This window comes from Colossoma macropomum, unplaced genomic scaffold (assembly GCF_904425465.1).
Source record: "Colossoma macropomum unplaced genomic scaffold, Colossoma_macropomum, whole genome shotgun sequence".
Taxonomy (NCBI): domain Eukaryota; kingdom Metazoa; phylum Chordata; class Actinopteri; order Characiformes; family Serrasalmidae; genus Colossoma; species Colossoma macropomum.
This window is the reverse complement of record NW_023494785.1, coordinates 20,552,258-20,840,615: the sequence shown is the minus strand read 5'-3', so window position 1 is coordinate 20,840,615 and position 288,358 is coordinate 20,552,258. Positions and strand designations below refer to the sequence as shown.

Here is a 288,358-nt window from a genome sequence, read left to right as displayed (position 1 = left end):
GCGCCTCCTATCAGTGAACTCCTGCACCACCAACTAGTGAACCCCTCTAAAATAAATGGATGGAATGTGTTTATGTAGCCATTGAGATGTGAAATACAAATTTGAGACATCATAAGTTTTAAATTCTGGCATTATTTTGAAATACTGTTTTTTAAATATCTACATCATTTTTAAATACCAAGGTATTTAAAAATTACATACCATGGTTACATATTACTGTTACATTAATCTATTACCCAACACTACTGCTCTTAAAGTGCACACCCCTCCAAAAGTAGTAGCAAAGCACTTTTCTTTCTGTTCTTTCTTTTTACAGAGTCATTGCACACAGGGATTAGAGGGCAAATTCCTGGAAAAGCATTAGCAATTAGAACTCCAGCGGCCGTCAAGGTATGTAATTATGGGCAATATGTGTGATTAAGGAAAGAGGCTCAATAAATTACATTAACATAGTTTTAAAGTCACAGAGGAGATCCTGCTTGGATCCTGAACGAGGCAGAAGATGGAATGCAAGTATCGATTTTACATCCGCAATGGAAATTTATTTGGTGGCTACTGAGGAATGGGGGCAGCACAGTACACCATTTCCTCCATACAAGTACAGCCTGAGACTCTCCATCCAGTGAGGCTGAAATCAGAGCCGAATACTCAGGAGCAAGACGAGGACAGAATAAAAACTGCTGGAAATATGACTAACAACAAGCGGGAGCAGAATTTAAAGAGGACATCTGTTTCGTAGGTTAAGAGGCAATCATGTCTACGTCATGACATCTGGTGTCTCATGAGTGGCATTAATGACATAGAGGCAATCAAAACCATTTATACAAAATAGTACATATCCTTTGAGTACTTTCGATCCGCAGCATCTTCAGTTCATGTATTCTAAGCCACGGTGCCTCTTCTTAGCCTGAGCCTTTCTTTTGATCTCCTTGACGATAATTTACTCAGGCAAACCAGGTGTGCCTCTTTAATGAGCCATTAAGTTCACAAATGCACTGAACGCCAGGAAACCACAGAGAAGTCTGCTTTAATTGATGGGACAAACCACGAGAGCCTAGCCAGGCTGATTTTGAAGGGTGATTAAGTAAAGTTACCTCTGAGTGAAGGCTCTGGCTTGCTTTGGCTCACTGGACAGTTCCCTCAGCTCCTTGAAGTCAGGAAGGAGAGCGGGGGATGGAGGATGGAGAGGAGGGAGTGTGAGACGCCTGGCAGAGCCTGAAACACAGCTGCTGGCTTTAATCGACTTTTCGGATGGAGAAGATTTTCCCATCCATGGACCCACACCTCCAAATCCGCTCAGAAGCCTGCTGGCAGAGGAGAAGCCCCATCCCCACAGTCTGATGCCACCTTTCAACCCACACGCTGATGGACTGGCACAGCACAGGGATCAGGGTCTGGGGGAAAGTGCTGGCAGCAGCACTGCGGCTGTAATTTATTTATTTATTTTTTCTTTACGGTGGAGGAACCTAATTGCACACAGCACCTCCAAACCCCACAAAGTTGGCATGTGGCCATTGCTTTTCCACTGAACAGGTTTATGGGTTTTCTTCTCCTGTCCAAATTATGCTAGGCATACAATGGCTTTTGCTCACCTCCCCAAGTTCTGGAGAAGTTGTTCAAAAAAAGTTCGTAGTGAGGAATCCCCTTCATATAAAAGCACAAACAAAAAGTAATGTACAACAGAAAAAACCCAAATGGTCTTTTGTAGCCTATTTAAAGGAACCATATCCTGAGATCCACTTATGACATTTATGTTTTATGTGCCAAAAACAGTCATAATACATTTTACATGACCATTTTCCCACCTCTCTTTGTCTGTTAGAATTAAGCAAGCTGTTCTGTTATTGTGCCTTTAAGAGTGATATATTCACAATACCAGTTTTCTGATTTTGTGTTATGGCTAATTCAAAAAGCACAAGAACATTTAACTAAAAATGAGCTGTTTTTGCTGCTTATTTTCCCAATGTGGACTGTATGGACTTGGCAGTGAATGTTATGTAATTAAATATAATGTATTTAATTACATAGTGAATTCATATTTGTTTCATAGCATTAAGTCAGCAATATATTGACAGGTTTGAGCCTGTGTGTTGGTCTTTCTTCTGTTTTTCTTATTCAAAAATGTCAGTCATTTTTCATTAAATTCAAATCTGCCTACTTCTGCATGTGTACTTGGAAAAATGAGAATCTGCACTTTAGACAGAATATCTCCACTTGTTTCACTGAGCTGAGTGATGCCATCACCAGCAATAACTGTGACTTAAAAGAAATAAGTCAGTCACTTTTGTATGAAAAGAGCCATAGTGATAATAATAAAGCAGATTTCACTGGCCTTATTGTTTTAGTAGCTGTGTCAACCAGCAGTTTCTGCTTTTCCTTCAACTCTTATAGTTTGTCTACTTGGTGTCTGTATGAAGGCAAAGACACTGCTGTTAACTGCTGGCAATTGCTCTTTAAATGTGGTAACAAGACCAATGCAAGATGGCTGCAATTGCTCAAACTGTAAAGCACAAGGCACATGACATCATTAAGTGGATGGGCGCTTCAAGGTGATGCTGGCAGTCTCAGCAAAACTCCCACAGACAATCAATCCTGCTTATGGCACCACTTACCTCCCAATGTCCCCTTAATCTATTTTTAATATTTGCTGTAAGTGCACTCAAACAGTGTCTTTACGGTCGGCAATTTATTTGCAGTTTATGCTTGTGTGACAGCTTCAGCTCAGTTGGCTTATATAATAGAAAGTCCTACATGTTTTACAGTTCAGTCCATAAACAATTGGATGGTGACATTTTTCATTGCTTTTTTGTTTATGTACAATTAATGGTCGCTTTTTTTGAAACACCTTGCCTTGTAGGTCCTCTTTATTGGTGTACAGTTAGGATGTTTTCTCATTATTCTGTTTACATGAACCGATCTCTGTTCTGTTGAACTTGAAAGGGAACCAGCTGCAAATGACTTCAGTGATTTTTGTATTCAAAGTTTGTTTGTAAGCAAACTTTAAAGGGGACTCAGGTTACTTTCTGGTCCTCTTTAGCACTGTTGAGATCTCAGAACACTTGTTTACAACACAGCTCACTTTGTACCTGTTGTGAAATACTCTGTTAGCGCCAAGCCGTTTAACAGTTACCACTCATTAAATCATTCTCAATTTTATATTAAAATGATTTTGAAGAGATTTTATATTGAACATGCTATTTATTATGCTGTATATTATATTGCCATTACCATGCCAAAAAACATCATGGCAGATGTCATATACTGTCATTAGTTGTCATGACAGATTATGTCTGCCATGACAACTCATGACAGTATATGACATGTGCCATGACATGTCTATGGCAGGTCATGTCAGTGTGATTCAACAAGGTTCAAGTAGTGTTTGTATTTTTCTTTGTATAGATGATGTCGAGCCTTAGATGATGGGACATTCCACAATAAGGCAAAAACTCAGTAGTAATACAACCCCATTTTCAAAAACGTTGGGGCGCAGTGCAGAATGTAAACAAAAACAGAATGCACTGATATGCAAATCATGTAAACAATATATTTAAAGGAAAATACTATAAAGACAACATATCAGATGTTGAAACTGAGATCTTATTGTTTTTTTTTAAATATGTGCCCATTTTGAATTTGATGCCAACAACACGTTCCAAAAACGTTGGGACGGGGGCCTGTTTACCACTGTGCTGCATCAACTCTTCTTTTAACAACACTCTGTAAGTGTTTGGGAACTGAGGAGACCAACTGCTGTAGTTTTGAAAGTTAAATGTTTTTCCATTCTTGCTTAACATAGGGTTTCAGGTACTCAACAGTTCGGGGTCTCCTTTGTCATATTTTTCATTCCCTAATGTGCCAAATGTTATCAGTGGGTGACAGGTCTGGACTGCAGGCAGGTCAGTTTAGCGCCCAGAGTCTTTTAGTGCAGAGCAATGCTGTTGTAATACATGCAGAATGTGGTTTGACATTGTCTTGCTGAAATAATCAAGGCCTTCCCTGAAAAAAACGTCGTCTGAATGGCAGCAAATGTTGCCAAAACATGTAAAAATCATTCAGCATTAGTGGTGCCTTCACAGATGGTCCTGTTTATGTACAATTTTGTCTTTGCATTTTAGAGTTTTAACTTGCATTTGTGGAAGCAGCGACAAACTGTTTTCACAGACAGCGGTTTTCAAAAGTGTTTCTGAGCCCATGCAGTGATTTCCACTACAGAATCATGTCTGTTTTGTGCCGCCTGAAGGCCCGAAGATCACGGCCAGTAAATACTGGTTTTTGGCCTTGTCCCTTGCATACAGAGGTTTCTCCAGATTCTTTGAATCTTTTAAAGGTATTCTGTACTGTAGATGATTAAAAGCAAAGGTTCTTTGCTGTTTTACGTTGAGAAATGTTATTCTTGAATTGTTGCACTATTTGATCGTGTAGTGCTATTTTCAGTGAAATATAGGGTTTAAATGATTCGCACATCATTGCATTTTGTTTTTATTTACATTTCTCAACTTTTTTGGAAATGGGGTTGTAATTTGCAAAGGGCACAAACTGCTCAAATTATCTTAAAGATATAATAAAGCACTTTTATGGCAGCTTTCTTCAGTTATTTTAAGCTTTCCAGTATTTTCAGTCGGTTATGAGAAGATATGTCGTGAGTAGTATTTTGTCTTTTATGACCAAAGGGCTTCATAAAAGAAAATCTTAAAATCTGAACACTTTAAAGCCATTGAATATCAGGCTACTCCAAGCAGAAAAGTTCCACTGACTATAATATGCCGTCTAGTAGTCATTAACAAGAATGAAGCTGTCATTTTGCATCATATCACAAAACCCCACAGCTTTAATATGGTCTTCAAAATGTTGGCCTAATACAAATAAAGCACATAAATCACACAGTATCTCAAATAAGAAGCAAGTCTGACTGTATCTCACAGTTTGTGGCTCTGCTTCATGATGAGCAGTTTACATTTCTGCTTGTCGTTGAATCAGCGAGTCTCTATTTTTACCCTTTCCCCTTTAAAACTCTGACTGAGTGCAGATGGCACCATTATTACCAGACTGAAATGAGCCCTAATGATTGATGAGAAGCACATCCCAATCAATGCAGGTTGCATGATAAGTGTTTACTGTGCCGATTATGGCACTGCTGTGCTAGGTGGAGTGCCACTCCTTGTAGTTTTGATATAATCAGCACCTTGCAGCCTGAGCAGATGTCTCCTCGAGTCTTACTATGACCCTGAGAACGCACCGCAGTGTGCGCTGATTATTAATCACTCAAACGTACCCTGATTTCAAGATTTCTCGTGTTCCTATTGATCTCTTCATTATTTTTGTTGCAATAATGATCACAGAGCTGAAATGAAGCTTTGCTCAAGCTGAATGGTAATAAGGTTAAGGGTAGTTCATTTAATGACAGACTTTGCCTAAGAGTGAAGTTTAGGGTTACGATAATGGGTGAAGGTAATGGTTATTTAGTTGTGACCAGTAAACTGTTTACTTAAATGCACAGTACAAACCATCTATAGAGAATTATCCAGATATTATGTTATTAAAATCAGAGTAACGCACCTAATTATCATTGCTTAACATTAATACAACTATACTGTATTATACTATTAAGACATTTATTTTTACAGGGGAAGATATAAGGTAATTTTACCACAGGGCATTTGTATTATTATTATTATTATTATTATTATTATTATTATTATTAATGTAGTTGTTGTTGTTCATCGTTAATTGGAAGAGCTACTCAATTTACACATTGATGTCACACCAAAAATACGTCTGCCTGCTCACAAGTACAAAACATCTAATTTAATTGTAATTTGGTTTACGCATACCATCGAGCTGTCTTAATTGAAGGCAGTGTGTCACTAGCATTGTCATTAGCTTGGGATTTTACAGGCAACAGTCAATCTGGGTGCATAAACTGAAACTCTTTTCTGTCATTTTACATGTTTTCATGTTCAGAGTTGTAAACTTCAGGTAGTACAATATATATTTGCTTGATTTGTGGTACAGAAAACACAAGCAAATGCTTCTTCTTGGAGTACCTCCATAAAAATAACTTAGAGGATTACACAGAAATAATTAACAGAAAAAAAGTAACTCTGAAATGGTAAAAGGTCTATTTATCAGAAAATTATCTTCTTAGCTTTTAATGTAAGTTAATGTAAAGAGATTTCATTGTGAGTAATTTTGGAGCATTTCTATTGGTCCGTTCATCGTGGAATTTTCACATAACGTTAAGGATAGGTGCTGGATTCAAAATATATGGAAAGTAAAAAATACATGTTTTTTAGACAGAGTTTATATGTTCTGTGGCACAGGATATAGTATTTCTGTGGTTCATTTATAGTAGATAAAAGCCACCCCAATCTTTACCGATTTAAAAGCATGCAGTCCATAACAGTTAGTAATATGACAGATTTACAGGGCTGAAGTCACTGAGAAACCCTGGTAGTAAATGTATTACCCCATGTCCTCATGTAAAACTAATCCTGTCTGAATAGTACTTAACATTAATGTTTTATTATTACTATTAGTAATTGCTATTACCATTTATTATTATTAGATTTAGTTTTCACTTGATTTACTCCAAGTATTCATAGTGCACATCTTATTGCCTGTAGAAAGTTACTGGTGAATTTTGGTTTTATATGTTGCGCCACTGAATTATTAAATCTGATCTGACTTACAATCAGTGTTGAAATAGTATGTCAGTGCTGTCCATCTAACATCCCCTCAGCTTCCTGTGTTTTCCCTCCTCCAAAAAAAGAGACTTCAGCCAAGAAGCTGTGGAAGGCAGAGGCAGACACTGAGCTTTGGCTACAAAAAAAAAATAAAATAAAATAAAATAAAAAAATTCCAAACCCGCAGTAGGCTTATCCAGTTCCACAGAGCACATGTGACAGACAACCCAGAATGCAGATACCTCAAGCGACACCAAAGTTTTCCTCCCTGGTGAAATATTTTTGTCTCAAGTAATCAGACTTGTTGGTGACCATTGCAGAGAAACAACCACAAGCAAAGACCCTCAAGAGCAGAGAACTTGTGATAGTGAGGAGTGTTGGAGGGTCTGGTGTCATTGCTGTAGTGTGGCTGAAGTGTGGCTTTTTTCTGTCCCTGTAAAGTCACATCCTAGAACAAAGGGAAAAAAGTGTCACCTAAAACATGCCAACATCACTTGCATCTGTTTAGGGCCAGGGGTGATATTCTCCTAATTAGCCATGTCTCCCCCAGTGGCCAGCAGCAAGATCACCTTGGTGAGATGCTGAATTTCATAGAACCGGAAGGGATTTCAAGGCTTTTGGCTAATCTTTATTGTTTACTTGTTCGTGTTGCTTTAAATAAGGAAAGATCTATTTTTTGTCGACCATATGTAGTAACTAAAAGGCAACTATCCTGGTGCTATCTTTCAGCAAATCTATTCCCTGTCACAGGACTGTCACTGCAGATTGTGACTTTGCACAACAGAGAGTCTTCTATTACAGACCAATGTCACTGTGGAATCAGTTTCACTGGTTACTTGTATACACAGTTGTATGCAACCATTTGAAAACATCTGATAAAATTACGTTTTGTTTATTTTCTAGGTAAAATGGCATTTTTCTCTGTGAATTTTAGTGTACATTGTTTATTTGGTTGCTGACTTTAACAATTTATTTGATAAATAAATAAAACATACAGTATAACGTGCCATAACTTTGGCACAGGATACAGTTTTTGTTTTATTAATGTTTGTTTATGTATAATGTATTTATGTTTGTTTTATTAATTATGCATTAAAGTCTGCAGAAGTGTGATCTTTGTAGAGGATGACTTATTTTCTCTTTAAAAACAACAACAAAGCATAATTTGACCCAGGGGCGGACCTTTGCATACTGTAAATGCATTTTAGTATAGAATCAGCGATCAGTGTCCAGAGACCAGCTGCTTTGCTTTAATTCAGCTCTGTGCAGTCGATCAGATAAGATACAGTCACTGGGGAATAACTTTGCAAGTGTACTGTTTGCAGTCTGAATATTTTCATGTAATTTCTTACTTGACATAAAAATCGCATTAGTTTATTCATCCATATGTGATCAATCTTTTTCCCTGGTTTATCAAACGAAACAGTAAATGGATGCATGGATCTAAACTAGGTTGGTCTGCTAAATGCATCGTTGCTCTGAATTGCATGCTATCCTTAGATGGCAGTATTAAACCACAAGAAAATCCCACAAGCACATATTTAGGACAAAAGTTCCTGTGATGTCAAGGCATAATGTCAACTTACCTTCAACTTATTCAAAGCCACACTAAAATGTGAACTATAAAACACTGAAACGTTATGCTAAAGACAGACAAAACCATTATAAGGAAAGTCACCTGTGCAAAGGTTCAGAAAAATAGAGCAAATGAGCAGATAGAATATGGATAAATGAAATAAATTCTGTTGCATTTGTGATGAATCAGTGACATTAAGGTTCTACAGTGAATGGATCAACCTTCTGGTAACACTTTAGGGCTGTGTTTGCTACATACCTACATAAGCCCTTCATGACTACAGACATAGATCTACATATACGTTTGTAAAGGCTTATTCCAAAAGGCATTGTGTGTCATAATGACTCCTTTTGTTGACTTCGATTATACACTTTCTGGGATGAAATAACAGCACATTATAACACCTGACTTTATTGCCTAGCATACATCACAGTGACATAATGCTGATAATGTGACGTGGCTTAAATCTTATACATGGTAAAATGAAACTTACTTTACCGAAGGGCTGCAGAAAATGTTCACTTTTGTTTAACCAGCCTAACTTGGCTAGCTATGTCATAAACAGCATTATGTCACTGTGACATACACTGAGCTATAGAGTTTGGTAACACTTCGCTGTAGGGTACTGTTCCTAGGGCTACATGACACCTACATAAGCTTGTCATGACAACTGACATAACCATACATAAATGTTTATAAAAGCTTATTCCAATAGGCGTCATCAGTCATAAAGGCTACTTTGAATAAAAATGGCAGACGTAACCCTTAATAGCGAAGGACACCTATTAGTATAAGCATTTATAAACCATTATGCAGGGTTATGTCAGTTCTCATGGCAAGCTTATGTAGATGTCATGTAACCTTATGAACAGTACCCTACAGTGAAGTGTTAGCCAAAGTTCATGGAAGTGTCATGATACAACTTAATGTTAGGAAAAAAAATGTCACCTGTCACAGAGGTTGTATCATCAGAGTTGGCAAATGCAACTTTTATGACAAATGTCACCAATTGGAATAAATGTTTATAAATGTTTAGGTAGGTCTACGTCCTGAAGGGCTTACGCAGGTGTCATATGGACACTGCCCTACAGTAGTGTTACCAGCTGATTAGCAATATTGTGCTAAACAAACACTGTGAGAATAAAAGTAAATAGCAAGGCAGTCCTTACAAAAGGGTGGTGCACATAATGACCATTAGTAATCCTGAAAAGAAAAGTCAATGGGGTAGTGTTGAACAGTCTGAACAGCATTTACTCGTTGAGTGTTTATGAAAACGACAGCTTGATTTGTACGGGGCAGGAACTGAAATTGACTTTCTGACTACAATATGCTTGATGGGACTTGAGTAGATGTTCTCTGGAGGTATATCTAACATATGCCATATATAAGAGCCAGGTGTCAAATAAGTCTGAACACTGCTGTACAGCCAGTAGTGTACATGGAATGGATACTGCTGCCTAGCCGTGTGATTCAGTGTACCATGAGATGAATCCAGCCAATCCCATTTACAAATTATTTGGATTATTGATTTTCAAACAAGCAGCTTGTGGGCAAAGACAGCATCACTGTCAGGACCTCATCTTCAAACTACAATTAGTGTTATTTATTACGATTGAAATTACTGACAAAGCACTGTGGCCATGGATTACACAGCTATTTATTTGCATGTTCTAAATTTATTTAGGAAGATTCATTAATGAGGTGAAGTTGTGCATGTGTCTTGTTGCTTACTGATCAGGGTTGAATTGGCCTAGAAGTAATCCACGTAGAAAACTACAGGAAATGGGCTGTAACGCTGTGTTAATCGTTATTCCTAATGTTCAGTGAATGCTTTTGTTTTACATAGTGTGCATACATATGGATATATTTGACTCTATGATCCACATGCACAAAATTTTGCCTTCAAGTCACTGTAGACCTATTGTGCTTAAAATAACTTTTTGCTCACCATGAAAGATGGACAAATGTAATAATCATCTTTGTGTTAATGTTGCCTTAGACACCATGGTGTCTCATAAATCATACAACATCACCATTTGTTGGTGCAGACTGCCTTTGATGAATATCTCTCTTAGAGCCCAATTAAATCACCCACACCACACACAGTGCAAGTTTCAAATGTGAATTATTTAACAAGGTGCATTAACATGAATCACTGTTATTTAACAAGGTGTGTAAATGTGAATTATGGGTATAATCTTTTCATTTCTCTTTGGGAGGTCTTTTAAGTGCACAATGAATTAGGCATAAAGAAGACCTAACTACAGGAACTACATGGTGAGACCAGCTACTATTATGCTGAGCATTACATGCATGTTGTGCATTCGTCTTGAAAAAGGCAATAATGAGACTACCGGCCCTACATGATACATCTAATGTAGTCAAGATAACTGCATGTTTTATAGAGTCCAAACATCTTAACTTCCTTGTCCATTGTATCACATCCTTTACATATTCTCCTTCATTCATACTGAACACTTACAGTACTGTGCAAAAGTTAGAGACCATGCAGTCAAAACGGTATAATTTTTTTTTTTTTTTATAGCAACATGGAAAAAAAAACATATTTAACTAAATATTGCTCAGAAGCAACCACAATTAAATATCACTTCATTGTTCATTTGTTTATTTATTTAGTTAATTATTTTTTGATTGATTGATTGGCATTTAAGGCATCCATCCTTTGCCTTTATTTCAGCTTCCAATCTTTTTAGGAGACGTCTTTCAGTTTTTTAAAGAAATCTGCACAGACATCTTTACACACCTCCAAAGTCCTGCTTCTCGAGATTAAAGTATTTCAGACATGTTCAGTGATGTTAAGGTCTAGACACTGGGGTGGTCAGTTTATCGTTCACCAGCAGCTTTTAATGTTTGATTTGCGAATTTCCTTCTTTATTGTCTATTTTTTTCCTTAGGGAACAGTTTTGGTGGTCTACCTGGTCTTGCACAGTTCTGTTTATCATTTGTCTTACTTTGACTTAGGCAAGTGGATTATCTTTTAACCTAAAGTGCATAGCAGTCATCTAAAAGGTGAGAAATACACAAATAATCAAGAACAAAAAACATGAAGATTAAACAGGTCTTGATATAATCCTGGACTCTATATGTTGCTACTTTGAAACATGCACCAAATGGCAACTCCTTGCAAGTGATTTTATTTGTAAGCTGTAATTAAAGGGTGACAGAAATCACACTGTATTCGGAAGGCTGTCAGAAACGATCTAGGTTCCTTTTTTCCCTCATCTCGCTGCAACTTGTTCACGGATCATAACATTCCATTATGTACAGCACTGTTTTCCTTGTTAAATGTCAAGGGATAAGACTTTAATTAGTCTAAGCATATATTTAATTAACTTAAATAGAAGAAGTGGGGCCTCGTGCACTGTAATTAAACAAACTCTGCTGACATATCCATTTCACTAGCTGTCGAGATCCGTTTTGACTAATTCCATCTGTGGACATCATGAATCAGTAGAAGAGTCAGAGAGAGTGTTTGAAAAACCAAAGCCAAGCAAATAGCAGAAGCATTTGATTTATCCAAATGCAGCCTCAGATGTATCATTTGCTCAGTGATGTTTCACCAGAAACATTACAAGACTGTGAATATAATCATGCAACAAATGGAACTTAATAATACACTGTTTGTATAGCTTTGTCTATAGAATCTTCTGTGTTCTCTGGTTACTGTTGCACCCAAATTTCTCCTTCTCTGTCTGTCTGTCTGTCTGTCAGTCAGTTTGCTACAGTACAACATAATTTGGAATGTCTAGGTTATCAGCATGCATATAAAAGGTCAGTGGTAAACTGCAGGCCTTCCTGCTGTTCTTAAGGGCTGACCTTGTCAAAGTGATCCACAGAACAGTGCCTCTTTCCATGTATGAACTCTGCCACACTAACTACTCATGGAGACATGGCAGAAGGCATGTTAGCCTGTGGCATTATTGATGGGGCCAACATATATAATTGCCTCCACATGGTTCTGTTGCGCGCAGGGGTGAGGGAGGTGGGGGAGTGGCTTTATATGGGGTAAGCACAAAAAGGGCAACAGCTGGTTTGTGTCGAGGTGCATTACAAGTACACTCTGTACTTGTTTCTAAAGTCCTGTCTACAAATGAACACACTCAATATATGCCAGAGCTTGAATGAAAGTCACCTTTTACCATTCAGTCTCAAAATTTCTTGGCCCACCTAGTTCATTATGAAGTTGTCATATTCCGAACTTTCCAGTAAATAATAACAGCTGAGTGTATAAATGCTTTGATAAATGTTCATGTACTATGCCAAAGCTAAAACAAAGAATGAGATGTTCAATTTTTTGTTGTTTTTCGAGGAGGAAGTGTGGAATTTTTAATCTGCAAACTTTAATTCAGTGGTCATTACATTTTGCTTCATATTTCAAGTTTCAATAAACTTAATAAACAAAATTAATGAAAAAAAAAACAAAGTATATTTCAACTGAGTACTATGAATAAGTGATATATTGGAATATGTTAGCAACATATTACAAAATATAAATAAAGTACACTAACAGTCAAAAGTACCAGTTGACACACCTACTCATACAGACCCAACTTCAGAAAAGTTTGGACAGTGGGTAAAATACAAATAAAAACCGAAAGCAGTGAGTAAACGTTTTGCAGGTATTTAATTGAAAACAGCACAAAGAACAGATATGTAAGATTTTACCTTGTCAGCTTTATTGATTTTTCATAAATATATGCCAGTTCCACATTTGCTGCCTGCAAAACATTCCGAACAATTTGGGATGGGGTAGTGTAAGACTGGGAAGTTTGTGTAGTGATCAAAAACACCTGTTTTGGAATTCACAAAAGACTCAGTCACCACTTTGCAAAGAATTGTGCGAACAAATAGTCCAAGAGTTTAAGAAGACCATTTGTCATTTTGAATTTTAAGATTTCACCATTTCTAGTCCATAACATTTTTAACAGATTCAGAGAATCTTGAGAAATTTCTCTGTGTTAAGGGCAAGGCTGAAAAACAGTTTTGAATGCCCATGACCACCAATCCTGCAGACTGCACTGCATGAAAAACCAACATGCTTCTGTAATGAATATAATCACATGGAGTCAGGAATACTTCAGAAAGCCCTTGTCAGTAAACACAATTTGTCACTGTATATATAAATGCAAGTTAAGGCTCTTCTTCATAAAGTGAAACCATATATCAACAGCAAACAGAAACGCTGCTGACATCTCTGGGCTAAAGCTTGCCTGAGATGGACTGATGCAGTGTTTGCTGTGGTCTGAAGAGTCCACTTTTAAACTGCTTTTGGAAATAATGGACATTGTGTTCTCTGGGCCAAAGAGGAAAAGGACCACCCAGATTATTACCAATGCAAACTTCAAAAACCAGAATCTATCTAATTAAATTATTCTGTTTTAGATTCTTAAAAGTGGCCTGTCAACTGTATGCACTCAGGCAGTTTCATTAGGAGGCACTTGGAATGCTTTTACAATAGTACTGAAGAAGATACACATGCGAAGAGACCATGTTTGATGCTGAAAAGTATATATATTGTGGGACACTGAAACAATTAAAAAAATGGAAATAAATGAATACATAGGCATGGTCTGCACTATTTATATTTGTTTAGGTATATTCATTTAGTCAACAGCCTGTGAGTCAAACTATCTTTAAGAATATCAAAGAAATAGAATTATAAACTGTTCACTGTATAAATAGAAATGCAACAAAAGTAAGTTTAAAATTCATAAATTAATAGATGTGAATTATACAAAGAAAAGGCCAATGAGATTGTCTGAGGAACATCTGAGGAACAAGTGATTTAGTTGGACATACAGGATGTTAGATAGAAGATGAAAGGTAAGGAATTAAATATAAGCCCATGGTACAAACAGAATATAAAGTAGCATGTTAGGAATTCATGCAGAAGTTGGCAGTTCATGAGGCTGATAACAACTCATGATAGTTAGGAGATCAAGAAGGATGGGATGGTAGATTATTAAAATCTCTGGACTATTTAGGTGAGGTCATGGCTTGTGCAAGTCAGGCTGCTCGTTGCAGCAGGAGGGTGAATGGCACATGCTAATTACTCTAAAGTGATCAGGAAGGTCTAAAGGGCACAAGAACCACAGCAGGGTTATTATGTCAGGATTCCACAGTGGCATCATGTCAGGCGGCAGAAGCGTGTGTACTGCTTGAGAGAGAGAGAGAGAGAGAGAGAGAGAGAGAAAGGAGTGTTTGGTGTCTCAGTATCTCATACAAGTTTTACACTGAGATGCCAGGTTGTTATGTCTGTCTGTCTTGTACCTGCACGCAGTGATTTTATAGGTATACCAACCATATAGGTGCACTTTGTAGGTATACAATTATTGATTGTAGCTGTTTCGCAGTTTTTCAGTCTAGTCATTGGAAAAGGACCGCTGCTGACCAGACATTATGTGGGTGGTGGGCCATTCACAGCACAGCGGTTGCACCAACATGTTAGGTTTGTTGCACTAGTCTGAGTATATCAGGCACAGCAGTGTTACTGAGGTTTTTAAACACTGAGTACACTTACTGGCCACTTTATTTGACACATCTACCTTGTTGGTGCACCTCGTAGGTGTACAGTTAGAAACTATAGCTTTTTCCATACACAATTTGTATTAGTCATCCTAGTCCTTCATCAGTAGTCAGTTTCTGACCACATGACCACTGCTGGCTGGATATTTTTTGGTTGGCAGACCAAAGCAGTGAATACTGAAGGGTTTAAGACCCCAGCAACCCTGCTGTACCTGATATACTTGTACCAAGGCCACACATAGTAATATGCTACTACCATGATATATGAGCTACAGTCAGTAATTGCAAATCTACAAAGTGCATCTACATGGTATAGAGTATAAGTTGAGTATATGTATCATGCACAACCGGCAGCTCAGTGTATAGCTATAAGCAAAGCTCTTACTAGTTGTAAGATCAGGTATGCTAAAAAAAAGTTAAACTTATAATAAATTTGCATTCCTATTTCTCTTTACTAGATTACTACAAGATAGTATACATCCCCATCTGCAGTTTAGATGTGGGTCTTATTTAAAAGATAAGTACTCTTCAGGTCTAATCCTAATTTCTGTGTAGCAAGAAGTGATAAACACCTGACCAGTAATAATTTAATTTACAGTGATTTCTTCTGACGTCAGAGATGTTATTTTCAGTAGTCCTATCTTCAGGGTAAATGGGATAATCTAATTGGACAGGATATGGATGGTGAAGGAAATGTTCTTGTATTTTTGTCTCAGGAACAAACAGTATCTCAATAGGAGGTAGATTGTTTTAGCCATTTTGCCTGCTCATTGGCCTTAGTTCTGGATTGTCATGGACTCTCTACAAAAATCCTATATGACACATTGCAGAAAAAGAGAGGTATGGCCAGGCATACAGCCATTACCCAATTACCAACAAAGCTATGTTGTACTCAGCAGTATTTAGCGGATAGTGATACATTTAAATGGGACATGGCCATAGCATATTACTATCTGTAACATAATTTTGGTGATTTCTGATGATCTCTGAAAATTAAAAAAAAAAAGAGTTTCCAAAACTAGAAATAGATTTAGAGAAAATGGGACTCTGCCTGTGCTTAAAGCTTTTATCTTTGCATGATACTAGAAAATCAAGCTCCACTCTTGCTTCAGAACTGAAAATCCACAGGTGTTTCTATCCATCCTTCTACTGTGAGAAAACAACTCAACACAGAGTCTTAAAGGATGTGTAGCTGCCGAGGCCTTTACGGAGAAAAGAACATGGGAAAAAAAAGAACTATTGCAAATCAAACAAATAATCTGCAGGTGTTCTCAGAACAATGAACTGACTCACAGGGTTGGGTTGTTTACTTTTAAAAATGTAATCCGTTATAGATTACTTATAACCTGTTAAAAAATATTATTGTTACCTAATCTAAACGATTGCTGTATTAAAGTAATGTGATATGATTAATTTCTGTTACTTTTGGATTACTTGTCTTTTTAAAATTGTATAATTAAACAACAAGGAAAAAATAGTTCAAAATAATTAACAAGGCTTTTTAACAAGAGTTTAACACAGGGCAAACACAAAAACTGCACTGTTTTATGAAACCGAGTCGTATTGATGATTTAAATATTGTGGCTCACACAAACGATGACTATCACATTTCTCAAACTAACCAAGTGGAGCAATAAATAGAGATAATTCAAACAAAAAAAGCTGACAAATTTGAACAGTATAATTTGTGAGTTTAGACATGTAGACATACTCATAAGCAGTGAAAAGGTGACAGGTTCAGAAATCAAGGCACAGCTCCCCAGGAAAAAAATGTGATTTTAACAGGAAAATGAAAAATTCTGGTTCCTGGTGACCAAAAGCTCTGATTATAAAACACAGAACAAGTAATCACTGTAAAATGATTCCGTTCATGGAGTTCATCATGCAAATGCAATATAATTAAAAAACTGAACTGCTCTCAATCTCAGTCTCAAAAATCAGTTACTTTAGTCAAAAGATCAGTCTGGTAGAAATCATATTTATTAGGCCCTTCATCCATAATAATCATAAATAGATGCCATTCTGAAAGCTCTAGCTGGCTGTCATGTGTGTTCTATCTGCTAAAAGGCCTGTACTGGCTCATAAGGTTTCATATTGGTGCATTGTGTTTGGCCTTTAATGAACTTTTGTAGACTATCCATAATCAGCTCCCAGTGGTTTCAGCAGTTCAAACATGTTGTGTTCTATGAGTTTAAAGAGGCATTCATTTCACATGAAAAAGAAGTGGGAGCTATACATCGTAGTTACAAATAATGATAATTTACATTTTGCATATTCCCATCATTTGAAAACTACTAAAGAAAGAAAACATACACATGAAAACAAAACTAACTTTGCCGCTCAGGAGACTTTGCTCTCTTTTCATGTTAGTTAATGTAGGCTATCTTCCGCATTAAACTCTGGTAAGTTAACATTTGCAAAAGATTGTAGCTAGTCAAACTGTAGAATTTTGCAGAGCAGCAGTCCAGAGTAAAAGTTCAGATCAGTTCAGTTCACTGCAGTGGAAAATCAGGGAAAATGACTGATTTTCACAAAACACTGCAGGTCTTTGTTCTGCCAGTAAAAATAACATGCTTTCTAAAATTTCTGTAGATTGGCTGAATGCACCACCATGAACTGCTGCTCTCTCCTGGCATCAGGACCCTCCTCAAATCCACATGGTTCATGTGGCATTTATCATGAAAACAGCAACTTGCCGCAAAAAGCGATTGGTATGCATTTAAATGTAATCCTGCTGGTAATCACCCTGTTTTTAGAATGAACCTGTAATCTAATTACTGTCTTTTTTCTGCAACTGTAACATAACACATTTTCTCTTCTTTGTATCCTGATTAAATAGTGCTGTTATATGTATTTTGTTACTATCCAGACCTGCTGACCCCATCACTGAATGTGTTTGGGGATCATGAGAAGCAGAAAATTCAACCAACTTCTAAGACTGAACTTTAGCAATATGGAAAAATATCCCTGAAGGTTCCTTTGAAGAACCGAGCAAGAAGCAAGTCTCCCAAAAAGAACAGAAGTTCTTAGTCAAAGGGCGGACAAACTGAATACTGAAAAAATGTATATTTAGTTGTTGAGGCTTCAGTGTAATTTACTGTTAGATGCATCTTTTCTCATTTTTTATCCTGACGCTGAAAAAATAAATAAATGCAGAGTGGTCTCTGACTTTTTTGCACCGTACAGTAAAAAGTAAATAAACATAGTAAATAAAGAAATAAATTATTATTATTGTTATTATTATTATAGTCTGAATTTAAAATCAGTAACAAGCAAGCAAAAATAACTACCACAGTAAGGGCAGGTGTAGAGCTCCCCAGTTAAATCAGGAATACTATAAAACACTTATACAGACATGACAATATAGGATTATTCTTTTTTTTTTTTCTTGGTGACAAATGACAGTCTGTCTGCAAGATACACCAACTGCAGCCATTTTTGTTGAGCTGGTGTTGCTATACATGTTCACTGTTATAGCAAAGAATTGTATATGACTCTGCAAGGTCTTGCTCTGCTTATTAGCAAATTGTCAGAGTATGGGTGAGTTGGAAGTATGCTGTACCAAGCTATTTTAGACAGCTAGTGTAGTAGCCAGTGTAAATTTCAGTGCAGTGCAGATCTACATGCCATAATCCTCTAATAAATCCAATATATTCATAAATCAGATGTCATCTGCTCGCTCTAGTAATGCTAATTGGCTAATTGTTCAAGAAATTGCATTCATTTTGTCTTGTCTTGAAGAATCTAACATTCTCAGAGCTCAGGGATTTCCACTGCTGTTCACATACCTGCCAGTCAAGACAAAGGGGGCCTGTAGGAAAGAGGAAAAGAGAAAAATCTATAAACCCTTGGACAAGCTCCCCTAGTGCAGCTATTCAGTCTCACACCTGTGTGATCACTCAGATCAGCATCAGGAAAGCTCATGCTAGTATTAACAGCACTCAAGCAACTGCAGAATTAAATGTTTTTGCTACTTCCTCTCTCTTTTTACCTACCAGGCTGCCAAGCTGGCAACCAACCCAATACCTCCTCATTTAAAACATTCACAAACACCTTCCCCTGAAATAACAAGAGAAAAAAATGAATAAAAATCAAAGCAACATATGTAAGACAGCAGCTGGTAAGACATCTCAGATCCTACAAAGACATAAATAAGAGCAGAACTCTCCTTCCATACTAAATATTTACTGTCTTATTTTATAATGAAAAAGCAAAGTCTTACCATCCCCAAGAACATAATGGGCTTGCAATCCCACACCAATATGCACTGAGACATTAAACTAAATTATGGTAAATGTCTACACACAGGGCAAGCCTTCCAAAAATAGACACAGTATTTTGCCTCTATTAATGCAACTAATTATGGCGTTCTAAATGAATTTGGCATTAGTAATAAATTATGGCATTAAAATTCTGAGTCTTACACAAGGACAAACATTACCTCAGTTTTCATACTTGTGAAAAACAACACTCTTTAGTAGCTGTACTGAACAGGAGATTACAGGTGGCAGCTCAGCAGTAAGACCAATGAGGTAGCCCCTGGAACACAGGGCGTTGCATCCTACAACCTAGTATTCATAAAAATAGATATTGATATGAATATCCTGCTTTCATGTTATGGCTCAGGTCTTCCATTGACAGGTCCACAATCTCCAAAGTTTATAACTGTTGTTAAATCTTGTTTCCCCATTAATCAGAGCAAGTTTTTATTTGCAGGACAGCTTTGACTGATGATTTCATATGATGCTGCTTTGAAGTCAGTGTTATGTAGTCTTTTACTCCATACTGCAGCAGAAGGAGGTGCCCTCTCCTGCATTTATCATTGCTATTAATTACTCTGATCAAAGAATTGGATGAAAGAAATTGAAAGGAATGTCCAAAAGCAAGTTGATTCTGACAAAAGCACAGTTAGACTAGTAACTCAACTTAGCTGTATACTTTTCAGTCTTGAAAATGTACCAGCTATTCACAAAGCACACTTTCATTTTTTTAATTTCTTTTTCAGTGACACTGGAAGTCTTTACATTTACAGATTTATGCTTCTAGTCTAAGACTGAGGCTAAGATTGAGACAGCATAGACTGAATTCATGGTTACAGGTAGACAGAGCCATTGGCCTCTTTTTATCAAACTTACCTAGAAGAGAGCGCAGATTTAAGAACCTGGAATGCTGCATAAGCTACGCATCTGGTTTAGGAAACTGTCATATGAATTTAAAATGAGAGATGGTTTGAGCTCATTTGATAAGTCAGGTTTAATTACATATGCACCAGTTCCTTACTTACGTATCATATAAGTTTTACCTATCAAATACATAACATTTAAAGTAAGCATGCAAATTCATGGTGGTGTGATACTAAGCCATAAAATGGAAAAGAATGAGATGAATGCTGCAAATGATGAATACTGACATGATTGATGGAATTTCTGTAAGCTGTTTTCATGATTAGATTGTATGAAAATTTTGTTTGTGACTGTATTGAACTTTCATGAACAAGAACCAGCAAGCTAAGTATAGATTTAAATCTATAAAAAAGAAGTAAATGAATAATTTGCCAATGTAAACATTTTAACAAACATTTTGTAGAAACCGTCCTTGTAGACATAGCTACTATGTAAGGTTCCCTGACTGCTGACAGGTGTTCACAAACAATTTGTAAAAGTATAGAAAAGCATAAGCAATAGAATGGGATGCTCTGATGCAACCACACATGAGAACCTAAGATCACCATCTCCAGTACCAAGCCTCAGTAGCAGGGGAATAAAGCCCGCCAGCATTGGGCTGTGGAGCAGTGGGACTGTGTTCTTTGGAGTGATTGGGGTCCATCTGATATCTTTGGGATGGGTTTGTGATCCAGAACCATCCAACATCATTACCTGGCCTCAGTAATGCTCTTGTGGCTGAATCAGATCAATCAAATCCTCACAGCCATGTTCTAACATCTAGTGTAAAGCCTTCTCAGAACAGAGGGAACAACCCCCTTTATTAATTTGCAAATAAACAGTGAATGTGGAACTTTTGGACATGAATTGTACCTCTGAACTCTCTGTCTGGTCAAAGAGATCTTACAATTATTATAATTTTTTTTCGGTGAAAAATAGGTTTATTATTATTTTTTAAAAATATATAATAGTATTATTGAGTATATATTTGGTAAATAATCAAGGTTGCTATTTTGAAATCAAGAAGAGCTTTCAGCACTGTAATAGTCATTACATCTGTCCAATTGTCATGTAAAGCCTAAAGATTAGGCCTAACTGAAATATTACTGAGCAAGGGAAAGATAGACCATTCTTTGTGCCACTGTAGTCTTACGCATCATCTTCCTTTAGTTATCTTATGCTGCAGTGATCGTGGCAGTGATTCTTCTACCTGGACAATGAATTGAAGCGCAGTCTCCTGTGTGTAGAACAAGTGTCATCCAGTTCCCTAGCCAATCACTCTAGCCTTTGCCTCTTCATATTTTCTATATCCAGGTATACGGCAATTTGAAATGGAATTTAAAGGAAAAACACTAACTGGTTTGACAGCCAAGGTAAGAATTACACTAATGCTAGCTTGGTTGTTTATTAGCCTATAGATCAGTGGCTAGGCTAACAGTCTGGATTGGTTCAGGACCACAGGGATTTCTGATGGTTGTATGATGTATTTTGTGAGGCATGCTGGGTATTGTAGTAAGAGAACACTGATGAATGAAAACATAAAAGCAACATAAAAGCACAAATTCTGTCAAAGCGTCAAATGTGGCTGAGGATACTGCTGACAAAATCAGCTACAGAGCATTGTTCTTTATGTGAGTTTATAAGACTTCTTGCAGTTTAGCCTCAAGCCACCAGCTTTACACAAACAAATAAAACAAACAAAAATCTTTATTTACACAGTTTAAATGAATCATTTCACAAAACAAGGATGCCATAGCCAATAGAGTCCAGAGTGGGTATACAAAATCACACATTTAGGAATCTTGGGGGGTAAACAAAAAAAGCCCCAGAATAAATAATGTGTGCATCAAAACTTGAAGCAAACTGCATGAGACCATGTATCCAAACTGTTTTATGGGATGTTTTTCTGGCACATATTAAGGTGCCTGATACCCACTGAGGAACATTAAGATGGCACAGCATATTGAAACATTGTTGCTAACCAAGTTCGTTCCTACATAGCTTGATGTATCAACAATTGGATGAATGCTTCCAGCATGATAATGCATCATGTCACAAGGCAGATACTGTCACTGAACAGTTCCAGGAACATGACAGTAAGTTTTCTTTGCTTCAGTGACCTGCACAGTCCCCAGATCAACTCTGTGGAGTATTCTTGGGATAAGACAAAAAGGGTTTTTCACAGCAAGACTGTGCAGCTATCAAATTTGCAGCAACAAAACAGTTATTTCTACGTGGTGCAACATTCATGCTGTTCTGAAGGACAAAAGACATGCAACACACTACTACACTCCTAACCTGAAATCAAAACTGACCTCTTTTACCTTTTTGGTTCATGTCTGTGGTCATGATTCATCATATCATATCTTTCGTCATATCATTTTCTCATCATCTTCCATCACAATGTAATGACGGTTTTGAATTTTGGCTGAGTCAACATTGACATTTTACCTCCCCCTCAAAAATGCTCAGAGACCCTCCCTAATACTGTGTTTACTCTGAAATATGTCACGCTACTGAAACAATAAATGCCCTATTATTGCTAGTTCACATCTGCATTAAAAAATAAAGGTGAAAAATGGAACCAGAAAGGGTTCTTTTAATATATAACAACCACGTTTGTTTTCCTAAAGAACAAGAACCATTCAATAGATGACTTAAAGTTTAAAGAACATTCACATATTGTAATGATTGTACAGAATTATTTTTTTTTTCCATAGAGCCATACATCCAAACCAAGAAACATTCAGCAGCCATTATTTTTAAAAGTGTAGATAACTGTACCAAATATACAGGCAATACAGTGGATGCATATATTTAAACTCTTATTTTATACAGTTTGAGTGGACCTTTTTGATGTTATTTCCCTATCCATATTAATGATGGCCCTGTTAATCAAACCCTCTGTGTATAATTTGTGTCTTACATTTTTAATTAGCTTCTTCATGATGTTTGACTTGATTGAACAAGGACATTATAATAAAGCTTGGTCTAGGCATAACCCTAGTCATAATCAGCTGTAATCAGCTCCCACTACCCCATGTAATTAGGTAAAGCTCCACTGAATTGATCTGTCTTATTGACCTTTGACTATACAGTAACTTAGATTCTAACAAGATATCACTTCCCAATGTAATAAATCCATTAACTTAGATCAGATTTATCACCACAGCTTTTCTTATGCTCTTATTCATATGAAATCCAGCTAAACTGTTCTCACTTGTTATATCTGCAAATTCTTTCAAAACATACCATATGCTGTCCAGTCCATACAGTCCAGTCCAGAAATATGCTGCAAAAAAGAGTTTATCATGCTTTTGATGTCACAAGCGTTAACACATAGAGAGAGTGTCCATTTAGCTTGTTGTAGTTTAGCACACCCATTCAGGTTGAAGTGAAAAGTAGTGTTGTTACTGCAGACATTGTGTAGCAGAGTTACTGGAGTAGAAGTTATAGATGTAAAATAATTAAATATTATGCTACTTCTGAAGGTCAGGAAGCAAATATATTATTGGCATGCTAAAAAAGCCCAAACCAGTTAGATTCCATTCTAACTTTACCTGGTTGTCTTGTATATTTCATTCTAGGGGATATAACGTTTATGACTGTGTTTGGTGTATAAAAGCACCAGCACTTTATAAATTATATATTGAACTTCGTACTGTACAATCGTTAATCAAGTACACAGTCATTACATTTGCATTTTTTAAGATCTGCAGTTGGTAGATCATTTTTGTTGAGTTTGTAACAGTACATTTTATTCTCAGGGTTAAGGACCTAAAGCATGATCTTTTAATGTGAATGTGAACTAATGAAGAGAGGAATACATCCTTTTCATAAATAGAGCTCAGTTTACCTCCATTTAGTGATCGGTTTGTGAAACTGATTGTGATATGTTCCACCTGGTAGGCCTTTGAACATTTGCCATGGTAACAGAGTGCTGTAAAACGTTTCAGAGCAGCACCTCATTTCCCCTGTTTTCCTCCTCTCTCCCCCAGTGTTTCAAAGTTGTGATAAGATGTGACAGTCTATCCAACTTCTCTGAGGATTTTGTGCCATGCACACAGCAGCTTGGTTATCTCAACGGCATTTCAGTAGCGATATAACAGAGAATCAATTACGAGTACACAGATATGGGAAAGGTTTAGTCTACAAAAGATGCTTCTTGACAGCTATGATGATTTGATGGCAATAAATAAGCCGTGTACATTTCTAGGCCTATAAATACCAAGCCCTTGAGCAAATGGCTGCATGTTAAGATAAACAGAGGAGAGCAGCCTGCACAAAGCCTCTGAAATTCAAATCAGACTTGGAGAAAGAAGAACTGTATTGATAACAATGGTGCAAATAAAACAAGAATTAAAGTGTTAATGAGGTTTTTTTTACCTACTGTTTACATGTACAAGACCTGCTAGGCATACATATTTCCTAAAGATAGATTAGTGCAAGCACATGTTAGTGAATAAACACCATTCTGCTTAACAGGGTAAATATCACATTCTAAAACTCACAAGCAGACATCAGGCTTCAGCATAACTCTTAGATACTCTTAGATCTTAGATACATAATTAGTAAGATGTCTAAGTACTTCCACATAAATATGCCAAAAGCTATTTTTAAAACTGAGTCTTGTTTTTTAGAGAGACATACATCAGCTCAGCTGCAGGAATTAATAAAAGGAAATGTTTGCATATTGATACAAGACCGTTTCTATTTAAATTATAAAAACGTTTATCTTAATACTAATTATCTTTCATTTTACCTCAAATAAATAACACCCTATGAGTACTTGTACATTATTTAGGGATAGGCTAACTTTTTGACCAAGCTGGAATTTAATAAACAGTGCATTGCTATTCTCTAATTCATGTTAAAGCATTTTTTCCTAGCTAACATCTCAGATAAATGTGTCTGAAGTCAATGACTCGTGAGTTTATTTCATCTCAGTCTATGATTTTGTTTTTATTATTTCAATATGAACCTGAGTTACCATTCAACAAGGCTAAAGAGGGAGCAGAAAATGCTCTTATTTTGTTTTACCACTGACATGTTTAAGCTGAGGGGGGAATTCTCTAAAGCACCCGACATAGGTTATATGATTTTAACATTGCAGATTCTGGTTTAGATTATATAATGACTTTTGTACATACTGAAGTGCTTTGAAATTTTGTCTCTTGAACATACATGGAGCATTTCCAGTGAAATTGCCACCTCACCAAGAAGAGGATGGGTCAAATTTTTGATTCTTGGTTCCTCTCAAGGTTTATAAGTAAGGTCACCATGAAACATTATTACCCCTGCCTCTGCTGCACTAGAGCAGTTAGCAACACATATATAAAGTTTATAATACATATATAAAGTGTTTATAATATGATTTGTTCTGGAAGGGAGATGGAATATGTTATTCTTCAGCGAATCAGGGCATTAGATATACATAGTGACGTATTGTGGACTTGCTGTGTGTTCCAGGCCCACATTGTTTTATCATAGTTCACATTAATAATGTCCAGATATACTTGATGAGGACCACATCGGCAACCTAGGGACAGTACTGACCAGGTTTACAGTTTGCAGACTGTGTACAAGCTGAAAATGCCAGTTTCCCTTCTCCACATTCTCTTTCTTAGAGTTCATGGCATTGGACCAACATATCATGAAATATCATGGAGAACAGCATTAGAAATGTTGACATAACACTGCTTTTTGGTCAGTCTGCATGTTAAATGTTTGTTTTTTATTCAGAAATGTTTGTATAACTTCATGAAATTACTTGTATATGTAAATTGTTTTGGATGTGACATGGGAATTGTAACACTTCTACTAAAAACAACAAAAGACAAAAAGCACTTGTTTATGTGCGTCACTTAACAGGACACTGTGTCAAAGTACATAGGTGTAGAAAAACAGTTCAGATGCTGTATAATGATCTAAGAAATCATTTCAATTTACATTACACGAAGAAAACATTAATACATATACTGTATTAGTGTATTCTCATGATTATATTCTTAAGGATCTCATGATGCACTATACACTGAGTTGCCAATTTTTTAGGTTTCCTTGACCATACTATCAGGTACAGGTGCCATATAGTTTGTTGTACTTTGTTGGTTTACAGACTGCCTTCCCAGCTTCACTGTTGAGCCTGATGTACTCATTACAGTTCCACACACTACCCATGCTGCTACTATGTTTGTATCACTGGTGTGCTGAGCAGAAGTGTGGACTCAAGTGACTTGGATTTGAGCAAGACTCAAGCTACAAAATAGATGGCATCAGACTCGACTTGACAAAAAGGGCTTGACTAGACTTTTACTAACACCAATGACTTGGTGTGACAAATTTTTAAAAACATTCATGTACATTTAAGATTCAGTCATTTAATTTAATTTAATACATTACAAAGTAGGTACACAAACTTGCAACCCTCTTTTTGGATGGGCTCATGACAAGTGTAACTTATAAAGAAATAGGAGAAATAATCTTGTTTTTTCTGTTCTGTTTCTATTTTTCTGTTCTAATTTATCATCCTAATTGTTTGGGATCCTAAATAAAGACTCTTCATGTAGATACCTTTTTTATTGAGCAAATTTTTTGCATCACAGCAGGGAAGCATGCGTGTTGTAGTTTTCTTTCACATTGTGTCAAGATTTCATGCTAAGTGGAAAAATGGTCCAAAATTACTTTGAAAAAATCTCATTATATTATTGAGCTTTAAATGTTAATGTTTTTTCCTGCTCTTGTAAAGTTACTATTATCTAGTTTATCTATTTTTTTGTTGCTGTTTTTTGTTGTTTTTTTTTTTGTGTGTGTGTTTTGGACAGCGACAATGTGTTAGTTTCATAATAAAGCTTGAAGAATACTGGAAAAATATGAAAGCCTAACCCTAACATACAAATCCTATAGAGATGACAGCAGAAATTTCCATTATCCTAGCAGTGACAGTTGTAGAAACAGTGGCCACTTACAGTGTAAAGGTTTATGTTGTGGAAATGATCACAGGAAAGAAAATCACCAGGAGTGCTGCGTAAGAGTGAGTTTAATGTAATAATGCTATGAATCACTTTATTTTTATATTTGTAATCTTATTGCTGTCTATGGAGCTCCGGTGGTGACGTCCTGTATAAAGATAATGCGTGGCCACGACTTAGTAAGGCATTATCTTGTTCTTACTAAGTCGTGGCCATGCATTAGGATCTCGTTCCCATGCCTTAGTAAGCTGTGGACACGCATTATTGTTATTTATATGGGATGTCACCAGCAGAGCTCCTTAGCTCCAAATATCTCTTTCTCTCTCTCTCTCTCTCTCTCACTCACTCACTCACTCACTCACTCACTCACTCACTCACACACACACACACACACACACACACACACACACACGAACAGATGTGTGGGAAAAACTGTTTAGGTTTTGATGATTTAAATCAGTCACACTGAATGTTTGTGCTTGCTAAATGAGCACAGTACTCAGTTTTTCCTTTATACAGTGTTTTGTGTGAAACATTTTGCACAAAAGGCTGAAGGTATCTGTGATGTGTAAAAACGCTGTGTATAGCTTAGAGAACAGAGGGCCAGATGTAAGTGCAGGTGCAGCACAAAATGCACCTTGATGATAGGTGCTCACAATGCATCTGAAAATAATGTTTAATTTACTATGATTGCACATAGGACTGCTGTGCATGACCACCTACCAACTGCGCACTTGTGAGGCGCTGGGTTTAAAAAGTGCAGTGAAATAATGGAGGCGTCAACAACAGAAGACAAAAAAGAAAATGCTGTTTCAGTGACAGAGACTGCAACATTACTGACTGAAGCTCCTTCCCAGTAAAACATTCTACAGGTGTGTTATTCTATCATGGCTAAGCGAATGCCATTTGTGAAAAATTAACATGGAGTACATGCGCATATTGCGGCTGCATAAAAACATTTTTTGAGCTGCGTCTTTCTCACACATGTACAGCGAATCCTGAGAGGATGAACATATTCTTTCAGCATGTGTTCAAGGCTTGTTTCTCCATTTAACCACCGTGTTTGCTGTCACTGTTAATTAGGGGTGGGAATCTCTAGGCACCTCATGATTCGATTCGATTACGATTCAGAGGGCTGCGATGCGATTATAGAACGATTATCGATGCATCTTTTTTTTCTATATAGCATTTATATTTTCTCACTGTGTGAGCTCAAGTTTCGAGTTCAAGTTTCAAGTTTATTTGTCATTTGAACATGTCAGGACATTTATGCACTGAAATGCTTGTGATGAGGCTCAGCTAATCGCTCTACAGAAAGTAAATAAGTAAAAATAAAAATACAAGAAAAACCAACTGAAATATATTAAATATACACAAAATATATACAGAATGTAGAGACAATAGCTATGAAGTACTTTTGAGATCACAACGACCTTTGATGGTGCAGTTGATGGTACAAAAGACAGAATATCACTGACTCTTCCACAGAAAAAAATGATGACATGATTCTAGTGATGTGTTTGCTTTTAGCTCTTGTGATGTGTAGGCTGACTGAGTATTTATAAGGTAATTATAGATGTATGAATGTTATCACAGGCAATAATGCATAACCGAGACACAAAGACAACTTTTAGCCTGGCTAACATTCTTGCTTTCGTTCACTGGGACCTGTCCCTGTCAATCCCGAATCTTAAAGCCACTGCATTGGAAGATAAAGTCTTAAGCATCGTCTGTTCAAATAAATGAATAGAAAAGGTTCAGACATCCCTCGCTCATACATTAAGCGTAGACACAGCCTTCCTCAGCATGCTCTTTGCATTCTAGCCACCAACCCACTAATAATGCTACCATTTATATAAACCACCCTTTTATGATGTCATTAAGGCAAGTCAAGAGTACCAACAGGGTGCATCATCTACGATCTCCAATATAAATCAAAGCAAACCAAAAAAAACAATATAACTAACAAAACAAAACAAAAAACACTGACAAATCCAAGTCAAGGAGAAATCTAAATTCCTGCCATATGGCATTACTGTATTCATAGTGAAAATGTGCCAGGCCTCTCTCTGCAAGAGGCGTCTTTCACGATCTCCACCCCTTGGCAACTGATTAACCTTTTCCAAGCCCATAAAAGCCAAGGTATTGGCATCATGGCCTACTTTATTAAAGCGTCTGGCTACTGGAGGTCTCTCATTTTTATTTCTGATTGCACATTTACGTTCACAAATGTTTTTAATTGTTGTTTTGTCTTTTTTTTTGCTAAGGCCATACAAGCAAACCAATGAATAAATCACAATTGACTAATGTGATCCTGCCCCAAACTTGAAACACCTTATTAGTTTGAGGACCTTATTATTGTGACCATGCACGCTTATAATTAGGAAACGATGACTCATCAAATTTGGCTGGATATGTGTGTACTGTGTATGGAACAAGTGTGTATACGAATATTCCTCATCAAGAAGGTTTGAACACTTTACAGCATAGTGTCCTACAGCCCCCAACTGAATTTGTAATGACTGTTACTTGAGAAATATTGACAAAAAAACTACTTAATGGTTTAAAATGTATTTTATTTACAATTACAGGGAACAGCTATGGGCTCTCCTGTCCCACTAAACTATGTAAATCTTTTTATGGGAATTTTGTTCAAAGGTTTTAATATTCTAAGTGCATGATGACAGAACAATTACACACATCCTCAAACTAAAAGGTGTTTCAAGTTCAGGACAGGATCACATGTTTGTTGAACTTTGTGGTTCATTAGTATTTATTAGTGTTAGTATGCAGCCTTAGCTATGTGAGAAATATGAAACAGTTTATTAAAACCAAGAATATGTGAACATAAATGTGTAATCAGCAGTGAAAATGAGAGACGTCCAGCAGTCAAACACTTTAATAAAGCAGGCAATGATTCCAATTCCTTGCGTTTCATGGGCTTGGAAATGGTGAATCAGTTGCCAAAGGGTGGAGATCGTAAAAGACACCTCTTGCAGAGAGCGCCCTGGTATGTTTTCACTTTGAATACAGTGATGCCATATGGCATGAGTGAAGAGTTCTACTTGACTTGTTTGTTGTAATCTTTTTGAGGGTATCATGTTTTTTGAGCAAAAATGATTGATTTATTTTGTTTATTTAATTATCTTGGCTTTTTGCTTTGATTTAAATTGGAGATTGATGGGTCTTGTTGGCACTTGCCTTAAAGATGACATAAGTGGGTTCATGTAATTGGTAGCATTATTATCGGGTTGGTGGCTAGAATGCAGTGAGCATAGGAGGATGCGGTGCTTAATGTACGAGCTTAATAAATATTGTAATAATAGTCTGTTTTTTGTGCTTTTTTTGGATTTAGCACCTCATATGTTCTTTTTACAAGGGTAGTCTGTTCACCTTTTTTGTCAAATAAATAAATGAATAAACAAAAAATATATATGTATGTTCAGGTTTAGGACCAAGCTGTAGTTTTACTGTGATGCAGATTTCATACAGTGCTGCCAGCTCTAACTTTTGAAACTGCAACATGGCTAAATGACTATAATTTTGTCATCTGTGCCGAGTTCAGAGTGCCTCACAGTGAGTAAATGCCATGCATTCCATATTCTGTAATAGTTTGTACATTATTTCATTATAGTAATTTTTGAAGTTTGATGTAGTTCAGTGTTCTGTGTTTGAATTTAAAAATGGGGCTACTGTTTTTTTGTATTTCTTTCTTTCACTCCTCTTTTAGCATTTTACATTTAAACAATACACTATTGAACTTGCCCTGCGCAGGCAATTATTCATAAAGTAGGATGTGTCACAAGGCAATTTTTGCCCTCTGGGTTGCGTTTGAGATTAATAACAATTCCCCTTTGTCCCCACCTCCGGGGCTCTGTGTGGGAGCATGACTGCACCCCCCTCACCCCTTTCTGCCAGGTGGCTAATGCTAGCATTGACAAATGGAAAAGGACACACATTAGCTTACTCCATATCCCACGCGTCTCCCTCTCAGTAATGACTTCACCTCCTGTGATCATAGCCCTCTATTAGGCCAGGGACAGAATCAATAGTTTTCCGAACGCAGTAATATCGTTCCACATAATAGGCCACATGCTTTCTTATGTTCCCCTCTGTATGCTGTACCCCTTCAGGTGCACAGGATATTCACAGCGATTGAGTTTCCATTTGTGACACCTTCAGGAGAAGGTTGATAGAGGTAAAGGCTGGAGTTGCTGTATCAGTTTCAGATTATGTATTTGTTTATTTATACATTCATTCCTGACTTCCTGGTAGTGGTGATAACTATGCTGCCACATTGTTGATCCCCGAGTATCCAACAGATGCCTGACGGGTTGCTAATCTTAACTGACACACATTAATCTCCCTGTATTCAAATTAAACACTTTAAACACAATATCCTGAATTCATGCAGTGACATCCCTTAAGGAAATGTGTAAGACAGAGATAAGTTTTTAGAGCTGCAGAAGCAAAACATTAAAAGATAAAAACACTCTGTGTACAGCTTTGCTAATCAACATTAAAAAAAGAAAAAAAAAGTCTGGATTATTCAGAAGAAAAAAAGGCACATAGAACATTATTTTCTTGAGTGCTAAATAACTGTTTGTTTATATTTCCATAGTGATCACTATGAGTTCACTGAATACAGGAATATGCATCAAGCAAAAATACAACAACATAAACAGGCTTCAAAAAAAAGCTACAGTGTGCTTTGTGTTGTTCACACAACTGTTCTTGCCATTGGCACCATATGTGTTTCCTGAATGATGATAACATTAAACAGAAACTCCACTAATAATAGGTAGTATTAGTCAAACCCAGAAAATGCATTCCACAGCCATATTATTAACATTCCATCAGCACAGTGTGTATGAGCGCCGCTGTCACTGCTGCATTTCAACAATAGGGCAGAGACAGCAAGTGTGATGTCAGTCAGATACTACTATACTCCCAGTTTCCCCATTTAAAGTTCTATAATCATGATGTGGAACAGCAAGTAGGCAAAAACTGTCACTGGTTTGAAACTTGATCATTTTTGCGAGTTGCATGTAGAACTACACTGATAATCTAACAACCAGTCCACGAGAACCAGTATCATTTTGCATTTAGAGCACATGTGTGGCCCTGCAAAGCAGGTCAAATAGGCTGGGTGAGGAGGGTTGTGGGTCTTTATGCTGGTGCAGCTTTACAAGCTCTGGTCGTTTTTCTCAGGGCTGTGATTAATTGGAGCAATGAGGCTCATTATAAAGATTAAGGAGTTACGGGAACGTTATTGATTACTGTCCCTTAAATAACCTTAAAGTTACTTGTCTTTGCATGTCTGTGTATGTGTGTGGGTGTGTGAGTGTATGTGTGTGTGTGTGTGTTGGGGGGGGTTAGAACAAGGAATCAATGCTAAATTCTAGAAGAACAAACAGACAGTAAATGCATATCATGAGGATTCTGTTCTTCATAAATGTTTATGTAGATGTTTGTTAATCTTTTCTGTATTAGTTGTTATTGTCATATGCACACCTTTGTGCAATATGTACAAAGAATTACAATCTTATTTTCATTCTTATTCTTATTATACCAAATATTATTTGAAATATTCACCACCAGCCAGACAACCTCTCATGGCGTTCCTGACTGACATGCTCACAAAGCATTAGAACTTAATCTCTACACTAGAAGTACACCAGAATATAAACTGAATTGTATTTTGAGATGCCAGTCACTGTTTTGAAAATTATTACATTGTAAAGACTTTTGCCAATGTAATTTTAGCTAGCTTGGAAGCTATAATACTGACATGATTAGTATATGCTAGTAGCAAGAGAATGTGTGTGTATATTTATATATGGATATACGCCATCAGCTGCAGTCTACAGTACAATACATATACTGAAAATGTGAAATTGCCTCTTCTAAAGCAATTTATAGCAACACATTATCACATACTGTTCTTATTGTCTCCTGCATTTACTAATAGTTTGTGATGAGCGGCACCACTGGGCCACATCATGATCTTCTACTCGTGTGCATTCGAGTAAAGACAGAGAATGTGGTCTATAAATAGCATAGAAATATATTTGAGTAACGTTATACCACGTCAGTGGTCGCTAACAAGCTCAACAGTTAGATGTGCCCTGTTAATTAATTAGGAGAAAAGGAAAATGTAAAGCTGCTGCTATTTTGAACTCACCCGTGAGGCATGAGAAACACAAACATACGTGAGAAAGTCCCTGTGCTGATAGGTGTTTGGACATCAGCCATTTTTACTTTTCAGCTGCAGATCATTTGCCAAGCTGGCTTAAAACCAGGTCAAGGACATGTAATCAAGTCTCTAAACAGCGGCACAGGTACTCTGGCGAAAAGGTTATTTTAGTCAAAATCAGACATGTCCTTATCAGTGACTTTGTGGTTTTAGCAGGTTTTAGGGTTTTAATCTGAGTAAAAACCAAACATAGATTTTTCTTTTCCTTCTACGCTCTTCAAAAATAAAAGTGCTAAAGAGGGTTCTTTGGAGCGATGCCCTAGAAGAACAACTTTCAGATTCCTAGTGAACCTTTCAATAGGTGTTGGGGCCCATATCATAGAAAAACAATTTTCCTCTTACTTTTATAAAAGGGTTTGAAGTGATATGCAAACATTTAAGTTTGAAAATGTGCTGTTCATATCCATATATAAAAACTGCAGAAATGCTGCAAAAATGAATTTTAATATATCCGCCTATTTAGCCTGCAGCTTTTTAGCTCCACCCCTTTATATTGAAGTTCTAAGGAGTGTTTCAGGTATGAGTGCATTTTGAATAAGGTGCAGTGCAGGGCGGCAAATCAGAACAGAGCTCTTTAAATTATAGTAGTCTTAAATGCACAGTAACAAAAATAGTCCATTAAGAGATAAAGAGAGTATGGAAAATACTCATAAGAAAATGAATTATGATCATTTTCATACATAATCACACATGTTATAAGTGAACCTCAAGGTGAAAAAATAAAATCCTAGAGAAATGTGGGATATGGGCCCTTTAAGGGTGTAGATGTTGCCATATATAGGTAGAAATTTATTACAAGTTAATAATAAAATTAAAACAATCGCAAGTGTCAGGAATCCAGATCAAATTAAATATCTCTCAGAAAGTACAACCCTCCAGAGGTTTTACGAAGCTGTAACTTTATTTCCATTTGTGTCAAAAAAATCGTATTAAATCAAGGGTGACAGATTATTGAATGGGATGTCTGGTGCCTCAGATAGGGAGAAAAAGTTAACTCTGTCTTGAGCTCCAGAGCTGGAGTATGGCTGATCGAGCGAAGTAAGGATCCATTTCCAAGAGCTTCACATATCTGGGAACATCAGGGGCAATCAGTTCAGCCTGAACCCTCCAATTACCCCTGAGAGATGTCAGACAAACCAGCTGAGTGGATCAGCACCTGCTCATACTGGGGTGAAAGGTGCCAACCTGTCAGTCAGGGTTGGATGTTTTGGAAAGACTCGCTAAGCTAATGCTAGTGGAGACCGGAACTTGCCAAATAGAAGGGAGAGAGAAAGGAAAAATAGTCATTTAAAGTTGGTGTCCATATGCCATGCATATCTAGTCCTTGAATAAAAGGCATGTTCTTAGCATGCTAATAATGCGGCGCTGAGAGTGTCACGCTCGGAGTTGGCATGGGGGCGTTCTGAGCATGTCAGTGTGATAACAAAATAGCAGGGTGCGTGTTCACACAGCTTATCGCGCCTTGCCAGGAGTGTGTTGCTACCGCTTTTAACACCACCACAATGAAAAGAAAAGTCATCTACAATAAATGTTGTTTGGAAGGAGGCTGCAAATAAAATAGAATATTTATTATCCGTGTATCCTGACACACAGTTTCTGCAAAAAACGCAACAGTAACTGCAGTAACATCACCATTTGCAGATATTATTATTATTATTATTATTATTATTATTATTGTCATTATTTCCTCTTTCTTTTTTTTGTTTTTTTTTTAGCTTTTACCATATAAAGGAAGATGTCTGCTGAGGCTCTTCCTTTCACCATGAAGTCATTCATCACGATTTTCCAACCATGAACTTCATGTTTCCACACACATGAAAGAAATCTGGACAGACAAACACATGAACAACAGAGACTGAATCTATTTATAACGATCTTTGCTCCACTTTCTCAAACGCTGGCTGCTGACGTCTGTGCCCTTGTTCTGGCGAGGCTATTGATATGAGTGAATTAGGGGTCTGTGGCTGAACTGCTGGCCCTTTGTCTGGAGCTCAGCAAACAAAACTCCAATATCACTGATCTACAGGTGGGTTTGTGCTGTCTGGCTGGCTGTGCAGCTTGGCAGACGCAGATAAGCAGATTCATTGACATCCGTGACCCAACTCTCTCTTCATTCCCAGACCCCATTACGACTTATTGATTAGTAGGTGGCTGAAGGACCCTGGCAGATGTTGCCTTCATTTGTACCCCAACAAACACAAACAGACATAAAAAAAAACAAACTGGCTGTATTATCATTTGTGAAGATTCTATACCAGTTTTGTAGCAAAACCTCCCTTAGATGCTGAATCTGTAGAAAATTGACATTTGAGCATCCTGTTTTATCAACCACATGTACATATGACCTCACATTAATAGTTCAAATGCCTCTATGAAACATTAAACATTACTGAGTCAAGTTTTAGCTCCTTATCTGTCATGTTTATTTATTTTGGTCCTTAAATAAAGAAAATGGGAATGTCAGGAATCCAATTGTGGTCTTTTCTTCCAGTCTCAGATGTATTTATTCATGAAGTCATGCTTTGTGTCAGCCCTTCTCCCAATATTAACATTGATTATAGTGATTGCTACAGTGAAATGGCAAAGTCATGGGGCTAAATTATCTACTGAAGTAATAAATTGAGACCTGCAAGTCAGTCTCCATATCATGTAGCAGGCATGAGTCATTCCTCTTGCGCGCAGACCAGTTAAGCTGTTATCAGTCACTGGTGCAATGGTGTTTCTGTTTTCAGGACCATTAAGGTCATTGTCAGCCAGGATCTTCTGTGTTGAACAAGTCATATCTACGGATGTCACTGCCCAGTCATTACTCCTCCCGCAGTGATGGTGAGCTGCCTTATCAGGTCTTGTTATCTGAGACACTGATGATTAATGGACATGCAGTGATAGACATTCGCTGCTGATGTCACAGTGTCTGCTGTTGCAGTTTACCTACTCACAGTGGGAAGAACAGAGGAGGAGGAGAATACAAGGTTATAATAGAGAAAAGTGAGGGCATCGGCATATTAATACACCAGAGCTTACCTAGTGCATACAAAGAGAGATACAGAGTGTCAGAGTAGCGTCTGTTAATCTACTGTAAAATGCACCATAATATACCTCTCAGTTTACAATTTTTTTCATTTTTTATTTTTTTTTGCAACTTGAATTTCAGTGGCATTCAAAGTTTGGGATCACTTGTCATATTAATTGTTATTCAATAATAGCTTTAATAGTGTAGATTGAAATGTTCTAAATTAGTCACCAAAATGTAAGCCAATGGTTTATTCAATTTAGAGTGGGAACAACAAGAAGTTATGACATGGTAAAAAGTAGTAAATGTTGTCCAATCTGATCATCTAATTTCTTTACCTGAAATAACTATAAATAGCTATTTGATCAGCAAAACTTGGTTACTGCTTTTTTGAATGTCAGGCATTCTGGATATTAATTTTATTATAACTTCATAGTAATTGAAAACTCTCTCAATTATTATGGAATCATCTACAGCTTAGTTTTAGTATAGGAAGTTTTGTCATTTTTACAACTTGAACCTACCGAAGCTTGAAACTAGGGAATCCGACTAATCGACTAATTTTGATATTTGACTTTCTGCAAGAGTTAACCACAGATAAAGGAAAAAAAAAGTGCTTTGGCTGAAATGAATGTGTGTCTGGACACTTACACTTTTATTATGTATTCTATGGTGTATTTATTATCAATTATTTATTATGAATTAAAAATGTATTAAATAATAAAAGAAACTGAAAATGTGTAGTGTCACAGAGGCTAGTTAAATGGAGGCTGCCTCTTCAGATATGAGGTAAAACTACAGCTAACTGGTACAACAGTAGATGCTGGTGAGGGCCTAGCTAAGATTAGAGTAGCTACACAGTAGAGTGTGCTATCTCTGCCTTCTCATCCATGTCCTTAACAAAGCATATTTGGCAACGCACGTTTTATAGTCCTGGCAACACACGTTTTATAGTCCTGCTCAAACATAAAAGTAGTGTTTTACTGAATATATTTTCTCAGTCTTCCTGTGATAATACAGAATGAGCACTCAAATAGTGATTCCAGTATCCAAATACTGGCACCTCAAGTGTACATCCTTAATTGAAACCTATAGAATACTAGCATTGTATTAGAACACTGTATCAATCAAATGAATCATGAACAAGCCATCAAGAAGGGTAAAGATCCAAGCAAACACTATCCATATGGTCACCAGTTAGAATCAACAGCACTTGATGATGATGATGATGATGATGATGATGATGATATAATCATCTTATACATGTATCTGCAACCAAATAAGTTTCATATTCAAACTTTTGAACAATACTACTGTATATTAAATGCTTGAATCTCCAGTCATTCTACCGGTTTTCCGTCATCTGTGATGGCTCTCGGTAAAGCCTTCATTTCAGGTGTGACTAATACATTCTCAAGGTAGTTTCAACTTAAATACAGAAAATTGGTTATATTTGGGACGAGCTGTCAAACTCATCTACATTCTACTGACTGCATTTTGTCCTGAAAGAAGAACCATTTTCTCTACTTACCAAATGCATCTCCCCATCCTGGTCTTTCCAGCCTGCTTTTTGGAAGAAAAAGGATAAGTTATGAGACTGCAGATTACTTCAGTATGGGAACCTAATTTGTAATTGAAAGCTTTGTCAGAACTGATTGGGTGGTTAGAGCATCATAATGAAAACTGGGGTGACTTGTGCTAAAAGCAGGGCCAGAATATAATCAAACATGTCAATTGTAATTACTCTGCCACAAGATTTTCCATCTCTCCAAAGAATGATGTGCTTTCTGGTCAGCGTTACTCAGTGTGCTTCCGGCAATTTGAGCAACAAATACGAGGGCAAACTTAACGTGAAAAGTTTTAGCCTCAACTTTAGTTGAAGCTGATTCAATTTCACACACGTGCCAGCTTCAGATTCAGACACCTTCTAGCTCCTTGGAAAGAGCAACATAAAAGAGCCTACACCTCAAAGAGGCCTTTTCGGGGCTTTATTTTCTTCATCACAGTTTGCTGAGACTTTATCTGCCTCCTTTTTCCTCAACACCCAGATCCCAGGATGGCATTTCTCTGCTAGGCTATAGGATTAGAGTGAAAGCCAAGCAGCGTGCAGTCTCCATTCTTTCACATATAAAAGGCATAGGGTTGGCTTTTATAGACCAAATCAGAATCTTGTGTAATTTGAAATTTGTCATAAATCCATTCTACGCTACATAAAAGCTGGGATCCGTAAATTATGTACTGAATGGCATTGCACTGAATACCATTACGTTGGTTAATGATGCTGTGCACATTTGTCTACACTTAGAAATCAAATATTAGCAAAACAAAAGTGTCAGTGTGCTGTAGCAAAATTAACGATAAGCCTATACGGTAAAAAGCAGTACTAGTAATTAATGGTTTAACATATTTGCATGGCTGAGATACTGTGGTATTCGCATAGCAGTGAACACAAGAAGCTCAAGTCAAAAGGGTCTACCGTTTCATCAGCTGTATTAAATAAGCCACAAGGTAATTCAGAAATAGAGTCCACAGCTTGGCACTCAGGGACCGAATGCTGTGTCCTTGAAGGAAGATCCTCCTCTCCTCTGTGTACCTCTTCCCTGTTTTGTCACCCAATCCCCCCGATCGCAGTGGGCAGATTTTCTAATATCCATTACTTCCACTGAGGTCAGTGCAATCCTACTGGGTCTGCCAAAGACTTGGCAGGTGCCGATAAGGGCCTTGCTCCAGACACAGTAATAAGTTAACAAATCCCTCCATGACCCAGAATCCTCTGCTTTGCTGATCTCCACCTATTTCCATAAAGCCATTAAAATACACCTGGTGTCCTATTGGGAGAGAGGAGTGAGGGGTCGCAGCGCATGCTAAGCCATACGTGTCTCTGATCACTCATGGAGATATTTAAACTAAAGATGGGGTGAACTGGATGGACAGAAAAGTGGAGAACCGTGTGTAATTTTAACCTGCTTTTAGTGCGAGATCTGTCTCCACCTTTGAACTTGTCATTTGTCATTGCGGATTTGTTTGCAAATAAGTCTCTCAGATTTGTGCTTTCTGAATCACAGTAATCTTCCGTCCTTTTCTCTGACCCCTAAAGAAAAGTATCAGCAGTCCTGATTCAGTGATTTCTGGGGATAATGTCACAGCCTCCCTCTCTCTTCCTCTCTTTCTCTCTTTCTCTCTCCCTTTTCCCAGGCTTAGCCTGCCAATCATGCTTTAGCTGCATTCAAGTGGCAATAGTGTTAATGATTCATCTCCCTTGTAATCCCCGCTCAGCCTGATAGCATATGATGGCTGCCGTTATTTGTGGATATTTGCCATTGTTTGCAGTGCTAATGTAAGCCCAGACGTTCCAGCCACCGAGCCTCCATGTGCATAGTGAAACCTCCAGGCTTGGGGAAAACATGCAAGAGGTAGCATAATGCATGGACATGCGCTCTGATTACAGCACGTGAGACGGCCCATCATTTTTCAGAATTTACAGGATAGTACACACATGCCAATCATTGCAACTTGAATTGTGAAAGGTCTAGTTAAATGGAGTTATGTTATTACAGATAATTACTTTAATGCGTCCATTAGCATGTATCAATGAATACATTCAAAAGCATCTGAATAACTGTGTTAAAACAACCCACAGAGTGTTTCTGAAATAGGCTGAACACCTTTCACAGTATTGTCTAATTCAGCTTGTACCTTGCTAGTTAGCTTATTTTGAGCCTTTTTTACTTAGTGGCAGTCCAAGTTCTGGATTAATCGAGTTGTCTTTGAGATTGTAACACTTGTGGTAGCACACAGGAAGGAAACAGCACAGGAGTCTCTGGAGGAGTGGCACCATTTTTGGTTCAACACATTTTCTATTTTAACTTTGAACTGATTAAGGTTTATTTATGTGGTCCTACTAATTCCATCCAATGCCATTTAGGTTCCATGACATTGATAATATTAAGCCTAGCCAAACTAGCAAACCAAGCCTTAGATTTTATACTTTCTCTACATGAATTTATCATATTTAAAGCTGGAACTGAGGCAGTGGCACTGTATTCTGAATGGACTGTCACAAATACAATGTCAATGGATTGAATGTGAGTTGTACTTAGAGGAGACTGCACTAGATTACAGCATTCTGTCTTTATATTGCTAATGCATGTTGTATAAACTGCTTCTGTGTAATGTAATGCTAACTAATACAAATGAACTTTTTTGGCCAAGTGTGTAATTAGACTAGGTCTTCAAGCATGGTATTCATTATTATTTGGTCTTACAAAAAAGGAGGTTAAATAGCATTAATTAAATTTTTTTAGTTTCCCAGTTTTCCTCAACATAGGCCTTTTAGATACTTTAGGACAAAAACAGATAACATATAAAAAATCATCTGTACAACATGATCTCTGACGTACTGTAGTTAGTTAGTTCAGCTAAGTAGGCTATTTAAGATAACACTATTAATCCCAAAAGGAAATCAGAGCAACATATAATACACATTAGTAAGGTAAAAACAGTAGAATAGAAGTATAGACTATTTACCTGGTTAGCTAAAACCTCAGCTAAATCGGGTGAGGATCAGTTATGGCAGGTCACAATATTGGATGGGAGGGATGAGAAAAGTAAAACTTGTGAATCACACACTGTAGCACCATGTTTGAGAGTCCCTAAGCAGCTATAAAGAAACAATGAAATGAGCTGTAATTGTAAGCTTCTGATGTCTGTGTTTCACCATGAGCTAGGCGCTAACATAATAATAATTTTAGAACACTTAATGTGTCCTTAAAGTTCAGTTTGGCTGCACAGACTAATATATTTATATCCTAAGAGTGGCAAAAATAACACATGGCTAGTACACCTAGTATACATAAAACATCATTTGAATATACCAACTACACATTAGTAGTGATTTAGTACTAATTTGTGGTTCCAAAATAACACAACTTCCGTATATAACTATTTAAGCACAACTTAAGTGTACTTTCTTCACAAGGGAAGATCATGTTATAATTTTTCAGGCATTGTGAACTCCATTACCTTGAATATTAAACAACACATTACAGAGGAATTCTCTTTGATGTAAATATCCAGACATCCTGTTGACGTGATGTGAAGTGTTTTTTCCACTGTTAGATCTACATTTGATAAAAAAAATGTATCATACAATTAACGTCAAATTTAGCACAAGGACAATCATTTTTAAGCTGCGTTGAAGTGTGCTTGTATTTTATATTTACACATTCAATATGGGCAGACATCATATTTATCAATATCATACTGCTAATACAGAATAATTCCTTGTGAGCATTGTTTTAAGCACACTACATTGCAGTATAGCTTTAACACATACATCTTACACATTGTTTAGAAGTACTTTTTTTAGTATTAATTACTTTTATAGTAAATAGTTTTAGCATAAAATAAGCACAGTTCACTGTGAGCAGCATTTGATGAAGCACCTTTTCAACATGTCATCTTTTTCAGATATACTTCATTGAAGCACGCATCTAACACAAAAATAAATTCTTTATTTGTGACAGTATAGTTTAAGCATAAAAGCAAAGGTCATTGTAAATGTAATTTGATGATAATTTTAAAACAAAAGTAACATGTTTTTAAGCATACTTAATCCATCCTAGGACACACTGTGAAAAAGTAGGCCTGTAGTTTTATCATAAAATAAGCATAGTATATAATTTTATGAAATAGATCATTGGTGCCAAATTAGCACAACAAAGTCAAGTATACTTTTTCAAAGCATACTAAAATATACATTCAGTAGGTAAAAAGTCAAGTATAAACAAATATACTTGGAGCATTCTGTATGTACTTTCAGTAGACTAGTATCATATTAAAATATACAGCTTTTTTCACAAAGGTTACATTTATCTTAGTTGTCCTATAAGCTTTTGGTGGCATTACATCCGCATCTAGTCATTTTTTTTATCAGCAAGTAAAATTAAGTGGATGTCAAAACTTAGACTTCATTTATTTAATTTTGCATTTGAAAGAGAGGTTGGGCTTAGCTCTACTAGCCCAATTATACCAGTCACCTATGTGCAGATAATTACTCATTTTAAACAGTTTATATGGATTTTATATATCGTATTATACTGTGCAGTGGCTGAATGAATTCTCATATTTACAGATGATGAACTGGTCTTATGCTACAGGTGGAACAATAGAACTATTACACTGCTGACAACTTAAAATAGAAATGTATACAAAAATAAACATCAAAGCAATACAGCAAGAAAGGAAGTTTTTAAAATGCGACTGTCTGACTGATTTTGATGGAGCAGCACATGTGTAATCCAATAGAATTTGGTCTTTTTTCCCCATCATAAGCAAAGCACCAGCGTCCTCATAAAGACATCAGACAAAGTGGCACTGGAGGGCGATGGAGGTAATAACTTTCATGATGTTGTAAATCTGTCTAATCTAATGATTTGGTTCACCAGCAGTTGCAGTTTGATGTGTCATGGTCCCTGCTCTGTCATTTCAAGGGGATGTAGCTAGAGCTCACTTCTTCCACAGTCAAGAGGTCTGATTTACAATAGCTCTTACTTTCACATATCTGAAGCTTGAGATTTCATATTAGCATCAGACACTTTGATTTGATTTCAAAGCCAATGGTGAAGTATGAAAGGACCCTAAAGGGGACCACTTTGTCTCACTTGACTGAATAAGTCGGTTGTAACTTGAATGTAGCTCTGCCAATACTCTGTTGGTCATGAGTCTAATATAGAAAGTTCTTGAAGTAGTTTTCTGTTCAGCTGAGGTTCGAGGCACTATGGCATCTTGTGACATTATAGAAATGCCACCCACTGTGAGAACTGCTTTCACCAGCAGTTCCCAGACTTCAGCAGACAATAACTTGCTGAAACTGCATCAAAATCACACTCCGGGACATTACTTCTATTTGAACAGAGGGCAATAGAAGACGAGAAATCTGTAATGTGCTCTTTTGGTTCATTTAATTTAATGGCACTGCTTCATTAGTCTGGGTGAACAGAGGCATCACTGGTAAGTTTTAACAGATGATCACCACACATCTTGAACAATAGAGTTATTAATGGAGTTCAACAAACGCTGCTGTCCACCACCAAAGGACGCATCTGTCATTGAATGTTCTACCATAAATGGCTTCTTCATGCCACAGCACTGCATCATCATAAAAGACTGTAATTATGGTTGTGTGCCAAATTCCTGAAAGTCACCTCAGCTCCTTGCTGTTTGCAAGGTACAGAGTTATTAATAAGCTCCCTCATAACTTTAATATGAAGCTGTGTACAGGCAGTCATATTCCTTGTTTGCTGTCATTGACCTCTACACCGCTATGCATAAACACAATGACACTCTGTAAACCCCGACTGAACCCATGGGCACACATTGCACTCATGCACTCAGCACTCACTAGCTACATTTACATTATATTTAAGCACTGGTTGTTTTGCACTTCATTGCTCTACTTAAGTCCTTTTTTCAAGTATCTGTAATTTTCTATAGTATTTTTGTTGTGAGATGTTCACTCCACTACATTTCACAGTAAAATATCCTACTTTTTGCTCCACTACTTTCTGCAAGATACTGTGAAGTAAAAGCTAGATTGTTCATAACATGAAAGAATATGATGTACTTTCACAAATAAATCATAACGTACTTTTCACTAAACCCCTCTCCTAAATACCAAATGTTATCTTAGCTTAGCAAATGTAGCTAGGCCTGGGTAATTCTGACTATCTTTCATAATTAAAGAAAATACTTTGACGTTATGTGGGGTATTATTTTAAACCAGATACGCAGCAGTACTTTTTTTTTATGTGGAAAAGGCATATCCAAAGGAAAAAAGCATAGTGTTAAACTCGTTTCTTCTGCTAGTACTTTCTTTCTGTTGGATGCTCTCAAGATGGAATCTCAAAGCTGTTAATATTATCATCTTTTTTCTTTTTTGTGGAGCTCATTTCACTGGTCAAAGAAAGAGAAATAATTACTTTCCCTCTGTTCCTCCTACTTTAAAGGGAAAACAGATGAATTGTGTTCAATTATTTTAGCCAGGAACCATGTAAAATGTGGCTTAAATATTCCTGCACTTATAGTCTGGTCCTATGTGTTTTGACCAGTAGAGCTGTAGCTAATATGAACAAAATAATTTCAAGCAGGGTTAATAGCAGTAAATAAGAGAATAATGAAAAAAAGCAACCATTGTGGTCTATTATGGTCTGCGACAGAACTTTAGTCTGGATCACAATGACAGTAAATAACTTACTGCAAAAGCCAGACTGATTCATTCATAAATAATTACAGGATCAACTAGCTGCAGCGTTGAAAAGGTTAGCATTCAAAATGCCTAATGATGACCTTGAAAATTAGGGTACTTCCTGCTGGGGTACATTGTGTTCACAGTAAATGCAAAAGTATAACTCCAAAAGTGAGGCAAAACAAGATTCTATTTTGGTTATATCTTTAATGTGAGCCTAGGGAGAATTTCTGCAATTGGTCATGGTTAACATGACCTGAGATGCCACGGCTGAGCCTTGGGCAAATTCTAATCAAGACCTACAAACTGCCCTCACCACGGAACTTCACCTCAGAGATGCATGCCTAGCCTCCCTGCCCTCTCCTCACAAAGTGTGAGTCACATTAAAAAACAAGGAGGGGCCCCGTTAATGTGGACAGGGTGGCCTGATTTTACTTAGTAGCAAAATAAATTAAATGAGAGTGAAGGATCACAGCTAACTGAGTGATTTAATTAAAGATAATAACTGTGGACGCAGGTTCCAAAGCAAAGATGGAGAAAACAGGTTTGATTTTAGCGGAATGTATGGTTATATCAGGCCCTCAAGCATACACAAAGAATTTTGTCTTAATCATATTTACACATGGGCCTAGTGAGGTCTCTTATTGTCAAACTAGAACAACAAGAGGTCCAACTTAAGGGCAAGCTTGAGGAAGGGAAGTCCATAATGCTTATCACATTTTCTTTGTTCCTTGGCCTAGCTGCTGCTCTCTCTGGGCTTCCTGCATTCCCCTGCTTCTGCTCTCCTCTCTGAAGACGGTGAGCGGATGTGCTGAACCCAGACCTGGCCACTGCTGATAAGAGCTTTCCTCTCAGCTCTAGGTCCTCAGGCTTAGCATGTAATGGGAACAAGCACAGTTTAAACCTCTGTCTGAGGAGAGACAGGAAACTTGCTTCTCAATCATTTGTGCCCTTCTCAAGAAGTGGCGAGTATTCACAGGGTCATGAGCAGCCCAGACCGCTGCGCCATTGGTGGAGAGCACTGTCAGTAGACTGCACTGTCAATTAAACTAATTCTTTCTGTCACCAAGGGCAGTGGGGAACTAGGAGAGATTATGAAGTGTCAGTGTTGCATCCATTGCAGAGTTTTATGTTTGCAATTGTGGAAATGTAAAGGGGGAAAAAAAAGAGAGAAACAATCTTTTGGCTACATTTCTGTGCTTAATGCAGTATATGCTGAAAAATGGATAACCATGAGTTCTTTCACCTTATGAATATGCTGTTCTGTAGTGTTACAGGGCTACACAAAGGAAAAAAAACATGGTGAAGTGAGAGAAAAAAATAAATTTGACCGCATACTGTCACCCCTCACCCAGGTAATTTATTTTATCAGTTCCATCTTTGCAGGGGTACTTGTGTAAGCCATAAGCCCTCCGTAACAACACCTGTCACTGTTGTAAGCTGTGACGTCAGTGGTGCTCTGAGCCTCAGATGCTTAGATATCATCTGCCAGCTACAGCTTCTGTTTAGCTCTTGAGGCTAAAACTTGCCTCACACTCTATTTGCGTCCATAATTGGACTAGTAGATAAGTCTCTCAAGGGGAAAATGGTGGATCTACACTTAACACACTTTTTTGCATTTTTAATCACTTTGTCATATTTCCATAAATTGTGTTTTAGTATTGAACCTCACAGTGTAACCTGTGCATACCATATACAGTGAGCAGTGAGTAACGTTTTGGGCTCTTCACTCAAGTAAACTAGGCTTTTGAATTAGTGGTTTGAGATGATAGGAAAAATAAATGGCCATTTCTACTCCTATTCAAAAACTGACTGTAAAATTATTACTAACATGTCTCTCAGCCAATCACAGTCATTTCTTCTTCCATCAAGCAAAGCAAAATCTTTGTCAGCACTCCTCAAAACAAGCCTGCGGTAAGAATTATGGTGGTAAATCAGTCTGAATTATTAGTCCAAGAAATGGTGGAAAGGTATTCCTGAGGAACATGTAATGTCTGACCCACGCTATCCTGATCATCTGGAAGATGTTTTTATTCCTGACACTGGAAGTTTTGAAAATAATCAGTGTGGAAGACTCAACACACAGCTCAGTAGCAAAACTATTAACAGGTTGGATTGTGCTGGCTCTAAGTTAAGCTAGATGTTATATGGGTTACTGTATCTATGAACCATTTTATATGATTTCTAGAGCTAAATAACATTTAAATGAATATGTTAAGATCAGTTAATTACCTAGTGAGCTTTTCTTAGTTCGTCTGCTGACTGAATTGAAATGTGTAAAGATTATATGAGAATATAATAATGCACTTATACACATGGCATTCTTTGTATTATTTCAAGTTGGCTTAAATTCCTCATGCAAAAGATTAGTCACTGACTAACATTAGCTCCTCAGCATCTAACATTGCTCTGACTAGCTCCAGTGTTAGCTTTAGCATTAGCTCATCTGAGGGGTTGCAACCTATGTTTTTAATGTTGAATAACTGACTGATTTCTTTGGTGTGTAAATGGTTTTTAGATTTTGTCAGTTTTTAAACACGTGTGCGCTGAACATCCTTTTAATTCTACTTTATTTTTAAACGAACTAGAGAAGTACATTTGAAACTTTTTATGTGCTTTTGTTTTTCCTTTCAGTCTGTTAGCACAGGTGTTACAGATGCTACCAGGTAGCCAGAGCTGAAAGATTGACAGACATAGCAACAATAACTAAGGCAGGTAGGACTTTCTCTGAATTTGGCAAATAGTGAATTCTAGCACATTCATGTACATATTCATCACATTTTAAAGCTTCAAAAGTTTAATCCTAAGACTTCCTGTTCTTACTAAACCTAACATGCTAAAGTTCAGAGCTAATACAATAAAAACAATGGTGCTGATTTTGGACGTCACTATCTGTAGATAGCTCGTACTTGAATTAATAACAGTGTTGGACAAATTACAATAAGTAAGAAATTTGTAGGGTTCGTTGAGAGTGAAAAATCATAAAAAAAAAACAACTTTTACATTTTGCCACCAGTAAGTTAAAATTGTAAATGAAATTGTTTTAATATAGTCATGGAGTTGATTTAACTGAAAAGCTTCAATTCTCTGAGAAAGCTAAAACTGCTGCGCCTTATGAGTTCTTGAAAAACTTTTGATTTTGTGCATAAATTCATGAAACTTGATGCATGTTTTCAGTGAAACAGCTACAAAATCATTTAATGTTCATATGAAAATGAAGTAACATGCATAATTAAACTACACATACATCTAGTTTTTAAAGGTGCTGCTCTTTAAGCAGTAAAATCAAAAGGCTTTTGACAAAGATGTTTCCCATGTTAAGTTTCTAAAAAGCTGACAAAAATAGACCCATTTTTGACACTTGAAACCTTCTTCTTTCTAGTTGTACAACTGCTGCATTATTTATGATCGAAAGGACGTCTCATGAAAAATGCTTTATGATGAACCTGAATCTTAAATATGTGCTATCTTGACTCTCCCAGCAGAGCCCTGCCGACACTGAGAAAGCTGTAAACAAAATCTGAAAGAGGAGAATTGTACCAGGTTTATTGCAAAGTGTGCAAAAAATGTCAAATTAATTTTCTGTACATTATGTAAGATACAACACCAAATCACCTCCTCATTGCCAGAGTATAATTAGATTATGGTTTTAAGTGGGATTTTCTGACTATAACTTATTTTGCCACTTATGTAAGCACACTATGCATATTATGTGTCTGTATTTTAAGTACTTCTGTTTGTCAAGTTGTGAGTCATTTGCTGAAACTCTCACATCATATTTTGAGTCCTGTAGATCTGCAGGCATTACAGCATCCATTATTTTATGTTTACCAAGTTTGAATTTGATCAACAAAAAAAAATGAAGAGAAAATATATATATATATATATATATATATATATATATATATATATATATATTGGGGTCTCAGGGGTTGCTAACAATGGGGATGTAAAACTCTTCATAAAACATGAGGACCCTCAATAGGGCACTCTTTAATTATTTTCCTCATGCTCAACAGTGGAAAAATTTCTGGGATTAAAAAAAAAGAAATAAAATCTCTGTCATAGTGAAAAGCAGAGTGAACAGTCAGTTGGGGTCAATACAGATACATTCATTATCAAAAATGAGAAAAAGGCTAGAGATCAAATCCAGTAATAACTAGGAAACATATGGAGACGAGGAAACCAAGTAAAACACAGAAACTAGAAATATCAGTACTGATAAATGTTCAGAGAAATGATTTGTGTGAATCAGATTTGATTAATAATATACAAAGGTGACTTGAATCTGATAAATCTGTTGAATTTAATGTGGATTTTTGTTGTTCAGACTTCACAGAATAGAAATAAAAAAAACACAAACCTAAGCTTTTGTCTGAACAAATTCTCAAAGCCTTTTAACCATTTCTGTCCTACTGGACTTTTGAGCCTCTTAACCTAGGGCCGCACTGTCGAAGGATGCCACAGGTCCGTCCTGTAAACTGTAAGTGCTGTTAGTGTCAATTGGAAGCGTACAGGAGCAACAATGGTTCAACCACAAAGTGGTAGACCATGCAAACTCACAGAATGGGACAGCCGAGTGCTACATTGTATAGTGCATAAAAATCTCCTATCCTCTGTTGCATCACTCACTTGAGTTTCATACTGCCTATGGAAGCAACATCAGCACAAGAGATGTGCATTAGGAGCTTCATGAAATTAGTTTCCATGGCCGAGCAACTGCACACAAGATCACTATGTGCAATGTAAAGAGTCAGCTGGAGTGGTGTAAAGCACACCACCACTGAACTCTGAAGCAGTGGAGATGTGTTCTCTGGAGTGAAGAATCACGCTTCACTATCTGGCAGTCTGATGGGTGAATCTGGGTTTGGCGCATGCCAGGATAACGTTACCTAGTGGAATGTATAGTGACAACAGTAAGGTTTGGTGGAGGAGGGATAATGGTCTAAGCTGTTTTTTGGGTTTTGGGCCCCTTAGTTCCAGTGAAAGGAAGCATACAAAGATAATTTAGACAATTATATGCTTCCACCTTTGTGGCAACAGTTTGGGGAAGGCCCTTTGCTGTTCCAGCATGACTGTGTCACTGTGTGCAAAACAAGCTCCATAAAGACATGGTTTGGTCTTCTTGTCTAATGTCAGTGCCTGACCTCACAAATGCTCATTTGACTGAATGGGCTCAAATTTCCCACAGATGCACTCCAAAGCCTTCCAGGAAGAGTGGAGGCTGTTAGCCACAAAGGGGGGCAAACTCTAAATCAATGCCTAGAGTGTTGGAATAGGATGTCCACCAAGCTCACACACGTGTGATGGCCAGGTGTTCACATACTTCTGTGTATATATCATCACTGTCAGAGCATGTCCATTTTTGTCACTTTTTATTTTTCTACCAAAAGTGAAGATGCCAGCTGCTATTTACATTTCTAATTAATGGAGCAATAGAAATAGTAGATTACTTGGGAAAGAAAAAAAAAAGTTCCATTTAAAGTGACTGTGATGACATGCAAAAATAAAGGGGAAAAAGTCTGGTGAGATATTCCATAGTGTGCAGTTAAGTCACACTGATAAGATGGACAAGTTTTCTTTATTTTTTTTATTATTATGTTTTTAAAATTGTATCACATCAGTTTAATATATTCTGTTAATTTAATGACTATCTTTGTAAGTGGCTTCATTAACTATGCTCTTTAAGTGATGTATAATTACAACTCCTTCCTATCCTTCCTACTGCTGTTAAGCAAATTCAGACTTCTCATAGGCTGAAATTAAAGTACTATACTACTGTTACAACTGATGAATGCATTTCTAATAGTGGGTTGTACTGTTTTTAGTATACTGTTTAGTTGATTAGTATTTGGTTTTGAACGCAGCTTTTGTCTCATGCGCAAACTTCAGAACAGAGGAAAACAACTGTGCACGCTTTTCCTATAAAAAACAGTGACCTAAATTTTCAGGATCTGAGTCAGAACGTCATTCTGTTCTGACGTTTACTCCTGGAAACGGGTTCTGGTGCCTTCTGGGCCATTTCTATCCCTGGTCCTAGTGAGTTATGACTGCCCAAAGTGTTTTCAATAGTAGAGACAAACATTATTAAGAAGACACAGGTAGTCACAATGACAAAGGGAGAAGCTTAGATGGAGCCTTAATGTTACAAAACAAGACACAGGCGAACACAAATTGGAGGAGCTATTCAAAAGCCAGAATCCAAGGTAAGGGATTCTGTAACACATGGAGAAAAATTACTTGATAGTTTATCTATATGATGCTTGTGACTGGTGTATCATTTTATAGAAGAATGCTGTAGAACATTGTTGTTGAACAACTTGTATAAATGTGCATTTATATGAAAATATATAAATGTTACTTTTTCTTTTACTGCTCACAACAGTGGAGAGAGAAACTGAGTGAGATCCAGGGAAAGAGAGTAAACTAAAGAAAACAATCAGTCTGAAAAAGAATTATTTAACAGGACCAGTCAACAGGGCATTAATCCTTAAAGATTTAAGACCAGTGTATCCTGGAACTAAACAACTAGAGCTAAAGTGAATAGTCTGACTCAGGAGATTTTTAGTTGCTCATTTAACCTAGGCCTGTTACTTCAGAAAAGCCATGTCCTGGAACTCAAGCGCCAAGGAAAGTACAGAACTTAATGATTGGAAATGGTATGAGAGTTAAAAGCCCAAAAGAGTAAAACCAGATTTCATTAGGGATCGTTGCGTCACTGGTTCAATACTAGACTAATTGCACTAGTCCTTCTACCCAATCTGAGCCACGCTCATGTCCTCTAACTCTCTGTTAGAGAAACCCCTGCTTTAACACGGCTAATCAAGGCTGAGACTAACGTATATTAACTTGACTGATAACTGGGAACAGTGATAATCTTGTTGATGGTTCCCAGCAGGGCTAATAGATGAATAGAGACCTTTTCTGCTGAGCAAGGTATAAATAAAAGTAAAACATGTTGGGAACAATGTGGCTCCTACAGACAACTATCACTCTGCTCTAAAATCATAAGCAGCAGATGGCTTGTGTCAACACAACTTATAGCCCTCATATTACCACTGTCGGTTTGCTTAAATAAGTTTTTGACCAACAGCTGTCAAAAGGGGAAATCAATAAGTTTTGGGGTTACTGTGTGATATTGCAGTCAATATGTTTCACCATGTAAAAGCTGCGGAGAGCATACTAAAGAGATTAGCTAGGTAGTGCCTAACAGTAAAGCTAATATAATGTCTTTGAGCAAAAATTATTATTACATGCAGCATTAACATGTCATCATAAACATGTTTCAGCAAATCAGCTCTCATTAAAAGAAAAAAAAATCTCACACCTCGAAACGGTAACTTAGGAGAAAGGAAAACACTCTTCAAGTCAGGTCAACGTTTATTTATATAGCGCTTTTTACAACAGGTGTTGTCACAAAGCAGCTTTACAGAAAAATCCGGGTCCAAGCCCCCATGAGCAGGCCAATGGCGACAGTGGCAAGAAAAAACTCCCCAAGAAGAAGAAACCTTGAGAGGAACCAGGACTCAAAAGGAGAACCCATCCTCCTCTAGTCGACACTGGATAGCAAACAGCATTAGTATAAAATATTATACTACGAAACAGGGAAAACAGGCATAGCAATGGTTTATTAGATTCGTTTTAGTTCATGTAGCAGCAGCAGCATCATCAGGATGGTCAGTTCATGATGGTGAGGTTTGCACAGCGTTGTACAGCATGAAGCTCAATGGTGGTCAAACTGGTCCAGAAGGATGGTGAGCAGTGGGCACCCGATCAAGGCAGAAGAAGCAACAGAAGCAACAGCATCAGACGCACAGGATGGGGAGTTATTCAACTCGGCAAAGAAAAGGAAAAGACACAAAGTTAGTTCTTTAAAGAGTGACTGATCACAGATTACAGTATTAACAGTATTAACAGAGAGCAGCAGAGACTCCAGCAGGTCTAGTTATTACAGCCTAACTAAAAGGAGAAACCAGAAAGGTAACAGAGACATGAGGGCTCCCTGAGATGTCAGCACCCCTCTGCTCCACCATCAGCAAACCTGAGTGAATGTGTGAGAGCAGCGGGATAACAGCACCAACACTCCCAGTTAACCATAATACTCTATGTCCATGAACCCCCAGGTCTGCACCTATTATCTAACAGGGAAAACTGTTGCCTTGTGCTATTCAACTCAAATACTTTGAATGAAGCAATATTTTTCATCAATTTAAACCTAAAAAGAACCCTTCAAAAGAACTTCTGCCCTGTTACTCTTTATTGTACACAGAAAGGTATGTTGTAATTATGTCTGCACCCAGCTTAAGCACCCGTGTCAGTTTCCGAACACACAACAGAACTGAAAGAAACGAGGAAAAGAGGTTTTTTTTTGCGGTTCTAGGGTGGTGTTTTTTAGAAATAGCAGATGTCTGACTCGAGTGAGAATGTGTGATGATTTTGTGACTTATGTTTGGCTAATCGATGGTCTGCATTATTTCTAGTTCCACTCACATGTCCTGGTTCAGTACACTTGGCACCCTCACAAGTAGGGTACAAAAATCCAGCACGGACACTTGTGTATGGTATAGTTCAGAGAAAATGACGACAAAATAATCACGGATTTATAATAGTATTGTGCCATACATGCCACACTGGTTGGTGGTAGAGATGAAACGGTATTAAAATTTCATATCACGATTATCATGACCAGAATTATCATGATTATCGATATTATCACGATATTGTTCAAAAGCGTTGAAACGTAAAATAAATACTGATACACAAACTGAAATTCGTTTAACCATTACTATTATTATTATTACTGTTGTAAATTATTATTATTATTACTGCTGTAATTATTATTATTATTATTATTAATAATAATAATTACAATAATTAGGGATTTCCCTGCATAGAGAATTAAATCTCCACCAACTCTGAAGTGGGTCTTAATGGAAAATTATTACTTCTAAGAAGTGCTGCACTCAGGGGATTTCTGTCCTAACTGCAACTGCAGCATTATTGTGCCGTTGTGGCGCTGTACCCCTAATCAACACAGTGCACCAGGAAAAACAGCCAAAATCACAGAGGAATTGCGTGACCGCGCTGTGAGCTGCAGACAGTGTGTCTTCACCTGTGGAGCTACTTCTCTAAAAGCATTTTAAAACTAAAACATAACTTAAAATTAACGCGCATCTGAGCTGCGGCAGAAACACTCCTAAAGTTTAATCTCTGAAACTCTGCTTTTCCCAAAAGCGGCACACAGCGTTTACTCGTGCAAGGTCCCGTCTCAAAGCACACTATCTTCCCTATGTAGTGCACTTCGTAGATCATGAAATAGCAAATCCTTCACCCAAAGAGTGCGTGAAACGTTCAACTAATTCATCTATAATCAACATTAACAACAGGTTACAAATTCCCCATTTAAAACTCAACTGCTTGTTAATGATGATCGTGTTTGTTTGAACAGTAGCGCCCTCTGTAGGGGACACTGAATGATTTGAGACAGTTGTTCTCCTCTCAGACAGTAAACACTGCAAGCGAGAAAGGGGAGCTGTGCAGATTGAACCTCTGCAACGTCTCGTTCCAGAGCTTGTGTGACTGTTAACTCAGAGCTCATTTTGGAGACTCTGCTCCACAGAAATGTGTTAAAAGCTTTAGTTTCGATTCACAGTTGATTCACCGATTGTTTTTTTTTTTTTTTTTTTGACGCTAAAAGCTTCATTTTGTATTATTAACGAACCATAAGCATAAGTTAAACCACACAAACCATGACATTTCTTCTATTCCGAAGTCTCCACAGACTTCTCCATTAAAGTTAACCTTGCATTCTCTAAAAAGTAGCAGGTGGTGGTCGCGAAGATGACTCGTAAGGTTTGATGTGTTGCCCCCTTTCGCCTCTATTTTCTTTCGGCCTGTTCTGCAGACAGGGTGGTCATCTGCAGACAGGGTGGTCATCTTCAATTAACTTTCCTTCTGCATCCTTATAAAACCCAAAACATGACCAAACGTCAGACTTGGTCTTCATAGAAGGCTCCGAATCTCTGTCACTACATTCCGCCATGTTCTCTCTTCTCTCCCTCTCACCCCCCCTTCCCCTCTACACACACACACACACACACACACACACACACACACACACACACACACACACACACACACAGAGCTGCGTCTGAGAGATGATTCTGCCTTTGTTTGACTCTGTAAAGCGAGTTTTTCACACCGCGGTTTTAACGATACTTTAAAGTTCAAACGGTACTACTAACCGTCATTAATTTTACCGTTTACCGTGAAACCGGTTACCGTTTCATCTCTGGTTGGTGGAAAATGCCTTGTGCTCTGCTGTTTATATCTAAACTGTTACACATATGTATTACATATTGTGACTCTGCCAGTGGAGTTCAAATAATAGATTTTACACAGGTCTCAAAACTAATGAACAAACAGTTTCTAAATGCACAGTACTGTAAGAGTCTGGCTAATTCAGTCAAACCACATTCTGCATACTATAAGCAATAGATCTGTGTGCCTGTATAGTTCAGTGCTGCTCCATTGCAGTGTCACGCCTGTCATAGCACTGAACAGCCCATTTAATTAATTTGCACTATTTGATGTTGACACATCAGTTATTATGAGGGTTTTGGGCCATTAGATAACGAGGAGATCACTCTCCTGCCTTCAAAAGACGTTCTTTACTAACTGCTGACTCATCGGAAAATGTAATCACATCTACTCTCAGTTTGGCTCATCAGCAATGCTGAGGCTTTCTTCAGCACCCTTTGGGACACATGCGCAGCATTCTGCTTCTTCTACCTGATGTACAGGGATGCAGTTTCACTAATGCCATTTGTCAACTAGTTCCAGGAGCCATACACAACCAGGCTAACCTTCCCTGTGTTTTATTCCCGCTATCTTTTGTATCCCAGAGATTTAAGAACCAGCTGTGAAATGTGCTGGCCCGCTTCAGTCCTGCTAGTGTTGAGAGCTGTGCTGAATAAGGGCAACCTTCAGCAAGATTCATGACAAGATTAAGATCAAGAAGATCATGGGTGTTGACTTGTTTTAACTCACAGAAAGATTTAACCCTTGGCATAAGAATGGTGAGCCTTATCAGAAACGCTGTGAATTACTTGAAGTATTAGCTTCATAGAGAACAGTAGACAAAACAACAATCAATAATCATAAATGGGGAGAGAGATCGACAAAAATATCATTGCATGTACAGTGACATGTTTGGGCAGCACTAGTCAAAATATTTGTTACTGTGAATAGTTAAGTGAGTAGAAGATGAACTGATCTCCAAAAGGCATCAAAGTCAAAGACGAAACATTCTTTTAAAGAATGTTAAGAATGAAACATTTTAAGCAAGACTATTGTGTTTTTTTTAATGATTGTACAGTTTTAGAGTGGGAAACAAAGGAGAGAAGCAGCATGCAAATGTTTGGGGACCCCAAGAGATTTAAACTTTCAGAAAAGTTTTACTAAGGTCTCAGACCTTAATTAGCATGTGAGGTCTATGGCTTGTTCACAGTCATTGTTAGGAAAGGCCAGGAGATGCAAATTTCAAAGCTTAACTACTCTGACTCCTCAAACCTTGTCCGAACAACTAGCAGCCATGTGCTCCTCTAAGCGGCTGCCCAGCAGTCTAAATGTTAAAATAATTGATGCCCATAAAGCAGGAGAAGGCTATAATTAATAAGATACCAAAATGTTTTCAGGTAGCTGTTACCTCAGTTATGTAATGTAATTAAGAAAAGGCAGTTAACAGTAATGGTGGAGGTCAAATTGAGGTCTGGAAGACCAAGAAAACATTTCAGGTTTTTTTTGCTTTAATATAAGAGCTGCTCATAGGATTGCTAGAAAGGTAAATCAGAACCTCTGTTAACTGCAGAAGACCTTCAGCAAGATTTAGCAGACTCTGGAGTGGTGATGCTCCGTTCTACTGTGTAGCAACACCTGTGCAAATATGACTTTCATGAAAGAGTCATCAGAAGATGACTCCTCACCACAAAATTCAGCGTCAGAAGTTTGCAAAGGAACATCTAAACAAGCCTGGTGCATTTTGGAAGAACCAAGTCCTGTGGACTGATGAGGGCAAAATAGAACTTCTTGGCTGCAATGAGCAGAGGTATGTTTGGAGAAAAAACAGTGCAGAATTTCATTAGAAGATCACTTCTCCAGGTGTTAAGCACAGGGACAAATTGACCATGCTTTGGGCTTGTGTTGCAGCCAGTGGCACGGGGAATATTTCACTGGTAGAGGAAAGAAAAGATTCAACTAAATACCAGCAAATTCTGGAAGCAAGCATCACATCGTCTGTTAAAAAAAAAAAAGCACTACCTCAGGAGGTGCAGCTGGAAAGTTTTGCAATGGTCCTCACAGTCCCTGACCTAAACATCATCAAAAATCTGCAGATAGACCTCAAAAGAGCAGTGCATACAAGAAAGCCCAAGAATCTCACAGAACTAGAAGTCTTTTTCAAGGTAGAATGGGTGAAAATCCCATACACAAGAATTAAGACTCAGCTGGCTACAAAAAGCGTTTGCAAGTTGTAATCCTTGCCAAAGCGCTGAGTTACTAAGTACTGACCATGCAGGGTGCCCAACTTTTGCTTCGGGCCCTTTTCCATTTTTCATTATTTTGAAACTGTAAATGATGGAAATAAAAAAAGTAATTTTGCTTAAAATATTGAAGAAATTTGTCATCTCTAACTTTACGCTTTTTGGCAATCAGGTCATCTTTTGCTTGTTTTGTGATTCACAGTAGCAGAAGTTTTGACCGGGGTGCCCAAACTCTTGCATGCCACTGTATCTCCGAAATAGTATCTTTGCAGGAGAAGGCAAAACTTTTCTTTACTTTTAATGTAAATTAAGAGGTTATGTTCCAAATAATTTTGGAGCTTTTGTATTGATCCATTCATCATGAAATTGTTTAAATAATGGTTTAAATAATGTAATGGAGAGTCACTATGTTCAGATGATGTACAAAAATAAAAATCAGCAAAAACAGTGGACAGTGACGATATTGAATATTGAAAGGACACAAAGAACCTGAAACAAACACTGTGAATACAGCTTTGTCCTGCTATGGTTTAAAGGCTCCCTATCTTAAAATTTTCCTTGAGTCTCCCTTATAACATTTCTATGTTTTTATGTACCAAAAATGGTCATAATTCATTTTCACATGACCATTTCCAAACCTCTTCTTATCCTCTTTAGAATTACACAGGCTGTTTAAGTTACTGTGCTAAAGACTATGCTAAAAACCTAGTGTTTAAGACTGATAATAAGATAAATGAGCTCCATTCTGATTGGCTGGCTTGACAGTGGAGCTGAAGTAAGCAAAACAGAAGCAAACAAATAATTCACAACATTATGAGGACTTTCAATATGCAGCCTTCTGACAAAACCTCCCTCTTAATGCATTCAATTCAGTTCAATATGATTCAACTTTACTGCCAGTATACATATGCAGGGGTGAAGTATACTCTCTGGTGCATAAACATTAAGCCAAGGACATGAGTGCACAGCTACCAAGGTACAGCAGACCAGGGAGAGGGGAAGGAATCAGGGGAAAACTCAGATACTCAGCCAGGAATAGAACATGAGGTGTGTACTACATGGTGGATGTCCACTGGCAGTTGACAGGCTTGGTTATGGTGCTGTAACCTACAAACGATGTGTGCAAACTCTACGCTGCACTGAGCTAGGTTGTGTTGTTGTTAAGCCATGGCCCAACCACAGGAGTAATTAGAACAGCCCTAATGAGGCCAATAATCAAGAACTGGAGTGGGTGACCATTAGTGACTAAGGTCAAGATGGAGCCACTATTCTGGATCTTATTCATTTATAACTTTTCAGTGAATTTTTGAGTTTGCCCATGTTAGTTCCATAAGGTCATGCTGTACAATGAAGTATATAGCTGAAATTGGAAACACAGTGCAGCTATTATTTATTTTATTTTTTTAAGTTTTTTTTAGCCATAATACATTTAACTGCTTTATGCAGAGTTTGGCCTTGGGTTTATATTTAATCACAGCTTGTTAGGTCACCCAGAATTTTTACCTATGCTTCTTGAGTAAGAGTATTATGGTCTTTGTGCTGTTTCTTGAGAATAAAGCCACAGAATAGAACATTATCAAATTTGCTGTCAATCTATATACATTCTTGTTAAATGATCTGTGATCCCTTCTCTACCGCAATAAAGGAGAAATCAGTACTATTCAGGGACTTCTAAGAATAGACAGATACAATGTATTATGATTAGCCTGCCATTTACATCATGCCATCATTGTTGTACAGAATAAAGGCATCACAGGACCATGAGGAGGTTCAGGGAGAAGGATTTGCATTAAATTGCAGCATTAACGTCTGCTGCACTGAACTCATGATTCTCTAACAAGGCAGTACAAACTAGCAGCCCCTTTTTCAGTGAACTAAATAGAAGTTTGGCTAAATTTTCACATATGTGCTGCAACTATTACTATATTTAATGGAAATCTTGTAATATAGAAACCAAATTTAGAGTCATAATGACAAAAGGTTTGAAACTCTTTTTGGAAGTTGCCTTTGGCAGGATCTGTGACACTTCAGGGTATTTTGAGAAAATGTATAACTAAATTGAAGAGGAGATGAAATAGGGTTGACTGACCTAGAACCCAAAGGCAAGTCACCATCAGATGAAAGCAAAGTGAAAGATTTATTGGTTATCTTAAATCATTTTACTATGCAGCTATGCACAGGACTGGAGATGGGAAAGTTACCAAACTGTATTTCTGAAGAGACACCTTTTTTCTGTGTTACTGGTGGATTTCAAGAAACCAAAAGTAGCATATTCTGCTATCAATGATAGATTTTATTTAAAAAAGTTATTAATCCTTGCTGGAAAAAAAAAGAAAACGTACAGCACTCTAATCCTCGCCTGAACCTTTCTTCGCATATGTGGGAGTGTTTCCCAGCTCTCACTTTCTCAGCAAACCATGGCAATGTGTTTACTTCCCCATCTCACTTTCCGTGGCTCTCAAAATACCCATGTGTTTAAAAAATGATCTGTTATTGATGGTGTGATAATTTCAGAATTATTAATACCATGCCTAAACCGTCTGTTCAGGAAGACTGCTCATTTCCTCGAAGGCTTTCTTAACATAAACAGACTTCTTTAGTTACACAATATGTAATGTGACTATATGAGTGGAATCAGCCTTGCTGTTAGCACAGTGTGTGTGAATGATACAATTTTGTTGATAAGTGTATTCATCAAGCTTGCTTTGACTGCACTTTATGTGTTTGCTGTGAAATATTTCCGTAAACATATGTTCTCAACACCAGTTTTTGGCAGCGCACAAGGTGCTGAAATGCGTGAGCAATTATTGTAGAATAATCATTACAAACCCATTCAGTGAGCCCCGTAGTGTTTTGCAAGATCAAAAAGTAGAAGTGCATGCAGCAATTCATCAGAAGTCCAGGGTCAATGCAATCCACAACAAGTACATCGCTTCAAAGAAGACCTTCTTTGGAATCAGAACCTCATTCAAACCTGTCAGAATAAACTAATTACTGTTATTAAGTCCTCTACCTCAAGAACGATGATGATCCATAGATGTGCAGAATGGATTTTGTTCTATCAATTTCTACAGAACGTATCGATTTTCACTCCTGGCAATGTCTTATAAAGTTTGAATTGAATGTGAAAGGCAGGGATTCATTAAAATTCAGAACAAAACAGACCCTTCTCTCAGCTTTGCTTTCAAAAGCTTCTTTTTTCATCTAAAGTGTCCACTATGATTACTACAGTGAAAACATTTGCACATGCTGATAATCTTGGACCTTTATTGACAATACTACACTATTTTCCTCCTGAAATATCCCTTTTACATTGTTGTAGAAATATATAAAATGTAATGATCACTCTTAATCATACTAATGATACTTGAGTGCACATTTATCTTTGTCAGCAAAAATAATGGTTTATTTCCCTATTTTTACCTCTGTTTGTTAAAATCCCCACAGATCTCTCAGCGTATCTGAGGACGTCAGAGGACTCCTCTAGGTAAAACCCTGAGCCTACGCAGACCATTATGCTGCACTTAACATACACTCCACTTAAAGACTACTGTAAAGCAGCTGTGCATGCTCTAAAGACACTTTGTCTTAGGTTTGTAATTTTTCTCCCTAACAAATGATAAATTGTCCTTTTAAAATCTTAAGTGTATAAATCTGTCACTGTTACCACAAAGCAGATTAATGTTCACAATCAAGTGTCACTGATTCCTTCGTAATATTTCACTGAATGTAAGGGACATATAATATTATTTCTTCAAGGGAAATGCTAGTCTCTTGGCCTTAATGGCCCTACAGCCTCAACAGACAGGGAAAAAATGCATATTTTATCATCACCTAAGCCAACAGTACAATTCTTAGGTAACCAAAGTGTTTCAGAAACAGTGTTATTTTATCTTGTTTCAAACAGCTTCGTACTTGGAAGTGACTTTCTCCATGAAGGATGTGCAGAGCTTCACATATTCAGAGTTTTACTTTCTAGTCATTTTATCTAAAGCTGTATTTAATCAGTTAACTTTTTTGGGAAATCCTTGATTGCAATAAACTCCTGGGGTCTGCTTCACTAATTTGTGCATACAAATGATTAGACTTTCATTCACAATATCGCCTCCAGATTTACAACATGTGCATACATGCATAAATTAGTTCTAAACCACGTTTGAACATTGATGCACTGGGATTAATTTAAATTAGCCAGCATGTGCTTAGATGTTGCTGTATAAGGCCAATCTGCAGAGTCATAAATGGCCAGGTATAGACTTTGCAACATGCAGAAATGCCCGAAAACAAGAATAAATATCAGGATTTTTATTCTCATATAACACTAATATATATACATACACACTGCCATATGCTTTTCAGTGATAATAAATGTTCTTTATATAACCTGCTTTAAATGGTAATGATGAACCGCCAATTAGCAAAGTCACAGTAAATTTACCACATGTAAAGACTTTCCAGACCACACTTTTCAGAGTTAGCTTAGAGGACCCTAATATAACTCTGTAGACTTCTTAAGGCTGCAGGGACTCCTTGGGTAGTGTGTGTGGTCTGAGAAGTTACTGACAAATCCTAACTTTTGCAAGTAAATGCTTTTATGAAGAGTATAAGCACAACTAAGTTTGCATTCCTGGCACTCAAAAAATGAAATCACTTTGTCATTGGTTTGAATCAGCTTTCTGTCATTGACATTACTTCACATAGGCATTTAACTGAGTAAAACTGAGTCAACTGACTTGTTTCAGTTAAATTCAGTGAGTTCTTTCCCATTGTCCCCTGGTATCATGTATTTGTGTATTGTTTTACTTGTTTTACTGACCCTCTGTGGGTTTTCTTTCTCTCTTGTCAAGCATTCTTTATTTGTGTAATATTAAGAATGAATATACTAGGTCAGGGGTGCCCAATCCTGTTCCTTGAGGTCTAGCACCCTGCAGCTAATATAACCCTGCAGAAATTCTAACATACCTGATCCAGATAATCAAGGATTTCAGGAACATCTGAAGATTAGAGGCAGATGTTGTGGGATTTTAACTCTATCTCTATATATCTCCAGGACCAGGATTGGGCACCCCTGATATATAGAATATGTAAAGAGTGTAAGTATTTGTTTCATATAAAAGTTCAGTCAGCATACAAAGTAGCAAGTGTAATTTTTAGCACTAAGCAAAAAAATATTATGTAAAAAAAAATACACAATATTAACCCATGTTGGTTTCATATAAACAAATAACCTGCATTTCTAAACATTAGAGTTCACAAATTAATCAGACATTGATGCTATTTCACAGAATAAAAGGAAAAAATTATTTTCTTTAGTTCTGTATTCCTTTATTTACTTTCATTGTCTAGGAAATTATTTATAATTATTATATGAAAAAAAGTTAAATACACTGCTTCACATTGTACCTTAACACCCAATAACACCCTTATCCATGATTAAATCACTGTAATGCAAGGCCTCTTGTGGCTTATTGCTTTAGTAATTTCCATTCAGAAGCACTTCACAACACTAATGTATTCTAGTGTCAGTATTACAATACATTTAGATTACAGTGATACCTATTTTGGCACTTTTTCCTTTTTTTATTTAATCCAAACTGTAACACTTTGTACAGACATGGGGTCACTATACCAGGAGCTTTTTTACTTTGAGTACTGCAGTCCTAAACCTTGGCTATATTTCATGTGCAGTTGTCATTACTAAATGATAAATGTTAATGTGCTCAAAATGCACATTTTGGAGTTGAATTAGCACTCTGCTCACCGTAATTCAGTGAACGTCCTCTTGGGAAATCATTTATTCCTAGGAGTGGAAGTAGGTAATAAGGTATTGTGTCTAAGGAGGAAAATAGTTGATGCAGCACTTTTTTATAATGGACTCCTTGTAACTTCTATGCTACCCAAAGTGCTTCATATAATGTATTGCAAGCAGTTGGTATAGTACATATAGAAAACATAATTTGGTCCATTTGAAGCCATGTTATACAGCATAGTAGTGGTGAAATGTAATAGTATTGGATTAGAATGAGACATACATGGAATGATGCACATATGGCTTTATGTGTAATGGTTTTGTCGTATACATCAGTATGTTCATAATGCATCTTTTCAGTGTTTTTGCTTGTGAGTACATATTTAGTGTTCTTTTTTGGTGGAGGAGGGGAGAAAATGTTAGAACAGAAGAGAAGTGGCATACAGATTGTTTTTATCTCTGCAGAGACAGCATGGTGCAGTAAGGATGTGAAGTGATGATTATAGTAGCTGAGAGCTAATTGAAGGCTGGTAAATGAATGCAATTTCTTCTTCCGTCTCAGTGGGCAGCAACATCAGGTACTGCTGTTATAAGTCTATTTCCATAACCAGTTCTGGCACAATGTTATAAGCTGATCATATGTGATTCCCAGGAGACTGCACTTTAACCATGTGCACTAATCACAAGCAGATTGAATTAAAATCCTGATATGCCACATGGTCGTTTTTGTTTTGTTTTTTTTTTTCTCTAACATTTGGTAAACCCAGATCTCAAATCATTTCTGAGGGCTCATCTTACGGTGATAGAGTAATTATTTATCACCCCTCAAAAACGACAATATGTGCAATGGTATTTCTTTCTTGTTCTTCCTCTTCTTCATGTCAAAAGTTAAAGCGTCATCACACACAAGAATCTTAAATTTGAGCCACATCTTTAAAGTCACCTTTCATTCTCTTGAAATACAAATGTTGTCTGCAGTTAGTAGCCTCATGGGAGGCATGCTCAGGAACCCTTTTTCTGCCAAGCATTTGAACATTTTTCAGGGTTTGCCGTCCCCTCCAGGATAGCAGGAGCAAGAAGCAGTAAATCAATAGGATCGCCACAAGGGCAAGTGACAACCCGTTTAGTTTGGCGGCCTACTTCGTTTCACAACATGTGGCCTGGCCTTCTAAACCAAAAGCTGGTTCTGGGAGAGAAAATATTTCCCTGCTCTAAATCAGATTTGGCAGCATGTGGTCTGGAGGGTTTAGAGAGCAGTGTTTGTACTCCTGCCATAAGTTGATGGAGGTTAGAAAGGGGAAAACATTATGTTTATGGCAAAATGGCACACAGGTAAAAACACTATTGGGGTCTATAATTTAGAATTATTAAAAAAAATCTCTTCCTCATAGATCCTTTAGTAAAGGCATTGTTTCTATATAGAACCATTAACACATACATGCATATGTGGTTCTTGGCAGGGCCAAATGGTTCTTCTCTATGATGGAAAACCAGTTATATGCAGTTCTTTGAACTTTAAAGAACACTTTTAAAATGGTTCTATAAAGCACCAAAATGGGTTCCACTATCATAAATCAAAGAACCTTTTTTTCTGTATGCTTAGACTTGTAGCTGTTTTGCCAACAAATGCCATCTAAAATAAAATGAATATTCTATTAAACAGCCTTAATTCATTACTGTCCAATGAATTAGTACTTATAATTGAATCAAAGCCCTTAACACCTTGGCTGGTTAAGGGTAGTACATTGACTGCATAGGGCTAAATAAAAAGTTGATGTAAATAAAGTAACCTTAAACAATTGAAACATGTTTCTAAATCCACGACAGTTTGTCCTGAGAGGAAAGTCACCCTAAAAACACCCTCCTTTCTCCCAAAAAAGGCTAACTGGGAGATGAATAATGCATGTGCACTGAAACTCGATTATATAAATGTTATTTATCTGATTGACTGGAGCTGAGGCAGCGAGGTTCAATTTCCGTTCCCTCGCTCATACTTCATAGCTTCTCACTCTGTGATCTATAATCTTTACATTTCAAAAAGTGCCTTTTTCCCCTCTCACTCTGTATTCCTGTCTTCCCATTGCTTCAGGGCATGACTGGTAGTCTCCGGCAGCTGTCTCCAACACCCCAGTTTAATTTATCACATTAGAATGGTTTTCTTTGTAAAGCCTCTTTCTCAGCATTTTGTTACACTGTCTTCCTATTTCCTGTGCCTGAAAGTGGTCCAAGCAATCGTCTTATTGCTTTAACAAACAGTATAGGGCACAGGTACCTACCCACATTCCTCTCTCAGAACTGAATTGTGATTTCCAAACCAACTCCTCATAGTCTACAGGAACACTCAAAACATGATTTTCACTGGTATCCCTGTTCTTTAAATACATGTGAGTAGGACAGTGAAAAATAAATAAAACCCTACAGTGTTTTAGCACACACATTTGATAATTTACCACTAGACTTTCATGTTCAAGTAACATTGTCTTTTCACCTTCCCAGCCTACGCTCTGACCTAGTTAATAAATTGCACCAGATGCTCAGTGTCACTTTGAAAGGCTGTATGCAAAAGCAGGGTGAAGTAGGACACTTAAAACTTGCTAACTTGTGATTTTTTTTCCCCCGCTGAAAGACTTTAAAATGCTAACATTCATCATATTTTGTTTAGAAGTACTTGTAACATGTCTTAATGTTTTCTTTTGAATCTCAGTCGTGTCTTCATGTCCATTTCTCTCCCTTCACTACAGCAAATGTAGCACATCTGTTGAAAACATGCTTACTCGCATCCTACAGTGATGTGAGACTTTCCGTTTTATTTTTTTGGCATTAGCTGGTGAATGTAGAAGGAAGTCAGATAGCTAATATTACTAATATAAGGCGGATATCTCTGATATATTATTGCAGCCATATAACTGTTGTAAATGTTTTCAAATCATCATTGCAGTGGAGTGAATTGATTACTTGAACAACAGGAATGACTCATCAGGTGAGGAGGATGGCCAGATGGCTATCTAGAAACCTTACATCAGTTTGGCTCCTTTTCTCTGACTGTGAAAGGGTAAAAAATGATGTCCATTTTGTGCTCTATAAAGATAGAATCACTCTTTTTTGTTTTTTTAAAAGAATTTTGTTAAGCAACTCAGGCAAGAAGTCTACTAATGCTAGCTGTTATATTTATTAGCCAATAGATCACTAGCAAGTCAGTCAGGATTGGGTGACACCACAGATTCCCAGTTGGATTCCCAATTGTTGGATGATGTATTTGCATAATGCATGCATTCTATGTAATTGATTAGGCTAAGAGACACAATGCTGTACTACAGAATACTGCAGAACACAAATATAAACCCCTTAAAATCACAGGCTTTTTGTATACTAAGGCTTATTATTCAGTAACTACAGGGACTTCAAAGCAAGCTTATTAAGTTATTCTTGGGTTATAGAAGTATAAAATTTTGGAATATATAAAATTTTGGGCCGACTGGTGGGCTCTTGCCATTTAAGGGGTTAAACTCTAGTGTCTGACCACCACTGTCTGTTCAAAAACTATACAATTTTCTTTTACCAGCTGTTCTTAACCGAGATTGTTGAGACAAACATGATGCAGGCCAACATCAGTGTTAAAAGATAGACAATGCTTTGAGTCTGCATGGTTTGTATTATTGTTTTATTCTTATATGTAGCATCTCTAATAATGGAGACAAATTTATTAACCAAGCTTTTACTTGGAAGGATTAGATTGATGAATGTATTCTCAATCTAATTTGGTTTCCTTCAGTAGAAACTGCAGTATTGTTGCTATGGCCGTGGCTCTCATCTGTGAAGAGAGCGCCACATTGTCAAATTACTTTTAAGAGCCCACTGATGCCTGAACTATTGCTCACAAACATCCCAAGATTATTCAGTCTCACAGTCCTATTGCTGGCCTGCGATAAGATGGAGAATCCATGCAGCAGCGGCTTATCTTAAGTTACCATGCGCTCTCTGGAGTATGGGATTTCATTGCAGCCTCCTTCACAGTGCATCAGGTATGACCCAATTAGGCTGCCTTTTTTTTCTAAATGTGAAATCACATCAATAAGTGATAAGAAGTTTCACTCATTTTATATTGGACGCAAAGTTAAAAGTTTCTGAGCAAGTACATGACTGCACTGGCTCAGACATTTTTCAGTATATTGTGGAAAATTTAGCCTTTGTGTGATTCATTCCTAACTGAAAATTGTAAACAGAAGTTTTACCATGTAGTTCATCAGTATAAATGAGATTTAAATTCAAATTGTGAGCTGATGTAACTTTCAAAAGATACTATAGTCTTGTTCACACAATGTTCCAGTGAGTGCAGCTTGTTTTGGGCAGGAATACACTGAGTGAGTAGTATCTGAAAAGGGCTCCTAAATTTTATGCAGTATAATGCCTGAAACACACATGAGCGATTAGTTGTTCCTGATTCACAGCTACACTGACAACAAGAATATTTTATGTTCTGTGTAGTTCACAGACATTTAGTTGACAAGTTTTTGAACCTCAAGTAATGTCTGCTAAAAGAGGCTAATCCAACACACAGAAGGAATGGCTGGCAAGGCAAATGGCATATTCCTCTTAGTTAATGCTATCAGCAGCAATGTTGACCGTTGACCAATTTTTCTCCTTTAGCTAATAAAAAATCTGCTGCTGTGATTGTTGTTAAGGTAGTTTGTGTTTCTGAGGTTGTTAAAGTTGCTGAGATTGTTGATGTTAAGTTTGCTGCAGTTGTTGTTGAGGTTGCTGTGGTTGTTTGCTGTTTTTGTTCTAAATCTAAGTAATTAATAGCTAAAAGCTTTATATGAATTTTACTATTAGTGTCAAAAGGACAGAAAGATGATGTGTTTGTAAGAAAGAAATAAATCTGATTTAGCCTATTTCTATTCTTTAGCAACAGTTATAGCTGCAACTTGCTCAATAAGAATAAAAATATATATTAATCATGAAAAAACATAAGCTCAGTTATGAACATGTACCTTTCCTGAAATTACCGTGGGGTCTTGGTCTGTAAACAAGAAAACAGTGAAAGATTTCCTTTGGTGTACTCTTCATAAAATATTACTTGAGTAAAAGCAGAAGTCCTCTGTTTATGTTTCTTAAAAAAACAAATAAACAAAAAAACAAACACTGCTGTTACTTAGATGTGTTGGTAAAGATCAATTTTCTAGTTCACCAAATAGTACTTTCCCAGCAACAAAAGTCTGATTCTGTATGGGTGCTGCAGGTCAAACCAGTCAGCCAACTGACCATTTACAATAGGGGAGTCTAATCTTATCCACAAGGTTTTCACTCCAAACAAGCTGGAGCACACTTGATTCCACTTGTGTAATCAGTTGGGTTTAGTCTTCAAACATTTCATCAGGCGACCTCCTGCTTTGTTGTAGTAAAAACCTGCAGCCACAGCGGCCTTCTGCGGATAAGATTAGACCCCTGATTTACTAACTCTTGTCATTCCTTTGGTAACTGTTGGTATGTCTGACAAGACATTGACTCTGCAAATATGGCATTTAAAAATCCATAGCTGATGGTTTATCGATAGTCTCTGAAAACTTGTGGTGCCTGTGCCTAGTTACAGTTGCTAAGCTGCAAATGTGCTGTGAGTATTTAGAGGCGAGGTAAGTGAAAGATATGTTATGATTGGTTTGCTTTAAATTATTATTATTCTTTTTTTTGACAGTACAACAAAATATTACTTTGAAATGTAGTGGAGTGAACATTAAAGTCTCAAAAAATGGAAATACTTTAATAAAGAGCAGACACTAAAAAAGTTTTTAGGAACATTAACAAAGTAGATGTACTGGTATATGTGTGAACATAGTAATATTAAGACCTCACAGAAAAATGTTATATAGAATATTTTGGTGTTTTCGACATGTTAATCTAAACCTGTGCATGAAAGAGGAATTGGAACGAGGTGACAGATGTAGATGGCTGTATAAACAAATAATTACTATACTAAAAGAAATCGCTGAATTTAGGAAGTACCATTCTCATAATCACTCACTCATTCTGTCCTAGAATTGATGTTTTTTAATTATTTTTTATTTTTTTTAAAACAATCTCAATAGGCTACTATCAATGTTTTGCAATCAGACCCCTCCCACCCCAAACTGTGTTTCCTGGGTGTAAGTAATTGTCATTAATTACTAGAACACAGATGGATGATACATATGCGGTTATTAAAGATAATTGAGAGAGGATGGTACATATGTGCTAATTAAAAACAATCAAGTTGTGTTTTATGAGGTTTAATGATGCTTGCTCTGTGTTGTTCATGTCAGTAGCAAAACACAGGTCTTGTGTGAAAAGAAGGAATACTAAATAGCTGCAACTGTTTAACTGACCCTGCATTGATCATATTCTCTATCATGACAAAACAGGGCAAAAAAGGAGAGTTTTAATGTAAGGAGCACAACCAGCAGTCACAAATGAGTCTGGTTGCCATGGGAAACAGTGTGGCAAAAATCATGCTTGACTATGAAGCCCCCCCCCCACTGTCTCTCTCTCTGTTTCTCTCTCTCTGCTTCTCTCTCTCTCTCTCTCTCTCTCTCTCTCTCTCACTACTCTGTAATTAAGAAGGTTAAAGCACAAAACAAGGTGCTTATGTTGTCACATCCTCATATCTCAATTTTCAATGCTGAATACATGTCACAAAGAGAGCTATCTCTGTCTTCACCCCTCTCTACATTGGGCAAGCTAATAGGGTCAGAAGTGAGCACCTCTTTTCTCCAGTGTTGCTGTGGTGAACCATCTCTATGGGCTCTTCGAATAAGGAGGGAGTCTTCAGAGCTCTGAATGTGTGTTTGACCCACACTGAGGTTAGTTCAGCTCCACCCACTCTATTAGAGCCACACACAAATATATTTTTGTCAAATCTCATCAAACATATAAGCAATAAAATTTGGTAACAAAGTGGGCATAAGATAATTAATTCTTGAATTATCGCTATTACACCATAAACAAACTTCATGACAGCTCTGCATGTGAATAAAACAAAATAAAAAATAGCTGTGAAATTGAAATAACAGTACAAAAGTTACTAAAGCAAGTCAAGAGAATGCACATATGAGATGATCCTTTCTTTAGGAATATTTAATAAAGTCCACACTGTGGTGCAATAAATAAATAATTACGTGATGAACGTGTTGCAGGGTAAATCAGTGTTCGAGTATAACTGTTCTTACCAACTAAACCCAGTCAAATGGTTCAGCAGAATCCAGGAAAAGCACATTTCACCATTGCTTATTTTAATTAGCCTGCAGCATGTAAACACTGACAGCAAGCAGTGAGAAATATCAACAGAAACAGACACATGATACTAAAGGACCAGTAATGAAACGTTCATTTAACTTACAACTTACGGTATATGCAAAGTAAACTAAATAAAGTGAAATGTTCTTGTGATCAGTGTATTCCAGTTTTATCTTTGGCTCACTTTTAGTATTTTAGGTTGTTTGTTTTTGTTCACATGAACTAATCTCAGTTAAGAGAACGTTTCACACGTAATTATGCAATGCACTATGATGTGCACAGTTTGATAAATGTGCAATGTTTTGGAAAGATGAAACACTGGAATATAATCTTTAAATGTGTGTTGAGATTGCCACCAACAAGAGCTCATGACACCACAGAATCAGTTTTGTAAATGATGTGCAAGTTAGGAACCTTTTTAAAGGAATAGCTTGGCAAAAAATGAACTTTTCCACAGCCAAGACGTGTTTGGTGTCCAAATTTTGCTTCTCTAGGCTATTGTTAAAAAACCCTGGAAGTCAGTACTCACCCTAACCGTTTTCATGAATACATGCCCAAAACCTCTCTCAGCCCACTCAAACAGCATCCAGGTCTTCTTTCAGGTTGCACAGACAAGTCAATGTGGTGTAGAACAGAGTATGACTCATTATGGAAAAAAAAAATATATATCTCTGTGTATCTAAAAGAAGGGGTAGCCATTTAGGATCACTTCTTTCCTGAGCATAGTTTGATATAATTCTGCACAAAGGTGAGGCTAAAGGAATTCACAACACAGACGGGGTAATGGGTGACGTGGGTTGAGAAGCTGAGTAAGTGTACCAAAAAAAAATAGTGTCAGATTACAAATTCGATTACCACATTTTCTGCACAAATGAGCCTCAACTGCATATGTCTGAACATGAATATACACATAAAGAAATCCATCAGTTGGATGCTGCAGTGGTCCCCCTGGACCAACTCTTGGCTACATATGACATGACAGTAAGTGAGCAGAACAAAGACAGAGCAAAAATTTGACAACGCTTACCTTGGATTCACTTCTTTGAGGTGTCATCTGTAATCATTTAGCTACAGCATCACTACAGCAGTAGATTTTAGAGTGTCCCGCTGGAGATCTTCCTTGTAATCACCAGCTGAAAAATGATCACCACATGCACAGAGATTTAGCACAATAACTTTACTCAATGTCTCTCTCATTGCTAAAACCCACAGTTTGCATGTGATGATTTTGTGTGTTTTTGCAAAATGGAACTAGTTATCACTGTGCAAAGGCTGCGAATCTGCGTAGTAATGCTTTACAACATGTCCTTCGCAGAAGTTGAAGGCACAGTAGTACCGCAAGCGGGACGTTATGTGGGTGATGTAGTTGTGCTCTCAGTCTCTCAATTCTCCATTTTGTGTATTAATCTAAATCTAATTCAACATAATTAACTTAATGGTGCTGTAAGTAAACAGCATGCAAACTAAGTCTAAGAAGAACCTGAATGTTTTGAGCAGACACAGGGCATGGCCATTGTTTACGAAGCTAAGAAATGATTCTAAAAAGATTTTATTTATTTATTTTTTGAGTTGTTGAGGCGTCTAATAACAGGTTTGTTGTTGGTGTTGAGGTGTCAGATAACAGGTTTTATAACTTATATTTTGCTGCATTGCTTCAAGTAGCAGTTTGAGCTACTTATTTGAGCCACTAATGGGAAGCACCCATTAGTTCTTCAAGAAACTTATGGTTACCAGTTCAAGACTAGACCAAGTCTAGAACAATTTATGAACTAGTATTTTAAAAAGTGCACGAAAACAGACCAAACAAACCCCTAAACAAGGCAGCTGACTTAGTAAGAAATATTAGTGAGGACAGAAGTGAATTATGAAGAGCTAATTAAGTGTGCCACCCTTGGGCTGGATGGGTCAGCATGTCAACCTCTTCCTGTGCAAGAAGCTTCAGTGGTTTGCTAATGTGACGTGGCACACTGTAAGAGCTTCCTCAGGGGGCTAGGGGGTCCTGAGGCTCTCCCCAGGGATTCATGATCCTGCATCCAGAGCCATGGCTTCCCAGCCCAGGCAGGACTGGAGCTCCTCTCCAGCAGTGAAGGCACTGAAGTGAACAAATGGAAGAGAAAGTCCCAGCTTTAAGTGAGTGGTCTGCCAGGCAGCAGGGTCAGCACCCTGCTCAAGGCACTTGTTCACAGGAAGAGTGCAGACTGATTCAGCAATGCTCAACAGACTTGACAGCACCCATTGGTTATGAGTCAGGGCTATGAAGGGAAGCAGCCTGGCAACTGCTTGTCAGATTGTCCTCTTTTGTTTTTCTAGTGCAGTTCATGTGTCGTGAGCTTGTGGGTGCGTGTGTGACCAATCTGGACACTACCCAAGAATTTCTAAAAATAGTATGAGGGGAGAGATATTGCAGACAGGAGATCACACAAGATTGCATGTGATTTGTAAGAGTTATCTCCTCACTGATTTTTATTAACCCTTAATGGTTCACAGCTTGGACACCTAGAACCGTTCTATTTCAAAGTTTCTTTAAAAGAACCATCTATTTAAATGTTGTTTAGCATGGATCTATAGTACTGCTTCAAAGAACCCTTTTTGAGAGCTGTTAAGTGATTATACATTAGGTTACAATGAGAAGGTAAGAAACATATCAGTACAAAGACTAATTTTCTTACTGTAATATCTGCGATACGAACTGTTCATAAAAATGAATGAGGTGACATGTTGGTCACTTCATGGTTATTCAGTATTTCTGCAGCATGAATGAATAAAAAGCAATTGTGTGATTATTCACACTATTGTATTATTCCTGAAACTGAATGTCTAAAAGACAAAGATAGATAATAAGCATAATTATGATAATGCTGTGTTAGCTGTACTGTTATTCATATGAGACATATTGTCAACACTTTGTGACCACCTGGAGGGTAGTGAATCTACATGACATGCCTAACTAGCAGCAGGTTGCAATTAATTGAGACTGTACCCTTATTATTTTGCTCGTTTGCCGAAACTGGTTGTCAGCTTATTGCTAATGAGCTGCCAAGGTCGTTGGCTGATGTTCCTGAACACCACTTAAATTCAAATACATGGGGAAAAGCCAAACTGTATTTTATGGCTTGCCTGTAAAACATAATTATATGATTATCCATAATCCATTATTATGTATCATCGGTATACACTGTGTGAATAAGATAATTAAAGTCCTATAGGCAGTTTTTAAGATGTTATAAACAGCTGGAGCTCAGTAGATATCAGCTAAAGAACCCAGTTGAGAGGCAGACTCATTTTTGATCAAGTGCATGATGCAAATAGCTTTGGGTTAAATGATCTGTCTAAGCCTCAAGATCATACCTGACAGTGTGTTTGCCATGGTAATACCATGACGATATCATGATGTGCGTAAGATGCTAATTTGTGAAATGATCTGAGGATTATTAATGAAGAACCAATGATTACATTTATTGACTGAACTAACTGGTTCCATCCCTGAACTTCAAGAGCAAATCCATCAGCTGTCAGCAATCCATCAATGCAGTCCAGTAGATTGAGCCATTTTAGATGATGACCACCGCAGTAGAGTTTGGGAGCTGCTTGAAGCGTTTGTAGTCTCACGTGTTGTTAAGAGAAATATTTTTTTTTTCTAGCCTATCAACAAATACCAGTCTCATTATGTTCAACCTGTCTGCCAGTGTCTAGCTCCCTGCGCCTCTTGAGAGCAGAGCAGCTGTCTGGATCTGAGCAGTGAGTGGGCTAATCTCTCTGTATTTCTATATATGTGTATATGTGTATATGTGTATATATATATATATATATGGACTTGCAATCGTGAGATTCTCCTTGTTATTCGGTTTAATATTATTTGCTTATTCTGGTGTTGGAAGCAGTTTTACAGTTAAGTCTATTAGATATTGTCATTACCAAGTGTAGTCTTTTGACTTTTCTGGACCAAAATCATAATCCCAATCAGGGTTTATTGACCGAATGATTACACAGTAACTCAGTTACATAGATAATACTATCCTGGGTGTCCTGGGTGTTTACTAATGCAAATTGTGGTTGAGATACATAATACTTAATACTGTACCAGAATATGCTACCTATTGCAATGCCCTGAGCAACTGTCCACAAATCCTGATAAAAGCACTTTAAGTTGATAGATGTTAATGATCTGCACAGGACAATTAAGACAGATGCTTCACTCAGGTCCTCCACTTAATGTCACTACCCTTAGCAACTATACATCACTGCTGAGCTGTAAGCTAAGAAATGCCCAATCTGCTATTGGGGTCTGAAATAAGTGTATACATAATTCAACCCAGGGCTATTTGCTTTCTCCAGTAATCACCCCTCCACTTTAAGTTTCACATTATCATTTAAGCAGCTTTCATTGTGATATTTCTCCCTGCAGCATGTCTATTTTGCTAATCAAGTCAACCAACTACTGTAAAGGTCATCATGTCAGCTCTACACAATGAATCACATCCAGAGAAGAAAGATAAATTACTGAGTTCAATCTAACAGCAGAGAAATCCAAGTGCAGTTTCTTTACCCAGGGTAAAGAAGCACCCCCAATGGCTACCATAATTCCAGTGTTATTAACCAAAAAGTTAAGTGAAAATAAATAAATAAATAAAAGATTCCATTCTAGGCCCTCGGAACCAACATTAAAGAACTCCTGTTGGAATGCAATGAGTCCCTTCAGGAGTCAGATTTGGTGCCAAGGAAACCTAAGACTGAGCTTTACACAGACAAAGGGAAGTTTAAAATGACAGCAAGCCCACCACACACCCTTCTTGCAGCTCGTACCTACCACTGAGAATGACAGCTGGTATTCTTCTAAGATTTTGTACTGAGAAAAAAAAAAAAGTGCAAAGGCACACACGCGTGCACGGCACACACGCTTATTTTTCTAAACATCGTGAGATGACAAGAAACGGTGCTCCCGTTGCAAACACCTTGTTGATAAAACAAGAAAACAAATGGCGTTTTGGTCAGCTAAAATTCTGCACAACTTAAAGCGCCTCATGCTGTGATTCAAAACTGCTGAACTACAAACAGCTAGGCGTTTCAACAAAAAAACTCAGATCATGAAAGTGTTCTTCTTGAAAGCTAATGGAGGGAAGTTCTCTTTGTTAAAAACTCCTGTCTGTCCTAATTCATTGATTTTCAAAAGGGGAATTAAAAACAGAGTTATTTCAATAGCAATGCATGGCAAAAGGTTAATGGTTGCCATTTCTCTGCAGTGTTTGTTCATTATCCAAATGCCAAACAGCCGAGGTTTAATCAACGCTCTCCGCCATGCATTGGAGTTACATTGCAAGATCCTGAATACGTTCATTAGATTCCTCATGTTTTATTTAAGCAATCAGCCCGCAATCTACTCCCATTCAAGTCAGTGAGTGGCCGCTTTGATCCAAAAACAAGAGCACAGAATGAAGTTTATAATGATGATGCCCTGGCGGTGTGAAGCCTCTCCCAGACGATGATGACTTATACAAGTGAAGATGGGTTATTTGCTATGGGTGAATTATTCAGATGAGATGAATTACGGTTTTGTCAGACTTCATTGGCTCTAAAAATGTGAGTTCTTTGTATTCAGAATCTTGCTGTGAGAGAGAATGTGCAATGATAATTTTTGTTTGTTTGGTGGAAGTTACTCAGACTGTTGATCTGTTTTGAGCTGTCTGCCACTGTGGACCTGTGGTCAATGGAGCAAAACGGCCATATATTATCAGCCTTTCCACATAATTTTAACTCTGTAAACTGATGTGTTAAGTCTGCATGTTGGTGCTGCTGATGTTTAATCTGCAGAATATGTTCTGTCGAGCCACAAAACGTACTTTATCTGGGGGGAAAAAAAAAACAAAACAAAACTGTAAAATTCACAGAAAATATAGCAAGCATGTCCCATTAACCCCTGCAAACCATAATTTGAATTATTTTTTGTTTTTGCCATCTATAATGTTAAAACATTTCTTAATAAATACTTTTTTATATAAAGTGACAACTTTCCATGAAAAGAAAAAGCATATTAATTTGTAATGAAGTAAATATAACAATTTTTCATGATATTTTTTTCATGATTTACACACAGCGCAAAAGGGTAACTGGGTTTTTCAAATTGTGCCAAAAAATAAACATGGACAAAAATGAAGATACAAGGTTATATGTAAGTCATTTTGGGTCATTTCTTTTAGTCCATTCATCATGAGATTTGCACACAATGTAAAGGGCAACAGGCATTTTCACATAATGTCAAAAACTGATGAACGACAAAAATGGCGGTTTATATATATATGTATGTATGTGTGTATATGTGTGTGTGTGTGTGTGTGTGTGTGTGTATATATATGGAGAGAGAGAGAGAGAGAGAGAAGAAAAGGCACTTGTTTTTGTATCTGTGCAAATTCTTTGAAAACAGGTCCACAAACTGACACTTTATGTAATGGCAAAATTAAGATACAGAATCTTTTATAAAAAGCAGCAAAATGTGAGCGTTTTTGGAGTACACTCTAAATGAATGTACAAATCAATAAGTCAGCCCATTGAAATCTCATAGATCTTAGTCTGTAGAAGAAACCCTTCAGATTTCTTGCAGCATATCAGAGAATTTAAAAGGATGAGAACCTTATAAAGAAAAAAACAGTGAAAATCAACATAATAAAAATCAATGAAATCTTGTTAAAAGTAGTTAATCCTGCAGCACAGTGTGTCAAAATGTGCCCGAGAGGTACACACAAACTATAAGGAAATAAATTTGAAAAAGAACATCTGCGGAAAGTGAAAATGCCCCCTCCTACAGATGAATACCAGCGTCTGGCTCTGGAATAATAAGTTCACCCTGCCGCATTATGTTAGCACACTTCTGATAAGATCGTCGGAAAATGGCAGCTGTTGGAAATAATGCAATTCATTCTGTATTGCTTCGGGACACTACCGGAGCCCAAATGAAGCATGTCTTCTATTAGACCCCTAAAGAAACAAACTAATAGCCTGCAAAGACTTGCCATTTGTAATGTGGCTATAATTCGTATGATTCATTAACCAGAAATGGAAAATGATAGTATATTCTGATTAAAAAATGTCCTTGGGGAAATTCGCACTGAATCTATTTCAAAATCTTTCACTGGCTAAGCACTTGCTCTTCCGCAGCATGAATGAGATTTGCTGATCTGACTTTGTCATTTGCTTGCTTGGTTCATGTGAATAAATGTAAACAGATTCATTGGCTTGGTCACCTCAAATCATGTTTTTCCTGCTCACCAATAATGTTATCTTTACTATTATTTATTTTTTTTCTTCATATTTCTAAAAGTAAGGATACTACCTAGTCAACACCAAAGTGATGTATATACAGGCCCACTGTCATGTGCTATAGTGCAGAGCTTAATATACTTCAGACTGCATGATATGAGGAGGATAAACAAGAGAAATAAAAAACCATCAGTCATGGCTATTCTCCAGTGACAGGGCTGTAGACCTCTGTGGGACTAATTGTCAGACCTCCTGCTTCTTCAACCATTTGTCTGGAGGATAATTGCCCTCCTCTTTGCCATCTTTCACCTTGCAGCTGTACAACTCCCCATGCAGGCCGAGGTGCTGTGGTGTGTGTGTGTGTGTGTGTGTGTGTGTGTGTGGGTGTGTGTGTGTGTGTGTGTGTGTGTGTGTGTCCATCTGTGTGGTGTAGGTTGTGGTCCATTCATCACAGCACATTAAGCAGCCTCCTCTGGTGGGCTTAGCTGTTGGGCCCCTCTAAAAGCTATACATCTACATCATGAAGCACTTTTTGTTAGCTGAAAGATCATTTGTTAATTACACTGCAAGGCCCATCTATGTAAACCATAGATCACCCGTTCTGTGGTAAACACCATAAGGTGTGACGCAGTGAAAGATAACCTTTTGCCTATCTCCTCTTCAAGGGCAAAAACACTCGTTCATTAATTCATTAAATCAACCTCTAAATAGCACATCAACAAAAGTGTATTTTTATTTTTTTTTAATAAGAAAATAAATAATCTAATGATTTTTATAATATAGCATTATGACAGTATGATGCGGCCACTGACCATTGAATATTTCACAAGACAGGAACACAGCTAGCTGTTGTCCACTTCTATATCGCTGTTGTCAGAACAAAACCTTGTATCTCCAAAATGATAACTTTACAGGAGAAGGAAAAAACATACTTTACTTTTAATGTAAGTCAATGGAACCAGAATTTTTTCCCAGTAATTTTATACATTTCTTGTAATCCATTCACCGTGAAATTTACATACAATGTAAAGGGCAACAGGCATTTTCAAATTGTTCAAAAACTGAAAAATGTCAAAAATGGAGATACGAGGTTTTGTTCCGACAATAATGAGATGTTCTATAGATTGGATTTCTGTTTTCATTGTCTAAAGCCAGAGATCTTCACAAGTTGCTTAATGCAGTAGTGAAATATAACTATTAGAGCAAGGCTTTCAATTTGGGCCATAAATGGCAAACTTGGTCAAAACAACCTCAACAATAATTATAACTTCTGCTGGCATCCCTATGGGATTAAAGTGTTTTGTTAGTGATAAGCTAGTGAAGATTCACATGAAACTTTTTGGCGGTTAATTTTGGCAGATTAAATACAGACATTTGAAGATAATGTATGTTTCACTTGACATATTAGCATATATTTCACCCTGTGGCACTTTCACAGTGGCTCCAGTAGAAAGCTCTGGTATAGAGCTGCCATCACTGTTTTCCAATTGTAACAACCCACTGATTAGACTACCGCTTGTATTCACAGTCAGTGATGTATTTTCCAGTAGGCCTAGAGTGAAGTTTTTAACTCATAAAATTGGTCCCACCTATTGGAAGTCAATGCTTTGTGCTTAATCTGATCTAATTAAGGCCTCTCTTCAGCTCTTGAAGTTCTAACCAATAGGAGAGCTTACTTAGTGTATCTACCTAGATACCACAGAGAAAAACAATTCCTGTTGGCCAATTTTCCACTGGACATTTCTAGAATGTAACCCTTTTGTTTCCATCCCAAACTTAACAATGTATGTTTAGTTCCCAGAAATCATTAGGCCTTCTCTGAAGTCTCCAAAGGTTCCCCTCTCGATTCCTGCAAGTCGGAATTTTAGTCTATTATTACTTGTTATTAGCTGCAAGCGTCGCATTTTACCTTTACTAAAAACCGGTCAGGTTAGACAAGCTTCAAATAACAGGCCTGAAAAACTGAAGTGCTACACAGGAAATGCAGTGTTTGAAGGAAAAGAGTAAAACATGTTAAAATGACTGGTTAGCCTGTAGTTTAAATAGCATACCAAATAGGTAGTTAGCACATTAGCTAACCCAGCTGAAAGTTTGCCAAGTTTAAAGGAATGTGATCTGTGAATTATTAAATCTCTCTAGCTAAAATGTTTGTTATGAGTCCGCATCGAGTTGCAAAGCAGTCAACATAAAACTTAAGTGCAACTGGAGTCTGAGTTGCTGACTTGAGTCCCCATCTCTGTCTAAAGCTTTTTGACAGATCTTCATCACATACCTAGTGCAGAACATAAACACAGAATGTATATAGACAGTATATATACTTTAACCATTAGTAAAAGATCAAAAATGTAACCAAATGTGCTATAAGGTGCAACAATTTCTTGTTTAGACTTTTTTATATGTCAACATGAGACATTGTATTAACAGCAAATTGTTTACATTAAAATTGGAAATTTGTTTTGTCTTTTGGCCTATTCATGTTTTTAGTTTTATTTAATAGTTACAGATATGTCTCTTGAATAAAAAAGTTTTCAGTTATACTTACTAATAAAATTGGTAAATCAGTAAATAGATTTATTGTGACCAAACAGAGCGAGCAGGACACATGATCTGGGATTTGCATGTGCTACATATGCCAGATTTGACAGAGAATGGTATTATAAAAAACAAAAAAACAAGTGGCAAGTATACGAGCAAAAACATCTTGTTAATGAAAGGGGTGAGAGGAGTCTTTCAAGGTAACAGAAATGCTGCAAATACTCACACAACAGCTCTTTCCTACAATGGTGTCTAAATGTACAACACGCTGAGCCTTGAGCTCTGTTGCTGTCCTCACAGATTCATGAAGTGGATGAGTTACAGCAACAGAAGGCCATGCTAGGCACCACTGCTGTCACATAAAAGCAGGAAGATGAGGCTACAGTGGGCATATGATCACCACAAATGGATGACTGTACACTGAAAAACATTGTCTGGCCTGATTGAATTTCATGTTGAATTATGAATTTTGCTGTGGCGTGCAGAATACAGCATTAGAAATCAACACGAGCAGCATGAATCCATAGGACCATTCAGCAATGGTGTGGGATGTTTTGCTGAGCTAAACTGAGCATTATTTGCATAGCAAACGTTATGCACAGTTGCTGACCATGTGCATCCTTTATTAGCAACAATATAACATTCTTCTGATGGTTACATCCAGCAGGATAATGCGTTGTCACAAAGCATGCATTAACTGACACTGATTTTACAAACCTGACAGTCACTTCAGTTTACTCCACAGATTTCAGTCGTTTTCCAATGTTGTTGGAAAAAGGTGGAATTTTCGGCATTTAGCCTGTGTGTGGCCAAAAAGCTGCACAAAGTAATCAGGACAGAATGGTATCAAAATTGCCAAGGAATGCATAGTGTCAAATCTATGCCATGAAGCATTTGAGCTGATGTCAAGACAAAATGTTGTCCTATACATTTCTTTACTACTTTAAAGGAAAGTTCTGTTTATTAACAGTTTATTTTCTGTATATATTTTGTATATATAAAATTCTGGATTTTATATACAGAGTACAAGTACAGTTATCTGCAAAAGCTGTATATTTCTTTTAACACATAAAAAATTTCTGATTCTGATACCTAAGAACTTTACCAGCAGTTCTCATTTAGGGCAAAACAGATCACCATGTAAAATTTCTATAATTGCAAATGAAAGACAAAACAAACAGATTTTTTACAGATAAATGTGATTGATTTTACATTCTCATTTTAGCTTTCTTAGCACCCACATATTAACAGGCAGTCATTGTGTTGACATACAATTCATCATTCATTCCCTCCTTTAACAAGAAATATTCAGTATTCTTCATTGTGACTAATTAGCTATCATTAGCTAAATTGGCAAGCTGGCCATCGTGCACTTGAATGTCATTCAAGTCGTGAACATTTCTAGGAAACTGTATCTAACTTCTCAGTATATGTTAACGTCATCAAAATTGCATCTCAAAAATGCTAGCTAACATTATGCAAGCTTATTTACTAACCGAATAACTACTTCAATTATGCTAACTTTGGCTAATGTTTGAGATTTAAGAGTACTGTATCTGCTTTTCTAAATGAATACCTATAAGAGAGTGAATTCAACAAAATCAGAAAATTATGAAAAAAAAAAACAAAAAAAAAACGTTTCCCTGATGTGCGTCATGCGCACGTGTGGTCTTCACCTCCAGCTAAAGCAAGTTCTCTTGCTTTACCAAAGTGAAAAAGCAGCCACCCTTTGACAAATTGAGAGTGCCATCACCTTGGTCCATTACTATACAAGTGTGATAAAGTTTTATGGCACTGACAGCTGACAGCTAAAATGGCTCACTTTTCCCCCTCCCATGAGTCTTTTAAGTCCTGTGAGAGACCAGGTCTTTGTTGGATCTGTTTTTTAGACTCGTCGATGAGCACTTCATACCCGCTGTGTGGCTTAGCATCTTTAGTTGACAATACTGTCAAAGAAACCTGCCCCCTCACCCTTTTTCTCCACCTCGGAAAAATACCCTAGGCTCCAATTTCAACAGCTGCCTTTGAGTGCCACTGCCTGGCTGCAGATCACAACTAGAGAAAAGAGGAAATTGCCTGGGGATCCAGCCCTGAAAGGCAAATTCTGCCACTGAATCTTAACACATAGCCTAAACACTCATTTCTTCTTGCGTTTCATAATTAAAAGTAATCTTTACTCAAACAGTGTTTCTTAGTCACTATTACTTCTGTTCTCTCCAGATATGTTTGAGTAGTGTAGGAGATCAGTGTAGTATTTGAGTGGAGATTTAGAAATTTGTGAGGAAATGGATTTAGGGTTTTAGGCCACAGCTTCTGAAGTGAAGTGTTGACTGTGCCCTTCTTCCTTTGTTAAAATCAAGTCATATCGGGCCAAAGGCAAAGATGACTAGGGAGGACGACAGATTCCACAACATTAATTATCTGTGAGCACTAGATTCTGGAGGTCTGAGGCCATGAGTGACAGGTGCCACTCTGGACAATTACTGGTGTGTCTGGTGCAATCACATCAAACATGGCTCCATACAAACAGTTAGACCTTAGCAGCTTTAACTTTGGTTCTATAAGGATGAAGCAATATTAAAACATTTTAGAAAAAACAGAGCTTGTTGCAACTGTGTTTCTTTTTTTCCCTCTTTGCCTGATGGATATTTTTGTCTTCACCTCTAAATCAAGTTGATGTAGGTTAATTGAATGTGATTATTTGACATGCAGACCAAACTTTGATGCAATTATAGATGTGCAAGTGCTACTACTAATTAACGTCACTAAGATTACTTATCTAGTGATTTTAACAAATACATGCATGCAATTACCATAAGGACATTTTGAAGATTATGCCAGTAAGGAGGTCTCTCAGCATAGAGAAGTTAGTAATGTAGTTGATAAAAGGTCCAGGGCAAGTATCATTGGGAATCATATTTGATTCCTCGCTATGCATTATGATTAATGCTCTCACTGAAAGGGCAGGAGAGAAAGATTTCTTACTCCCTATTGCTTGGCAACATGGCAGATAACGGCTGGCCTGCTTGACCGTGTAGTAGATCCATATGCCTTCTTTTCTTCCTCAAGCATGTCGAGGTATTTGAGCATGCTGTAGCAGGTAGTATAGAAACATTCACTGGCAGACTGTGTGTATCAAGAGAGATAGGCACCTCCTGTCCTCCCCTTTGGTGGCACTGACATGCAGTAGAATAGATTATATGACACTGGGGACTGTCCACTATTAAATTGGGAGGCAGTATGTTAAGTTTGTTAAAAATGTTCCATAAGGGTGCATAAGGAGAACAAGAGGTGGCAACATTGATAATGTTCTCCAGAGGCCTTAAGGACAGAGCTGCCACATGCCAGAGAGACTGATCTGCGTGAGGACTGAATGAGATCATTTTAGATGCCTTCCTGTTCCATTTCCTCTGGCAGGTAGAGATGTGCTGTGACATCGTCTCTGCCCTTCACAAGAGATGGGGTCCTTGCACTGAGGCTATAGTAATACTACATGACACCTGACAGAGAAAATGAACCACTGGTCAGAGACTGAGTGCTCTCTGTGAGAGTTCCAGTCTGGCAACTGTAGCATAAGGTATCGAGGTTAGTCAGATTAGGCAAAGTATCGAAAGGCATTCAGTTATGATCCAAGGTTGGATGTGCCCTTGAGAAAAGCACTTAATTCAGATGACTTTGGCAATTAATCTTTGACAAATGTATCAGCCAATCAGGAAGGTAATCTTTGTGGAAAAGAAAAAGAGGAGTAGGGGTGTGATTTATACAGCTATTTATTTCATAGGTCTATTCCCATATGGAATCTAAGGTTTTATATGCAAATTAAATTTCAAATATAAGCTGTTGAAGACATTTCAAACCCAACCAAGGTCACCCAAGACCTGGCGTCTCACTTTCCCTGTTATTTAATCACTCATATATATATATATATATATATATATATATATATATATATATATATATATATATATATATATATATAGGGCAGGGTAGGGGTTGCGGAGTGCGATGTCTCCAGTAATTCTAACTCATATTTAGGCTGAGGCTAATGTTAGTTACATTAAGATTACCTGTGGCTGAGGTAGTAAGCACTAATAGTTGAAACTAATAATTAATGGTACTAGCTATGGTCATATGCTTCCAGATATAAAACCTTACTAAAATACTGAGATGGAGAGCATTTTGTATTCTTATGAGAGGAGATTTCCATAACTTTTAAATAAATGTGGTACTTAGAAAAAGTACAAATAAATTTCAACAAAATACCAGCACATTCAAGACATTGTAGCTTCACTGCAAAGTCCAGGGCTGCAATCACAGTATATGAACACTCAAATGCTGTAGGAATAACTGAGCATGGTAACTGAAGATTACTAGTGAGTGTTAATATTTCCTACTGTATCCCATAAGAAGGAGGCTGATTCTCCATGAGTATTAGATCAACCATTAATACTATTGCATATTTAAGTTGGAATTCTTGTGGTGAGATTACATTGGTTTTTTGCATATTCCCAGTAGCTGTTTAATGGTTTTTGCCGTTTCTTTGTTGTAGCTGCGTGCCCCTGGACCCCCATAGATGCTCCTGTTCAACCCCTTCAACGTTCAACCCAAGGTTATGTCTTTGGTTTCAGAACATGTTTAATTAGGAGCTTGAATAATTTAACAATGCGTATTTCAGTATGTAGAATTCAGAAGTTCTAAAGGAGCAAAGGTAAATGAAATTCATCCATATTCAAAGAAATACACAGGTCCTTACAATCAACAAAATTGCTACTAAAATAACACAATGGGTACATGCATTGTGCAGTCAAGTTAGAACTGGAGAAAAGGCATAATTGTGACAAACATTGCGCCTTTACAGGAACTGTAATTACACAAATTAGAAGGCAGTTAAAAAAGGAATCTTCAGCCCAGCTGCCTTCCGTTTTGATTGAATCTAACACTTCCTTCCCTCTCAAGTACCTTGACTCTAATTAGCCAATTGTAACTGAGCTCCAAGATGTCTTTCCAAAGCAAATGATCTGCAGTAGCCATGGAAACCATACATTCTTAAAACCAAAGGATCCCCTTCCTTTTTTTCTGGAGTAAATGAAGCATGGTGCTCAAAAACCAGCCCCCCAGGCCTTTACATCAGACGTCACTGTTCCATCATATCTATGGGGGTCTGAATGCTTCCTGTGATTTTAATCTGCTGCTTTCTGCAGAGGCTCAGACTCAGCAGTGTTCAGCTAAATGTGAGTGGAGTGAACTCTGCATGGACTGCGTGCTTTCTGTTGAAAGGCTGTGACAGCCCAATGGCCAGAGTGTATGATGGGAAGACTACGTTCTCGTCTGACCCTTTTCCTCAAGCTCCAGCCTCACCTCCAGATATGGCCGCCACATTAAATGTTTGCCAGGCCTTGAAACCTCGAGCGCCGCATTTCCATCCTAACATAACCTAATATGACATGTATCCCTGAAGCAAAACAGATTTAAGCCTTGCTAATCTTCCTCCACTGACTGTGGGATTTCAATATCCAGCTTGAAATTCAGTATATTTTCCCCTCTGAAAGAATGCCTGCTTTTTTTTATATATATATAACTGACAATGCTAAAATTGAATTCCACGATTTCTTGTAGGCACGACAGCGGAGGTAAATGAAAACGAGTGAAAACTGCAAGAGGTGCATTTCTTATTCCATGTTCTGAATTAAATAGTTGTCCTATTTCTGTTCACCAAGCAAAAACAGAGCAGCACTAGGCATGCCAGGCATGCCACTAGGCAACAAGAAACAGAATGCCAGTCTCCAAAGTTCAATTAAATAGTTCACAGTTGCAGGCAACCAGTTTAATGTGAAATGTCTATTCCATTTTCAGCCATGCTTGCTTTACATAATATTCATATAGATTCTTATTTCAACAAAATATAAGTACATTCACAAGTACAAGTCATCAACCAAATATCAGTGCATTCAAGTCATTGCAGCTTCACTGCAAAGTCCAGTGCTTCTCTTTTTCCAGCACTGTATATAAAAATCAACAATTTAATATGCAGTCAGTGGTCTTTAGATATGCTGTCTGTGATGCCATGCAACATTACTGTATTTTTTATCTGAAAAACGCTTTCTGCTGGACTGCAGTGATGGTGAACAGCATTCGTTTCTAGATGTCTCATGACTGTGGAGCTGACTTAAATTCAATTTCAAATTAGCTTAGGTACATGCAGTACCTTTTCCGATTGTATTTACTCCAGAATGCAATCTCAGCATATGAGCATTCAAACGAGCACCTGTGGGGGAAGCAGGGGGTGGGTTGGGAGGGAGGGGGCATATGCACTATTCAGTCGTAAACATATGCACTATTTATCCAGGATTTATTGTACATGATTTCTCCAGTATGTGCAGATTTCCTGTACTTTGATGCTTTGCTTTGACTGAATAGTCAAGGTGAAAATAAAAAATAATAAATAACATAGTTATTTAGTAGTCCAAGAGAAAAAAAAAAAACTGAAATTGAAAGACAGGACTGCTCTATCTTTTTCACAAAAGACAGTAAAGAAAAGTTTTCTCCCTCACACATTCAACATGCCCTTTAATTCCTTGATATCAAAACAGGACTGAGCTTCTGCCTTTTAGGCTCAAGCACCAAGTTTTCTAAAATAAATATAAATCATCATTAAAAAAACATCAAGACAAGTATCACTTTGAACAGAGCCAGCTGTCATGCTATTTATACTAATATGCTTTTTGCTGCCTACCACCTAAAAATGACTTTAGCTTATGACATACGGTCATTTGCATTCCAGACCTTTTTAATTCTGTTTTTTATTCTAAACTGTAATCATGTATGTTTACAGGCACATCAGCTTAATGAAATAATTACATGTCTATAAAATGTCTAAACAAATGAATTGACTTCTTATAAAGTATGTTTTTACATGTGAGGATCATTACTGATTTCCAAAATTCTGCATAAATAAGAACAAAACATTGAGGAGTCATTAGCCATTATTATGCTTAACGTTTATATTTTTAAGAAAAGCATCAAAGGACATGTACTATATCCTTCCTGGAAAAACAACCATAAATCCTGGGTGAATAGTGCATATGCTCATCATTGATTTCTTTTCTCCCTCTCTCCCCTCATGTGATTTTCTAAATGCTCATATGGTGAGATTAGGTAACTATCAATATAATCTGAGATGACAAGCTCAACAGTATTGTTGCTCAGTTTGTCAAAGAGAATATGCCAAAAAGAAACCAGGCAAATGAGGTAATAGAGGGCAGTGGTTACAAAAAAAAACATAAAATACAGCTGATTAATGTATATGCTCTAAGTGTTCATGGAGCTATATTTCCGCTGCACTGAATTTTGCTCTCATTTGAGTATTTGTAGACAAAATTACACAATGATAGACAAATGTTTCTAAACTAGATATTTACAAAGAATGTGAAAATTCTTTGAAAATATGATATAATCATAATAAAACATTTTCCCTTTTACTATTCAGATTAAGCTTACAAACTGAAAATGGAAGTTTTGGGGAAACGAATGTAGCTGATAAAATGTCTTAAGATGTAATGCATTTAGCATTTCAACTTGCTGGATTACTATAAATTACTATATAGTAATAAATTACTATAAAGTATAGAATCAAAAGTGGAACTGGATCTGCATAGCTGACCCAGAATAATATTGGGTGATCAAAACAGGCAGTGAGTGACCTGCACAGATATTTGAACAGTGAGAGGTGGATGAGTCATTCAGCTCCAAGTCTCACTATTTCTGACTTGAGAGCTATTCATACTTTTTTTAAGCCTTGTTTATTGACACTGTAATATTATTATATATATCAGGTGTTAAGACTAAAGTGACTAAAACTGTTGGTAAGCTTTGGGAAAGGTTTACTTGATTTTAACAGTGGGGCCATTAGGGCTTTCTAGGCCTATAGAGAATGCCTAATGAATTCTGTGAAATAGGAACACGTCTGTTAGTTTTAGTTCATTTTTATGTGTTCATTGTTATGTTTCTATTGAAATTCTACAGGTACTCTAATAGTCTTATTTCAGCATTATGTTTTTGCTGGATAAAAAGGGTTAAATTCTTGAAATGGCCAATGGAAAATTATCCATTCAGGACTTTTTCCAGGGTATCTAGATAGATACAACTAAGTGTAGTGTTGTAAGAGCTCTCTCATTGGTTAGGTCTTCAAGAGCTGAACTGAAGACCTGGCAGATCAGATTAACCAGTAACATAATACCAAAAGAAAACGACCAATTATGTTTTCATTCACAGTGAGTGGGGCCAATTTTGTTAGGGAAAAAGTGACTCTAGTCATTCTGGAAGTCCTAGATACTTCACCAATTGCGAATATGAGTGGTAGCCTGACCAAGGTGTTTTGGTCAGTTGTTAAAAATAGAAAACAGCAGTGGTGCCAGAACCTTTTACTGAAAGAATCACTGTAAAACTGCTACAACACGAAATAAATGTTAACATGTATATTATAATCTTCAAATAAAACATGGAATGTCTTTTACAAGCTTCAAATATGTGTTTCATCTATAATCTATAACTGCCAAAAAAATGTTTGTTAACTTCATTTGAGAATCTCATAAGGGTGTAAAAAGGCAGTGAAATGTAAGCCCAAAAAAGATCATGATGTGTAAATAAATGTTCCAAAATGTCATGATGTTCCAAAATATTCAACATTTTTTATAAATGTGATTTACTATAAATGTTATGAACACGTGTTTGTATATATGATGAACTTGTTTACTCAGAAAACATGGAAATTCCCTGTTTAAACAAAAAATATAAGCTTGAGAATCCTGAATAAGAGTTGATCAGGGCTAGGGTGTAATGGAATAAAAGCATTGGGAATATGTATTCAGAATTAAGTATCTGTATTCAGTCCAAGCTACATTTTGTAAAGACAGGTTTCAGAATACAGTTACCTTAGACAATACTTGATTTAATAGATACCGTCTTTAAAAACACCCATCAATGCTTGTTTGTTAACTATTTTAAAATAAGTGCATGGCATGTGGCAAACAAGACAAACTCTAAAGATGACTTCGGTTAATGGCTTCTTTACAAGCACTGCATTCCTGCTAAAGCCTGAGTAGACTGATAAATCAATGTAATGAGATGGTTATTTATCTCAGCGTTACTGAGCGCTTTTGAGTGATTAGACTCCACAGTAGTGGACATGTTCATGAGTAGTGGTTCACATTCACATGTCCTGCCTGGGGGGGATTGTGGGAGCAGCAGTGGACTGAAGTAGGTGGTGAGATGAGTTAAGGTTCAGAATTTTCAGAACTTCATTTAAATGAAAAGCAAGTTTTTAATGTATTAATGAAATAGATGCATGAAGAACACTGCTAACCAGTAACATTGAGGAACAGTGTGAATTAAACAAAAAACTCCATGTCTATTATCAGCATGTTTTATGTATTGTAATGGAATGTGTTACTGAATACATTTAGGACAGTGTATTCAATATTCAGGCATAACTACTTTTTGCTCAACCCCAGAGCTGATGTTCTGGGTGTTAATTACAACTAAGCTACACAGCATAACTTCCTTTACTAGGCTTAATTTGTTTCTGGAAGGTTAGGCCTCTGTATTATTTATATTGCAACATTAAGTTTGGTTTCTTAAAACTAGTGTTTAGTTCATCTATAAGCTCAAAGAGAATTTTCAAAAGAATTTCCTTCCATCAGATCATGATGGTATTTTTCACTATGCATTTTAATTATTTATTTATTTTTAAATCTGGACCCTGATAAATTAAGTTATTTTACAGAACAGGATATTTTGGTTGGACACAAACTATAAATTATAAAGAGTGTGCGCCCTTGATTTTACTCTTTACTTGACTATCTCACCTGAACTTTCTTAGCACTATCCTTTACTGATGTGGAGCAGTCAGCTATATGCGTGGCCTATACTTGACCATGAAAAAGGGAAGAAAAAATGCACACCTCATTAATTCTATTACTATAAGGCATGAAGAAGGATTTTCTTCTGTGTGTGAGCCAAGCGGTTAAACTGGTTTCTAAGGAGATTTTTTTTTTTTTCTGTTAGTACATATGGGCCAAAGAAGAGAGGAGCAGTTTGGTCTTTCATGTTACTCTTTGATATTTTAATTGCCCATTTTATGGACGCAGAGCATGTGCAACTGTTTACTTCCACTAACATATTTCATGCTGTTACACACAATTCTGAAGATACTTTCTCAGATATCATGCTGACTATAGAAGCTTGTGAGAATGTTACTGCTAAATACTCAGTGGTCAGTTATACAGAAGAAGGTTGGAGAACAAGAACAAAGTTCTTGACAAGCCTCGTTTTTCTTATGCACGCATATATAGTGGCAATGTGGTTTTGTTTTCCTTTGTCTGCTGTTCCTTTGTTCCAGTGTGTTAGGTGAAAGGGCTTTTAAATGGAGCAGATGGTTGAGTAATTTAAGGCATTAAAACATAAGCAAATATGAACCGGCAAATATTGTGAAAATGCTTTCTGTCCACAGTCACTTTTTACACCATCTGTTATATTTGTCCTCAAGTTTTCCTTTGCGCTAGTCTGCTGTTCTCTTTCCATTAGGCTGCTCTCACCAACTTATTTTTTATACCAAATAGCAATTATATTTATATGAGGTTCTGCTCAGTTCCAATAACTCTATAATATCCAGTTTATTTTTGGCTTGCCTTAAATAATGTCACTTTTAATTTCAACGTATACTGCACTGTTATTGTGGGAATAAGAAAAAATGATAAAGCAACAGGAGTATTAGAAACTTACTAATCTAGCCTGCCAATTAATGTAAGCTTGAAGTAGATGATAATCACTGGCTCAGTCTGGGAAAGTGGCAGTGGCAAATGGCAATATACTTCTGTCACCTCAATTCAAATGTTAGCGTTAGTAATAGGCTTATATTTTTGTTTGATTTTTAGCAGTGAGTTGCTTTGTTTTGTGCGTGTGTTGTATAGTGAAGATACTGGAGAGTGCCAAGTCAGTGATATTAGCCTTTTTCTGCAGGCACCCTATAGTGGCCATTCAGCTTTTGAATCAGTGTAATAAAATGTTTTTTTTTCCTCCTCATAACTCTGTTATCAGATTAACAACTCTTTGTGTGGGAAATATTGTGACTCTGTTGAGCTGCTAGCGAGCAATGATGAGTTCAAGAGTAGGGACAAGGACCCACTGCTGTGAAAACAATTCACACACATGGCCATGGCAAAATAAAGCAGACAACCAAGTGCAGCTTTCTTCACAGCAATAATTGTGTACAACTACCACAATAAAAAAACACTTTTTTAAATTTAAATACTGTTTGCTTGCTCACCTACAAAGATCAGGTTTGTTAGGTTTTGTTAATCATATACTGTAGATATTCTGTAATATATCGTAATATATATGTAACACTGCAATATATTCCATCGACATCATTGGAAAAAAAGAAACATAGTTCAACTAAGGGGCCTTAAAACAGGCATATTTTGCATTTTGTGGCCACAGTGAAAAGAGGTTAAGACATCGCCTTGGTAATTGTTAAACATTTTAAGAAGCACTAGATAATTAGATACTAGACAGTAGAGTAAAATGTTTGTGAGAATTTATAAAAGCTTGACCCTGCTATTTTGAGCAATCTATCTCTATATATCTGTATAATTACATTCAAATCATTTCTTACTCACTGTTGGCTAGAAAGCTAAAAAGGACATTTTTCTACCCTGCATACCTCTTTCTACAGACGTATAAACATATACCACTTACTGTAACATTAATACATGGCTGAATAATGAAGGGGCATTTAATGAATGACGCAAATCGCCAGCAGAGCTTAATCATTTAACACACTAATGACTAGTGGATTAAAATCAGAGCCTGTTTTACAAAAAGGTCTATGAGTACATTTACCCCCTACCTTGTTCAACTGAGCTCTGTCAATAAGCCATCTCCCCAGTGCTGGCCTGGCTGCAGAGTGTGGATTAGCTCAGGCTCGTTGTAGGCATTAGCCAATGTTTGACGAATAAAGCACTAACGAGATAGCTATCAGAGGGGCACCAACACCAAAGACAGCCTGGCAGCGCTTGATAATCTGCTTCGCTCGTTTCACTCAGCTCCCTTTAATCTGACTTCACATAATCCTTCTGAGTGTTTTCTTTTCCTCCCTCCCAAAACTCCTGATCAAGTAAATGCTTAATTATGGCTAATGAATTCTGTCCAGAGCTTGACTAAACATGGCTATCAAATGCGATCTTGCTTTTTTTAAGCAGAAGTGAGACACAGGGTGGACAAAACCCCTAAAAGGAAGGGGGATATAAATAAATATCATAGTAAATCTAGGTCACTGAGTGAACTTTCATCAGATCTCTGAATTTGTCAAAACTGGTTGCCAGATTTATACAAACTGACTCTGTTTTTCTTTCTTATTGTTGTTTCTTTGTGAAAGATGGAACTCCATGGACATCTGTTCAAGTGTACACTGTAGACTTCCATGGGCAATAAACTGGTACAGTCACATAATAAAAACAGGTCAAACTTTGAGTGATGTTGGATAGTGTCTGTTGACAGCTAGTGGTCCCCAGAATGGTAGATGCCCCCTTTTTTATTGCACATGAGGTTTTGGCAGAAATTGCATAGTGAAGGAATATTCTATTTGGATACAGTGACAAAAAAATGACCCCATATTTGGCCCATGCAGTGTTCAGCGAATTCCACAAAGATGGTAAAATTACATTTAGTATTTTGGTTTATAGATTAAGCAAGAATGTCTTCTGGGCAATATGCTAAGTGCTGCATGTAGTGCAGAAATAGCTTTTAAATGCTTCAGTCATGCATTTTTTTCTTTCTAAAGGGCAGAGAGAATTGCATCACCATTCTTGTATTAGCAAAATATATTGTTTTAAACTAATACCACATTACATAAACAAATATACATTTCTGTTAGCAGAATACATTCTAAAAAAAGAAAGTCATGCATATAAATGTGTAATCAGAAGCCACATTTTGGAATTAACACACTATTTATTACATAGAAGCAATTTAAACAGGTAGGGACACTGTAGGCCATTTTTTTTAGTTAATCTTTTTCTTGGATCATGTAATATTGTAACAGAACATTATCACATTTTTTATTAAATCCTCTGTATTTTGTCAATCTGCTGCTCTGAGTGTTGATTTTTAAAAGAAATAGTTAAATCTGCTGTAGACAGAATCACACAATCAACAGATATTACAGGAATCGAGGAGGGGGAATAAAGAGGGTACACTTGTTACCTTAGGCAGTTTTGAATAATAAGCAAGCCTTGCTTTTTGCACTCAAGTGAGGGGGCTGAATCCTCTAAACAGGCTTTGGCATTAATAATCCTCTCACTTCACACTACTCTTCTCTCTTAGCAATACTGCTGCAGTAATACATACAAGGTAACCTGGGAATGTATCACTGCACAATCTCTCTGACCAATGCAATTTCACCTTAGAATGGAATAGCATTGAATGGTTCTGGGCAGAAGTCCTGGATGAAAAACACTTGAGTGGCAGCACTATGCTCAAATATTCATCTGCTTTGTTGCGCTCTGTGTCACACTTGGGCAGTTATATACGTCAGAAGGAAATAAATATCTTTTTGGAATGAGCTGTTGCCTTTCTGTGCTGAGCACTGTGTAGGAATGGTTCCACAGTCAGCTTATTACTGACAAGAGATGATATTTTGCATGTGAAGTTTGAAAGGGCCCGTATTGTACGTTATTCTTCCCCTCAGCTTAACATTTGTGTAGTTTCATGTACCAAAATGGTCATAATTCATTTTTACACAACCATTTTCCCACCTCTTTTTATCCATTTAGAATTACATAGGCTTTTTTGTTACTGTGTCTTACAGTCTGGTCAGTTTTAAAAGCTTATATGCAACTATGTAAATGCAAACATGTATTTTTGACAGTAATACTTGATTACCATTCGACTGATGGTGTCATCGCAGATTGTGAGACTGTAGATGTGTGGGGGATCTCACTGGTGCAGTGATTTGTTCTTACGTCAATGGATGGACTCATTGTTTTAAATAATGGAGGAAAAGTGTTGCAGAGAAAGAGTTTTTTGTATTGGAAGACGACAGAGGGATGTGGGAAGCTATAGTGGCCTAATACTGTGGCAAACATTAGTTGAGTGAGAAGCCTATAATCCTGACTTTCAATTGTGATTGTGCTTCCCATTCTGCTCATCCTAATACAAACATGTTCATGTGAGTGTTTCTCAATCTTGTCCTTTTTGTTATTACTACAATTATTGTATCTGACATTTTTATATTTGTAGTGTCTGTTGACAGTTTGTTGCTTTGTCTTCAGTTTTCTGTGGTTACAGTGAATCTTCGTTTTAATAGAATGGTAGTTGAACTGGATTGTGATGACTGTTTTGGATTATTTTGATGTGGAAAGTCCACACTATCCACCTGTTTACATAAGCATCCATGTCTGTCTGTTTCTTCTGTCTCCATGGATATGCAGAGATGGCCATTTATACATAAGCTTCACATTGTGGACGTCTTGGGTGTGCCAAACAAACAGAGCTAACCAGTGTTGTCCACTGTTGTTTTGCTGCAGGGAGTGGTGCTGAGCTGGAGAGACGGCCCCATTCCCACTATCTTCATCATCGTGTCAACTTCGCTGTGGGCTCAGCCAGCTAAACAGAGAGACATTGGATTTATATCGCTCTCTTCTCATTCTCAGTAGCTTGGTTCAGCCAACCCTGATTCAATGGGAAGTTCATTTTAATTTTAGTTTAGTTTAATAAGCTATCTATCTTGGAGGCATTTCATTCTGGGCTTTTGTTATGATATGCCTAACAAGCATTCAGTCATAGCATTAGCAGCAGAATTAGCAACATTAGTGGTAGAAATTAGAAAATGAGTGGTATCACAATCAGTGGGTTATCTTGATCCTGTACAATTTACACTACCAGAAAATATTTCCAAAATGAACAAACCTGTTCACAGTTCATTTTTTATTACTTTTCCATGATTTAATGCCACTTACGAGACTGGTATTATTTTGACATGTTCATTCATCACTGGTTCTTTTGAAGCAAATGCAATTTTCAGTTCCAGGCCTGTGACCACTTTTTTTTGAAGGGCAGATTTTCGTTGAGAAAGCAGATAAAGAGGAAAGATAACACATTTCTCCAGATCAACACTTTCTGTTTTCCTCAGACAAATAAAGCTGGTTTTAGCTGGTCTTGTTTGTGGACAATAGCTGCTTTCCAGGTCATGGCTGTGGATTAAGTCCCTACTGAACGACGAAGCAATCTATATTTATATAGCACTTTATCTGCTGGAGGTCCGACTGATTCAATAGTGGCCACCTCACGGTTCACTGAAGTCAAGGTACTCCATCAGTTTACACACAACAACCTCATACAAATCCTCAGGATTATAGCAGTACTAGCAGCACCCAGTCACAGCCGTAAAACCCTTAGTGATTCTAATGGCAAGAGGTGGCCAACCTCTCCTGTGATGGCTGATGAATTGCAGTAACCAGAACATTTCCAGCTGCTCGTTTCAATAGAGCTCTGGTAGCAAGTAAGCAAAGTGCAAGCTTAAGTTTAAAAAGTATCAGGAAACACTACCTGAGAGCACATTTTAAAAGGTAAACATGCTGTAGTGAAGCCATCTTTATTTGAAAGAACATTTCCAGGTTCACCGTGATGTTAATCAGTTGAACCAGTCAATATCTACAAAACCCAATGTATTGCAAATTGAGGGAGGCGCTTCAAAACTGGCAAAACATCCAACAAAATGACAACACATGCAGTACATTTAACAAACATGCTGCAGATTAGTAGCTATACACATTCAGAGGACATTTTCATCAAAGTGACAATACACTCCATTTTACACATGCATGAGAACCCATGCACTGCCAGTTCATAGATGTGGTACAAATTCAGAAAACATATGTAATTTTAGGAGGTCTGCAAACCTGATGGGCATTCCGTTCCAAAGTCCCTAAGCAGTGCACTTATGTCCTCTATATTTACAGGCTGTGACAAGATCAAGCACTGAATCACATGAACTCACACACTCAAAATGGTGTTGCAAAGCCCTGGTGGGATGACTTAGTTACACACTAGCAGTGAATGCAAGGAATGAGTGCCCGTATATTCCAGTGGAGAACTGAGACTATTAAAACTAGGACTTCAGTTAAGGCCATAAATGTCAAAAATCAGTCAAAAACAGGAGGGAAAAAAACACTGATTTCTTCTTGCACTGCTATGGGATTCTAGTAGCATATTAGCACTATTTAAAACTTTTTTTTGCTGTTCGTTCGGCATAGAATTGCCACTGTTTTCCATTTGGAACATCTTACTGAAATACATTGGTCAGGCTGCACTTGTATTCGAGGTCAGTGATATTTTTTGCTCTCACAAAACTGGTTCCAGGGGTTGTGAATCAATACATGATTGGTCCAATGGGAGAGCTTGCTTGGCTGTATGTACCTTAGATACCACAGAGAAAAGAACAATTTTGATTGGGCAATTTAACCCTGGTGTTGCCAACCAAAACTTAACATTAGAATAAGAGTATTACTTCAATACCTGCAGAGTTTTAATACAAGCATGATGATTCTATTAAAAAGAAATGAAAATTACTGAGATTTTATTTCATAGAAATTATTAGGCCTTTAGAGAAAACGCAGAACGTGGTGAAATCTTTTGATATACTGTTCACAATGACCTTACATAGGTTAGGGTTAGTATTTTCCAAAACCTTCTCAAAACTATCATAACGTAATGTCTCTGGCTTCAGGCAGTTTATTCACAACCATTTCATGTAATAACTTTGTGAAGTAGCTTTCATCGGCAATAAACTCTTCAGATATCTGATTCCCATCACCACCACTGTGAACAATTGTACATTCTAGAGCAGTGATCACCAACCTTTGTCCTGGAGATCTACCTTTTTGCAGATTTCACCAACAACCCAAATCTAATACACCTCGTTCAGCTAATGAAGAACGTTAAGGGATGGATCATGTGAGGTGGATTAGGGTTGTAGCTAAAGTCTGCAGGAAGGTAGATCTCCAGCAGCACATTTGTGAGCACTGCTGCAGAGCTTTGTTGAGAGAAAAAAAAAGGTAGTCTTCCCCTTTAAACAAAAGAGAACCTATTTTTTATTAAGTGTCCTCTGAGATGAATGTGTCCCTTGTGATTTGACTGGATTTGCAGCCTTTTTGAGATTACACGTGTAAATCTGAAATTGCATCACATCTATCAATTTGCAGAGCATTTGTAAAGCGTAGCACCCGCAACTCAGAAGGATAAGCGGTTTAGTAAATGTGTGTGTGTGGTAAAGCACGTGTTCTCATTTATGTTTTGTGAATTCGCGGTATGTGTGCTTTGGGTTTTGTCTGCCATCACACGTTAAGTACTTTTTCAAAAACGTTTAAGTTAAACTCTTAAGGCTATCCTGGCAGGAGAACTGTAGCATGAATGACAGAATAGCTACCATGACCTATTCAAAGCATCATCATAAACATTGTATCTAGCACGATATAACCAAATACTAAGGTTTTCCATGAGATCAGGTGTGCTGCAACAGTTTGGCTCTAAAGTCTTTCTGTGCTGAATATTTCAACATCAGAGAGACTTTGTTAGAACTCTGTGTGGGAGGAGAATGTGAGATCCGAACATCTGTTGCTGACAGTGATAAAACATGTACTTAATAGGAGCTGACAAGCACCGCATGTACGATCATGATAATGTGAAGGTGTGAAACTGACAGTTATGTTTCTAATCATCACAGTAATTTTGAGTGTTAATGGAAGAAGGAGAAATATCATCATACTTCACCACTAATAGCATGAAGTGTGTAGAATTCCCTTTGCTTTGGTTGTAGCGTACAGAATGTACAGAAATACAGTAGTTCAGAAATAGCTGGGGTTGTTTGCCCATTTCATTTAACTTCACCTACAAAGAAAACGAAGAGCTATCAGGATTTTAATTGGGAGCTCAGTACAAACACATTTGTTTTACCAGCCTCTGGGAGAGTGACCTTTCATATTATTCTAGACGCTTTGTCCAATCGATATGAAATATGTTTGCTTAAAATAAGAAGAGGGTGAGGTAAATTACCTGGCCTTTGTTCCGAACAAAAGAAAGACTTAAGAAATATCTGTAAATTGTAATCCCTGTTGAAGCCGGGTCATGGCCAAAGCTGCTGTAGTTAGTGTAGTGTACATTTCTATTGCCTTACACCAAATAAACATTGTTAAGGCTGATTGCTGATCTGTATTTACACAAGGTTGTGTCAGATGCTGCTGTCAAGCCTCATCCCAAAGTTGGGATCCTACTTTGTATTTACCAACCATTAAAATCTAGGAAACTATGTAATGTCATGAAACAAGGAAATTACAGCAAAATATGCTTGTCAGCACTCAATATCAGATTTACAGGCTGTGACGGGATCAAGCACTGTAGCATGGCATGAACACACGCACCCTCAGCCGAAATGGTGTGACAAGGCCCTGGAGGGGTGACTTATTCACACAGTGGCAGTGGTGCACAGAAGAGACAGTGAAGGTAGGTGAAAGTAGGTGAGTCTGTTGTGGTGGTCCTCTGGTGAGTTGAACAGACATAGCAGGCCCATGGATGTGTGAGGTTTGTCTGGTTAATCGGAGATAAAGAGAAATTGGGGTTAGAGAGGTTCATTTGTTATAGTGTCTGTAGTAGCTTGACTCCTGTTGCTCTTGGAAGGGAAGCTTTTAAGCCCCCTTAAGTCAGCCAGAAATGACTGCAGCTGGAGGTAATTAGTGGCAAACAGCCTAGCATCATTCCAGAGCTCTGCCCTCCGGCCATGCAATCTGTGATGGTCCACAACAATGGTGCTGAAGTGGGTGTGTTCATGGACCTGGCTAGAGAAGGCTAGCTGATCTGAGGAGGCATGTGAGGAATGAGTGATGGTACTGTTACTGTCAGTCCTGCAAGAGCAGAGAGACCTGGGGCCAGTCTTACAAAGCAGGATCTCCAGTTAACTTTAAGCTTAGTTCAATTTAACCCTTGATTTTCTGTGTTATGACAGTGCATCACTTTTTATCAGGATACATCACTTTGGCAACTCATGCTGCACAGCTAACACATACCAGACCAGGTCAGGTTTAGGACTGCAAACAGATCTTGGACCATTCAAAGCAAGCTTCTGACCAATCAGGGCTGACTTCTGGCAAAGGCAGACCCTCCAGTCCTCTTCAGGTCTCTCTCTTTTGTCAATCGCTGCAAGTCATCAGCTGTTCATTTGTTTAATAGTACACATGAAGTCGTGACATTAAAATAAGAATGCCATAGCAACTACTTGGCAACCCTGTCAGGACGTTTGGGCCGAAGAACCAGTAACTTTTAAAATGTCACCTTTCAGCAGAGGAACAAGCATAATTTGGAGTATATATACATAATAAATACATACATGCTTATACAAAGGCAGGAATTTTTGTAATGCCAAAAGCACCACTGTTCACATAGTGTCGACAATGCTGCTGTTTCCTGTTATAGTTGCTTTACTTTCTACATATTTCTGTAGCATCATTCCTGAAAAATAAGCCACTCACTTCTTCCTTACTTTTCACATCATTGGTTGTTCATCCTGCTTTTGTGTACAAACGCAGTGATTAATTTTAGCTTGGGTATCTAAACCTGGGTTAACAAAGAAAGTTTGTGTTGCAAATTTGCATTTGTTAGGTTTTACAAGGCTGAAACTTAGAGTTCCGTTGAACATGTTAGGTGAGACAGGCCCCTGGGCCCAGACCAATTAAGCATCTCAGAGTAAGTTTTACTTCTATTGATCCACTTGCAAGGGAAATTGAACACTGATCATTCTATTCAGTGTTATATAAAAAATGTAAGTTGACATCAGATTAGCATTCATACTCTGAGAAGCCCAGTGAATATAGAGTCTGATCACAGAGCTGCATTCTGAAGTGTTTGTGCTGCTGTGGAGGGAGCTTGATTAGTCTGACCTAATGTGAGAAATCCTGGAAGGGTTACAGAGGAGTTCATGGTCTTGACCATCCACTCCAGGGAGCATAATCCATGATAAGCATGAAGAGCCATCCACTAGGTATTATTCTAGGTCCTCCACACCCAGAGTCTCCTCCTCCATACTGGTGCACCTACATTCCTCAAGGTTCAGCTTGAAGCTGATGAAGACAATCACCTTTGATCTCTTGGAAGAGCATTGGCTGCTCTTGTCTGTTTACATGATGCATGACTTGCTGAAGCCATGTTGAGTGGTTCAAAATTGAGGCCATCCTTCAGCCTGTGAAAGGCCTCTTTTAGTGCAGGTCATTACTGGACTTGCTCTGATTGTCTCTTTTTGTGTCAGGTCTGAATGCAGGGGGTCTATTGAACATAAGTGAGGAGTTATTTCTTGAAATTGTGCATCTATCACATGAGTTCAGCCAGTGACTGTAGAGAAGACTTGGAGATGTGTTCCAGCAGCTTCTGTGTCTGTTGGCAGAGCTTGGACACAAAGATTACAAGCTGGCAAAGCAGTTGTTTGTTTGAGCGTTGGATAGGTGATGTTCAATTAATATTTTAAGGAGCTGTACACAGGCCCCCTAGTGATGCAGATATTGGCATCTTTAACTTTGAGAGAGCTGCAATACTGCCTCAACCTCTGTTGCTGGTATTAGACATTGGGCAGTAATTTTATAAAATTATAAAAATTGTATACATTTTATAAAATAAAATTGTTCAATTAGAGTAACAGTGATGTCTTAAATAAAGTAAGATTATTATTTACTTTACAGCTGGATGTGCTCTCATAGAACACTGGCATGGCCAGTTGAAAGAATGAACATTTGAATGGATGGACAGTCAACAGGCAGAAAGGTGAGCTAGCTTGAAAGCTCAGTTATGCTTGCTAGGTTAGCTTTCACTCAGTAATTAGTTTCCCCTTTAGATTTAGGTTCTCTGGGACTATTATGGGCAGAAATAACCCTTTCCCCTTTACCTTAAAGGGTTAAAATGAGCATTCATCTCTGCATTGTCCTAGCTGAGGATCCTGATAGTTAGTTAGTCTGACCCACTCCTCAGTGGTACCTGTCAAAAGACCTGCCAGGTTGCCATGAGTTTGCTGTCTACTGTGGGTAGCAGCACTAGCACTTGGTCCCCTGGCTTGTTGAGCATGTGGTGCCTCCTTCATATGCTTCTGCGCTACGGGCTGAATCTTTTCTGTGTGTTGTTGAAACTTCTGTCATGTGCTAATACAGCTTTCTTCTCTTTGTTTGGTTGCATCTCCAGGAAAAGATCCATAGCTACCCTGTCTGCTACTTTAGTGACAGAAAGTCAGTTGAGATGCACCATATGTTAGCTATATTGTAGCCTGTATGAATGGCTCCACTGATGGAACTGCTGTGCGGCAAGGGCCGGGGACACCCTCTCCCTGTTCACTTTTCACTTTGACTTTGAGTAGTGTGCATGTTGTGCCTCTTCTGTCAAAAAATTCCAGGGCTCACTTGCCTTTATCCCCAGCCTCCCCTCTCTCTCGTGAATCTGTGGAGATAGGGTTCCTCATCAACTGCAAAGTAGGCCTCCTTGTCATCTGCCAGTTTCATTAAGTGAATGTGTGCTGCATACCAGGTCTCATGGTTCTTCCCTCCTTATTATTGACAAGTCAGCTCTTCAGGCTAAGGACAGTCTCCTAGGTTACATTCTGTTTCCAGCAGATGCTGTACCATCCATTTTCTGTCTTCAGAGCACAGTACAACAGAAGAGAGTTAGTGTTAAGAGTATGTCCTGTTTAGTTCACTTCTCTAAGGCTGCTTTCTCCAATAGTGTGATATGATTAAGCTTTGTATCTTGGCACAAACAAACTTGGTGTTACAAGGCCATTTAAGGGTGATTTATTTTTTCAGTGCTAGTGAATGCAGAAAAGGAGTCTCACTATGTGTGCAGGCAGGTGAACTCTTCATGGCTGCACCCTGGTGAGTCAGATAGGTTAAGCAGGTTTGTGGTCAAGGATGTGCAGATTTATCTCATGAATCTTTGTGGTAAAGTGACATGCGATTAAAGAGGGTCATGAGTTGTAGAACGTCTCTAGTAGCTTCCCTCCTGTTTCTCTGGGAAAGGCAGTTTTTAATCTGCCTTGAGTGAGGCCGAAGTGGCTGCAGCTGGAGGCAATTAGGCATCATTCCAAAACTCCTCCTTCCAGCCATGTGCTCAGTGACAATGGTGCTGAAATAGGCGTGCCACCACCAGTTCATGTTCCCTGGTTTAGCTGGCTAGTTGGTCTGCACTGGTGTATGAGAGCTCAGCAATTGCTTTGGCTGTGGCTCCATCTCACAAGCTCATATTAGGAGGAGAGAAAATTGTGTACATTAATAATATCCCAACAAACAAGCCGTCAGACCATTAATCTTCATATATTACCAGTAATAAAATATCATTTGTTACAGGTATATTTGCTGCTTTTTCCAATTTTTTTGGGACTCTGTGTACTAATCACCAATTTAATGTTCTAAAATGTAGGAGAAAGGCACAGGAAATGGAGTGACTGAGCAAAATGAAGCAATTGGCCAGAGTTTCAGACTTCATCATTCTTTAAAATGGCATATGATTTATGCCTGGCATTATAAATGACATAATTTAGACCTGAGGGGAAATCTGCCAATTAGGAAACTGTAGTCACACACTTACCTCATATTACCTCATATTAAGCGCAATAAATTAAAATAAATTTTGTTTATTTTGCAAAACATTTATGTAAATTTGCAATAATGAAAGTGTCTAAAGACACTATCATTCACATAAAATTTTACTCACATGTTAAAGTAACTAACCAGGACAGAAAGTGAGGTTTAATTTGTAAACCTTCAATTTAAACATGCATTCAACAATGACCTTCAACAGCATGAGTGTCAGTGCAGCATCCAGGCACTCTGCTAACTTAATTAGAGCCATTACTGGGATTAATTGGACAGCTTTGCCTTTTATGAAATAAATTCAGTGCTCATTATGCAGCAAGAAGAGGCTTACTGTGGTGCTGCACAATGTGGGTGCAGTGTCTTGTAGATTATGGTCTATATTAACTGCACACTTATTGTGAATAACCAAATACATGTTTGGAGTCTGGAGGTGGATTTATCATAGCATATATACGTTATGTGGAATAAAATGTACAAGAATAAGAATAGTGGTATAATAACACAAAGCCCATTATTGTCTATGTATATATGTAGGTTATTTGGGTTAATAGCTTATATTATTGCCATATAGAGATTGTCATTAGTGATTATTTCCATTTAATTCATTTGGTAGGTATCACTGTATATAATCATATTATTATACTTATACATGGTCATGTATTAATATTTTATGAAGTGCAAATAATCTACAGAAACCGATTATCTTTGTGCATTAGGGAGAGAGTTCTGTGCAAAGTCTTTGGCAGTCACAAAAATAGTTTAAAACTACATCTCAGCCTTAAGTTTTTGCCAGTAAAAGGATTGTATAGCATTAGAAAGAATACACACACACACACACACACACACACACACACACACTTCATCTAAACCGCTTGTCCTTCTGGGTCGCAGTGGGGTGCTGGAGCCTATCCCAGCTCTCATCGGGAGGAAGGCAGGATACACCCTGGACAGGTCGCCAGTCTAGAAAGAATACAAATAAACATAAATGTAATAAGCAATAATTAGAATTTTATATTTTCAGTAAAGTTATTAATATTGTGGTTAGAGGAATGTAGCTTTGGTTCCTGACTTGTAGCTGAACTCCAGCCATTGCATGGATCTGTTGTATTCCACCAGCAGCACTTCTGATTCAATTTAATGAAAGATTGATTAAATAAACTAGGATGGTACCTATAAATACTGGACTTGAAGTCTGTATTTACACTTACCTTCCTACCTTTCAAATAGTTATGACAACACACTAATGCACACAATACATTCCTCTATTTGTTTATTTGTATTAATATTAATGTTTGTGTTTTGTGAACAAATAAATGGTACTGCTCAGATAAATAGCTCTATGTATCATTTTTCTTTAGCAGGACTTCACCACAGTACTGTACATGAAGGGCTCATTACTCATTAATTCTGTGTTGTAATACTGTCATAAAACATAGTTTCTTTTAAGCATTTTTTGCTGCTTTTGACCTCCATATTCAGGTTGAGAAATAAAAATAAAATGATCAACTAAAAAAAATCAACAAATGATTCTGTATCATAAATGCACTGATATATTTAAGACAGTGCTGCCCATATCTTGATATTTTCTATGGGATTACTGTTTCACCAGCATTAGATTATATCTTTCCATTGTATTATCATTACATCCACTGAGCTGAGAAAAGCTGTCAGTCAAGAAAAAACAAACAAAAAAAAATGAGATCACCAGTCTTTAAATGTTGAGCAGACAAATGAAATCCTGCTTTATTTCTATCTACATTTACTAATCAGACAGTTTGCACAAAATGTCACCTTAGTTTATTTCTTCACACAATAGAGGAAAGAGCAGACCAACCCAAGAAAAAGAAATACTCTCAAATGTTAATCTCATGTGATAAAGACAAAAATATATAATTTAAATGACACCACATTTTTGCTCTTTCTGTGCGGAAACAATGTGCCCGTGCAGCGCTGTGCCATTATAATGGCATTTCAGACCATTGTGCTTCTTAAATAGGACATGCTAGTGATTTGGTTAGTCACTTGAAACACATTACTACCTCACCACCATTTGGATGAGCACTATGACTCATGACTGAATTCTATGCAACAAAAAACGCAAACTATGCTGGGCACATCCAGCAGGGTAAACATGATCTGTCACATGCATATGTTTTTGTACCACTTAATAATTATGTAGGCTACACTCATCTCTTTTCATTGTAAAGGTGTTTTAAATGTTTAGGTAAAGGAGTGTTTAACAACTAGGTATAAAGCATAAAGAGAATAAAGCAATTAAAATAGAAAGATATTCTTGATTATGAGTGACAGATTAATGGTAGTAAATGACGGCTAACGTAACTAACACAACCACAGTGTCTTTTACTATGTGGAAACTAACAACAATGCATGTGATTGTTAGCCTTTTGGACTGTGTGGTTGATTCTTAAATTCCTGTTTTTTTTCCTATATCTGTGTTTTGTGGAGACATTAACATGCTATTCCCTCTGTGAAGAAAAATAATATCTTTCTTTGTCCTGAAAGAGTTCTAAATAAACAAAGTTGTTCAAAAGAATAAATCCAATTTGTCATTTTCACTGCAAGACCTATTTTTCTTTGCAGGTGTTGAGAATTGGAGAAATTTCTGACAAACAGCTGACATGTGAGTGAAGGACTGCAGGATATAAGGACTTACCAAAACCCATTTTGGGATCTGTCTGTCAAAATAGAGTACAACATTGGCTTGTGCAGAGCATGGCCAATAAGCAAAAGCAATATTGCTAGAAAAGTCTTCAAAACCATAGAGAAGGAGAAAATAAACTCATAAAGCCAATGCCATTAAACATTGACCCAGTGCCCATTAATTAGATCCTTATTTTATATGATGTTTAATTGTATGTGACAGTGTTATTTTTCTTACTGTCTCAGTGCTGCATTGTACAATCTTTAACTAATTAACAAAGCATGTTTCAAATATGCACTGCACGTCTGATGCAGTACACCAGTTAGCAGGATCTGTATGGGTCTCATTTCTACTAGACTAAGTCTCAGCTTCAAAAACTCCGCCCACAGAAATATTTGATAGTTATTGTATGCTAAGATGGCCACAGTGGGTGGACATCCACCGTTCTATGTGTACGCACTTTTGCGTACCAGTTTTTATCAGTCAGCAGGGACACACGTGTTCTCCAGCAGTTGCCGTTCTGCACGCTGTAGTAACAATGAGCCATTCAGAGGAAGAAATAGTCACTAGATTGAAGAAAGGTGCTGTCATGATTTCATAAACATCTTTAAAAATAATTTAACAGTTTTCTTGAAAAAAATAACAGGGACCAGTAAATGAGAAAGTGCTTGCCAGCATAAACTTGTTTGTTTCAGGCAGGTGTAACACTGACAATAACCTGTTCTTACAAAAACAATGACTCATAGATGGTGTTTTGCATTTTAGTAAAATAGCATTTTCCTGTCAAATTAGGTGCTTCTTGGCTATGTTGAGCAACAAAACCCACCAGACTCTCTGGATGGCAATGCAGAATGGTTTTTAGGGAAGGCCAGATTATTATTTTGGATGGGTTGCATACATGATACCTGTTATGACTTAAAATATTGCACATATGGCAATGATTATATCATAATACATTTTTTTTCAAACTTATATATAGGTTTTCACTGCTCTAAGGGACACAGGAAATATCTCTCTCTCACAGTCTCTCTCATGGGGAGAACATGTAAACATGTAAACTCCACATGGAAAGGACCCTGGTTGCCCCAGGCCAGGGATTGGAAATTAATATATAATATATATATATATATATATATATATATATATAATATATATATATATATATATATATATATATATATATATATAATAATATATATATAGAGTATCATATCATAAAGTAGAGAGAGAGAGAGAAGTGAAACTTTTAAGGCAAACATGTACGGTGGTGGAGGGTGAGTTTGCTCTTCATGCTACAGCTCACCTTGGGGACTGGCAGGAGCGTTGCTTTATGGAGCCGTAATTTTCCTCATGTACAACAACCAGCTTAATAGAAGTCTTCATCCCTGACCAACCTCATCAGGATCTTACTGCCAAGGAAATTATGGGGCTAAAAATGGCTACATAGCAGGAGGGAAGCTAGACAGTGTTCAAGCAGGACAGAGGAATATCATTACAAGGTTAGATGAAATGGGGACATTACAAAAAGAACATGGAATTGAGACATAAAAGAAGGGAAAGGGATGTCTCGAGATGGAAATGGAGGTTTACATGAAAAGAGGGGAACATTAGCTTGTGCTTGCTGTCACTGTGCACCACCAAATTCACACCAGGTCATGTCGTAAAGTCCTGGAGGTCTGCATGAGGTCTGCACTCTAAAATGTAATCTGTTGCATATTTCAGTTTGCCATTGTTCGAGACTAACCTCTTTTAAACCTATGAGTTTATTTCAAGTAATCAAATTAACATCAACATAATTATCTCTGTAAGAAAATATAAATACATATTTGGTACAAAGAACCAGAGGTAATAGGTAAATAGTGGGTTTTACAATTTAGCTCCGGTACAAGCAAGAAGGGGGGAAAAAAATCAGTGTTCACTGTTCATTAGAGTTAAGCTTCAGAGAGAGAGCTTAAAAAAGGCTTATAAATAAAAATCATCACCTGCACATTAACTGGCCAGATAATGGTGCATACAGTGCCTTCCATAGAGTCTCTTAAAAATACAGCAGCTGTCTTTTGACAGCAAGTGTGTACGGCATACTGTACTCAGCTCAGAAGACCAACAGCAGAAAAGCTGCCTGGAGTAATCAAACTGTGATAAATACAATTGCTCTAAGACAATTATCTATTGAGCTGTTAATAAATTACCTTTATTTGATTGATTAATATGTTGGTCAAATACCATGACATAGTCACATAGTCAAGAATACTGATTTAGCAATATTTGAATGGAAGATAAATATGAGGACCAATTAGTACTACTACATACTTATAGTTTTGTTCCAGCAGTTTCTATATGCACATATGCACTATATGCACTATAATAAATAAACATAATTCAATTCCTACTGAAACATATCATTTCACAAATAAAAACCTCTTCAAGCATTTTGTTATCCTCTTCTATTCTTTTGCTGTACAGCCTTATAAAGTGTGTTCTTCTTTGTCTCCCAGAGCACCCTAACCAGAGAACATGTAATATAATATAAGAACCAAGCCTGTGGGTGTGTACCAACTTATACACACAAGTACGCATATAACAACAGAGATAAATTGAAGTCAATTTTTACTCTAATTAGCTAAACCTTTTCAACATAAGTTTTCGTTTCTTAGCTTTAGGCTTAATAGAGAAACATAAACTAGTAGTCTACACACTGTTAGTCAGGATGGCCGTGTTAAATTTAGTTTACTTTGAATCTGAGCAAAGTCTAGTGTAAATCCAGAGAGAGGGCACGAAAGAGGTCAATAACTAGGCTTCCCAGGGCCATCAATATTTCACAATGAAAAATTCATCTGAAACCTGGCCAAGTGTCTTAATATGTGCCACAGTCATTCACCCATATTATAGACTAAGCCTTGTGCCAAGTTAATGCTTCCTCCCTTCAGAAATCCAGAACAAAAGAAAGAGTAAGCCTTCTTTTGGTTCGAACTGGTAAGAGTGATGTTTGTCACAGACGTCAGGGTATTGGGGTGATGTTTGGAGTCAGAAATGTTTACAGGCATCAATTTAGCCAAAGGCTGGAAGTCTTGCACACAGGCTCAATCCCAGACTGTGATTTGCCAGGCACTGTAGATCCCATTGAACCCTGAGATAACAGTTATTATAAATAATGTCTGCCTCTTTTTCCTTGGCATTTTATACATGGTGACTGCTGATGCACTTAACAACTGCTCCCTGCCTCTTAACTACGTTGATGGAGGAAGCTCTAAGGTCTGAATTCAGCTGTGCTGCAGCACATCTAAACAAGCACTAATGAAACATCTACACACACACACACACACACACACACACACACACACACACACACACACACACACAAAAAACAAATTATATTCAAAATTGCTTTGGATATAAGTACTGGCTTAAATGTTGCTTGCTTACCTATCAGCTATGTGCGTGATACTGCAATAATTCCCTCAACCTTGTGCAATATGTGCCAATTAAATCAAGACCAAACACCATCTTAACATAGAACATGAAACCATTAAGGTGAATTATGCCTTATACTTACACTATGCTTTGCAATGTTGAATACACTAATTGCAATTTCTAGAATTAAAATTATATGTCAATAAAGGTACAGTGTGTGCATCCAACAGCAACTCTTATTAAAAGAACATTGCTTTGTAATGGTTATTAGAGAATTACATCATTTAAATATTTTGATAGAGCTAATTGCATGGCAGAGATAAGCCTATATACTGTTTAAACAAACATGGAAATGAATATACATGGAAATCATTACAGCATCGTCTGAGCAGTGTAATATACTTTGGCAGCGAAAGCAGTATTAACTTTCTGAATTAAAGGTTTTGAACGTTATTTAATAAGCAAACAAGGCCTAATTACTGAAGAATGAGAAAGAGAAAAGAAAATAAATTCTACAAATTATTCATTTGTATAATAAATTCTCATTTCAAGTGTTTTTCCATGCTTCTGACATACTAAATTAAAAGCCATGATACAGTTCAGGTATACAAGCGTGAGAAAGCTATACAGCCTCCGATGCTTGTAGTTTATCGCTGTAGCATATGGAAGTCTGAGGCATTTGTATATAAGCGTGAGTTTTGTTAATATGTCCATTTACACAAACCATGTGGAACTGGCAGTGCCGCTGGGGTGATATGGCCATTGATATGGTTCTAGATAGGGCCATTGGATCCATAACTGGAATCATAAATAATTGGAGATAGTCCATGTGATTGCAACATTTTTGATGATAGTAAATCTATCTGTAATAATACAGGACCTATACTATCTCCCAATGTCAACAAATTACCTCAAGAACAGGGCTTTCCTATGTGTTTTCATATGGATTCAGTGGAAAACTGTCCCCACAGTGTGGAAATACTCATGCAAGGTGTCAGCTTGCCGCAGCAATCTCATACTCCAGATTCATTCATTCATGTAACTTTTTTGACAAATCTTTAGGAGGTATCATAAATGTCATACAGGTCTGACAAAAACTAAGCACAAAGGGCAAATATAATTGTGTCTGTTATTATTGGTGGTGTTGCTGTTGTTTTGTCAGTTTTCAAATTGAAAGATTTTAAAGTGGCATTAGGTCTAAAATGCTGTTCTAACGTCTTCATTTATGTTAATAAACATTTAATACAATGGAAGGCGATAGCAGGCTTCCTGTAAAATCACAAGAATGAGCCAGCTGTCATGTCCAGCTCTGTCTAAAAGCACCCTGCTGTTATGAAAGCTTGCATGACAATAGGCTCCTTATCACTGATAATGGCCTCAGTTTACATGTGTAAGCCCCCCTGCTACTCTATCACCAGCCACTTGGAAAACATATACAGTAGCTGTCAAATCTAAGATTCTGTATCTGTTAAGAACTTAAAGGCATCCAGGCAGCCAGAGGCATGCTCTCCAGGGGACGGAGGGACATATGGTTTGGAAATGGACTGACTCGTTTTCCTGTGTGAGTAACCTCCTGAGACCAGTTAAGTGGTAATGGCAGTATCAGATAAATTGGCGATGCCTAGAGGAAGTGAAAATGTTCCTAGACTTTCTAGACATGTCATGTTCTATGGTACTTTGTCAGTGCCAATGAGAAATGCCTGCTGCTTTTATGCTGTAGTATTTTGTTCACTACACAAGAGATTAGCTTCCATGCATTCTTGCCCGACTCAGACTAATGTTATTTGATTTTTTTTGCCTCTCCATCTCAAATGATGTTGACTGCACTAACTACGTTCACTTCTTAAGATGTCTGTTTTTCTGATGACAGTTGTGATTTGATGACAGCTTCAAGGCCCTGAGTGAAACAGGAGTAGAAACACTACCATGAAGAAGGCAAATATCTTTATGAAGTCTTAGCATCTTTACACAATATCTGTGATAAGTACAGAAGGTAGTGCATATTATTTGGCAGTTTAACAAAATATTTTCTAATGTTTTTGATTCAAATTAATAGAAAGAATTGACCAATGTTGGTACTCCAATCTAAACAATAATGTCTACATCCATTGAATTGAACTTGACTTGAGTCATCATTAACTTTACATCCCTAATAAAATCTGGCGTTGTTTGCATTCTAACTTGTAGTGTAAATGAATTTACATTAAAGACATTCTATCCTGTGCGTGTGCGTGTGCGCGTGTGCGTGTGCGTGTGTGTGTGTACATAATGTAATTTTTGCTTCTCCTTCTCACTTTTGTCGAACCTGCTTGCCCACAGTGCTTGTTACAATGACGCCAACATAAAGGCCCCACCCATTTTCCTTCTGACATGCTTAAGAAAGCAAAACATTCTGTCTAGGCATTTGTAAGTATTTGAAGGGTCATTCCACCTTTGCAGTGGCAAATGGTACAAATGTTTATATGTAATTCAAGTAGTGCAGTCTGTTATATTGAATCAGTAAAGGTGAAACACCACTGACAAGTGTAATAAAATCTGAGCTTCTCTAAAATATAATCACTGCCACATTAATTTCAAAGTCACATGGAATGTAGAAAAAGACAAATATTGCGTTCATGTTGCTGTTTCATTTCAATTTTAAAATCACTTAAAGTTTCATGAGAAGCTCTACTGACGTAACCTTTTTGTGAGCAATGAAAAAAAATCTTAGGACAAGATTTGTTATTAAATTCGAATATAATTTCATACTTAAGATAATTTTAACATAAAATAAACCTAATAAATGCAAATTTATATTTTAAACTAGTTTCAAATGAAAAGTATCAAAATTGTTGGTTTACATAAAAATAATACTTGTGAAGTCATAGCTCTGACATGCTGTTTTTCCTGCACAACATAACAAAAAATAACAAAAATATATAGTTTAATCACAGTTTTTTCTAGGTTAATTTATAAATAGAGCAAAGAACACCCAGACATCAATGTTCTGTGGTTTATTATTATTTTGTGGTAATTGTCATTGCTTCAAAATAATGGTATAATGACCCAGAAGTGAAGTTGCCATGTTACTAAGTGCTCTCCCTAATAGCTCAAAACCATGCGGCCACAAACCTCACATGCCTTGAAGCCTCCAAGCTTTGGTATTATTTTCACGCAACTTGAGAAGAGACTTAAAGTGAATGCAAGTTGACTAAATAAAACGTGAATAAATAAATAAATAAATAAAAATATGAAAAGCCCATAATGAGAAAATCTTAGCTCTGTAGTGCATAACAGTAAGAACAAAAGTCCCCTTTTTGGCTATCGTCTTGCACTATAGGGGTTTTAACTGAAAGATATTATGCGTCTAAATGCAAATTTATATTTTTGCAACATGATTATAAAGGTTTATAATGATAAGAACTGTTTGAAGGAATCACACTTTAGGAACCAAATTATCTATGGAGGCACATGCAGAAAACAAATGAGGAGATTTTCTACGGAATAGGCATGTGAGGAAGAGCTGCGGCAGAGTGAGCGAGCAACAGAGGCGCTTCTCTCGGTGCTTGGGTTTTATCATCAGCCTGCATCAGGCAGCTCCCTGCAGATATCAGCACATTATCACAGCTTTAGTACAGGCTCTTAATCACAACAGGCACAGAAATCCATTACTTTCTGTCAGTCTCACCCCCTCCCAAACTCAGGAAGGCTGATCTCTTATCTGCCATTAGAATTTGGTGCTCTCTTTCTCGCACACACTCCTTTTTTTCCCCCATTTCCTAGCTCAGACCTTTAGAAAAGAAGGAAAAAACATATCACATGTAAACCATCCTTGCTTATCCCCATTTTAGGCTCCTGGACTGAAATATCCCCTCTTTTTTTCCACGCATCACTTCACTAGCTTATCTGTCAAAGCCTTCAAACACATGTTGGGCCTGCTGTCAATGAGGCACGTGACAAGCGGAGTATTTCTGTTCGAGGCTTGACATTTGCTCAGGCAGCACTGCCAAGGCAACATAAACCTGAGTAATTAGACAATGATGATGGTACACAAGTGAGTACATACACTTATGTTTTCCATCAGCTGTACTAAATAATTTATATAATAATAATACTCTTGCCCAAAGCATCTTGCTCCAGTCATATACGCATTCCTCCGAAAGCATCTTGGGGTTAAGAGCTTAGCTCGTGGGCACAACAGTAGGAGCGTGGTCTGATCAGCTGAGATCGAACCCTTGACCCTTTGTGTTCATGGCTGAGTGCTCTGACTCCTGAGCTACAACCATTCCCATTGGCAAATCACGCTCTGTTCTAGTTACTGGCATACAACACCCACCAGCCCATCTGTTGGTTGTAACATATCCTTGTCATTGTTCATAGTCCATATTCAGCTCTGCAGTATACTGCTTTACTATTTGGCTCTAAATGATTACAGGCCACAAGCCATTATCAGATGCTACAACATTAAGCTATGCATTTCACTGCAAATGTCTGGTGGAAATACATGAGTAGTTGCAGTTGCTTTTGTTTCTCTCCTGAATATTTATTGCAAAATACATGCTTTGTTTAGTGTCTGTTAATATTGAATTTATGGCAGTCTTTTGACATACAAGGCACATGCATTTATTGTATTCAGTTTTCCATCTCGCCAGAATCGCCACTTCTCTACGTTAAGTTTGTGCTTTATGACTGTAGTCTAGACTAAATGTCATTCAGTAAATTAAGTTGCAGTAGTTTTACAGAGCTGCTGCCACCACCTGGTGAAAGGAAAAACTACCACGTACTGGCTGGCAGTCCACTTATAACAGAACAGAAGGCATGTGCCAATTAAAAATCTGTCCGTGGGCTGCTAGATTTTTTGAAGTAATTAGACTTACTGCTTTCTTCAGTTACAGTGTGATATTGTATTTTGCTATGAATTCTGTCCGTTCTTAACAGTTCACTGTGTACCTTACAGTATGTTCCTGTAATAATTAACTACATAATGTTTGTAAAAGTTTGTAGACCTGTCCTCATCCAATGTTTCTTCTGAACTCAAGGGTATTAAGAAGGAGTTTGTCCTCCCTTTGCTGTAGTAAGAGCCTCTACTCTTGTGTAAAGGCTTTGATTGCATCCAGCCCCAAGAGCATTAGTGGGGTCAGGTACTGTTGTTGGATGATTAGTTCTGGATCACAAGCACAATTCCAACTCATCCCAAAGGTACTGGATGTTGCTGCATTACTCTAGAGAACACAGTTCTACCGCTCCACAGCCCAATGGTGGAGGCCTTTATATCCCTCTAACTGATGCATGGCACTTGGCATGATGACCTTAGGCTGAAGGATGAATCTCCAGAGCATCCCCTTCTATTGGCAGTGCTTTTCTTTTGAGATTATACAAGTTGTGCAACTGAACACCTGTGTCAGCAATGACTGCACCATAAAGTATCTGATTTTATAAGTGAATAAGTAGCTTGTTGTTGTGTAATGCTGCAGTTATATAAGCCTGGTGTAAGGGCCCAGTTGCACCATGGTAGTTCAGGCAAGTGGGTAAACATCACTTGTAGTTGTGTAAAGTAAAATACTGGCAACAGCAATTACAATACTTTGTTATAATTATGATTATATGTTTAGCATTTTAGAGGATGTCCTTGAACTCTTTAGCTGTAAAAACATGTCCAGCTTTTTTTGTTAATGTGGTTTCCACAAGAGTTGTAAGGGCATGGTTTCACTTTTTATCAGCTATAATGTTTTCTCTTCCTTTTGGTGTAGGACTTTCTTCCTATTGCTCCATGTGTGCTGCTTTTTACTTCACTTTCTTTTGCTCTTCCTGAAGCTCAGGCTGTATCTTCCACTGTCTTTGGTCAAGATGGAGAGTTCTCATCTATTTTGTTGACATTTTCCACATGGCATCTGTAACCTGCAAGACTCGCTCTACTGATTCATTCTGATCCCATTAGTAAAGAAGAAGTATCCTTTCCTTCCTTCCTTGCTTCCTTCCTTTCTTCTTTCCTCCCTTTAGTGCTACCAATCCCTGACTACAGACAGATATGCGTATTGTAGATCCCGTTTAAATGGTCATTTCTAGTTTGGAGGCATAAGCTCTGAAACGCAAGTGCAGTCTTTCTTCTGAGCAAGCATTGCTCTGTTTACTTGCAGAAGAGCTGGTACATCAAAAATAACCCCTCTCTGCTTCAAGCATGTTACTGTTAGTCACTCTCCTCCCCTTGATGACATTTCTTTTAAAGACCATTTGAGTTTGTCCTTTGGATGGGATTTGTAACAAGCTTTTATCCATGCAGTGCTCTTACTGTGTCAGTTGGTGTATATAAAATTACTAATAAGGATGAAACTGTCTGACTAATTATGGCATTTGGTCATTAGCCGATTGTGCCATTTGCTCTGTTCTGATGCCAAGCGCCTCCACATGCAGCGGCCTTGGGAAAGAGTGCTGCTTCTGCTCGTGGTGAGGATGACCCACTGTTTCAGGACCATCTGTAGCACTCGTTACTTGGACAGATGCTCCTTAGACTTGTTTGTATCAGATGAGAAATCTGTTTGGAAGCATATTTTGGATAAGGTCTCTATGTTCTCTGATTTTACATGGAGTTTGTGCATCTTCCAGTTATGCTGAAGGAAGGGAACCGTGCTAAAACAAATGATATTTAAATGGCCCATTTCCTGCATTTTTCTTGCATTTTTTCCCCTGAGGTTTATTTATATTGTTTCTTTGATTTTATAGACCAAAACAGCCATAATTCTTTCTAGTATGACCATTTTCCATTCTGTTTTTGTCCCTTACAATTAAACAGGCTGCTTTGTTACCCCCTTTCCAGATAAATGGACGGGCTGAAATATATAAACTTAGTGGTTTTGGTGACGTCAGTTCAAAACATGCTGTGCTTTTAACATTAACATCAAACTCTTCTACTTAAAGAACACAAAAAACGGTGCAGCTGTGAAGTTTAGTGCATGCTTGTTTGTAAGTACCCATGCATGTATTTGTGTTTCTATATTTCTGCTTTGAGTTCTCTGGTGTATTTTCATCGGTCTGTCCCATTTCTCACACAGATGAGGAATCAATCATGTTGATTGCATCTTTATTTACTCTCTATGATCTGCCGGTCCCTTTTAATGGTGTAGTACCCTCACTGATGGAAACATCTTTGTATTCTCCATGTGTTCCTGCTAATTATATCCAGTAATAAACATTCAGTTTTCGTTGTAAATGCTTGCCTGAGAATATTAGAGACTATAAAGAATTTAATTATGAAATTAAGATCCATTCATCAGTTTGTTTGGGTGTGTTTGTGCTTTAACACATACTGGATTTCTATCTAGTTCCGTTATTTACATGCCAATTACCAGTTCACATTTGATTTTCTGTACAGTTTGATTTTGTGAAAAATAGATAACACTTTTAATTAAAAGTCATCAAACTAATATGTGCAAGCATCAAAATATGAAGTAAGAAAGTGAACATTGCCTGACCTCCTCTTGATAACTTCTCTCAATACTTAATATCATAATGCTTCTATTTACAGTGTCTGTTCAATAAGGCAATACCTCAAGATCGATTTTGCCTCCGCTGCTTCTCTTCTCACCTTACTACTCCTCCACATGCTCACTGGATTTGATAACTCAAGCACTATTGATTTTTCTATAAGCAAAAATAGTCTTCAGCAAAGCACAAACAGACAACAGCTGTGGTGACAACTTGGTCCACTGAGGATCTCTGTCTTCTTTTCTTCTTCTTCTATTCACTTCTCTTTTCCACCTTTGTCATGCCCATGGAGACAGGGCCGTGGAATTTTGCTTATACAGTAGATGTTCCAAGGACAAAGACTTACACTATCATGCCAGCACAGCCAGCCAAGTGGAATCATCATAAAGCTACACTGCACATAGAGGTTTTTGTGTCTAAGTATGTAGACAACATTTCTAGAAGCTCAAGCATAACCATTTCTTTAAATGTTCCAATGACACAATCTGATTGGTTGCACAGGGTGGCAAGGGATGGCAACTGTCCGACTCCAGTTCCACAACCCCTAAAAGATGATGCAAAATTGTATTAAGTATAGTGTGTTTATACTCCAAAAACTCTTGAAACAGATAAGAACATTGTAAAAAACCTTGAAACTGCTTTCCAATATTTCCACACTTGGGAATATGAATGATACACTAAGTGCTGTGAAAGCTTGTACAGAAGTTGTCCAAATACAGTTGTTCAGAGGATAAAAACTGTACATGTTGGGTGCTGTTGTGTTGCTGTTTTTTGAAGTTTGTTCAGTGATCAAAGGGTTGTATGGACAGTTTATTATTTGAATCTTTTACTAAAAGGATTGTCCTGAAAATAAAAATTCAGGACAATCAGCTGCCGGCACAGAGAGACACACCTGGAAAAAGTAACCCCCTGAAACAACCTCAGAGGCCATATAATCGTGACAATCTACGAAAACCCTCTACCGCCCTTTTACAACAACTGATAATGGTAAATCTTTCTGGATTCACTACTGATTGGTTTAGAGGTGTTCCTTTCAGCACCTGTATCACTCCGCAGACCACCGGTTGCTTAGTAACAACTCACTTTATACTGGAGCTAACCGTTGCTAAGGTTGTATATGTAGTATATATAATAGTAGAAAATGGATACAGGCCCACATTAAATTCTACGCCTTTGTTGCCACCAAAGCAAGCTTTTTGGTTAGCAGCTGTGACGACAGAACAACTTAACAAACTAAAACAAAATGACATTCAAGTATTGAAAAAAGTTGAGCTGAGCCTTACAGCAAAAGGTGACTACTTTTTTGTGGTGGATTGAACTGGCAATATTAAAAGAAATTTCATACAACACTCCGGGATTCTTTAATTTTCTCTTTATTTTGCAGAGCTGTACATCTTTGACTCTTGACCATTTTTTTAAAGCTTTCCTCGAGGAAGTCCAGTACTTACAGTTACCTTCCAATACCTTTAACTAATCCGTCCTTCATTAAATTAAATCAGGTGTGCTGCTGATGGAAGAAATACATGAAATGGCTGGAGTGTACCAAGAAGTCATGAACCGAATCTCCAACTGTGCTCTTCTAGCCAAAATATCGATAACTTTACTGAAAACAACTTGTAACTAAGTGTGGTAAAAGGACTTTTTTACTGTACTTGAGTTCATTTGAAATTATTCTAAAATTATATACTGCTTTTACTGTCAAAAACGTTATTGCTGACATAAATAGCTTTAATCGATTTTCTTGGTTGCCTTAGACTTGCATAGCACTGTTCATAATACTGAATTTGAAATGGATTAGTGTATAGTTGGTACATATTTTTTACCATGTGAAAGAGTTTTTTTTTGTGTGTATTTTGTAAATATTGATTGGATGAGACAGAAAATAAACAACTGGCTATTTTTTTTCTTTCAGGATCTCTCAGTGTAAAAAAAATATGCTGCATATGAGTTGAGTCACCGTTGTACAAACACAGGACCTCTTGTTCCTTCGTGTGCCTCCGCTATAATAGGACAAAATACATTGTAAAGCAAGTATAGAAATGAAAAGGCAATTGATGAAACAGGCCTAATGCCCATAACGAGCTTTCAGGGATGTATCAAATACCCTCACAGACGACTCAGCCACTCTAACCGAATTTAACCGACAACACTGGCAATGAATAAATGTTGAATTCAACAATTTAGTCACTCTATTTTTTTCCTCAGGAAACTCTCCCTCATTGCATTTTCTCAACAGATGAGTCTCTCTTTCTGAGCAGCTGTTTGGGGTTATTGATGACCTCATTAGAATGCTGCCTGCAGCGTGCTGCGCGACACTGAGAGTCTTCCCATATGCAACGACACTAACCGTCACCCTGGCCCATCTACCCGCTCCTCCAGCACACAGTGCTAGCTGGCATTTCAGCAGCCAGAGCCACAGCCACATTCTCATTCTTCTGGGAGAGAGATGAAGGAGAGGTTACTGGGGGTCATTTCTTCCAGAGACCCCACCAAGAAGCTTCCCAGAGTTTTTATTATCTGTCCCAGTCCCTTGCCTGACATTTCAGAAAGAGGGTTTGAATCTAGACAGTTTTAATAACTTCTGCTTGTTCAGAACCCTGTGACAGCAGGCAATTTAACTTAAGCAAGTTAATCACTGCTGATATTTTTCATGTTGTTAGAGAGATTTGACATTTGTAGCCTATTTATCCTTCTCCATGTTTGGTATTACTTTGGTGAGAGCTATACATTTAATACAAAGCCTTTTAGAAAGCTGTTGGTCCAACCAGTTTGTGGTTGCTTTAAGGACCAGGAATTATTTAATAAGGAAACAAATGAAAAGTTAACCAAGATATAGTGATGTGCAGTTAAACACAATGCTTAGTTAGGCCATTCCAGAGATTCACTGCAGTGGTCAACAGAAGCGCTTGTGAAATGTGCTCATAAAGGCATTCTAAAAAGGCATATAAATTTACATTTTGCAACATCTTGCTACCAATAAAACTACCCAAGCTGGAAGCAGAGTTTTTCAGCTGTCATGCATACTAATTAAAGTACCATACCGAACTTAATAAAGCATTTAATTGCATTAATAAATGTCTCACATATGCATGTGTAAATGTAAGTTTACCCAAAATGTATACTTTAGGTTAAACCCCATTACATTACATTTACTCAGTTACATAAGTGACATTTTAATGGATTTTCTTAGTATTTCCAAGTGATAACACTTGTACTGAGTTATATACAGTACTGTGCAATACTCTTAGGCACCTAAGCATATTATTTAAAACCACTTATCTATTTATCTGATTGTCTTTGCTTGTAAAATCACAATATATCATTAGAATAAATACAAAGAAACATAACTACAGTAACATTTTTTTGTCAGCTAGCTGGAAGAACAAAGTTTGGTTCCAGATTTCTCCTCGTTGCCTCCATTCATCACATAGATTTGACAAAGTGTTAAATAGCCAAACCAGGTGTTTCACTACAAATAATACTGGGTGTCCTTAAGGAGAGGTTTGGAAATGGTTATACAAATGCATTGACATACATAAAAGCACTAATTATTAGTTGTATTTATTCCAGTATTAGTGTTTTTCTGAGCAAATACTTGCTGCCCAGATAAATAGCTTATTTATTTATTTATTTATTTTAAACATTGTAATCAGAATCAGCTTCACTTGATTTCACCAAGAATGTTACATACACAAGTTATTTGTTTTGGTAAGTGCAGGCGTGTATGACACATAGCATGCTGAACAGATCGAGCAAACACTCAGACTATTAACAAAAATTAACTAAGGGACAAAGAAAATTAAAAAAATAAGTAGAATAAAGAATAAGAATAATAAAGAGCCTGTTCGAGAGGAGCTAAAGTGCTTTGTGAATATCTGTACACATACAGGTATGATTCATATGCGGATCTGCGGAGACAAATAATATATAACTATTATATACCGAATAATACGGAATGATATGAACATTTCTGAAAAGTATATTCATACAGTTGTGCAAAGAAGCATTATGTGACAGTAGCAGTTACATAATAATATAGTAAGGGAGGTTTGTTTATTTAAATTTAAGTTGAAGGTGCGAAGTGTGCACTGTGGTTAATGAGCGCTACAGCTCTGGGGGGAAAAAAGCTGTTGGCATGTCTGGTTATGCTGGTTTTGATGGCCCTGAATCTGCTACCATTCATATATTTAATTCCATTCTGTTCTGTTGGTGATAGTCTCTCAAAAAGAGACATATAGCACCTATCAAACTTCAGTTTCTGTCTGGCAGATCCTGGATGTATTAAGAAGCTCCACTAAGAAGCACCTGTTTCTTTATTCTCTCACTCAAGTTGTTTTTTTGGTCATTATTTTATTGAAGTAAGGATACTTTTCTGTGATTATGATCTTGAGCTACCTTATGTAACTGTGTGCAATTACCAAAAGCCTGACATATCTGTGGTTTCTGACAATTCTGTGGGGCTCATGTATTTTAATGAGTATGACCATGAAGTAAGAATGATATAATGGAGAATATGACTGCTAAACGAGAGATCTTTTCCCTCCGATGACAAGATATATTATCAGGACATTAGATTTTAATTAGCAACAATAAAATGATCCGTGGGGTTAGATGAATAATAATGACAGCATAACTTTTCATTGTAAGATTATGGCCTTGAGATAAAACACTAAAATAGCAGTAGAAATAGCAGCGCACAGCAATAACATACATCAATATCTAAACCAATATGATTGCATTTTTTAATAATGAGTGTATCATTTTGCTCTGCTATCAAAAACAAAGGAATAAATGCCCAAGCCAACACTGTTACTGGTCAAATAGGAATAGCTGTAATAATGCTTTGTAAACAATCCCAAATCAAGCTGTGAAATGTAGCTAATGATCAACAATTTATTCTCTTTGTTACTCTTTTGTAATGATATTATAAACTCCAGGGCACAGCCAGCAGATGCAGGAAGCCTTCAAGGCTCTGCAGTAGCAGCTTCTAAACACTGCAATTTTAACTGAACCACTGGCAACCTCCCTAAGATGCCAGTTATTGCTGCCAAGACCCTCCAACTGTCACTTCCTTACTGAATATTGATGAGGGCTTCACATTACAAAATGCTAGTGTCGTTCTTCTCAGTTCTGTGAGGTTTTTACAGAGAGCATGGCACGCTCGTCTCCAGACAGTTTTTTCTGTGTCGTTTTTCGATACTGAAAGAACTTATAGGAAGTGGAGGGAAAAGTGAATCAGCAGACAAGAGCTATGCCATCATACTGCTAAAATTGGCCTTCACACCCCATAAAGTTTCTCTGCAGGCAAGAGTCCTTCAAGTTCTCCTTCCAAGCAGATGTCATAGCTGAAGATTGTAACATCCTTCATTTGTTTGAGTGAGCGAATGGAGTTTTATAAAGAATAGGCATCTTCTGAAAACCCTTGGCCTTCAGGGAATGCCTTTCATATTTCAGACATCAAAACATTTGTTTAGACACAGTCTGACAAATCAGATGCATATGTCGCTACGGCTGTCTAACCAGAGAGATCGAATAAGGTCGAAGTTTGTTTTGCCTCAGCTAGAAATAAATTAGTGCAGTTGTAACATTAACATTTCACAAAGTCGTTTCCTCCTCAGAACTCTACCTGCGCAGTACAGTTGTTCTAGACTGCAAAGTATTGCATCAGTTTACACTCACTAACTTACACCCTAGCAGAGATAAGGCTAATAGTCAACTGCTAATAAAAGTGGTTTGACAGTGAGTGAGTTTGGTTGGAGATAATTCAGCTTTAGTGCGTTCCTTCATCACCAAATGAGTAATTTAGTTTCTTGTGTCATTCATAATTAGAGTTATGTGATAATGAGGTGGTAATCATTTACCTTAGCTTCCATTAGTGTTAGAGCCTGTAAACATAATCCATGAAGCTTAACTGAGCTGTTTACTATTATTTTCATAATTTGATAACACACAGACAATATTGGATATTTTTTATAAGACTTTTCCAAATACAAATTTGTTGCTAAATAATAATAATAAATAATAAATGTAATGAGCTAATCTAGGAAGTTTTATTAACGCTCTTACACTCTCTGAAAAAAAGGTATGAAACGGCCACTGGGTCAGTACCCCTCTTGTCACTGGGGTGGTAACTCAAGGATACATCTTAGTGCCTTTAGTCAGGAACATATTTGTACCATAATCTATTGAAATTATATAAGTTGTATTGACTCCACACACAGTTTCAATTCAGTGTTTAACTCTAAATAAATGATTGACATCTTTTTCTTTCTCAAGAAAGAAAAGCCAGTTTGCACTGAAGTCCCTGTAGGTACTGAATGATAAGCCTTAATATGTAATAAGCCTGGGATTTTAAGGCGTTAATGTGATTTTCATTCTTCAAATGCAAAAACTTACTGAATTATAAAATTATATGTATATTTTTCTTTTAAACTGCATTGTATAAATGTTACATCAAAACATTTAAATAAATATTGTCGATCAGTCATCTATGTAATTAATTTCTATAAATATGTCACTTTTTTTTTTTCTTTTTTCAAATCCAAAGGTTAGCCAAAGAGCTGGACAAAAGTATCAGATCTGGTGCCAGATCTAGGGTCTAGTATCTAGATCTAGTAAACCTAATTTAGGTGTCTCTGTCCTTTTTCATATTTAATATTTTGTGCATGTCCTTACTGTACAACTTATACCTAAGGCGTTTTGAATTTTGACTTATAAAATCATACTCATGTCAAATTCAAATATGTTAGAAGTCGTCCCCCAGAGCTAATGTAACAGGTCAGGCTGTTAGCCATTTACACACAAAAACAGTGAAAAGCACCCCGACATGTCTTCATGTTCTCATAGCTAACACTCAGTATATTTACCCTAATTACTAGTCTCGTTGCTATTTCACTCTGTCTTTAGTCATTGGTTTTTAGTCATTGGCTTCTCTTTAATAATTAGGTCGACCTCAAGTCTTTGTTCGTGAAACTCCAATTATTTTTGTTTTTCAAACTATTAAGGACTCTTTCCTGTCACTATCATACTTGGCTTGCTCACTTGGCATCAGCCCAGATTTCTGCTTTGTGACAATATCTATTGTAAAAAGCATTATACAAATAAATTTCAGATACTGGAAGACATGTTATATCACAGGCAGAGCTAAACACAGTAGAATAACAGACCCACGCTATACGATAACAAGTTATACATACATGCATACATTCATGTACTGCTACAAATGTTGCTAACTTAAATGCTGAGTGTAAAAGTGAATCAGATGTCAGTGTTAATGAACATTCATGAACAGTGCTCATAATTTCTTGTCTGTACTGTGCAGTTCAGTTTCTGATTGTACATTGATCCAGAAGTGAGGCATGTTGTTGTAATGTAACACGGATGCAGTACTGCTGTAAATGACACATCCTACGTAGCGCTGGATTCTGTGATGCTTGAGCTCAAATTGGCCCCCTGGAGTGAATGTCCTGCCTAAATGTTTAGAAATAGAGTCTGTCCTTAAAGGTTATCAAAGAATCCACTCTAACCCATAAGAATAGAAGACATATGGAACGGTGTGGAACATTCAGTCCCTGAGGGATACTCACTGTATAAGAAATGTCACCCAAGAATATGGCTTTCTAAAGAGAAGCATTTTCCCAGTTGACTGACTCTTTGACCCTTCTTTGTCGGCCTACTGACTCTATATTTGCAAAAATATTGCAGTAGGGTGAATTAATGTAGCAAATAAGTGTTCTGTAAAGCATCAGTCAGTCCTCAATCAGGAAAGTAGACGCTAGGTCAGGGCATGATACAGAATTGTAAATTGCATGTTTATGAACTTTTTTCCCCACTGGAAATGGAACTTGTCTAGGCTTGGGTGTACTTCAAAGACACTAGCTGTAGGCAGCAAGCAACCTTGGGATAGAACACAGAGAGCTTTTCCTCAGGTAGAAATGAAGGGAAAGTGCAGAAGTTTTTGTTTGATGAGGACCGCGACGTGCCTTGCACAGACAATAAGAATCAAAACACTCATTGCATCCCGTCCCACAATGCCTCCTCAGACAGTAAAATGCCAAACTCTAAGTCTGGCATTTTACATCTACCATACCTATAGATTTGGATTGGGATGTGTTTGTAATGGTCGTGTTTTTTTTATGTACATTGTTATACTGTTCTATCATTACTTTCTTTGCAGGGTGCAACATTATAAACATAAGCAGTCTAAAATGTTCCTCTATTCTGAGCTGATCATTGTTTGCCAGAGAGCCAGGTTTCCCATTATCTTGCTTAAATTTAAGTGCTAACTGTATATGTGCTAACTAGTAGAGCTTAAAGACCTTGGGAGAAAAAAATAGTTTGTAAAAAATGCTCCTCACAGAAGCCAAAAATGAAAATGCAGTCATTAGCTGTAAAAGTGGTTTAAGTAGAAAGTATCAGCACAAAATGAAGAAATATCTGGCTTGTTCTTATGTTCTCTGGTTCCATGATCTCGTATATCACTCACAGAACAGAAAATGTTTTTATTGGTGTCATAAGAAATGAAAAGGCTGAGTCCTTTACTATTAAAAAGTAGCTAAATTGTTTTCTGTTTGTGATGTCACACTTAACCGTTTGAAAAAAGGTCCCGCCTCTCTTAGTTATTGTTCCTCTGTCCATCACACTGTCAGTTCAGACTACCTGGTAGCATCTGTAACACTTGCACTAACAGACTAAAAATTTCTTTGTAAGATGTTACATACATGTATGTGAATCGACAAGATATGCCTGTAGGCTAATTAACAGACAGCGAAAAATGGATTCTGGAGACCATGTTTACATTAATAAAACCAGGCAAATTGTTTTGACATTAAATCTGTATTTTTTCATGTGCAGCATTTGTACTTGCAGTTCAGTTCACTTGGTCTGGACCAAAGCAAAAAACACAAAGGTTGTTGCATTTTAGTTCTGGTTCGCTTAGCATTCACACTGACATAATTAAACCAAAAGATGTAAACAAAAGTCATATGAGTAAAAAGTTCCGACTGATGTTATGACTTACAATAATAATGATAATTTCCACTGAACTTTCTGAATCATGCTGTTCTCTATTCTGTCTGGGCTTGTTGGTTTTATTTATGTCTTGCTTTAGCTGTCTTGTGATTATTAAATCAATAAGCCACGAGATTCCCTGCTTTACTGTAGTTTTGCACAAAGCAGAGTGAAATCTCTGTAACAGCCTTGAGTGGATTACTGCTTTTACAAAACAAAAAACCTTGGCACATTAATACATAAAATAATTTGTTTGCTGTCAAATGTGTTTATCGAGTATTTTATAATAACTACAAATGTGTCTCAGCCTCATTTTTAAACTGTTCTGTAAGTTATGCAGAGAGGAGACAATTCATTCTGTCTTTGCTCTGTATTGTGTTCATACTTCAAATAAACTGCAGTCAGTTTTGAAGCTAATTGCTAAGTTCAGAAAAGCTAACTGGTTAGCTAACTGATCTTAACAATGTTAACATTAGAGACAAATGTTAGGTTAGAAATATTGTATATAGGTTTGTGAAATATTTTTAACGCTAAAAAACAGGTGCACTCTGAAAAAGGAAAAAAAAATAAATGAACCAACATTTTTTCAGCTTCAGGAATGAAATAAACTGGTGTCGATCTCACTGCAGGTTTGTTTTGAGAGGTTTGTCACAGTTTTTTGTTTGCTTGATGGAGCAAGAAGCATTTACAGACTATAATGATGGTGACAATAATCAGTTGTTTGAACAAGGCATTCCCTTAAATACTGTTAAACTATTAAACTACTACTTTATAACTTAGTATCCTTTATTACTGTATAATCTTGAATGAGTGTAGATTAAAAAAAAAACTCCTCCCAGAATACTGGGTTACCTGTAGAACCTCAGTAGAATGTCTTTTAGAATTTATCAGTATAGGAACTGAGCTTTGATAAGTGCTATCCTTCTCTTTTTTTTGGATCCTTTTGGGCTAAAATAAAATGTTAAAGCTTAAAATTTAGAGGTGTGAGCAACAGCAAAGTGGTCCAGCCGCTGAGCCAACAGAACAGAATGAACTTAAACACAAACAAAAGAAAACTAGTCAATGTATTTGAGTTAAAGTGAACATATTTGTTTGAAAATACTGCTGTGCTGCAATAATGTCATTGTAGGCACTGGAGGACTTACATTGGTTATCAGAAAATATATTTTGTTCTTTAAATTTTATCTGACACTGTCATTCTCTGCCATAAAATGATGTCAGACCTAAATGTTATCTGTAGTGTATTGTAAACACAAAGATTCACAAGCTAATAGTGACATTAAGAAAGAGGAAATGAGTTCCCTTCCATTCTGGACAGACCGCTGAGCCTGTTATTGTTCTTACGGTGTGAGGAGCTCAGCCTTATTTCGGAGTGCTGCCCCGTGAGGTAAGCACCTGCGGCCCTGCTGGGAGCTTCGCTTTCTGCTCAGTCACTGCCTGTGCCAAGGTCAGCATGCAGCGCCCTCCATCAGAACAATCTTCCAGCTCTGCTCCAGTGGAACCAGGCCTTTCACCCTGCACTCCTCAGAGATGGAGGAACCAGGTCCTGCACTTCTCTGCTCAGCCCCAAACAGGTCGATGATACATGGCTTCTCAGCAGTGGCAGCTCACTCTGGAGAATTAGGGGAAACCACAGGCATGGTCAAGGTCAAGGGGAAGTTGTGCTGACCTTTGCTTAGTGTGGGAGGGCTTAGCATGCCAAATCCCTGATAACCCTCTTCTGGAACAACTATGTTTAAGCAGTTTATTGGACAGATTATTAATGACATTTGTTTTGCAGTCACAGAAGGGATCTTGAGATCTTACACCATCTCTGCAGAGAATGTTTAGATGGGGAAAAAGGCAGCATTAAGAGTAAATGGTCTTCTGAAACACCACACTGATGTACAGTGTTTTACCAAAGCATTAAGAGACTTCATGGAGGAATATTTATAATACTCAGCCTATTACACAAAAGAGGGAGAAAAAAATAATAACCCTGTTAGAACCATCAAAACAACATAATGTTCTTTCATACTATAAAAAGGCTCTGACCCACTTTCTGGATGATTATCTCGATTAGTGTACCCTTTGTCGTTTAAAAAACATGCAGTAATTCTGTATAGGTCGTTCACTGTTCGTGTTGTTCTTTTATTCGCATTTAGACACATCAGACTTGATTTTCTATTTTTCTTAATTTTTTTGTTGGTTTTTGACACACCGCTCTTTATATATCTTGATTTTCTCAACAGAAGCTTTTATTATACTATCTTATATACACACACACACACACACACACACACACACACACACAAACACACACACAGGAAGAAGTGCACTCGCTCCTGTTGCTGTCCTGGCTTCTGGCCTTTGGCTGCCTGTAGGGATTAATTGATAGTGAGGGATAATAAATCTTCCCATTATGAGGAAGCTCCTACCCTTCACTCATTATTCACCCCTGCCTTCTGCGCCACATGTCCCAGGGCACCTGAAAATTTTAGCAGCAGCGTCTGACTGTCAAGGTTAATTTCTCTCTTATGTGGTCTATCTGCTAGTCTATTGCAGACGACTATTAGAACATTAAAGTAAATTCAATTGCCTTCATCATCGTGTGAACTTTCAGATTATCTTTACAAAATGGAATTCCCTCAGTGATTCAGTGATTTCAAATGTCATTAAACAGTGTCATTTTACCAAGATATTCTATACACATTGATTTAAAGGAGAATTCCAGTTATGTTTCATTTTTTTCTCCATAAAATAAGTTGTAAATATGTAAACAAGGACAGACTGAGTGGTTTGATGTGAAATGCTCCATTGTAGAGAAGTCAGAATTGTTCACAGTGCTGGTGGTGATAAGAACCAGACGTCCAAAGAGCTTAATATCTCTCAGAGCTCCCTCACAGAAATATATTACACTAAATACACTGCCTGATGTCTGAGACATTTTCAGATGTACCATATTTGACCATAATCAACATTAAAACACTCAGAAGTCACGTGTAGGTTCACTGGTGGTTTTGGATAGTAAATGAAATGGCTATATTTGCATTGTTAACATGGTGACTCTTGGTTCCTATCACCACAATAAAGTGGTAAGCTGTTAGTCTCTGCAATAAACCATTTCACATCAAGCTACACTGAATGAAACCACGACGTCTGGGCCCTTAGTAGAAGGGATTGCTTCTGGGCCCGACAGTAATAACCAGGGTAGACGGAGAATCTTCTGTGTGTCCTTAAGAAGGATTGACTAGAAGCAATGTTATGCTAATCAGTGCTATTAATAGCATTGGTGTTCTGTCCCAAAGTCAGCTTTTTGGTTATTATAAGTGCAAATATAGCATTTACAAATTGTGATTATATAGACTATAGAAATAATCTTGAACCAGGACAGCACATGTTGGTTAATGACTTTCGTTTTATGTCTGAAACTAAAAAAAAATAATTTTAGTGTTAAAATGATTTTAAACTTCAAAGAACTGAAGTAACATGGAAAGATGTACACAAAAGAATTTTATTCAGTGTCTTACACTCTTGAATGTGGGCCATCACTTCAGTTGCTAACTCTGATACCTACATAATTTATGTATTAGTTTCTGCAAAGACAGTCACTGAAAGCAGTCAATCAGGTAGAAGTAAACAAAGAAAGTCTTCTTTTGCAGCTTACTAAATTGTAGTTTTGCCTTTAAGAGATTAACATGTATACAGGGAAGCTGTTGTAAGTTTGGGGTGCGCAACATAGGCGATGACATCATGGACCTCTCTGCTCTCTTGTTTTGGATAAACGTTACGCAAACGAACTGGGCAGTGACCGATCAGATTGTTGATATGTGGTGTGATAACAGATTGTGACACCTGTAGTGACATACTGAGATTTAACACTGGAAAGTACACTGAGCTGGAAATATAACGGTTGATAAAAATTTAATTCCGTAAGTTCATATAAGTCATTACATGATGTATAAATGCTGGAAAAGTAAGAGTATTGTATTGGAGTAAGTTAATTTATTCAGATGGAATCTCTAACACCTTTTCTTCCTTTACTTTTGCCATTTTGCATGTTACACTTTCTTGGACGTATAGGTTTCAGGAAAGCACAACTTGTGGAGGCACTGTCTGTACAAACCCAAGTAGTAGTAAAGAACATACCTGCCTCCTCAGTCACTGCTGACTTTCTACAATTCAGGATACAATCACTAAGAGAAATATTTCATATGTTTTTATTCAAAATTTCAAAAGCATATAACCCATACAGCAATCTGTACAATTGAATTATTCACAGTGTGTCAAAAGAAAAATAATTCACTCACTCTCCTGTCTTCTTAATCCTCCCTTTTTATCAACATCAGATATACTATGTCTTCTCGCAGCACATACTATTACTAAGAAAAAAAAATTACAAAACATTACAAAAAACTATATTCATAGAAATTCTTCATCTCCACAAATAAACCCTGGGTGGCACCATGAGATCAGCTGTTTGATTATACATGTTTTCTGCTTAGTGATCAAGTGCAACACCCCAACCCCCCCCCACCCTCCAAAAAGGGTCAAATAAAGGAGACATAACCATTCTCAAACGAAAAATATTAATGGATCACACATTCTGTAAAAGTTTGTTTTATTTTTTGTTTCATATAATTTTGCAAAACAACATTATTCACATTGCTTATTCATTCTTTTATAAAATAGAGGTTTATGCTCCATAAATAGGACTGATTCAAATACCCAAACTAAATTTTCTATGTTAAGTTGCAATCAGTACAGAAAAAAAGTGATCATTTATAATATTTGATTCATAAAGTATACAGAAACATGTGGTCAATGTGGTCTTCACACTCTGGCAATGTAAAGTAATGAAACTGATTTGTCACAGTGTAAGGATAATTACGATTATATCTTACAAAAATTGCAAAATACTCATTGTACCACAATATCTGTTGACTTTAAGTGTAAAGAAAGGTTTAGTCTATTTTTACCAAATTTATTTGTTGAATGATGTTTGGTATCCAGTCTGTTACTTGTGGATTTCAGTACAGGGATATGTTCAAATAAAGGCATCGTCTCACTTTGTAATCTCGTTTTGAACCAAACATTTTGAAAGTCTGTGCAACATAAATTGATGCTGATCCAAAGAGCCAGGTGCTGAAGGAGAGTGAGAGAAATCATGATAAATCATACCTTCCTCTAAAGCAATCACAGCTACTGCTCGGAGAATCAAATACTATTCTTTATTTACATACACTTGATATGAATACATTAGTTTTTTATTTAAAAAGGGGAGTACATACATCAAACTGTTTCCTTTCACTTGGTACTGATATCAACCCCTGCTGTTAATGAATTGGTTTCTCGGGTAATGAGATTTAGAGATAGTATCAGTGTCCTCTAAATCCATCTCATGTATAGCCATAGAACAGATCCTATACTACAAAACGCTTGTACAATTTCTGATACAGCATTTGTCAGATTATAAAGAGGAATGGTGCTGGGAATAAAGATTTACAGGTAAAAATCAGTATTTAGCAAAATACAGTAATTTTCCTTTTCATCTAATATATAGTCTACTTTGCAAGAGGGTGTTAAAATTACACAGAATTTAAATGACACTAAACACAATGAGCTTTCACCGAGTCAACACCAAATCACATGAATTGGAGTCATTTTGATCAGTACATTATCTGCAATAAAAAGAACGCAAAGTGTTTTCAGCACTGTCCTTTATATTTACCTCACAGAGGTATGCAGTCTCTTGTGCTGCCTGAAAAGGCAGCAAGTGAAGACTCTTAGCACCTACGTCTCATAATGCTAACACTGCTCATTTGTATTGTTTGTCACATCTACACAACAAACTAAGGAAACCTTTGACACGGAGCCTAGCCTAATGCAGTCTATGGGAACTGCCGCTTAATTCTGCTCATTGTCTAAGGGAAATAAGCTTGGATCAAAAAAAGAGGGTCCCTCATCCATTTCTCGCTCTGACTTTGTCCTACGAATACTAGTCCCTATTTTTCGCCTTGTTTCTGACAGAACCCGAAATGGCAAATCTCAAGTCTGTGCAGGACTCTCAGACAGGTACTTTCAGTGGGCATCCTGGCAGACTGCAGCATGTCCTCAGATAAAGCAAAGCTAAAAGCCTAGCTGTTCCCCAAAGCTTTTAGCTCACACCTGCAAAAATGAATAAGCTAAAGGCTGTGCAAAAACCAAGGACATTTAGCAGAATTTTGGCCAGATGAAATGAACTGAAACACCGGGCATGCATGCATGCACACATGCACGCAAATGCGTCAACACACAATGAATGTAGGGACACTGTTGTCATTGTGGGAATGCCTTAAGTAACTGGACAGCAGCACAGTATTTGTGTCGGCCGAACTCCAGCACATTTTATTTTAGGTGAAATAATGATTGAGGTTAAAGTGCAGAATGTTCACTTTAATTTAGTTATCACAGCTACAGTGCTGTACAAATGTAAGAGACCACCCGTCATTTATTTGCCAGTCAAAATGGTCATGACCTTTTTTTTTAGCACTAGGAAAAAAAAAAAGACGCACAGAACCCGCACTCAACTAAATATAATAGCTTTTTTTTTCAATGACGTGTCCACACTTTGCCTTTATTACAGCTTCCATTCTTTTCCATTTTATCACACCTCCAAAGTTCAGACTGAGAAGTTGGTTGCATTTTCTGCTTCTCGTGATCCCATCTGAACTCCAGCTTTGGAAGATTTGTTTATTTCCACTTATTTTCCTTTGACTTTCCCTTTTCTCATGCAAGTGAACCCAATTTATTCAGACATATTTCCTGAAAATGAAAACTTGCTCTTTTTGCTGTTTTGACTGGAAATCAAAAAGTAATGAAGACTAGTCTCTGACTTTTGCACAGCACTGTATACTGAATGAACCTTATAAAATCACAGCTTTTTTACACATTGCCTCCCCATTTTAGGGGATAAGTGCTCAATTATTTCTTGAGCTGTTGCATCATTAGCATCAAGTTGCATCATGTTCAAGACAGCTAGCGAAAGGCCTAGAGCTGATTCAAGATCTGGGGTCTGTTGCTATTGTCACTCAACATGAGGACCAAAGAAGTGTTAGTGCAAGTACAGCAGGTCATTATGAGGCTGAAAGAATTAGAATAGGTCAGTCAGATATATTCAAAACATTAGGTGTGTCAAAAGTAACTCGGTGCACTGGATGACATGAACACATAGTACTGAATAGATAAACAACCCTATTCAGAATGCAGGCAGAGATGTCACAGAGTACTATGAAGTGAAGAATACCCAGCATGATGCAAACTGCTGGTCTCAAACATAAAAAGCCAAACTAAAAAGGACTTCAGTGGACAAACTAAAAAGGAGTTCAGGGACAAATTCTTTCGGACAGATGTGAAGATGTAATGAAAAAACGAAAGCATGGATAAAAAATGGAAACACTGTGGCATGGGCATGTATGGCTGACAATGGAACTGGCTCACCTGGCTTTATTATTGACTGCTGATGACAGCAGCACAGCGAATTCTGAAGTGTACAGAAGCATTTTAATTGAACCGATCCAACCACATGTCTTAAAACATGGTGCTTTACCCACCTTGCAGCAGGACAATAATGCAAAACATGCTACTAAAGCAACTGTGGAGTTTTTCAGAGATAAAAAGTGGAATTTTCTACACTGGCCAAGTAATTTCACTTATTGAAGACTGGATTGAAGGCTGAAACTCCCTCAAGTGAGCAGGAACTGAATTGGGTTGCATTACAGACCTGGCAGAGAATCACCAGGGAAGATATCCATTGCCTGGTCATGTCTATGAATCTTCGATTGTAAAGGATTTGCAACCAAGTGACAATTTCATTTAGGTTTTTTGTTAATTCTTCATCTGTCTTTGAGTTCAGGCTGAAATTCTGTACTTTAACCTCATAGTCACTGTATCATTTCAAATCCAGTGTCCTGGAATACAGAGCCAAAACAAGAAAACTGTGTCACTGTCTGATTACCTACAGACAACATGTAACTGACGGCAATACAAATATTATTAGAAGTACGCTCCATAAATAAGCGCTTCACCAAACTACTGGATAGCATATGTAAATAATGTTACATCAAATGGATTTTTGGGGTTACGTGAAGATTAGAACATCACAAGAGGAAGTAATGTTAAGATATGACATATTCAGACTGATGGCAGAAATGTAGCATATAATGCTTTCCGGTCCTAAAAATGTAAGTCATGTAAATGATAACACAAGGACCACTCATGTCTTCTTTTTCATCCACTTTGCAAGTCTCTTCACTCAAGGACCCAGGTGATGAGTACAGAAATAGATGGAAAGAAACTGAAATGCAAGTAAAAGCATGGGTACATACTGTGCTAATTTCAGACTCTACTGACCAAATAACCAAGGCCATACTGAATATATTCCAATATACCACATTAGGCACATACCTAATTATATGTTTTATGTATCAGTATAAATGCTTTTGTAGCCCCTTGAAAGGGGGAGGGGGCAACTGTTTATGTAGAATGCGTCTGTTTCTCGCTAAAACACATATGGTAATAAAACATGTATTTACTTCCTGAAATATGCTAAACCTGGAAAGTTCTATGACATTAGTACAATCTTAGCAAAAGTAGAATGCTATGCAGTAACGTGAAGTATGTGAACTTTGTATGTGTATTTGCACAATAAGCGGTTTTCCAAGCGCCACTGCATCAGTCTTATCCTCTGCAATTTCAGAGTGGATGGTGTATTCAGATATCTAACTTGTTTTGTGGACAGATCTTTGGCAATTATTGTGTTAATCAGTCATCTCATTATCATTTAATGTGTACAAAACATCTGGCGGCAACGTACAATGTAGAGCACAAACAAATTGAATTTTAGTCTTGGCACTATGATAAGACACGGCACAACATACAGAACCGTTATTAATTTCAGGGAGGAAAAACAAGTCTGCTTGTTTAAATGGCAATATGCTTTGTTAGCTTGAGTTATGTCAACCCTGTTTGTTTTGTGCATTCAATCTGTGAACCAGGGAGGACGCCACATTTCTCTGTAGTCTCCTTGGAAGTCGCAGATCTAGAGCTGCGCACACTGTCACTAACTGCAGATATTACCAGTTGCCAAGTCTACCAACCCAAATTAAATCATTCATTAAGGTCCAAAGCATGCCTGCAATGTAGCTCCCATAGAACTGTTCCCTTGCCAATAGTGCCAAAGGCCCTCAGCATTTTTGACAGAATCCAAATAAAAATAGTCAAAGCACTGAATTTCCAAAATGAATTGAATGTGCTATAAATGATACTCTAGGAAAAAAACTACACCCCTTGTGTCAGTCTGTAGTTCGTTTATTGCCATGCTTCAAAGAAGCCTCTTTTCTCTCTTATTTCATTTGTTCCAACGAGATGCTTGTCTTTTTTCTCAGTATGGGGGACGGCGTGGGCGAGGGCGGGGTGGGGGGATGGAGGAGAGGAATACTCCTTCGATTTCCAGAGAACAGATGGTGAACATGTGTTTGTGTTTCATACATAAACATCAGACGCAGGGCCGGACAGCACTGGCCTTGTGGCTGGCTCTCTCTCACAGGAAGGACACAGAGCGGCCTCCCTCCCTCAGTGGCATGGTGGGGTACATTGGCTTGAGGATGTGGTCGTTACCTGGGTTGCTGCTACTGCCGCCGTTCTGGTTTGCCGTTTGGTTGCGAATGTCTCTGCGGTTGATGGTGAATGCCGTGATCATCTCGGAGCCATAGTCCCTGCTGTCGGGTGCGGCGCCGGGAACGTGCCTCAGGTGACCGTCCCCCAGGCAGGTCATGGAAACACGGGCGTCATCGCGGTGTTGCAGCTCATGTTGTCCTTTCCCGGCAGGCGACGGTCGTTGAAGGTGTGCATGTTGATCACGGCGTCCGTCTTCACCATGGCCGGCGGCTGGTGGTGGCGCCTGTGCTTCACCCTTCTCTCGCACGTGAACGACAGTCTGATCTCTTCCACCACCGCACTGCAGAAAGACCTCTTGAGGGAAAAAAAGACACATGGTGGGGTAGGGAGAAAGCAAAAGAGGAAGTAAGTACACCCATGTCCAATCAGTGTGACGGCCAGACTCTCAATGCGCTAACTGTGGGGAGTGGGAGAAACATGAATTGAGGTTAACTGGGCATGACACCATGGTAAATGATTTTTCTAGCCATTTTTTAAGCTCTACCCTATTACCTTTAAGGCCATGTCCAGTGCAACCCTTTTGTCTAATAATAATTGGCAAATGCACAACTCCTCCGTGTTCCTTTCTGACATCTGCTATGACTAACAGGGGATTCGTTTTCCATGCTCTAATTAGTAATCATCTGCTTAAACACAATAAATGTAGGAATTGCACACAGCAATAATCACAATGTTTTCCTACAAGATGTTTCCAAACGCTTCCCATATCAGCTGTGACGTAAGCACTTTCAATATGGGGAATCTTACTCTTGGCTCATGGAGCAGGCTGCAATTTTTTTAAGCTTAGTTCATGAAATAGGCTGTAATTTATTTTGTGCATTCAAACAAAGTTAGATCTCTCTACAAGTGTAATTTGTCAACAACATCCAAGGAAAATGACCCTCTGATCTTAAACTATAATTACCAGTAAAACCCTGAAGGTTTTCCTCACTTTTTAGGATAAGAGTTTGATGTAATATATAAACAGTGTTAAATTTTCAAAACATTCGATTCTCTCCCCAGTCCGTAAATTCTATATATGGAAGCTAAGTTGCAAAAATCAGCCTGTACTGAATTCACTGTTTTTGTGATAGCCCAAAAACCAGCATATTTACATATATCTGTTCATTCTGCCTATAGCAGTTTAGCTCCTCCCATTCTCTGTGAAGTTAAAAGGAGTGTTTCTGCTTGGACTGTTTTTGAATGAGGCACAATGTAGGACATCCAGTCAAAACATAAATGTAGGTCTTAAAGGCACAGTAACAAAAACAGCCTGTTTTAATTAAAACAGATAAAACAAGGTTGGAAAATGATCGTGTAAAACTGAATTCTTACTGTTTCTAGTACATAAAAACACACAAATTTCATCATTGGTCTTCTGGGAGAAATTAAAATACAAGAAAAAGTAGGATATGGGACATTTAGCTTTATCATGAATTTTCTCATGATTTTCAATCTCTTTAATGCTACTTTATCACTGGAGTGATGGTTAATATTGTGAGTTCTTGTGTGTAATGAGGATTATTATACTAAAACAGCCCACACGCATATGCCATATAAAGTACAACTCCATGTGTGTCTGTAGGCTCTGTATGCTAGATGGCAAATGTTTTGAATCTGTGGTACCTTTGGCTTAGATATGGTTTAGTAAATGAAAATGGCAAAAAATGGAAAAGGAGTCTATATATAAAGTTCAGAAATGTAAATTACTAACATGTTTCTTGTGTGAAGTGCAGGTGTTTCAGGTAAAGGCACAGAAAACATTTTGTCTTAAAGGAGCAGTGTCAAAAATCCTGAAATCAGAAAAAACTACCTAAGATAAGGTATGGACAATTTAAAAAAAATAGTGACAAGGATAGATAAACACCAGCAAATAGTTCACGGAGATGATAGCGATGCCATTAGGTAACACTTCAGCAGATGACTTTAAAATCACCTCACTGCTGTATAAATAGATTTGCTGTTATAATGATGCATTAATTAGATAGAAATTGCAGGGGATGCTATGTTTATTTTCTACAACAAAGCTCATTAACCTATTTAATTTGATCTGTTATCATCCACATTAATGTTTTAATTAATTTTATCTTTCATATTAACATCTACAATGTCAGTATAAGTGTTGGTATGAGTACACAATTCTATACAATGTTAGAACAAAACCACCATAACAGAGATTTATAATGCCTAGACCTGCTACTTTCAACATGAAAAGAACAGAACCTCCTGCTCCAGCTATAGAGAATTACTGAACAGCTTGTCCCATTGCTAATACAATACATCTACAATGGAACCAATTAATCATTGAATCATGAAGCTACAGGCTATATTCACACATTTTGATGGTGCATTTCTGTGTTTTTTTCCAGACAGCTGATACTTGAGTGGTCTGTCATTATAAATCATCAAATTCAAATAATAAAACTCTTTACAAATATACCATTGTGAAATCATGATGCACCACTGACTTTGACAATTTTCTGTCAGAACTGTATATTTGAAAAGCTCTTTTTGGTTGATGTTGCCAGCACTGCCTGTTTCCAACTGTTAAACATGATGACATGAATTCAGCTGGTATGAATTATTCAAAATGCGTGTAGTAATATTCCAACAAATGTTCAGTATTCCAACAAATAATGATGCTATTGTGAAGACAAAAGCTAGGCAAACTCCTTATTATCTACTTTATGTGGAGGTTCATTAAGCTTTAAAAATGTTTTTGACACTTAAACATCTCATTTACAAAAATGGTTCTTTAAAGAAGGTTCTTTAGAGAACCAAAAATGTTACTTTGGCATCACCTTTATTTTTATCAGTAAAATGGGATATCACCTCATGTGTTTCTGTTTTCATCATATCCTGTTATTCATTCCATTTCAATGTTTTGAAAATAAAAACTTTCAAAACTTGCTGTTTATGCATGAGTCCCCGCCATCCCGCTGACCCGCACTGCCTTACCCAGCTCCCTAATGCTTTTTGTTTCATGCATACTAAAATCACCTGGAGAAGCCAAAGGAATTTCGAGTCCAAGTCACAAAAAATAGCCACAACCTCTCTTTGAATCGTGACTCACCTGTTCACGCTCTGCTGTCTTCCGAAGCTTGTAGATGAACTCCCCTATAGCCACAAAGACGGAGAGCACCAGGCCTGAAGCCAGCACGATGAAGATGCCACCCAGGTTCTGGATGCCCATTGGGCCTGCTTCGTAACGCTCGTCTTCCTGACAGCTGCTTCCGCTCCACCACTTCTCTTTCAGCACGTGCAGCCGCCCATCCTCCAGCAAGCTCAAGATGGCTATGGTCACTTTGTCCCTGTATGGAGAGCCTGGGGGACAAAGTTGCGATAAACATACATATTGTGTTAAGTCCAATGATTAATGAGTTATGTGTCAACATTGTGCGCAGCCTGAATCACATTTTTCTGCTCAGTGAAAGATGTTCAACATCAAAACAAAAGCAAAAGACAGAAGTGCAGACTTAAATCTGCTAAAACTGAATATAAATGCATCAATTGTAAATGTAATTTATTATGTAACAATGTAATTAATATGTAATTATTTAATAATAGAGCAACACTACAGCAATAACTAATAAAGGTGGTGCTGGGTCAGGTCAATTCATATTTGAAGGGCCATGTTATACCAGGAAGACCTACTGATCTGTAGGACAGGAGTGATTGCTGTAAGTGTCGATATGTTATGTGCAGTGTTACCTTTGGGGGTGCCAATGCCGTAGCCCTTGCTGTCAATAATGCCTCCAACTTGGGTTAGGTTACAGTTCCTGCGAGTCACATATTCAATGGTAGTAGACTCCATAAGCAAGGCATAGTCAGACTTCAGGACCCTTTGGATACCATCTTCAATTGACTTGACGAGCGATGTACTCTGTTTGCTGCTCATGAAGGCCCACATCTTCTCAAATGTTGATACCCTGGATTTCTGGAAAGGAAAAAAATCATCTGGCACCATTTGGCATTTGGGTCTCAGAGGAAACTATTGGCCACTGTCCCATCTTCTTGTCTTCCCTGTCACTATGCAATGCGCTGTACCAGCTGTACCAGACATGCTGTAGACTGCACAGCTGTGTGCTTGGCCAATACTTGTTACAGATTCACACATACAGTGGCCCTAAAAAGTATCTGGACATTTGTGCCATATTTAAAATGTAGTTTGTTGTGTTAAGAAATAAAATATCAAACCAAGTGATGTTTATTTTAAACAGATTGTTTCAAGATTGTAATTTTCTTTAGTGGAGTATTCTTTCAAAAATTGGCTGGTGTGTTTCACATTATTGCCATTTGAACAATGTCTTTCCAATTCCTTTGTACACTTCTGAGTTCATTATCACAACAGTGAACAAAGGCTCACCAACGAGATCATAACAAAAACAGCCCCAGACTTTGAGGTTTCCACCTCTATGCTTTACCGTACTCTTAATGCAGTCTGGATGTAATTAGTCTTCAGGCTTTCTTCACACAAAGACTTCCATAAGATTGATAATGTAAAAGTGTTTTTCCCTAAAATGAATATCATTTTGTTACAGATTTTATCCTAAAAAACCTTTTTCATGTTTACTGATGTGTAAAGTGTTTAAATACTTTGAGAGGAAACTAAAAATGCTGGAGGAAGGGTCAGAGAAGGGTCAAGGTTTGCCCTTCTGCATTGAGAGAAACAGTGTAGTACCATGGCATAATTTCTAGAGGGGAAGAAAGGGTTAAAGCCCTTCCAATAATGACTTGGTCGTTTAACACCCCTCCCAATAATTAATTTCAATAATTATTATGTGGCAATAAAACATGACAAAAATATTGAGTTTACTGATATAATAAATGCTACTATAAATACATTTATATGTATTACTAACTCAGTTATAATGAATATTGATTATGAATTATGAACCATTTTGTTGCCCCCTCCCCAGTGCTAAAAATGTGGTAATGTCTGAGCTTATACAGACATTATCTGTGGTTGTGGTAGCACTTAGACGGGGCAGTCGTAGGCTGGAGGTTAGGGAACCAGCCTTGTGACCAGAAGGTTGCCGGTTCCATCCCCTCAGCTGACAGTACATGACTGAAGTGCCCTTGAGCAAGGCACCCAACCCCCAACTGTTCCCTGGGTGCCGTGGATAGGGCTGCCCACCGCCCTGGGCAAGTGCGCTCACTGCCCCCTAGTGTGTGTGTGTTCACTAGTGTGTATGTGGTGTTTCACTGCATGGATGGGTTAAATGCGGAGGTCTAATTCCGATGTGTTCAGACACAGTTGGCTAAAAGATTCATTCGTTCATCATTTCTTTCATTTCATTCATTCATTCATTTCACTTAGTTAAATCTAGCTGATCTGACTGGCTGTAATATATTTTTCCTAATAGAGGAGTTGGAGAAGGCACACATTGCAAGATATTAGGTTTTACTTTGAGGTCACAGTAAGTAACTGCCTGATGGCTAACTGTCTAAGTCAGAATCAGAATCACTTCTGAAAACCACTGTCTGTAAACACAGTTCGCCACTGCATCCACAAATGTAAACTAAAACTCTACCATGCAAAGACGAAACTATACATAAACAGGATTCAGAAATGCCACCGCCTTCTCTGGGCCTGAGCTCATTTAAGATGGACTTAAGCGAAGTGGAAGAGTGTCCTGTGATACGACGAATCAGAATTTGAAATTCTTTGGAAATATATTAAAAAAACAAAAAAAACAATGAACAGTTCCAACATTTGATTTGTTTTCAATTAAATGTAGGGTTTAAATGATTTGCACATAATTTCATTCTGTTTTTATTAACATTTTGCACCCCAACTTTTTCGGAAATAGGGTTGTAGACCAACCACTAAAGCTATTGAAAAGGTTGGAATTATTGTGGTGAGATTAGTCGTATTTTTGCATATTTTTAAAAGCTGTTTCAAAAATCGTATGCTTGTTTAAAAAGTTATGCCCTTGTGTAGGACTGTAAAAGGGCTTGTAAATTAAGTAATGAATACAACTAAAATGTAGGGAAAAAAAAGGTGCAAACAGCCAACCAAGAAGTGAATCGTGCAACAACGTCACTATCGGTACATTAACATTTACATATTTGCAACAATGCAAACATCCTTATACAAATGAGTAATAAGTGCAGATGGTGTGTAATTAATAATGCATGCACACATACACACACACACACACACACACACACACACACACACACACACACACACACAAACATACACACACATACAGACACACACATTCACACACACGAATCAAATGAGCATTTAGTTTCTCCTGGGCTTTGGCTCCATTACTGTGAGATTTTCAAACTCAGCACTAGGCAGTGCTGTTGTTGACATTGTTCTGTTAACCTTGAGCACCTGTTATTCTTTCCCTCCCTCAAATGCTGTTTTCCCTGGTGTCTCACACTATAATTGAAAGTGGCTGGGAATTGGCTTGAGCCTTGGACTCCTTAAGAATGAATAAGCAATAGAACAAACCACTGACACTGATTCAAGCAGCTTCTTTTTTTCCCTTTATATTAATGTATTCATAATCTATTCTCACCATTGCTGTGCTTGGCTTACTGCATATAATAACATGGTGAAAAGCAGGAATGAAGAATGAGGAAAAAAAAGAAAGGAAAAAAAAGAAAAAAGAAAAAGCAACATCTCTAATCTGGGAAAAAAGGCTACGCTGTGTTGGATTAATAGAGCCCTACTTGATTTGCAGTGAGTTTAAATGGCATTTCATGCTATTCTACAAGGAGGTCACGTTAGCTACCATAGCTAATCACAGATAATTACTGGCTCAATTCCATCAAGCATCTGAATTCACACAAGAGAATTACAGAGTGTGAGTGCTCTTTGATTACACTCAATAAAATGTTAAATTAACATTTCATGTTTCAGGTTAGGTAAGATGATCTTCAATTCAGTTCTCAGAGACTTTTCGTGGCTGAAGTTTTTGACTGCGTTCCTTTAACTCGTCTGCCCCAGTCAAGCTCGTTACTCCTCTCCTTGCTGACAGCAGTGATGGTTTAATTGCAAACACCTGTCTCTCTAATCTTGTTTTTTGATACTGCAATCATGCAATACACTCCAAGAAATGTAATGTTTTACTTGATTGGACTGAGAATAGAATGTGATGGAGTGGGCACAAACGGTTTGTACAGACATATAAAGCTCCATTTAAATCTCTCATAGCCATACATCCAATTTCCTTTTGAAAGGTGAGCTATGACTGAGGTGTCTCAGTATTTTTAGATTGGCTCACAGCTGAAAACAGTCAGTTCCTTAACATGAATCATTCAGAAATGCTGAGGTACGCTACAAAACAGGGTTATGAGAAAGCATATGAAGGGGAAAAAAACCCAAAAAATCCAAAAAAACAAAAACCAAACATGACAGTTTCCAGGCAGCAAAAACCAGAGAACCATATTCTGACTGAATTTATACATATGTAATCACCCGTCTAAGCACTACATGGATTTGCACCATTTATTAGGAAATTTCTGGCATTTCTGCTAAAGCATCAGAGTAAAAGTTCAAAATAATAAAATAAATAACATGTAAAATCCTATAGGGAAAAGATCAAACTTTGCTACAAGGAAAAAAAATCATTATGGAGGAAAACTTCAAACAGTCTACAAAAGTGGAGGAGCTGAAGAATTTGCCTTTGCAGTGGGAATTATGATCTAACTAGAAATGGAAAAAAGGAGCTTGAAAAAAAAGTCTTTTGTGGAATTGTATTGATTTTTTCCTTTCTTGCTCAGCACGAGAAGGAAAAAAAAAAGTTCGTGTTTTTGAAAAGTTGGCTCAAGTTGTGATTCAAAAAATCCCTTTGTTACCACCCTGCTGTTCTTCAACTCTGTGCAGTGAAATGCAACCCATCGGTAAGCATCCATCAACACAGTGTTAATGCTAGCATCAATATAGGCTCATGACATTTACTGAACTTCCCAAGACCTCTTTCTGCTTTTCATCTGTACTGAAACACATTTCAAATGTAAGTGGAGAGGACATTCTACCTTGAAGAATGACATAGTAGCTCCATCTTTTACCACGCCGTACTCGATCTTGGTCTGCTTGGCCAGGTCGTCGGCCGAGTCGACGGGTGAGTCCATCCTCTCCACAGTGAGGAAGGCGGCCAGGTTGGCTGTGTAGGAGGAGATGATGATCAAGGTGAAGAACCACCAGATTCCTCCTATGATCCGTGTGGAGAGAGCTTTGGGCATCAGCTCAGAACCTAAGATGGAATCAATAGTTGATTATGATCTTGTGCACCCACTTTCAAGTACAGCAATAACAGCAGCAGACCACAACCCTGATTTAAAAGTGCTGTCAAGCATTGAAACACAGCCAGTATGAGGGCCTTAAATTAAGTGCCAGGAGATGGATGTTGCATATTTGTTTTAACTTGCTCATGCCAAAAGAATGCAGGAAAAATCAATAAGACATTTTGGAGAATCTGGCAAGAAAGAATAGTTGGATGTGCAAATAAAATTTTATAAAATGCCTTTAATTGACTGTATGACTAATGGAGTTTTCAATGCAGTACTGAGCAGAGGGACGGCAAGAGGAAGACTTCCAAACTGAAATGCTAATGTAGTAACTCTGCATTTTCATCAAACTTGGAAAAACAATGCGATAATATATGGACCAATTACAATTATCTATACATCCCTTTTTTAGCTATACATATTTCTTAATAAAAAAATATTAACAATTTAGAACCAAATAACCTCAGTACAAAAGACAATTCTCCTAAGCTGATTTTAAATCATTAGATGGCAGACTACACTATATTCTATTTCCATTAACGAAATGTTGTATGCAATGTGTTTCCACGTGACATGTTCATGTGCTCCCAATGCTACTCTTGAACTCCACCATTTCCATTAAAAGCTTCTGCCTTTTATTAGCTGAGAACATGCAGCACTCAAAGAGAACATCATCCACTGCACTTATTGGCCTGCAGCAAATTTATGCACACCCTGCAAGCCCAAAGGAAAGACTAATGTCCTTCAAGTAGTGAAAATACAAACATATACTCGCTATTTTTTTTTCCTCAACACATTTCTGTGTACAACTAGGCTGCAAGAAAAAAAAAGTGCTGATGTAAAGACACAATAGCACAGTACCGGCTGCCAGATTTACTGCTGTAATGCTGAATCTAAACATCTGCTCATTTCCATAAAAAAGTAGGGGAGGTAAGTTGCTAATCGGCACCCGGCTGGGAACGACTCTCTGAGGGGCTGGAGGGAGTGGTATTAAACGCAGTGCCCTGTTTTTCTATCATTTTTATCCACGAGCCAAGAGGCATCAGCATAGCATTATGAAGACCCCTTGAGAATCATCAGCTATGGTTAACACTTACTCCTATCACTCACACAGAGAAAGGGAAAAATGATAGACAAACACAAAATAAACAAAACAACAGACTGGCAATTAAAGTCCCACACACACGTGTGTACAATTGTGTAAATGTGTACTGTTTATGCTGAAAATAAAAACAAAGACATTTATGTATGGGGTTGGCAACGTGTCATTGTTATTGTGATGAATTATGTCACAATCTGCCTTTCTGTGTATATCATGGTGTTATCAGTACTTCTACAACACTGCATTTATAAAAAAAGACTTAGATTTGGACCAGTTAGCCTTTAAACAACATCCAGTGTGACTGCATAAACTGCATGGTAACAAACAGATGATTGCAGCCCCCACTACAAATGATGATTTTGTAATTTAGCTTCTTACTATCTCAATTAATATATATCAGCATTTATTGCAATAACTGCTTAATCCAGACAGGGTCCTGGTTGCAGTGGATAAAGATGATGATGATATCCACCGTATCATGAAATTTTGGTTTTTAAAGGTTTGCAATCAAGATGGAAAGGACAAAATGTCCAGTTATTTGTGTTACTATGCTGTGTTTTTGTTATAAAGTCAAGCTTCTAACAACAGAACAACCTTTTTGGTGCTATATAGAACCATATACAACAGATTCTCCATCGATCTGAAAAATCTTTTCAACATTCAGAGAACCATTTAAGCATGCAAACTGTTCTTTGAGTGTTCGTGGTTCTATGAAAAACCATTGAAGAACCAACTTTTTTTATTGACATTACATATTATGTTATACCATACTATTTATATATATATATATATATATATATATATATATATATATATATATATATACTCAGAAAAGTGTGCTGTGATGCAAATTATCACAATAATAACATACTGTCACATTGCCCACCCCTACATATAAAAGCATCTGTTTTTATTTTCAGTATATACAAATACATTTACACAATAATGTAGCTAAATAAGAGGGTGTGAACAGGTTTTCACCATTCAATCGTTCAATACATGGTTGTCTATACTGAAAGTGTTGTGTTTAAAAATAAGCTTCTGTGCCTTTTCATCCTCTTAATCCTCACATGAGCTAGATGTCTTCCATCAAGATGAAAGATTAGACACAAACTGCCCGTGTCATACTCTACTCAAAAACCACCATTATTTGCATTTTCACAAAATGACACCGCTGCACACTGCCATACCATATTTGGAGGCAAGCATTTAAATAAATAAATAAAGAGGGAGCTGCTGGAAAAAAAAAAACAACCCATATACTATACCAGGAATACTCTCAATTCATTTCATAGAACACTCCTATTTCCTGGTAAAGTCAGGTTTAAAGGGAACCACTTAAATTGATACCATGTTTAAGAGAACAATGGGCGCCGAAGCAGCAGCAACATCAACAAGAAAACTGGGGTAGATGTGGTAAAAGAAGTGAGGAGGTGATGCTTGCTGGCTGCTAGAACCCAATAAGCAGGGCTGCCAGGAAGCAGAGAGATTTGAAACACAGAGGGCTCTGAAATATCTGAAATATGTGGGTGTTTCTTATTGACTTCGCCTCTACGCTTTCCATAAGACTGCGCTACTTATGAACTACTTGTGTCTGTGAACAGTGGTAAATTGATAGGAATTCCAGGCATTTTGGGGGCAGAGTAGTAAGGCACTCATAGTGAATTGCGTCTCACATTTGCAATCCTCACAGGCAGAGATTCACCACAGAGAAGTCTCCGTTCATCACTTTACATGAGCTTAAGCATTTCATTACTCGTTCTATCTCCCCTGCCTACTTTATTATGCCTGCTTCGTTTTGGGGGCATCATTTGCTAATGTGTGCCCGTGAGGGGTATGGGGAACAACAGCATCAGGCTTGTGTGTCTCTAATAGCTTCTCTCTTCCACTAATTTTGTGAGACTGCAGAGGGAAAAGAAAAGAATTTAAATGGTATTCAGGCAAATATGTTTGGAGAGGCAGAGAGTAATGACTGCATACAGAGTTAAAGGAAAAGTGTGGACATTTTGGTACCAAGTTTAACATGGAAAACCTGCCTATAATAAGCTATGAGAAATAAGAAACGAATGATACTAATGATCTATGATCGTTGTTGGTCCTAAGAAATCACATTTATTGCTGCTGGTGATGAAAGCATGGAACTACTTATTATAATATATTATTAATTATTTCTCACTCAAAACTCAGCACAACAAAGAAATTCTGCCAGAACTAAGGATTCTAAACTTTCAATAACAGATACACAATCAGATTTGGACCAAGATTGGAATCGGAAAATTTTTGCTCCTAACATGTGATCGGCAATTGGCTTGTTTGATCTTTTTATTTTGGCCCAGCTGTGTCGCGATTTTATGATGTAAATAAGTAAGTAAGTAAGTCCAGTGGTGCTATATTTGAATGCTGCTTATACAGCTGTACCACAACATCGTACCACAATTATGCATGACTCATTGTTCTAAATAGCCAACTGCCTCTTACTTTCAATGAAGCACTTTATTTGATTCATGTCATATAAATAGGCCAGTGGTTTTTCTTTTATGAATTTAAAATGCCAGTTTGGCCCATTAAGCCTATCGAATTGAGTTGGCGTTCAATTCTGAGAACCCATTTAAATCTGCTGCCAGAGGAGTAACAGCACATACATTCGTGTTTGACCACTGTAACATCCATGATCATGTAGCATCAGAGCTTTCTGTGTGCTATCACTGTATAAAAGATGCACAAGGCTTCCCTTATTGTGGGATGCACTGTGATCAAGTAAATGCACAAGTCAATTCAGAATGCCATTCAGAGTGTTTATGTTGTTTTATCAGAACAGTGGTGTAATGCTGATGTGTTGCTCTCAAAGACATCTGTGAGACAAACAAAATAGAAATCTATGAATTATATTATGAATTATTTGTTGATTCATGTTATTTTCATATCAAATAAATGCAACAACAGTGTTGAGAAATCATGCTATTAATGGAGAAGAGTAGATTAAATATTAGGAACAGCCGCATTTCTGCACCGGCCTGAAAGGATTAAAGGGCAGATTGTGTTATGTTGTAACTTTGGCTAATAGAAAGTAGTGTTAGTGTGCTAGTGTGTTTAATGTGTTCATTTAGTCCACACAGTGTGAGCTTTGGGTTAAAGGAAGGCCTATTAAATTGGTCAAAAATTGGCCATCAGCCAGTTTGGCTGTAAAGAAGTGTAAATTGGAACTGGCCATAAAAAATTATGATCAGTGTAGCCACTGTGCATGCTGTATTGTTTGCAGATAGATTTTAGATCAAATGTAAATGTAATCCATTGTGCAAGTTACTATGTATTTAAATAGTAATTACATTGCAATGGTATAGTACAATAAAAGTAATGGCTTCTAAACCTCTGCAAAGTAGAACACGTTTTCAGAGGTTGGGAGGGTTCTATCTCTACGCTTTGAGCAGAACAGCTGAATGAGTTGTATTTCCTGCTTTTTTTGGGGGAGGGGGTGTCTATGAATAGACGGGACAGATTTGAAAGTTTTCTCTGCTGTGTGTCAGCATAATGGCAAGGCAGAGTCACAGTCTTTTGTGCAGTTTGATCTGAACCTCAGCTCCATGCCAACAACATGAGAAGACGGTCCCTGACGGAAGCTGCACTTCATAGAAACAAAATATACTGATATCCTTCCAACCTGTCAGAGCATGTGACAGCTGTCTGACACCTTTCCTCCTCCCTGCACTGCCAAAAAGTAAGACAACATCTCTCTTCTGTGATGGAAGTCTGAACTCCACATGCTCTTGATGGGGAAGGGTTTCACTGGAAGCAGCCACCACCTCATACTGCTGTCAGCCGAAGTTCTTTTTTGAAGGGGGTGTTATAAGCAGGCTCAGAGTAGCTGGAGAGAGAGACCGATGTATGAAGAGTACTTTACCTTGCTGCATGAGGGAGCCCACACCGAACCAAAAGCTGTTGAGGAGCGTGAAGTTGTTCTCCACCACATCGGAGCTTGGGTTACACGGGTGGGCGTCGTACCACTCATATGGGCTGAATCTGCAGGAAAGAACAAGCGAACATTATCCCTGTGCAACATAGCAGAACCTCTTCTGCTAATTCCATTTTATGACCAATTAGTCTAGTAGCATGAGACACTCCATCAATTTTAATGAAATGAATTTTCAAGCTATCTGATTTTGTTCATATTACATTCTTGCATTATCTTCGTACATTTTTTACAGTGGCAGGTAGAGACTGCATCAGGAAAGGTTAGGATAAAATGAGATCATTTAGTCATATAGACTTTGATTCTGGTAGGCGATAGCTAAGTTGCTTCAGCCTGATCTCCCTCCTGACTATGCACGTACAGAGAAATGTGATTATTTCTCACATCTATACCCTGCAGAACACATTTCAGAAACTGATATCCAATGAATTTGTCAGCATCTGCAAAATCCCTGCCAATAATGAATGACTAGTTCTACGTTGTAACAGAAAGACACATGAGACTGACAATGTGCAACTTTCATATGCCAGTTTTTCAAGAGATTAAGCTTAGATTCACCACCTGTTCGTTTCTTTTACAGCATAACATACAGGGAAGGGTATGTTACCGGGGGGAGGTTGTGGTCTGTTATGTGGGGGCAACATCCAGCGATGTAAATAAAGTTTACCTATAATTGAAGAGTTTCATTCCAAATGCCATTATAGACCACTTTCATTTGATTAATAATATATGTTGTTGGAGGAGGGCCTCACAAATACATGAAATTTCAATGCCATATTGTGGTTAGTACCTCCTTTATTAAAGAAATAAAAGTATATTTTATTATATGTCAGCCGTTCTTTCTGTCAAAAGCTCATTATATCCAAAAGTGTTACAGGATTGTATACAGCAGTTTGGAATTAAACACTTCCATTAGAGCAATCACACTGTCTTGATGTCTAATGCTTTATACATCAATATTTTAACACCTAAACAAACAGTACCATTAACAGGAATAAAAATGTCTTGTATTTTCTGATACACATTCTGTACGGAAGTTAATTTTATAGCCTATTACAAAGCCAGTTTTGCTCCCTTCTCATCTCCTCAGTGTCACTGAAATACTCTTTCAGTCTGATTTGCATGTTGCGATAAATATTTTAGCAATATATCTCAGTAATGATACATGTGATGACAATTAAGCTAGAATAAGAATTATTGATAACTGTTGTTGCATAAGTCAACAAATGATCATAGTACAGTAAATGTGTGCTAAAAAGTTTAGTGCTTCTCTTTGTTTTTTTATTACTGACTATAACAAAATAAAAGAACTATACATTTTGATTTTCTGTTTCAATTAGACTTTTAAAAAGTGTAGGAATATTTGCAAAAATCTGGCAGCTGATTAGCAACTCAGCCAATCTGAATGAAGCAGAAAATCATTTAAATGGTAAAAATGGGTAAAAATATGTTGTTGTATGAGGTAACAGCAGATGGTAGACTTTGTCTGTTGGAGTGGATACATGAATGATAAGGTAATATCACTGGTGTGGGAGATTTGAGTCATTTTGAGTGTGGGAGTCATTTACAAAAACATGTTATTAGTAATATGAGCTATATACTTTTTTTTTTGACAATCATCATGCGACTGGCCAAAATTATTTGCAACTGCAAAAAGTGTGAGGGTCATGTACTCCTCCCCACCCCGATTTTGCACCAGTGAAAACAAAAATAAGTTTAAAAGAATAGCTAATTAAAACGAACAAAGAAAAACTGAGGATTCTGAACAGCTACGGTACCTGTAAAAAAAAAAAAAATAATAAGAATAATAATAATAAATAAATAAATCTTCATATCAGTCAGGCAGTTAGGCCTAGTAATGTTACATGTTATTAGGACCCATATGTATGTCCCAGTTAGTCACTCATCATTCATTAAGTGAATAGATATGAGATGTACATCCAATTAAATGCATGAAACAGTTACGGAAGCAGACTGCATGCAATACGAATGCACGCATGCAAATTTCCATTTTACATTGCTGAAACATCTAAATAAAACAAGGCAGCCGCAGAAAGATGAGAGACAACATTTGTGTCAAGGGACTTGGTTAAATGGGATGAGAGGTGACAAATAAGAGCCACAACAGTTGCAAACCTGTCATGGATGATATACTGAGCATTACCGCCTGTGTTTATCTTAAGACTGCGTGTCTCCCACATAAGGTGTGGATTATGGCTTAGAATGCTGGCTGTTTTGTGTGTGTGTCTGTTTGAGGTGATCCAAGAAGAATTATTTCTAGGTTGCAGTACAGCTGTGGCACGTTGAGCATTCCAGCGGCGTGCGATAACGAACTGTGGATCTTCGAATAGTCCTACCCCACGCAGCCCTCCAGTAGTGTCCTTGATTCAAAATACTTAACCTGAATCTGTCCTCAAGTCTCAGAAGATGTGTGCGAGCAACAGACAAAAAATACAACTGATAACTGGCACTAGCGTCAATTCATGGAGAAATCTTATTATGTAGTTCAGAGCAGAATATATATTGCATATAGACATAAATAAGATTATAATAGGCTTCTTCAGTGACATAAGAGTTTGATAAAAGAAGCTCATGTTGTTGCCTAGTCTGAGTTGTCGTATGTTGTCTGTGAAGTCAAAAAAAAAAGTCCTGCACTCTGAAAATTCTCTCTCTCTCTCTCGCCTATTTGGGTCAGAGGGCATTAAAATGTCATCTGGTATAAACCAGAGACATAAAACGAATAGTGCTTCACATAAAGCTGTCTGCGCATCACATTTAAGGGAGTTTTAATATGCGAGACACAAAGGAATTTCAGTCCAGATATTTCAAACAGCTTCACAATCAGTACAGAGCTTTCTCTGCTTGCAACTAGCAAGCCTCGACTTGCATCTTTTATGTATTCAGGCTAAATAAATGACTAAATGTGTGTAAAAGTCAGAGACCACCCTTCATTTATTTAATTTACAGTCGAAACAGCCATTAAGTGTAAGTTATTCATAATTCAGTGCAAGACCAGGCAGACCACCAAATCTGTCACCACCAGATAAACAGTGTTTAAAGCTTTCATCTTTGAGACAGAAGAGAAAATCTAGCTCCACTGTTGCTTCAGATCTGAAAAAATCCACAGGTGTTTCTGTCCATCCTTCCACTGTGAGAAGACAACTCAACACTATGAGTCTGAAAAGACGTGTAGCTGTCAAGAATCTGTTACTGAGAAAAGGAAATAGACAAAAAGGAAGCAAATCAATCAAAGAAGCTGCTGGTGCTCTCAGAACAATGGACTGACCACCCCAGTCCAGACCTCAACATCACCAAATGTGTTTGGCATTAATTGGATAGTGAGAACCAGAAAATGCAACTTCTAAGACTGAACTTTGAAGGTGTGGAGAAATTTCCCTGAAGTCTCCTGAAAAGAGTGGAAGCTGTAATAAAGGCAAATAGTGGACAACTAAATATATTTTCCTGCTTTCTTTCCTAACACTGAAAATGTATAACATTTAATTAATGGCAATTTTGACAGGAAATGAATGGTGGTTTCTGATTTTTGAACGGTATTATTAATAAAACAAAAAATAATAAAACTCATAAAATGTTTTCCACTAACACATAATTGATTCTTGTACCACACTGAACATTTTTGCACATGGGTGCACGTTCGACTTACTCTTGTTGTGAAAGAAAAAAGTCAATAATCCAGACAGGCTGTAATAGTCTATAGTAACAATTAAAAAAGAAAAAAGGAGTCATTTGTCTTCCTCCTGAGTCTCTAAGCCCAGACACTATAGAGGCACCTGAAGCGCTAACTCCCAGAAAATTGAAACTTGGGCAATGTGCAGGTATTTGAGAAGATAAGGACAGGAGAAGCAGGGAGGGAGGACACGTCCATTATTACACAGTTACTGGAGCGTAAGTGCTTATCCACACTGGTGAGGTATTGGAGTCTTAAATTTTAATCTATATTCCATTGGCCTTTTTTATCTTTTTATTTATTAATTTATTTATTTATATATATATTTTTTTTTTCAAATTCCAGATGTATATTTTCCAGAGCATGGGCAGTTTATTGAAGCGTTGCTATGAGGGATTCCTACCACCCCCTAGTTATGTCCTTAAAATGATTCTTAAATTTAAGGGCCCTGATAAGACGGCACTCAGGATACTAGACTAGTTTTCACATTCAAGGCTCAGTTTGCTGCAATTTATTTCCATTTCATGGACCTGTGGGCATTTGAGGTAGTTTTATATACGTTTCACCAAAAACCATTGACCCCAAAATGTCAGCATCAATAATCGTCATTTGAGATAATCTTCATTTTTTTCTGTGTCATGACTGCTGAAGAGAAGCAGAGCATCCTGACCTCAGGCAGTCTCACACTCGCGCTCAGGCCTCAGAGCGCTTTGTATGGTGTGTGAAATGTGCACAATAAGCTTTGAAGATCTCCTAAGGGTCTTTCTTCAAAGCAGCAGGTGGTATATGAACATGAACATTTTTGGTTTTGACTAAATGTTAAAGTAAGCACTGGAAGACAGGCTACAGAAGTGACTATGGTAGCACTATAACATTAATACATTTAAGTCTTAGGCATCCAGTTGTTTTGTGTGTCTATGTAATGCTGGCAGTTTAAATTACCCATATCCTGCTTTTTCTTATATTTTATTATTTTTACCACTTGAGGTCCACTTATAAGGTTTGTGATTGTAAGTACCAAATTCAGTCATCATTGATTTTTCACATGATAATTTTTACATGATCATTTTCCAACCCCTTTTAATTCTTTAGAATTAAAGGGGAATTCACCATTTTTTTTTTTATTTTAACATAATTTAATGGTTAAGATGTAAACAAAATAATTCAGAGTTGTTTGGTATGAAATGCTCCTTTCTAGATAAACTTACCGAGTCAGAACTGTTCACAGTGGTGGAGAAAGAAACCAGACATCTGAGTTTAATGTCTCTAAAAGCTCCCTCACAGGAAGTTATTACATTAAACCATTAGGAATATGCTGTTTGATGCCTGAGACATTGTTCTATGATAGTTTTGTAATAAAGTTTTGAGCTAAAATGACTTGTTAATCCATTTATTTGAATCCAGTTCAATGGTGGTTTTGGATAGTAAATAAAATGACTGTATTGAGCTGTGGGTGGCAACCCTGGTTCCCCTCAGCACCACTATAAAGAAAAATGTAACTTTCTCTTCAATGAACCATTTCACAATAAACCACTCAGAATGACTCTATTTATACTGCAGTGGAATTAGTAAATTATTACGAACTAGGAATTACTCTGAAGTTCCCCTTTAAGCAAGCTGTTTTTGTTACTGTTGCTTTATGTATGATATGATATATGCAAAAGTGTTAACACACCTGGTGACATGTTTTATTGATTTTCTGAGTGGAAATAAGTCAACATATTCTCTATAGTATACAACATAAACAGGGTATTTTTCTTCAAATCTTAGCGAACGATTTCTATTTTTTTGCAGAGTTTAACATATTGGAAAAAAAATCAACAAAATTTAAATTATGCCATAACTTTTGTGCAGGCTACATTTAATGTTTGTTCCTAATTCAGCAAATGAACAGTAATTGTGCATTTAAACACGCAGAAGTGTGTTCTCTGTAGAGAATGGTACTTATGTGTATGCAACAAAACATGTCATATGACCAGGGGCACCCAGACTTTTGCATTTGACTGTGTGTAAAATGAGCTCTGCTCTGATTGGCTGTCCTGTATTGAGCCTTATTCAATAAGCAGTCTGGGCTGAAACACTCTTTATTCCTTCAGTGTGAAGAGGCAATGTAGGCTGAATGGGTGTATATATGTAAATATATTGTTTTTTGCACATATACAGATACATACTATATGTTGACTGTAGGGATGGGGAAGTGAAGGGTATACATTTTAAACTACTAGTGTAACAATATTTACATAGTACATCAAGCTCTTTAATTTCACAAAAGGGAAGAAAATCAGTTTTACCATGATACAGGCCCTTTAAGACTGAAGCATACTTTAATTTCTTCCCAAGCCTTTCAGTGAACCTGTGTGCCGCGTCATGTCACTGTTACTCAGAGTGTGTGAGCACAGAAGCAGTTTCACAAATGCCACATCACCAATTGTAAAGACTCTCCTACTTCACACCGCTCACCTACTCCTGATTGCACTGTGTCTCGCGCAAAACACCTGGATCCTGTAAAATGTCACTGTGGAGCCGAGTTGAGAAAATCTGATTGGTTACGCACACCATGTGCTCCAGAAAAAAAGGGTTTAACTGACAGTATTACCTTCTGCCTCACCATGCCTGTGTGACTATTTTGATTCACTTGAAGGAAATAACTGACTCCAACTTGAAGCACATTTCTCCCTCCTCAAAACGGAAAAACTCTGTGTTATAGTATTGCATCACATCCAGGCAGTATTGCTGGCTGAAATTGAGGCTACTGACCACCTAATAGCCCAGCAGACAAAATAATGGCACTCCTGCAAAACTGCATTTTGTATGTTTTCGGAGGAGTATTGAAAGGAAATGTGTCCAAAGACAAAAAAGGACCCGATGAGAGCAGCTGCCACCTCTTGAAACTCGCAGCCCAGCCAATCGCTCATTTCCTCCAAAATTAACTCGAGCACCACTCCTCACATGGCGCTCAATGTGTCAGCAACAATGGCTACCCGGGGGAGTAAGGTCCTGCGAGAGGCAGTCTCACTGCTCTTCTATTTCCTCAGCACTTCAGCACAGCAGAGCTGTGAGGATTCGCACATCAGCTTGCCTTTCGTCTGTAAGCTCAAATCTCACTCGCTGAGGTATTTCAAAGGGTTATGAGCAATAAAGATTTTTTTCCACGCTCACTTTCAGTTTCACTCACCTGGCGATAACAAAAAGGACACAGCTCACGCCTAGGTAAGCCAGCAGGATGTAGACCCAGATGTCAGGGGTCATGGGGTTGAGGAAGGAGAAGAAGCCGCTGTTGGTGCTGTTGGGCCGGCGGTACAGGATGCTGATCCCCGTGTTCATGAAGGGCTTGGAGAAGTCAATCACTTTCTCCCGTACAAAGGTGATGGTCAGGGGAGCTACAGCCAGATCAGCTCTCTGATCAGAAAGGGTGAAAAAATAAAAAACAGAATAAAACAGTCAGATTCAATTTTCATTACATTTTTGAAAAGGAATAGGAAATTAGAAATAGATGAAATATGACTTTCATGTATACTTTACTTAACCTTTAGAAGGCTAAAGTTACTTATTACTAGAGATGGCACGATATAATATTTTTTTCCTTTCAGTCGTAATATCTAGCCAATGTTTTTTATTTACAAAAAATACTGAGTTTTAAAATGAGCAACCTTTAATTGGAGAATCTCACTTCGGATTAGCATCTAAAAGTAGGCAATCATGCTCAGACTACTCAAACACTCTGTTACCCCACAGAAAGAAGTACACAGCTAATAACATCACATCACACAGATGTGATGTTGTATGTGTGTGCTATTTCATGATAGATTTGTTACAGGGTTAGATCTGATTCATTCTTTTTCCTCCTCCAATATCCAGTGGCAAACCATGACTATGAGAGCAAAGCCTTCTCTTAGGGCAATAAATGTCAATATTCAGAACACCTCTATAATGATGCTAATTTCTGCTAGCACCGCCATGATATTTTAGTAATATGTTACTACTAAGCTAATAGAGATTCTTTTGAATATTTGGCTGTTATAAACACTTATATTCCAGTCTTGTAAAAGATTTTCCGTGTTTAATTTGAAGCTTGAAACAGACATATATTTTGCCTTGTACAGGTTTCACAGTGTCTCAGTGAAGAGTTCTGGCATAGTACTACTGCCACTGTTTTCCATTTCTAAAATCAGACTGAAACACGTTTGTTTAGACTATGGCTCATATTCACAGTCAGTGATGTAACTAGGACTTACAGAAGCCCAAGAGTGATCTTTTTTCTCTATAAGTTGGTCTCACCTATTGTGCATCAAAATATGATTGGTTGATTCAAATGTCACTTCCTAATTATGTCAGGTGTTGATCTAATGTTAGGCCTTCTGTTCAGCTCCTGAACCAATGAGAGAACTTGCTTGGCTGTATCTGCTTAGACACCTCAAAGAAAAAAAATATCCTGATTGGATATTGGATTGGATTGGATTTTCCATAGAGAATTTCAAGAATGTGACACCACATTCCAACCAAAACTTAACAATGAAACGAGTATTACTAGAGTTGTTTAAATACAAGAATCAGGATTATATCAAATAAAAATGAATTAAAATTACAGACTTTTTTACCCCCACATAAATCATTAAGCCTTGTCTGAAGGCCTGAAAGTTTCCCCGCTGCCAATATGCTATCCAGCATTTTCTGCTGATATTGGCCTAAAACTGATACTGTTGATACCAATATGGCATTTCTAGTTATTAATTTGCTATTTAATTTAAACATAATTACATAATTAATTACTTAATGAATTATGATTACTTTTAATTTTGGTTACATTCTGTGTTGACAAGTTTGAGTCTCCAGTCATGACCTTGTTTTGTGATGATAATTAAAAAACCATCTATTTACAAGCACAAACATGGTATATTGTATCACAATCAGCACTTTTCACAGAATGTCTTCATTTGCTGTAATGCATTACTGGTAAGAGATTAATTAATGTTGAATTTCATCTGCGATAACTTTTAAGAGTTAATACTACAAAAATATACTCTTAGAAACATACCTATGTAATAATGATCCCTTTTTTCTAAACCAAAGGTGACCCAAGAGGTCCACTTTGAAAACATTTAAATCAGTAGTCTGCTTGTCGACCGCCTAATGCTAAAGAAAGTGCTTTCTTTAAACTCCTGAAACTGTATCTATGATTTGTTGTAAAAAGCATTAGAATCAAAATTAGTGTGTGTATTCAAAATTGCAGCTGTGTGTAATATCTTAGCTTTCTGTGTGACACTGCATTGTCTAGCTCTGTTGAAAAGAATGTTGGAAGCTCTGTGTGTGTTTGTGAGTGTACAAACAGACAACTGGCCATGTCACGCTGCCTATGAACAAACCCCAAGCAAATTTGCGCCACAGGCACTCAAAGTCAGTTTTTTTGCCAAGGTGATTCAACTGTTGACTCAAGTGGCCCAGTTTCCTCACTGCAACTACTGCTTTTTTCTTTTTGCCCTGTCTATAAATTGCAGGCGAAGGGAAGTGTTCAGTGGCACGTGTCTGGCTGCATATTTAGAAGGTCACCATTTACATCGCCTCGCCCTGCTTCCCTCTCTCCAGGGTTGGACAGGAGGTTAATGAAACCAGCTGCTTGGCTCACGCATGGCTGCTTCCTTCCCCCTAACATGATGGAATCACAAAGGAGTTCAGAGCTCCTTCTCCTACTGCACGGAGAAAGGGATGCAACACTTGCTCTTACAAAACATCTCAAAAACGAAACATTTTTATTACAACAAACTGCTTTCCTCCATCATGGCAATACTCCTGCCGCTGTCTTGGCTCTCTTTGACATTTCATTTCATTGTGATAGTCTCTCGCAAAGCCCGGAGGATGACTATTTTCTGTCATTGTGTTATTCCTCTGGCCATGCTAGTGATGGGCATTCCAGCTCCTTTCAGTGACTCAGATCAATTGACTCAGCTCACCTATAAGAGACGGCCCATTCGGTTCTTAAACAGCTCTTTGTTCAACAGCCAAAGTTTGCTATGTTATGACCTGTGATTGACAGTTTTTTTTTCCCTTCTTAGTTTTCCAGCTGTCCTTTACATTGTGTGAAATGTCATGATGAACGGATCAATAGAAATGCTCCAAAAAAAAAACTTTTTACATTCCTTAAGAGTGAAGATCGTTTTGTCTTCTCCTGTAAAGTTACCTTTTTGGAGATACTTGTTTTTTTCTGCTTTGTTTTTTTGCACAGTAACAATGTGCTTGTTAGAAAAAACTATTTAAATATAAAGCCATCAAGACACTATATCATCATAACAAGAAGCAATGCAGTCAGACCCTAGGGCTCATGTTGCTTAGGCTCCACACAGGCCAGGCTCAAACACACATTTTACAGTTTTACAGATTTAACTCTAGATTGTTTTGTAATACTGTCAGATGCAGATGCATTTTGATCAAAGTTCTACCTGATTAACATTTTCAGCGAGAGCAGAATAGGATCTATCTAAGCAGGGGCAGATTTAGTGATTCTGGGGCCCTAAACAAAGACAGGAATGAGGCCCCCTGGATGCTCATTGTAAAATTAGCGGTCTTCTGAGTGGTCCGACCATCTGCAAAAAAAATGCTATTTTAAATCTATCTAATATCTAATATCTAATATATCTAATATTTCTCATTTTGAGATTGTTGTAAGTATATTATAAGATTATTTAACTTAGGTCAAGGAAGTTTTATTTAACTTTATTAATTCAATCACTATATTGTCAGATAATTTTGCTTGTGTTAAGAAATATGCTTGAAACTATTTATTACTTCTATGTTACTTTCATACAGAGTAGCATAGAATAAATAAATATTTTAATCCCATTATATTTGAGAGAAGGAACTTGTAATGGATAATAACTTTTTTTTCTGGATCTATCTGTACTAACTTTAACGCCAGCATTATGTACAGTCTGCTGAGCCTGTACAGCACTCTATTCAGACTGAAGTTAGCTTTGGTTTTCGTCTCAATTTTTGTGTTTTTTTTTCTGCTGTACTTAGATGTCTTTACTTGATTTTCTCTCAACGCTTAGAAAATCACAGTAATGAATCACACTCTTCTCCATAATGTAGAATATTGCATTGAAATGACTGACAATAATCACTACAATTGCAAAAAATAGCTATTTTTAAAAGTATAAAAATTTCAGAATTTCAAGTTATTTAATGTCAACATGCACAGTACATTTAACTGGTATTTTATTGGGGACTCTGGCTTATGGGGGCCCTTGATGGCTGCCTATCTTTGAGTGGTGCAAAGGTCGCTCCTCTGTAGAAGGGTGGCAGTATACTTGCTTTCTACTATGCTTATGTGTGCACAAGATTGCAGCTGACTGACCAAACAAAGACAACAGCCACTTCTGCCACCTGTTTCTCTCTACAAAGTCTCTTTTGATTTACTTTGTTATCATGCTCATTGTTGATATTGTTACACTAAATCAGAAGTAATCAAGAAAGGCATTCTCGTGCCAGCAGGGGATGTTTTGGTTCTGACATGCCTCCTAGTGGATATAGCATTTAAATCTCCGGATAGACAAAAGGTATAAAGACAAGCCTGTAAACAATGCCGCAATATATGCACACATATGCAGTGGTTATAGTCAAGCATAATGAGGCCCTAAAAGTGCCAGCCCAAAAGCCAACTCGTCCAGAAATGACACATCACTAGGCTGTATTGTCCAGGCTTGGCTCTGTCCGTTTAAGGCAGGATTGTGAGGAGAAGAGGCCCTGTGGTGATTGGCAGGCAGCAAGTGAATGGCACAAAGCTGCATGCAGCAGCCTGGATTACCAAAGTCCACACTTACCGCCGCGGTGGCTAAATACCTGACAACCAGCCAGAGAAAGTGACAGAACAAGAGACAGACGCAGGAAGAGAGTAAGAGAGGAAAAAAAAGGAGAGGGGAAAAAGACAGAGAGATAAAATGCCAGTCTGACAGGGAGGCCACTGAGATCTCATTAAATATTTACATAACGTACACAAGGATTTCCCTTTCTTCCCCTCGGCCTACTGCGAATATTCAACCAACCTGCCGTTCGAACAGCTGACCTGCGGGACTGCCCGGCTCTCTCTAGTGACCTGTTGACACTGGATGACTCGTGGCTATGTTGTGTGCCATTATATATGGCAAAGCCAACACCATCTCCTCACAAGAAAGAGTGCTACATCCTGTCAAAGCACAGCCATGTTTGCTCTAGTTCACCTGCTGCTCCTCAATTCATTAGACTAATCCCAGCACGAGGAAATGTCAATATTATCACTAATAATCCTGAAGGAGTAGGTTCTGGCAACATTTGACTAGATCAAGAAGATGAGTGCATGGCTGGAGACTGCAAATAACATGACTTTTCATTAAAAGATATTCCAAAAGAGGACCCAGCCTCTATGTATATAGCCTGAGACAATGAGATTATGCTGGCGTGTAACCTTCCAGTGCAAAGATTAATTGCCACGACAGTAACAAATGATGTGCTAAGCCAGCTATTAATACTGGTATGGCGGCATGATTAATGGGATCATCTATTGTAACTAAATCAACTTTAACAAGGCCTGGTGCATCACTTAGCGCCTTCCACACCATGCCCTTTGGCTTTGTAGTGAGCTTTGCAAAAACATGCTGGAGAAGAATATAGGCTATACATTACATGATAAAAAGCCCTTTTGCATTAAAGGGCAGATATCCCACATTTTTGTGTGTTTCCTAGTGTTTTTTTGCTTTTTCCCCATGAGGTCCTTATGATATTTGTTTTGGATTTGTGTACCAGAAACCATCATACTCAATTAAAAGGTTTAGAGGTACACTGTCATTTTGAGTCAGAATTGTTCACAGCACTGGTGATAGGAACCAAACATTTATGTGGAATGGTTACAAATACCTGCTTGATGTCTAAAACATTTTTATAATAGTTTCATGAATAGGATGGGAAAAGCATTTTTTTGAATCCATTCATAGCGGAGAGGTTTAATGTAGGGTGTTATAAGGCAAAATAGTAGGCTGGTAGGAGGGGCAAAAAAGGATCCCAAAAATCAGCGAATACAATAAAAAGCACCTGATACCCACTGTCAAACAGGGTACAGCAGGAGATTTTAGCCCAAAATCTGTCTACCTCTGCCAGAAGGCTGAAACCTCAGCAACATAATGAGCCCAAACACACACTGAAATCGTACTACTAAAGAAAACTTCTTTTGGTCCAAAAAACTGTAAAAGTACAACCCCATTTCCAAAAAATTGGGACGCTGTGCAGATTGTAAATAAAAATAGAATGCAATGATGTGCAAATCATGTAAACCTTTTTTTTTTTTTTAAAGGAAAATACTAAAGACAACATATCAAATGTTGAAACTGAGAAATTTTATTGTTTTTTTGAATGCCCATTTTGAATTTGATGCCAACAGCACGTTCCAAAAATTTGGGACGTGGGTATGTTTACCACTGTGTTTCATCACCTCTTCTTTTAACAACACTTTGTAAGTGTTTGGGAACTGAGGAGTCCAGTTGCTGTAGCTTTGAAAGTAAAATGTTTTCCTGTTCTTGTTTGATATAGGATTTCAGCTGCTCAACAGTCCTGGGTCTTATTTGCAGTATTTTTCATTCTATAATGCACAAAATGTTATCAGTGGTGACAGGTCTGGACTGCAGGCAGGACAATTTAGCACCCTGACTCTTTTAATACAGAGCTATGCTGCTGTAATACATGTAGAATGTGCTATAGTGCGATTTTCTGAATCTTTTAATGATATTATGTACCGTAGATGATGAAAAGCAAAAGTTCTCTGCTATTTTTTATTCTTGAATTTTTTGCACTATTTGATCGTGCAGTCTTTCACAGAGTGGTAAACCCCTCCTCAGCTTTACTTCTGGAACGTGTTGTTGGCATCAAATTCAAAATGGGCATATATTTTTCAAAAAACAATAAAATTTCTTAATTTCAACATTTAATATGTTGGCTTTGTATTATTTTCAATGAAATATTGGGTTTAAATGATTCGCATATCATTAAATTTTGTTTTTATTTACATTTTGTACAGCGTCCCAAATTTTTTTGGAAATGGGGTTGTAAAAATATGCAGCTTACCAATTTGTTTAAGCCCAAAACATCACTTATTACATGTGTGGTTTATTTAATATATTGATTTTAGTTCAATTTTATGAAAGGCACCACTAATTCTAGAGTTGACTGCAAATTGGCTTTGTTCTGATTAATGCACTGCACCTCATTCAAAAAGCAGTCCAGATTGAAACACTCCTTATTACTTCAACATGAATGGCTAGCTCTTTGTAAATGCGTTGTTTTTGTGACAACACAAAAAAGAATTAAAAATGGGTCATTTTTTCCAGCTTAGTTTCCACACATGGATTGTATGGACTGTGGTGTGAATGGTCATTTTACATATACTCATTCATTTAAATGATGAAAATTTGCTTTTCCCTGATATCAACCCTTTATATTAAGCACACTCCAGTTTGAATCTCCTGACAGGGTTTTTAAACAACTCTCCATAGCCAAGTGGACTCTGCTTCCTCTGTGTGACATTTTTGGTCACCCTAAATGTGCTGCTCTGCTTGACAGGGCATGCTGACCTACAAAGTCGAGTAAAAATGCCTCACACAACCTACAAGAGTCTTCATTAAATCCATGAACCCATACAGCCACATCCACAAGTCTCTAGTAAGAATAACATACATGTACATATTGTATGCAGTACAATACAAATAGAATAAAATTCTTTAAGAGTTAATAGCAAAAGCACTGATAAAAATAAATGGAGCTGGTAAATCTCTTTGACAGTGTTCATTAATAACACCTCCCTTTCTTTTCATATGTGTACAGAGCAAGGACTCTCAAACCACACAGCAATACTTTCAAATGAGAAATATGGCAAAAGTGCATAGTTAAATAGCAACCCATTTATTGCAGGTTATTTTAATGTAATGATCCCTATGCAGGAGTATTCTCAATGCATTATCAATCCATCTCAAGCTGTTCATGGAAACCAAGGAAATCTGAAGAACAAAAAAAAATAATAATGCAAATAAACCTCAGAAACATTGTGCTTTAAATCCAAGCATAACATGCTGCTTCCAAAGGTCTAGGCTACTATGTTTAATGGGAATCAGCAGAGAAATCACTTACACCATAAATTCCTCTTCAGAGATTTGAGATTCCCTGAGCTAACTCACACGAAAACAGTCTATCTAGCCCAGCCTCTCGTGGCAATCTGAGGTCAGCTCTCAGAGCTTGTTCCTTAGTTTGCTTTTCAGCTCTGCTGATTCCAGATCAGCTTATCTATATAGACAGCAGCAAGAAAGGCACTCAGCCACAAAATAGAGCTCCTAAAAATACACACAGCACCTTCGATACCGCAGAAGCCATTTGATAAGGGCCAAGAATACCGGAGCCAAATCCATTGCAGAGATTACGAGGATGAAGTGATTTGAGAAATGGGAATACTGGAGATGGATGGATATTTACAGAAAATTAGTGTCAGTGAAACAAAGTGATCTAGGAAATTTGTTTTGCTGATGAAATGCTGAAAGCCTGAAAAATCAGTGCATGCATAGAAAGTATCTGTCTGATTGTTGTAAGGCAGTACATAAAAAGCACATGAAGAAAGCCACTGCTGTTATCTATTTTGTTTGTAAAAAACTACATGTAAAACCAGCAGAAATACCACTTCTAACTATGTTCACTGTAGAGTCAACAAAACGTGTAATTTGATCTGTGGTCATTTAGTTATGACTGTATATATTATACTAAATATAAATGAAGTACATTCTAATCTATTGTCAGTTTTTGTACGGCCACATTCGCCATCTGTCCATTCTGATGTAATGAATCAAGCACTGTATTTTCATTATATTACATTTTACATAGTACATTCGTTATCTATCCATTCTGCATCTTCACATTTGATAAGAACATTGCCTCAGTCTTCTTACTGTATATTTATGCTAAAGTCTAAATAAAACCCCGCAATGGACACAAACACACTTCTCTTAGGCTCTACCTGCCATAATCTCTTTGTTCTGCTCAAGGTGACTGTTATCAGAGCGGATCTGGGCGAAGCACAAGGGAAGATTAAGTGCTGCTGCAGTAGCTCACCTCTCGCAGCCCTTCCAGCACCTTGCCATTGACTCCCACCATATGACTCTGTCCACTAAATGCCACTTAAGCTATTACAACTTCTCAGCCAGCTTCAGTGCTGATCTGGAAGGGTGAAGGGAAAGGAAAGGGGAGTGGGATGAGAGCCACTTTGCAAATGCCAGCACAGCAGTGCCATGCCTGCCAGCGCAGAGGCCCTCAGGTCTGCAACACGGGGACAGCGGGTGATCCTGGGGAAAAGGGATATATGAGGTGGAGGGGGCTTGAGTCTCAACATTGCTTCTGCTGGCTTAGTTGAGCAATATTTGCTGTGGCAGCACTTGCTGCTATCTTGCCCAGGAGTGTCAGTGTGTCTGGGAATGTTTCTTCACCTTTGCAACTCACAGTTTCAGAAGTGAATACTGGACTGAAATAGATGGCACGAGTTAACCCTTAGAAATGTTGACTTACTACTTTCATTTTGCTATACTACTGGAATGTAATGATGTAATTACATACTATGAAATGGATAGTTATAGTGATGGACAGTGATTCAAAATGTGATTGGCTGAGCTGTGTTCTTGAGCTATTGTACACTCCTAGATATATACAAACTTATCACCTCATAACAGCTGAATTCTGTATTAATGTGGTAAATCACTAAAAAACAATTGTGCTGTGAATGGACTGTTATACTGTTGGCATGGAACCCAGAGTGTATTGATAGATACATTAAGAATCTGGATTGTATAAACTGAGGGGCTTAACTAACTTACTTTCTTACTAACTTTTCTTAAGAACTAGGTTAACTATAGCAGGCTAACCAAGATAAAGATATCCAACATGCTACACTGCTCATCCATTAATGGAGCATTTTAAAAATGATATACAAAGGAAAGAATTTGTTACTTGAATGTCTTGCATGCTTTTAATTGGTCTGCCTTAAGTAGTTTTAAATCAAGTGTGGGAAAATGAATGAACAGCAGCACTATTAGCTTGATGCTAGCACAACACAGAAAACTGCATTGAGATTGCATTTCATTAAACAGTGCTATACTATGTTATTTTCATTATTGTATGACAAAAAATGTAAACGTTCATCAAATGACTGCATGTACAATAAAGAGTAGCTGAAAGTTGTCCTTCTTCAACAGTCCATGATTCATTGGCTACAATAGTATGCTCTAAGCAAACTACATTTCTTGGTGGAAGACATATTTATTTGAGTTATTATTAAATCAAATTAAAATTATTTATTGAAAATGTGTATATTGTTGCCATTTTACAAAAGCACAAAGCCACATGACTCTGATTCACACCGTGCCTAAAAACCTCCCTTAACCGTGACAAAATCAGAATAACGCCCACATGGCTTATTGCTTTATTCAATTACATAGTGAATTATGCAATGAGTTATGTTTTCTTTTTGTTTGACCTTCTGCAAAACGAGGCCGTATGCACAACAATAACTTTTCATTAAATTGAAATCATAGTAAAATATCTCCTTTTCTACTTATGGACACAAATATGGTATTGATTGAACATTTAGAGTTTGATAGAAATTCTCTGCTCATTGCAGTGAGCTACAAATGAGACAATTAGATAATTAATTCGAATTACATCATGCTTTTGTTATTATCAACAATCACTGCAACTTGTTAAATTATATTATGCCACTTTGGCAGGTTGTTAGAATATATGAACGGTGATAGCAACAAATAAGGCAGTAAGTTAATTACCCATGCTAGCAGCTGACATGAATTCACTTAAGGATGTTGACAGTTGAGGGATCAGTTGTTTTATTGCTGTGGTAGTGGCATGATGCTGTAGTGAGGAAGCTGATGCAATGATGGTCAACCTGTACTTACATGCTCCATAAGCTCCCTTATAATTCCATTCCACTGGCCCTTGTCATCCTGGAAGCCGTATTTGCCGTCAGGCACAAGGCGGATCTCGTAGGCAAAGCCCAGAATGCTGGCCAGCTCCTTCAGCAGGTCAATGCAGAAGCCCTCAAAGCGGTCGTTACCAACAAGCGCCTTGTCAGACTTCTTAAGCATGACATATGGCTCCTCCTGCTCAGACACAAAGCATCAAATGAAAAGCAGTGGTGAGGTCAGCTTTTTCTGCCGCTCCTCGGTACAAGCTCCTAATTGAGAGGAAGCGAATGCAGCTGAATGGTCGAACACAGAGCTACAGCAGAGTCACAGCTCTCTTCACATATCTTAACCCTAACTCAGTCTTTCAGAGCTCAGGAGGAGGGCTATGTACTTTTTACAGCTGTGTAATACTTCTCCTCGCAGCTCATTATTTGGATCGTATAAATCGTTGATTAGGAACAGAACAGTGCCATGAAAATGAACACGCTCATAATGTCATCTACGTACCACTGATCTTAGTAGGAGAGTTGCATGTGGAGAGGAAAAATGGAAAAAATAATCTGCTATATTTACTTGGTACACATATGACAATATGACATTTTACATCAACTCAAATTTGTCTTTCCTACTTATTTACTTTTTGGCATTAACTGCATTGATGTAATATATTAATTAATGGGAAACTGTACTTTTCTGTGCACATTTTTTTTATATGGCCATCTGTTGTTTTCGATGACACACAGTCCAGTGCTATACAGAAACTCTCAGTGATCTGATCGATTCCTGTGCTTAGTTTTTCCTCTCTGTGTGCTGTGACCACAATCTAGCTTTTATAGCATTTTACACTTGAACAGGAAGGAAAAAAATCCAGATGTTCCCGGGCAGAAAGAGGACGGCTGCACTCAGTCACAACCACAGAAGAGGAGCGATGCTTCAGACATGTGTAATGATGCTCAGGCTGAATTTCAAAATCGATTTCACTGCTGTTCTCCGTCCCGTCCAGTTGCCTTGATAATAAATGCCTTGGAGCTCTGCCATTTGCATGCTTCTATCAGCGGAACGACTGCCACTAATTCATCAGCAGCACACATACTGTATGAATATAAAAGAGACATATTGGCCTGAAGCAGATAGTAGGCCACAATTTCAGTTTAAGCTAGAATTTACTCTTTGGTGGCACAAAACAACATGGAAATGGAAGGACAGCAAGAATTTGGATATATATAAACATGTGGCATGTGCAATATGTTTTTTTATATATGTTTTATTTCTTCCAGTATGTTAAATGTAGCAAATACATAGAAACTGTGCACTAAAACTTGCAGAAAACACAGAAAAAATATTTGTTTGTTCCTTGTAGAGAATGTGTTAATTTCACAAAACATGTATTTTGACCAGGGGTGTGTGTGTGTGTGTATATATAGTATATATATATATATATATATATATATATATTATAACTTGAAAGTTTAAAGCTGAAGATGACTTCACTGATGGCCTGTCACTAAAAAGCATAGTGCAATCGATTGCTATACAAAAGGGTCACATTTACCTGCGTAACTTTTCATTCCTGACATTACATTTTCTTTTTATTAATACAGAGTCAGGATTTAATGAGAAAAAAAAGTTTATTTAATTTACCTCTAATACTGGCCTCAAATAAAACATATACTAATCCTTATCTTTGTCTTTCTAAGGCACTTAGGCTGTTGTTTGGCAAAAGGCCAGATGCTAATCCAGGACTTCTAATGATTAAAACTGACACACTGTTTAATAAATCATAGCCAATGAATTCTTGATTATAAAGCAATTTACATTGAAACTGAAACAAGTCGGCTCCAAGGAAAACTTTGTATAAGTTGTCCAATTATCTTGATCAAAAAGTTTGTGTGTTGCAGAAAAAAAGTCATTACCATCTGTTCCTAGTCTCCTAATATGTGAAATTCCCCAAGGTTTGGACTCATATCAAAGCTAAAAGCAGCTTCTCTCTCTCTCTCTCTCTCTCTCTCTCTCTCTCTCTCTCTCTCTCTCTCTCTCTCTCTGCATGGGTGTACATAAGTGAAGGGGGGGTAAGGGAGAAGAGAGTACAGAAAAACAGTTATAGGCAATGGGAGTGAAGACAATGCATGCGGGAAAGTACATTAAATATCTTAATCTCTTTTCAGGGTGCCAGGTCTCACAATAAAAACGCCAGGCATCTTATTTGTGCACTGATGGGGTTGTTTCATACAGTGTCATTATGAGCCGCCACAGGATCAGAGTCATGCCTTGTCTCCGATTGGCTAAGTTACAGACTCTATGTGGACTTTTTTGTCCATTCTCATCAGAGCTTGGACACAGCTGACCAGAACTTAGTTGGAATTTCAGCAAATCAGTTGGACACTGTGTGTTCTAAGCTTGGCTGAGAGTGCCTCTTGAAACTTGCACTCATATGAATTCTGCCTTATATGTGAGAAATGATATATGCATAATTATAAACTAAAATAACCAAATATAATAATGTAAAGAAATGTCCTTTGGACAGTCAGCTTTTTCAGTAGGAACAGCCCACACTTAGAGTGAGAATCTAAAAGAATGTTCTGTAGCTATTTTAAGATGTGGCCATGGTCTGTAATTATTTCAGCATTGGCGTGCTCTATTTTATTTCCTAGTATTGCTGTATGGATCATTCATATGTTCATGCATTATATAATCTTTAAAGTCATGTCATGAGTCTTGGTTCATGCTTTTGTTTTTTTCTGTTCCTGAATACGAACCAAGTTGGTCAAGTTGGCACAGTCACAGGAATGTTTTATTAATGTGCATCATGGCCACTGTAACCACAGGGGGGCGAGTGGGCATTTAACCCACCATTTTTCAAAGTACTGGGGTAATGACCAGCCACTTTTTGACTGAGTTCAGATTACTTTTGTCAAAATCTCCACTCTTCCTAAACTGCATGGACCACTGACCTATTGGTACAAACACAAGAGCAGAACCAACTAAAACCTCAATTTTCCCAAAGAGTAAAGCCTTTGTGATTTCATGTTTAGTGACAGGACTGCTGCAACTTACTATCCAGTAAAAATGTTTTAATGGTGATACATAAACTAATGCAGTTGGTCACTGTTACACAGCATGTGAAATGTGTTAAATATCAATCTTTTTTACTAATACTTTGTTAAACTAAGATGTTCGATATCTGAGCTGAATCCATAAAAGTGCGCAGGGTCAGAATATGAGGCCTTTTCAAACTCAGAACACAGGATATTATCTGGATACTTTTGCAGATGATTTTTGGGCTTCACTTATTTTACACACATGGCCCTTAAATGGTATTTTACCAGGACGCAACTTTTTCTCTCATAAAAACTGAAACCTCAATCGTAAAAACACAAAGGTTCTGCTTTTGTGGTCATGCTGTGTAGCTTTTGCACAGAAGTAGCTGTGCTCACAGGCAAAATGGATTTTTAATGCTTCTCTATAGAATCATGTTCCATTTTCACTCCAAAAACTAAAAAAACAGAATTTAATCTGTATTCTGTAATTCGTACATTGAGACATCTTTGTATTTCCAGGTAATATAATGGGTCTCATGTTCACTCAGCCCTTCCACTAATTTCCCAGGTATTGTACTGCGTCTCATGCAGGTAAACTGTCATGTCATCTTTACTGGGACTCCAGCTAGCACTCACGCTGAACCCCTTCCAGCTTAAATACCCAAAAGTTCCCAGTTAAAGGGACGTGTTTGAAGGGGCCTTAAACACTGACACTGTTAAACATGTTTGTTGATTTATTGAGACATGACATATGATACAGTTGTAAGGAAAAAGAATCTTTCTATTTATTTATTTATTTAAGATATGAAACTTCAAAAAATCAAAAAAAGTTTGTGAATCTTGAAAAATGTAAAACAAAGTTTTGACAACTAAAATGAAGAAACGTTCAAAATTCCGCACTATTTCTGGGTCACTATTCAAATCGAAGCAAATTTGTGAAATTTGTGACCTTTGTACAAAAAGGTCAGCTTTTTCTTATTCTTTCCATTGAAACAAGTGTTCAGACAACTCTCAGGTGAATTTGATCTACAGATCAGAAGCTTTTGCACAAACCTGAAGAGACCAGTGCACACGCAAAAGAAGAACATAATCTGAAGAAATTCATGTAAACATTCAAAGATTGTACTTTTCACTTAAATTGCTATGTGGAGAACACCATTTGAAATGAAAAACGTTGAATTTAATTAGAAAGGAAAACAAAATAGAAGCATTTTCAGAATACTTTTTTTCGCAGAATTTCAGACCCCACTGTAACTCTAACTGAATAAATTAAACAGTCAAAAATCTTTGACTTTTCTGGAACTTACCCCAAGAAACACTAACAGATCATTTTTTATAACTACAACACTTTTTAATAGCTTCACAGTAACTGAATAATAATTCCTAGCAGTTGCTGACCAATAAGCCATAAGATTACTAACTGAATAATAAGTAGCCTAGAAAACAGAAAATTCAAATACTTGATATTGTTTTAATTAATGTTGTTACGACCGTGCCATCCTTTAAAAACAGAGGAGATGCACTGATTGGTGGTTAGTCATCTTGTGGTCTGCCTAAACACAATGAAGGAGACCTTGCTTTAGCCAAAAGAGTGCAGTGTGAAACTCTCAAAGTCTGTCTATAAGCTTGACAAAATCTCACATTTATGTAGAGTTCACTCAACTTATTCACAGCAGAAGGTTCTTCATTCTATTAGCTCTCAGAATTTACCACACTCATGTTTTAAGCTTTGCTGTCACTTGCACAATACAAAGGCAAATGACATGTAGGCCAAATTCCACAACACATGTCCTTTTGACTGATAGATTTATTTATTTTGTTCATTTCTCATATGTAAGTGATCATGGAACTCCCATGGTTGGCACTAGAAAAGCACTGATTACAGCCTTCTTCCCCAGTCCTGGCCTAATGACAGTGTTTATAGTTGTTGCTAACTCATGTGCCTGTCCAAAATAAGCCCACAAAGGCAGTTCGATGTCAGCACCCCAATGACAACTCCACAAAGCCCCCTAACCTTCCAGCGACAAGCATAAATATAGAGCCTAAAGCATCACTGTGCTGCGGCACCGAGGGAAATGCCTGTTTATTTCAAATCATGTCACTAATGGCCTTTTCTGCACTCTTCTTTGTGTAAATCTGCTGCTCAGCACCCTGGCAGAACCACCATCACCACCACTGGTGTAACACTAGGACAATACTACAGTCTGTTAAAAAAGAAGGCATTTGAGTGGTTCGGTCAATGAAAATATAAATTTCAAATACCTGTACTGCAAATCATGTTACACTTCTTTACTTTTTTTTCCTGAAAATTCAAATAGCCAAGAGGAATGTTGTCTTATTCAAGGTTGTTACCCTGGAATACTGAAACAATGCAAATAACTTAACTCTTAAAAGTCAAGAACTGTTCATTTTGCTTTGCTATACTATTCAAATATAATTGAAAAATTGTATTTTAAGTCATGCTATGAATTACATTCATATTTCATTTACATTATGTATCTACATTATGTACTGACTAATACACAAATGCAGAATTGAATGGAAGTTTAGAATCTGCACTTCTGAAATAATTTCTTTTTCCATTAAGCTACAAGTGAGAAATAATTCATATCTAATTACATAAAACTTTTGTTATTGCAGGCAATAACTGTGACTTCTAAGGGAAGTCTTGGCCCTAAAGATTGGTTAAGGATGGAAATGTTGAAATAGAGTTAGGTAATAGGTATTAAATCTTTTAGAGTAGAGCTCTGGATTATATGTACTGAATCTTTTTAATGGAACACTATTTTGGTGATATAAAGCAGTGGTCATCAGCCCTGCTCCTGGAGATTTACCCTTCTGCAGAGTTTAGCCTGAGCTCTACAATGTTCCAACGTATCAGTGATCCATTGAATCAGTATCAGTGATCCATTAAACTTGAGGCTTATTATTCAGTTATTACACCTAAGGCTTATTGCCTAGAAATTTCAGTGACTTTCACTTATGTACATTACATGGTTATCAAAGTTAGGAACTTAAGGTTTAGACCTGCAAACAGTCCTTTAAGCCCAGATCAGACATCAACAATCTAATGTTTGCAGTTGTTTAGATCTGACAGTCCAAACGAATGAAGGACAATATTCTAGATTCTTCCAGCAATCGAACCAAATATTCTGTCTGTTGTGTTTGCTGGTGGTGAGTGTACTCTGGATTTTGGAGTTTAATGGGTTAACTGGCCCATCCATACTCCACCAACAAATGCATTCTTATGTAGCAACTGTTAAGAGGTTATAAAAGCTTCACAGAATGTTGGCAATAATGTTTTTAAACCTAATAAACTTAGGTTTTGCCAAAATACCTAAGCTGAGTGTTAGGCTTGCTGTGTAATCTCACTCTGCCTTACAGCTAAAGACATCATCCGTGACTGAATCATCCTCTAACTGTATAGAGACTTAGAGAATTTTCCTTGAGACCTAAAGATTTTCACCTGTTTCTCTGTCTCTGTCACTAAGCAGCTTGACTTTACTGATGAAGCTTGAGGCATGATGTAATGTTAATATATTTGTCAAGCATGACAGAGAAAATGTTTTCAGCAAAAGCTATGCTACCGGTGCTAGTGGTGTAAAGTACGTTACCATAGCTTGTATCGTTAAAATGTTCAAGTAGTTTAAGCCAGTGGTCATTCTGCTTAGCATATCAACCAGATTAAAAATGTTGTATGCAAAAGTTTTGGCAGCCCTGCTCAAATGACATTTTGTTCATTCTCTAGAGACAACACACTTCTGCACATTTTAATGCACAATTACTGTTTATTTGTTGAAGAAACATATTGGAGAACAAACACAATTTCATTATTTTATTGCAATATGTGAAACATGAATTGTGCACTAAAATTTGCTGACAAATGCCTTATTAAAGTTTTCTCTTGCCAAGGATGTGTTAAGTTGTTTTCCCTTAGATCAGTGTGTCAAACTCAAACACTAACCAGGCCAAATTAGAATATCTCAAATCTGTGAGCCAGCTGCACAATTGGCCATTGTTTGTTCAAAATATGCCAAAACTAAATTAGGCACTGAATGCTTGAACAATTCAAAAATAATTTTAAATAAAAACAAATTGTTTTATATAAAACAGTAGACTACATTGGCTGCAGATAGATCGTTGTTGGGGAGGGGGTGGGAGCACACATTACATTGCAGTGCATGCTGGGAACACTGCTCATTGTGAAATGGGCTAATATTAACAGAAAATTTAAATAATTTTGCGGGCTGAATAGGATTGAGCCTTGGGCCTGACTTGGCCCCGGCATTGTGTTTGACACACTGGCCTTAGATAATCAACAAAACATGTAATTTGCATCACAACTATTCAAAATACATATCATTTGCAATTAATAACACATTGTACATGTAGAAACTGTGACAAAAAAAATTGTGTGCTAAAATTTCTCATTGGGATTTCTGCCAAAAAAAAAACTGTAAAGCAAGTCCAATGTTGCAGTCAGTTGGATCATGTGCGTTAGATCTGGATTGAAAGTGATCTCTTCAAGCAGGTAGGCTGAACTACAGGAGGAGGGTTGACGACCACTGTGAGAGAGAGAGAGAGCGAGAGCGAGAGAGGGGAGGGAGAGAGCGAGACAGAGAGAAAAGGAAAGAGCGGGAGGGATGACCTTCATGTTAAGTGCTTGTGTGCCCTTACCAGTATGGTGGTGATGACGAGCGAGCGGTTGGAGAGGGAGTCGGTGATGTTCATGCCGTTTCGCTTGGGGACCTCAGTGATGTTCAGCCCTCCTGAAGCACTCCACTTCCCCACCTGCGGAAGATGAAAATTGTGTAGCCAGTGCGCACTGCGCTTGCCTGCGTGATCCTTTCCCTCCCCACAGCCCACCTCACTGCATTAGCAGACCCTGCGGAGCTCATCCACTGGCATTAGCTGATTGCCTATGTCACCTATATGCCAAAAGGTTCTAGGGGTAGAGAGGTGGGGAGGGTGGCACCATGAGGAGTCAGGCTCTTGCACACCCTCTGAATGCATTAAGATCAGAGGAAGGGCAATTCAACCAAAGGAAATTGCTTTTCAATTCAATTTCGGAAGAGAAAATGTTGAACAAAAGCAGAAGCGGAAATTACCATAGCATGCATTACAAATTGATAACACTGTTTGCTTATCGTTATTAAAGACTTGGAAAAGATTGTGCTGCAATTTTCCATCATACTGTTTTGATGAATGCAAAGAGGAAGGACCTTTAGTAACTGTGCTTCACTCGCCTGAGATAAATGACATTGAGGACGGCTGTCCAATATTAATTTAACGTAGATGCTTTCTCCAGCTGAATATTTCACTATACTGCATGTATCAAATCCTTATACAGAGCAGTATAAAAAGTACATTTATTTAGCCTACATTCCATCTATGTTTGGTCTCTGTCTTAAAGCGTGAACCATTCATCTATATAAGCACACTGAAACGTTTTGAGTTGTAAAATGGTGTTTGGTCAAGAAATGCTTTATGAAACTTTTTTCAGAAAATATATAAAAGGTCAAAGGCAGCTAAGCCAAAAACATTCTCTCTCTTTCACTAGAATGTAATGTTTTTCATTAGTTTAATTATACCACTTTAGCTGAAATATGAAAGAATATCATATTTCTCATTTTGAGTATGATTTCCTTAGAACTGGTGCTTGGTGTGAGGTAACGCACTCCTAATGCTGAAGCGCACCAGGTTGAACATGATATTCATTCATTCATTCATTCATTCATTCATTTCATTCATTCATTCATTCATTCATTCATCCACCATTTAAACACAAGTCTTAAATCACGTAATCCATTAATGTGGGCATCACTGGAGTGGTTGCTAGGATGTATATATATTGACTGTTCTCTGCAATAAAACCTATATGATAATGTGTATTCTCACTGCTTTTTACACCATTTATCTCTCATTTGAGATTATTAATCCATTTTAATAGATTTGCAATCTGGTTATCAGAATTATAGAAATGATGGGAGATTATACAGTCTTTGCTGTTAATGTACTTGCTGCTTCTATAAAGCAATGTTGAGTATGACTCTATTAAAGGCCTGTCACGATCATGAAACTTTAAATATTTGCACTTTGCACAATTAATTTGTCTTTCTTTTTAATTGTATTAAAATCACAAAGTGGACAAATTGGTTTATTAGCTATTATTTTTTATCAATATTTAATAGCTCCTAACTGACAACAGACGTAGTTCGAGCTCAAACAAACACTGCTGCCCTCTTTAAAAAAAAAAAAAACGTTGGAAAGTAATTGCGGCCAGCTCAAGTAATTGTGAGCAGTTGATCATGTAATAATATTGACAGGTCTAACCTATTATTATTATTATTATTATTATTATTATTAATAGTAGTAGCAGTAGTATTGATTATACAGTAGTTATTATATATAATATATTACTACTACTACTTGTAGTAATTATAATAATAATAATAATAATAATAATTAAATAATGATTTGTTTTGCTTCGCTTTGCTTTTGACCCTAAAGGAAGATATATATAAAAAGCAGTACATGTTGTTATCGCTATAAAAGTGGACAAAATAAGCTTCCTTAGAATGTATTTATTACTATTAATAATTCAGTAACGCTATGTACATCATGTGAACATGAAAATACAGTGAACGCAGCTTCCAGTTTTCATCACTGACATCCGCTGAGAGCAACAGCGGCTGCATGTTTCATCTCTTCCATGATGGAGCCCTCTTATTCTCTGGCTTTTGTTCCTACAGCTTGTACAGTGGGGGTTTTCCAGTTTGCTATTGCTGTTTTGTTAGTTTGTGGGTTGTTGATTTATCCGTGGTTCTCCTGCAAGTACTGTCCAGTGTAGTCAGGTAAAGGTGTCTGCTAGTGCTAACGTTACTGATGTTACTGGTATTGCCGGCATTAGCTGTGTGCTTTGCTTATAAATAATACTTCAGATTGAAATTACAAATGGTTTACAGGGTCAAACTGGGTAAATAAATAATGGCGTAAATCATTTTTCATGGTAATGCGCTGCTTAGCACACTCTTCCAGAAACACACACATGCATGTTTGTCTTCGTAGCAGGGAGAAGCAATGTTAGTTTTAAAACTCTCTCTGATGTAATTCCAATAATTTCACTTTCACTCCACAGAAATACAGTAATATGGCTTTTTTCAGAATCAGTGAATCTATTATAGAGCAAACTAGTATCTGTCTGAAGTAGTACTCCAAAATGAAAATGCTTCATGGAAATGCATTTAATTAATACACGTACACACACACACACACACACACACACACACACACACACACACACACACACAGATGCTTTAATAGAATGTGGCTGACAGGAGCAGTTACTCTGCCTAAGAAGTTATGTTGTGAGTAATCTAACTAATATCAGTGCAAAGATCTGAACAAATAAAGTGCGTTTTCCACAAACTCTCCCCTCCAGCCACAGAAAGAAGCCCTGCATATTGTACAGACACTCCCCAACAAATCATTAGTGCAAATAGCCCTGTGGCTGTCAGCATCCATCTCTGTCTGCACGCGTGCTGCTGCAGCGCTGCCTTCCGTCTGCCTGGCTGCAGCACAGCGCACACGCCGTCCCTGCCACTGCTCCTGTATTCATCAAGCCCACCGTTGAGCTGTATATCCATTCAAAGTTACACAAGTACATCTCAACTGACACCATAAATGCCTGATAATACCGTCCGCCTGACTCGGCGCCCAACACGTTTTGATTTGACACGCACATTAGTTACAGCTTGTGTAGATTCTGATGAATTCCAGAGGGGAACGCTTGTGAATTCCAACATTTCATCCTTACAAAGTAGTAGCAATTAAGCTCAATTCATTAAACGTGATTATCCACTGAAGTTATACTTATTTACAAATGGCAGGAGAGTGCCTCTGCTCTCCACCACTAATGCCAACATAAAGCAAATTTTCCACCCAGGAAAATACTCCTAATTCCAGTATGAGATAAAACGTGGGCTAATATTCAATTAAAAGGGATTACTTCCCAAGTCTCTTTCTCCAGCAGCTCAAACAGTTAAGGCCTGGAAACACTAAGCTGATTTTGTTCTGACGTGACGATTTGGCTTTGGTTTTGAAGGAAAAGCTTGTGGATGTCTCATACCTGAAAGACGTACAAAGACAGGGGCTTATATTAAGTTCCAGGACTTTTTCAACCAATTATATGACACAGATTAGCAATTTAATCCATTTGTTGCTGCTACTTTGAAAGTGTTTTTCCTCATATTCAAACTGTAATCATTTATAGTATCACTGTTTGTTTCTTGTATATAAACAATTCTAAAAGCAAAGGCTAAAAAAATCTTTCACAGTCAGTTTCAAACATATCCACCACCCAGTCCATACAGCTTGTACATACGAACCATGCTGGAAAAAACAGCCCGGTTTGAATTCACTGTTTATGTGATGTTACTAGAACCAACTCATTTACATATTTCCACCTAGTCAACCTACAGCAGTTTAGCTCCACTCATTCATATTGAAGTTATAAGAAGTATTTCAGCTCTGAGTGCTCTTTGAATGAGACACACCACATGGCAACCAATCAGAACAGAGCTCATATATCAGTCTTAAAGGCACAGTAACTAAAACAGCCTGTCTCATTTCACGGGATAAACAGAGTTTGGAAAATGGTCATGTAAAAATGAATTATGACCATTTTTGGTTCTTATAGCACACAATTAGTATAAAAGGTCCTCATAGGCAAAGACAAATGTTAGATATAGGCTCTTTAAGACTAGAAATGTTTTAGCAATGTTCTTTTACTTTGTAAACATGCGGCAAAACCTTTCCTCTTTTAGCTCATGATGGATTTTGATAGACTATACCTTCTTCTTTTGGTGTACTCTGGCAATAGTAGCATTTTAAAGGTATTACCTTTGAGAAACAATGGACATCTGCAGTAAATCCTACATAAACAAAACTGTGCCCAGCATAACCTCAACATCTAACACTTCTGTCTTTGTTCACTGACATCTACTGATGTATTGCCAGGATAATAATGTTTCGTTTCTGTTATTCTTAAGATAAATATCCCAGGCATATTTACACACCTCATTACCACCAAAAGCATTTCAGACTTAATCTCTGCTTGTTGTGAGCAAAGACTGTAATTAACAACGCTGGATACCATAATCCAATTTACTTTATGATCCTCTAACTTATGCTGATGTTTAAACAGCCTATTTGCTTCATGGCTAACGGGTACATTATTCTGTCAGGGCATGGAGTACTCTTCTATTCATTCTAGAATGGTGGCCAAATTAGACAAGGTAGTAAGGAAAGTTTAGTGTACCATAATACGGTAATGCAGACAGGCATTTAACAAAGCAAACAACACTACATAATGCAGCTTCTGTCATATTTATCTCTGACATTGAAGAGCACTACCAAGCAGAAAAACAACAGCAGATGTCAATACACGTGAGTCTGTACTGATGATTGTGACAATGAATAGAGAAGATCTAAGTAGGAATAAGCCAGATTCACAACACTCAGCTGCATTAGCAAACATTATCAACATGGGCTCCAGCAGAAGATGAAAGAACATGTAACATTCCATTCATTTTACTCGGATAGCTTTGTAAATAATATAACTGCAAGAGCAACATTGGATGGGTATTACCTACTATGTTGTTGTATTGACAAGGAATTGTCACCTGCCACACTTTAAAATAAACACTGTGAAACTTGTTCATTTTTTTTTTTCGTTAGCTAGTGTGAACATTTTATGACTGATTATCACACTCTAATGAGACAGCTTTGCTTAAGGGGTACAACATGTTTCGCAGTTACATGTCACAGTGCAATACAACATTACACTCAAAAACTAAACTGCCATGCATGTTGCTAGGTGTTGCTGGGTGTTTCAGAGTGTTGTGAAAGAACAATTCAAAATACATAAAACTAAATAAATAGGAGGCTTCCTTTTTGGCAATGTTTCTGTCTGGTTAACATTACAATGCCTTTGTAACATTTCCTTTGAGTTAATCCTAAAGGGGCTGTGAACTTATTTCCTCAATCTGTTAGCTATAGGCTCCAGGATGAATGTAATATTATCTGTCAAATAAAGAAAAATGTTGGTCATTTAGACTGTGAGATTCCTGCACTTCTTAGTTTCCTCTCTTGGTTTTGCATTGGGTGGGAGAATGCTGGAAGAAGTGGAGATTTTTCCTTGTACTAATTAGAACTTGAGGATGATGGAATATTTTCCATAATCTATCTTTTCCTTTATCACTATCAAAAACAAACCAGCCTTTTTAGTTGTGACTACTAGTAAGTGAGCCAGCATCCTGCTTAAAACACATTGGTAAAATCACTGTAATGTACGGCGTCTAGAGCTAATCTTTCTCTCTCTCTGTCATGACTTTAGCTCTGTCAAAGTAGTTATAGGAAAGTCTGGTCAATTGGCAGTAAACTTAGCAATGCCCACAGGCAGTCATTTCCAGTCACACATGTCTACACCTTTACAACAAGTCCATCTTTTTATTCAAAGGGGGGACGTCCTGTAATGCCACCATGTTCAGCGTTAAGAGCTATCTCCTTCATATTTCAACCAGTGAAACCTCCTCCCGCTATAATATCTCAGTCTCCATAATCTGATAAAGATTCAAAATTCAACTACCTGACCTCTGCCAGAAAACAAAAGCAAAACAAACAAACACTGTGGGAAATATTAGCTTAGTAATAATGCAAAATAAAATCATATCAAGCAATATTTGGAAAATATTGTGACACTGAAATGTATCATCATCCATCACTAGTTGGTTCATGATTGCAATTTCTTGAAACATTTGGAACAAGTGTCTATGGGTGGTTGTTGACTATTACAGTGGCATGCAAAAGTCTGGGCATCCCTGGTCAAACTTTCTGTTACTCTGAACAGTTACGTGAGTAGAAGATGAACTGATCTCCAAAAGGCATGAAACATTCTTTTCAACATTTTAAGCAAGATTAGTGTATTATATTTGTTTTGTACAATTTTAGAGCAAAAAATAGAAAGCATTATGCAAATGTTTGGGGACCCAAGAGATTGGAGCTCTCAGACAACTTTAGCCAAGGTCTCAGAACTTAATTAGCTTGTCAGGGCTATGGCTTGTTCACGATCATCATTAGGAAAGGCCAGATGATGTAAATTTCAAAGCTTTATAAATACTCTGACTCCTCAAACCTTGTCCCAACAATTAGCAGCCATGTGCTCCTGCAAACAGCTGCCCAGCACTCTGAAAATTAAAATTACTGATGTAAGAATAAGAAGATACCAAATCATTTTCAGGTTTCCTCAGTTCAGAATGTAATTAAGAAATGGCAGTTAACAGGGACAGTGCAGGTCAAGCTGAGGTCTGGAAGACCAACAAAAATTTGAACAGAACTGCTTACAGCATTGCTAGAAATGCAAATCAAAACCCCCATTTAACTGCTAAGGACCTTCAGGAAGACTTAGCAGACTCTGGTGTGGTGACACCTGCACAAATATGACCTTCATGGAAGAGTCATAATAGGAAAATCTTTTCTGCGTCCTCACCACAAAATTCAGCATCAGAAATTTGCAAAACAGAACTTTTTTGCCACAATGAGCAGAGGTATGTTTGGTGAAAAAAGGTGCAGAATTTCGATAGAAGAACACCTCTCAAACTGTTAAGCACGGGCATGGATCGATCATGCTTCAGGCTTGTTTTGCAGTCAGTGGCATGGGGAACACTTCACGGGTAGAGAAAAGAATGGATTCAATTAAATACCAACATTCTGGAAGCAAACATCACACCATCTGTAAAAAAAGCTGAAGGTGAAAAGAGGATTGCTCTCCTCTACAAGAGGATAATGATCCTAAACACACCTCAAAATCCAGAATAGACTACCTCAAGAGGCACAAGCTGAAGGTTTTGCCACGGCCCTTACAGCCCCCCAACCTAAAAGTATTTTAGAGTATAAAATCTGTGGATAGACCTCAAAAGAGCAGTGCATGCAAGTTGGCCCAAGAATCTCACAGAACTAGAAGCCTTTTGCAAGGCAGAAAATTGCCCAAACAAGAAGTGGAAGATTTTAGCTGGCTCCAAAAAAATATTTACAACCTGTAATATTTGCCAAAGGGGTGTTACTAAGCTCTATCCATGCAGGGTGCCTATACTTTTGCTTCAGGCCATTTTTCTTTTTTCTTGTTTTGAAACTATGAACAATGGAAATGAAAAAGTAATCTTGTTTAAAATATTAAAGAAATGTGTCATCTTTAACTCGCTTAGCAATTCACAGTGGCAGACATTTTGATCAGGGGTGCCCAAACTTTTGCATACCACTGTATATTCAGTGTAAATGGACTACTCACCTTTTCCAGGCCATCTTCCTTCAGGTTGACTATGTCAAGGTCAAAGTCTGTCCGCAAACCTGTGGTCCTGTTGAAGGACAGTCGTCCAGTTAGGCCATCCCAGTGTGACTGCAGAGAGAGAGAGAGAGAGGAGAGAGAGAGAGAGTTTCAAAACACACAGATACACACACACATACAGGCTCACACACAGGTGTAGTGCACACACAACCAGAGCTTATATTTCCTTTTTAATTACATTTTACATCCCAATGCCTCAGTCACATATTCCCCAAAGACCTAAGTCTTAATTAAGAGCGATCTTACTCACTCCACTCTCAAGAGATCTAAAAAAAAAAAGAAAAATCCCACTGCACCCTTTAACCCCCTCCTCCAACAAAGAGACACACCACACACACACTCATCCATACACTGCGATGTGTAGATAGGGGCCCAAAGGGAACACTACTGCCCTTATTTTGGGACGTCTATTCCGACTCAGATACAACTCTTTCTCCGTGCTGACTCTGTGGCCCTCTTTTTCTCTTCTTCTGTGCACAGAGCTGTGTTCTACAACTCTAATCTGCCTATTATGAGTCACAATCACAGACTCTCTTGTGAGCTGAAATAGGAGCTGATTATGCCATTCGTACTTGTGAGCTGAATGCACAGCAACGAGTTCATGTGGAAAGTGGGACACACAGGCACTGATGTACGTGCTGCGTGAGTTTGGATTTAAGGCAAGAAAAAAAAGGTCTTGTTGAAATCAGCCAAGTTCAGCTGCTCTATTCTGGTATGTTTTTTGTCCACTGAAAAAAGTCACTAGTTATTAGATTTTAAGGAAAGAAAAAAACATTCTGATAGATGATAAAATCGGTCAATGTTAGAGGTGGGCAATATCGCTATTGTGATAAATTACGCCACAATGCGCTTTCCTAAGCATATCATGGATACCGTCAGTGCTTAAAGAACACTCACCAACTGAAAACATTTACTTGAGAGTGTAATTAGCTCAGTTTACTTGAATTTAGTTCAGTGCAGTATGTGAACTCATATTTTGTTGACAGTATTTTTATATGTGGCACTCTTGGCTCTTTTTTGTCTGTTAAAATTTATCAAACATCTGAAAAATTAGATTTCATAATTAGGAGTGTAATTTTGAGGAGTGTAATTAGGAGGAGAATTTTGTGAATTTGATCTGATATGATACAGTGATGTCTCAATTCCATACAAAAAATATAGGAGTGGCTGAAAATATGCCTTATAATAATGTTAAATATGTTTGCATGTTAATGGTTCAATTTTCAATTTATTAGAACATTAAACATGATTAAAAGGACAGTATTATAAATATCATCTGTACTTTACAGTGTCTGGATCTAGCCATAAGCTTACACGTTAGCCCCAAGCTAACACAGTAGCCACTATGTTAAGTTTCACTGTTATACCCATAATAATGAAATTCTGAAGACCCTGAAAATGTCTTGAATTGTGATGTTACAGTCAAAAATGAAACAGATTCCAGTAGTTTTATTTAAACAATACTTTACTGACTGATATGATTACAAGAAACACTTGATTGGTCAAATATGTTTGTCAGTTCAACTGTGGGCACTGATGCACCCATCATTCTTAATCAGTTTTAATTACTTTTTATTTTTCATCAGTTCTCTTCATTGAAAGTTTTATTTTTTGTGTGTTATCATCTGTTATCGTCTGTTGAAAGGTTAGCTTTTAATATGTGAACAATTCAACAACATCAGAGAAAGAGACACCAGCATTAAGGATGCTGAAGGGGCTGCAGCCCCCCTCCCCCCTCCTAGATTTTAGGAATGTTTACTGTTTAACTGCAACTGCTAAAACAAAAGCAGTACAACAAAAGGAAAGAACTTTCTAATATCTTGGGCATAGTTAATACCCATGTGTGCTTTTTTGTAGGATAGAGTTTGTATTTTATTTCATTCTTATTATTTTTAACATGTTCTGCAGTAACTGTGTGTTGTTTAACACTGCATTTTAGAGAGAAGTGAATGGCTTCTCTCACCAACTGTTGGCTGCTTTGGGGGTATGTTGCTAAAACGCAAGCAGGAGTTGTATTTGCTAACTCTTTGCCTTGTATTATGTAGCCTAAATAGCTTTTATAACTTGAAATTTTTCAGCCAAGGTATTTATCTCCCACTCCCATCTATTTTTTCCAAGTATTGTAATAATTTCGCACCAGATTTGCACAAATAGCTTGACTATGAGTGTGATGTGAACGGTATCCACACCTTATATCAATAATCTGAGCTGGCTACGCTCAGCTAATTTGTGTAAATTATATCCAGCATAAGAAAGACCAGAGACAGCGTGGGCATCAGTGGTTGCTGTGTTGGTCATATGTCCATATCTGTGTTGTCATCTCTCGCCATAATCTAGCATGTTATAATACAGTATCATGTATATAGTTTCATGTATATTATCCAAATAATTCAAAATGGAAAAAAAAATAATAAACAAACAAACAAAAAACACAGTATTTAGCATAACATTGTCAGATCACCTACATGGTCTTACTGGTTACAGAGCAAGTCTGAAATATCAAGAAAACAGTACCTTTCTGTGTATAAGACAAGCCTATTTTAAACACTACGGAAAGCAGATACGGAGTCACGCTGAGCAATTTCCTCTAAATTTCATCTATGTATCTTATCTCAGGCAGATATCTGAATGAAGATCCCAGTGGAACAGGGAGCGTGCTGCAGCAGCAGCGTGGCCCCTGGCTGTACTCATTACCTCCTTAATGAAACTCATGAAGCGCCCGCCGAACCTCCAGGGCTTGTGGCGGTGGCACTGCAGCGAGTTGACTGTCATCTGCGGCGCGTGCTGGTAGGAGACGGACACGATGTGGACCGCGTCATACGTCAGAGCAGCATCTGTCTGGAATAAAGGGGGACATTATTTCAGCTGACAGCAGCAGCAGCCGTGCTGGAGCATGGGCCCCAGCAACAGCCACCCTGTCTGATGGGCAGCCAACCGGCCCTGCTTTTCTGCACCATTAGCAGAGGTGCATCAAAAAGCATGCAAGACAGGAGTAGAGGAAAAAAAAAGGCAGAGAACATGGTTCTGGGATGCGCTCATATCTCAGCACAGCTGGGCCCTGCAGCTCCACACACATCAGGCGGTGTTTTTTTTACTCCCTGCGAAACAACATGGTTCAAGAAGTTGCTAAATTATTTACGCGGCTCCCTCCCGTGCACTGAGCTCTTTGTAAATATGGCTATGGAGCCATCCAGTTGAGCAAAAAGACATTAAAGGCAAGCTACCTTCATGTTTGTAGTAAGCAGACTTAGAGTAGTTCCGGAGCAATTAAAGCACTTGTTCTGTTCACAAAAAGGGCAGCACCTTCTTAAAAAGTGTTCTGTTTAGGAGACAATTAGACCTGTGTGGGAGCATTTGAAATACTGTAAGAAATAAACAAACAAAGAAGCCATACAACTCATAATAAAATATTTATCCTGAACTCAGCTTCAATTTAAAAGCCTTAATCCTACAATATTTGCATTACTTTAAAATTAAGCCTTTAGAAGTTACAGTACAAGAGCATGGTGTAATTCAATAATAACCCATTAATGTCTGAAATTTTCAAGAGAACATTTCTTTTGGTCCATGTGTCTTTTGCCTGATTAAAATAACTGAAAATCTAATTTGACTGCGAGTAAAAGTGGAAAATTACAAGCAGTTAAAGAAAAAAAAATCTAATGGCTACTCTTAAATGTTCTGAGGAAAGTTGTTATGAAAAAAAATAGTACAACATACAGCCTCACATCTGTTTATAAAGAATGTAATTATAATTAATTGTATAGTTCACAATGTAACTAAATATGTAATCACATAATTACATTTAAATAATACAGCAAAAAGAAAGTAATAACTTGACTTCAAAGTGTTAACTAGACAGAGCTTCTCTATTGGTATCAGGCACAGGATGTAATTACTGGATTTGAACTGCAGTGATCTGAGGGGTTTCATTGCCAAGTAATAAGCTCTGCTTAATAAATCTAGAAGACGAGATCGGAAATCTACAGCTCCTGCAACCCGACAGCATTAGAGTACTGTTACATCTTCCATTACTGTGTTAATCATTCTTAATAAAGGAAACTAATCTTTCTCTCACAGATCACATTCCTTCTCAAAACAAACAAGAAACTGAATGTAGTCTAAATCTAAGAATCAAACTGAATCCAAAAGGAAATGTTCATTAATGGATTCTTCTTCCTGTGTTTTCTTTCGGCATAGTTTTTGAGGTAGAACTGTAAGGAGATGGAGGAGTGTAGAGAGAAAATGAAGCATACCGTCATGATTCCCTCCAGCAGACCAGAGTCTGGTTTTGGAGGGATCTGCTTCTCTGTGGACCATTTCTCCACGATGGAGGCCACCTGAGGATTGTCCACATTCAAGATGCGGAAGCCGGTCAAATTAACGCCACAGAAACGATATGGCTCTAGATTGATAGCCATGAGGTCCTGAAAAGAGAGAGAGAATTCCTTCTTAGGACAATTTGATTGCAGCATAATTTAAAGAAAAATGACATAAATTATAACATCACAACTATTAAAAAAAAAAAAACATTTCTCAGACTTTAGATATTCACATATAATCTACACTAGATGGTACTTTTTAGGAAAGACAGTGGTTCTACATAGAACCGTTTACATTCTTAAAGGGTTCTTTGCAAGGTGAAATTGTTCTTCAGATTAATGGAGAATGTGTTGTATATGGTTATATAGAACCTTTTTGAAAATTGTTACAGCACCAAAAAGGGTTCTACTACTGTTACAATGTTATACAACACATTCTCCATCAATCTGAAGAACCATTTCACCATGCAAAGAACCATTTAAGCAAAAAATGGTTCTAAATAGATCTCCTAGTTCCTTAACAGGGCCTTAACTGAGATAGTAATACACTAAATAATTTATAGGGTATGTTTAAGAGGTGGCTGTCTCAGACACTAACCCCTAAATTTCAACTTGTGAAATTAATGCTTGCATTCTTTTGTATTTTTTTCAAAATTGTCTTTGAATGTCTTTTTGTTTTGTTTTTTTAATGTAAAGTCAGATTTGTTTTTATCTAAAAAAAAATAAATAAATAAAAAAGTGCTGTCCCACATCTTCATGTCACTAGGGAAATGCAAAGAGTTTATGTCCACAGGCAGAGCTTTATTTCTGCCACACCCCTGCATTTTAGAGGAGGAAATGAGACTGCAGTCCTGTACCTCATGGCAGTTAGATCCCACTATTTTGAAGTAAATATATCCCAAAGTCTGAAATCAGAGTGTAACCTTAAGAATTGTCACTACCAAAACACACATTTTCTGCAAGTTCTTAGCATTTGTTTAGTGAGTTCTGCTCAAAATGAACTAACATTGTTACTATTGAAACAGTCACGACTGAAACATTTGGTAAAGTTTCGCTAATGTTGTAATTTTCAACCATTATTTTAACAAATAAACACTATTAAGGTACAGGGTCACTCAAAGCCAAAATCCAAACCAGTTAAAAGTCCAAAATTTGTTTTCAACTCTTTTAACCGATTAGGTAGAATGAACTATATACATACCATAAAATACATCATCCAACATTATTAGACATTCATAAATTCAACAAGAGCTCTTGGAATAAAAGATTTAGACCCCCTTACAGTTTTAAGAGAAAGAAGAAAGAGCGAGCGAGACAAAAAGAGACAGGAGAGAGAGAGAGAAACAAGACAGAAAGAGCAAGCAAGGGAAACAAAGAAAAGAAAGACGAATAGAAAGAAAAAGAAGAAAGAGGGAAGGTGAGAGAAGAGAGAGAGAGAGAAAGAGAGATAATTTAACCAGACTTGAATTGCGTCAAGCTGGAGGGAGAGAGGCTGCTTGTCTCTTTGTCTCATACTAAAAAGAAGAGATATAGGCAAGGGGAAAAATATATATATATACAGAGAGAAAATAAAGGACAGGGAGGATAATGCTGTATTTCCGGGCTGACTGGGTACAGAGGATGAGGGATTGTGGGATGCACACACACACCAGAGTGTGATTTCAGACACAGCAAGCCAGCAGTCAGCCCCTCAATGGCCGATTGAAACGGTTATTCCTCCAATAATCCTGTGTTCATTGCTTCCGTTCTGCGCACCCAACCATAAGCGGCCACCTGATACTGAATACCGGCCCGTCACTGAAATGGATCACAGTGTCTATGGATTTCAATGCCTTTGTCATGGCGTGAATAAAGGATCGGAATTTCACATAGCAAAGCAATGATGTGAGACTAAACCTCTGAAAACGAAAGCGCTAGTGTGGAAAAGCAGAGTTATGATGAGGTGTTGATGATTCTGAATCCAGAGGTCATAAGGTCAAATGTAAGACACACAGCAACCTCACATAACCTTGCACATCGTTGAAAGACTTATAGGAGAATGAAAAAAATACTTTAATGTACATTGATGTAACAAGAATTTATTCCACATAATTTTGAACCATTCAGTCATGAAATATTCACATAATATAAATGGCAGTTGCCGTGATGTAAAAATAGAGAAATAAATTATGAGGTTTTGATAGCAATGATATGATTTTGAAATACTGCTTGTATGAAAAACATTGCCAAATAAAGTTAGAATTCGTCTAGGGCTAATCTTAATGCAAAAGAATAGGATCTGGCCATTTATGCTGTTTCAAGAACATTGACTCCGCTGCTTGTAGAAAGTCCCAAACAGACAGACACATGTGGGGCTTGAATAAGCCGAGGGGGGCACAGACATTCAGTAGGACATAAGAGACAATTTCATTAACACCCTGTGGGTTTTGAACTGAAGGAACAAGAGCGTGTAAGACCCATGCTGGAAAAATGCTTGCCCCCCAGCAACAGAAAATTAAACTGCTCTTTATTATCCGCTACCTTGAAGACTTCTTCTTAAAAAAATGTCATGATGAATTTCAGGATGAGAGATAAACGGTATTCTCTGTCATAGCTGTTTTCTTTCCTAAGCCTTAAATGCTTACCTCAGGTCACTAGTAACTCCAGAATTCACTTTTCTTTTACTTTTTTACAGATAAATAATGAACAAAACATCAAAACATAAAATATTTTGATATTTTGTTATTGTTAATAAAATGTTAGAATAGTTTTACACTATAATGGCAGGTTGTAGATTTGTTAGATATAAGTGATAATGGCCTGAGATACAGCACTGGGCAAAAGTCTTAGGCAGTCAAGAAAATTGTGTAGCACTTTTTATCTCAGCAATAAGTGGGTTTTTGGGATTAAAACACTATATGACATTAGAATAAATACAAACAGACATAATATAGTAAAATGTAACACAAATGCTTTGTTTTTTGTTTTTTTTTAAAAGGTATTCATATGTTAGTAAGAAGAATGCAGTTAGAAGAACATAGGTTTGATACCTGACTTCTTGCTGCACATCAGCAGTGAATTTAATTACATGAAGGACTGATTAGCTGAAGTAGGTACTGGATGGTAACTGTAACACTAGACCTTCTTGAGGAGTGCTTTGGAAATGGTTAGATGCCCAGATAAATGGCTTTACATATCATATTCTCAGATGCCTAGAATTTATTTATTTATTTATTTATTTGCTTTATTTGCTATACTTTACACAGTATAGGTCAGTCTAAGTGCAGTATAGGTCAGCTGTTTTACTTTTCAAGCCTCTTTATCTTTTGAATTGTTACAAATACAATTGTATGCAAAAATTCCAAAAGGTCAAATTCTATGTAGTGTGAAACCCTTAAATCCCAGGCTTATTACATACTAATGCTTATTAATCAGTAACTACAGGGCCTTCAGTGGAAACTGGCTAAGCTATTCTTAGGTTATAGAAGTGTGTATCAAAATTTTGGGACTGACGATGGGCTCCTGGCCATTTAAGGGGTAAGCACATAATCTATGGAGAACACACTTCTGCATATTTTACTGCACAATTATTGTTTATTTGCTGAATTTAACATCTTGGGGAAAAAAATCTATATAAAATGGCCTGTGCAAAAGTTCTAGCATATTTTCTATTTTGTGTTTTATTATTTCCAATATGTTAAACTTTCCAAAATGTTCCACAATGTTAATAATTAGAAGCTGTACACTAAAATTAGCAAAAAATGCTAATATAGATGCAAATATGCATGAATTAAAGCTGATATTCTGCACTTTAACCTCAATTCAAAATCCATTGTGCCAATGAGCCAAAACAACAAAAAAGTGCCACTGTCCAAATACTTATGGACTGTACCATATATATCACGTTACAGTGCATTAAATAAATAATCTTATTCATATCTATGCAGATGCACAAACCCCGTTTCTTTTAGAGAACGAAGCCACAACACTCATCTCACCTCTAGCTGAAAGATCTCTTGAGGGCAGGGGTGAAAAAGTTGGATCATTTCAAAGAAGAAAGAGAAGCTATTACCCCCGAACACGCAAGTGTTGACTTTTCACGCTCTGCTAAGTCTGAAGCTCCGTCCTCTCAGATGATAAAACAGAAACATTAAAAGCAAATTTCACTGGAGTGCAACTGTGTTGCAATAGGAATAATATACTCTTTCATCACCTTATACAGTATCTATTTAGGAAATAAACTCCAGAATGTGACTGAAATCATAAGTGAATGTCGAGGCAGATAGATTCTTCTACCTGTGTGTGAATACTCTGCTCCTGCGCTAAGCATTTGTTTGTTTTTGTTCTTGTATTCAATCTCTAACATCCTAGAGTTATAGGCTTACACTCAAATACATATAAAATGCATACATATTATTTATGTACTTCATTCATGTGTTCATTTACTTATCACAAAAAACAAACAAATAAACAAACAAAACCTTGTCTTGTGCTCAAACACAATGCACTTGACAAAGTATTACAAAGCAGTTCTCCCATGTTGTGGTGTATGAGTGATTTACTGCAGTAAACACAGACTCATACACAGCGGAACAATGCTATTGTCACGCCGCTGAGCTTGAGGGATGAAGTCGGTGTCCAAACCCGAACCCGCATTGTGAGGAGAGTGTTAGGTGATCCTTCTTCATGTCAGTGAATTTACTGTGCCAGGGCTCTGACAGACCTTGATTCTATGCTGTTATCTGGGCATACAGTATATCAATATGTGAAATGGTGTTCTGAGGAAAAAACATCTGTTTTGTTCTGGATTTATACTGATGTAGAATCATCTCTTCCTTTCTAAATCTTTTTTAAGCCTTTTTTTCTTTTTTCCTACTGTTCTCTAAAACACATACTGTGAAGCAATTGTTGCTAAATGAATACCTACAGAATGCACTGCACAGTGTCCACTGGAGACCTAGTGTTAACAGTGGTGATTTTGCTGTACTTTTTCCATCATATTCTACCAGCTCTATAGATTTTATCTGTCCTTCCATTGTGCTTTCAGAATATGATCCACCTGGGCTTAGTTTCACACAAGCACATCAGAATCAAAGCAATTGTACAAATCAGAGTGTTCAAAGTGACACTCGCTCTATCATTTCAGAATGGTCTTTGTGGTTCTGCAGCACTGCAGAAACTCACCCCTGTTCAGTGTGGAAGTTTCTCAAGTGCTGTTTGTCTTCTACACTATAAAACCATGGAAAATGCAACACTTTATAATCTAATTTTCAGTGCTTAAAAACAAAGCTCCATGTGATTATTTTTTTTATTAATTTTCTCTTCTTTAAATGGCCCATATCATGGGAAAACCTCATTTTTTGAAAAACAAGAGGTTAATGTAGTATATAAACACTACTGATTTTTCAAAAATGTTTCAGAAAGGTACTATTCACTCCCCAGTCCATACAGCCCAAATTTAGAAACTACTGCAAAAACAGTCCATTTTGAATTGTTTTTGTGATGTCACCAAAACCAATACCTTAATATACATTATATCTGCCTTCAGCCTACCGCAGTTTAGCTCCACCCATTCAGGTTGATGTTATAAGGAGTGTTTCAGCCCAGACCGCTTATAGAATGAGGCCCAGCACAGGGCAGCCAATTGAAACAGATATAATGTACATATATCTTATGACTAAAAGATACAAAAACAACCAGTTTAAGTTGAAAAATGGTCATGCAAAAATGAATTACTACTGTTTTTGGTACATTAACCCACATAAATGTTATGACTGGACCTAAAATACAAAAAGTATGTAGGCTATGGACCCTTTAACATTGATATGTATTTGATGTCACAGTTTTTCCCATTCTGATTTCAAACAGGAGAATAGCTCAAAAATCACTGTGACATGTTTAAAAACGGTTAAAGGAATTAACTTACAGTAACTTACAGTGTATTAAAGTGACCGGTTTATCGCTAAAATGTCTCAATGCATGCAGTGTAGGTATTTTTCATACTCTCAATTAACTTGCAACCCCACCCAGTATCTCTGACTGAGTTCATGCTGAGTGCTAATAGCTATGAGGGCTTCAGGAACCCAGTGTGAAGCCATATCACTGAGTAATTCTTTGACTTCCTCTTTTGATTCAGAGCTATTATTTGTCTTTGAGATAGATAGGAACCTCTGTTTTATAATATATGCTGCTGTGATTTAGGTCTGTTGTTCATGAAGTCATTGAAAACGATTAACTGAGGGAGATGGCTGAAATCTGATACTGTAGTACAGGGGGGAGCGCAAGCAAACCCATCATGTAGTATCCTCATTGCAGTTTGGAACTGAACTTTGCTCTGGTGCCTACTTTTCAGTACCTGACAGTATTCTGTGTTGTTCTGTTTAGAGACTGAGTGACGTTTGTACTGTCTCAGTGCTAAACACTGCGTTCACCACTACCACTGCTTTAATGTGATGGTACGTGAAATGTTACATAAGACCAGTGAGATATCAACAACAGAGCTGCGATCAACACGCTCATCCAAGACCACTAATTCATGATCAAACAGAGAAAAAGAGACGCATCAAGAACATGACATATAACTAACTCCAGTGTTTACCTGCATAATCAGGTACGAGTATTTACTGCCAGCCACTTCCAGTGATTTTAAAGCCATCTCATCTTCTGGAGTGAGTGACACAATTTGGGCCCCAGAAATAAACAGTTATGACTGATTGCACACTGATTACAACTGATTAACTAATTAAATGAGAGGAAAAATTGATATCAGGTACTGAAGTTGACTCACTGACCTAGAAATCAGCCTGGATTGTTTGCAATAAACTGTAACTGCCTAGTAGTCTAAATTTTAGCACAAATGCTGGGATGATTTGTATTCAGACTGCGTTGGACAATAATCCAGCCTTAAGGAGGGTATGATAAGCTACTGATAAGTATCCCTGCTTTGCAGTTTGATACATCAGAGGCATTAAAAGGCCACTCAAAATGCACACAGGAGAGGCAAAGCTGGCATTTAGAGACGTGAGTCGGGGTATCACTGTAAACAGTTGGGAGGGTTTGAATTCAAAGGTCATTCAAACGCTAAGTTATTAGCTTAAGCATTTCTACCTAATCAATTGACTCTCTGTTGTCTTTGTAGAAGCTTTTCAAAGACTTTTGTTGACTTGAGCTTGGGGGGGATGTTTACACTGGGATACTGGGTAGTCCATTACCCTGCTGTTTTGTCATATGAAATTGATATTATGGAGCAGATCCAAAGCCTATTGGCAATTAAAAGCTATTCATCAAAAAAAGAAAAAGGGAGCAGGATGAAAATAAATGAGATTCAATTTGCTTGAACAAGTGTGGTACATTACCAGAGTAGTGAAGATGTAGTGGTAGTACTCTGTCATCATTCCCATCATCTGGGCCTTGTAGCAGCGCATGGGGAGTAATAGGGAGGAGAGGGAGGAGGAGAAGAAAGAGGGAGGGGGGAGGAAGAGAGGGAAATGCAAGAAAATGAAAAGGTCAGCATCTCAATTTACAATCAATATGACAGCAAACACAAACAATGCAAAAGAAAACAGAACATATTTACAACAGAGCGACAGGGAGAAACCACAGGACTCTATGGCTATATTGACCGAACTGCCTTTCTCTGTATCTGATACTATGCTCAGTCCACAGGACAGAGGCAAAAACAGATGACAAATCCAGCCTGACCGTCGTCCACGTCTCTGTCAGTCCTTTCAGAGGATCACAATAGCAAATGTCATACGGCTACCTTTCCTACAGCGATAAGGGCCCTTAATCAAAGAAAGTGATCATTTTATTCATCCTCCACATCCACTCCCCACCGCTTCACTCACTCAATCTCCATTGAAATGCCTGCATTTCCCAGGGTGGCTATATTTCCTGTTTAATTATACCATCTGTTGTGAAGAAAACCCAAGGTTAAGCAATCCATTGAAAGCTCCTTTTCAGACCTGTCTCACTTTATTCTACTCTACCAGTCAGAACAAAAGTCTACACAAAGTCTCCCCATTCATACCTACCACTTCACCATAAAACACTGACATTCAGAGACTATAGAGAAGTCATGAGCCATCTACTCTATCTCTATCTACAGTTTACCAGCTCCTGTAATATTTACTTGTATGTGTCCCTTCTAATTCCTTCAGCCACCATGCCCCCCCACCCCCTCATACACACAGGTATTGCACTGCTTTTTAAAGTCATCTGGGATTTGGCCTGCAGTCAACTTCAACAGACTTCCTGCCCTGTCACATTTCCCATTTCCTTGTTGCCTAAAGGGGAATTCATGTAGCAACAGAAGTTCAGAAGAAGCTGACAGAGAAAGGCAGGCTCAAGACAGGCTACAGACAGGTGACCGAAAGAATCAGTCTGTTTAGTGGACTGGGGCTATAGAAACCACTTGTTCATAAGTTCAAATATGAAGTAATAAGGCCTTCATTCTGACCTAGAAAATAACTGCAGGGCGTTTAAACTCACAAAAATAACAGTAGAATGCTGTTTGAAAAGATACTTGGAAAACTTTCAGGGAAGAAGCAGCAGCTTAAAAGGTGCACTATTAAGCCTCTTACCTGGATCACCGTCTTATATAACTACATGATACATGCTTCATAACATCTGAGCGTTAGTTCAAGGGCTGAGAAATATCTGTTCAAAAAGTCTTCCAACAGCTGCTAAATCTTAATCGTACCGCATTAAAAGAAAATTTTTTAACCTTACTAGATCTTAGAATCCTGTCTTCATGCTGAAATAGTAAAAACTTAAAGGGTCCATATCATGGAAAGTTGAAGCTTCACATAGTCCTGTAAGATGAATTCTGGTATATAAATTCACACAAACATTAAAAGTGGACCTTGACGAACGTGAGATATGGATCCTTTCATTTTAAATAATTATCGAAGACACGCTTTAGCCTCACTAGACCTTAGCCTCTTGTTCTTTTGTTCAAATATTAAAAATCTTCATTCTTATTCTTAATTCTGTCTCATTTGAAAAAGCCCTTCAGCTCTAGACTTTAGACTCCTATTTTTTGTGTTGAAATATTACAAATATTAATTCTACAGCATTTAAAGACACCATTTAACCTTAACCTTACTACATCTTACTAGACTCTCCTGTTTTGTGTTGAAATATGTGTACTACATGCTAACTGACTTGTTTGAGTATCTGGGCTGCCATGATGTGGCTGCAGTCAAAGATGATGCGGAACTCTCGGCTCCTCTTCATCTCCTTCAGCAGTGGACGGGTATCAGTGCTGTCCAGAGGGAGCTGGCGGATCTTCAGCCTGATGTTGTATCTGGATGGGGCCATGATCAGCTCCTGCAGTCTGATCAGACCTGTAAACAGAAACAAATGTAACATCATGTCTTTCAATAGCGAGTTAATCACACTGAAATTTGCAGCAATAGAGATTCTAATTAACAGGGCCAACATGAAAAAGTAAATAAAATATAACTTATGTTTGTATATAATTTAAAAGCTTTTTGAAATGCAAAGGTTAACTCACCAGTGCTGTCATCATACACCACAGTGGCTGTTTTCCACTTGAGGAACTGTACCAGGTCCAGGATTGCGTAGCTGAGAGAGGAGTAGTCTGGGTACAAATTGGCATAAAATGTGTCTCTGTTGTCCATGGGGTGATGTTTCCACCGCACCTGGATGTGTGGCACCTCCAGCGCATTGCAGATCGACTGCACTGCATTTGACGAGGAGCTATGAGATGGCCCAAATATGGCCACTACACCTAAAGACAGCTGGTCGCAAGCTGGCAAGAGCAGAGGTTAGGTTAACACTTTCAGAAATCTTAAATACCTTGTGTTTGAGTGTTTATAATTTACAACTTCTAATGTGATGCAAGTAAGCAAACAAGAAACATTACAAGAATTATTGCATTTAGGGCTGCCACTATTTGGTATGTTAGTAATCGAGTTATCTACCATTTATTGATGCCTGATTGAGAAATCAAAGTTTTAAACAAGGCCCAACGTTAAAAATTGAGTGAACTGAACATATCAATATCAAACTATGTCAAGCTTTTTTGAAAATTCTAAAATATTTTGTTGTAAAAAGTAGGAAGTCTTTTTAAAGGTTTTTTTTTTTTTGCAAAAAATATAAAAAACACTATATGACAAAATAGCAATTGCATCTAATCATGACCATCATTTCATGAAGACAATACATTTATTTATTTTTAATAATAATTACTCAGTAATTTAGTTTAATCAACCAATAATGACAGACCTAATTACATTTTCCATACAATATTTCATGTTTTTTTTATAGAGGTCTTGTTTTAACTGTACATTAACACACGGTTTAGTTTATGAAGATTAAAAACAACAATTTGGCTGAAGAAATGTAGCAGGAAACATTTCTAATTACATAGTCATCATATACAGAAAACAGAAGCAGAGAGTGCATGAAGTGAGGTGCTTGTGTGATGAGAATGTGGTGCAATTTATACTCCAAATCTGACCATTCCTGCCAGCCAAACACAGTCGGACTAACGTCACTCACCTTTCCTTGAGGCCTCAAAGCTGTCATAGATATTAATCCTCTGGATGTCATATGTTAATGTTGTGTTTGGCAATAATGTCCTGTTTCTGTTGATGTTATTAACAGCAAATTTAAAAGCCAGCTCTTCTGCACTGACGAGTGGGACCGGCCCCTCCGTCTGTTCAAAAATGCCTCCTGTAAACCAAAAAAGAAGAGAAAACCAAATCAGCATGCACCAAATCAGTCAGAACTGAGCTACTTCCAAACTTCTAGAGGTGCTCTGGACATAGTAGAGCTGCTAGAGAACTGCATTGTGTACTGTAACGCACTGCATTCGATTTGCTCTGCAAATAGAGGGAGCTTCTTTGCATTCGGAGCCATAGCTTTGAGTTTCAACTGGAGCTTTTAAAGTTCAGGGCCATAATGGAGTTGAGGGGAGAGAAGAAGAGGAAAAAAAAAAAAAGCAAATAGGCCCATCAAAGGGTCCGAGCCATCTCTAGGCCTGCAGGTCTCTTTTCATACTGTAATAAAATGAAAATGGATTCTGTATATAGACGGGTAGAGATGGGACTTTTGCAAACAACTTTTTTTCCCCGTCCTTTGGTCTGTTTATTTCATAATCTGTTGAGATTCCAGAAATGCATCGAATGGGCTAAAAGTAAATAAATACCACAGCCAGAAGTGAAAACAAAGTTGATTGACTGAGACTACTATAAGGAATGGTCCACTGAATCCATACAATGATAGCTTCTGAAGTGTGGAGAATGATCCGCAGCCCTTGAGGCTTAATACCGTCAGACCTGCTTCACCTTCCCCAAGTAAATTAGCCATAACCCTCTTTCCAGAAATCCAGAGTACTGTGAGATAGCTGAGGAAAAAAAGCATTCTCTGTCGAATGGGAATTGCCTCTGTGAGAATGCAGTATATCTGCTGTATGTTATTAATATTTCAAAATAGAAAAATATTGTATGTCTTTGAAATATTGAACGTATATTTCATGCTTTTTGTCTGGGTGAAAACCCAACATTATTTTATTAGTGATTAAGATTTTTGTTCTTACCACTATCATTTGAATTCAAAATAGGCAGATCCCTAATGGCATGAACCAGTTTTAAAAAGCGCACATAAACAAATCCATCAGCCTAAACACATTTCATCTGAATATCGGCTTCTTTCACCATAGCAGAGGTCATCAACCCCCTGAGCAGTGCTGCGATCCTCCCTGAAGAGCGGTCTCTACAGGACCCCGGTCCTCCACTTCAGGGCACGCAGCAGCAGCCACAGTGCGCTGCACATACTCCACTATTTATGACTCCAGCCCCGCTTGTGCTCCAGAGGGACGTGATGCATAAACTCCCTGGAAGGAGCCCGGCGCATTAAAATAAATGAATCCTGCCGTTTTGTGGGGAAATCTCATTAGAGTACATTAAGTAATTGCTGGAGTATATACTAATTTGACTGTTAAGAGGATAAAATGTACATTGCTCGGAAGCACTTTAACAAATTTAATAAACATGGGGGTACCAGCTCCTTGGGAGGAGGAAGAAATCCTGGGGTAATTTGCATTGCCGTTTTTCTGAAACCCCAGTCATAAGCGTAATGCAAACGCCTAATGCGTAGGATTTTTCTGTCTCTGTCACAAAAGTGGAGCATTCTGGACTAAAACACAAAAAAAATACCAAAGTCTCAACACCCAGCTGTATGTGTTATGGCTCCAAGTACCAAATGGTAACTCTAAAAAGCCCAAAGCAAATTGAGCTGTAATGTTTGATCTGAGATTTCTCTCCTCCTTTACATCAGTCAATTCCAGTTGCGATTAACTTGTTTCCTATTCTTAGGCTGCATTACAAAAGGGCTTAATTAATCTCTTGGGCCGTAGCCCGGTGCAGAAAACATGTGCTCATTACAGCTGCTGCTTCTCATAATATGGCCCTCAGTGAGCTTACTTAGATTCTATTTTAAAGAGCCGCAGATATTCCACTGAAATGAAAAACAACCCAAATGGTAGAGCCACATGGTGTAATGCTGTGCTAAATAGTGCCTTACAGAGTCACTGCCATCAATGACAAAGCAAGTTTTTAGTGCCAAACAGCAAAGCAAAGAAGGTCTTACATATTGAATAAAATCTCTTGATGAGATCCATCCAAAGGCAGAGGTGTCCAAATATATCTGTGTCATCATCAGTCTACATTCTCATCAAACCATCAAGCGCTGGTTTATTCTGGCACATAAAGGTTGCTTACATCCTTGAAAAATGCATTACAGGACTGGCTGTATGTTTCATCCTAAATTAAAAGTAGTTTGTATGGCACTCAGTGGGAAGCAAAATACAGATTCTAAAGGAAACTAAAGTGTACATCATTGCAAGTAGGTGTTTATTTCCAAATTGCATTATAGACCACTCTCATCTTTTATGATGTAAGTTCTTGGGAGTGAGCTTTATACATACAAAAAATATGCAACAATTATATATTACAATTAATACTTCCTTTATCAGAGAAATGAAAATGTGTTTTCCATTATATGATGGCTGTTTTTCCTTTTTAGAAAAAAAATATTACAGCCAAAATTGTTAGAAACAAAATTACAGCATTTTGACATTAAACTCTTCAAATATTTATTATTGTAATTCAGCATAACAAATGATGAAGGATTTCACTTCTTTCAATATGTACTGTAGTCTCTGCTTTCTTGTAAAATGTTGAATAGCACTCTTACATGTCTTGGATGTCAGGCCACAGAATTTTAGGAAACAGAACCACAGTGATGTAAAAATACCTTTAGATTATGATGGTATTCTAGCATTCAGTCGCAGCCCTACGGTAGCAGGCCTTCCTGGTGTCTACTGCACCCTGAAGTTATTGCTATATTATATAGGGTGGGCTTAATTTTACAAAAGCTACCATACATACATACACATTTTATGAGTCAGACCAGTTGTTACTGTTCTAAATTCATAATTCCCAAATATAGGAACTGACTTTTAAAAATGTCTTCATGGACCTAATAACTGATCATTTATTCCATTTTTATAACCGCAAACTGTATTTAAAGATGCTAATAGCCTAATCAACTGGTCAGACAGTTTGTGTGCTCTATTGCTGTCCCGTGTCCAAATGTTCCTCGTTTAGACCTTGTTCTTTCACCCCACCCAGGCAGCTAGTGCTATGCCAGAGCCTGCACAATGAGACAATATCATTATCTTTCTGGATGAATGTATGCTAGCAGACTGAGCGATTTGAGAGAGCTCTTTTGTATGGCTGCGCATCTCTGGTAGGGTTCCCAGGCTGCCTGTGAATAGCTCCACTGCTCCCTGGAAGCACAAAGGAACTTTGCTGTACAATGGCTGAGGAGAATGGAGCAAACAATGGCGTGCGCTAAACAATTACGGCAAACTACCAGCATTGTGCACAACACTGACCAATTAAGGGGAACATTGTGTTCATCTGTTGTTCCATTCCATTTCCAAATCCTCAAAAAGCATAAGGGAAGATGCTGTGTTGGACTGCACTGTGCTTACCTGCCAGACGATATATTCCTGTCACATTGCTGCTCTTTGATATGACCCATTTGTTCAAGACAATGTGACACAATCTGATGCTGTTATTTATCGGCATGACAAAGATTTAACTTGATAGATCTTGTGCAGTGAGATATTGAAAATAAATAAGAACTCAAATCATACAATTGCATTTTCTTTTGCATGTTGCATATTTAGATCTGCTAATCAAAATGATGTACTAGAAACAACGACTTCTAGAAAGAATTATATAAAACATTTGCACTTAAATTTCTGCTTATGTTTACATCATGATATGATACAAGCATACTACATTAATGGAATATTAGGTAAAAATGGATAGTGCAATGACAACAAGAAAGTGAGTCCAATATACTTTTCCTACACTGCACTTCTACATTGCACTTTTCACATATTGTACTGGGTGGAACTTGAAGTGAAAAGGGGGAAGTGAATGCAAGCCAATGGCAAGAACATGATGTTGAAATATTAGCATTGTCTTTGTGCAGGAAAAAGGGTTCAGTATAATGGCTGATATCCTACCTTTTAGTTAGAATTTGAGAGTGAATAAATGAAAGATATACAATTGTAAAAAAAACAACAAAAAAAAGTTGTATGTAAAAGTTTAGACACCCCTGGTCAAATTACATGTTTTGTTGATTTTCAAAGTGAAAATAATTTAACACAACCTCTACAGGGGACATGTTTAAACATACCAATTTTCTGCTAATTTTAGTGCACAATGTCTATTTCTTTGCTATGTTTAACATATAGGAAAACAACAAAAAAACTTTTTCTGCAGGCCACAATTTATACTTTGTTTTTGTTTGTTTGTTTCCCAAAATGTTGAATTGAGCAAATAAACAGCAACTGTACATTAAAGTGTGTAGAGTGTGTTCTCTGTAAATCTCTGTAAATCATAACATATAATTTGATCTGGTGCATGCAAACTTTTGCATACAACTGTATCATCTTTGTTTTAAAAAAAAATCCCAAAAATGGGAAAATGGAAGATAACGTAATGAGATTTTACTTCAAGTAATTTTGGACCATTAATTTTGGTTCATCATCATGAAATGTTGACAATATAAAAGGTAGCTGCTGCGTTCAAATGAAGTAGAAAAATAAAAATCCAACACATTGCACTGCTATACTTGGGCACAAAGTATACTAACAGCCACCTAAGAATATCCCATTTTACCAATATCCAATTTCCATTTTGTTCCATTTCAGCAAATTCCAAAGAGAAAATGAAGGGTTTCATGGCAAAACGTGTTAAAGACCACTTTTCAAATTTGTCTCTTTTTTATGATATATCTTATTTGGAGTGGGCTTTACACATACAGGGAATATCAATGCTATATTATAATTTATACCACCTTTATCAAAAGACAGTATATGTCAGATGTTATTCTTTTCAAAAACTAGCTATATAGAGAATTTTTACAAATGAATACACAGCATTTTGGAATGATACTCTATTTTCTCTTTGTATGAATAAAAAATATCACTAATTTTCCCTATGGTCATATTTACAATTTTAGCCAAATTCATGAAGTGCTTCACATCCAAAAACAAAAAACCATGCCTTAATCAAATACCTGAAAAAGTAAACAAATGCTATGATGAGTTCGGATATCCATATATTCAAATAACCCCCATCCTCCCTACAGTGCTCTGCCAGGTTTGTTTCAGATCTGTGGGAAGCACTACAGATAGATGGCTTTGATATGACAGCAATAATAAATAAAGAAGTCTCAATTTATTTGATTTAATTCATGCAAACCTAAAAGGACTATCACTGAACTCGTCTTAATGGTGGCAGATGCCACATCTTTGGTCCTGCGTAAAATCTTGAATGCTCCACAGTTCAGATAAATGTGATAGACGCCCTTTCCTTGTTCATGAGGCCATTCTATAATAGCAGGTTACTGTTTTGTTCCACAATATTAAATATTAACATTTAAATGATGTCAGTCAATAATGCTAATGTTCAGAATGTGTAATGAGTATAGTAATTAAGTTATGCCCCGTCATCCCAGTTTACCTATTGAATATGCATCTGATACCATCAAAGCTGCGATACGCTCACACTCTTATTTATTTGATATGATTAGTAATACTCATCGAGGCTAGAATGCACCAATATCTCCTCTGTCAAATAACTGCCAGGTAACAACATATTTGTAAAATCTAATTTTATGCTCAAGTGGCTCTGCTTCTGCAATTTATCGCAGCTTTCACTCTCCCCTGCTCGTTCACTCACTCTCCTCCCCTCTCTCCAGCTTAGTGGGGTTTTTGATCACATTATCATTCGGAAACATTCATAGCGGATAATGTGACAGGGAAGAGCTGCTGTTTGAGCCCGGCATCACACTGCATCCCCTTGCTACTCTAGCCCAGACCTAATTCTCCCTCTCTCGCTCTCTCTCTCTCTCCCACACACACATACACACTCGCGCACCTGCAGCAGATTGAAATGTTTTTGTTGCCAGGCAAAAAAAAATGCCAAAAAGAAAAGAAAAGCACGAAAAGAAGACAAGCTTCACAGAGACAAAAACTCAGCCATCAATGTGACAGTACATTCAAAACACACCTATCAGACTTTGAATCCACACAAAAAAATAAATAAATAAATAAAGGCAGTTCATGTCTTCCTAAATTAAAGACTCACACCCCCCAAAAAAGAACAACAAAATAACCAAAAAACAAACAAAAAAAATAAATAAATAAAGGCAGTTTCTGTCTTCCTAAAAACACAATGAACCATCCATTGAGCCTTGGCTAGTGTAGCACAGCAGCACAGTACACTTCCTCTCTTATCTTTAGTGTAGCTTTACTGTTATCATGAAGTGCTCTGGTGCCAGGACTTCCTGGCCCGTGACTAGCAGGTAAACCCTGCCAAAGAGCGGAACAATGGGGATGCAGGCCAAAAGAATAATGGACCTAAAACAGCGAATCCCACCAAGAACGCATGCACACACACACACACACACACAGCATACAAGGACAGAATCTGGTCTTTGGCATCCTTACACATGCAAAGACAAAGGAAAGGTAGCTCAGCAGGAAAAGAGCCAGTCTTTTTCATTAGCAGCAGCTGTGAGCGCTGCCCCTGGTGTCCATGGACCGAATGTCACTCATGGCATGGCATTTCATGAACATGATTCTGTGATCTATCGTACCACTGAGAGCAAATGTCAGGTGATATGTTAGCAAAGTTAAAGGAGTAGGGGGCAGAAAAGCCGTCTAAATGGCATACAGGTGTCGGTGCAATCACCACGTGGTTGTTGATTTGCTTTCTTCTCTTGGCTGAATTTAATAAGAGAATAGTGAGTGGGGCACAGGTCAAAGTGGTCATTGTGCAGCACCACTGACCAGTTCCTATAATAGTTAAATGAAACCGATTGTCTGTTATTTCATTACTTCAACACATAAATGGCAAGGTCCTGCAGGTCCAGGCTTCCATTCCCTGATGCCTATAACAGTCTGCATTGTTTTACATCTAATTACTGAATAATATGCCTTGGGTTGCAAAAATCCTGGGAATTTAAGGCGTAAAAGTGTTTCCATATCATATTTGGTCTTATTTCATAGCATATGTTATAGGGAATAACATAGTGACTTGAAACAAAGACATTCAGGTGAGTCTAAGCTTACAGATTTTTGCACAACAGTGATCTATGAGCCTGAATGCAAATGTGGTTGCCTGCTAAGGTAAGGCTGCCAAGACTGTTGTTTTCCTGTGCTTCTTGGTTGTTTGATGTACTCTTCCATATGTCCTTTGATCCTTCATTGATTAACCCAACATCGTGATAAACGACAGCTCAAAGGATATAAAAGCTGAAAATGATGCTTGCTAAAAGGTATTTGTTGCCAACATCCTGCATCATCATGCATACATTTATTTCTCTTAAATTTTTCTGCTGTTATATATTAAAGTCATCTGCCAACATTTGAATACCACCAGTCAAATTGCATGTTTTGTTGATTTTCTAAATGTTAACATCATCAACATGGGACAAACTATGCATTTTTCTGCAAATTTAAGAACATAATTTCTATTAATGTGCTGAGTTTAATTGAGGCAAAAAAATAAATAAAACATGAAATAAAAACTGGGCCATACTTTTAGCACAGGTTACATTGTGTGTATTATTTTCCATTAGTATGTTCAAATCAGCAGATAAACAATAATAATGCATTAATATGTGCAAAAGTGTGTTCTATGTAGAGGACATGTTAACTTATTTTCACTTAGAAAATCAACAAAATGTAATTTGACCAGAGGTGCCTACATGTTTGCATATGATTTCTAATTCTGAACTGCTGTTTGATGAATTCACTGATCGCTAAATAATACATGTGATTAACAGTTTGGCACTTTCTCGGTTGCTTTTGTAAGGGCAAGAGTTAATTCTAGCTACAGAATTAATAGTCTAGCATTCTAGCTACAGTTTTTTTAATGTTGTGGATATCGGTTCCCTGCAAAAATCATCCTTTAATACTGTACATATTTATCAGGTTAATATTCTGACTCCTTCAATTAACCAAATGTTAATTTGTTAGGCTAATTTTAACTGAAGGTAAATCTCTCACACTGCAGTGGGAAGTCTGGATTAGCTGTAGGTTCAGAACAAAAGCTCATTATAAGCACCCTGTTTCTAACTTATGCTTGTGCCCTCTCTCTTTAACAAGACTGAAATCTTTAGAACACAATCAATATCTACCTTGTTATAATTTTGGACTTAAATCTACTTTCAGGCACATAATCTTTTCCGCTTTCAGTATCTATTGTTGAATCAAGTTCTCACAGGAAAGACGTTATAAAATAAACCAAATGAAGAAGAATCCCCTACACGTAATGATCCACAACTGGGCCTGCTTCACACATCTACTTCAGAAATAGCCAAGAGGATTACAAAGACAAAATCTTAAATAATCTTATATCATCTTATTAAATAATTGCAACCAATTCATTGTCATCACTACTGTCATTTAAAAAGAAAAAGCCCCCTCACACATGAAAATGCACACACACACACACACACACACACACACAGTTGAGTGTGGCTTAGACCTACTTTCTATTCTATTTTTAGCTGATATGCTTTTTTACCATTAACTGATTTAATGAAAATCTTTAATAAAACTCATATATTAAATAACATAAGGGTGAAAGTGAATACTTTTCACTTCTCATTCTACATTCTGCTTTTGTTTCTGCAAACGTTCAACTGTGACCTCCTGCCAGTGTGAGTTCATAGCTGTTTTTTCTCTTTAACAGCAACTTGCATGGCTCCATTGCTGGAGAAACCTCAGCCTACCACACATGCATAAGCTCATGTGTGAGTTTCAAAGCCACATCCACAAGCTTTACATCTAAAATAACCTAATATATTATCATAATTTCACAACTTATCAAAACCATCTGGACACTTAAGCTGTATAGAAAATGCTAAGAATTTTCCTCAGACGGTTTATTTTACAGTAACACAGACCCTATTTAAAAATCTGATTGACATTTTCTGAAATGATTCATATTTGTTCAAGAGACAATCGTGATTGCATCTAGGAATCAGCTATTTTCCCCACCGCTATTACATACACTAATGACTTAGTTATTCAAATATCACTGCTGGTATTGCATAATGCTTAGCTATTTATATGTAATGGTTAGAAAAATGTTCTTTTTCTCATCTTACACTGAGTTAGATAAGGCATCTGACCAACCCTGTATAACCAAGCGTACCCCCTGAGTTTCTGGACTTGCCACACAACACAAGTATGAAGACTGAGCTCCATTAACAGCCCAGCAGGCAGCATACTCTGCCCCATGATACTCTCTCTCTCACTGTCTTTCCCTTTCTCTCTTTGTTTTTTTTCTCTCTCTCCCCACACGCACACACATACACTGTAGCATTCTCCACTACAAAAACAAAACACTCACAAATTCTGTTCAGAAAAATGGGGCTATGAATAAAGCACAATGAAGGAAATAAAGCAGCTGTGCACGAGGAGGGATAAATCGCTCTGCGCTTGTAATTAATTTTAGGAATCTGTCACCTCAGCCGTTTCTTCCTTCTCCTGTTCAGGCATTCATCATTCCATCCATCTGGGTATCGACAAAAGCATTTGAGACACACAACACTATTTTAGTCTGCATGATAAAGACAGTAGGGAGTTTTAACAACAGCCATCTGTGTGCCTGTGTGTGAGAGTATTTATTATAATGTGTCTCTCTGTGGCTCGGGGGCGTCATTTTCATTAAGGCGACACGAAGAGACCTTTTAATTCCCGAGCCAACAACAGCAGGCCGAATGTATCCTGAGGGTCAAAAACGCCTATGAAGAAAATGGATCTCCAAAACCCAGATCATGGGGTTAGATAACCACTAAGAACTGCCAGTACTAAGGGAAGTGTAATTGACATTGATTTTACACTTTAGGAAGCAATTAATATCTAGCCTGAGTTTAGCAAGTGGATAGTATTTCCAATTTTGTTAGATAATGGGAAGATGTTGTTTATGGACTGTGCTTGATTAGCTGGCCGTTTTGACCAGCTTCTTACCAAAGCATCTTATACTATCTAAAGTTGTCTTTATTGTGTCCTAACAAAGCGATAACACCCAGACTACTAACATAGCTCAGTTATAATGAGAGCCATTTATACAAGAGCTTGGGCAGAAAATCTTTCATTCTTTTGTTGGAATATAGAGATGAAGAGTACAAAAAATAACCATATCTTCAAAAAAAAAAGGCTTAAAAATACTTATACATATAAATCTATTATGTAAAATCTATATCTGTTACTATTTCTATGAAGCACATGATGTACAGCTGTAGGGAGATACAAAAAATAAGGATGCAAAATAAAATAACAAAGCTCCATCACACACAGTGTATTGCGACTAAAGCACTGAACTACCGTTCACCCAGGTTGGAGGAGATTAGGTTACCCCACTTTCAAGGTGCAAGCGGACAAGACTAAATATAAAATTGGCCCACTTATTACTAAAGAGTCTGTTCCCATGCAAGCTTAATGCAGACAAATGGAGGGAGGTTCAGGGCATATCATTTGGGACACCCCTGGCTAATTTCTAGGACAGGAGCTACTGAAATGGAAATTGAGTGGGCCTTTCTTTGATCGTTTTTGCACCCCCTGGAACAAACCCAATAATGAGCGTCTGACATTGGGTCCACCTTTTTCCTCAGTCTCCTGATACTCTGATATAGTCAAATAGCTTGAGTTTTACATGGTGGTCATTTAACAGCCAGATCATTCCCAGCCTAAACGGACACAGTTAAAAACTGATACTTTCACTAGTTCACAGTGTCACACAAAGCAATTCAGAATTTGTAGAAACACAAACATATTAAGGTTTTCCAGTAAAGCCATACACAATCAGCATAAGCCAGTCAATGTGGCTGTAAAGCATATGGGCTTTATTGCTACATTCTGTTCTCAGGGCACTACAGGGAAATCAGTGAATGGCTTTTGCACACTTAGAGCGCCTTTTTATCTAAGGATGGATGTCTCACTCTTTCTGTGTTCTTATCTCTGATCATTGATTTGATAATAACAATGTTTTCAAGAACAACAACAACAACAATAATAATAATAATAATAATAATAATAATAATAATAATAATAATAATAGTTCTTAACCCTTTCATTTCAGGCAAAAAGTGTGACTTTCTGCCTTTTAGAGGAGGGGTCCAGTGATAAATCTCATTTACACAATTTCCCCCTTACCCCAGATGTCGTTCATCTGAGACATGTGTGGTGTCCAAATTTTCCAAATTCTTTTCCATAAATAAAAAACTTTTCAACTTGTCATATAACTTATAGTAAACTACAAAAACTTAAAAAGGAGCCAGAATTCGGCACAATTCCTGTTGTCTAAAATGCCTGACCTTAATGAAGCCTTGGAAGTGGTTTGAGCAGGTGGGGAGAAGTTTGGAGAATATATTTACAGAATAGATTTGGAGGGCTATTGATTTCTAATGCTTGTTAGAAACATTAGCATTATAGCTCAAGTGCTAAACTAATTAAGCAAAATGTGGACACCATTAGCTGACATTAGCTAAAGGATCTGGAATAAGTGGAAACTGTGTGAATTAGATTTTTTTTTTCATTCTTTTAAGCTTTTCTTTAATAACCTGATTTTTCAATGCTGCTGTTGCATTTATCTTGATGTAACGTTTATTTTGACATGTAACTAAAGCAAAGCTTCATGACATGATATCACAACGCAAAACAGTGACAGTATGCATTGTGGAGAATGAACATTCTATTAATTATGCAGTGTTTCAACACCAAAGGTTGCAAATGATCTACAACAATTAACAACTCCCCCCAGCGCTCATCCTGCCTCCCAGCTCTAGTGTCATTACAAAAGTAAATTGCTTAAAGTTTGGTTTATATTTACTTGATTGAAATATGTACACTGGCTTCACACGAAAGAAATATGTTACATCAACATAATTACTATATGCAAGTGCTTAATTAACTTCTTTAAAGTTCATGTAATGCTTCATTTGTGTGGGACCGACGTATATTCCACTTTGTCAGTGTATATTATGATCTCAATAAAGAAAAAATACATAGTTTTTATTTGTGCTTGTGTGTATCATAAACTAACATTTTTGAGCAACAGAAAAAAGGATAGGAATATACGTCACACTTCAGTTGGCTTTAACTGTTACTCTAATGACACAAATGTATTACAATAGTAATCTGAATTCAGTTTTAATGTGCCCTCGCATAACTAACATTCAGAAACGATCACAGTACATCCAGCAATGAAGACAGCATTATGCTTCCTTTACACAGTAATAGAAAACATGCTAGATCACAGAAAGCTCCAGTTATACATGTTGCCAGTGACTTATTAGGTAAGATCAGGTTAAACTGGGTAGACGCTTTGATTTAATATTTGATACGACACTGATCAGTGAATGAACAAGATTTATTATGAATATCATTTGAAAGCATCCTTGAGATCCGCATCTATGGAAGTATGAAAGACACATTCAGTACGTTCTGTTATACATGAGCATCATTAATTACCATTAACCCAGTACACACAACATTTTAATCAGGACACCTGTTTCAGCCTTTAAGAGACTGTATGCATATAATGTGCAGCATGACTGGCAACCATTCTTTAGCACCTTACATTTTCTGATCAGGAACTTTAGAAATAGATACAATTTTATGTAAATTCTGTAACATCTTAGTAGAAATATGTATATTTCAGCATGTTTAATCAATTTGTGTCCACTCGCATCTAACTGCGTTTTCCAAAAGTCAGTAACTTTAGTTAAGCTTAGCTCTACCTTATGGCACAACCATGTTGCGTCATATGTTACTTAAAAACATATTTCCTGTAGAATCTAAATAAAATATTTAAATATGTCTATTTCCTTTTTACTAATGACAACATTCACAGAAATGGTGTACGTTTTCTGAGAACGCAGTTCTGAGGCCAAAAATCACAGCTTCTAGAATAGCTGGATTCATGAAATTGTGCAAGTTCTTTCCTAAGCCTATTCTGAATGATTATACAGAAGGATTTTTTAATATGCTGCTAATAGTTAATTTTAAGTTTAACAGGACAATAATTTTAGAATAGCAGTATTCTAACTTGTTTAAATAAACAGTGTTTTACTTGCATATCTAAATGTATTTTTTGCAAAATTTCCAATACAAAAAATACTTGGAAGTATATCAATAATCAACTGGAGAAGCTTCACTGTGATATATTGTTAAAAGGTACTCTTTCTGTAGTGTCTCGAATGTAGTGTCTGCAGTGGAATTCAAGCACAAATACCTGGCAGCCCTTCAAGAGCCTATTTTGCTGGCTGCTCAGGTTAATTCAAACAAGTACACCACACACCTCTTTGTTGATTAGTTCTTCAAGAGGTCTAGCCCCTCAACCTTTACAATGAAAGCACAGCCAATGTGCAGCCTAAGAGGAGCACAGAGATAACACAAAAATGCCATCTTGCCAATATCATATGAGACTATGAGGGTATTGCTAATGAGATCTCTGCCCTTGGAAGAAAATATAGCCCAACATTAAATGTTTAAATTACTCTTGCATTGCCTATCTGAACAGCTTTGGAATACAACCAAGAACACCATTAGCCCACTTTGACGAGACAAATCCATTTACTTTAAAAATTCAGTACACATATGCTAACAGAAAAGATTTTTTTCATCATTTGAAAATACTTTTATTTGTTTTCCTGATGGTTCAGCCATTTTTTGAAAGAACAACAAATGCAATTGTCTGTAATGCATGAACAACCTACAGTGAAAGTCCACAGCAAAAACAAAGAATATGTACTGAAAATACAGTATGTACCTTCTAGCCATGCTGTTAATTATGCTGAATACTAAACTGTTAGTTTCTTTCAGGGATTTATCAACATTTATCAAATTGTACTCTGCTTCTGGTCTGGATTAAATCTGAGATCTGTCAGTTTCTTTGGCTGTTTCGAGGATTTAAACCAATCCAGATAACCTTTGAAAAAGGGTCCCTGGAAATTGTGTACTTTTGTGTGAAATGTCATGACTGGTGTGCACTCACAATTTCACCAGTCTGGGTCTGCTTTAGTCTCCATTCATTGGTTCAGAAAATGTTTTCTTGTCTCAATGTTAGCATGCAACATTTGCCTTTTCATTTACAATCTTGAATGAAATGCAAGGTACAGAGAAAATAACCCTTTGGTAAAGAATAGTACTTTCAATAGGACAAAACCGAGCTGACAATAAATAAGAACAGTGTTTTGGTGTTGGCGTGCTAGCTTTTGGCTTTTCGTTTGGCTTCTGCTGTTTTGCTGTGATGTGCACGTAAAGCAGAATGTCATGTGTTCTTGTGTGCTGTACACCCTTTTGATACTTGGCATGAGTAGTCTTTACAAATCGCTCGTCCCTTGTAGAACTGAGAAATACGTCCCTCACCTTTTGCTGTTGATCTGAAGCCGCTCAAACTGTCTGAACGTGTCTACGCTAACCAGTGTACACTGTTTATAATTTTCATTACCAATAAATTTAGTTCTGCTAGGTTATTGTTAGATTTTGACACTTGCTGTAGGCCTATTTAATTTTTTTGACAAACATTTTCAGGCTGTTTCTCTTTCAGCCAAAAACTGTGCCATTTTTGGCAATTTTCAGCTGAAAATTTGCGCTATTCAAAATTTCAGTGCATTCCTAGTGAGAGCATAACGCCACTGTCGAAAAAAAACAAAAAAAAAAACCATAATAATATGCCAACTTTACAGAAGGCAAAAATGCTTTTATTTTTTAATTAAGTTAATGTAAAGAGATTGTTTTCCAAGCAATTTTGGAGCACTTCTGTTGGTTCATTCATCATAATATTTTCACAAAAAGTAAAAGGACACCTGCTATGCTCAAATGATGCAGAAAAAATGAATATTACACACACACACACAATCACACACACACACATATATAATATATATGTGTGTGTATATATATGTGTGTGTGTATATATATATATATATATATATATATATGTGTGTGTGTGTGTGTGTGTGTGTGTGTGTGTATAAAATGTCAAATATATATATATATATATAATATATATATATATATATATATATATATATATATATATATATTTTGCGGTAAGTTACGTTCTGTGATCACATACACTGTAGCGCCATCTAAAACAAGAACCACAAGGATATTAATCCTTTTGAATAGATGTCAGTGACAAACGTTTAGCATTCAAAGTGTCTTCGCTCCGTAGTATTTCTTGGGCAAAAGTCTCCACTGGACATCATTAATACATAAAGGCTTTAAAAAAAGGCCAATCGCGAACATATCAATGATCAGCTATACAGTGGAGTGATGGATAATGAGCACCCTGGTGTTGTGATTAAGGGTTAATGTGTGAAATGATACAGTACGTCAGCTCGGGATCCTTCATTCTCCTCCCTGTCAGACAACTGAAGCACATGTGGGCAGCCCACACTATCCCTCATGTCAATTTCTCACGCATTTCTCCAAGTAGCAGTCACGCTAGTTGCACAGCATAAAGTGTTCACTCTGTTTTCTCTAATCTCCAACATGCAACGGGCTACCTCTTTGACAGTTGGGCTGGCTGATGCCTGACAAGCAGTAATGCTTTGTTGGCAGAGTAACATTAGGAGAAGGCTCTCCTCCAACATCTCTCCTCACCCACAACACAGACCTTCATGAACCTGAGAATCAGCTGATAACGGACGGCACATCTCCCCGACACACTTTCCTCTTATTATCAACAAGGACTCTAGTCTGGTGCCTCAGAGCAACGTAATGCATTGGAAAATATGTTTTTGCATAAAAGGTATTCATTGCTTTCTCTAAATGTCTTGCTGATGAGAATTCATTTCCTGGTGCTGACCTAAGTGCTTTTATATTCTTATATCAATAGCATGACTGCTACAACTTTGAATGTAGTGAATATGTTGAAGGTTGCTTATGAAAAAAAAATAATGCTTAATAGCAACCTAGAGTCAGATGAGCTCATTAACTGATGAGTCTGCCTGAATCAAAGATCATAGTCAGGCTGGAAGAGCTCCACATACAAGGACAGAAATTTTAAAGCTCAAAACTCATTTAACTATGAGAAGTTATGTTATTTTGGTTATAACAATGTAATTACACAGATAATGTATTTATATAATTAATATGATTATGTAATTATATATTTATGGCATAGTCAATCATGCAATTAAATATATAGTAACTAATTTTCACACATTTTTTGACTGAGAAATATTTAACATAGAATTACACCCTTCACGTTTTCTTGTTACTTGATTTTAACCGCCATGTATGCTTATGTACACAGTGAGCAGCATTGTTCACATTCTCATATGGATACAGTTTGTCTGTCTGGAGGATTAAAAGCTACACTGTCAGAAAAAAGGGCCCTGTCCCAGGTAATCTTTAGTCCACCAAGGCCACAACACCCTCAAAAGTACGATGTTGTCCTTAAGGTCCAACTATGTATCTTTAATGAGTTTTAAAGATACACTACATTCACTTCCTCAGGAAAGAGACATATTTATACCTTTTAAAAACATTTTTAATTCAAAAAATAAAATAAAAAGCCAGAAGTGAAGAGTTTTTGAGTAAAAGCATTATTAAAAGTGTCACTGTAACAGAATGTGGTATATGTTCCCCACACAAAGGTACTGTAGACGTACCCTTGAGGATAAGACCCCAGTGACAGCCTTTGTACCCTGAAAGGTATCCTGTTTTTCTGAGTGGTAGGAGTGGTCAGGTCAGAGCCAAAACATCCACATTCAAGCTTTCCTATTGTCATAAATCTCCAGACACAGCTGCCAGGTTAGCACAGCATGAAGGCAAGCTAGGAATAAGCTAATGCAAACTGCTAATTATTTATTCATGACAAGCTACATACCTATGTTAGCAAATTATAGTTTGCAACACCTCACATGGTCTTTATACACAGCATGCTGGACTGCTGGACAAAGCAGTATTTACTGACAAACCCTAAATGTGATTCAGCATCTATGCTGCAGACTAAATACTGGATTTTAAAGAAGTGAACTCCTTCTGAAGTTTCTGTACACAAGATTAATACCAGCCATTTCAGTTAACAATAAACATATAATACAGTAAACAATATAAACTGTCATATTGTCTGAAAATGATGTATGCAGGCCAATCAACACTACATAGCTTATTTTACCAATAAAGTGCCCAATAAACATTACTCTATTAGGTTGTTTTACAATACTATTATTGTTGTTTATTATTGTTAAGCCTCTGTTACAGTGTGGGAAAGTTACCTGTCAGCAGCAATTACCGATTAAAGTCTTAATGCTGTGGTCCTACATGCAGCAGTCTCAGCATTCTAGCAGTATGACTAACACAATTGCACACATGGATATTATAAATACACATATACACTCATTTACATACACATGCACACGCATATGCACATGCAATTTTCTGTTTGTAGCTAAATTCAGCGATAGTAAATAGCCTTGTGTACACCTGCCAATCAGTCTTTTCTTAGTGTTCTGTGTATTGCTGGTGTCCTTTGTAGTGGTTATGCACAAAAATGCTGAACAAAAACCTTCTAACTGCCTTGAAAAACTGTAAAAACTGTCTTTTTTTTTCTATAAGCAATGCTGCAGCCGCTACACATTAATCTAGCAGTTTAACATTTGAGGCAATACACAGTGGACCTACTAACACCAAACAAAATTTGTTTTAAACAAGAGCCAATACAGTATCTTGGGTCTATTGGGAGTAAGCAGAAAATGTGTATCGTGTGAAACAAAAGGCCTGGTGGCATTTGAAGAATCATTGGAGGGAATGGAGGCCAGGCACTACGCTGAATTGAATAATAACAGCAACATGAGACCTAGAACGCTACAGGGCTGACAAGTTCATTACCACTGGAAGCTGCCCTGCTGCAGGATTTCTGATGGCATACTATTAAACCTTTTTTTTCCTTCACTCCCAGTGAAATTACACTGTCTGCAGCCATACACAGGTCACACACACCATTGTGTGCTAGCATTTGATTACAATTCTTCCCTTAGAAAAATTCTTTCTTCCTGAGTGAGGTACCTGCAGCATTTTCTTATCAACATTACAATGTAAATGCATTAACATCAACAAACAAGCTGACTGCCAGAGGGCCAAAACTTTAATCACAATGTGGCCTCATGAGAAGTTCTCAGGAAGTCAAACAAAAAAACTAAAAACTATGTTAAACTTGTAGAAATGGCAAAAAATGTAACAAATACATACTTTACATTCAACTCTACTTGTGGGACAGAGGGACCAACAAATCTATCAGTTGGGCGATAACATCAGCCGATACTGACGACCCGTGGTTTTATCTGTATCGGTTAAAGTACTGCTACTAACGTGCTGTAGTAACAACCTTTTTGGTATTTTGGTCTCTGCATTGATGGACCCACAATCCCAAAATTTAGATGGAAAGTTAACATTTTTTTTTCCTTCTACTGTAAAGTTTTAGGGAAACAAGGTTTGGTTCTGACAGGGACAACATACCGACAGTCGTATGCAAAAGTTTAAACACCCCCAGTCAAATGGTATGTTTTCTGAGTATTAAGTAAAAATAACACATCCTCCTCAGAGAACAAACCTCTACCACCGGAGAGTCCAATGTAAGTCACCCCCTTTTAAAATATATCATAGCAATACAGGCTGAACTAGTAAATTTTAACAAAAAACACTGTCACTGTTAGTATAGCAAGAGCATGTAAAATGTATCCAAGCTTAATCTTTAGCATGAGAACAAAGTGGTAGAAATAAAGCATATTTTTATGAAGGGAATTAAAAATAAGAAAAACAAACAAGAATAAGAATAAGAAAAGAATGTAAACAAAAAAAGTGTTGCTTAATCCCCAGTGTTAAAAAAATTTTTCTTCCTCCTATTATTTTCAAATTAATAATAATAATATAATAATAATAATAATAATAATATAATAATAATAATAATTCACTTATTTTTAATAATATTCTAGAACTGATTCTCATATGGCTGCCTACTCCATGTGTCGTGTACTACATAGGTCATGAAACAATGGCTTCTACACTCAAACAGTGCATTATGTGTCAAATAGAAAGCCATTTATATTTAGCCATCAGCTGTACGAATTTCCAGCTAACATTTAGTGCACTATTTGGGTGTAGAAGCGATAGTTTCATGACCTATGGCGTGCACAGTATAAAGAGAAGGGAGCCTTTTGAGATTCAGTCTAGGAGTTGTGCTGAGAACTGACAATCTTATCTGTCAGTAAGGCACTGTTTAACTAAAACAACTTAAGTATAAAATTAAAATATTGAATTTTTCACCTGTTATTTTCAGTTATCTTCATTTTAGCCACTTAAAATTGGTATCATACAGGCCAGATTTTGATATCGGTTGAGCCGTTGTGTGAAATTTGATATTATAAAAGACAATTTTGATTCTAACATCTAATAAATTTGTATAGACTTGTTATGTTAATGGGCAAAACCAGCCTACCATAAACAAACTATATTGCTTGGCCAAAGATTATTAACAACAAATGATACTATTTATTGATCACTTAAGGTTGTGTGTTTCGGGTTGTTCTCTCTTGTAGTACATTGATGGTAATGCACACAGCCTCTCATGGCTTATTGCTTTACTCTGAGATTATGTGATTAATTAGACCTCTTCATGATCATTATCACTGTGCTCTCTAAACAACACCACTTGCTTCACTTTGTATGACTCAAGCTAATTGAAAATTGTGCATAGAAAAAAAGTTAAAATGTCCTCCTCTCTCACAATTGTGGTAAGGATTAAAAGGATGTTTAGGGATTCCACCCATGTTCCTTCACCTCCTCAGGACCTCCAGTAGAGGAGCAGGCTCTGTTTGATGTGTGCTGGCCCCGGCCTCCATCAGCAGGACTCCCAGGCCTAATTGTTTTCCCTGCCGATCTGACACAGTTAAATGAAGGGTGTCTGGCAGGGGTGCATCTTTCAAACTGTATCCACACAGCCAATCTCAAGGGTGCTCCTTGGATTCAAGTGAAGTGTGAAGCTTCGGCCAAAGTTTGGAGACATGGGGGAGAAAAGTGCTTCTCTGTGAAGCAGCTTTGATATACCACTGATCTACAGGGCTGCGCAGCTTCAAAGTGGTCTGAAGTTCATTATTCAACAGCAGAAACCGCCTGAAAACCCTGCTATTGTGTCGTAACAATCAGGGCTCTTTAATAGTCTTATGCAGCTTACGCCAGTACAGGTCGAAAAAATATAGAGAAAATGGGATAAGCTGCACAAAAGCAAGAAAAAATCTATGTATGAATCACTGAAGATTAGGGAGCGCCATGCAATTGAAATTATGTGCCATTTAGATGCTTACAATTTTCCAGGTGAATGCGATTCTGAGCAGCATGCGGAACACTTTCCTCTCTCTGCTCTTTGTTCCTCTCTGCTGCCGGCATCAAGCAAGCTCTTTTCCTTCACTCCGACTTCACCTCATCACACATCCCTCACATCCCATCTTCGTCTGCCCCTCTCTCACTTTCTCTCTCTTCTCTCTCCAGCTCGCTCTCTCACTTTTTGAAACAGACGCTAGTAAACGCTCTCAGAAGTTGGGAAACGAAAGAGTTAATTTAGCTCACTTCTGTCTCATGTATCGGGTCTTGATACAGGGGCTTCACTCTGCCTTGTCGTAAACAAGGATTCCTCACTGTGGTTCTCTGCACAGCACAGAACTCTTCTCTATATGCCATGAAGGGCCCAGTGATATATAGAATATATTACAATATAGTTGCTATTAATTTTTCAGAAATTCTGAATTAGGCAACGTCATAAACATAACAGTGATCTTAAAGCGTGGTATATTTTAAATAATTTTACATGGGCAAAAACACCCCCTCAAACAGCATCCCTTACAGTACAAGGTATGCATGAAACTGGTACAAGAGAAATATGACTGTATATTAATATTGCTCGTGTTTGTTTTTTCAAAATTATTGTTCTTTACTCAACTGTATTTCTTGCTGTGGTAAATATTTTGCATTTTGAATCTACTTGGCACCAACTACTCGCTTTTTGTTTGCACTGCACTGCATTTAATAAAGGCTCCCTAAATTAGATTCTTCCAAATGAAAAATCACTTTTTAAGCCAAGAGAAGATGCATGAATACTGAGATACATATTGCTCATTGCCAAAAGGATGAAAATTGTTGATAGCTCAACATACATAGTTCATACTGGCTTGGATTAATGTCACTTTGCCTGTATTTAACACTTAGATTTCTAATATTCAGTAAATTGCGCTCCTGTACCTGACTACAGGGAGCAACTGATAAAATCTGCTGATGCACAGCAAAGTATTATTCACACTGTCAGATAACTTAGTTCTCAATCAGGCAATATAGCAATTAGTGTAGCTTGAAGTATACATTACTTGTGTTATATTTCCATTTTTCTCATTCTTCTTTTATTTTTTTTTGCGTAATTTGACAATACCAGCTGCCATTTACATTCTCAAAATTTCTTGACAAATGGACTGAAAGAAATTGCACAAAAAGACTTTTAATAAAATCTTCTCACATGAACTTACATTGAAAGTTACATTTTTTTTTCTCCTGTAAAGTTACTTTTTTGGCAAGTTGTTCTGACAGTGACGATATAGCTACAGTCTGCAACAGTTTAAACACTTCTGGTCAAATTATATGTTTGTTGATGTTCTAATTGTAAACAAGTGAACACATCCTCTACAGGGAACAAACTGAAATATGACATTTTTCTACAAATACAAGTGCACAATTTCTATTTATTCGATGAGGAAAAATAAACAATAAAACATAACGTTTTGTGTTTTTTTTCCCCAGTATGTTAAATTTAGCACTCTTTTAACCAGGGGTGTTCACCTTTTTGCATACAACTGTATATTGTGTATCCATACATATTTAGTTGTTTTTTTTTCCTCTGGTCTGATCGAAGTCCTTTTATACTGAGGATCAGCCGATACAGACTCAGCCTGAGGAGGGTGGGTTACAGTGTTGGAAGTGTCTACCCTCCTTGTATGTTGTGTCCTCCTGCATTACCCCTCCCTGTGTTTCATGTTGGAGTAGCATTGGGCTGAGCTTTTCTTGCACCCTGCTCAAGTGCCTGTTCATAATAAAAGAGCATTTACCTGTATGCCCAATGTTTTCTGTGTCTTCTTCTACGCTGATGCTACAACATTTACTCCAAGCCTAATAGCTCACCAGTGCTCACATTTTAAGTACAGCTAGTTAAACCATGTTTTCATGAAAGGTTGACCTAAACACAGTCAAAACACTGCCACTTTAAATAGTTCCACACTTCAAACATTTAAACTGCTGGTTAATGTTACCTGTGGCCTCACTAACACAGGTACATGTCTGTTGATGGCTAAACAACAGTAGCATAACTACAGCACAAAAAATTATAACAAAGGGTTAGAAGTGTATCAGGCTCAAGAGACAATACCCATCCATTAAAATACGCATATCGGTTATATATAACCATTGTTTATCATCTACCTCAATGTCAATCATATTCACAAAAAGAAGAGTTTGTTTACCAAACTACACATTTCACATAGCAAGTGCCATATATGTGCATGTGTGTATATATATGTGTGTGTGTGTGTGTGTGTGTGTGTAATATCTCACAAGCCCCCACACTAGTGTGCCACGTTCTGAATGAGTCAGAACTATGTAACTCATTCTATTCGCTTGGTGACATGTACCCTTGCACACATTGTCCCTGAGTGTCAGCAAGCTTAATTAACAGGGAGAAAGATGATGCAGTCATGACTGGGTCCACTGCGCAGGTGACATGTGCCTGACAAGTAGCACATTCAACTACCCTTCACGCTGCATAGTATGTTAGCGAGAGTGCATGTTAAGTCCACTCCATCAATCCTCAAACTCATTTGGAATGAGCAACAAGCTGTTCAATAATTCATCTCTTAATATTTCCCTGCAAATTAATCCTCATTCTTTCTGACAAGGAGAATTAGGTGATAGCTTACCAGGTAATTTGACACATAATTATTTGCTTTCCAGAGTGGTTGTTATGATAGTCTTTTTCTGATGAACTCACCAGTCAGATTCCTTTGATCCTACATGAGAGCTCTTAGAGTCTGTCTATGATAAGCTCATAATGTCTAAACTGAGAAAGACAGTTTTGGGTTAAATAATGCAGAGATGTCATCTGCTGAGTTTCTGGGAAGAAAAATGGAATCCCCATTAAACATATTAAGATAATTTTATGATATTCAAAAAAACAGCAATAAATATCCCTTATTATGCATATTACATACAAGTTAAAAAATATATATTTGTTGTAAAAATCTCTTCAAGGTTTCTGTGCTACAGAGGACAAACAATGAATTTCTGCACAGAGAGTCATTCACAACATTTCTTATGTTGAGGATTTGGTGATAATGGAAGTATGTAATTATAAGAAGCGCTCGATATTATTTCATAGACCTCAGTTAGAAATCAATATCACAGGACCACTGACACCATTATTTTTGTCAAACACACCGTAAAATCATTTTTCTCGGCCGTTTGAGTGTATGCATAAATATAGATATACTTAGTGTGTAAAAATCTTACCTGAGAAAATTATTTTTAAAAAAGGTATTTATCTAGACAGTGTTTGTTTGCTCAAAAATCACTAAAATGGAAAAAATACAAATTATATTAATAAATGAGTAGTCATTTTATGTATGTTAATGTGTTCTTTTAGCCATTTCCAAACCTCTTTTTAGGGTCATCCAGTATTGTAGTTATCATTCACTACCTGGTTTGATTAATCCGTGCTTGATTAAGTTAAGTCAGGTGTGCCGCTGATGGGATTTTAATTATTTAATTAATTATTTTAGATTTTTACAGAATTTCCCCCACAATTTAGTCCTGCCTGATTCAAAATGCTAGCTAGGTCTCCCTCTACAAGATGCCACCAACTCGGGAGGGTGAAGGCTAGCATGTGCTTCCTCTGAAACACATGAAACCAGCCATCATCACAGGACACAAGAAGAAAAAAACACTAACTGACAACTTTATTATGTCCGCTGTCAGATGCCCACAATAGCATTGCTGATGACTGAAAACAAGAATTGCTACTTTTTGCTGTATTTATGTTTCTTTGTATTTATTCTAATGCTATATAGTTTTTTACAGACAAAAACACACTTATTGCTGAGAGAAATGGTTATAAAGACTTTGTTTAGGTGCACAATGTGCAGAGTTTTGCTCAGTATCACGTGTGTGTGATGTATATATATATATATATATATATATATATATATATATAACAAATTAATTCAAAGTCAGATTGAAAACACGTTTCATACTTTCAACTGACTGAAATCCTTTTGCTTTGAATTACCTTATGCCTTAATTATGTTTTTATTAAAATAATTGAACATACCATTTTGTTAATACCAAAACAATCATAACACCACTGAAACTTTGCCAGATATTTTGGTAGTGACAGTTTTGGTAGACAATTTTAGCTAATTTTGAGCATAACTCAAAAATGCTGGTCAGTACATGACTATATCCACATGACTACATGTTTCAGCAGTGACAATTCTTAATGTTACTAATCTTCAGAGACAAATGTACTTCAAAACAATGTGATCTAACTGGACAGGAATGCAGTTAAATATAAACAAAATCATTATTTATAGAGTACTTTCTACTAGAAGGTGGCTGTCCCAAACACAAAAACCTAAATTTCAACTTGTAATTTGTTTTTCTTTTTGATTGTTTTAAAGTGAAGTTGAAGGATTTATCAAGAGTTGAATTTATAAACACAGAAATGTTATTCAAAAAATGCTGTCCAACGTTTTCATGTCACTACAGGAACACAAAATTTAGTCCATAGTCGGAGCCTTATTTTAGCCACATCTGTATATTTTAGAGACATGAGACTGCATCCCTGTCCCTCATGGCCATGTTTTGAAGCAGGTTTGTCCCAAAGTATGAAAAAGATCTGTCACTACTGAAACACATATTTTCTGCAATTAAGTAAAATCTTTTGTGTTGTATTGAAAATATTATGATTTTATGTGTGTACAACTGTTGAATGCTGTGTTTGCTAGTCATGTACTGACTAGCAAATTTGAGTTATGCTGAAAATGAGCTAAAACTGTCACGATCGAAACAGACACTACAGAAACATTTTGCCAAAAAACTGAACAAAACACTGATATCATGTTTAAACCATATTACCCAGCCCTAATTCCAGGCTTGCTGAATCCCACTCTGCCTCTATTAACACCAGGATTTCTACCACTCTATATACTGCGATACAACTGTGCGAGCATTTAATCACAAACAGACCAATAGAAATGCTCCAGAATAAAATCTCAAAGCTTTAATATACGCTAAAGTTAAGAACATTTTTTCCTTCTCTTAAATGGTTACCATTCTGTAGATACCAGGGTTGTTATGATAACAATATACATAGACAAGATATTGCTGCACATACAGGTTTTCATTATAGCATGGTATTGCTATGTATTACATTTTTTTGAGAACCTGGCAGTATTATCTGTTTGTTCTTAAAGTTAACTTTAGAGCTGAGGCAATTGCTGAGGCAATTTCAGAGGCAATTAAGTTGTTTCAGCTAAATCAGCTTTTCCCTTTGCCCACACCCAATTATAGCAGAGGCTTGACATAAATTACCAAATTACATACTTCCCCCAAAGTATCTGTGACAATGACTTAGAGTCATTTTCTGAGAAGAAAAGAGGCAAATATTTGCATCAGCAATTTGTCAACATTCAACAAATCCAGTCCTAACTAGATATTGGAATATAATTGGCTTGGAAAGGTGATTAATTAACAGGAAAACTCAATATAAGGATCTATCAGAAACATTCTTTTAAGAACTGCAATTTTCTAGCTGATCTCTCCACTGCCCAAAACAGAAGAAAAATAAATAAATAAATAAATAAATAACTCTTTACTGCAATATCCTCAAGTTAGGTTACGCTTGAGAGTTTTAACAAGGTCGTCTGGGAGCAGGACAAAGCTCGTGCTAACTCATTTTGTTCAGGTCACCATTTGATGAAGAGAAAATACAATCACTGACAATAAAGTTTCATATTAGTAAAATTCACCATCACATCTACTATCCAAATAATACAGAACATACATAAAGTACATCCTGCACTTATTGTCTTTTATATAAAGTCCTCAGGGCAATACTTCCTTAAATGTTTTCAGGGACTGGTTTAAGGTCAAATACATAAGAGCTTGCGTACTTCCTGAATAGAAAGCCCTGGCAACAACTCATGATCTCCGTCTCTTATGGAGACCAAGGTTAACACTTGAAGGGAACAAAACACATAAATGGATTCCATAAGCGAAATGCACGCTTCCATTGCTGGAATCCTAGGGTGGACAGCATGGCAAGCATGTGCGCACAGGACTGAATTCACCAGTCAATCTGTTCTTCTGGCTTTTCTGCTGAGGAGAGGGGAAAACTAAAGGAACAGAAACTCACCATCTGTCAGAATGACAAGCTCCCAGCGCTCACGAGACAATGGGCTCTGCTGTCATGTGGGTGAAAAGTGTAGGGCTTGTAATGGATGTTTTAAAGACAGACACCTTTACATCCATATTTGCCCTCTCCTGAGAGGAATCACTCAACAGGGAAAACAAATGATGAAATATCATCCACGGTCTATCGTTATTGTTTGTCTGTCCTGTTATAATTCTCTATATGCCAGTACATCAAGATACCGTGAGGGCCTGAGAACAGATAAGGCAAGAGGCAATAGTAGGGAACGTACAATAGAGTGCAGTGGTACATGAGCTACTGTGTGAATCAAGGTAACTGCACTCTGAATTCAGGTGCTTGATCTACGAATACCAAAAAAGACAAAAAAGACTGCATCACAAAAACCTGCACAGATAATAGATGCAGTTGTCTGCAAATGTTTGGAGACCCCTGGCCAAAATTACATGTTTAGTTCATTTTCTACAGAGAACAAAAAATAATTTCTATTTATTTGTTGAGTTTAACATATTGGAAAAAATAAAACATAAAATATAAAATGTGCCATAACTTTTGCACAGGCCACATTTTTCCGCATATATTATATTAACACACACACTTACGCCTTACAACATCTTTTTTTTTTAAGTCTGTCAAATAATCTTACGTCTTGTTCTCTGTAGGGGATGTATATTTATTGTCAGTTAGAAAATTGACAAAACATGTAATCTGACTGGGGGCACACAAACATTTGCACTACACAGTGATTTGGACAGCTTTGGTGAGGAGATCTATAAAAAAGGCCTGCTATTCCTAAATGGTTCCCCCATTTACAGATGCAAATACCCTTTTGTTAAAGCTAACTAGGGATGCATGATAATATCAGAATCATATCGGTATCAGCAAATATTTGTTTAAAAGAATAATTATCGCCTTCAAAAAATATGTTTAGAATTGATTAATACATCAAACCATTATTTGATGCTGTATTTATTATAGTCTGAAAGAGCAGAATATTAAGGCAATGCTGGGCTACACTGCTAAAACATCTGCCTTTTATCCATTTTACTGCATGTTTGTGTATTGGCATTGGCAGATGAATACACAAAAAATGATATCAGCATTCCCCCACAATTCCCACGTCAGTACATTCCTAAAGCTAACATTATGTTGTTGTTTCATCTCAAATCCAACATTATAATTTGCATGAAGGTGTAAATGCATCAAAATTGGGTACATGAGCAAAACAATCTGCATTTATTCCCTGAACTCTCTCTTTGCTCAAGACAAAACTGATACCACTTTCCTTTTCTATCCTTCTTTCTTTCTTTTGTTTCTCAGACTCCTCTCAGGTCTGTTGCAAAATGCGAGAGATGAAAAAAGACATAATGGCAAAGCAAGATGGCAACATTTCATTTAAACCTGTAGGATCCGTATTGTGTGATAGATCTAGCTGAAAGAGCTTGCAATGGGCACGATAGGTAAGAGCAGTGATGGTGGAGTTACTGAGGCCAGCTGCCTTCCCCGTGTCCATGGTTGAGTTTGTGCCGCTCTCTCGTGTCTCTGAGGCTGAGCTGAGTTAATCTGTTCTCTGCATCGATGGCTCGCAACAAGTCCACTCTCTTTTTCATTAAGAGCCTGAGAGAGTCTGGAGGTTGAGCAGTGCTGCTGTCAGAGAGTCAGCCTGACCATCTCCCAGCTCACTTCTGTGCAGTCGCACATATACGCAATCGCACACAATCATGCTACAGACAAAAAAGTAGCCATAAATGAAGCGACTTACAAACAAAAAGCCTCACTACATCGTATTGATTGATACCCTTGTGAATCCTTTCCACCATTATGAACCAGGAACAAACAGCCCATGAACTGAAGGACCCCAAACCACATGACTACAGCAAGGGCATGCTGAGCCTTCTAGTTACTGCGGAAACAGCTCTTATTTAGAACTCTGCTGAGAGAGGGAAAGAGAGAGAGAGAGCGAGACGGAGCGCAGGAGGGACGGGTATGGGCATCATCATCTCCTCTCTCCATCTGTCTGTGCACTCTTCCGGGGGCTAATTATCCTAATCCACGGAATCCAGGATGCGGGTTGGTGGCACGCGCGCCACGTCCCAGGACGCCACCGTTTTGCCTCCCGGTTAAACGTGGAAATTAATTACTGCCCGGCCTGCTGCCGAGGGGAGTATAACCACAACAGATGCACCGTTCTCACCCTGCCAGGCATGCCAGGGTGACTGGAGCCACCCATTTCAGGTTTGCAGGGTCAGACAGTTAGATTATGAGGGGTCAGAATCAATCGCCCTTAAACCAGGCCACTACTGCCTGAACAGAACGCCCTGCCTTTAAAGCTACATTTTAAAAAATATAGGTTAATAAATAGCTTAAATGTGTAGATCTAAGAAAAAAAAATATTAGTATAAAGCCTTTACATATTGTGGAGGTGCTAAAATAGTCCATTGATTATAGTCCACTGATTTACAAAGGTTGTTCTGTAAAGGATTGGTTCTCAAACCAATCCTCAAACAGTCCATTTTTTGCTCTCTCTCTCCATGTGTTAGGAGTAGGGGTCAGGAAAAAAATTTGGACCAACTGGGGGTGCCCCAAGGAACAGTTTGAGAACCACTGCTTTAAAGAACCACCCAATGAAAGGTTATTTAGAGTACCAAATGTGTCTCTTAATAGCACTGCACCAAAGACGTCTTTCAGTGATAACTGAGTGATGGCATTTTGGTATCGATGGGTAGACAATCAGCAGAAAATGCTGGATCTGATTTTTGAGGGAAAAAAGAACGTATTCATATCCAATGTATTCAATAATATTTGCGCTCAGTGTAACAGATATAGCCTGAAATAGCACTCACCATGTCGTGCTGTTAACTGTGTGGGTTGTTTTAGATAGATTGCTATCTAAATGATGCTTATTTTTAATGAAGCTCCAGTTAAAGAACCACTCATTTTAAAGTTTTGTAGTTTTTACTGAAGAAATCTTGTACCAGTATCAAACATATTTCGTTTAATCAAGTGACACATTTCAGTGATATGAATTAAAAGCATTTTTTCAGCACTCAGTTGTTCCATAGCCCAGCCTCACTGTACACAATAACTTGGCTTAATGAAATCATTAGCACTTAAGCACACAAATGTGCTATAATAACATCTGAGGGCTGTCTCTTAAGGAATTTCATCTGAGATTTGAGAAAATTGCACCCCCACACGGCACTATTTCTTTAGGTTAGTATGCCTCCCATGTCTCTCCTTTACCCAAGACAACCCTTCTCTTTTAATTAACCAAATGAAATAAGTAAAAGGACTATTAAGTACATGCAACATAATTGGTATTATCATTTGGTACTAATAAAAGATTTAGCCTTTAGTCCAATACATTGCAATGGAACAGAAAATCATCCTCAAAAAATGACTTTTGTAATGCTCAAGCAAGATAATAGCCACTTCCTTTTCTTACATTTCACAACGGCTCTGTAAATCAAAGTTGATATATGTGAAATTCTCTCCAAAGGGGAGTCTCTTTCTGTCTGGCTGACTTATAAAGCAGCTGATGCTCTCAGCGGGCTCCTTCCTCTCCTGTCTCCGCTCTTGCCTCCGCAGCACACAGCGCGGCCTGTCACAAACCGCCTTCTCAACCACACACCAAATCAGAGACGGCATTTTCCCCCAGTGGTGCAATTAACCCCAAGCTGTGGGTGAGTTGCCCCCCCTTTGGCAGCGCTGTCCAGAAACACGGCAGTGGGCTGCTAAAGAGGAAACCCCTCATACCACACTACGCCCTCCATTTCACCACCGGCAAATCCCCCAAACATCTGCACGGCATGTTACAAAGAGACAAGAAAGCTTATGACTGTCAAACAGGCCTTTCACAAACATTAAGGAGCTGCTTTTCAAAAGGACGTGCCTACACTTTATACATCCAACAACACTGTATATTTTCTTTGTGGGAGCAAATGGTTGAAAGATGTTATAGAAATAACTGCTATCTAATCTTATTAACATTGTGTAACAGCTCTGAAACTGATCTTGAGAGAATTTTACATATTGACAGTGTGTTTCATGAACTATTTACATTTAGTTGTTAAAGATGAGCTGGAATTGTCTGTTTGGCTATTCAAACAAGTGAATAAATTTTATAATCACAGTCTGAATATTAAAAGATATTTAACAAGCAATCACTTGAATGTGCCATTTTCCATTGTGCATGTAGGGAGTAATGACTATTTAATTTTTTAACAGTCTATCTGAATATTAACTGGAGTAGACAGAATCATGCCCAGTGCTCATTTGCAGCCAGACTAATTGTATTCAGTTTGGTTTTGGTGAGTTAGGGAGTGACAAGTTTGCTACACAAGAGCTTGAATTGACCCTCAGTATAGCCCAAAAACCCAGCTTGTGCATGCATAGTTTACAAAACACACTGTAGATGAAAATGAAATAGGTACTTATTAGACATATTAGTTATATTAGTATTCAGTTTCATTAGTTTTATCATTTATATTCGTAATCAAATAACCTACAAGTAATACATTTTATAAGATGTGGATTTGCGAGGCCTTTTAAAAATTTTAAAATACTTTTAGAAATATACTGGGGGCAAAGATGTACAGACATGGGCATGCCTATCAGGTTTTAGTGACCTAGAGAAAAAATAAACAAATAAAATATGCTTTTTTCATGTAAACTGCCAGCTAATGATTGCCAAGTCATTGAAAATATTGTTTTTCATCAATTATTATGAGTAAGCTGAGTTTACCCGAGTAATCATGAAGCCCTATTTTTTTAAATAAGGCATAAAAGCAGCTATTAAACATTTGTTGATAAGTGAGAATGCAATAATGGACTACGGTTCATGCAGAGAGGTGCCTGCAGAAGCAGCTCTCACTAGAGCCACTCTGGTTGGAATCAGATGTGAAGCAGGCTGTGGTGATCAGCTGACAGCTGGCTGGGCTTTGGAGGAGCAGGTATAGAATGAGCTCATCTGTCATCAGGCCACTCTTAGCCTCAGAGCTAATTCAACATCTAAGGGCAATGTTCTGTAAGTGATAGCGTCAGTCCAGCACACTTGTATGCACCCGCAGCTTTATCTCTCTCTGTTTTCTAAAGTGCATGATAGAGTGGCTTTGAAGCCCAGATTCAACCGAATCCAGTCCAGATCAAAAGAAAATGATCTGTAACTCATAGAAGAAACTAACTATGCGCATGATTGGTTGCGCACATTAATGTGTGTTTGAGAATTCACAGAGCAGAAGATGTGCAGATCAATGGAGGAGCCACCTATGACCTTGAGCTGCGACGCTGAACCCTCTATGCCAAACAGGATTAGCATTCCCCATGAGTGCATCCATGCCGCGATGGACTGGTAGAGGTGAGATCCCACCTCCAGATAGACCAATTAGTTTTTATTCATGATCATTAGGCACATAAGTGCCTTAATTGACGCCCATCTCACAGACAGATGACTTTCTGATTAGTATGCCGTTATCCCACACTTGCTAGCAGTTAAAGTGAGCTATTTGTTCTCACAGAAGATCTCCTGAGGTGTCATTGTCTTACAGTGGCAAGGTCAGTGCAGGCTCGCATCACACCGTTAACAGCTCAAATCAACTTAGTAGTCTTAGTTATCAGTTTGTTGCTTCATCACTGAGGTCAACCTGACAACACTGCAGAGAGGAAGTGCTGCTTAAAGTGCTTCCTTAGTTCTCTCTGTCTATTCATCCCCTGCCTCACTAATGCACTTTATATAGTTATGTGTCCATACGTCTTGCACTCTCTCTACCTGCTATCACTCTTAGTTCGCCATCACTCTCTGTCTCTGTCTCTTGCCCTCCATTCCATCGCCTATTCATCTATCGACCTGTCTCACTACCACTGACTCTCCCTTCGCCAATCTTGCGCTGTACTCTTCTCTACGCGGAGACAGGGTTGGTGGTTAATGGCCCTAACAGACCATCTATTACTCCATGGAAGAATAACCTCTAAACCTCAGTAACTTACAATCTGCGCACGGACCTAAGGGCTCCTCACTGAGGGAGAAAACAGCTCAATATAGGGCTGTCTAGGCACATCCTCCAATTGCACATAGCATAGGCTACTTGATGGTCTTTTCAGTGACACTGTTGTATAACTTCTGAGACCAAACATGGACATAGTCCTAAAACCAGAAAAGTGGATAAAGAAGGAGTTTCATAAATAAGTGAATAAATATCCAAAAGCTGTGCTGCTATGCTAGACTTCCAGCTAGTATATATAATTAAGCTGCCACTGTATATTGCTAACAACACCCTAGTTTAGTCTAATAGCTGGAAGACAATACCAAGAACAGTGCATATAGGGAAATGTGTTTTTATATTTTTTTTTTATATTTTTTTTCCTACAAGTGCTCCTCAGATATTTTGTGCTCTAACTTAGTGCTACAGAATTTAGTGTTGTTACTTGCAACATATTTTAATGCAAACAGCAAACTCAACGCTACATTCTTAGGTTAGCTAGCAGTGCTGCGGTTAACTCCATTCTTGCATACAAAAATAAGATGGGACATCCCAAGCAGGATATTGCTTAGGGTCCTCGAATGTCCAGAAATATGATGGAGTCTTGGTGTCTGGTATTGTGGCAAAGGCCTAACCTAATATGAGACACCCAATGCATGGAAATGTGCAAACGTGTGCTTGAATGTGTGCATGAATGGTGTTAGTTGTGATCATATTAGATTTTTTGTTTTCATCCATGTGCCATTAGTTTTCAGAGGCAGAGATTTAAGACGTATTCAGATACTCTTCTGCTTCCTTTCACCGGTGATGCTCAGAATGAACTTTTAAAGAAAGGTGGAATGCACATTTTATTATTCATTGTCCCTGCAATGTTTGGAAATGTAATACATGCACAGCTGACTCAGAGTAGAGGTGGTGCCTTATGTCACGTATTCCATCTTTTTTTATTTATATAAACCCAAGGTTTATTATCGCAATGTGAAAAGATCATCTTTTTAAGGTACACATGGTTAATAATGTTTTTATACTGGATAACAGAGGCAAAAAGTTGATTTTTTTTAATAAAGCAATGGATTAAGAGTCAGAGCAAAGTATATTCAGCCTTTGAACAGCTTTCATCCTTATTTTTCTTTTCTTATTTGTTTTTGCGCATAACCTTTGCATACATTTCCATCGCCACCACATTATTACATGAGTCAGACAAAAAGGATTCAGGCTCCTGTGGGAATTCTATTCCCTCAAATTCTAGTGCAGGCTTTGTTTCCCATTAGAAATTTAGTTATGTTATCAGGTTTAATTTTAGCTGTACATTTTAGCTGCCAAGTTTTCCTCAAAGCAATGCAGTCAGCCATGGATGTAAACATATGTGTATACTGTTATGTATGTGTTTCGGTGCTCAAAAACACACTAATTACCATGTGGAGACACAAACTCTGTGTCTAGATGTGAGTAAAGCAAGCTTCTGACCCCCAGGCACACCAGCAGGCATATAACACACTAATGTATCCCATTACCCACCATTTGCCAGGCAGAGGATTTTCTTTGTTGAATCCCAACAGACTTCACATGGGCTCCACATAATGGCACAGACCTTTCTTTCCCCATCCCTTTATGAAAGAATCAAGGGTAACCCTGCCGAGAGTCATTAGGACAGCATTTACAGTGGGCTTTTTTACCCACGCACATTGTCAGCTGTGGCTGCAGCGCTTTGAAGACACCATTGAGATGTGCTGGTTGTGGAAAGAGGCTTCCAGCCACTTAGGACAACGGGTCTCGCAAATGGCACACCGAAGGGCCATCCGGCTCTGCGAGTATAGTCTGGAAACCCTGGCAAAATTGCGGCTAATGTTTTTAAAGAGGGTATGGGCTTTGAAACATCCCTTTGGGGGAGATGATGTTAGAAAAAAAGAGAAAAAAAAATAAAAAAGAAATCCCTGACAGCCCAGGGTTGGAGGATAAAAATGGTCGTTTGGCCTGCATTTGCAGAGCATGAAACATGAATTAGCACGCTGGGGACAGTATCAGGGTGGGGAAAATTGCAGCCTTCTCTGAGCTTCTCCTTTCTGGCCTCTGCATTACCATTCTGTCTTCAAATTGAATCCGCGACTGATTTGAATTTCGCCACTGTATAACCCCTTATTTATTCATTGCTTTTCTCTCCCCTACATGCCATTAAATCTAATAATTCGCTTTCAGCACGGCCACTGCAGCAACCGTTTGCATTCTGCCAATTTCACGTTTTCAGGGTTCAGGTTCTAACAAACAAAGAACAGAAATTAAAGGCTGCCCTGTGGGTGTGAAGTGTTTAACAAAGGACGAGGGAGTGATTAAAATTTAAACAGTACATTTTGTCAGCGCTTTGATGCCGAGCCTGTTAACCCCTTTGCTGGACGTAAGTATTACTCAAGCGCTCCCTTATTCTCTCATCTAAATGAACATGTGACAATAGCCATAGTTCATCTGCTTGAGGAAGCCAACCCTAACAACTCATAACAACTCATACTCTTCTACCGCATGTGACAATTATACATGACTGTTTTAATCGCCATTTCATATTAAAATCATCTCCCTCCCCCCTGAAAGATTTAGTAAACTACTTTGCATTACAATAGGGCCTTTTGTACTCGGTTAACTGGCAGTTTCTTTGGTGTGCGTCAATATGTGTGTGTATGTGTTGCAACATTTTACCTGAAAATGAGGACAAAATATGGAATGCACTGACTAAAACAATCATCTCATCTCTCATTTATATTGCAGTTGAAACAGCGTGCAGTTTATGTATATAAAAAGACAACATCACATGAGGATTATGCATATTAATGCTATTAATACACTTAAGACACCTGTAAATGTCAGCTGTATGACAAAGTTTTGCATTTATTCTTACAGCCAAAAAAGCACAATTAAAATTGAAACGAAAAGCAAGACCAGTTTTGGAATGGGTAGTTGCACAAAGAGCAAATGGGTCCAGTGGTGTACAAAATCTGAAATCTTTTATAAAAAAGGAACACAGCACAACAATTCCATGTTTTTTTTTTCTAGTGTGTGGCAGTTACCAATAATTTAAAGTGTTAGACTGTCAGGAATTGTTTCAATCACATTTGCATAAAATATAAATAACACAAGTAGTAGCATGTTACTTAACAGGAATGCTAATGCCTGTAATGTTGGTCTCAAGTGATTCAGCCTAGTTCTCTTCCGAGAAGCCACAGAGAGCAGTCTCACACCAACACATCGACAGTCAAGTCAAGCATCTAGCAAACTCAAGCAAAGTTGTTGCCCAAAGAGAATTGGACAGAAACAGAAGCTGCCTCAGTGTTGCAGCCTGGTGGAGTTATTGCTTTGTAAAGAGGTGAAAACTGTTGTCTATTCTTAATAAAGCCTTTTTTTTTATTTACAAAAGCAAGAACTCTAAAAGAATGACTTGTGTGACCAGGACGCTAACCTACAAAACACTATCCTAGAAAACGTCTTGATACAAGAATGCTGAAATCTGTATTCAGCTGCAAACTAGGACTTTACTTGAGAGAACTGCTTGTGATATCTCAAGATGTTACACGCTGCAAACAAGATTCATTGTGCAATTATATTCTCAACAAAAGACTCTTGACACTGTCACTCTCCAACAAATAATCAGCCAGATTTTCAAAAGAACATGAACCGACACACTGGCAGGAGGGAAGCAAGAGCAGTCCTGCCTGGGCTTCTTTGAAAATCAACCTGCATGTGTCAAACACTGCAGAAATACTAAAACACACATTATGCATGCAGACAAGAGTAAGCAGCATATTTTTGCTTTAAATGAAGATAAATTCAATGACAGGTTAACACTCCACATAAAAAAGCGTACAGGAAACCCTGATGCTGAAATCTTCAGCAGAATGAAGAGCCTCCTGCATGCCCTGAACATTGTTGGTGTTTGTGTGTTTACATTGGAACTATTGTAATGCATGGTATAAATATAATCACTATAATATGTATATTATTGTAATGCATGGTATAAATATAATCACTATAATATGTATAGTTTTTTTCAAATAAGATCATTTTAAATGCTTAGGTAAACATATTTTTGTAGAAAAACAAAGGCACATTACTCGGGGATGTCCATTCACTTTTAATAACAACCATCTGAAACAAATCTAAAATATTTTTATTGGGCAAAATAGTAAAAGTAGAAAAGAGAAATAACTGTATAGATAAATGTCAATATTGTGTTCTAACACTAATGGCACAAAGACGAGTGCATGTAGCACACAGTGGCTTCTCCAAGTCTGAAAAAACAGTGCTAAATATTGTTTTATGCCCGAATTTCTCAAATCATTTGTCTCATACATCTCTGACTGTCAGGTACTGCAATATTTGCTAAATATTACGAGCAGTTTACGTGATCACTGTTAGTTAAGAAGCTACGAAGCCTCTCAAATAGTAACAAGGACCAGGCCCGAGACTGCGGCAATGCCTGAAGCAGCTGGCTGAGTGAGGGATGCGATAAGCAGCATGTAGGGAAAGCCGGCTAGTCTCCATGCTAGGCTAATGGCTAAGTGCTGATAACTGATAACACGTAATGTGATAATGATTAACAAACCATATAATGTGCAGCCTTAGTTTACATAACTATACATTTATACCACTCACTATAAACTCACTGAGTACTAAGGCTAGGAAACAAAATATGATAAAACTAATACATTTTTACTGATGAGTGTTGTTTCTTAAACATTGATATGTCACAAGTCATTTGTACTAGACATGTCCTGGCTTCTGATGTGGGTTCAAAATTTGATTCTGACATTTGACATTGCCAAATACAATCAAATAATAATAATCATTGTCACTTTCCTTTGTATTCCAAGTCCTGCTGAATTTGACCATACTTCTGCACTCTGGAAGTTAGGGCAACCAGTGCTACCAGATAACAAAAAAGGATTCATTTAAAAGCCTGATATATGCAATGAATGGGGCCTCCATTAGTAGTCATATGCCATGGTGTGGCACAAAAGACTATCTGCTCCCAATATAGCACCGCTAACAAATGGCTGCCAAATTTCTCCCTGACCTTCAGTAAAACTACAAGTTTAATTACAACTCTTCCAGACAGTAGCTATGTTAAAGGAACCATACCATAAAAAGTTTTCCTTGCAGGGTGCCAAAATGAATCATTCAGTCCATATAGTCTATATATGGAAATTGCAAAAACAGCCTGTTTTGAAGCCACTGTTTTTGAGATTCAACTTCTATTCTCTAATATATATATATATATATATATATATATATATATATATATATATATATATATATATATATATATGCCTATTCAGCCTAACGCAATTTAGCCTGTCCACAGCAAGTGTTCAAACCCTGCTTTCTGAATGGGGCACAATATAAAGTGCCTGTTTAATTGTAAAAAATAAAAAGAGGTTGGAAATTGTCATGTAAAAATGAATTATGACTGAATGAATTAGGTCCATAAATTAACATGTAATAAGTGGACAAAACAGTACAATAAATAAATATGCATGGGAAAAAAAAAACATAGGATATAGGCCCATTTTAATCACTGTATAATCATGTAGACATCACACTCCACTGTACCTTACATGACTCAAAATGCACACAGTTTCAGGCTGACACTTCATAAAGTAAATAATCCATTTTATTACCACTAGAGCACATGCACATTCATTCTGTAATGTAGTGTCAACTCAATTTGATGCCATCCTGTGAGTGGGCCACTGCATAACTCCCCTATAGGGAAGGACAATGCACAGGCATTTTCAGAAGTGTGTCATGTACTGTCACAGTAGCAGGCTTAGGGGTCTGAAGTGGGCAATGCTGTATTCTCACTGCTAACATCTTCAACTGTTTAGGCTGTAAATTCCATGAGTTTGATGGGAAGTGGACATACTAAACTGAACAAACTGCAGACCTTTGGCAAGGTCATTAACCTAAAATCAGTGTGGTCTTCAGGCTGTATACAGCTGCACAAATGGATGACATTCGTATGGTGTAAGTCACCCTCCTGCAGAGTGGGTCACCAGGCAAAACACGTAATGGCACTAAAATGCACATTATTCATCACCCCTACATCAAATATAATGCAGCTGAACACTGTGAATACAGAGGTCTAAAGATGATATGACCTTGCCTTTAGTGTAAAGACATTAGGCCTGGCCTTGTGTATGAACAACCACTGCTGTGCTGGTGTGTCTCTACGAATCATGTTTTCTTCTTTTTTTTCCTATGGGTTTCTTTTTTTCCTTCACTGGTCAGCAGTATGGAGTGAGTCACAGAGTGGATCAGCCATGACCAGCTGAGTGGTCACATTCAGGCTGTGTCCTTATCGAGTGTCTCCTATTTGCCCTACACCATGAACACATACACACATAGATACAGTCTCAAACACACACACACAAACACACCCATACACACACACCAGGGTTTCCTGCAGCAGTATAAAGCTAATGCTGCAATTCTTTTGCCCTCATTCTTTGTCATTGTTTTTTTCACTTCATTCGAAATGAAATCTTTTGTGCATGTTCCGCACATTGGAGCAGTAGAGTGGAACTGCATATTTTGCCAAATAGTCAGTAGCTCTTGTTTTTTTATGTTTACTTTTTTATTAGTTTTTCTTTTTGCATCTAAATGCATAGAACTTTACTGTTTCTGTCTCATTTTGAACCCTAGTCCTTTCAGTAATGACTGTTAAAACTAAATTCAACCTTGCCTTTGCATTTTACCTACAAGACAGTTGAAATCAACACCAACTCTCAGGTATGTATCTAAGCTTCATATGACTTAAAATACATAATTACATAAAGAAATATATAAGGACTATTACACTAAATAGTATAATGCAATTTCTAAGTAACATTAAGAAATAAACATTAGTTAGATCCTACTCTAGAGTGATGTATCACAGCAACAACAGCCACAACCCCAGCTGCTCCTCCCCCTACTCTTCTATAGAATACTAATTACTTGTTTCCCATCAGTCTGTAATTACCTTCTGCATATATATATTCTAGTATCAGTCCAACTGCAGTTTTACTTGTGGCTTTTGAATACACTAAAAAAGTCAATCACTGAACTTGATTCAAATGTATATATCACTTCCCTATAGGGGCGCATAATATGACAATATGTAATCATTACAGTCATATTTTTTTTCACAGTAACTATCATTCCGCTGAGCACTGGTTGCTAAGTAACTGCTCACTTTACTCTGCAGTTAACTGTTACTAATCATCTATTTTGCATAAAAAACAGAAAACTGACACAATACATTTTATGAGATGAAAGCTTGTTCAATCAGATTCTGAGGAAAAGTGTGACAGTAGGTCTACATGACATTCTGAGCCTCTCTTGGCCCTTAAGCAAGCTTTTCGGTTGGCGGCTATGATGGCAGAACACCTAAACAAACTAGAGCTCAAAATTTAAAATGAATAAACTACAATTCAGCAAACATGTTTTGCTATACAATGCTTTACAAACTGACTAAAGAACAACAACATTCAGGTTAATCTAGCAAATATTGAAAAAGGTGAGCTGAACCTGATATTGCTTGAGTTTTTAACTTTATGCATAATGCAAAAGGCTGCTACTTTTTTGATGGAAGGAAGTATTTTGCAGAACTGCTGTATAAAAGCAATAGAACATTTGTTTTATGTCATCGTTAATAACATCACAACTGTGATGTAAGTTCTGCGACTGAATCACAGCTTTGTGATGACATATTTGCTCATGCTTATGTAACAATGCATTGTGACATTGTAATATAGTGATGCAAAAATGTGACAATGTGTCTCATGGAGAATGGACAGTCTGTTAATTAGGCCATGTATTGTAACTGCATTGACTGAACACCAACTTTTGCCAACAACCAGTACCAATGAACAGCACAACAAATGCTCAGGTCATACGCCACAATCCCCCTGCCTCCCCGCTCTAACCTCAGTATTAAGGTGTGCAATAGCATGGATAAAGTCATCATTCTGCCTAATTTAAATATTTCTCATAATAGTGTGGGAATATCAAATCATGAACCCAGTTTACTGAATCAAATCTAACTGTGGGCTGAGTATATCGCTACACCCCTAGCTATTCATTTATTTTAATTTGTTAGATTTTTTCTTCATGATATTTCTCAAATAGTTTATTTTTTTTAAATATTTCATTAAAAAATAACTGTGCATTGTATGTAGTTATGTAACCTTTTAAAATACAAAACTGGTGTTTTGCTAGTGCATTTTATCCATTCATTCCATCAAAATTAATAAATACCATGATATGTCTCATGTGTCAGAAAGAAATGTCTACAAGATCTGAACACATCCCTAATCCCCACTCAATATTCCAAGTCATGTTTGCTCTTCCCAGTTATTTTTTCAACATAACCTCTAATATGTATGTGTTTGTGTCTGTATTGTCTGGACCACCAGTAAACACTTACGTCTTTCCTCTTGTGTCTTGAAAGGTAATCCAAAATGTTTCTATCTCACAGATACATAGTTTTAGCCATTGTTTTCATTGACTGAATGACCTCATGACATGATTCATTTAATGTATCTTCATGTTCAGTATTTTATGCAGTTATTCACAGGTTAATATAGAGTCTTTATAGGAAAGGAAAAAATATCTAAGAAAAAGCTAATGCTGAGTTGAGAGACAAATGTTTTTCACACAAAACACAAGCTTGTATAGTGCCTCCCTCCCTACACTGTCAAACTCAAAAACATTATGCACACAAACACACGGCTGAATAACAATAGACTGGTCAGTGCAGGACAAAACAATGTGTACCCTACAGAGCTAATTCAAAGGGGAGTGGCCTGCTGCTTGAATCTTATTTGGAGGGAAAGTGCATATAGCATGTGCATACATAGTATGCCCCCCACCCTCTCTCTCTTACACACGCACGCACACATAAAAACAGACACAAAATCATGCACGACTGTTAGCCAACATACCATTTCCGTCTGATTATAACACTTTTCATGAGCCTTTGACAAAACCAATATTTTCTCACCCACTCGCCCCCTCCCTCACCACAACATGCTCGCCCGGCCTTCGCTGAACAAACGTGTAATGTTACTGCAAGGCACTCTTCTGCAACAGACTTCCACTTCTTATGTAAATGCAGAGCAGAGTGTGATCAGGGATTTATTTTCTCTCCGCCTGTCCACTCTTCCAGCTGCATGGGTCTATCACCAACACAGACACAGCGCTGACTCCGCTAGCCTGTTTGATTATACAAATTCAGCATTGTCACATTGTAATCTTCTCCGAGAAGAAATGTGGTAGAGGCACAAGTCACAATAGGGTGGAAATGTTCTCCAGGCTTGGGTAGAAAAAAATCTGCAAGAAAAAGAGCCTTCCACACAAATGTACTGCCAATACAGAGCAAGAAAATTGCTGGAGAAGAATAAACAATGAAGTGACTAAAAAAAAGCCCACCTCATCCTCTGAAATGAGAGATATTCAGAGAGAATGTGTGAGTGTATGAAGCTGACAAAAACATTAGAGGATAGATCCATCGAGACACTCTGTTAGTGTTTATCTGAAGGGCAGCACTGAGGACATTTTTTTTTTTTTTGGACTAAAAATGTAGTGACTACATTTTCCACTGAAACAGGAAAAAGCCTGTGGCTATAGTCACCACTTCATTTAGGCAAAAGAAATTTATAAAAGCTGGCAGTCGGTTAAATACAATTGCACACATCAAGGGACAGAGAGTAATTTTGAGAAAATCAAGGGCACTTTTGCAGTAGAGATACTGCAAAAAACAAAGGGCTAGCTTATGTTTGCATCCCAGGCCTTGCACAGATTTAACCACGATGGAGCATGCTAAACAGAATCCTTTTCTTGAGTTATTCAGAGCAGGAGGGGAGGGGCGTGGTGTTGGTTGAATAGACAAGTACTTTCCATGTAGAATGAGCTGCATGAGTGGAAAGTTCCATTGTGTTTCTCTCTTTATTCCTTGTTAATTAGCAAATTTTGTAACTACATTATCACCATGCAAAGGCCTTGCACTGACACTAGCTGACGTTTTTTTCCTCTATGTATATATATATATATATATATATACATATATATATATACACATGTATATATATATGTATATATATATATATATATATATATATATATATATATATACACAACCCCAATTACAAAAAGTTGGGATGCTGTGAAAAATGTAAATAAAAACAAAATGCAATGATTTGCAAATCATTTAAACCATATATTTAATTGAAGATGCTTCAAAGACAACATATCAAATGTTGAAACTGAGAAATTTTATTGTTTTTTGAAAAATATATGCCCATTTTGAATTTAATGCCAGCAACACATTCCAAAAAAGGCAAGGGACAAGGCCAAAAACCAGTATTTGCTGGCCATGATCTTTGGGCCCTCTTCTGGGCACTGAATTAAAAACAGACATGATTCTGTAGTGGAAATCACTGCATGGGCTCAAATAAACTTCTGAAAAACACTGTCTATGAAAACAGTTCGTCGCTGCATCGGCAGATGCTAATTAAAACTCTTAAACGCAAAGGAAAAATCATATATAAACAGGATCCAGGAACACTGCCACCTTCTCTGGGCCTGAGCTCATTTAAAATGGACTGAGTGGAAGTGGAAAAGTGTCCTGTGGTCTGACGAATCAACATTTGAAATTCTTTTTGGAAATCATGGACACTGTGTCCTCCAGGCTAAAGACCACTCAGCTTGTTATCAGTGCACAGTTCAGAAGCCAGTATTCATGATGGTATGGGGTGAATTAGTGCACATGGCATGGGTGACATGCACATCTGTGAAGGCATCATTAATGCTGAACGATATACACATGTTTTGGCAACATATGCTGCCATCCAAATGACGTCTTTTTCAGAGAAGGCCTTGATTATTTCAGCAAGACAATGAAACCATTCAAACCATATGCTGCCATCCAAATGATGTCTTTTTCAGGGAAGGCCTTGATTATTTCAGCAAGACAATGAAACCAATCAAACCACATTCTGCACGTATTACAACAGCATGGCTCTGTATTAAAAGACTCCAGGCGCTAAACTGACCTGCCTGCAGTCCAGACCTGTCACCACTGAAAACATTTGGCACATTATAAAATAAAAAATACGACAAAGGAGACCCTGAACACTCCTGCTTTATTAAAGTCAACCTGAAATCAAAATTCATGTCCCTGCTCATATTCACATTCACCACATCATATCAATTAACAGACAAAATTTGTATTTTCTGGTAATATTCTGTCAAAATGCAATGACGATCAAAATGTTTGCCAACTTCTAAAGTCATCTTCTGTTTTTTGGCTCATTCACCATGTAGCAGTAGACAAGGAAAAATTATATGCTCTCCTAGCTGCTCCCTAATACTAGGCCTGAACATTTTTGTTCATCTTTTTATATCGAAATCAACTTGAAATTTCAAAATGTCACTTTTCAAATTGCAAGAGCTGCAATTTTTATTATATTCTACATTATTTAACAGTATCTTGACAGTTTTAAGTGGGGAAATTTAGACTAATAGAAATGGCACATTACATTCAACGTTCAGTCATCAAGTCTGAAAAACTCAATGTGCTGGTTGTCTTTGCAAAAAAAGCACAAGCTTAATTACAAAAAAATCACATTTAAATCACAAATACAATACTGGTCAGAAAAATTTATGTTTTACCCAAATTGTTCAGGCCACCTGAGGGAAAAGAGGGAAAATGCATTATGATTTCTAATTCACATTGATCTAATTCTGCTAACCAGAGCTTGCATTATGTCTTATGCAGTTAACTGAAGTTGGCTCATTAGTGAACTGCAATACAATAGTTTGTTAAACTTTAGTACATTTTATTCAATATTATTGAGGCTGAACATTCTGAGCTGACAACATTAATTTAGAAATGAATAAGCTTTCATTTGGAGCAGATCCCTATTTGGCGATTGTTATAGAAAATAAAAACTCCTCATGTTCTATATGTATTTATTTGGTCTGCCCTCAGAAAGTTAATGTCTTAATGCATGATGGATCAGATTTAAAAGTAAGGGATGGTAGTGAAATGAAGCTCCAGTCACTAAGTTCTCAGATGAGATAATGTGCTTAAGAAAGAGACATGCAGCACGTCATACAGACGAACAAAAGAGCAAATGACTTTTGCTTCTTTCATTTCCACATTGTCGTACTTTCAATCATGTCTCTCAAGGAAATTATTGTGAACGCTATTACAGACGTTCTATTAAACTTGCCTTGCTAAAAAAGTCATTACAGCGGCTCCATTTTCTACTGGCAGCTCTGGCGACGCGAAAGAGACCCGGCTTGCATGACATCCATCGTTCAAATTCTGACACACAGAAAGAGAACTAGCACTTATCTATTTCAGCCATACTGTCACTACTCTAACCTGACACCAGTGCATATCTCTCAGAGATTTTATGTAGGTTGACTCTAGGCTGATGAAATTCTTGTCACATAAAGAAAAAAAGTACATTATACACTTGATTTGAGCTAAAAGCTGCAGTCGGAATAATAGCAGTATTAAACAACAGATTTTTCCTTCTGTTATTTCTCCAGGCTGGTGTTTATAAAAGGCATAGTTTTTATTTTATCCCATGCTGGGTACTAAGACAGATGCATAGTGCTGACCAACAAAGACAAGCAATGACCAGCAAAGAATGTATCTGTATTTTGTCAACTGTTTCACTCTCTATGCTTTATCAGACTTAAGCAATCTACTGCAGCATGGGTGCAGTACACAAAGGACAGAGGGCTGATTCACTGTGTAGAATGATATATTGTGCTTCAGGTTTGATTGGCAGAGTAGAATAAGTTATACAATCATGAAGGCTTTTGTCAGGTGAACCGGAGCCGCTCAGTCAACTTGTCAGCCTGTACCGTCAGGGCCTCATAGCCAATCAAGCCCAAGGAAAAGAGTTGCATCTGAGAGGGAACACTCAGTGCTTCATGCAGACTCATACAAGGCAATCACCACCCATTTCCCCCAGCGAACAAATCAAGCCTCTGAGATGACTGTAAAGCCACAGGGAAGGTCTAAGGGATGAAGAACGGCATGTTCAGAAATTATAGGGTATTTTGGGCCAAAGCAAGCAACATCACTGTTTCTGAAGAGGCATTTATTTTCTGGAAATGAACTCAAAATCTGTACTCATTTTGAATTTTTGACCCCGTGTCAAATGGCACTTGCTCTCTTCTGTATTCGCACTATGCTCTGCACTGAGCGTAAATCCTTAAAAGGATACAGCACTCGGAAGAAATAGAATAGACACAAAGTGGCATTAATGCCTTTACATAAAGACCTGTAATTGGTTGTCATTATTGAAATACAAACAGTATAATCCAAAGAGATGAGGCAAGGGTTGGATGGGGAGGAAACGGCCCATTGTGTCCCAGTGGGGATTACTACAATGTGCACAGGCTGAATGGGATTAAATTTGCAATTTGACAGGATGAGGTCTGCTTTGTGGATGAAGCTTTCACAAAAGCCATGTTCTTTAACAAGACTGAGGAAGGGGATGTTCAAGAGTTTCCAAAGGTGATGAGAAGAGTTTTTTCTTTTTTTTTTTTGGAGCAGGAGGAGAAGAAGGAAGGATGAAGGGAAAGGAAAAGAAAGCCTTCCTATATCATCTGTGGGCCTCGGAATAAGAGTCAGACTCACTGACAGTATGAAAGCGCTCAGCCTTCCCTGTTCACTCGATCACGCTGGTCAGGGAGGCCCATAATAGGAGGTAATATCTTCACGAGTTGTTCTTTTAAAAGTCTGACAGTGGCTGGAGTTCTCAGCTCTCGGCCTTTAATAGGCACCATCCAGCACACGCTCACTGCATGGCTTCAGTCATCTCTATGGAGCAGCAGCCACCAGTCCTTTTACCAGAGCGCTTGTGCTTATTTCTATGCGCGAGGCATCCTAAATGTCATTACCGGCTGGGAAAACGGCACAAAGACCCACTGATTGTCCTCTGGCCTTGACGCGCCTCTCGCTTTTCAATCACTGCTCCATTTTGAGTTGTTCAATCAGTGGGCTTCATTCATCTTTTGCAGGCCAAGAACCTGTAGTGAAATAATGCCAAATGTCCTACAGAATTGCTGCTGCATGATTTAAGATTTATCAATGTCATGTGTGCATAATAATCTGCTATTACTGAGGAATATTCACTGTGTGAGCAGTTACATACAGGTGTGGATAGATATGAACTAAACAAGACTGCTTGTGAAACACTTTGGAGTCTGAATGCACAATGTTTTCAGTTTTAGTTAGAAATAACACAGTGTTTTCCCTGGATCTTTTCTTTTCTTTTCTGGCTGGGTGGGAGACCCCTTTAAAGCTACCAGTGCATTTTTATTTAAAAAAACAAGCGCATGCCACATAAAAACTGAACACTAAGAAGCAAATGTTAGCCTCCCAGTTACATTCTAATGTTTACTCCAAGCCAGCTGACATGTGAGTTTGGCCAGGTGGATCATACTGCCTGTTTGATGGTAGGGGAAATCATTTAATATGAAAAATAATTTTAAAAATATGTTAGATGTATGATTTTTTGTTAAAATTGAAAAGTCAGGATAAAAAAAAACATGGTGTGCACGCACTGCTGTCACGCTGTAAAGTCTGAAATTATCATTTTATGTATTAATGTCACATGCATGTCTCCAAAAGATGGTACGGCTTGATATTTCGATCTCAAATGCATAATCAACATTATACTGATGAAGATATGATGACAAAGAGTAGATAATTACATCCTCTGAAAACACATCCTTTACCAAGTTTTGACTTTCAGTGACCGCAATCATCAGATTCATCCTCTCAGAGGTCCCCAAACTCCAAAACTTACATAGTGTAGCTTTAAAGGAATGAATCATTGAAAAATATAGACAGTTTATCAGTTTTCCCGCTACGTCATTTATTGTCCAAAGGCTACTTTCGGTGACACAGACTTCTACTGGCCACTCCAAACAAACTTCACCAAACATGCCTTGGCTGATCATCTAGATTTGGGGAAAGGGGGAAAAATGTGTAAACTTGATTTTCTGTGAACCATTCCTTTAAGAAAGTGTTAGCCAACAACATAATCTCACAACAAGGTTTCATTTGACAAAAAGTCTTTCCTCAGACTTAAATGACTGTCCATGACATTTAAACGGATCAATTTAGGCATTTCAAAACATTGGCGTCACTAAGCCTTATTGTCCTCTGGTCTTTATACAACGCCTTTTAAAGTCCAGACATCACATCATAGAAGAGGGTGACTGCACCAGCCCTTGTTTTCTGTGCTTATTGGGAATCTTTGAGTTGGGCGAATCAGAGTTCACCTTAAAGCTCTTAGCTCCAAGCTGAATGACTCAACACTACCTCTGACATTTCCATCTCTTGCTTGTGGAATACTGGTACGTTGTGCATCAGCATTTAAGTGGCTTATAAAGCCAGCTGAGATCTTATTCACATGGCCCATAATCCTAATACATATGTTGTTAGGACTAGCAATGTTTAGCCTTGTTATTATGAATCCCACTGACCACTCAAAATGTCACCTGTCTGTAATCAGTTCTGTTTGATATCTTCAACTATATTTAACCAAAACCTTTACAGATGAACATAATACACTTTATAATATATAATCCTGTTATATAATAAAAGGATGAACAGTCACTTGCATTAAATTTGAATGATCCGAACGAAGCAAAATTAAGGACCCCTCCACTATAAAAATTCTTTCTGTGGGAGCTATGATTGTGTACAGAATATTTATTTATTATATTTCTTTTTTTAAACTAAATCCCTGATTAACTGTGATTATGAATGCAAATTTCATGATCTCATGTCTCTGTTCGATGTCAAGCAATTAGCAGCAAGGTAATTAATTCAGCTAATTAATCTCTTTCAATATCACCCCTAGTTAGTTTACACCAATATGTTTTCCAGCAGCATGCATTGTATTGTTAGTATAAGGCACACTTCTTACTAAAAGGTCTGAAATGGAGGCTTTTATTCACATGATTGAATTTCAACGCTTGGTTGGCTTCTGTGCTGGTGAACTTTTAACCATCGATTTATTATTTATTTTCATAGCAGGGCAGCAGGGATCAGTATGCAAACAGCTTCACTAAAACCTTGAATGAATAGGGACAGGCCAGAAAGCGTGATCAAAAACAAAGTTATTTAAATAGCTTCATCTTAATAGGAATTTAAGTTGTTTACAGTAAACTAAATGAACCCACAGAGATTTGTCTCCCATGGTCATAACAGTACATCAGTTGGCTGGTTCTCTGCCAGCAAGTGCTCTGCAGTTCTTGGCTATTGCCATGTTTTACTACAGGGTTTTGGAAGTAATGTCTTCTATTAGCAGAGGTTACACAGTAGCTGTGGCCTGCATGAAGTGTTTGATTTGAAAGGCCTGCACTCCTAACTGCATAACTCAAGTAGGAGGACAATTTTTGCCTTCTACATAGTCTCTCAGCTACAAACCAACCTCAAGTTGTCCCTACTGCCTGAAATGCTACAGCAGTTCATGTCCAGTTGGCCTGATGGGTGTTGATGTGACCCTGAGCAGCTTGCCAGGTGAGTTAGCCCTGCTCACTAACAGACAGTAAAGACCTGGCCAACTCCCACCTCCACAGCCTTTTACCTCACAATACATGCAAAATGCTAAGAGAGCGATGAAATCTAAATGGTTGCATAGAAAGCCATTTTAATGATGAACAATGAAATAAATGGCACTGATTATGAGATGCAATAATACATCCTTTCTGAATTAACTGTGGAACAATACCTTGGTCCTCACTTCTTATTAGCATATGATAGCACAAACACACATTTCTGGCTTTGTCTTAGTGAATGTGAGCTTACACTGCAAACAAATTCCACATTTCAGAAGCTTAAATGCATTCTTTTCCTCGAATGCAAAACAAGATACACATTTTGGCCTGGTGTCCTTTTGCATCAAGATATATATGCTCACATTTGACCCCAGCTGATAGCTGCTATAAATGGAGAATTCATCTTGTATATGCTGAAATGAACAGTGGTCATATTGAGCCTTGAGCGGGTGCCTCTCCAACTGGCAAGTTTCCATGTCACTTATGGGGTCTCAGAAAGGACAATGGCAAGGAGCGTAGAGAAAAGTGCTGTTGATCCAGAGAATCCGAAGGCTATTGTGAATGTGGTTGTTGACCTCCAAAGCCCTCCTCAAGTGCAATTGAACTGATGAACATAATAACTGCCTGCAGCTCGTGAGATCATTTTGAGTTGTTACTGGAAGCAATTAGGAGAAGGACTAACGCTTATAAAGTTCTATGTACTTTTCAGTGTAGCAAGGTGACAAGCATTTTTGGCAAGAGCTTCATATATTTGTTGTGCTATCTCTAATATATTCTGATTAAACACAATACCAACAGGCCAAAGTATAAACAAGTAAGTAAGTAAATAAATAAATAAATTCACTCTAATTTATTCTAAAGAGACAGAGAGTAGCTCAAGAAAACCACACCAGAGTAAAATAAATCCACAGTTTAATGGTGAAAAAAACAAAAAAATAATGTCCTCTAAAGCCAGACATTGACTCACACTGTATGAAAAAGCTCAGCCCATGTTATGTGCAACACAGTGTCTACAGACAACTCTGTCTATGGACAGTTTTAAATAAACCTGTTTTGTTCAAAAATAACACGCTGTGTGTTGAGTACTGAGCAAACACACTGAGAAGCTGAGCTACAGCAGCTCATATACACAGTGGTCTCTCTACAGCCTGTTTTACAAAGGTAGTTTAGAAAATCCCTGTATTAATGGTCATACCTCACTATTATATTTAGAAATGGACCGTTCAGTGTTTTTGGGGCCGATACTGATTGAGGGTGGGGCTGGACGGTAAAGGCCTATTCACACCAAGAATGATTTTTCCGGATGAAAAAAACTGATGTGATTTTAATGCAGTGGGACCATCAGTCCAAAGCGTTTTCTGTCTAAATACTCTTTTTTTCTTTTAAGCACTGCAACTAAACAGTGCATACACTGGACATATCCCACTCTACTACAACAACAACACAGGGAGTCCCTCCGCCTCTTACAAGAGCAAGCTGAAGCTGCATGATGAGCGATTCTGCAGGTCATTGGGGAAATTGGAGGCTCTGCTTCTGCTTGTTGCTCCTCTCATTAAAAAAAGCAAATGAACTCCGGTTTAAATACAGCCACTGTAACATACTCACCGTCATCCATAGCCTTTCAGCTCGTCTTTAACCTCCGCATTTTTTTTGTCAGAGTTTGCAAGTCGTATAAGCTTTTGTGCTCTGCTGCAAGAGTTCTGCCACCATCCTGACGCACGTTTGTTTGGGCTGCAACCATGAAAACAGCATCTGATTTTAACGCATCTCTACAGTGCAGAACATAGAGCAGGCTCAGAGTAAAAATTCATTCAGTGTCACAGTCCGGCATTAATATACATGTGTTTATTTTCAAAACTTGACGTGCATTTTTATTGTCCATAAAAATTGGACAAAATTGTGAATAGGCCTTTAGGGCTGTAATCAAATGTCAGAAGGTCTGTATTTCCATATAGCATTTGAACTAGCAAACAGCCTCGCGCAAGACTGTGGCAATCCTTAAATATGGCTCATATGTTTTACATCACTGATCAGTTCTCAGGATTAAGTTAGAGAAATAAATAGCAGTATCGGCTGATTTTCAGCCCAAATATGTGATCGGCCAATACCACGACATAGCCGATTGATCGTTCCATCTCTAATTATTTTCAGTCAAACAGAGTAAAGTCGGCATATTCGGACTTTGGTAGCAAATGTTGACTTTTTCCGTCTCTGTTTTGTCAGTCTATGTGTCTCCACTTGTACTGGGGAAGTGATAGTGATTGTATGTGTATGTGTTTAAAAACAGGCTAAAATCACATAGTGTATTCCTGGTGGGAACGTACCAAGGCGGAATGTTTTAAGTGAATGATGGCTTTGTGTCTGACTTCTATGGTGTCAATAACATTTCTGTTTGAGCAGAGCCTCCTTCACTGCCAGCTGAGTCACTTTTTTCATTAGCGCAGCAGCGTACACTAAGCTTACATCACATGGTAATACCAGTATCTGTATCGATGCATCCCTAATATTTTCATATGAATTTATGCAGACATGGCAGACCAAGATAGGCCAGCTGAAACATTCTAAATGTGAAAATGGGGATTAGCGTGGATAACAAAGGTTTGCAGAACAATGATGCTATGCAGTACAGTGAAAGAAAACATGAAGATGCCCGCACATTCACTTTGCCACCACAGTGTTAGCACAGAATTCCTTGGTCATCCCTGATTTTACACGGTGCCTCAACATGATGATGCCAGTCATGAAGATGTGTGAGACTAACATCACAAGCTGTTTGCTTGCATGACAAGGTAAACAGGTTTAGGCTGTTATTAGGCCAACTGTTTGCAATTACTGAATGCTGCCAAGTTCTGTGTGAGAAGAAGAGAAACACATTTAAGCATTTTTGCAGACACATTCTGCATCTGTTATTCTTTTTTCTTCTTTAGCAAACTCAGCCGCAAAGGACAACAAACAGTGAGATAAACGACCCCAACGCTGCGATGCAGGATCCAGCAGGTGTTCTTGGATCTCCGTCTAAAAAGAAGACAGAACTAGATGACCTTTTAGGCAATGATTTCGTCAAACCACAGCACGCTGGACACAGTGCAATAAAAAATGAAATGAAATGGATATGTTCAGGAAAAGGGATGTGCTTTTGCTCAACAACATTCCTCCGGAATGGTGCAAAAACAACAGTAGGCAGACTCACAAAAGCCTTGCTGTCTGTTCCAGCCTTCATTCCAGTACCAAAGAAAGAGTATATTCCACTGTTGGGGACTCAGTCTCTGTCAAAAGGTCAGAACAGCTCACTGAAAATGTGCATATGCTAAAAAATAAATAAACAAATAAAAAAGGGCTGCAGCACTGTTAACACTGAACAGTGATTTCAGGCAAAGCCTCAGTTTGGATCCTGTTGGAATTCGGTATAAATATAAATATAAAATCAAACAAATTTTACATGTCAAATTTTACATGTCAAGTTCAAAATAATTTCCCCAGAATGCAAAACAATGAAATGTACCTCAACAACTAAGCCTTTTGACAGTTACTAGGGATATTTGATAATCCCTCTTGACAGTTTGTGTTAAGACACATGCTAAGATTTCATCCCACTGGATAGCTAAAGCCTAGCTATACCAAAGTTGTATTTGTATTTGTACTGTCCTATGAAAAAAGCCAATCCAAATGTCCAACTGTCTCTATTGTCTATTGAAAATTTAGAAATGGAAACTGTTAGCCTTTAAAACTGTGCCCACTTTCAAAACAAACCTAAACTTGACCTCTGCACTGTGGCATGTATCATACCACAGGTTGAGTGTATCGTTTTATCCCTCACAGCTGCTCCCTTCTTTTTTTTGACAAAGCATGGTCCACGGAGCTACACAGAGCCTGCCATTTCCAGCCTAACACTGAAAAGGTCACTGCAAGCAGGTCACCCTCCACCTCTCATGCACACTCTCTGCTAAATATGGACTTAACCGTGGCCAGTGAATCCTTTATGTCAAGGCCTGATTAAGCAGGAGGGAAAGGTCTGCTATTGTACTACCAGAGTAACAAGCGAGCTATATTGTAAAACTGGTTTCTGCAGATGCTGGCCATGTCTGGAGACGGATAAGGCACTCATGGTTGGGGAGGGGGGAAGTCCTTGAATGCCACACTATTTGAAAAGCGAGGGAGGAAAAAAAGCGCCGCTTTATCTTGCTTGGGGCAATGCACAAAAGAGGCAAGCGCAGCAACGTGGCAGGTTTTCAAATTGGGATCAAAAGGTTTGAGCTAATTAACAAACTAAATAAGAGTCTCTGAAGCTTCGCCTGGCTAGAGTCTTCTCCTTTTCACAGCTTTTCAAAGGCCAAGCCGTGGTGGATATTTATTCGGTGTGTATATATGTGGGTGCAAGTGTGTTTGTTTATGGCCAAAGCGATGTTGTTTTTGTTGCCTGTATCGCTGGGTAACGGTACTGCAGTATTCACCCATGTCCTTGTCACTGCCTGTTGTGTATGCGGGTAACCTGTGACCATAAAAGAAATCAGATAGTGGGGGTTTTCCTGTTTGGCTGCTTTAATTGTATTTGACTTTCCCAGCAGTGGCAGGGCGATGGCAGGGACTTGAGAGTCAGATGGGTGAGACAGGGGCTTGTAATAAAGACAAATGGGGAGAACATGAAATTTGATTCTGTCTGCTGGTGCAGCACCTACTACAAAAGGGAGAGAGAGAGAGAGGGAGAGAGAGAAAGAGAGAGAGAGAAAGACCAAGTACATTGACAACCCATGAATTTTCCACGAGCTGTCAAATCTAGAAGGGCACACATCTAGAAGTAATGGCATGCCATCTCCGGAGACAAGCGCACGGAATAAACCAGGAACAGCACAATATTATCTGATTCCATCACACGGACACTTTGCTGGATTCCCCCACGCAGTCCCTCCCAACCAACCCCCCCAGCCCCCCCCAGCACGAGACGAACGGGGCTCCGCATATTTGTGCGCATCCGAACGCAGGGTTTTCGCCCTTGTTAATCTGACGCCATCCGCGGTTGCATCAGCGTAAGGTTCACTTGTGTATTATTTATTTAATTACCAGGAGCATATGTTCCCCTCAGACCTTGTACTGTGGAGCGCACACTTTGTAGTGTGATATGAAAACACCATCTGCTCTGAGAACAGTTCAAGGCTTGCAGTGCAGGGAAAGGCCTACTGTGTCAGTGGATTATCTCAATGTTTTCCAATCTCCATTTACCTTATCTACTCTCCCTGTTGGCCATCATGCAATGATCCTTATAATCTATAAACGAGTCAATTATTCCTGTGCCAGGTAAGCCTTTTCCCCACAAGATGTATAGTGATTAGGTTTATCTGTTATTAATTCACCTTCTTAAAAATGCATACTGCCTTCCAAATGTGATTGCAATTGGGAAGTCTCTGACCATTCAGAAGGACTGTTTAAGGGGAATTCCACCAATTTTTCAGCAGTTCTGCATAATTTAATCTTTGAGATGTGAACATAGAGGCTTGATGTGAAATGGATGAAATGGTATTGTAGATATGAATTGTAATGAATTGTAGATAAACTTGCCAACTTTTTTTTCATATCACCACCACCGGGGTCACAATGTCTATAACCCTTTTTTTACTATGCCAAATAAGTGAAACTACATGTAATGTAGTTTTTGTATGTAATGTTGATAATGGTAAAATCTGAAAGAAACTAGTTTTCTTTGGGTACTACTTTGCCTCACATCACCCTGCATGTAGCTCTCCGCCATGAAAGACTTTTAAAAAAAATATTTTTAGGTCAGAACTTTCTGAAAACATCATAACAATGTGTCAAGCATCAGGCAGCATATCTGTAACTATTTAATGTAAGAATTTTCTGTGAGAGGACTTTGTGACCATGAAATGCATCAGATGTCTGGTTCCGATCACCACTGTGAACAATTCTGACTCAGCATGTTTTTTCTCCAGAATGGCACATTCTGCAACAGTTCACACTGAATGACTTTGTTTACTTGTTTCTTAACAATTTATTCATGAATACTTTCTTTGAAAGATTGGAAGAATTCCCCTTTAACTGACAAATCTGTCTACAAGAACATGGACCATTTCTGCCTAATAAACAACAGATTCACACTATTCATACAACTATGCCTGCATGTGTTTCAGAAGATAGACTCTCTGTGGGCTCACGGGCATTTAATTGCTCTCTACATAATGTATAGATTTTCAAATTAAGCTTCAAAGCCATTATGTGGAGAGGGTCCAAATTTGCTATTGCATTAAAAAATAATCACACTACTGCACGTGATGTGTGTCTGCAAGTATGACTTGGTTTGCATTTCATTACACTGTTTTGTGTACACTACGCAACATACAACAAAGCACACACGTGTGTGTGTGTGTGTGCATGCCTGTGTGTGTGTGTGTGTGTGTGTGTGTGTGTGTGTGTGCGTGTGTGTGCGTGTGTGTGTGTGTGTGTGTGCGTGTGTCATGGCAGATAGCTTGCCAGTCTTGTTAAGTCTCGCAGGAGCACCGAGTGCCAGTATAGGCAAAATATCCCGCTGACATAAGAGAAGAGGCCACAGCGCATTCGATTCACACTTTCAAGAGAACAATACCAACATCTGCTGTCTCTCATTAACTACATTGAAGCTAATAGCAAGGCCACAAGTGTGCTGACTTTGTTAATGAAACGGATGTGCAGAACAGCATCAGAAAAATCAGACAGCTGTGAATGTGCAGTTGCGTTTGACTGTCTGTTAGTCTACTATCTATTTAGCCTGTTAAGATAGAGAAGCAAGATTAGCTTGGAAAATTGCCATTTGTGTGAATGGGCTTTTTCGTGTTTGAGTCATTTTCTCTAGAGGAACCTCTGCGAGTTTGTGTACTGCTCCTCTGTCCAGGTCAGAGCACCGCTCTCCATCTCAGTCCCATGTAAGGTCCTTCTCCAGGCGGACACGACGGAGACCTGGGCAGCCCACATCAAAGTGGCCGAGCGCTGGCCTGCGTTCAACAGCGACCCGTCTCCAGACCCTGCTTCTGCAGAAAGGATTCACCACACGCCCGCTTCTGTCAGCTCACCGATTAAATTTACATGAAAATGAAATATTCATTTTCTGCTCAGCAATTGATGGCCATCTTAATTTGATGGAACTTACGATGTCGCACTTGCTGTTGTCAGTCTCTTTATAAATGTATGTCTTCCTTCCTGTTTTTTTTTTTAATCTCTCCGCATAGTAGGCCACACAGTGCCCTTGGAATGGACAGGGTTATGAGTCAGACACAACGATGCTTTCTCTGACATCTGTATTTATAAAATGAAAGCATTTCCATAGAAAATACCCTGAGTGAAGATTAGCACACATTCAATACTAAGACAAATAAAGCAGAGCATGCATACCACATGTGCAAAATATTATATATGACAGTGGTCGTTCTTTAGGGAAAATACATTATATATTTCCTGCCTTTATAAATGTGTCTCTGTTTTATGTAATATCTGCTGCCGATTTAGTGACTTCAAATCTCAATGCAGTGCAAAATGCACAGACTCAACGAAAGGAAAATGAGAGGGAATTAATACAAGAAGGCCAACTGTTGCTCTGAACAAAGGAGCAAGCGAAACAAAAGTGACATAAAATCATGAGCCGGATTGATTAACTGGCAATGATGAAGCACTTGAAGTATTAGGTAGATAAAGCAATTGATTATCCAATAAATCCTTGTCTGGCGCTGAATTCCCTCATTCAGAAATAGAAAAGGGGCCAAAGGCCATAAATTAGTTTCATCCATCGTCTGCCTGTACAGAAAATGAGACAACTGCAACTATGCAGGCTTATACAGCTTTAAAACCAGATGCAGGATTTATGGAGAAATCTCCTTTAGACACTTGAATATCTATTAACAAACAAGAGGTTAGACATATTATAATTCAAATGTTACTTTTTTCCTAATTCAGATTTCCAGCTTCATTAAGCAGGTTACGTAACATGTCTGTTTTTTATACTAACATTTTGAAGGCTTAAAGTAGTTCATAGATTTAATGTAACAGAACTGTCTTGTTTCTGAAACAAGCAGTATGAATACAAGTGACTTCCAAATCATATATTCCGTGCTGCGTCGCAGTGGTCGAAAATCAGTTCAGTGCAAAGCACTAGCGTGCTGCCAAACACGCCCTCATTACATCCATCATAATCAGCGCAGGAGCCTACGCAGAAACATTGAGCTTTTGAAAAACAGATTCCGCTTTGCTCGAATAGCAAAAGGGCATTACAACAAATAGCACAGAGGCACAGGAGGAACTGTTCTTCCCCAGACATGTATATTCTTGCAGAGTGAGTTTGATCGGCCATCTGGCCTCCAAGAGGCACATTGTAAAAACAGTGGAATCAATGGAGGCAAGTCCACGCTGGATGCCCACCATTACACAGATGGTGTAGAAGTGCTTAGGCTACCTCTTGGGGAGACACACGCCCCTCCCTTCTCCTCTCTGGACAGCACCCACTTTAATGAATTTCACTGGTGTGGTTCCAATCCTGTGAGTGGAGCGGTAGCGAAGCCGTTGTCTATGCCGGAGTTCAAGGAGAGCCCTCTAGTGGCCAAGGGTGAATGGCTTTAAAGCTCAGTGTAAAGCGGGTAACTAGTTTGTAATAAACACTGTATATGCATCACAGTTATGTACATGCAAGGTATGTAAACAAATGTGTGTAAATATGTAAAGGGGAAAAATTAACACAGACATAAGCTCACACGAGCAAGAACACATATACAGCTTAGTTACCAGTTACATCAGATACACACTTATCGCTGATGACACAAACAAAAATACCAGTAAACACTGGATGGTTGTAGTTAGAATTGTGTGAATGTGCAAGCACATCAGTCTATGTGTCTGTGAGGCAGGAGCAACATTACATATCAAGGTATATTCGCCTCACCCCTGTGTCATTTGAATCACAAAAGCTGTCACATATTATTTGAGGCTTCATTTGAACGTGCTGCTAAAATACAAAAGCAGCTGCTGTTAAAATGTCTCAGTTTACAGCTCCACCACTAAAAACAACAACAATAAGAACAAGAACAACAACAACAAAAAAAAACAACAATGCAAATCCGAGCTGTGTCAGAAATCACAAATCTTCACCACAATGTGATACAAGTCATCCACACAGCCATCAATCATCAGGCACCGAATCATCCACAAATGAGAGAAACTGAGGTGCTAAAAATAAAAGGGCTTCTTTGGAAATTTCATTTTCCCACAAATGTAGGCCTCCTGTCCATCCAGCAGAGAACAGTAACAGGGTAAGATTTAGACATTTAAGAAGATATATGTACATTTGTTTTAGTCCGTTTGCAAAAAATGTTGAAATGCATTTACAGTAAAATATATATATATATATATATATATATATATATATATATATATATATAAAATAATAATAATAATAAAAAAACTTTAGACAATACAAATAAGCAAAACTAATCCTGCATCTTGGACTACTGACTAAATAATGTGGCCAGAGGAAACATCTGCCAAAAGGTAGGTTAACCCATGAATAGCAGTGTGTGTGTGTGTGTGTGTGTGTGTGTGTGTGTGTGTAAGTGTGTTGGGGGGTGTTGTTCAGAGGTTAGTGTCTCATGTTCAGTGTTTGCTCTGGGCACAAGTGATGAGTCTTGAGCCAAAGCTCTATTGATCCTCACTCGAATCCTGTTACGTTTCATCGCCTCGTCACTTTCCAAACGAGACAAATTTCGCCCCTTTTCCTTTCTAGTTTTGATTTCCAGAACAGTCGTCCAATACTGGACCTTCCACCAAAATTGCAAAGCTTGTGAAGGCGGAAAAGGACAGGTTTTAAAGTTGCCCCGGTATGCGATGCTCCAAACTTCAGGTTGTGCAGAATTATCACAGTGTGAAGTGAGGCGTACGCACGAGCACAGACACACACACACACACGCGCATCACCTCGACACGTCCTACTCCGTGCTTAAAAGTGACATCCCGCTCTCTTCGTTGTTCGACATGACTAAAGAACCTCACTGTTTTGTCCAAATGTGGCGCATTAGTAACCGAACGTCAGTTTCAAATGACAACACACAAACTTAGACTCGTTCAGGCTCCACATGCCTTCGTGTAACATATGGATGTAACATGTAGTCATTAAACGCCAATCAGTTGCACTCAGTCCTTACAGGCGCCTATAATAGGCTAATTAAAGCAGGTAAATCAGCGAACCACGTTTAATATTCAGTCCAGCTCATCAACAGGGCACACAAGTGTTAAAGCATGAACTGTTCACTGTCCTATGTTAAAAACCACGAAGAACAGCTGCTGTGCACTAAGACTGAAATGACACGTGAAGTGAAGTGTGTCCATGAGCCAGTCTCCATCAAACATTTTTTGCTTACCTATTCGTATGACATGAGGCATCCCACATGAGCACTGAATCCAAAACAGGCACACCATGACCGTGGTCCAGTATTCCAAACTCGCACTCCGGACCGTCCACCAAGTATTTCTCATCTTTCTTACTGAGTGGGATCCACTTTCTTCTTTTTTTTTCTTAATTGTTCCCTTTTTTAGGAATCCAAAGTCGTCTCACAATTGCTCGTCAAAATTGGCTTCGTGGGTGTCATATGAGGGTCTCTCTGCCTTCTGCACTCATTGTAGGTGGCCAAACATTTTCCAGTATTTTTTGCTTTTGTCTTTTTTTTAGACGCTCAAGTCCCGGTGCAGCTCTATCAGATCTGATTTAACTCCAGCTCTTTACATGCAGGCGGATCGCTGCTGAACCTGCGGTCGCTGGCTCTTACTATCAGCCTGCAGGAGTCTCTCTGTTCCCCTCCTACCGTGGGATTTTTTTCTTTTCCCGCCCGTATTGCGGAATGTCCCGCCCTCCTGCTCCGTGATTGGCTCGTCATTCGCTGCCTCCGGTGCTATGATTGGCTACTAATTCATGCTCACACGCAGGTCGTCCATTGGGACGCCGAATATCCGCAGTGCATGTGTGCATGAACTAGTGGCCAATCACAGAGCAGGAGGCTGCGCACCACGAGCCAATCATAGCAAAGTGGACGGGGTTTGTTGGAAAACGGGTGGGAAAACAAACTGACAAACCCTCCTAGTGCTGCTGTGATCTGTCGGTTGGTTCAGACTTCGCACCAAACTGAGTTGGAGTAGCGTGGAAATAGGGAAGGGGATCGAGCCTACGGTATTTCTCTGGCAATTCTATTGACTTCACACTGTCAGCAAAGCAAATGAAAAATAATCACGATGTAGCACTCGCTGATCTCTGCACGGAGACTGTAGCAGTCTGGCAGATGTCTGTATTTGAGTCTCCCGTCAAGTTAGACGATCGGCTAGACAGCGCTACTCTGATTTGGTCCGGTTTTAGACCCCATTAGCTTATTTACACGCGTATTTGGGAGGATGTAGATCACGACAGAACTGTACTAACCCGTACCGTTCCTCCAGACACAGCTGTTTACCTTTAGAGAAACAGGTGGGCTTGAAATGACTCGTTTTTTCACGTCGTTACTCTCATAGACCGAGACCCAAGAGGACCCTCAAAAGCCATGATAATCGAACCGAAGAAACATGATTATGTGTTTTACACAAGTAACTTGGAGCAATGATAAATCATCTGTTCCAAACATTCTCAGACATTTCAAGATTCAGTTTTAACCAAGACAGTCTCGAGTTTTTCCTCTTCTTGCCCTGTACACTTCTTTCTATCTATCTATCTATCAGTCTGTCTGTCTGTCTGTCTGTCTGCTGGGGATACCCCACCGTTATATCTTTCTTCCATTCTAAATGGATAACGGAAAACTGAAAGTTTTGGTGATCGACTCATCCTACGTTTTGGTTAAGTCAGAGTGTTAGAAAAGGCTGCATTTGCAACTGTGCTAGTGCCCCATGTTCAAACAGGCCATTAGCATCAGACAGGGGACCAAGCATGTAAACTCTATTATAAACAAATCAGTATATTTCCAGGAACAAATATTCACTCCAGATGACTGCGCTCTGAAACGAAGAAATAGGCCATGACAGAGAACGAGTGCCCTGTTGTGAAGGACAGAGCTGTTGACAAAGCACGCTGCTTATGGTCTTTAGTTGGGACACTCGATCTGTGTCAATGAGTACATTAGGCCCAAATAACTGCTTATTGCCTATCTGTCTGTCCATTCCTCACACTTTATGTGAAGCCGTCAGCCACACACGGTGGGTGAAACATGAGGGCGATCACTTAGAGAGAGCATGCCACCACTCCTCTCTTCAGCCCCCCTTTCCTCTCTCCAAGCTTTGGAGCTAGCAGCTCCATCCATGCAATGAAACCGAATGATAAGTGTATTTATTTTCATCCGTGACACATGCACTTTATTACTGTCATGATGCATTTCAAATAGCACTCGTAGTGTCGTTTGTAGTCCTCAGCCTTCATGTGACCATCTGCTTGTGAGAGACAAGATTGATGATCGTAACAACATTGGGCCTCCCATAACACAATAATCAGCAATAGAACAGGCACGCTTTGATGCAGAATTAGCTTTGCAGATTGTGCTGTCCACTTGGCACTATCTGCTACATGCTGTGATGCGATGTAAGGATCAAAGAATTGTTTCACTGTCTCTATGAAAAAAGCTGCATTTCAATTTGTACATTTCAGAATGGTCAGTGTCGTATATTAGGTTAAAACTGGACTACATTCCATAAATATATCATTTGTCTTTTGTAATAAACAAAAAAGGAAAACTAGACCCCCACCCCCCAAAAAAAGCGAAGGAAGCAAAGAAAATAAATTTTTTGAGCTGGTGACGAACAGAATATTTGTGTTGTTGCACCTATGTGTTCAGGCCACAAGAGTCGACTGCCAATGCATATTCATGTCTGCAGGTCTGGATTTACGACCCCCTGGCACAATATAAGGGCTATCAATGTGAGTTATGTGCTCTGAGCTCCAGCATTATCAAGATTCATTGACTGCTGCTTTCAGAAATACAAAATGTACACTGCTTTGGCAAACAAGACATTGCGGGATTGTGCATGGTCCTCTGAGAAGCGGCCTTCAGCTGCGCTCTCCATTAGCTGGAGCATTGAGTGGAATTGATCAATGACTCTGATCAGCAGCTATGGCAGGTGTTTGCCAGCCGACACAAGATGCGGGGACGATGGGAGAAACATACCATCATCATTACTCAGTTTGCCTCCACCAACGAGGCTTTTCTGTATTACTCTACCAGAGCAGATAATGCTAAACATATGCATTGTCACTTTGCTTTGTGATTACAGCGAGAGTAATGGGAGGAGAGAGATTTATAACACCTTTAACGCTCTGACAAAACTGTGGAGCGCAAAATCCGGAGTCGGTTTTAATAAACAGTCCTTTGGCAGCATGCTCCGACACTCCTGCTTGTACCCTGAAGCATTATTGACGGAGAGCAAAGGTAAAACTCATTACTAAACCCTCATGAACTCCACAGCTGTTTTTTCAAACCTAGTGCATTAAGCACATGTGAAGGAAGTGCTTTGTCTTGTTGTTATATTGTTATGAATTGTAGCATACAAGAGTATTTGGAGTGTCTGTAAAGAATCCTTTGCTCTCTGACATCATCTTAGGGAATTTCAGCTCTTACAGTTAAGGCTGGCTGTACAGTATATGATGAGAGCTGTAAGTGTTGTCAAGTCATGAGTTACTGTATGTGTCTACTTGTTGCCTTTTGTGATGATTACTGATGCATTTACAAGCTAGCCGACACTGCCGATCAATGTCTTGTCTGGCAGGTCCGTCGGAGCTAATGGTTCTGCGAGCACAAAGCCCCTATTGTAAACCCTGAAACATTGACAAGTGTTGCTCTTAGTTGACTAGATTGATCAGTACACTTTATGTTTTTTTTCTTTTCTCAAGCTATTGCAGCAGAACAGAAAGGGACAATCAATTCCTGCTAGGTATCCTTAAATTTCTGCATGAAATCTTGCTCTGTTATTGGCCAAGAGGGGCTATGGCTTTGGAGTTGTTAGATTGTTCATAATTGTTTGGCGAAATTGCAGAGACTGTATTGAGCTGGGGAAAAAAAAATGAATCATGTGAAACATTTTTTCCATTGATTTTCATTCGCTCCTTTAGAAGAATATAAAAGGCTTATCCAGCCAACTGAAGATAATGTTGGAATCGAACATCTCTGTGCAAGTAAGGGCAAAAAGGAACCAGCCTCTTATTTTAATGTGCCCATGAATCGAGTGTCATTTTAAGCCCCCTTTGAAAGAGATAATTGCTTTTATGGCATTGCACTAAAGGGATTTGTGATTTATCCATTTTCTTAAACAATACACAAAACTTTTGTCCGATGCAGAGAAAAGTCATTTAAACTCAAGCCCAGTTACAAACTTCTGTGGTCAGTGTTCTGCATTAAGGCTGTGCTAAAAAGGAAGAAACCCCACTGACAGTATAACTCAGTAGATGTAACATACCTAGGCCTAAAAATGTATGGGGGCTCCATGAAAATTATGAAGATTATGGCAGCATACTTGATTTATGCATTATTATATATCAGTTTATTTATGCCATGTTGATTAGATCATAAATTTGTATTAATCTTATAAACATATATATTTGTAGCAAAATCTGGCTCCAAAGGCCCTGAATTCGAGTTTTAAGTCATGCCTTGTAGCATTTATATCTTGACATCCATTTGGTTGCATTTGTGATATTTAGGAATTAAACTTGACTTTAAATTCAGTCATATTATATTTTGTTTTTCCTTTCTTACTTGACTGTGTGTTGCCCACACATATGCATTATTGGCAAAGCTTTACAAAGTGAAGACATGAGACCTCTCCCACTGAGAGATGAGCTGTCGCTGGCTCAATTACAGTGGAATTGTAATCAAATGAGTGGCACCTAGAGGTATAGAACGGTATAATTGTGCAGTGAAAGGTGGTGTGAGTAATAACACAATCTCAATCTCAACTAACATCTAATTATTAAATGCTCTTAAAATTGCATTTAAGAACTTGGGTTAGGTCTTTTGATAAGCCTGTTTCAATCTGAAATAACCAGCTCTTGGCGATAATTTACATTTATCACATTCATGATTGACAAGAAAAGTTCCCAGATAATTATGAGGGGTCTTGGATCAGTGTGCAATTCACAGTTCTGTCTGACACTGCTAAGCTTTTTTCATGCTATATTGTCAAAGTTTGACACTTTTTACATTTTTTTACAAAGTTTTTTAGAGTCAGCTATGGGGTCGTCCATTCACCCTGTGTAGAAGCTGGTCACTTTGCAAAAATCCATGTGCTAGCTCTCTGATGACTCATTGACTGAAGCACTGAACTGATGTTGGCTGGCAGATGCACAGATGTTTGTTTACATCCAGCCAGTCAGTCAGTCCATCAGGTAATGTGGAATGCGGACCGTTTCAGGTATTAAATACAGGTTAATGATTCCTGAAACTGACTTTTGCTGAAAGAACATTTTGGCTTAGCACAAAAGAGGTATTTTCAAAATGTGACTGGATGTGGATAAGTCTGAAACCCATTACAGAGTCGCTGGCAGGACAGCCCAAGATAAGTAAGAGGTCAAGCATTTGAGCCCAGCCTAGACTTGGAAGTCTAAATATGCACACTGATGTCCCCTGCTACAGAAAATACTATTCTTTCATCCTCTGCCTGCAACTGCATCTGTGCCTCTGTGCTCCACACACAGCACTGCTGTAGCTTTCTGGCAGCTCTCTCATGCTGTCCTTACGTCCTTGCAACGTTAGCAGGCAGACAGATGATTAAGTGTCTATTTACTCACCTCTGCTTTACTAGAGCAATATTGCCACTTTACTCAGTGCTGACAGATTAGACGCCGGCTGTGGCCTCGCGGCCGAGGACTCAAGGCAACCTGCTGTCTGCAGGCTAGCATATGAGGGATTGTCCCAATTCTCGCGTTGATCACAGTGTTAACCTTAGCACTGACCATTTCCAGCCAATTTAGTGCATTCAGGCATATGCCCAGTTCCAGATATTTGATGGGATGCCTCTAAAAATGGGAAAGAATGGGCAAAGACTCCAGCAAGAGAGATTAAGAGAATATGGAAGCTTCAGCTAGCAGGGGATTTTACAGCTAATGATAATGAATATCATGAGATTTGACCTCTGATATTTTTTAATTGGTTTGGTTTGTGACAGAGATTGTACAGCACTGTCTCCAAGACAGTTTGAGGACTGATTATCCTTATGAAGACTGAGATTGTGTTACCCTGACCACCAACAAGATGATTCACAATCTCTACTTTGACTCCCAGCACCAAGCATCAAGACAAAGTGAACTCTGTGTATTGATTGGTAATGTTAAGACAGTAGATTTTATACAGCTTGCTTAAGAAACACTTACAGCATATTGTCGCTGTCCAAAGTAGTGAGTTTACAGGAGAGGGCAAAAACATTCTTTAATTTCAGTATTATAGTAGTATAATATTATTATTGTTATTATAATTATTGTAAAGATATTTTATTCCAAGCGATTTTGGAGCATCACTATTGGCCTATTTATGCAGATTTCACACAATGTAAAGGACGTCTGCTGTGTTCAAATGATGAAGAAAGGAAAAAAAAAAAAACGTTTTTCTTTGGACAGGGACTATGTGTTCTTTTTGATACTTCTCCCTGTCTACCTATTCAGATCGAAGTTTAGTTCCCTTATTTTGTGATAAAAATAGGCCATAAACAATTTGTTTCAGGGCCAGTCACAGCAAAAAGACCTCAGAAGCGGAAGGATAAGACAGTTTGGTAACATGTTTCTCTGAATGTTATATATCCTGGTGTACTTGTTTCTGGAACAGTTTCTAATTATTTAAATGTACATCAAGCTACATAATGTCATTTCTTGTATGTAATCTGAACCCCTAAAAGTCGCAGTTATCACCAGCAACAACAAAAGCATGGTGTATTTTTACATTAATAATTGAAACAAGTGGATAAATTGAAACAGTTCTGTTAAAAATGTGGATTCCATATAGTTGATATCACAAGTATGTTTGTAAATAGAATAAATGTTTTATTTGTGTTTTATTGCTTATTTTACTTGTGTTTCAAGCAGATTGGCTTGAGTTGAGTGGATTCTTTCTACCTGAGCTGAACTCTATGACAAGCCAGATTCCGTCAGGAGTCACTGTTGTTCAGTCAGTGACCAATGGCCAACGTTTCTAAGCACTGATTTAGTGCCATGACTGTCAAAACACCATCAGGCTGCACTATATGTTTTCTTTTTTTACACACTGACATTTTCAGACCCTAACACTCATTGATCTACTTGCTTTTAGAAGAATTGATCATCTTGTCCTTTTTATTTCTACCAAAATAGCTTTGTCACTTACAAGACAGTCTGTTAAACGATTTCTCTAATGACATCACTGTGTTGTGACTGGTCATCAGACTCTAAAATCTCTAGAATCTATTTTAAAATGGCCAGTTAAACCTCCAGCTGTCAGTTTCTCTGGACTGAATGTTAGAACTATTATCGTTAACTAATAACATTAAACTGTGAAACAGTATGATTTATCAATTTAGGATGCTTAATTAATTTTAAAAACTATACGTAATAAGGCCTAACAATCCTGAATGTCCTAACATAGTGAGTAACCTAGTAAAAGCCCTAACATAGGACTGTAGTGACTGAAGTCTTGCTGCTGCTGTACCTCATCTAGTCCTAGGCAACATTATCCATCGTCAGCTAAATAACAAAACCAAAATCATTTGCACTGATTTACACCAACCATATATGTGCACTTTGTAGGTAAACCATTACTGTCTGTTGCTAGGCACTATTTTTGCCATCACAGTTTGCCATCCTCCAGTCTGTCCAGCAACGGAGCACCATAGGACCTTAACTGGTCAGATATTAGTTAGGTGGTGGACCATTGAATTGGGCCACAGCAGTAACAATGACATTGTAGAGGCATATTAGAATGTGTTATCCTGATGTAAGGAACATCAGGTGCAACAGTGTTGCCGATATGGATGTGTGTACAGCCAGTAACGCTGTACCTACAAAGTGCGCCTAAAGTATCATGCAAAAGTCTGAGACCACTCTTTTGTTTATGTCACAAAAAGCAAGAACCACATTTAACAGAAAATGAACAGAAACAGAAAATGTCGATCAAGTATAATATTAAATGTCTATATTTAATGTGTCCACTCTTTACTTTTGTGCACACTACTGCCACTTTAACTCATCCATTCTTCCAATTTTAAAACCAAGTTACAGCTGTGTCCTCCAACAAAGGCTATTCCCAAAGCTCTCACTATTATTATGTTCCTACTCAAAGATCCTCTTCAAACGATCACACAAACTACTACCCAAACTCACCTTAGCTGCCTTTCTTTTTTCTATCTTACGTGCATCTAAAATGGCTAAATAATATAGGTTTCTGTCCATCCTCCCACTGTGAGAAGACAACTCAACGTTATGGATCTGAAAGAATGTCAAGAAGCCATTACTGAGAAAAGAAAATAGAAAGAAAGAAAATTTGCACTAGAACACTAAAACTGGACATCTGAGATATGGAGTGAGGTTTATGGACTGAATTTGAGATCTCTGAAAGCAACAGAAGGTAGTTTGTATGCTGCTGAAGCAAGACTCTTCAAACCATGTCTGTAACCATCAGTGGAGCATCAGTGCAAATTTGGGAATGTACAACAACATCTGGAGTTGGTGATTTGTTTTTGATTTAAGGCATCATGAATGCTGACAAGTACAAATAAATTTTAATGCATCATGCAACACCCCCTGGAAAACACTTGACTGGGAAGAAATGAATCCTACAGCAAGATATTGGACCAAGCACACTGCTGAGAAGATCAAGACATAATTATTACAACCAAGAAGCTGCTGATGTTCTCAGAACAACAAGCTGCCCAGAGCCAGTGGTGTAACTACAAGGGAGGCAGGAGAGCAGTCACACTGGGTACACATGGTGGAAGGAGGCCAGTGGCGACCAGCCCCCCAATTTTTTTTATTGGTCCCCTCCAGGCTTAGACTGCCCATCAGAACAGATTTTCCAGCCAGTAGTTTAACTTGTCATTTGGACAGTCCAGGCCAGCTGCACTAAAATGAATTAAACTAGAGCATCTCACAGCCACATCCATTAATATGTGAACAAAACCCCTCTCCCGCCCCTCTGCCCCCTAATCTCTTACGCAGTTGGTCTCCTTAGATGTGCGGTAGATGTGTAATAAATGGTATTGGATCAGAAACCTGCAGTAGAACTAGCTGGCAAGCTAGCGTAGTCTGTCAACTAGTCTATGATTTCTCAAAATGGATACAAAAAAGGACAGAAGATTAGAGCTGAGAGGGAAAGAGAGAGTTTGCCTAGAATAACTAATTCATCAGCAGTGCAACTAAATAAGACTGACTTCTTGCCCATAACTTTTTTAGTTTCTGCTCATGGAGATTAAAGGCATCACTGAGCTGTAATTTTACATGTCCAAGTATTTAAAATATCATATGAAATGGAGCATTATTTACATTGGAATGTTTAAGTGACTGATCTGGTTACAGTGCTGCCAAACTTCATGGAATACTGTGCAGAAGTCTCAGACATCTGAGAAAATGAGGTAAAGCCATTTATCTTGGCAGAAAGTATTTATAATAAATACAAATTAACAATCCACTGCAATTTAATGTGTGTTAGTCTAACCATTTCCAAAGCTCTCCTCAGGGGATTACAGTATTTACATTTACTTACCTAGTTTATCTAATCAGTTCTTCAATAAACAAATACAGGTTGTGTTGCTGATGTAATTGGGCAAATTCATGTGATGGCTGGAGCGCAGCAAGAAGTCATGAACCAAACCTGTATTCTTTGAACTATATTCATCAAACCTACATAATAAATAACTGTACTGACAAATTATGTAAAGCAATCCAAATAGATAGTCTAACAAACATTAGATGCTAGTGGGTTGAGTGGCATGCTTTGAGAGCATTAACTCATTTATTACATAACAGAATAAACATGCAAATTACATTGTCATTTTTTAAATTAATTTAACGTAATATACATTTGGGGGTCCTCTTAAATTTTTGCTTTTTTTTGCACTTTTTTGCTTTTTTTTGCACCAATTGTTGGTATTTTTTTTTTACAATTTTCGCTTGATGTAACACTTCGCCTGTTTAACAGTCCAGGTTCTCCATTGTCGTACATTGCGCTTTATAATGCGCTACACGTTTTAAATGGGAGACAAGTCTGGACAGCAGTCATGCCAGTCTAGCACCTGCATTCTCTTACTATGAAGCCACGCTGTTGTAGCTTGTGTAGAATGTGGAAAGGCATCACCTTGCTGAAGCAAACAGGTATGTCTCTAAAAAAAGACATTGTCAAGATGATGGCTGCATATGTTACTAAAATGCATATTTACTCCTCAGCATCAATGATGCCTTAACAGATGTGCAAGCTACCCATTCCATTGGCACTAACACACCCCCATACCATAACAAATGCTGACTTTTGAACTCTACATTGGGAACAATTGGGGTGGCCCGAAGAAAATAATGTCCATCATTTCCAAAAACAATTTGAGAGGTGAACTTGTCAGACCATTTCAGATGAGCCTTAGCCCAGAGAAGTTGGCGGTGTTTCTGGATTTCTGGTTGTTAATATATGGCATCCGCTATGCATATTAAGTCTTAAATTGCATTTGTAGATGCAGTGAAGAGCTATGTTTGCTGACAAGGGTTTTCTAAAGTTTTCCCAAGCCCATGTGATTATATTCATTACAGAAATGTCAGCTTTTAATTTAGGGCCATCTGAGGGATTGAAGGTCAAAGGCATTCAGTATTGGTTTTCAGATTTGCCCTTTATGCACAGAAATTTCCCCAGATTCTCTGAATATTTTAACAATGTTATGGACTGTATATGGTGAAATCTCAAAATTCCTTGCAAGAGAAACATTTTTAAAGGGTTGGACTATTCTATCATGCTCTCTCAGTCTTTCATGAAAGCCCTTTTATACCCAATCATGATAACCTCACCTGTTTACATGTGAAAAGTTCCAAAACTCGTGTTTTTGATGATTCTACAAACTTCCCAGTCTTACATTGCCCCTGTTCCAACTTTTTTGGAATGTTTTGCAGACGTGTGGAATTAGCATATATTTACACAAAACAATAATGTTGATTAGGTAAAATATTTAATCTATTATTTTTTTTGAATTTGGTTTGTATAAAGTGCACACTATGTTGAACATCTTTTTCAAGTTGGAATGCTATATACTGTACATTGTCTGAAGTACTTTAGTGCTATTGCAAAAAAGGATCTTTTCTTTTGGTCAGAACGGCAGAAAGTTTTTTGTTTGCGGATTGCTCTACTTGTAAATAGTTATTCGGTTGGATTTTTTGGGAAATGATGGACAGAAATAATGACAGGAAGCTGATTAGCTATTTTGCTGCCTAATATTTGTTAAGGCCTTTAACAGGGCCACCTTTGTTTTTGTTTATGCTCTGTTTTCCCATCATTAGGCTGTCACAACCTGGCGTTGACTCTTTCCATATTAATTAAATGGATTTACAGTTAAGGCAGCATGCCTAGTCTTTTGCAAGCATTCTCAAGTAAGACTCAATTAACCTGAATGACCCTGCTCAGTACAAATGATGACAATTAATAATATCTACTCCCAAGATGTTTTGCTGCCTTATTATACTAAAATTCCATAGAACTTGTTTAGAACGTAATTTTCCTTTTCTTTGAATGTCTTTTTTATGAAAAAAATTGCCTGCCACGTCATTTTTTTCATAGCACTGTGAAAACTTCATATGTTAGTATATGAAATGAAGATTACAGCTTTCTAACTAGCTGTCCACTAAGACATGGCTTTTGCTGCCCTTCCTTTTATAGTAGCCTTTAACTGCAAAAAAAGCTGGTTGCCAATCAAGTTTTACTTTTATAAAAGCTGTGTGAATATTTATAGTTTAATCTTTTTAACAATGCATTGATTTAACACATTTATGTTTTATTTAGTCCAATATGTTAAACTTAGGAAAAAAAACAGAGCTTGTGCACTAAAATTTACAGAAATTGTCCTATTTTACAATATATTTAAGTTTGTTCTCCATAGAGAACAAATTCCATGTTTATTTATTTTCACTTAGGATTATGTAAGCATATAATTTGACCTGGGGTGTTCAAACTTTTGTATGTTGCATTTGTATGTTGCATTCAGTTCATGTTTTGTAGTGCAGAGGAGAGTGATGTGTGTGTCTGTGCATATGTGCATGTGTGTGTGTAAGAGAGAGTCAGTGTGTATGTCATGTTACATAACACAGTTCACTATATCACTGCTTTTGTTTTTACTCCCTTATTTCAATAATAAAATGATCCTCGCTTCAATGTCTTGATTATTTCTGATCTTTTATTTCAGTCAATACATAAGAAACACTATGTGCTTTCCCTGACATAATAGAGACTTAAGACTTGAGCTCAGATAACCCAGACTTTTTGTTTTGTATGGTTTGTATAATAACACTCTGTTTAGGTTGAGTGGAAATATTTGTGTCACAATATTCATTTTCAATTGTAGATACTAGAACTACAAAATGTCATGTCAATCGTCCATAGTTGTAGCATTTTTGACAGATGGAGCACTATATATACACTGTATATATACAACCCCATTTCCAAAAAAGTTGGGACGCTGTGCAAAATGTAAATAAAAACAAAATTCAATGATGTGCAAATCATTTAAACTCTATATTCCATTGAACATAGTACGAAGACAACATATCAGATGTTGAAACTGAGAAATTTTATTGTTTTTTGAAAAATATACCCATTTTGAATTTGATGCCAACAACACGTTCCAAAAAAGTTGGGACGGGGGCCTGTTTACCACTGTGTTTCATCATCTCTTGTTTTAACGACACTCTGTAAGTGTTTGGGAACTGAGGAGACCAATTGACATATTTTTGAAAGTGAAATGTTTTTCCATTTTTGCTTAGTATTAGCTTAACATTAGCATTTGCTTAGCATAGGATTTCAGCTGCTTAACAGTTCGGAGTCTCATTTGTCATATTTTTCATTTCATAATGCGCCAAATGTTTTCAGTGGGTGACAGGTCTGGACTGGAGGCAGGCCAGTTTAGTGCCCGGACTCTTTTAATATAGCAAATAATAAATAGCATTGTCTTGCTGAAATAATCAAGGCCGTCCCTGAAAAAGACGTTGTCTGGATGGCAGCATATGTTGCCAAAACATGTATATATTGTTTAGCATTAATGGTGCCTTCACAGATGTGCATGTCACCCATGCCATGTGCACTAATGCACCCCTATGCACCATCATGAATACTGTCTTTTAAACTGTATGCTGATAACAAGCTGAGTGGTCTTTAGCCCGGAGGACACAGCGTCCATGATTTCCAAAAAGAATTTCAAATGTTGATTCGTAGGACCATAGAACACTTTTCCACTTCCCCTCAGTCCATTTTAAATGAGCTTGGGCCTAGAGAAGGTGGCAGCGTTTCTGGATCCTGTTTATATATGGTTTCTTCTTTGCATTTAAGAGTATTAATTAGCATTTGTGGATGCAGCAACGGACTATGTTCATAGACAGTGGTTTTCAGAAGTGTCCCTGAGCCCATGCAGTGATTTCTACTACAGAATCATGTCCATTTTTAATGTAGTGCGGCCTGAGGGCCCAAAGATCATGGCCAGCAAATACTGGTTTTTGGCCGTGTCCCTTGTATACAAAGATTTCTCCAGATTCTCTGAATCATTTAATGTTTTTATGTACTGTAGATGATAAAAAGCAAAAGTTCTTTGCAATTTTATGTTGAGAAATGTTATTCTTGAATTGTTGCACTATTTGATCGTGCAGTCTTTCACAGAGCGGTGAACTCCTCCTCACAAAGTGGTGAACTCCTGCTTTTTTATACCCAATCATGTTACTAACCTGTTGCCAATTAACCACTAGGGTTTTTTTTTAAGCATTACAAAACTTTACCAGCCTTTTGTTGCCCCCGTCCCAACTTTTTTGGAACGTGTTGCTGGCATCAAATTCAAAATGGACATATATTTTTCAAAAACAATAACATTTCTCAGTTTCAACATTTGATGTGTTGTCTTTGAAGCATTTTCAATGAAATATAGGGTTTAAATGATTTGCACATTGCATTTTGTTTTTATTTACATTTTTCACAGCGTCCCAACTTTTTTGGAGTTGTACATCCGCCCAATGACCGCCGGGATAGGCTCCAGCTCCCCCTGCGACCCAAAAGGATAAGCGGCTTAGAAAATGTGTGTGTGTGTGTGTATAATAACACTGTATGAGTGGATCAGACGCAGCAGAACTACAAAGTGAACCCGTATGGTAAATATAGTAGAGACATTAGACAAAGAGTGCAGAAACAAAGAGGGCTACTTAATGAAGTGGCCAATCAGTGTATATATATATATATATATATATATATATATATATATTTTACTCACTACTGTAAGATCTGCTGGAAATATGACTGTTTCATAAATGATTTACCACTAACACTGATTTGAACCCCTGTCAGTGACAGGTGACTGGTTATGTTACGTGAAGTGAAGACTGCTGGAGCTAGCAAACTAAGAGTCATGCCACTGACACCTGATGTCAAGCACTGCCAGTAAAGAAGTGAACATTTGGGAATGACAGCTGCCAAGTCATAATGAGATCAACTCTCAGTGAGAGATGTTTTTGTATTTGTCTCACCTTATGGGTAAATACTTGTTACACTACTCCAAAGTCATGTGCATTTGACCAAACTGATTTCCTGTTTTTTGTTTGTTTGTTTTTGGACAGCTACGATTGTTAAAGATTCAAATTGTGCCATTCACCATTTAGCCCTTTCAGTCAACTTATGGAAATTAAGCTGCAAAAACAACCTGCTTTGAGTTCATCATAGCTCTGATATCACAACCATGACATTTACGTATGACCGCTTATTGTGCCAACAGCAGTTTAGCCCACCCACTCATGTTGAGGTGATAGGGGTAAAAAAGCTGAACCTAACAGTATGTTCTGTACGCTTTAGTCTGGACTGCTTTTTGAACAAGACACAACACAGGACAGCCAATCAGGTTATTTACTCTTAGAAGTTATTTACTCTTAGAGACTATATACTCTAGGCACAGTAACAAAAACAGAACAGCCTGTTTAATTTTAAAGGACAAAGACAGGAAAGAAAATAACCATGTAATAATAAGAATTGTGACTGCTTTTGATACATAAAACCACACAAACATTATAAGAGGACTTAAGGGACTTACTTAAGGCATGCACAAGTGAATAAACAGCTGCTTTATTGATACTGGAAAGTCTTTATTTTTTCCTAGCATGGGTAGATTCTACAAACCAACACATGATCAAACATATCTTTTTTTATGCATAAAATAAACTTATCGTGAGTCTTGAGTGTTTTGTGAAGTGACCACAGATATGCACAGGGATCACTTGTTTCCTCTAAGACAATGGGAACAATGTCTATAAAACACCTGGTGCCGTGTGCACATTGTATAAAGAGAGTAGTAAGATTGTTTCTTTCAGATGCAGAGGAAATACAGCCACATAAAAAAACTATATCTTGCAAAGGTGCTGTTATCACCAGGTCTTTAGCTTTTGTTTGTTAAAACCATGCTGGAGTCTTCATTTTTATCAAATGACTCAGTCAGGAAAGTCAGCTATTAGATTATTAGAGGTTATTAGAATATGTAAGTCTGACAGATTCTAAGCTCATTTTATTCTCCAGTGCTGTGCTCTGAATTCTCTATGGCAGGAACAAAAATCTTCTGCTCTGTTCCACCTGACTAAGCTCGGTCTGAAGCACGGGGGGAATGACTGCCAGTGCCGTACCACAAAAATGATCACTGTCAGAGATCTGAGAAATCATGGAGCAAGATAAAGAGGTCATTCAGTGACTTGCTCCCTCAATCAGCACAAATGGTGAGGCACTGGCTTAATCAAAGAACTTGTGTGTGGGTAATCACTACAAGGGAAAGATCGTCCAGCTGACATTTGCATATATTGAGTTACGGTAGTCAGTCTCACTCGGACAGTATCGGCTACATTCCAGGTGTTATATGGAGCAGAACTGCAGATAGAGAGACTAGTAATGCATGGCTGCCGACTATCTACTACTTATTTCATCAGATATATTGCATTGCAGAGGAGAGTGATGTGTGTGGAAGTGAGAGTCAGTCAGGTTACATGATATAAAACGTCACTATTTCACTGCAATTATTTTACTCTATAATTTCAATAATAACATGATCCCTGCTGTTATTTTTAATGAGATATTTCTGGTCTATTATTTCAGCCTATCACTTAAAAAAAGAAAAAAATGATTGAACATTTTTTAGCCTTTTAACTTTAACTATTAACTAAAAAAGTAAGTTAACCTGACTACTTTAAAACTTAATTTACTTTTGATTTACCTTCAAACAATAAGGTGACATTTACTGAACTGAACTAAAAAAACATTTAGAACATAACTTTTTTATAGTTCATTAACATGATAGAGACTTAAAGGGACATTCTAGCCTAACTGGTTCAATATGCTGTTTGCCCTGTTTTGCAGTATTCTGTGACATAGCATTGTGTCCCTCAGCCTCATCAGTTTGACAGAATTCACAATTTAGGCCTATGTCGTTTTCATTCATCACTCTTCTCTTACTACCCAGCATGCATTGCATAAATGCATTCGCAACCATTGTGAGTCCCTGTGGTGTTAACTAATCCTGACCGCTAGTCTAGTCATCAAACAAAATCATAAAGAAAACAGCATTTCTATCTTTATTGAGCACAAAAAGGGTGTTTTTTTAACCGTTTTAACAGAGAAAAGAAGTCAAACTGAGGTATGTTATCTAGATAAATAGTAAGCCATTCTCTCCATTGTAATGATTTGAAGATACCACAGTTACACACAAATAAGATATTTATTATAATAATGTAAGATATCTGCCTTCCCTCTGCCTATGCCAGCTAATGAAAAAAGAAAACATTTCAAACAGATTGCTCCAAAAACCCACCCAGAGAAAATGTAGTTTTTCCCAGCTTCAGGATACATCACGAGGAGGGGATGTTCCTAGTCTTCTAACAGGAAAATCCCACACTTAAGACTACTGTGGACCACTGTGGGATGCAAAAAAGAATTTTTTCATTTTGACTTAACTCAGATTTGAGCTCACTCTGAGAGCTCAGTCTTGATTCTTGTTTCTAAAGAAAGTTTGTAAGGCCTGCAGTGGAAATACACCAGGATTTAAGTACATGTAGACAAGTATCTCACTTTGCTGTGTTTTAATCTATGAAATAAGTGAGACTGATTAATTAGTCAACTGATCAATATCCAGAGGTAAAATTTATTGGTAGGAAAATCTGGATGATGTTATCTTAGAATTATATGACTTAAAATTGTTAAGTAGAAAATGGTTGTTAAAGCTGTTCTACATAAGATTTTTTGTTAAAAGTCAAAGAATAAGGATCATTAGGAGGAAAATAAAGAAATAAAATATGGTGTGTTGCACCATACATCTACATCTTAATGTCACCCGCACAGACTCAAAAAGAAGGTGCGGCTGGATGTTTAGTTCTCAAATGCATGATGAAGATTTGATGACAATAGTAGATAATTCACTTACGTCCTTCACCATATTTTGACTGATTGACCTTGAATACACTTTCAATGACCTTGCAATCATCAGATTCATTCACTTGGGGAAGGGGTCTGAAGCACAACCAAAGTTGCAGAAGGTTCTTCTGCATGTTGAGTGTAATTACACATTTCCACCAAAGAGGTCTCCAAATCCCCAAAAAATTACATATTGTAGCTTTAAAATTGTCCTTAGGTTTTTACTTAAGATTGTGTTTTGGCATACAGGCTTAAGGTTCGAAATGCTCAAGTCACAGAAGAATTTTGAAAGTGCAAACCATTTTGAACAACTGTCAATGGATAGTGACTGGTATTTAATAATACAGTGTAATAATATAATAATTTAACAATGGAGTAATAATATAATAATTTAACAATTCTAGGACTTTTCGTTTCTGTGAGTCAACAAAACTGGAACATTGCAGGTAAATGAATGCTGGAAGCCTGGTTTTCTTACACATTTCTACAGTCAAAACTGTAAGGCTCTCAATCTCTCACAGCAAATGTTGAAGAATGTTCAACTCTTACCCAAAAACAAGTGAACATATTAACAATGCTTCCCTTTTCCCTGTCTCTGAGTCTGTATGTTGAAGCTCTGGGCAAAATTATGCAGCTGTCTCTCGCAACTGCTTAGGAGGCACTGAAGCTACAGCAACCCCCGGAAAAAGAGGATTCAAATCAAGCCGGAGTCTTCCCACAGGAGCTCAGCCTAAGCCTTTGTTTCCCCCACTAAAGACAGTTCCCATTGCTCTTTCTGTCAGAGAAGACAGAAGCACACTCTGAAGTTTTGGGAGTTTAGCGTTAGTTGAAATCCCTCGAGGAGTGTCTTTATGAAATCTGTGTAACTCTCTGCGGCACTAATTAGCATGTGGCTCAATGTGGCATTTGGAACACTGTGGTTCAACCTGGACTCATGGGTGTATCATTACAAGACTTTATGCAGATGTTTGGAATCCTCCCTCGATTCCTGAAAACAAAATTGTACGGAAAAAAACTCATTGGCATAACATGAGCATTCATTAGACACTACAAAGAACTCAAAGAGCTTTTCTGAAAGAAATATAAACTCCTTGGGCAACATTATGTTACGGTATTAAAGTTTATTTCAGGACCAACTATGCAAGAGTGGACATTACATGAAATCAGACTCTGGGCTTAGGAATAATTGGTGCATGCATTCACCTTCATTAAATTACATTTTGATAACTAATTTTCAGCACAGACAGGAGGTGAAAAACTGATGTACAAGATGGAATAAGGTGATTTTAATTGCTGTGGTGGTCAAAAATAACTGCCAGTCAGTCTCCAGGTCCTTGCCCTGGTGGCTTTTTTATGCTACTAGAAACAGAAAATTAGGCCTGTTTCTCAAAGCTATTTCTTAAAGCTGCATCTCAGTGCTGCACATCTGTTTCCATTAAGATCATCCATTAGCAAACTTTTCTTTAAAATGCTAGATTAGAAGGAAAGTGAGCACTATATTTTCACCATTTTTTTGCTGAGCTAAGATTAGCCTATGTGAAGCATAGCTTTTCTGTTGCAAGTTTCATGATCAGAGTTATAGTAGGTTGCCATGACTACTGAGCAGGCAGTTATTACCTTGTTTCTAGGATAGCTAAGATAAATGCACGAGCCCTGAGAGGTTTGACACTTTTTCAGATATTCACTGCCCCACTGCCTTCGGGGTTTCTGCCTACGGAACATCCTGCCCCTAAGTGGTTTGGTTAGCTGGGTATTTTTTGTGAATACTTTTATATTGGTTTTCACATGCACTAGGCTTTTTATTCGTCTGGAATTATTCTCACTAGCACTCAGGTTTCACTCTTATATGCTTGCTCTCTGAACGGTGCAAAAGATCTTCATAAATAGCAACAATAATGAATTTAATACATTTTAAATTCAAATGCTATGAATTTCACATTCTAATAGTAGAGCAACAATAAAAAATGTATGTAGTCTGCTTTCCTTTGCTGTGTCTGTCCTGGAGAAAGCATTTCAGTTTGAGAAAGAGCGAAGCTGTAGAGATTTATCATGGAAAAGGAAGAGGGTGGCTGCCAGTAAAAAATGAACTGGGAGTAGGAACCTTGTCAATGTCAGGGAGTAAGTGAAAAATATTTTCATCATAAAGGTCACCCAATACATGCATCTTTCTGGTCAACCACCCCGGCAATGATAGAGCACTGTGGCACAGAAGAGATGATGATGAGTGGAAATTGTTTAGAGATATGAAATATCAAATTGTTTAGTTTGTCTTTTGATTGCCAAGCCACCTTCTCATTCCTTCAGTTTATACAACTCCAATTATAAAAAAGTTGGGATGCTGTGTAAAATGTAACTGAAGGTAAATAAAAACAGAATGCAATGATTTGCAAATCTCATAGACCCAATTCTAATTTCATTAACAATAGAACACAGAACACATATCAGATGTTGAAAGTGAGACATTTTACCGTTTCATGAAAAACATTAACTCATTTAGAACTTGATGGCAGCAACGCATCTCAAAAAAGTTGGGACAGGGGCAACAAAAGGCTGGAAAAGCAAGTGGTACTACTAAAAAACAGCTAGAGGAGCAATTTGCAACTCACTCACATGACGGGGTATAAAAAGAGCATTTTAGAGAGTCTCTTAGAAGCAAAGATGGGCAGAGGTTCACCAATCTGCGAAAAACTGTGTCTAAAAATTGTGCAACAATTTCAGAAAAATGTTCCTCAATGTAAAATTGTGAAGACCTTGCAGATCCCACCATCTACAGTACATAGTATCATCAAAAGATTCAGAGAATCTGGAGAAATCCCTGTATGCAAGGGACAAGGCAGACGGTCAATATTGGATGCTTGTGATCTTTGGGCCCTCAGGCGGCACTGCATCTGTACTAGAAATCACTGTGTGGGCTCAGGAACACTTCCAGAAATCATTGTCTGTGAACACAATTCACTGTGCAATCCACAAATGCAAGTTAAAGCTGTATCATGCAAAGAAGAAGCCATATGTCCAGAAACCAAGGATGCCGTCTCCTGCGGACTCAGGAGGAGAGGAACCTTTCAGCTTGTTATCAGTGCACAGTTCAGAAGTTAGCATCTCTGATGGAATGGGGTTGCATTAGTGCCTATGGCATGGGCAGCTTACATATCTGGAAAGGCACTATCAATGCTGAACAGTACATAGAGGTTTTAGAACAACATATGCTCCCATCCAGACAACGTCTCTTTCAGGGAAGGCCTTGAATTTCTCAGCAAGACAATGCTAAATCACATACTGCAATGCTAAATCACAGCAGCATGGCTTCGCAGAAGAAGAGTCCAGGTGCTGAACTGGTCTGCCTGCAGTCGAGACCTTTCACCAATAGAAAACATTTGGCACATCATGAAATGAAAAATCTGGTAAAGAAGACCCAGGACTGTTGAGCAGCTAGAATCCTACATCAGACAAGAATGGGACAACATTCCTCTCCCAAAACTCCAGCATTCGGTCTCCTCACTTCCCAGACGTTTACAGACTTTTGTTAAAAGAAAAGGGGATGCTTCACAATGGTAGACACGGCCCTGTCCCAACTTTTTTGAAATGTGTCTGCAAAAGGTGACTCACATAAACCTACAAAAAATTTAGGTTGATTCCATCTGGTGTCAGAGTTTATAAAAGCTGCTTTTGTCACTTTTGATGTCAAGTTGACACAACCCTCATGTCAAGTGGTCAAATGATACATTTTTGTTGACATGAGGTTATGCTTTATTGGTTGAAATGACACAGCACATTATGAAAACTGACCTTTTGTGCAGTATATTTCTGGTGTGCTAGAGTGATATAACGCTGATGAAGTGACATACAGTACTGTGCAAAAGTCAGAGACCACCCTTGATTTTACAATTTAAGTACAAGTTACTAATTTTGCAGGATACATTTCTAAAGAATTAGATTAGATAAGATTAGATATAAGACAATCCACCTGCATAATGAAGAGGAAAGTCAAGTTTCCAAAACTAGAGACAGGGTTGGTACTTTTTTAAACGGTGGAATTCCATGACTTTCCCATGACTTTCCCATGACCTACCCATGATATAAAATGAAATTTCCATGCCAAACATTTAGCCTAGTCCTGGGCACTATATAGTCTACACCAGCATCCTGTGATACTGACCTACCGTTTCATGTTTTCGTGATATTTTTAGTGACAGATAGGGACCATTTAATTTTGTGCCCTTTACTCATGGTATGCAGTCCTTGATGGTTACATTTAATTCATTTGCTTAAAATCTATAAAAAAAGCAAACTCATGAAGCATGAGTTCATTTACTTTATTAACATTAAACTTCAAATTAACCTGAGTATAATACTGTGATAAGTTTGAAAAAAAAATGACACTGAATTTTATGAGTAACCGCCAAGCACTTAGCATATAGACAGCTATTCCAAGGGAAAAGGGGAAAAAAGACCTGCAATATCCAAATATTTATTTAATGCAGTTTAAATGGAATGACTGCGAGTAAAACTGAAATCTGACATGTATGTATATCTGCACCAGGTATAACACTCCGACCTCAGAGAACGAATCTGTCATTTTGCTCAATACATTAATGTTCCATGATTTGAGAGTCTACAGATTTCATCCCATACTCTCATGTGCAAGCGTTGATACGTCCATCGGTTTCGTTTGTAAAGTGGTTTAGCATCTTTACATAACATAGACACATTGTGCATGCATGCAAATCGTGATTAGGTGGACATCATTCGCCATCATTCTCCAGTAACACATAATAATTAGACATAGACATAATAATTAATTTTGCAAGCCCAAGTTTAATCTGGGAAACTTCTCAGTGATTTTAGTCCTGTCCAAATCTGCACTGTCAGTGACTTCTGATGCAATATTTACAGCATTTAGGATAGGGGTGTAACGACAGTCAGTTCACAACTTTGAGTACAACAAAGACTGTATAAAATGAAGTCAGTGAAAGGACCTCAGCAGTTAGTAATTTCTTAATGTAACTGCAGCATGTAATGTTTGCTTAGCCCCCACAGTGCAGACAGAGCGCTGTGAAGGCTGAATATAGTGTCGCTCAAGACTCGGCAGAAGGCGCACAAACCTGAAACAAACACAGTCGTAACTGTAAATAGCAGCGCCATCGAACTTCCGCCTGAACTGTTTAACGGCAATAGAGGGTTTCCGGGTTTTAGCCTCCCTCAAAAATCTTCCTTTGGCCTCAAGGTGGTTAACAGGAGAGTAGTTGGCATGTCTGGTAGTTCTTTCAACCCGAACGGAAAAGTTAGTCTGACTTGGTCAAAGCGCGTCGCGAAAAATTTCACAACATTTGAACTTCGTATGACCCTGTGCGTCTGCAGCGTTGGACTCTGTGTTTACCGTGGTGTGGAGCTCAGGGACGCGCCCGATAAACGGAGTGCGCTGCGGCGGATGACTGTGCTGTGCATCCCACGTTTGAAAGCACATCTCCACACATCTTAGCACAGCAGCTGCGTCTGAATCTTGAGCAATTTGGCTGTGACAAGTTTTGAAACGCAGAAAAGGGGTGGAGTGGATCTTTATGTTCAACACCACATCACACATCCCTAAACAGATTTGCACTGCGCTTGATTTTGGAGGACAAAAGGTCCACCAGGTTTAATTTTTCCTGCTCAGCTGTTGCAAGTGCCAACTTTGGAGTTAATTTTGTGCCAAAAGTGTAAAAATAAAATATATAAAATCGACAAGCAAAATATTAAGTACAAAAACATCCAAAATATGTTGCAAATACAAATAATGAGAGTCATTTTGCCAGTTTTTGCTTTCATTTCTTTCTATTTGCTAATATCTTTTTTGCTTCTGGAATCACTCTTTTGCTTCTGAAATTTTTCTTTTGCTTCTGACTTTTGGCACTTCTGAACACGTAGCAGCATCCACTCCAAGAGCTGTTATCTTCCTTAAACATGGCACAGCACTTCAAACTGAGTGTAGTACTGTCAGAGGGGATTGCACTAACATGTTGGACCTTATGATGTTTCTCATATTTGTTAATGTAATACACGCTCAGGGTCCTGTGTGAAATATATATTTTGTAGTACAACCCCATTTCCAAAAAAGTTGGGACGCTGTGCAAAATGTAAATAAAACAAAATGCAATGATGTGCAAATCATTTAAACCCTATATTTGATTAAAAATAGTACAAAGACAACATATCAAATGTTTTTTGAAAAATATTTGTCAATTTTGAATTTGATGCCAGCAACACATTCCAAAAAATTGGAACGGGGCAACAAAAGGCTGGTAAAGTGGTGTAATGCTAAAAAAACGCCTGGTGGTTAATTGGCAACAGGTCAGTAACATGATAAAAAAGAATCCCAGAGAGTCTTTCAGTAGTAAAGATGAGGAGGGGTTCACCGCTCTGTGAGAGACTGCACAATCAAATAGTGCAACAATTCAATAATAATGTTTCTCAACATAAAATAGCAAAGAACTTTTGCTTTTCATCATCTATGGGACATAATATCATTAAAAGATTCAGAGAATCTGGAGAAATCTCTGTATGCAAGGGACATGGCAAAAAAACAGTATATGCTGGCCATGATCTTTGGGCTCTCAGGCGGCACTGCATTAAAAACGGACAAGATTCTGTAGTGGAAATCACTGCATGGGCTCAGGAATACTTCTGAAAAACACTCTCTGTGAAAACAGTTCATCTCTGCATCCACAAATGAAAGTTAAAACTCTAAAATGCAGAGAAGAAACCATATATAAACAGGATCCAGAAATGCTGCCACCTTCTCTGGGCTCATTTAAAATGGACTAAGGGGATTGAAACATTTGAAATTCTTTTTGGAAATCATAGACACTGTGTCTTTCAGGCTAAAGACCACTCAACTTGTTATCAGTGCACAGTTCAAAAGGCAGAATTCATGATGGTATAGGGGTGTCTGGGTGATAAACTGGCCTTCCTGCAGTCCAGATCTGTCATCTGTAAAGCATTAGGCGCATTATCAAATGATCATATCAAATGAAATATGAGAAAAGAGACCCAGGACTGTTGAGCAGCTGAAATCCTATATCAAACAAGAATGGGAAAACATTTCACTTTCAAAACTACATCAATTGATCTCCTCAGTTCCCAAATGCTTACAGTTTGTTGTTAAAAGAAGAGGTAATGCAACACAGTGATAAACATGCCCTCATCCCAACTTTTTTGGAACGTGTTGTTGGCAGTAAATTCAAAATGGGCATACATTTTTCAAAAAACAATAAAATTTCTCAGTTTCAACATCTGATATGTTGTCTTTGTAGTATTTTCCTTTAAAAATATGGTTTACATGATTTGCATATCATTGCATCCTATTTTTATTTACATTCTGCACAGCGTCTCAACTATTTTGGAAATGGGGTTGTATGTATTTTTCTGTTAAACAAATCGGTACGTCTTTTGAGTTTGAAGCTGCCAATGCTAACTAGCCTAGCAAATGCAACCAGCTTGTAACACTGAACATTGGAGGTGTAGAAAAATATCCCTGTGGATTTCTTTAAAAAACTAAAAAGCAAGTCTCTTGAAGAGAATGGAAGCTGTAATAAAGGGATGAGCTGTAATACTGAAACATTTGGTATTATATTTAGTTGTTGAGTCTTCTGTGTAATTTCTGTAAAACATGTTTTCTTCTTTATTTTTTTATCAGTTTGTACTTAATGGCAATTTTGAATGGAAATTACGTAAATGAGGGGTGGTCTCTGACTTTTGTATGCTGCTGTAGCTTTCCACATAAGGATGGCTGGGCAATAGAACAAACCTGGACACTTCAACAAGATGCAGTTGTTCCTCTTAGTCCACAGGTCGTCAAATTAAATTTACATTTTCCGTCTTTTAATACCCTGAATTCAACTCACAAAGGCCTTGCTAATTAGTTGATAAGTTGAAGGGTGTGTTCTATGAGGCAGAACTGTAAACACTGCAGAGCTGAGGCATGGAAGGAACCCAGTTTGACACTCCTGCTCTACAGTATCTCCTGTGCATGGTGGTAATTGTATGGCATGGTGAGGCTTTGACACTCACAGTCAGGACATTTAATTTTGATGTCTCTAAGATTTGTAAATACTTATGGCAATTTTATAACATTGCACAGACAAAGTCATGACATTATGTGGAGCAAAGTTATTTTCATTTCAGTGTTTATAAGATAAAGTAGTTAGTTCTAAAACATTTTTAATACAGCTTGAAACTACTGTGCTCACATAATGCTTACACTTTGAGTTTAGAAGTCTTTAGGTAACTAAACAATCTACCAAGCTATTACCCATTTGAGAGCAATGCTACATAATACTACATTGAAGTATATTGTGCCCCAAGGTGTGGACTGTTGACAAAACTCACAGTTAAGGGACAAAGAAAATATACATAACTCTCTCAATATAGTCTAATGACTGTTTGAGTCAAAGTTCCTTATGTACAGCAGCATTATACAGTACACTTTCTTGTTTATTTTGTACATTTTTTAGTTTTCCATCCATCCTTACTTTAAAATTTGTAACATTATTAGCATTATGTTGCTCTGACAAACCAGAATAAGTTTGTGCCACAAGAGTCAGCTGTCATAATATACTAGGCATGTCATTTAAACTTGTGAAGTGTTGTTGTCTACATAAATTCATCACTTTAAATGAAGAGTAACCTTAATAATAATGATATTACCTTTAAACAATATAGCCAACTGACTGTAATAACTAGACTTCTAAGAGATATTACACCAACATCTTAAAGTTCCTCAGCTCTCAGTCCATTCTAAATACTCATCTGAGCAGGGGATTGAAAGCTAGCCAGGCACCAATGTGTGAGAGACATGGCCACAGCACCACATCTATGCCTTAATCCAGCCACTCTGCTGCTCCTCCCTCATGTCATGAAACGCCCATTAATTATTGATCGGACTGCTTGTACAGTGAAACTTGAGGAAATGTGTGTGGTTCTGCCTCTGTTTCCTCTGTCGTTAAACATTAATGAAATCTGTCTGAGAGCCAAGAATGCAGTACATGCTTAGAAAGTTAACCACACATAGGCCCACACTGGAGAAAGACCAAAGACAAAACGTTTAAGAAAGTAAGTTTTGGGGAGAATTCACTTTGTGGAATGGAACAGTTTTGTTGTGGATTAAGATAAGATGCTTGCTAAGCACCTTCATGCCCATCACAAAAGGTAGAACCGGTTTTTGCCTTCTGTGTCTGAACCTTTGCCACCTCCCTCTGCCATGCCAATCCTCCTAGACTCCCTTTTGAGCAGCTATGCTGGCAGCCTGCATCTGCCTGTCTTCTGGATGGAGCACCCCTCAACCTCCTCTTACGGAAGCCCAATCCACCAGCCCACACTCCTGCAGTGGATTAGGGGGAGCCCAGGCAATCATGCCACAATAGGCCTCCAGATAAAGAAGGCAACATTTCAGCTAGTGAAAGGGGCTGCCCAGATTTACACTGTATTTGCCTAACTCTGACTCATCACTGAGGTGAAAAAAAACGCTTCTGCATGGTACATTGAAGATAACGGGTAGCAGAAGTGCTGCCATCTTCTTGTGGCATTACGATTTCATCACAAAAGAGTTCTGACTCTGAAGAGAATTCAGAGCAGGTCATGACGCATGAGTTGGCAAATGCCAGGAGGAGCATTAATATTAACATTAACCTCATATTTTGCAAGCAATATGAGGGGACTCGGGGCTACTGCAAACAAGTACAAACATGTTCCTCATCCTCGCACTTGGAAAAAAAATGCTTTTAAACACTGTAGGCTGATAACATTCATAATCGAAAAGCTTTATGTGGAGGGAAATAATGAGAGCGGCACTGTCAACGCTCTGGCACTCATAATTCATTCATGATTGATATGTTTAACTAAACCCTTCATTCAACAGTATAATTTTCTCTCCTAATATGCTTTCTGCTCTCCAGCCAGGACTGGACTTCATTGTCAGGCTGATTTACATTTATATGCATGTAGGATCGCACTCTGACAAGCATAAATTGCATGTATCTGCCAGACCTTGCAGTTGGGAGCTGGGAGCAGTGCAGGGAAGCCTGTGTCCCTGTGTGATGTGATCCCAACATCTTCCGGATCAGTGCGCACACACAAAGCTCCACATCCAGGCCCCATCTTCAGCATGCGTCCTCAGTCTCATCCCTCACTGCTGGAGGAAACGATGCATGTATGCCTGGAGCAAACCAGTGGTGAAATACACAAAGAGAAAAAAAGAAAGCAAATCTGGGCAAGCCAAGGAAATGTGGAAAACCAAATCACATACAGGCATCAGACATGCTCCCAGTATCAGGCATGTTCTGTCAAGAGCTGAAATGTGAATGATTATGAGTGACATATTATTTACATTTTACAGAATCACTAAATACTTTATTAATGTTCTGTTTACACCGTGGGAAATTTGAGAATGTTATGCCCTATTCTGGTTAGCTTGTTTGCTAAACGTAGTCCATAACATTCAATGCACAACACTAACACACATCAATAATGCTAATCATCCCAGCACACTTAAAAAAAAAACATTGAAGTTCTGAATGCAAATGCTGACAGTGAAAGCTGTTCTACAACGGGTAGATTACTGTTCTATTATTTATCCTGTTAGACCTATAACAGCTACAACTCTCCAACAAACTGTGAAGTTTGTTAAAATCCTCTCTGAAGCTAAAACCAGGCCTGTCGTCAGAGGGTTATTTAGGGCTACAAGGTCCCACCGACCAATAATCATGCTCCACTGAACAGATGGAATAAAACTGAATAAAAATCTTATTATATAAAATATTTACTATTTGATTTATAATGATTTGAAATTTCGCTAGAACACTATGACAGTAATGCTTTATGCATCCTTTGTAGCTGTATTGTAGTGTGGCACGCTGAGCTGAGCCAAGCAGCCAAGAAGCATTTCAGCTTTTTTTCTGCACTGACCAATTAGATGAATGTGAAGGTGCCCCTAGTGGCTGCGGTCACCAAGTGGGTTAAACTCATTGATTTTACAGATCCAAATTATCATGACATATCCAAAGGATAGCTAGCTGTGCCAGACAATATTAACCTGCAAGCTTTTAGAAGGCAGATTAACAATTACAACACTAGAGTCGCTTTGCAACAGGAAAAAAGTGAAGCAGCTGTCTTTAATAAACATGGTGAGTCCTGAGAAAAAAGGCTTGTTCTTCAGCATTTTAGTAAAACACAATATAACCCCCGCTTAACTATTATCAGTGTGGCTGGCCTGCACCTGAAGTTTTGTCAAAAAAAGACAATCAGATTAGAAGTTTCACTCACGGTCTGCCCCACTGAGATTTTTGCATGCCCCACTCATACATTTGTTGTGGCACCGGGTCTGGTTACAACAAAGCAGAGTAACTGACCTGCAAATAGTTGTTTAATCATTGAATAAGCAAAAACATTTAGCCTGAAAATTTCAATAGAAATTTCCTCTGACTGTTGTTGGTCTAGTAAGTTTGACTACTATACATTTAGATTTTGACAGTTCCCTCAGCCCTTCATTATCATCTCTGTTTTTTAGTGTGCTGTGTGACCGCTTTGGGCAGTAATTTTTCTATTGATTTATTTACTGCTTTCACTATTGACATAACTAGGCTATACATCTTGACAGTTTGTGGTCAGGGTTTTATGCTAAATGACAGGATCTAGGTGATGCAGATCTGGAGTTGCCATTACTTGTGATGGCTGTTGCACAACGGGCGGATGGGAGCGAAATGATGGATGGCCTGTTTGAATTGAGGTGCCTCAAGTAAGGTGTATTTGTGGTTGTCTCCTCCCTCTGAGATGTGACCTACTGAATGGTTTCCTGTATAGTTGGAGTTTCATACTGTAAACTTTTCTGTTTCCAACAACCCATCCATATTTAAAATTCCAAATTTCAAAGCATATGGCTAAAAAGGCTTTTTAAATAAATGGTTTTATTTATCACATCAAATTTAGTCTTTTGATCATTTCACAGTATTTATTTGTAAAAAAATAAAATATGCATTATTACATTTTCATGCAAGTATAACTATGCAACTTTAGACTTTATCCTTTTAGACCAATCAGAACAAATTCCATGGCATTATTACATTTTCATGCAAGTATAACTATGCAACTTTAGACTTTATGCTTTTAGACCCATCAGAACAAATTCTGTGGCATTTCTTTATTTAAATTCATGCTACATTTGGTTGTTGGGCATGAATAGATAAATTGATATAATAATATGTATTATATGATTAATGTTCATAAAAAGATCACTAAAAAACTACCTAAGTTTATCATATGAGAAATAAGACCTTGTAGTTTGTTTAAGTGCTCTGCTCTTGACTGTCCACACATGCTGAACCCGTATGTTGTCTTTTAGCTGTTATATGTATATGTTTCAGTTAAAGTTGACCACAAAGTGTATCAATGTCTCTCTTTCTTAAAGCTACACTATGTACGATTTAAGGATTTGGAGGTCTCTTTGATGGAAATGTGTAATCACATGTGACATGCAGAAGAATGTTTTGTAACATCTGTTATTCAGACCCTTCCCCGAGGAGATGAATCTGATGATGCACATCAGGGACCTATTATAGTATGTTTTATCCTCCTGACTCATAATGCTAATGCCTTAGAAGTTGCAATTGTTATCATAAAAAGGAAAAGCATGGTCTAAATTTATACTAATCACTTGTAACTTGTTGAAAATGCAGAGAAATTCTGTTAGACATGTAGATTCTAATCTTCAGTCAATACTGTATTTGCATTTGCAAATAGAAAAGGAGAAATTTCATTATAATTAGAATCTGTTGCAAACAGACTATTTTTTGCAGAAACAAAAAAGGTGGCAGAAAGCTGACCCTGCCAATATAGAAAGCAGTCCAAATGTAAATGTACTTCATTTTGTATCTGTATATATGTAATTTCAAAAATGATATCTGAATTGTATGGTAAAATGAAAATAATGACCCTTGACTTCGAAGGGTTAATTCTCTCTGCACTTCCCAGCAAATCTGTAAGTTGGTTAATGGCAGTTGATCTCATTTTTCTCCTCATAAATAATAAGAAAGCAAAGCTGTTATCTGCATGAGGACACGGAGCCTACATGTGTCTGTTTGGATTGTGACTCTAGTGGCCATCCAGTAATACATATTGTTATTCCCTTCACCCTCTTCGGCTACGGTAATTCAGGCCACAGAAATTAAATCCATTATTCCCCTGAGAGAGCAAGCGGCATTCTCATGCCTGACCCCATCTCTGTTTTCATGTGTTCAATGTTCAAGCTCATCTCAAACATTAGCCATTAAGGAGGGTTATGGAGAGGTTATGATCCGCACTGCTCTCATTACTTCCAAACCGTGAGGCATCTGCCGACTGCACCAACACTAATTTAGAAACAGTTTGCTGTCAGAATACGGCGCAGCTCGCTGGAGTGCTTCATAAGTAGCTGCCACTGTAGACGTGACGATAAAGCAGAGAAGAGTCATGACCAATAAGCCTTCTGAGTTTGATTCCAGCACCACACACAGGCTTTGCCTTCTCCACAGTGCTGTGGGTGTTGCCTTTTGTCTCACTCTTACTGCTATGATCAGCTCCCTCCAGTTAGGTAGGGAGAAAAAAAAAGCTGAATGAGATTACGAAACAAGAAATGGTTTTGATGCTAAGCAATTCGGAGGGGCTTCAGAAGCATGTGTTCAAATGTGCTATGTCAAAGCTTCAGCAAAGCTCAAAGCTATGAATCAGTCCCAGCTCGTCGAGGAGGAGTAAAGATATGTGCCATGAGAAAGCCTAGCATGATCAGTCTGTGGTGAATATACTGTTCTACTAATTCACATCAAAGTCGTTCTCAAAATTCCACCCTCAAAATTAACCCTAGTCATGACTAAGCATCTCACATGTCATATTTGTTTTCGATTTGCCTACTCAGCAGCTTCAGCGCTGTTATATATTGGTAAATAAGATTACTGTGGTAGTGCAAACGGCATGGACTGAAACAAAACATTGCTGGATTCAGTCTGTAGGAGGACATCAAAAAGAGCCCTGCTACAATCTTACTCTCTGTCTGCTATGGGCTTTTGAAAGAAGGCTGTAAACAACATAATGTAAGAAGAAGATAAAGTATATAAATTATTATAGTTATTTTTAAGAAACCTTCTATCAACAACTTAAAATTAAATGCACATGATACAAAAAAGCCCTGGATTGTCTTAATGCCAGTTTTGAAATCAGTAAGTTCAGAGAAAAAATTATTCATAACATTCTTAAAATTAACGTAAGTCACAGTTTCTGTAGCCAGGTTTTGCCATCCACTCCACCTTGTCTCTGCCCTAACCCCACCCTCCCAATCATTGTCATCACCTGTGTCTTGTTAATGTGTTTGTATAAGCAGGCCTGCAAAGACATGGCTGGGCCCCTGAAAAATTATGTTGGCTAACCCCCCCAACTTCTCCCCAAATACATAAAGTCAAGACCCCCATCCCCACACAAGTTCTTTAATCTGTTACAAGGTGAATCGAATCCATTATTTGTGTTTTTGTAGATCATACACCCACACAGTACACACATCAAGTATATTAAAATGAATACCAGTCTAATTCAGGTAAGATATGCACACTAAAGCCTAAAAACATGGCAGATAAATTGCTCCACTATGATGAGCCATCTGATATCAAGAACTTTTCATTTTCAAACTTGGAGCAGCTGTCTCCAGTTGTCTAATGTTTATAGGAGACTACTTGTAGGGACAATATAATTTACCCAGAAAATCTCTAAAATGGTTCACCTCTGTTGAACACTTTACTGCCAAGTGTTCAATGCCATCCAAATGTGCCCCTCTCTGGTGCGCTTTAACCCAGTATAACCCCAGAGTATTCATTATTTGACCCCAGTACCATTTTGGGAATCCCTAATGTTTTCTGTCTGTGAAGTGTTGAACTTTGAGAATGTATAACTAACTAACTAACTAACAAAGTAACAAACCAAATAAATATATAAATTAACTATAAAACTATATACTATATATATAGTGTAAATACTATATATATATATATATAATTATTTAGCTTCCTACTCTTACTTCTTGATCTTTGCTTTTCCCCAGTCTAGTTTATTGTTTTGTTTACATGGTTAAGTTCTTTTTTAATATACTACATGCTCAAGCCTACATCCACTCACCTTCAGCACCTTCAGCACAGAATCTGAAACTACGAAGAGAATGACAACTTGACAATTAATCCTGAACACTATTAAATCTTCTTTTACACACTACTCCATGTCTATACCTAAATTCAACCTTACTTAATCTTACCATCTTCCCTACTGATTTGGAAGTCAAGTTCACTCCTCATTCATTGTATAAGCCTGCAAGCTTTTCGCCTTGTTTTTCCTCGCTCACTTCTGGCCTTATCTTCTCTCTCTGTCTGACCTGTATCCTCACCCTCCTCTTTTGCTCCATCTTCTCTCCTCCTCTGTACTTTGTTTCACCAAGCTGGCCAAGTCTGGCTCTGGACAAGCCTTAACATCTTCAGACTGGAATTGCAGCTGTGCTCTTGTCAATGCTATCCATCTCTTTGCCTCCTATTGTTGCCCTTTTTTCCAGTCTCTGTCTCTTTACATGAGCTCATGATCCCTCCTCTCGCTGGCATCACCTGCTTTTTTTG

The 288,358-nt window shown here is 37.7% G+C and overlaps 1 protein-coding gene across 1 annotated transcript; it reads right to left on the bottom strand.

Annotated features, from left to right (window-relative positions):
• Nucleotides 1-134,425: 134,425 nt before the first annotated feature.
• On the bottom strand, nt 134,426-255,893 carry LOC118819060 (glutamate receptor ionotropic, kainate 3). The gene is made up of 16 exons (XM_036586680.1): nt 255,483-255,893; nt 195,927-196,100; nt 194,917-195,174; nt 194,565-194,746; nt 192,755-192,808; nt 185,355-185,525; nt 183,796-183,939; nt 181,045-181,152; nt 173,376-173,489; nt 165,652-165,855; nt 154,869-155,092; nt 147,937-148,055; nt 142,685-142,902; nt 138,398-138,623; nt 137,760-138,010; nt 134,426-134,999 (listed from the first exon to the last, which is right to left on the bottom strand). The coding sequence occupies exons 1-16, from the start codon at nt 255,595-255,597 to the stop codon at nt 134,571-134,573; spliced, it is 2,991 nt and encodes a 996-aa protein (XP_036442573.1). The 5' UTR covers nt 255,598-255,893; the 3' UTR covers nt 134,426-134,570.
• Nucleotides 255,894-288,358: the final 32,465 nt, after the last annotated feature.

Bases quoted from the DNA above. Each gene is read 5' to 3' on its own strand.
- LOC118819060 (XM_036586680.1), bottom strand. From the start codon at position 255,597: ATGAGAAATACTTGGTGGACGGTCCGGAGTGCGAGTTTGGAATACTGG. The intron at 183,940-185,354 runs GTATGCTTCATT...CCTTTATTCCAG, and splicing joins TGCTGGAGGGAATCATGACG to ACAGATGCTGCTCTGACGTA. The intron at 138,624-142,684 runs GTAGAATGTCCT...TTTCCTTTCCAG, and splicing joins CTACTATGTCATTCTTCAAG to AAATCCAGGGTATCAACATT.